The following is a 243,793-nucleotide window of genomic DNA, read 5'->3' on the forward strand; positions in this document are numbered from 1 at the left end:
AAAATGAGAAAACATTTTAACTAAATTATAATAAAAATATAACATATCAAAACGTGGGATTCAGTTCAAGCTGTGCTTGAGTAGGGACAGCAATTTGTAGCTTTAAATGCAAATATTGAAGAAAAGCTGGAAATCAGTTATCTAAGAATCTATCTCAAGAAATTGGGTGGGGAAGGAGGAACTCAACAAATTAAAGCCAAGAAAGTAGAAACACAATAAGCATAAAACAGAAAATGAATGAAATAGTAAACAGATGTACAATGAGAGAATCAACAAACCCAAAGGTTGGTTCCACAAAAAGATTGGTAATATTGATAAACCTCTACCAAGAATAATCCAGAAAGATGAGAAACAAAGTATCAATATCAGGAATGAAAAAGACCACCTCACCACAGATCATACCTTTATTTTTATTTTTTAATTCTTTTTTAGATTTTATTTATTTATTCATGAGAGACACAGAGAGAGGCAGAGACACAGGCAGAAGGAGAAGCAGGCTCCATGCAGGGAGCCCAATGCAGGACTCGATCCTGGGACAGCGGGATCACGACCTGAGCCCAAGGCACACACTCAACCACAGAACCACCCAGTTGCCTAAAGATCATACCTTTAAAGAGAATACAAGGGCCGGGGGGCGGGGGTGGTGGTGCTGGCTTAGTCAGTGGAGCATGCAACTCTTGATCTCAGGGGTTCTGAGTTTGAGCCTCATCACCTCTGCAGCAAACTTCTCAAGCATGAAAGCCTTCAATCTAATTGTGAGAAGACACCAGACAAACCTAAATTGAAGGATAGTCTAACAAAATACCTGACCAATTCTCTTCAAAAGTGTCAAAGTCAGGAAAGACAAGGAAGGACTGAGGAACTGTCAGAGGTTAGAGCAGACTAAGGAGATACCACAACTAAATGTAATATGCCATCCTGAAATGAATATTCATGAAAAAACTGGTAAAATCTGAATAAAGGACACATAGTATTATTAAAAGTAATATACCAATGTTATTTAAATATTAACAGTTTTCCTATAGTTATATAAATGAGCATTTGGGGCAGTTGGGAGAAGGGTATAAGGAAATTGTACTGTTTTTGCAACTCTTCCATAAATCTAAAATTATTTCAACCTAAAAAGCAAGATAACTCAATTAATGTAAATTCATCACATGAACAAAATAAAAAGGAAAATCTTATGATTATCTTAATAGATATAGAAAAAACAATTTTAAAAATTCAATATTGGGGCACCTGGGTGGCTCCGTCAGGTAAGTGTCTACCTTCGGCTCAGGTCATGAATCTGGGGCCCTGGGAATGAGCCCATCAGGCTTCGTGCTCAGTGAGGAGCCTGCTTCTCCTTCTCCCTCTGCCCCTCCCCCCTTCTCATGCTCTCACTTGCTCTCTCAAATGAATGAAGAATCTTTAAAAAATCCAGTGTTCATTTATGTTTAAAAAAAAATTCTTAGCCAACCAGAAGAATAAAGAATTTCCTTAATCTTATAAAGACATCTGTAAACAACCCTACAGCAAACATCATAATCCCTCCCTAATTTGGAAATGAGACAGATATCTGTTATCACATCTATTCACTGGAGATTCACAGCTAGTACAATAAAACAAGAAAAATAAGAATGAAAAAGAAAGAAAACTGCCATTATTCATCAGCATCATGGATACTAAGGAGAAATATATATGAGTATGTATGTAATACATATTTATATAGTTATAGCTATTGAGAGAAGATCCAAAAGAACCTACAAACTATGTAAATTAGCGAATGAATTTAGCAAGATAGCCTAGTACAAGATCAATATGAAAAATCAATTGCATTATATATACTAAGATCAGAAAATAAAACTTTTAAATGATAATACAGCATTCTAATAACATAACAAACAGGAAACCCCTAAGAATAAATCCAGGGAAAGATGTGCAACCCCTTTCTTTGTGCAAAAAGAATATCATGTCACTGAACTAAGTTATAGAAGACCCAAATAAATGTTCAAGGACTAGAGGATGTAGGTATTACAATAAACATGCTTTCCCACGTAATCTACAGATTCAGTGCAGTCCCAGTCAAATTCCAAGAAACTGGTAAAACTGATTCTGAAATTTATATGATAACACAGAAGGCCAGAAATGGCCAAGATAATACTGGAGAATGACCAAATTAGAGAACTTGCACCAGTGGTTATGTGGATTTACTTAAAAGCTACCATGATTAAGATAGCATGGTATGGTTCCTAAACAGATGTTGAAGATAAAAGGGGTAATGCAGACCAATGGGGAAAAGGCAGTCTTTAAAATCCTACTGGATCATATGGGTATCCGCGTCAGGAAAAAAATGAACCTTAGTAACTACCTCACAGCATTCACAAAAACTAATTCTAGATGGATTGTAGGTTTAAAAATGATAGGTAACATAACAAGCAGAGGAAACATAGAGTATCTTCGTTTTGGGAGGTGGGGTACGTAAGTAAATATTTCTTTAAAGAGACACAAAAGCACTAACCTTAAAGCAAACGACTGATAAATTAGACTACTCCAAACCTGAAGACTGTTTAAAATCAAAAGACCTCGTGAAAGGAGTGTATGACTATTGACCTAAGGTTCAAAATAGGCACCGTGAGTCTATGGTGTTACGGTCTGTGGTAGGCTGAACAGTGGTCCCCCAAACATATCTGTGTCCTAATCCCCTGAACCTTGGAGTTTATTACCGTATACGGTAAAAGAGATTTTGTAGATGTGATTAAACTAAAGGTTTCGAGATGAGGAGATTTTCCTTGATCATTCAAGTAGGCCTAATCTAATTATAAGGGTCCTAATAAGAGGAAGGCAGGAGGATCACAGTCAGAGAGAAAATGCTACGATGCTGGCATTGGAAATGTGGGAAGGGGGCCGTAAATCAAGCAATGTAGGTGGCCTCCAGAACCTGGAAAAGACAAGGAAATACTCTGCCGAGAGCCTCTAGAAGGAATGAAGCCTGCCAACAACACCTTGATTTTAGCTCAGCGAGGCTAATTTGGGATTTCTGTTCTCCAGGACTGTAAGAGAATATTGTTTGAAGCCACGAAGTTTGTGCTAATTTATTAGAGCAGTAATAGGAAGCTAATACATGGTCAGAAGACCAGTTACCTCTAGGAAGAAGGGAAGACGTGGTGTTGGGAAGTTGGCCCAGCTAGCTTACGGGGAGCTGATAAACACTATTTCTTGACGTGAGTGGTGATTACATGAGCATAGGTATATTGTGAACATTTATGATTGTGTACCTTTCTGAAAATATACTATAATTCCATGAAAATTTATATAATAAAAAATCCCCAAAATTCCATAATGGGGAATATATTCTATGTTCCCCCACTACAGCCAGCACAGACTTCCGCCAGGAAGAGGAGTCCTGTGTCTGTCTGTTGAGAGACTGGCTGAGCAGAGGAGTAACTCCTGGATGCTATTTAAGGACATCACTAGTAGGGGCATATATTTAATTTTATGGAAAGAGGAGTCCTGTGTTCATGTTTGAACGGTAGTCTTGGCTTGTCTCTCTCTAAGGCTAATCCTCCCTCTTGGAGAAATGTATTTCTTCTCATAGCCTGATTTTTAATCAACATACGAAAGATTAATAAAAGGTCTTATAGCAGGAAGGATGAACTTAGAGACTTCATCATCTCAAGTGGTGATATAAGATCAAAATATATAGGTTTTTGTACATTTTAGATAAATTCATGGGTGTTAGATCTATAATTGACACTCAAAGAGAGGCCGGGATGCTGGAGGTATGGCTCTGGCCTTGCAAGTTGACCTCCTGAGGACAACCAGGTGCTTCCACTGTCAGTGAACCTTGGGTCTGATTCAGTGTAGCCATTCTCAGGTTTGTTGTTGTTGTTTTTAACATTTTATTTATTTATTCATGAGAGACACACAGAGAGAAGCAGGGGCATAGGCAGAGGGAGAAGCAGGCTCCATGTGGGGAACCTGATGTAGGACCCGATCCTGGAACTCCAGGATCATGACCTGAGCCAAAGGCAGATGCTCAACCACTGAGCCACCCAGGGGCCCCCATCCCTGGGTTGTTAAGAGGAAGCCAGCCAGCAGCCATCTCAGAAGCAGAGGCTTTTCAGCTACTAGATGAAGGCTCTGAGGATCCAAGCATCAGCCTCACAACTATTAAATTCATGACATCGTTATAGGCCCATGTGTTTTCATGTGGGAACAGCCAAGGTCATAAAGCTGAACACGACATTGAACTTGGTGACCTGGTTGTCCTGGTTTTAATTCCAGGTCTTCCCCTCACCAGCCTGAGACACTGAGCATTGGGTATGCCACGTAACACAGCTGAACCTCATCTGTAGGTTGGGGTCCTAAGACCCCCCCCACCCCCACCCCCCAGAACAGGGTTATTTTGGGAGTTGAATAAGAAGTGATATGAAAGCACTCAAAGGTGGCACACTTCGAACGTGAGGGTTGCTATTGGTTTTATCCTCAAAGGAAATAAAAGATAGTGCTCTGGTTGCCGTACTTTACTGTCAGGAAGAGTTTTCTAGTGCAGTAAGATGCCCTGTGACTGAAGGATTCTGTGATCAAAAAAAGTTCAGGAATCTCCGGATTAAGGTGTCTTGGCATTTAGAGATTCCCAGTGTTCATTAGTCTTTCTTATCCCCTCCAGAAATACAAACAGTGATTAGGTTTTTATTTTTTATTTTTTAATTTTGTTTATTTGAGAGAAAGAGAGCTTGCACGAGGTGGAGGGCAGAGAGAGAGAGAGAGAGAAAGAGAGAGAAGCAGACTCCCTACTGAGCAGGAAGCCTGATGTGGGGCTCAACCCCAGGACCCTGGGATCACGAGCTGAGCTGAGGGCAGACGCTTAACTGACTGAGCCACCCAGGTGCCCGCCCCCATCATAGCCTTTTAAAGGCCCCTGAGAGGTCCTGCTGCAAAGAATCCAGTTTAAGTATGTTTAACCCTGTGTTTTCCAGACAAATTTGACCAACGAAGCCACATCTCTGTACACATTCGTACTTTCATAGTCTGCCTTTGTGGCCTCATTCATATCCCCAACCTCAATAACCCTCATACTCCAGTAACTTCCAGACTGACACTACTATTCCAGGCCTCTCCCCTGAGGTTCAGATCTAGTCACCCCGTTACTTCCACTTGGAGGTCTCAAGGGCACCTCCAGCTTAATCTGTCCGAAATGTCTAAAATCAGTACCTTCTTTTCAAGGGTTCCCTAACTTAATGAACAGCCCCAGCACCCACCCAATTCCCCAGGGAGAAACCTTCATGCCTCTCTCCCCCGCATCCCTTATTGCCTCCACATTCAGCTAAGCACAGGTTTTTTTTGTTTTGCTTTTTTTTTTGCCAAATTTACACCTAAATATGACTCCAACCCATCCCATTCTCTGAGGCCCTGTGGTCATCACCCCAGTCCAGGCCACCCTGTACCCCTCTAAGAGCTCCCTACCTGGTTTCCCTGCTTGCTCTCCCACCCCTTCAATCCCACCTTCCATGAGCAAGTAAGATATGCTTTTAGGATCCAAGTCTAATTCCTACCCGAAACCTTCTTATCACTTCTTGTGCTTAATTCTCTGTGGCCTGGTCAACCAGGTTTCTTTGATTTATGTCCCCATGACAGTGCCTCACTCATGCCCTTCCCAATGCCTAGAATGTTCTCACCTGGCCCCCACTCCACTCCCTTGGCCTAAATAACCTTCGCTCAACCTTTAGATCTCCACTTGAATTCCACTTCCCCAGGGAAGCTGTCCTGACACACATCCAACCACCCCTGCCACCGCGGGCCTCTCCTGCGTGCTGCTTCTCAACCCACAGTTATGCATTTGTTTTTGTTTTGTTTTAAAAATATTTTATTTATTTGACAAGAGATAGAGCCAGAGAGCACAAGCAGAGGGAATGGCAGAGGGAGAGGGAGAAGCAGACTCCCCATTGAGCAGAGAGCCCAACACTGGCTCGATCCTGGGGCCCTGGGATCATGACCTGAGCCGAAGGCAGATGCCTAACTGACTGAGCCCCCCAGGCGCCCCAACACATTTGTTTTTGTATGATTTAAATTAATGTCTTTTCTCCTCCCACTAGACGACAAGGTTGGGGCAGGGGGGACGGCAGGGCCTTGCCTATTGGACTCAATATAAACATTTCCCAAATATTTTTTGTGTAGGAAAAAAAAATATCTTCTCCATACATCTCGCCCTTGTAATTTCTGCTGTCCTGCCTCACTGGCTTCCAACTTCTTCAGAAAATAAAAATTCAACTGTTAAGCTAACTTCTTTGTCCCCAGTGATCTCCAAAGAGCCTCTTTCCCACAAGCTCTCTTTCCAATGGACAGTATGGCGGCACTACCCAGTACCGGGGAAGGGGGTCCTCCTCTTCATGGAGCTTGCAGTGTGCGTGGCCCTCCCCCTGGGCTGTGCAGTGCTGGGAGCCAAGGCCACATGACTTTGTCTTGACTCAGAAGGTTCATTATTTCTGTCTGCTTTAAGTATCTGACCCAGAGCAGGTTTGAGGCCTAAAGTTTATCACCACTCCAGGCTCCCACTCCCCTCCTGGAACCCCACGGCCCAACTGCACACACAGAAACACGCTCAAACTTTTGCTTGGATCCTTTGGGGAAAAGGGGGTGCTTTTACTCGCTTGCTTGTTCTGCTCGGTTCCATCCTCGAGTCGGCCCTTGTCTTTCCCAACTGCAGGCCTTACGTAGTACGGGCTGCTCTTTCTGCTCCAGTGGGCGACCCCACCCAACGCCCAGGCTCCTTTCTGGAAATGGCTTAACTCCCACTCACCCTTCAGGCCTCAACTTCCACGCAGCTTCTTCAGAGGGGTCCTTCCTCACAAAATCAACTTCGTTTAGTTCACCCTGCTGTTCCCTCCCATGGCATCCCACACTTGCTACAAGACACCGGTCCCCAAGGGGACCTCCATATCTGTGCGTGTGTCTACTCACTCAGCAACTGTCCCCCTGCTAAACCATAAGCTCCACAAGGGCAGGGCCAGTGTGTCCCTTTCCGGCCGCCCTACGCTCAGCCCAGCGCCTGCTTGCGGGGCAGGTCTTGCGTCAGTGTGTCCTGAAGGAAAGGCAGTGAAGTAACCGACGGGCACGGTTGCTCTCCAAACAGCTTTGACCCTTGGAAATCGGCCTGGCTGGAAAATGACTCCAATCCAACTTGAGGAAGTGTAATTGGAAGAAACAAATTGTGTCATGAACTTGTCAATGCCAATTCTTTATTTTATTTGTTTTTTCATCTCTTGGGTTCAGAGTGACCTTGCCCAGTCTGTCATGTCCTGGGTCACGTACTTCCCTTCTGGCCTGTCACGGTAGGCCCCCCGGGGGCTTCTTGGCCTGGGGTTTAAAAAGCCTGTAGGTGGCTTCTCCTCTCCACAGCTGGAGGGAACGTTCTGGAGGGCAGGGCCGTGGAAACACCTTCCCTTGCGCCCTGGCCCTCAGAGGCAAGGCCAGGCACGTGTGGTCTCCTGCTCTGTTGAAACACACTTGCTCTCCCGCCGGGTGCCCTGTCCTGGGCCTGAAGTCGTGCTTGCCATGAGGGTGAAGCAACTCCAAGAGCATTTCCGTAGGAAAGCAGAAAGTGCCGGTGCCCACCCCCACCCCCCACCGCCCTCCCCACCCCCTACCCTGATCCTTTCTGCCATTTCTTGTGCACCCAGGCCTGGGCATGCTTTGCTTCCAAGGCAGCCCCGTGGTTCTTTCTGGCAGATGGGCCTCAGGGCTCGGGGCTGCCCTGGCTGCCTGGGGGGAGAGCCAGGCACACGCACAGGCCCCAGGCTCCCCAGCCCTGACTGGTGCCAACCCTGTCTGGGCCTTGCTTCGGGGGGACCCGACGGGGGCAGCTGCTCACAGGAGTGCAGCTGGGAAGAGGAGCACGCGGAAGCCAGGAGGGAACCAAAGCACAAAAAGAAGAGGATCCCGCTAGCATCCCACAGTCTGGTTCACGGCCTCCACGATGGGACTTGACCACAGTCCGCGGAAGGCGTGGCGGAGGAGGGTCGGTGGGGTCATCCGCAGGCCTCCCCCACCCAGCTGGCCCGGAGAAGCACCTGACCGTCACGTGGCTGTCCTCCAGCCTCACCTGGGGCGGGCTGGCACCTCCGCTGACTGGTCCCTGGCGGGGTGACCCTGCCCTTCGTCCTCGAGGGCCCTGTTCCCGTGCTGTGCTCGCTCGCTGCCATCGCCAGGTCACCGCTGACACCGGCCCCGAGTTCCACAGGCTCCCGCAGGGACAGGGCCTCGTCCCCATCGGTAATTAGCCCTGCCAGGACGGCAGCTCCTTTCCTCTCTGGTCTGCCAGCCTGAGAAGCCTCCAAATGACCAAGTGGTTGCACAGATTTCGCTCTAGTGGGACTCTGTTTGTGGCATCTCCCTTCTGGGAATTAGGGCGTCCAGACCACCCACAGATCTGAGGGAGTTGTGGCAAGTGGGAAACACAACTTCTCCCAAGTAGGTCCCCGGGATGATGGGGGACAGGGCCACTCCCGTTCCATTGCTTGCCCTCTTTCCCCCCTGCCCCTCAGGTGGGGACAATCACGTGCTCCAGGTCCCCCAGCGGGGCAGCCTGAGCTGGCCTCTGTCCGACTGCTCAGACCTCACTCTTGCTCGGTCTTCTCCCTTCCCCTGTTCTGAGGCCCCTACGCCCTCACTGGTTACTTCTGGGAGCACTGCCTTGGAGACTTGTTTGTGCCTCAAATCTGCTTTCTGGGGTGTGGGGGAGCCAACCGAAGACAGGCCTGGAAGGTGTGACAAGTAGAGTGGGCACAGTGCTCCCATTTTGGACCTATGAGGTGGGTTGAAGTCAGGGTGAAAGAAAGGAAGTTTGAGCTACCGAGGAGAGCTTCACACTGGAGGGTAGGGTCATGCTACTATCGTCACCTCACTGAAAACCCCCAAAAGGGGCCTCAGCCTTACCCTGTGTCTGACAGGGATAATGTGTAACTTCGAGCGACATAGAGAAAATAGTCTCATAAGGTACTCACAGCACATTTATTTAAATGTAATGAATTTTCATCATTTAATCATTTGCAGATAATCGTAATAAGACACAGTTGACCTTTGAGCAACACGTGGTTTAAGGGCTTCGCCCCAACCTCTTGCACCCTGCATGGTCTATAATTCACGAATGAGTTTCGACTCCCCCCAGACTTAACTACTAATAGCTCACTGTTGACTACAAGCCTTATCGATAACATGAACAGTCGACTGATGCAAATACGTTTATAGTACTATACTGTATTTATCCCCCCAAATCCGCATACAACCATGGTGCTTGAGGGTCAACAGTCATAGAACCATAGCTAACGCTTCGGGGGCATTTCTCTGATCAGCGCTGGGCTGAGTATTCCACAAGATTCCCTCCTTTGATCCTTATATCCACCCCATGCACAAAGGGGGTTATTAGTTATTAGTCCCATTTCACAGATGTGGGGACGGAGGGATAGAAGGTGATTTGCCTGCGTGAGCTGCAGAGCTGGGATTTCATTTAGGCCTAAGCTCTGAACTGCCTACTACACTGTAACCAGAGGGACCTATAAATGTTCCATCTCTCTCCAGTATGTCTGTGGCCCGCAGGGTGTTTGCCATTCTGGTTTTTAAGTTTGCACACACAGAATTTATAGCTTATCTGAATCAACAAGAAAATGCTACTTGGCTGGGTTTTCCAGGGAAGGCAGAGGCAGCCCCAGAAACTCCACTGGTCCTACTCCAGTGCAGGACTTTGGTTGATATTAGTATCACTTGATATTACTAATGGCTTTATTTTCATAAGGAAAACCCTGGCTTTACCTGGTTCTTGGGTATATAGGTGTGTGCCCAGGTGAAGGGCACTGCAAGGGTATCAACAGCTTTTCCTATTGGTTCAAATGTGCCAAAAGCCCTTCCAGAAGCCAGAGTCACCAAAACATACCTACCCTTAGAGCTGTTTTCTGCAAAAAAAAAAAAAAAAAAAAAAAAGATTAAATTGTGGCTCCTGAGAAGTAGTTTGTCAGGAATCTTGACCACTCCGTGAATTTGAATTTGGTTGGGCAATTTGTGAGTCTGGGTTCCCACTTACCCTGGTTGAGTTTTACAGACAAGACACATACGGAATGAACATCTTTGTTAGATTAAAAGCCTTGGAGGTGAGGCTTGTGTTTTGTTCACTTCCTGGCGTGGAGCCTGCCACATAGTGGGCTCTCTATGAATGCTGTTCGCTTAACAAACAGGGTGATGAATGACTAAAGAGATCCAGTACAGTTCAGGGTAAAAGCGTCGACTCTGGAACCCAAGCCTGGATCCAAATCCCAGGACCTATGTGACCACAGGCCGGGGGCTTACCTCTCAGTAGATTGGTTTTCCCATCTGTACAATGGGTGCGACATCCCACAACGAGAGGATGAAATGAGTTAGTATTAAACGAGTCAGTAAAGGGTTCAGAACGGTGCCAGGCACATAGCAAGTATTATCTCCCTGCCTTTCTTACAGACTGTGACATCAGAGTGTGGCACTGGGGTTGGCACACTCTCCTCATGATTGTGGCCCTCTCCTTACGCCACACTAGAGAAAACAAGTTTTGTTGTGCCTGTGTTCGCTTGAAACCCTCATTCTCATTCTCCACTAAGTGTCTTCTCTCTGGAGCTGGGGTGGGTGGGCTGCTAGATCTCAGTGTTTGCACAAAAAAGTGCTGAGATCCTTAAAAATCTCCCCTGCGAGGAGTGAGAAGAAATACATTTTGTTTTTTCCTGAAGCAAAGCTGACAATTTATCACTGCCTGCCAAAATCTTCTGCTAAGGCATCACTTCTCAAATATTTTAAACCCTCTCCTTGACAGCCCCATCAGAACAACAAAGTCTCGAGTCCTTCGAGAGAGAGGAGTGACAGGCCTGGGCTGGTGGCTGGAAGCCAGGTACATGATGCTTCCACAAGGAGGGAGGGACGGCTGTGGCTTCTATGAAAAAGAGTCTGCAAGCCACCAAAGGTAGGAGCTGGCGGTCTTCTAACGGTCACCACTGGGCCACTTTAGCTCAGAGGGACTGCTTTGTACACGCTTGGAAAGCTAAGCATTCATTTCTCTGTTTTGTTTATTCTTTGTTCATCTCTTCGTTCATTCTTTTCTTTGTTCATTTAACAAATATTTTCTGAGCGCTGACTATGTGCCAAGTGCTGGGAGTGTAGAGATGATCAAGACAAATGTCTCTGCCTGCATGGAGCTACCATTCTACGATCATTCAGAGCATAATGATCATTCATAGCATAATGATCATAGAATGTAAAATCATAATTAATATCCTAGTAGATCATTATCTACTTAACACCTACTGAAAACACTGCTCACCCGGGAATAGTCCACGGCACCATAGCAGTTCCTCGGGGATTCTCGGAGACGAAGATGTAACCTGCCCAGGGATTTTCAGCAAGTCAGCAAGAATCACTTGGCTTCTTTGGCCACGGGGAAAAATGTTGCTGGGGACCTATTGCTGTCACAGGTGAGTCTCAATCCTGGCATTGGGAGGCCCAAGGCCGCTGCCAGTCTGAGCTGGACCCTGTGCTCAGAAGGTAAGACTCCATATTTCACATTCATCAAGATGATCACTACCCAAAACAAACAAAAATAAACACAACAACAAAAAATATCAATTATTGATGTAGAGAAATTGGAATCTTTGTGCATTATTGGTAGGAATGTAAAAGGGTGCCATGGCTACGGAAAACAGCCTGCAGGTTCTCAAAAAATTAAAAGTAGAATTACCATGTGATACGGCAATCCCCACTTTTGGATCTACAACCACAAGAACCGAAAATGGGATCTCAAAGGGATATTGGCACACCCTTGCTTATAACAGCATTATTAACAATAGCCAAGGGACAGAGGTCACCCAAATGTCCTCCAACGGACAGATGGATAAACAACAGGCGGTATAGAGAGACCATGGAATATTATTCAGCCTTTAAAAAGGAAGAGAATCCCTATCCCATACTATACAACACGAATGAGCCTTGGGAACTTTGAGCTAGATGCAATAAGCCAGTCACAGGAAGACAAATACTGCATGATTCCATTTATATGATCTAAAATAGTTAAACTTGGAGACACAGAAAGGAGAATGGTATTTCCTAGGGACTGGGGGAGAAGGAGCCTGAAAAGAAGAGCTGCTGTCCAATGGGTATGGTTTCAGATTTGCAAGTTGAAATGGTTCTAGGGTTTTGTTTCACAAGAGTGTGAATATACCTAACCCTATAGACGCTTAAAAGTATTGACACTAAATGTTATTATATATATAATATATTATATAGTATATATTTACCACAATTTAAAAAAAGAGTTAAGGCTCCAGTGGCCAAGGGCTGTGATCTCTTCCTGGACCCAAAAGGAGGAGAGAGGGGTGTGTGTGTGTGTGTGTGCAGGGTCCTCGGGGCAGGCGGGGACTAGGTTCTGCTCTGCTTCCATCCTGCTTCAGAGGTCCTAGAAGTTGAAATTAGCCTGGTCTCTAGAGAGTCTGGGGCAATATGTACTTGGACTAGGCCCCAGGCAAAGTGAATTGGGGCCCACGGCCTGGTGGTTGTCCCTGCCAGGTCTCCAAGTCCCCAACTTTCTATCACAAGAGAGGAAATAGAATATCATGCCGAGCAAGCTGTCATGAGTTCAAATCCTACCTCTACCATTTACTTGGCAATGCGGCCTTCAGCAAGGTCCCTGAGCTCTCAAGGGCCTCAGTGTCTTCATCTGTAAGATGCAGGCAGTAATACCCGCATCATAAGCATAGAGTGAGGACTAAACACTTATCCTACGAAAACCCTCAAACTCTTGCTTGATGTGCTACATTAATGCTAAGGAAGGTCAGGGATTCTTGGCAGGGTCAAAGCACGGATGGGAGAATTTGTGTTGCGTCTGCAGAACTGGGCCTCTGGGGGGACATGTGGAAAGAAGATGTGGGGATCCCTGGGTGGCTCAGTGATTTAGCGCCTGCCTTCAGCCCAGGGCGTGATGCTGGAGACCCAGGATCGAGTCCCACATCAGGCTTCCTGCATGGGGCCTGCTTCTCCCTCTGCCTGTATCTCTGCCCCTCTTTCTCTCTGTGTGTCTGTCATGAATAAATAAATAAAATCTTAAAAAAAAAAAAAAAGGAAAGCAGATGTGGCTACCCCCCAGGTCAGAGGGCAGAGTGGCACCGTGCAGGATCCAAAGCCTCTTTGCTCAGCCTTGGGAGGCCAGCCGAAGGGCAGGGTGGGATGAGAGCGGGACAGAGAGGTGGCCAGTGCTTCCCCAACTGTGCCTCCCATGGGTGGGGCGGCCCCCGTGCCTGGGAGGGGATGGGCCACACGTGCAGGAAGCTGCCAGCACCTCAGGCGGGACCGAGGGACACCTGCCATTTCTGGGCCTTGGCACCTCCCACCCAGGCTCCAGTTTCCTCTGAAGAATCACCCAGACCAGCTCCCGGGGGTGTATTTTAAAACCGGTTCTTCCAGCTATTAACCCTGCAACTCCTGACAAAAACACACAGGGAAGTGGAGCTAATTAGGGTGGGATGCGCACTCAGGACTCTAGGAATTTGGTGCCGGCCTCCCTTGCAGGTCACTCGGGGTTGGGGCCTCGGCAGGCAGCTCAGAGCCGTGCAGCAAGCAGACGCCACCTGTGTGTCTGGGAGGCATCGCCTTGCACAGAGCTCACAACCCCACTGTCCTCAGGCTACTTCGGGAGGATGCGCCCTGGTTTGGGGGAGCTTTGGGGTCCTGCAAGGTGACCACTGTGTAATCATAGCACCTAGAGATGACGGATTTGGATAAAGGACCGCTTCTTGAGCACTTTGTCTATGGAGCAAGGAAGTTTACATTTGACTCCAGTTGGCGGGTATAATTACTGTTCCCATTACACAGAGGAGAAAACTGAGGCGCAGAGGTGCTTGCTTAAGGCCTCCAGCTTTGAAATGATGGAGTTGGTACTTTAAACCCAGGGCTGTCAGGCTGCAAATTCTACTCGCTGCTTCCCCTTCCTGCCTCACACTGAAGATAAAATGATCTTCTACAACTGTGCTTGGCTAGTACGTTTTGCTCTGCCTGCTGCGCTTACAGGCAATTGCTAGTGTTAAATGTTGATGCCGAGAGCAATGTACTTCTGATGCAAAAGAGCCCCAAACCTGAAAACGCTCCCCTTAAAATAGGATCACATCACTCCTGTTTTCAAAAATCTTCAGCGATTACTTACCAGATCAAATTCAAACTCTTCCGCCTGTAAAGCAGAGCATGAGAGAGAGTATGACAAAATGCCAAACTCCTATTGCTCTTTTCTCTCTCAAGAATGATCGTCAGTCTGGAAAGGGAACAGTAACCCTACTGAGCTGGAATTGGAGCCGAAGGTTGGGGCAAAGATGCCCATGACAGGCTTGGAGGAGAGTCCAGGTGCCCGCCTAGCGCTCCTCAGCCCCGGCCATGCCCACGGGAGAACAGGAGCCCAGCTCGCTCTGTGGCGGTTGTTGATCATTCATAGACCGCAGCAAATGTGAGAGTGACCCAAAGATTGGGGTGGGCAAAAGTCCTCGTTCTCAAAAGGGAGAGGACTCGGATTCTGCAAACTGCATACCTGCAGGTGTGAGGGGGAGCACCAAAGAACCCACCACAACTGTGGTCCACGCTATTAATTAAGCAGATGGTTACGCACCCTAGAGATAGGAGCTGCAGGGAAACAAGTCACACTGGTCTCACTCATTTTCTGCTCTAATGGGGTCGTTGGGCGGGTAGGCCAGGGAGATGTTGATGATGGTATATCCAGAACTCAGAGGTACCAGCTGACGATCTCTCTCTTGACCTCCTTGTAGACAAAAGTGGAAAATTGTGAGCTCCATGTGCCTTTTATTTAGAAGAGCTCCTAGCCTGAGGGATGCTGACTCACGGTAACTCAGAGCAAGTCCGTAGTGGGGTGGGCAACAAGTCTCTGCCCAAGCCTGTTGCTTTGGATACTGTTATCAATATCAGAAAGGGCGGATGATGCAGCATTGGCAAAGAGGACGAAGAGTTTGGATGTGCAGAAATGGGATCCAGACTGACTGAAACAATGGGTGAGATCTAATAAGATGAAACCGAATTGGAATAGATGGAAAGTTCTGGGCTTTAGTTTAACAAATCAATGATGCAGGGTGAAAGGACTTTTAAAAAGCTCCATGAATTAATAGAAATCAAGCCACAGTAAAAGGCTTATGGCTCCCCTCGACCTTCAGGAGGTCAGATCCCTCCAAAGGATCTGAGATGTGGTCTGACTACCAAGCCATTCAACAGGTTCTGGAATGTGCCATGTCCTTGCACACCTCCCCGCCTCTGCGCCCATTGTTCCCACCTCCTCTAGCTCACCTGATGGATTCCCATTTACTCTTTAACGCCCATCTCCCAACCACCCCTGCCGCAGAAGGCTTGCTCGTCTGGGCCCCCTGGTGACTCACATTTTGTTCAGATGACCAATTCCCCTGTCTGTCGCTTGCACTGGACTATATACTCCTCGAGGACGAGGGCTGTCTCAGTCAGAGTGAACGCTTGTGCACGGGGTCTTGCCAAGGGCTAATCCCGCCTCTTGCTACGTTTGTACAAGAATGACGGGAAGAAATGATTTCCTAAATTCTGCTCACACAGGGAAGATCGGTCAACTTGAGTACAGATTTCAGTTCTGGGTCCCACACTTCAAAAGAGGCGATGGGACAGGATGGAGGGACCCCCAAGCTGGGTGGTAAAGGGTTTAGATGTTCTATCATGGGAAGGAAGGCAAACAGATGGGGATGTCCAGCCAGGGAAGAGAAAGCTGGGCCAAGGACACAGCAGCTATCCTTCAATGTTTGGGAGAATGTCTAGGGGGGAGGGCGAGAGACTTCTGTAAGCACTCAGTGAAGCTCTGGGCTCGTGTGCACACACACACACACACACACACACACACACACACACGCTTTCATGGAGTGGGAGGCAGTGTAGGGTGTGGTTAAGAGTCCAGCTTGAGACTCAGACCCATGGACCCGCATCCTGGTTGTGCCCTGGGCAAATTGCTCAGCCTCCCTGTCTGTCTCTTTATCTGCGAAATGGAGCTAATGCTATTATCTGCCTCACAGGAGGACTATGTGACAATACGTGGAATGTGTTTAGGACAACATGTGCCATACTCCGTGAGTGTTGGCTTAGGAATCCCGGAGGGCGTGCTGCCCTGCAGAGCCGGGAGGAGTCTGCTCAGGAGCGCCGCAGGTGCCAGGGGCACAAGGCCCGGCCTGGCACCCGGTGAGGGCGGACAGCCCGCCGCGCACCCCTGGCCTGTGGGCACGTGTGGGTCGGAGCCCTCTCCTCCCTTCTTCGCCTGAGCCCCACACCCTCACACCCTGAGCTCCCCTCCGGGCAGGCAGCCAGCCTACGGCAGGCCCAGGCCCACGCTTAGCAAGTGTGGGGACGGCGGCCAGAGGACACGCGCAGCCCCCAATACACAGAGTCCCACATGAAGCCGACAACCTCTAAGGGGAGTAAGTTCTGTCCTGGGGCTCGGGGGCCACACCTTCAGACAGCTCGGAAGGCCGGGGTCAGAGGGGGAGCGCCTGCAAATTCTAGAGCAGACATCGTGGTAGGTGGAGAGCTGGCGCAGCCCCGGGCAGGCAGCCCGTCCCCCTCCTGGCACGGCCGGGGGGCGTCCCTCACCTGGAGGGACTTCGCAGGCAGGTGTGTGGCCAGGCCAGGCGTGCGGGGTGTGGCCCATGTCACCGTAACCGTCCCTCCGCGTCCCCCATGACCGGCGGCCTCGGCTCTCAGGCTGCTGGCACCGTAGGTTTGCTCCGTCCCCAGGAGGACAGAGCAGGAGGGAAGAGCAGTCAGGCCCTGGAACTGTGCTCCCGGCTGTGGGGGGCAATCTGATGTCTTAAACACCCAGAACAAGGGAGGGGACCGGAGCTGCCAGTGTCCCTTGGCTCCAGAGAATCCTGGCCTTTGGGACAACTGCCTTGGGCCCAGGGCGTGACCCCGGGATCCCGGGATCGAGTCCCACGTTGGGCTCCCTGCATGAGGCCTGCTTCTCCCTCTGCCTGTGTCTCTGCCTCTCTCTCTGGGTCTCTCATGAATAAATAAATAAAATCTTAAAAAAAAAAAAAAAAGAATCCTGGCCTTTGAAAATGAGGCCAGAGCAGGGGCTCCCCAGCCTGAGCCCGAGGGCAGCACTGTGCCTGGGAACTGGCCAAAGCCGGTGTGCTTGCCTTGACAACACCTTGAGTTAGGGTGGGGGTGGGGGGCATATGCTTGCCTGCCGGGAGCATTGCCTAGAGGAGGACGGGGACTCTATCTATCCTGGGGTCAGTTCAGAGAAAGATAGACGGTGGTGACAGCTTGAGAGAGAGGGGCGATGCCTGGGGCCTGCAGCCAGGGGGACGCGGCCCTGAGCCCCGAGGGCTTCTGAGGGGCGAGGCCCGAGGATGTCAGGACTCTGGGTCCCTGGCGCCGGCCCCGGGGCCTGCTTGTCTTCAGGCACATTCCTGGGAGGCCAGCTCTGCCCTGTAGGCAGGGAGCAGGCCCTGCAGGCGGCACTCCCGGGGTGCCAGTCAGTGGCCAGGGGCTTCAGCAAGAGAAGGGAGGGTGGCTGGGGGTAGGAGGAGGCATGCTTCTCCTCCTCCTCCTCCTCCTCCTCCACTTCCTGCTCCTCCGCCTTGGGTGCCGTCCCTGGCAGCACATGTGCTTCTCTTATGACCCTGGCTCCCGCCGTGGCCCCACTTTTCCTTCGGGTGACCTTCGAGCTTGCCCTTGAGAGCCTGCCTACGGCCTGTGTCACTCCAGCCTCAGGGGTTGGTGGCATCCAGCTGTAGTTGATCTCTGGGCTTCATCACCAGCCCCCTGCTGCCCCCACCGTTGACCTCTTCACCTTTTCTATCACCTTGAAATCAATTCCTTGCATTAAATTCCTCCTGTTTTATATCCTCGGAAGGTGGTTTATGTTTTCCTGATTTCATATATCATCAGTTTTACTATTCAGACCCACACTAATGCAGAGAGTATTTACATATGTAGAGAGAAAACTGAGACCCGGGATCATGCCCTGAGCCAAAGGCAGACGCTCAACCACTGAGCCACCCAGGTGCCCTGAAAACTGAGTGTCTAAGAGGCTACAGATAGACGTTTCTAAGATTTCCCAGCTGATAAGTGGTGGACCAGCCAGGATGTGAATCTAAGTTTGCTTCTCCCCCAAGCCTATTCTCTTTCCAATATGCCTTAGTGTTTGCTTGGGCAACGTGTTGGGAAACATTCGAGGCAGTGTGGGAAGCCAGTGGAAGGAGAGTTTTGGGGTGGGGGTGGCTTCTGACCACCCCAATTACCCAGCAGCCACCTCCTCATTGCTAGGAAGGCGTAAATAACTTTATAGAGCTTAAAAAAAATTCTCATCTTAAGTATTTCCAGAAAATCTGCACAGAGAGAAATCTCACAGAGTCCACCCCAGACTTCCATTCAGACTGCTGAAAACAGATTTAAATTGTTAAGCTGAATGGCAAGCTGGGTGAAACACTATGGTTTTTTGAGACCTGAGAAGCTTGGCTGAAAGGAAATGCCTGCTATAAATGAGGCAATTTTAGATTTAATCCGTGTAATACCAATGCAGATAATTCTCTCTCCTCCCCTTCCTCTCTCTTTCTCTCTCTCTCTCTCTCTCTGTTTTCTTCCTTCACTTCTCTTTTAAAACCTTAAACCAATGGCTCCCAGCCGATGCTCATGCATCACAAGCTGGATTGGGGTGATTTGTTCCCAAGGCAAACGACTTGGGCCTTTTCCTGATTCATGGGAGGGGGTGAGAGAGGGAGGAGGAAGTGGGAAGTTAGATTCATGGCATAATTTCCTTCATTTTCAAGAGTTTTCTTATTTAATTCTTCTTTACAAATCGCCTGCCATGCTTATGTGGGCCAGGATCTGGACGGCAGCGTGAGGTGCCATCTGATTTATCCTGAGTTTCCTTAGGAATAATTGAAGGTGTGCCACTGAGTGGCAGGGCTCCAGTCACTCTGCCCTAAAAACAAGCTCACAAACCCTTGCCTTCAGAAGCGTGCCAAGACGCCTGCCTGTATGCGCCGTTCAGATTCCATCGTAGGAGGGAAGACGTGGTGAGGGGCGGTTATGGTGACTCCCAGAGTCCCAGACTAGCCCGGCCCCAGCTCGTTGACCCTCCGCATCTACGGTTGCACACCAGACCGGGAGTCCTCCCAGCCCGCCTCTTGGTGGAGGAACCTGCTCCAGGTAGGATGACCCACCCACATCTTGGAGGGCATTGTTCTGGAGTGACCTAGAAGCATCGGAAGGATATAGGAAATGCCTTCCTTACCCAGGTATGGGGAAAGAGACTCTGTTGCTGGTCAATGTTTTCTTTCTCTCCATCACTCCTTACACCAACCCAAAAGGTAGCCAGGCCCTCTGAGTGGATTGGTAAAGCTTATCAGTTTCAGGTTTCCAACCCGGCCATGGTGGGGAATCTGGGTGAGGTCCACGGCCTGGAAGTGGAGGGAGAATCAGCTCCGCTTTAAGGAGGAGAACCCTGAACATTTCCCCTGGAACCTGAGCTCTCCCCACCCCCAAGTGTTTGCTGATGACCTCCTGTATGGGAGAAGAAGACTCTTTTCAAATTAAGTATAAGGAATTCACATCCTATTTTGCTGTGTGCTTTGCCAAGGACAAAATCAATTCCCCAGCAATCAATAGTTGGTGGTGTTTGAAGATCCCATCCCAAACCCCATCTCAGTTAAACCAGGGCACGCGGGTCAATATTTGCACCACATCCAGGCAGGGGTTAATGGAATCTAAATCTGCCCTACAGATGATTCTTTTATCATTTCTAATAAGTCACCAGAATTGGCAGATTGCAGGCCAATTTTTCAGAACAGCCAATATTTAATAGACTACCTCAGATGATTAAGTGAAATGATTTCTTGGAGTGGTCCCAGAGATTGCTCTAAAAGTTGTCTCAGCTAATTATCTCAAAACTAAAGGAGAAAGTCATAATGCCACTTGCCAGTTAAGTTTGCTTTCTGCCAAGATTAGGGCCTCTTCATCTAGTATCTACATGCCCAAGAGGTCCACGGTGAGGCCACAGACCGTGAGTGCCTTAGGTTTACACAAAGTTCTGTGCATTTCTATCAATGATCATCAGATTCCCATGTGGATCCATGACCCTACAGAAGATAGAAACACCAACCTGGGGGTTTGGTGCCGTTCACCTTGTAGGTCCATTTCTATAAGCTCTGATTAATTTTCTATCTTCATCTCAGCTTTGTCCCCTTACTCTGGGTGGCTCTGGTATCTGGACCCAAGAAAACTGCTGGATGACTTATCAAACTGTGCTTGCAGCTTAGAAAGAAACTGCATCGTGTGTTTGGGAAGCTAACACCTCACTGCCCTCCCTCTCCTCCCCCGCCCAGTATTAAAATGTTCCCGTCTAAACCTGGAATCGTGTGGACACGTTCACTCGGTGTCTTCAAAATAAAGGCAAATACGAGTCCCCCCTCCACCCACAAATTACATTTAAAGTCACATTTCCAAACATCCGAGGGCCGTGTCTGCTTCGTGTCTCGGTGGGATTACTAAATTACACTCAGCTCCCCCTGACGAGGCCTTTTCCTCCTCGCACCCTGGCAATTACTTGCCAATTAATACAATCGAGTAACTGCCGTGTGAACAACTTTTCACTTTAAATATCAAGTTATACATTTGCTTCACTCTCCTGCACCCACAATTTCCTGAATTTTCAAGGCCCGGGCTTTCTTCTCTCTCCTCTCCTTACTCAGCTGAAAACCGGGCAGGGCTGGGGGTGGTGATGGCCTTCTGCGTACCTCCTTCCTCCGTGTCCCAGGCAGGTAGTCTAGGCAGTCAGGTCAACGAGGGCTGCATTAAAAGCTTTATCAGGGGCACCTGGGGGGCTCAGAGGTTGAGCGTAGGCCTTTGGCTCAGGGTGTCATCCCGGGGTCCTGGGATCCAGTCCCACATCAGGCTCCCTGCAGGGAACCTGCTTCTCCCTCTGCCTATGTCTCTGCCTCTCTCTCTCTCATGAATAAATAAATAAAATCTTTTATAAATAAACAAACAAAAGCTTTACAAATCTGAAAATTGCAGATCTGAGTGATGGTTTCCTTGCTACTATCTGGGATCTGCAGGAAACAAAGTCCTCTTGTTCCAGTAGCTCAAAGCTCTTGAACACCTACACCTTCATTCTCTCTTCTCCCCAAAGTCCCACCTGGAGGGATGTTGGGTGGGGGTGAGTCAGCAGCACCTGCATCTGCGTCTGTGTCCGTTTCTGCCCCAGTGGCCCACTCACCTCGGGTGGATGGATGGAGGCAACGATAACTCCTTTTCATACTGTCTGCCACTAGCTGTGTGACCCTGGACAAGTCACGTAATTTCCTTCCACTGCCATCACCTGGCGATAGTGATGCCTACCTGACCCGGATGCCAAGCCGATTCACTTAGATGAAATACATCACGTGGTTAGCGTTCTTTGTTAAATGTCTTCTCACTTGTAAAGTAGGGGTGGTAATACTTGACGACAATATAATCCTACTTATTAACAGCCTCCTAAGGGTTGAGTTGTGTGGGAAGCTGCAAGGAGTGAACGTGCATGAATTTTTCTAAAAATGTTTGATTTGGAGGTTGAAACTTCTGAAGTATAATGTTACTAAGACGTATGTAAAATTGCACGAGGCTTTCCTAAAGTTTGTGCTTTTGGAACCAAAGAGACGGTGATTGCAAAAGAGTTCTGAAATCAAATGTGATGTTTGGGGAAACTCTGCAGCCTATATATTCCTCTTGGAAGTTGGTATTGCACATTAGTGTCTTCAAGTCCTGTGATTTATTTATTTATTTTTTTAAGTCCTGTGATTTAAAAAGAATGTTTTACTACGGTTAACTCTGCGTTTGCACATTTATTTGACCATTTAAGGAAAAGGACCCTTTTTTCATGTCACACTGTTAATATCCCTGATTTGATGTAACGCTTTGCGATGTGCTAAATTACCCTCCTCCCAGCGTAGGCTATTGCAAGGATTGGATGACACTAATTGCTGTGATAATTTTAAAGATAGAGTTTGAATTGAATTGGAAATCCAAAGTGGGAGTGTTCTCTATAGTTGGTCATCGGGAATTTTTGTTAATCTATGATTTAAAAAGACGGCCTTCTTGCAAAACATGGGTTTGGCACCTTTTGGATTCAGATACTCCAGCATCTGAGCATTTTGTTTAATCGAAAACGTCACTTTTTGATGTCAATGGCTTTTTATCGAATTGGCCTGCTACTCAGGACCATCAAGGCACACAGGAAAGAAATAGCGAAGCCTTTATCCAAATATTCCTATATGTATTGTTCTCCGCCCTGAGCTGAAGGTGCTTTGGGGTGTTTGTCATTAGGGCTGTGCACCCTTGATCCTCACTCTCAAGGATCAATGCCTCAGAGTTTCACATCTAGTAGCATATGCGAGCAACAGTGTCTATTGTTAATTTATTTAGCAATTCTTTTAAAAAATTATTTATTTATTTGAGAGAGAGAGAGAGAGCGAGCACAAACATGTGAGTGGAAGGGGGAAGGGGCAGAGGGAGAGGGAGCATTTCCAGCAGACTCCCTGCTGAGCATGGACCACCACTCCCTCTACCCCCTCACTCCAGCCCCCCTGCCCCCCTGGCCAAGGTGGGGATCGATCCCCTGACCCTGAGCTGAAATCAAGAGTCACATGATTAACTGGGTGCCCCCAGTGTCTACTGTTTAAATGTGCTAGATGCTGCGTGGTGTGCTTTAATCCTTACCACAACTTTCCCACATATGGATTATTTCCTCCACCTGAGAGGACTGAGGCTCAAAGTGATTCAGTCAACTTGCTTATAGTCGCATGTAGAACTGGGTCTCAAAGGCCGGGTCTGCTGACTGAAAAGCTATGATCCTTTTAATCTTTCTATTATCTTCATACCTCTTCCCCAAGAAGTCTGGAGCTTTCCATGATGGCAGGATCTCACATGCCATACGTTTTTCTTACTTCTGTAAAATTTTAGCTGTCTTAGTACTGCAGACTGTATGTGAACCCCCCAAATTCATATGTTGAAACCTAATCCCCAATGTGGTGATATCAGGAGATGGGGCCTCTGGGAGGTGATGAGGTTGTGAAGGTAGAGCCTTCATGAATGCGATTAGTATCCCTCTAAAAGAGGCCCCAGAGAACTCCCTCGTCCTTTCTGCCATGAGGACAAAACAAAAAGACAGTCATCTATGAACCAGGAAGTGAGCCCTCAGTAGACATCGAATCTACTGTCACCTTGATCTTGAATTTCCCAGGCTCCAGAACTTCGAGAAATGAATTTCTATTGTTTATAAGCCAATCTGATATTCTGTTATAGCAGTCTGAATGGACTCAGACCCTTAGTAAAGGTGGAAAACCATTTCACCATTTCAATCAATGCAGAAAAAGCACTTAATAAGATTCGGCACCCATTTTATGACAAAAACTTTAAGCAACTAGAAACTTCTTCAAGTTGATAAAAAGCAGTTACAGAAAACCAACAGCTAATATCATACTTCATGGTGAAAGACTAAATCCTTTCTCCCTAGGATCAAAAGCAAGGTGAGGATACCCGCTTTTACTTTTATTTAATACTGTACTGGCAGCTCTAACCATTGCAATCAGGCAAGAAAAATAAATAAAAGGCATAACAACCAAGAAGAAATGTATAAAATTGTATCTTTTTACAAATGATATGATTGTTTATATGTAAAATCCCAAGGAATCTACAATATAGCTAGTGGAACTAATAAGTGAATTTAATAAGGTTGTAGGATACAAAGATAATATAGGAAAAGCAATTGTATTTTTAAACACTGGCAGCAAAAAACTTGAAAATGAAAGTTTTAAAAAGCAATTCCATTTACCATAGTACCACAAAACATAAAGTAGTTAGAAATGAATCTAATAGGGGCAGCCTGGGTGGCTCAGTGGTTTAGCGCCGCCTTCAGCCCAGGGCCTGATCCTGGAGACCAGGGATCGAGTCCCATGTCGGGCTCCCTGCAAGGAGCCTGCTTCTCCCTCTGCCTGTGTCTCTGCCTCTCTCTCTCTCTCTCTCATGAGTAAATAAATAAAATCTTCAAAAAAAAAAAAAGAAATGAATCTAATAAAAGAGTCCAAGTCTTCCAGGCTGAGAACTACAAATCGCTGCTGGGAGATATTAAAGAAGATATAATTAAATGGGAAACTGCTATGTTCATTGACTGGAAGATTCAGTATTTTTCCTGAACTGATCTACAGATTCAACATATTTTCAGTCAAAAATCCTAGGAATCTTAGGAAAAAAAAAAACCCAACTTAGGAAGATCTTTTGTGAAGATTGATAAGCTTATTTGGAAATATATGTGGACATGTACTTTAAAGCCAAAGCTAACTTTAAAAAGAACAAAGTTGGAGCCCTTACTCTACCTGTTAGATCATGGAGGAGATGACCCAGCCACCTGGAGCTTGAACGAGAAAGGTGAGATTGATATACTCACCAACATTCCATTCAAAAGCTTGATTTGACATGGAGACATAGAAGAAAAAAAACATGGAATTCCAGAACAGCAAGAAGGAGAGAGCGTAGTGGGATTCGGGGAGCCAAGAGGGCTGGATGAGTCTGGCCTTGGACAATTTGGGCTTTGGCTCTCTGAGAGAAGGGCAGCAATGAAGGGTTTAGGGACAGAGTCGGGTGTAGGGTTTTAATAGATTGCTCTGGGATCTCAAGGAGAGAGAGTGAAGGCAGAGGAGGCTGATGGCCCAGGAGAGAGAGGGCCAGGGCCTGAGTTGGATAGTGTGTTCCTCAATCCTGTCCTTGACCCTGTCACAGTAGCCTGGGACACTAAGTTATCTCTCAGGAGGGTGGAAACAGCAGGCCTCCTACCCTTTGCCCTCACACTCACCCCTCCCACTCAGGCTACCCATGTCCCTGTGTGTCCCTGTGAGCATTGCCTGTCTGAGCTTATCTCTGAGAGCCTCCACCTGCACCCTGTAAAAACGTGTATGGGTTTTGGTTTACACCTTCCCTCAGCTTTTGCCCCAATGAGTTGCAATTGCTTTCTGGCCTTCGATATTTGGGACACTGAGGCAGATAGTAGTAAAATTAGAAGATATTGGACATGTTAAAAATCAAACCACCTCTAGGGCTAGGATGTCCCTAGGCAGTGGTGGAGCTCTTCTGAACAGTTAGGAGGAGCATGATAAAGCCTCCCTAGTCACAGCCCCCATAACTGAATGGAAGAGGAAGGCAGCAGCATAGATCCCATCCTGCACGAGGTCGGCTGTTCCAACCCAACACTAGTTTTCAACTGAGGGCAACTTCGCCCTCCAAGAAATATTTGTGAATTTCTAGAGACATTCCATTGCTATGACATCGGGTGCTACCGGCACCCGGTGGATACAGGCCAGGAAGGCCACTAAACATCCTACAATGCACAGGACATCCCCCCACAACAAAGAATCACTCAGCCCCAAATGTTTGTAGTACCAAGGTTGAAAAATCCTGAGCTAGTAAGAAAGCTGGGTGCAAATTCCAGCTCAGTCATTTATAGCTGTGTGACACTGGGCAAGTCACTTAGTTCTCTGTGTTTGTTTCCACAACTGTAAAATGAGGGTGATAACAACATAAGGCTGTCGGAGCATTAAATGAGTTCATAGCATGTCCAGTGTTCAGATCAGTGACTGGGTCATGGGAAACCCTATCTGGGAGTTTGTCCTGGACAAGCCCTCATTAGAATCACTCAGATGGCCATTACCCAGAAGAGTCCTAGCTCTTTCCCCAGGAACTACCCCATGACCAGATAAGTCTTCTCTTTTCTCTTCTTTTCTCTTCTTTTCTCTTCTTTTCTCTTCTTTTCTCTCCTCTCCTCTCTTCTCCTCTCCTTTCCTCTCCTCTCCCCCTTCTCTTCAACTGACTCAGCTCCCAGATACTTTACCACACTGGTCTCTTTTCTGGAAGAATTCTAATATGTCACCATTAAAATAAACTCCCACAATTGCACCCAACAAACCAAATGTCCTGAAAACATAGAGGGACCACACTCCTACCTTACTCTGCTAGATGAACGCTTTGATGGATAGTCTAAGTGGGGTTGGATACTAAGTGTTAGGTGCTGCAATTGGCTGCTTATATACTTTGACCAACTGGGATTTCCCTGCCATGCTCTGCAGAGGAGGAGTCCCAAGGTAGAGAGTGTTCTGGGCAGAAATCACAGAGTACCTGGCTCTCCCATGACAAATGCAATATCCACCAAGAATTTTCCACTTATCCTGAAAATTCAGTAAAACAAAACTCTGTGTTCTTGAGGTTCGGTGCAGTGTTATTGAACTGAGAGGACCTCACAGAAAAGCCATGAAACCAAGAAGAAGACCCTGACACCTGCATGCATTATTCTTCACCCACCCCCTCCCCTCCGAGGTTGGGTCACTGGTCTGATGTACTGTTTTTATCATTTCCTCACACCTCAGAGAATAGCCTCTTCTAGAAACGGGAGCTCATAAAGGATTTCCCTTTGTCTCACAGCAGCCCCAGAGACTGGCCATTTGACACAAACACAGCAGACCCTACTACTGTAAATAGCGAGAGCAAGTTCACCTCCAAACTTTTGGAAGTCTTGGGGGAGCCCACGTAAGCAATCCTCCCATAGGCTTCTGAGAGGGTCTGTTAAACTGTAATGGCTTCATTTTGGTCCAATTAACCTCACACTGGGCTAACTTCTGCCCTTAGCTGTGTGTTGGCAGCTGCCGCTGATTCCAGGTACAGTGGTGGGCAGGGAACAATGGCAACTAACTTAGGGTCTTGCACGAAAGAATGTTAACCATGTCCTCCAAGTGGGAGGGAACAAACAACCCGGCTGAGGCATGCTGATCAGAAGTGCACGATCCCCCCAGAAATCTTCATCGAAGCCAAATCAAGTGGAAATGAAGTATGTGGCCAACTTTTTGAACATGAGTGAGATTTGCTAGTTTTATGTTGTCGGTTGCCTTTTACTTACAGAAAATGTTGAATGGCTATTATTCCCAGCTCCTGTAATTAGAGAAAGTCTGAACCGATTTCTTTTGTCAAATAAAGCCTCTTTTAAAAATCCAGTTTTCGGGCCACCCGGGTGGCTCAGTGGTTGAGCGTCTGCCTTCGGCTCAGGTCATGCATGATCCCAGGGTCCTGGGATCGAGTCCCACATCGGGCTCCCTGCTTCTCCCTCTGCCTGTGTCTTTGCCTCTCTCTGTGTCTCTCATGAATAAATAAAATCTTAAAAAAAATAAAAACTGGGTTTTCTTTGGGTATCCTTCACTCTAAGCTGATGCTTTCTATATAAGGCTGCCCCACCCAAGGGGCCCCACAGCTTTTTCTGTGGGATACCCAGAGCCTGCTGTTTCCTTTCTCACTCAGCATCCTTTTGTGGCATCATCCACATCCAGGATGAAGCTCTTCATCGCACTTGTCTGAATGGTAGGTTTTAACTTGAAGGCCACAGTATGTAACTAGGTGATGGGAAATGGCAATAGAACAGCCAGCGCAGGCCCCGGGGAGCTGAGGGCCTTTGACCCAGTCATTCACATTATAGTAGGAAGAACCAGGACTCAGATTCCAAACTGGGTTCTGCAGAACCCTGGGGGCCTCAGGAGGTTACGGGAGGGGAGACGGTAGGAGAGCTGAGCAGATCCCAGCCCCCCTTCCTTCTCAACCAGAGCACCTCCACTTTGATTTTTAATTTTTCAAGTTTAACATTTATTGAGAAAAACACACTGATCATAAAGCTCCAGCTCAGTGGGGTTTTACAAACTGCACGCACCTGCAGAACCAGAACAGCTCCAGAAACAGAACATCTCCAGGCCCCAGGAGCCCCCATGCTCCTTTTCAACGCTGCCCCCTAAAGGGGAGCCCCTCTTCTGACTTATCATAGTATCTCACTGATGTATTTTATATATCAAGCCCTGCATAGATTTTTTTTCACCTTTTAAAAAAGATTTTACTTATTTATTCCTGAGAGACACAGAGAAAGAGGCAGAGACACAGGCAGAGGGAGAAGCAAGCTCCCTGAGGGGAGCCCCATGTGGGAATCGATCCCAGGACCCCGAGATCATGACTGAGCCAAAGGCAGATGCTCAGGTGCCCTTCACTTCTTATTTTAAAATTATTCTAGATTCACAGGAAGTTACAAAGATAATATGGAGAGGCGTTCTTTTTAGATGCTAGAAGAAAAAATCTTTTTAAAAGAAGTTTAAAAACCAATGGTGTAGCAGAAGACAATGGATAGGTTTGGGAGTCAGGCCTGATGGGTTGGAATCCAAATTCTTTTCCTTACCAGCATGTGACCCAGTGTGTCCCTCAATAGCCCTGAGCTGCAGAGAGGGTTCATTCTACTTTCCTGCTGTCGGGGGGGTCTGGATCAAGGTGAGACAGTGTGTGAACATGTAAACGATAGGGCCCTGCATGAAGATAAGGCCTCTCCGGGGCTCTAAGTGGGGTGATGGCTAGAGCCCGGGCTTTGGTTTCCAGGCAAGTATCACTGAGCTGCAGCAGCAGCTTTGGTTTCCAGGCAAGTATCACTGAGCACTCAGTACCCCAGCTCTTCCACCATTCCTCTGCCTCCCACGCCGGCAGCAGCATCCCCCTGGAGCTGTTTGGGCAGGTGGGGTGTGGAGGAGTTCCAGCCTGGCCAGGGAGGCTGGGGAGGGCTGGCCAAGCAGGCCCAGGAGGTGGGTCCCTCTCAGGCCAGGCCTGCCCTCGGTCCCTCACCTTTGGGCTGGCCATTGTGAAATCAGCCCTGCTCACGTGCCTGGAATGGCCACCTGCCCCCCATTCTGGGGGAAGGGCGTGGCTCACTGCTCATTAAAGAGTCCCCACTGTGGGTGAGTGACAAAAGACAGCCTCAAGGAGTGCCCTTACTAAATCTGAAGGAATCTGACCTCTCATTACTGGGAGGGGACCTGAGGGCGACTGTTGGCCTCCTGGCCCTGAGTCATCCCAGGGAAGACAAGACAAGCCCACATGACCCATCTCCGAGGCCTGAACCTGGGCAGACAGGTGTCTGGAGCCACCCAAGAGATAAAATCTGGGCTGGCCGGATCCACTGGTGGTTAACAATGGACAAAGGCTGCCCGCTTTGCCCACCTCAGGCCGTACCTGCCACACCTCCAGACCAGAAAAGGGCACAGACATAGAGGAAGGACTTTGTTCCTCTGGTAGCCTGCCATCTTTCTGGCTTCGAACCGTGGCACATACCAGTCAGTGTCACCTCTGGAGACCAGGCTGCCCTTTGAGAGAGCCATGCCAAATAGCCCCTGCCTGTCCTAGCTTGGAGGTTGGGCTTTCCAGGACACCTTAGGGTGCAGTCTGAAGCCTGAGACGGGGGGGGGGGGGGGGATGGGGGGTGGGCAGAAGGGTGTTGGTGGTGATGATGATAGTAAGAGCAATAATAGGTGGGCTGGTATGGAGGGGGTGGTGAGCAACATGGGAGAGAGGCCTGGCCCTGGGTGGTAGCCTCAGGTCGCCCGGATGCCTACTAATGATGGGTATCGCTTATTGAATGCCTGCGTGAACCACGCATTGTTCTGAGAGCTTTGCGTGCACTGTGTCACTTCATCCAGTAACCCTATGGAGGTCATTATCGTGATGATGGTGTCCTTTAAGTAACTTGCCTGAGGTCACGTAGCTGGTGAGCAGCAGAGCCAGAACCTGACCCGAGTCTGTAGAGCTCCAAGCCCCCTTACCCACCGCACAGAGACTCTCAACCTTCTTTTTCTTTTGGAGCGTGTTTATTCTTCACTGCCTGCTACACCTGTTGCAAGTCCCTGACACCCGTTAAAGCATAAGGTGTCACCTCAGGGGTATCTGTGTTTTCATAAGAGCCTGGGTGACACAGTAGCGACCAACATTTCTGTAGAGCCGTGGTTCTCAAAGTGAGGATGTTGGCACCGCAGTTGGCAGACGCCATTCACGTTCATGACCTCCTTGCTTTGTAGCAGGTGCTTCTCTGACGTCAGAGGGTATTGGAATCCCCCCAGGCTGGGCTCATTCAAACACAGACTGCTTGCCCACAACCTAGAGTTTCTGATTCTGTAGGTCTGGGGCTGGGAGAGCTTGAGGATTTGCATTTTAAACAATTTCCCAGGTGCTGCTGCTGCCTCTGCTGTTCTGGGGACCACACCTGGAGAACCACTGCCTTGCAGCAATCCTGTAGGATTAGAAGAGCAGGCATTATTGTTTCAGTCTTTTACATGAACTCATTGATGTGCAGGGGGTTAGGTGACTTGTGATCAGGTGACAGAGATATCAAAAAGCATGGCAGGGACCTGAACCCAAGATGTGACCGCTTGTACCCTGGAGTGCTGTGTCTCCACAGGTCCATGCAGGACTGGGATTTCTGCCAAGATGATGCCTTCAAATGATATGCGCCTCTTCGGATCACCTGGTTGACGACCAAGACCTGAGTGCATCTGTGTCTGTGAAGGCATCGGCCCTGGTGAGGGAGACCTGGGCCTGCCCAGAGCCCATGGCAGGAAAAGCCTGCCAGACTCAAAAGCCCACAGCCATAGGCGTGCAGATATGTTGTTTTTTATCTAACAGCTTGCAGCAAGAACAGGCCAGCAGGACGTGAACTTTATCTTCAAGTGGAAAAGGCAGAGGGTTCAGAGGCCACAGTTAGAGTTGCTTTCAAGGCTTGCTCCCGGCAGAGCTTTGGTTAAGTATGAGTCTGAGGACCCAGAAGGCGCAAAAGAGCCCTGTGGTTATGAATAATGCTATTTCCCCACAATATATCCAGTGCCCGGGGACCATCTGCTGATAGTGGTAGTTAAGGCCAAATGCAGAAACAAATGCAGACCCACACATTTAACCTAGCATTGGCAATTTAGTTGCAGCAAAGCCAGACACTAACCTGACAGCCATAAAATTTAAGAAGTTTTGATTACGTATTGACTCTAGCTTATATTTAGTTTGGACACAGTTAAGAAACTTGGTGAAAATAATTTAAATCGCTACTAAGAGGCTTGAGGGTTTGCTGTTGTTTGCTTGTTTAAGCAGAGAGAGACATACTTTTTTATGTTTAAGAAGAGCTCTATTTATACTTCCCCTTTTAGGACCCTAATAACTGGGCATTGGGATCTCTAGGGATGGAGAAGGCAAATCCCAAGTGCTACAACTTTTCTTACAGAGGTGAAATTAAGCTACAAGAACAGGATGAGAAGCTTGGAGGAATGGAATCAAAGATAAATCATAATAAATTAGAGTAAAAAGGTATCAAAAGAGAAGGAGAGAAATGTTTCCACAAAGCACCCTGTGGCCTGGCAGGGTGAAGGTTACTGGCTCCCCAGGGGTCGGGTCAGGGGTTTTACAGAGTCAAGGAGAAACTTAGCCAGTCTTCCTGGCCCCATAGAAAGAGCATGGCTGGCTTGTAGGCTAGACTCTGCTTTACCATCCCCTCCTCATGTGACTTAGGACAGCTCACGTAGCTTCTGAGTCTCAGTTTTATGATCTATAAAATGGGGATTGTACTCCATAAAGTGCTTCTCCACTTTTAAATGAGACAATGTGAATGAAAGCCTGGCATAACTGTGAAGTATCAGACCAAGGTTCAACCTTATTTTCTTCCCCCAACTTTTTTTTTTAAGATTTTTATTTTTTTATTTGAGAGAGAGAGAGAGAGAGAGAGAGAGAGAATGAGCAGAGGGAGGGGCAGGGGAAGAGGGAGAAGCAGATTCCCCACTGAGCAGGGAGCCAGAGGCTGGGCTCCACCCCAGGACCCTGAGATCATGACCTGAGCCGAAGGCAGACACTTAACTGCCTGAGCCACCCAGGCACCCCATTTCCCCCAGCTTTACTGAGATATAACTGATGTAGAACACTGTGCAGGTTTAAGGTGTGCAACACGGTAGTGATTTTATACACAGTGTGTGTGTACACACATGCATATTACGAAACGAGGATCACAGTAAGGCTAGTTAAGACATCCATCATGTCACATGTGTGGTGAGAACTTTTAAAATCTACTGTCTTAGGGGATCCCTGGGTGGCCCAGCGGTTTGGCGCCTGCCTTCGGCCCAGGGTGCTTCCTGGAGTCCCAGGATTGAGTCCCACATTGGGCTCCCTGCGTGGAGCCTGCTTCTCCCTCTGCTGTGTCTCTGCCTTTCTCTCTCTCTCTCTCTCTCTCTCTCTCTCTGTGTCTCTCATGAATAAATAAATAAATAAAATCTTTTTAAAAAACCTACTGTCCTAGCAAATTTTAAGTATATAATATTGCTAACTATAGTCCTCACGTTGTACGTTACGTCCCCGGGACTTACTCATCTTATAACTGGAAGTTTGTACCTCTTGACCATCTTCATCCGTTTCCCCTCCCTGTACCCTTGGCAACCACCATTCTGTTCTCTGCTTCTACGAGTTTGGTGTTTCAGATTCCACATATAAGTGAGACCGTACGGTATTTGTCTTTCTCCCTCTGTATTGTTTTATTTGTCCCTTTTTAAAGCTTCTGTCGGTGGGCACCTGGGTGGCTCAGTGGTTGAGGGTCAGCCGTTTTTGGCTCAGAGTGTGATCCTGGGGTTCTGGGATCAAGTTTCGCATCAGGATCCCTGCAGGGAGCCTGCTTCTCTCTCTGCCTATGTCTCTCTGCCCCTCTCTCCGTGTCTCTCATGAATAATAATTTTTTAAAAAAGCTTTAGTTGGCTGTCCCACCAACTTCTGTAATTCTGCTCTTGCCTCTTACTGCCCCTCCACCACATTCACAGAGTAGGACCAGACACTCGATCCCTACAGCCATGAGTGTTCAGTTCTATGGAGGCCACTTTCCACGGCTCTCCAAGTGAGGGTAGATTCTATCTTGCTCGCCCTGGGTGGGGCCTTGGCAGTCTTCTGGTCTAATACCTCCTGTGAGAGATGAGGAAGTGAAACCAGAGACCCTGGACGTGACCTTCTAAATGCCACAAGGGAGTTAGTAGCAAGCCAGGAATGTACTCTCTGGGATTCTTTTTCAATAAATTCTTTTCCCCATTCTTCCTGTTATATGTAAGAATGGGAAAAGGTGCCATATTTTCTAGGGGCTCAAGATCCCTTCATCAGGGATTGGAGAAAAGCCAGAAAAGCCAGAGAACTCTGCCTGGCAGGATGGACAATGCCAGTCAGGACTCATGTAAGGTCCAGGAATGGAGGGCAAGATGGCAGAGGGTAGATGGAATGAACCACTGGAATTTTTCCAAGTCCTTAGAAGCTTCAGAATAAAGACTGAGGTATTTCTGTTAAGGATATTCTGGGAAGAGGCGCCTGGGTGGCTCAGTTGGTTGAGCGTCGGACTCTTGGTTTCCACTCAGGTCATGATCTCATGGGTTGTGGGACTGAGCCTCATGGTGGGCTCTGTGTTCCATGGGGAGTCTGCTTGGGGATTCTCTCCCTCTGTTCCCCCCCCCCCCCTTGGTCGCATGCATACACTCTCTCTCTCTCAAATCTTTTTTTTTTTTTTAAAGATATGCTGAAAAGACACTCCTTCTCTTGGTAGAAAAGTTCATTTTTTTCCTTCTATTTATATCCACTAAAAGGTAATTTAAGAGGATCACTTGTGCGGAGGAGAGGAAGCCCTCCAGAAGAAGGGCCTGTGAGGAATAAGAGGAGGAAGAGAGTGAGTCATTCTAGAAAACCTGAGGGGGCCCCGGGTGGGAGGAGGGGCTAAGGATCTGAAACTGGAAAGGCTGGCCCTCCTTAGTCACAGGATGTGTCAATCATTCCGGCTTGGAACATGGCAGTGAAGCTATAAGGACTTTTCTTTCCACACTGGAATCAGGAACCTAGGCCTTAAGACATAGTGAATTTAAATAAAAATTATTTGGCTGGAAATTGAAAGAAAAGTGAGTTAAAAGAATAAACACATTGAGAATATATCAAATCCAGAAAATTAGGCCAGGCATGACTTTGAGAGAAAGGTTTAAATTTTTCTTTTCTTTTCTTTTTTTTTTTTTTTTTTTTGGTAAGCCATTCTATCAGAAATCCATACGTAATGCATGCTGCTGCATAAAATGTCTTAATGGTAAATGGTTTTAGCTAGTCAAAGATGTAGATATGTATCAGAAACACAACTGTCAAAGCGCTTCTTCAGATCATATTATACAGTTTAGAAGCCTCGAGCTACTCTTTAATCAGATGTGGCCAAGTCAAGAGATTATTGGTATTTAGAAGACTATCCTCAAGAACTATGGGATGTATTAAACAAACAAACAAAAAAATCTCAATTCTAGATGTCGATTTACGTTACTAGTGGTGAGTTTTAACTTTATTCGAGCTGCTCTCTGATATACATGAGGCAGAGATTGGCTCACAGCAGACGGTTCAAGTACTGTTTGTTCTTCAATGTATCTTCAAGCTTTTGGAACTGTGCTGTCATCTAGGTGGTCAATCCAATGAAACGGAGTCATCCTCATGGTGACACTGCCACACCCCCGCGCATTAACTCCAGAGGCAGGGAGAGAAGCCTATGCATGATTCACATCACTCCATCTACGACTCTCTTCTTAAATTGTGACTTTATTTCCACCCAATAGCTCTGCAGTGGTTCGAGTCTGTCACTTTGTGGCACCCGAAGCAGTTTAGAAATGGGAGAGAAAGGCTGTTCCTGTTTGCTCTTCGAACCACCTGCCCACGTGAATCTGGAAGCCTGTGTAGTTGCACGCTCACGTTAGGAATGCTCTCCTTCCCCCGGCGGCCTCAGTGCTGCACGTTCGGGTCATTAATATCATCGTAGGCAGGTACAACCACATGGGCCACAGGAGAGGATGCTGATGCTAACAAGACTTGGATCTTGAGGGAAGCCACCTAGTAAATCTCTCCGAGTTTGCCTGCATTAAAACAGACCGGATGTGCACACCCTGCTTTCGCTTCTTCCAAGTGTCCCATAACTGGCTGCAGTGGAGGCCATGAGCGTGGAGGAGACTCACCTCCTTAATCACTTCCTTAACCTTTCCTACCAGCAAGGAGCCTGACTCCCAGGTCCTCACGTCTTCTGATGAGGCCCCAGCAGGAAGTGGGCCCAGCTGCCTTCTCCATTCATGTGAATAAACTCTTCCTTCTGCAATCAGGTGAGCTCCTTTTTCACGCTGAGACCAAATGTCTCAGGTTTCTCGTAGGCGGTAAGTAGTCCCTGACTAATTTGTATGCACTATTTTGGTAAATGTTAAGATTTGCTAATAACCTCAGGCCTGACACACCCAGGCAGGGGAGTGGAAGCAAGAAGGCGAAACGCCTATTTGTTGGAAGACCCTTAAGACTGAGAGGCAAAGAGGCCAAGCTTACCCGCAAGGTGGGCCCAGCCTTTGTAACTGGCTGATGGATGTATCTCACTCGGAGCACCCAGGGTATGGGACAGGGTGGGATGGGAATGACAAATAAGTTCGTCTCATAGCCAAACCTAAAGAGCCGCTAATGGCCGTGTTAGCACCTTGTTAAGAAGGATTCTGGGAGCATCCTCCAGGCTCCCAGGAAACAGATCTGCGATTGTTCGGTTGGGTCTGCTGTGGGCTCAGGATGAAGGAGCAGCAGTATCTGGCATCCTGGGTTGGTGTACCTTACACAATAGCCAAGAATTCTCCCAATTGATTTTTCCAGCAGAGAAGCCAGATCAAATTTAACTTGGCCTCCAATCTCCACAGGTTTGCCCAACATCCACCATCACCTGAAAGAAGCTCCTGGAAGCCACATAGCAAAGAACAAGTCAGGCTCCAATCAGGGACGTGCCTTGGAGAGCTGAGGAGATCCCTTAGCTGCTGTGGCTTCCTCCTGCTTGTCACTTTGGGCGCCCACCATCATTTCTACAGTGGGGTTAGCAAGTAAGTTCTTTAGCCTCATAGGGAATTGAGGGCTGATTTGCTTGTTTTGAGGAGTGAGGCAGAAGGGAGGAGCTGAGGAGACTGTGCCTTGCCCAGGAGCTGGTCATGGGGGAAGAAAAGTGTTCTTTGTCCGGTAAGCAGCTCTGGAATGGAAAGAAAAGCAGGTCAAGTGCCTGGGGCCTGTGTACTGGGAGCCGTGCGGCCCACCTGGAAGGACAGGTGATGGAGGGGGCAGGAAGGTGAGAGGCAGGTGACAGGGGGACGGAACAGGTAGGAGTCCTGTTGATTTTTTTTCTTTTAACTGCATTGACCACACTTTCTGACTCTGATAAGGTGATGTTTAATGGGAAATATCGATAATTTGAATATATATGTGGCAATAAAAGGAGTTGACAGTTTGGGGCAGAGAGGACATCCAGGTAGGTATGAAACTATCTGCTTCACAGATAAAGACTTTGCTTTTCCTTCTGTAGAAATAACTCCTAACACCATACCTCTATGCAACAATGGAAATGAACTATAACGTGCAAAAGAATTTTCTTCTGGTTTCTTTTTTGTTTGTGAATATCCTGGCAGCTAAACTGACTTCTAATTTCTAAATCACAAAAGTTTGTCTCCCCATCAAACTTGCTTTCTTTCATCATTCTATATTCCTTCAAAGACGACATTGCCCAATTTCGTCTTCGGTATAAATTCTTTTCATGGCCCCAATATTCTTTAAAGGGTGAGGAGAAACAAAATATGCTCGTTTTCCTTAGAAAATTAGCTGGGGCTGTTTTATGAATTGAAACTCTTAAAATCAAATCATTTCATTTGAAAGAAGCCAGAACACATATTCGTTCTCGATGCTTCCTGCCTCTTGGTGGGATGGTAGACGTTTCCAGAGAATTGGCGTGCCAAAGTTCCACAAGTCTGGTCTTTAAACCTGTTTTCCAAGCCTGCCCTCCAGTTGTTTGTGGAGAAACATGCCTTTCATGGTAAATGGAAACATATCCAGTGTCAAGTTCCATGCTCTTAGCTCTAAAATTAGAAAGTATTGCGGGGAGGGGGGCATGTGGTGACGAGTGTAGGAATGATGGTAGTTACTCAGAAAGAAACTCAAATTAGATGGGATTGTACAGATTTTGTAATATGTGTTTTGTTTTGCTTTTCTCATAAAAGGCAGGGACTTTCGTAAGAAGAGCAAAGGGGGGATGTGCTCCCAGGGAGAGTGTAAGGAGAGAGCTGTGGTCCTTCATTTACACTTTATTTTAAATAGGAAGCTCCCCCCCTGCCCCAATTCCTCCTGCCCCCCAAAATACTCTAGTTCTCGATTTTCTCTTATTTTGACTTCTAAAAAGCAAAAAGCAATGGGTGGGTGCATAGACAGACAGATAAGAGGGTGTGTATGTGTGTGTGTGTGTGTGTGTTTAACCTTGGGAAAGTTCTAAAAATTTGCCATTCTGCCTCCGAATTTTCTCTGCCAGTCAACCTCCTCCTGTGTTCTTTGTTCCAATGAATCTGTTCCCAGGACACTTGGGGTGTCCTGACCTTTCTGTGTTTCTGAGCAAAACCGTGATGGTGAGGGTCCCAGCTGCCAGAGCCACCGAGGTGGGATGGGAGAGAGGAAGGGGCTGGTGCTCATAAATGGCCTCCTGCTGGGGCTAAGACGTGCTTCTCCTTCCCCATTGGCTCCACCAGAAGGAGAGGAAGTAAGTAGAGTAGGTCCTTGCCCTCAGTCCCAGGCAACCCGAGCAGGTTAGCCCTGCCAGTCAAGGCAAAGTTTGGCCAGACCCATTCTGTGCCTCCTTGTTTGTTCGCTTCCTTCTTTGTTTAGGTCTTAGGTCATTTTATCTAAATGTTAGCTCTCTTCTTCACGTCTGCCATGATTAGATAGCCTTCTGGAGCACAGGGACTTGGCTTTATTTATCTACGTCGGTATTCAGGGCTTGATGTGGTGTCCAGTACATAATGAGAATTCAACAAGCATCTGAATGAGCAAATTCCCTTTAGCACACAGTCACTGATGGCTACTGTGTGCAAGGCCCATACCTAGGACTGCGTTGCCGGGGGAGGAGGAGTGTCCTGGTGACTCGGCACCCACACCTTGCAAAGTCATAGTCAGGTGGCGCTCGGGGCAGAAATGACACCTGCCGTCGGGTGCACACGGATGCGCACACATCCGCATGGTAATAAAACACTTGCTCGTTAAGTTTGCATGTTTTCAATCTAAGAGTTCTTTTTTTTTAAGGTTTTATTTATTTATTCATGAGAGACACACACAGAGAGAGAGATGCAGAGACACAGGCAGAGGGAGAAGCAGGCTCCATGCAGGGAGCATGATGAGGAACTCGATCCCGGGACCCAGGGGTCACGTCCTGGGCCCAAGGCAGATGCTCAACCGCTGAGCCCCCCAGGTGTCCCATCAATCAAAGATTTCTGAAGGGTGTTTCCGGTTTCTAGCCTCTGTACTTCAAAAATCAGCCAACCCACATTAGAAGCTGCACTTGGACGAGGCCCTTCTCTCTCCAGTCTTCACGGGGGCCTTGACTCGAACCCAAAACAGGCCCTCGGCCTCCCCCAGATCCTGTGGCACCTCTTTCCCATTTCCCGCAGCTCGTGGCCGGGGATTCTTGGCCCACAGCTCTAGAGGCAGAGGGCTTCCAATGAGCCAAGGCCTGCTGTTTGCAAGCATGGGTAGTGGTGGCAGTAAAATAGCCAAAATTAATCTCAGGTGGGGCATGGGCTTTGTTCTGGAGAAGTCCATCACTACTGTGGTCTGTGGAGCAGAGGGATCTGAGGACAAGATTTACAGGCTGGCCGGCTGAGAAGGAGCGTGAGAGGAGTAGGGTGAAGGGGAGGAGGCCACATTTACTCTCACAAAAAGAAAAATCCTAAAGGCCCAGTGGACTGCCGTTGGTCGCTCCGGGCGGCGGTGAGGGCGGAGGCCAGGCCGAGAGGCCAGGGTCCGGTTTGGAGCCGCTGGAGGAGCCGGAAATCATGGCTGGAGTTTGCTGCTTTGCTTTCAACAATTACGATGATGTTGCCAAAGGGGGAAAGTTTGAAATCTGAACCTGGTGGCAGGAGTTATTCGGCAATTCTCCACTCGTTTGACGTTAAGATGTGTGTGTAAATAAACACCGTTGGGGAGTTTGGAAACCTAGTAACCCAGAAGGTCCCAGAGGCCCGATGGGGCCACCTGCTTCTGGAGCCCAGGGCCGCAGCCCGGGCCTCCGTTTCAACGGCTGATCTGTGTCCAAGGAGGGAGGCCACCAAGTGACTTGTGTGCCCGGTGTCTGGGCTGAGGATGGGGAGCTGGGGAGACAGGTGGTGGCCCTGGACTGTGGCCTCAGAACAGCCAGGGGAAGCTGGCTGCATGAGCACGGGAACGTATACAGGGGCTTCCTGGCTCCCCTGAGCCCACCCGTGGGTCCTGAGCACTTCGTAATTCCTTTGCTCTCAAAGATTTGGCCTCACTTCCCCTTCAGAATCAACTCTGAGTCCCCATCACGGTGCTCCAACCTCCCGCAGCAGGGCCCCCACCTCCCTCCCTAGCTCCTTGTGCTGTGGCCACACGCAGGCTGGGGGCGGGCCTTCCTGCCACCTGCCCTCCCTGCCCCTGCCCCAGCCACCTCTCAGCTTTCCTTTGCAACGCGCTGCTTGGGCCAGGGCCTCTGCAGCCCTCTCAGCTGGAAGGATTTGCTCTCTTCTTAACAACTTCCAAGTGCTTGGACTTTCCTATATTCATCATCTGATGCCGGCTAGGACATCACCTTCTGTGTCATGTGATATCTGTCCACGCCAATGGAGGACAAGTGACTTGAGGGCAGACGGTGTCCCCAGTCTACCATGTGTCCCCACTATGAATAGTCCTTGGCTCCAGAAAAATGGCCAATTTTGAGGCTGGAGGGGCTTAGGGAAATGTGGGCAAGAATAAATGATAATGGCAGAAAAATCTTGACTACCGAGACTGGCGGGGATCTGGGCAGGGATGGGCCTGTTAACCACCGGTGCCTGGAGTCCTACAAAGATGCAAGAGGGGGGCTTGGCTGTGTGTGCTGCCAAAGCTCCCCACCGCCCCAGCCCCAACCACCAGCAGAGCCCCAGATCCCGACACCCTGTGCAGGACCAGAAAGCAAAGGAAAACCCACAGGGTGCAAGATGGCATGAGATGGATTGGAAAAAAAATTGTAATATACATTCTTTGCATTTGGCGTAGAATAAAATGTTTTCTGGCAAAAAGCTACTGTCGTTCATATTTCATGGGAAGCTCAGGGCCTTTATAGCATTTTTGACTCTTTCAGTCTCCCTCTCTTTTTTCTGAAACCAAAGGGTTCTTTTTGCTCTTTACCAAACAATTTAGGCCTTGTTCTCATTTTTCACTTGGGATGTTTAAAATGCTCTCGGGAAACAGTCCTACCATTCAGAAATTCCAAATATATCCGTGAGCCTTTATTATTCTTCAAGGTTACGGGAATTTTCCTTGGAAACTGTTTGAATTTGAGTGGAAGTTTTGCCTTTCCCGTCTCCTCTGGCTTTTTAAAATGAGCTTCAGCAAATTGAAGTCTCTGAACTCGTGTTTACGTATTTATTTTGCCACATTTAGTCTGTCTAAGTACGCTTTGCAATGAAGAAACAAAAACCCGAAAAGCAAAACAAGCAGAAAGTAATTTCAGGCCCTCCCCCTCCATTTGCTTTTAAAAAGTCACCGGGCAAGACGGTCCGGGTGTCATCGTACCTTCAGCACGAAGCTGCTATTGGCACTAAGAGATGATGCCAACTGGATGCAAAAAAGACATTTTTTGGCATCTCTTCTAACGGTCTGAACAAAACCTCGAGAGCCATTCCGTCTTCTTGATGCCAGCTTTGTAAACGAGACCCCTGAAGATGCCAAATGTCGGGAGGTCTCTTGGTGGCTCCCAAAAGAAGGGGACCCCTGGGCGGCCCAGGCGGGTAGGAATGGAGGCCCCTGCATGGATGCTGCGGGTCTCACGTCTCCCCCGACATCCTGGAGTGGAGGGTGACAGAGCTGGCACGTTAATGTCCCGCACGGGGCAAGGGCATTGGCTCCGGAGCCACTTCTGCGGCCGGTGACCCCGGCGAGCTGTCCTTCCCCAGGTGCCACGCAGACTGCGGAGGCCCCACTCAGGGGGCGCTGGGGGGACCCACCTGGGAAGCGGGGACACATCGCTCCTGGCACTGGCCTGGGCCGTGCAAGGAGCATCCTGAGGGGCCCACTCATGCCACTGCTCTTGCACAGCTGGGGAGACCGATCAGGTTTGGGGAGGAGCCCAAGTGACCTGGGGTCACCGCCCTTCCTCCTGTAGCAGCTGCGCATCCTTCAGAACGTCACCCAACCTCCCTGGACCTGTGGGGTCTGGATAACATCAGCTCTCCCGCCCTGCAGATTGCTGGGAGGAGAAGAGGGTCCATGGCCAGGAAAGCATTTGGTGACTTGTCAAATGTTCTCAGACAGAGGTGGGTGGCCTTATGACGATCTGGGGCTCTGCGTAAGGGTCTGGGCCCCGGGAAAGGGCCCTGGCCTCCAGGCGACTCGCTTTTGGCAGGTGTTCGCAGAGACATTTGGCTCCCCGGTTATTTTTCAAGGCGCTTCATGCTGTCCTAGTCTCACCTGTCCTTCTGCTACACCTGGGACCTCGGCCAAAGCACGCCACCTGTCTGTCTGTGCCTCAGTTATTCCCTTGGGAAAATGGGTGTGCTCTGTGACTGCACCTGTCTTAGGGAGACCCATCAGAGCCAATCACATCCATCCACTGAGCCCAACTCGCTGAGGGTCTATGCTGTGCCTGGCACTCAGGGTAGGGGTATGAATGAAAGGAAACTTCTGCCCTAGAAGAAGACACAAGCAAGTGATTGGTCAGCTGCAGGGCAGTGCGGTTAGGTTAAACAGAAAAGTGGGATGAAGCCACGGAGGCCACCATGAGCCCTGCACTCCAATAGCAGAGACTGAAGGGACCTTCTGGCCACCCTAATTTCCCTGCCGCCTCTGCAGAAGAGCCTGTGCTGTGCTCTTTAGGGAGACATGGTGAAAGCAAGAACCACTCGGCCTTCGCACACAGGGCTGGTCTCTGCAGCGTGCAGAGCCCCAGGGGGAGAGGTTAGTACACTTTTGTAGGGTTCAGAGCGAGTCCTGCTGTACAGAGAGAGTGCTGAGCAACCCAAAGTGCCCCCAAGGAAGGTGATGTCACACCTGGGCACCTTGCTCACTTGCCCGCTGAAAATGGTTTCTTATTGGGGCCAAAGTCACACTAAAGTAATTACAGTGTTTGATAAGGGGGTGGTGAATGATCAACCCACAGCGAACCTGGGAGAACCAAGGGTGGCAGGAGGTCAGCCTTCCGTGACTCACCGATGTCGTGGCTTTTCCCGGCCACGCCTTTCCCAGGTCTCATCCTCTCCGACGCTGGCAGCTCAGGGGAGGACGTCATCTGGGTGAATGTTGAGTGGGCCCTGGACGGTGGGCACGGAGCCAACCAAGCTTCACCGAAATGACTTCTTTTTTTCGTGCACGCATGCGTCCTTCCATTGGGTTACAACTATCGTACTCAATGGGCTGGACTTGTTGGGGTATAACGGGAAGTAGCTTCTTTTTTTTTCTTTCATCGCTGTCCTTTCAAACTGCTCTGTTCAGTCGTTCACTGGTCAGCATCTCAGGCAGATCCCATAATAGCCGCTTTCAGGTATTAGCGAACTGTTCGCATGCTGGAATATTAAAAACCCTAGTCCACTATACATTTACAACTGTTTCCCATCGAACCCAAAGCCATTTCCCTTCTCCCAGCTCAGAAAGGTGGCACCGTCTGCCTTTTATCATGGCGTTGTCTCTGGCCTTTCATTAGCTGCTTCTGACCCCACACCAGGTAGGGCGGAAAGTGGGGAGAACAGGAAAAGAAGCAAAATTGGCTTTTTCCTTAGCTGGGCCCTGTTGGAATCCAGCCATTGGTGTCCTCTAAATACCGATGCTCAGATACTGGTTTTTCTCTTGTAAGACACAGTTTGGGTCCCTCGGATGTGCCCCCTGCCCCCTCATCCAGCCAAGGGCCGGTGCCTTAAAATGTCTGCACTCCGAATGATCCCCTCCCTGGTTGACTCTTATAGCTCCCCTTCAGTTCTGGTGCCAATTGGGATCCTCCACATGGCCATCTAAAGCCAGGCGCACCTGTCCCTGGCAGTAAGGCCACTGGCTGGTCGTATCAAGAGGACTTAAGTCTGGCTACTATCTGTAGAGTCCACATGGCCCACAGAGAAGCTTTCCACCCATTGCCACAGCAAACTCTGGAAGTGTAGGCCTTGCCCGAGGACTTTTGTTCCCCAGGGTGGTGGCAGCCAGGGCAGGCCTATAAGACCATGCAGCTGAGTGAGCATCTACCAGGAAGGGAGATTTCAGTCTCTGCTCCTGGCACGCTCCCCTATTCGCTGAATGGTCCTCTTGGGGCTATCTTTACTTGGCTCGATGATGGGATGAACACTCCCTCCCCTCCTCCAACCTGAGAGGAAAAGAAAAATAAATGCCCAATACGTCTTGCTAGAACTCCCTTAACAAGTCCAACATGGATGAAAGCTGCATCTCTTTAGAATATGGGGTCACTTGTTATCCATCTCAGCTTCAGGCATCAAACAACAGAAACATTCCAATTTAACTTCCTGGTATTCACTAATCCATTCATTCATAATATGTATTCCTCAATCGCCCAGCATGTACCAATGTGCCCAGGAAGGAGCAAAACTGGGCTGGACTCAGCCCTCTTCTGGGTACGCTGGGTGGATCCACCACATGCTGGCCTCTTGAAACCTCTTGAAATATCTCTATTTTATTATTTCCCCATCCTGTCAGCTGGAACTCTGTTATTCTTCACGGGTGCGTGACTACAAAGACAGAGCTTCATGTTTGTAATAATGGTCCCAATTGCTGCAAGATCCCAGCATGCCTTTGGAGTCACTGCTAATAACTTAATCATCTGAACCTTTTTAGCGTTGAGTATACGTTGCTGGTATCCGATTGTTTAGCAAGGACAAACTTCCTTATGCTTCTATCTTGACTCTAAATAGATGCACGCTCTGAGACCGAAGTGGTTCCCTATCATCAGAATATATGCTAAATCCTAACAACGCATTATTTGAAAGACTGAGTTCAGAACATTTTTCTGTTTGTTTGCAAATTCATAAGTCAACAAAAGGTGGATACGTATGTGTGTGTGTGTGAGTTGTTCCCACTTTTTTGTATATTTTCTTTTATTAGATTGAATTTTCCTGCTATTTTCTCTTCTATCAAAAAAAAAAAATAGACGTATTCACTTTCTGGCTTAAATGGATAACTCAGTGAAATGACTAATTTAACTTGATTTTTTTAAATGCAAAGTCATATGTTTTTAAAACACCGCTCCTGTTCCTGGCACTGCCTGTCAGAAACCTTCAACTTAAAATGTCTGCCTTGTTCCTGAAGTTGGATTCTGTGTGTTTTGATTTTGTGGGAATTTTTTTCATCTCATTAAACCTCGGCGTAGATGAAAAGTTTTGATCTCATACAGGGAAAAACACCAGAGGATCTTTAGAGTTGCCAACTTTACATTTTAAAAGTCTTGCTTTCTAACCTCGGTTCCCTGATGTAATGTATAAATCTCGTTAACCTTATAAATATGATTTTTTGAGAGCAAGAAACTTCTCCCTTCTTCCTTTATTATGTCTAATTTGCATACTAGCACATAGTCCGAGTGTTGGCAGATAATAATATTTTAAAGGGCATTGAAGTATAAGAATAACTACATACTTGCAGATGTGTTATGAAATATACCCCATTAGTCACTTTTTCATTTGAAAGGCAGAAAAATAGGCACCTAGCAACAGCATGCCGTCATTCAGGATTAGAGAAAAGCCATTTTACCTCTAGGAGATACCACCCCTCTTTTGGGGGCTGTCAGCCTAGTACATTTAATTACACAAAAGCTCCTCACAAGAGACTCGGCTGTTGATTGCCCATATGCACGCTGAATGACAGTAATGACATCCCCCAAAGGATGGCTTTTGGCAGCAGCGCCAGACAGGGGGCTTATGGGAGCCTTCCAGACAGGTCCACAAGTCAGCCCTGTGCAGAGAGACTTCGAGGCTCTGCTTGAGAGCCGTGCTTTCCCATCCAGAAAGCCACCATCCTTCCTCTCTCTCTTCCCCGCCCAGTAGATTGATAGGAGGGGGTGCACCTTCCGCAGAACCCAGAAAGAAGGATCCAGCACCCAATACCCATTCAGGGCCCACCTTCCCCTATCAGCCACAGGGGTGGGTATCAAAATGCTGAGCCCTCATTAACATCCAAATAGACCAAATTCCTAGAAGGTTCTTTTCTCATACCAGCTAGGACAAGCAAGAAGTTAACAGGAGGCAAGCAAAGGTGCTGAAGAGAAGAGAGAGAGCAAACTCTAACATTCAGTTGGGAAGAAATTCCTTCAGGAGTCCCTGTGGATGCTTGCATCTGGGCCACATGATGAAGGCTTCAGGGAGCCCAAGGCCATTGTGCAGACTTTTGCTGAGCCCCTACAGTGAATTCAGGGGTTCAGACTGAGGATAAATAGCCCCCCACTCAAGCAGTTCCCTTTCAGGTGGAGGAGCTTGGGGGTCAGAAGTGTCCCAGGAGAATTATGTCCTCTCTGAGTCATGGAGACTTGGGAGCAGCAGAAATTCACCTATGATCAAGTCCGTATCTTGCCTTCGAGTCTTTTCTATGTTGGTTCAGTAGAGGGATGTAGAGTGAAGCTGCTCAGTGGGGAATCACCTGCTTGGGGAAGCCAGGGCTTGGGCGAGATGGGCTTCCTTCTCTCCTTAAGAACAAAAAGGAGGAGATCCCTGGGTGGCTCAGCAGTTTAGCGCCTGCCTTCGGCCCAGGGCGTGATCCTAGAGACTTGGGATTGAGTCCCACGTCGGGCTCCCCGCAGGGAGCCTGCTTCTCCCTCTGCCTGTGTCTCTGTGTCTTTCACGAATAAATAAAATCTTTAAAAAAAAAAAAAAAAAGAACAAAAAGGAAAGAAGGGAGAAAGGGAGAGAGAGAGAGGAGTACAAGAGCAAAAAAAAAAAAAAAAAAAGGTACCCCTGAGAAGTAGATACTGGTGATGGTTGCACAACACTGTGGATGTACTTAATGCCATGAACTGCACACTTGAAAATGGTTACAATGGAAAATTTCATGTTATGTATATTTTAACACCATTTTTAAAATATTATACCAAAATTCATCAAACTGTACGTTTTTATGTTAATTTTTAAGATTTTTTACTTTTATCCCAGTATAGTTAACATACAGTGTTCTATTCATTTCAGGTGTACAATATAGTGATTCCACAATTCCATGCAATACCCGGTGCTCATCACGGTGAGTGTACTCTTAATCCCCATCACCTATTACCCCATCCCCCCCCCACCTCCCCTCTGTAACCATCAGTTTGTTGTCTGTAGTTAAGAGTGGTTTCTTGTTTGTCTCCTTTTTTCCTCCTTAGCTCATTTGTTTTGTTTCTTAAATTCCACATATAAGTGGAATTATATGTTATTTGTCTTTCTCTGACTTATTTAGCTTAGCATAATACTCTCTAGCTCCATCTATGTTGTAAATGGCAAGATTTCATTCCTTTTCACGGCTGAATAATATTCCTGTGTGTGTGTGTATGTGTGTGTGTGTGTGTGTACATATATATCACATCTTCTTTATCCATTCATCTATCAATGGATATCTGGGCAGCTTCCACAGTTTAGCTATTGTAGATAATGTGCAATAAGCATAGGGGTGCATATATCTTTTCAAATTAGTGTTTCCGTATTCGTTGGGCAAACACCCAGTAGTGCAATTGCTGGATCATAGGGCAGATCTATTTTTAGTTTTTTGAGGAACCTCCACACTGATTTCCAACAGTGGCTGCACCACTCTCCACATTCCCACCAACAGTGCACAAGGGTTCTTTTTTTCCTCCACATCCTTGCCACACTTGTTGTGTCTTGTGTTTTTGATTTGAGCCATTCTGACCGGTGTGAGGTAATACCTTGTTGTAGTTTTGATTCGCATTTCCCTGATGATGAGTCATGTTGAGCATCTTTTCACATGTCTGTTGGCCTCCTGGATGTCTTTTTCGAGAAGTGTCTGTTCATGCCTTCTGCTCATTTTTTAATTGGATTATTTGTTTTTGGGGTATTGAGTTGTATCAGTTCTTTATGCATTTTTGGATACTAACCTTTTATTGCATATGTCATCTGCAAATATCTTCTCCCATCCAATAGGTTGTTTGTTAGTTTTGAGTGTTTCCTTCGCTGTGCAGAAGCTTTTTATTTTGAAATAGTTCCAATAGTTTATATTTGTTCTTCCAATCCATGAGCATGGAATATCTTTCTGTTTGTGTCTTCAATTTCTTCCATCAGTGTTTTATTGTTTTCAAAGTACCAGCCTTTCACTTCCTTGGTTAAGTTTATTCCTAGGTATTTTATTATTTGGGGTAAAATTGTAAATGGGATTGTTTTCTTAATTTCTCTTTCTGCTGCTTCATTATTAGTATGTATAGAAATGCGAGAGGTATCTTTACATTGATTTTGTGTCCTGCAAACTTACTGAGTTCATTTATCAGCTCTAGCAGTTTTTTGGTGGAGTCTTTTGGGTTTTCTATATATAGCATCATGTTATCTGCAAATAATGAAAGTTTTACTTCTTTCTTACCAATTAGGATGCATTTTATTTCTTTTTTGTTTGTTGCCTGATTCTGTGGCTAGGACTTCCAGTACTCTGTTAAATAACAGAGGTGAGAGTGGACATCCTTGTCTTGTTCCTGACTTTAGGGGAAAAGTTCTCAGTTTCTCACCATTAAATATGATGTTAGCTGTGAGTTTTTCACATATGGCCTTTATTAGGATGAGTACGTTCCCTCTAAACCTGCTTTGTTGAGGGTTTTTATCACGAATGGACATTCTACTTTGTCAAATGCTTTTCCTGTATACACTGAAATGATTATATGGTCCTTACCCTTTCTCTTATTGATGTAATGTATCACATTGATTGATTTGCAAATATTGAACCACTCCTGCATACCGGGAATAAATCCCATTTGTCTATATGGGTAAAGATATTTTTAATGTATTGTTGGATCCAGTTTGCTAATATTTTGTCAAGGATCTTTACATCTATGTTCATCAGATGAACTGCTTTTGGTTTTGTTATGAGGGTAATTCTGACCTCATAGAATGAATTTGGAAGTTTCCCTTCCTGTTTTGTTTTGTTTTTTCGAACAGTTTGAGTGAACTGTATATTTTAAATGGGTGAATTATATAGTATCTGAATTTAAATGTCAAAAAGCTGTTTTTTAAAAAATGGTATCCACAAGCTGTGTGTGTGGGTGTGTGGGTGTGTTTGTGTGCACACATGTGTGGCAACAGGAGAGACTGCCAATTTCTGAGAAAATGTCTGTGAGGACCAGACAAAGGTAGGGATGAGAAATGTAGCCTGTCTGCCTATTGTTCACAGGGGCCCTAGAGGAAGAAAGACATAAAACACAGTAAACACTAGAGTGACACCATAATAGTACAGGCTCCACATGTTTTTGCAAGAGGGAAGATTCCCCACCAAAAAGTTCATGCCCAGTTCTGCTTTCTGCATGTACTTTATTTTTCAAAGTCAGAGGCATGGCCAGCTCTGCCCGTACAGGCTCATGAAGGTGTGGCAACTAATGATCAAGCTGAAGCTCCCATTCCTTTCTGGAATCTCTGATGTGCTTAGGAATGCAGCACCTCACCTTTGATTATACCTCGCGGCCAGAGTCCCTGTTCCTGGAAGCACACCGCCAAATGTCAAGGTCTCAAGGTGGAGGTGATGCTGGGTCTGGGTCAAAGACGTACCTCCCTGCCCGGGAGACCTTCAACTGTCATCACCTGGGATTCTTTGGCCATAAAATGCAGATGATGATACTTCCCTTGCCTTCTCCCTAGAGCAGCATGAGAAACAAAATCCAAACAAGATAACATGTGAAAGCGTTCAGTAAACTGTGAATCACTGTCTGCCTTCGTGGAAGTTCTTCTGGATACATGTAAGAGAAACCCAATAAACACACAAAAAGGAAGGCACTGAGTTGAAGGATACTGGGCCACCTCTCAGAAACCTTGGGCAGGAAGTAAGACTGGATCCAGAAATGGAGTCTGGAGGGCTGGGACCACAGGCAGCTCACTCCCTTTGGCTCCCCTGGCTTTCATTTCTCTCTCTCTCTCTCTCTCTCTCTGCAGACTGGCTTTTGTACTTCTAGCTCACAGACCCAAATATGGTCACCCTGTGGCACTGTGATTGCACACCCTACATTCAAGCCATGAGCCCATTTATATCAGGTCCTAATTCAGATTGATTCAGCCTGGGCTGGAGGTTTACCCCTTGTCTGACGAATCACCGGTGTGGGCAGGAGTCACATGAGATGAACTCGGCCATCCTTTGGCCATCACTGTGAGGATGAGCTGGGCAGGTTCCAGGAGAGGTACCCTCTACAACCATTGTGCAAAACCTGGTGATAGGATTACAACAGTCAATGAAAGAGTAAGATTCGTTTTTAAGGGACACCTTTCGTGGTGTCCCTGTCCCTGTTGTCTTCTGTAAGTTCTAACATGTGAGCTCTGTGGAAGCTGGCCATGGCCGGGCGTTGAGGCCAAAGTTGGAGGGCCCCATCCGTGGGTGAGGCGAGGCCCATGGGGCGCCTTGGAGATCCTGCGGCTATCCTGCTCATGCTGAGGGGGTCCATGTTGCATTTCTACCAAAGTGTATTATAAATGAGAGTGGGCACAAGTCATGGAAACTCATCTCAAGCTAGCTTAAGCAAAAAAGGAGGTTATTCTGGGGCTGCCTTTTCCAGATCCCTCCATCCTTTCCGCCTGCTGCCCTGTGAGCCATTCCATTTCCAGCTCTCCACCCAGGGGCAGACCCGGCGAGTTCGGCATCCGTCTCCTCCCGTGAACCCACGGGCTGCTGATTCTTTTTTCCCTTCTTTGTCTTTCATTGCCTGTGGTCCGCCATTCCCCATTCCCCCCTTGGCCTTCCTAGCTGTGAGAGGGAGAGCAGGTGTTGAGAGCAACTTTGTTCTTTTTGAGTCAATCTCATTACGTGGAAAAGATCCAGCTCTCTCCGGGTAGCTGGCAGCTCCTCCAAGGCCGGACCACTGGGCAGGGATCCCAAGAGCAGTGTTAGTCCGTTCGGTGTCACAAGGAGCGGGGCCAGGCCGCCTCGTCCCTGCCCCCAAGAGCAGGCTGCTTTGCAAACAGATGTACAAATAATCGGATGCCTCGGACAGAAGGCCATGGTGTAAGGTGCAACTCGAGCAGGCTTGCAGAAAAGTAAAAAAGAAAATCTCCTGACCGGGCCCATGTTTTTCTGTCTCTCCCAAGCTGTAGGATCGTGGCAGTTCGGAACCATGTGCTCTTCATGAGGACATTTCTGCTCAGGACATTTCTTTTGTTCGCCGCTCAGTCCTATGCCGTCCCTGGGTCTCTTCTATTCCCGCCTGCTGCTGAGCACAGGTGACTTGCCCCTGGCTAGCAGGCCTCCTCCTCCAGCTACTACCGAAGATGCTGGGGCTGGGGCTGGGAAGGGAAGGCTCAGGAGACGTATGCAGAGGGCCAGGCCTCTTCCTGGTCCAGGACCCAGCTGGGCAAACACACTGCAGTTCCCCGCAGGAGTTCAGCTTGAAGAAGCCGCAGAGGTAAACAAGCACGTGCCTAGTTCGGGGCTAGTCATTCCATAATAATAACTGGCCTCTGGTCCCGGCACTGGTCACTTCACGTGGATCGATTCCCTTCATCCTCGCAGCGCTTTGCGGTGGGCGTTTTTATCAGGTCCCTTTTACAAATGGGAAACTCAGAGCAGAGGCTGGTCCCACAAGATGCCCAGTTCCACGCGGCGGATGAGTGGCAGAGCCAGGGTTTGCACCCGGATAGGCCCCGGCCAGCGCACTGCCCCAACTCCCTCCCGAGTCACCTGCTTCTCAGGATGCAAACCAAGCACTGAGGACTCGATGGCCTCGGTCTTCGCTCTTGTTGAGCCGGTGATCGTTTGCTCGATTAAAAGATGCCTCCAGAGAGGGGAGATATTTTAAAACTCTGACCCTTGGAGAAAGTCCTTTGAGCGACTACACGTCACGACCTATCCAAAGCTCAGCGGTCAGTGCGCAAGCCTGCTATCTTCCCACGCGGGGAAGACTGGCCATCGCCACCGCCGTGAACACAGGGGGGCTGTGACCTTGGCGTGCCAGCCCGGGGGTGGGGGTCGGGGTTGGGGTGGGGGGCTGGGGAGCAGTCGGCCCTCATTTAGGCCATGCGATCTGATGGGGGGTGCTGGAAAATGAACAAAGGTGGGAATGATTCCATAGCAGCTCACTGCCGTTTACTGAGATTTAAAAATCCGTGAACATATGGTAACTGCTGGAAGCACGGAAGGGCAGTTGGAAACGTGGAGACTCCGGGGTGAGAGAGCCACTCGCGCTTCCCCACTTGGCCGCCTCACCCGCAGCCCGCAGCGCCGTTGTCCTGCTAAGCCGTCTTTGCCCCCAGATCTAAGGAGGGAAGAGAGTCCAGGACGAAGCATCCCCTTTCCCTGACCCCATCCCCCTACACGTAGGTGTACGAGCCCCGCCCCCCACCCTGTTCAGGCCGCTGGAAACAGAAATGCCAGAGATTGGGAGGCTGGCTTACCAACAGCAGAGACCTCTTTCTCACAGTCCTGGGAGCTGGGGAGTCCAAGATCAAGGTGCCGGCCCACTCCACGTCCGTGGACCGCCTGTGGACGGCCTGTCTTGTCTCTGTGCCCTCACAGACCCAAGGGCCACGGGAGCTCTGGGGGTTGCCTTGGGTAATAAGGGTGCTCCTTCCACCTGGGGGCTCCAGTCTCAGGACCCCATCCCACCTTCCAGAGGCCCCACCCCCTAGTACCATCACCTTAGGGGGCTACATTGCGACTGATGAATTTGGGGCACAGGGCACAAATACTCACCGCCAGCAGCCTCTCTGACCGGGCCCGTGTTTTTCTGTCTCTCCCAAGCTGTAGGATCGTGGTGGTTCGGACCCATGTGCTCTGCATGTGCCGCCCGCCCCACTCCATCCACAAATGACGCCTACCTGTCTACGAGCACATCCAACTCCCTCTGTCCCCCCAGGCTGTCGCTGATCAAGGAGTGAGGCCACCACTTCACAGAGATTTCCCTGGTTTCTGAATCCTCTTGTCCTGGCTAAGGAGCCTTGGGAGGAGCCTCGGTTTCCTGGGTGAAGTCAGGCTCCCCCACATACCAGCCCTTTCACGTAACAAGCTACCTCAGAGGGCTCAGGCCAGGCAGCAAGTTTTTGTCTCAGCACGTCTCTCTAGGAAGCCCCACGCAGAGAGTGCCAGGAAACTCTGGTGCCTTCCACTCTTTCTGTGTCACAGAATCCCGGTGCCATTCTAGGTGGCACGTGTCCAGGGAAAAGACTGTTTCTCTACTCGCTTGTAGACGATGGATGCAGAAATTGTTGGTGGGACTACTGCGAAAGGTTTTTTTTTTTTTTTTTTTTTTTGCCATTCCATCCTACCTGCTTCCTGTTGTCTGGGATGTGGATTTTTTTTTAAAAATATTTATTTATTTATTTATTTATTTATTTATTTATTTATTTATTTATTTATTTATGATAGACATAGAGAGAGAGAGAGAGAGGCAGAGACACAGGAGGAGGGAGAAGCCGGCTCCATGCTGGGAGCCTGACGTGGGACTCGATCCCGGGACTCCAGGATTGCGCCCTGGGCCAAAGGCAGGTGCTAAACCGCTGAGCCACCCAGGGATCCCCTGGGATGTGGATTTGATGGCTGGAGCTGCCACAGCCATACTGAGGCCATGAAGAAAAGACTGGAAGAAAGACTCGGGCCTGATTTTCCAGATTTCTTGATTGAACTAGTGATTAGCCCATCTGCCTTTCTCATGACATATGGGGGGGTGGGGAGAGCCTTTGGACGTTTAAGCCACTATAGACGGGTTTCCGTTTCTAGCAGCCAGATGCAATCCTAACTGATACACCAAATTAGAAGGTGGTTCAGTGATACTCAAAGGCCTTAGCTACAGGGAATCGAGCTCTTCTGAAGCCACAGTTCTCAGAATTTTTCCCTTTGCTGACAAGCCCTAGTGTCAATCTTCTCTGAGTTAAGTGACATCCCTTTTGGTGTTCCCAAATTTAGCTTCTTCAGTGAAAGTGAAACACGAAAGCCAGTGGGCTCCCTCCCGAGAAGCAGTTTTAGGAAAGCAAGTCATCATTTCCCTTTGACGTGTAGTCACCTGCAGAAGCCTTGCTGACACCATGGCCACGAGCTCCACGTTGAAGTTCTCCAACATCTGGCAGCTGAGATGCTACTTGCTTTTTTAAGCACAAGTAAAACCAAGCATTCAAATGTTCCCAATTTAGCCCGTTAAGCATAATGCTGGGCGCCTCTACCTTGGCCCACAGCTGCCAGCAATTCAAAGCTCTCTTTTCTACAGACATTTTTAGTGATTTTGGTCTGTGCATTCTCTTCACTCCCAACTGTGGTGGAGTCACGTTGGAGGAGCTTTTACAGGGGCCGTCACTGTGGTGTCTTACCAGGAGTAGGTGTCCAAAAGCTTTCTCTGGGGCTGGGGCAGTGGGATGGGTCCTCAGAAGAAGCCAGAAAAGGCTGCCCACAAAGCCAGAAGCCCCATTTGGTACGAACCCCCCTTTTAAAGAGCCTATGCCTCTTTGTAGCCAGGCTCTCATCTCAAGCAGCCAGTTGAAGTGGTAGTGGTGCCGTGGAGGTGGTGGTGGCAGAAATAGCAAACCTGCCTTCTTTCCGCTTCATACCTGGGTGGGCTGAGAAGCCAGGTCGGGGGGTGTTAGAACTCTGGAGCAGATGAACCCCATCCTCAAAGGCCTGCCATCATTTGTAGACCCTTTCACACCGCCCTCCCCCCACCCCGATGATACTGCTGGGGGCCTGAGGGCTCCTAGACTACCCCTTTACCTCCCAACATTCTTTCTACCATCATGCTCCGGGTTAGTGCTGCCTTCTGCAGCAAATGTGTGGAATCAGAGAATATCAGCAGTAGAGGCAGCCTCAGAGATCGCCTCATCTCACTTTCTAATTGGACACATGGGTAAATTGAAGTCCATGGCGGAGAGGTGACCTGTGTCAGGGCACATCGCTGGCTGAGGTCCTGGCCCTAGGCCAGCATGTTTGGCATGGGAACAAATGATAGTGAATTCTTATATAATGTTTATTATGTGTAAGGTCCATTGCAAGATATGTGTGTGCGCACGCGCATATTTGTGCGTGCATATCTTTCCCATTTTATGCATGAAGATTATAAGGCACAGATTTAGCAACTTGCCCAAAGTCACAGCTAGTAAGTGGTAGAGGGAGGATCTGAACTCAGGCAACATGGTGTTGTTCTCGACCGCTACATCGTACTGACATACTGATGTCCTGTCCTTGACTAGTCGCCCCAGGTCTGGATGAAGGATCTTTAATAAGTTCCTTGGCCAGAGGATTACTGGCTTAATATCTTACCGCTGGAAGAGCATTTGCCAAAAACATGATAGCAACAGGTATTAAAACAACCGAAACAAAAACAGGAATAAATTCCATGGTCAAATAAATTTGCGATACTGTATTAAAGCATGTTAAACAGGCTTTTGTTTTTGTTTTACTACAGAACTTCCCAGAGCCTTTAATATGCTAGTGGACATTGTGAATACTCTTAAGAATGTCTAAAAGCATGTGCTAAAGTTTTTGGACCACAGAATCCTTTTTGATGTAATGGTGTCATCACGTATCATGAGGCCTCTGGAAACCTCCATCGAGGGAAAAAGACAGATTGGGTCTTAGGATTAGGACAATAGTTTTGACCTCAACAATGTCCAAAAGTGGCCTAAGGCCTCCCCCACTCTGGGTTCCCTGGAACATCCTTTGAGAACTACTGTCCTAGAAAATAATATTTAAAAAATAAGACTCGAAGCGCATTATCATGGGCCTAAGTCTTATCTTGCCCCTTGCAAAGGACAAGAGAGAAAAGCAAACAAAACAATGTGAATATGTGTTTTAAGAATCAGTTACTCATCCTACTAACTCCTTATTTCCTTTTTTCTCTCTTCTCTTCCCTCCTTTCTCCTTGTCATTTAAAAGTTTTGTTCCACGAGGGATTTAAGGTGGCTTACTCTTCCAGTAAGTCAACATTCTTGTTGACATGTTTAAGTAAAGTCTTGTTATTCTAGAGAGACTCCTGACCTTTTACCCTGTCCCCCAAATTCTCCTTTACTAGCATCCTACAGGTCAACCTAAAATGTCTATCATTAGCATCTGGTTTATGTGGGTAAGGCCATGTCTCTCTAGAAAGAGGTCCGAGCTCAGATGCAGTTTCAATATGGTGAGAGGTGTGAGCACACTGGGCTGCTACCTCCTCAGCGTGTGCGTGAGTCACTGAGATTAAGGAGCCCATCCAGGGGCGGAGTCCTGAAAGACAGGACGTCAGGTGGGAGGAGGAGGGCAGCGGGTACCTGCGTGGAATTCTGCTAAATGGGGTCCCGTGGTAAGAAGTAGCTGCTCTTTCCTTTTTAGGGAGATGTCGGAAGATCCATTTCATTTGTTTAACATTTTTATCTAGGCCCTGCCCTTGATCGGAGGTCATTATGTGTTTATCCTAGACCAGAGGTCTTTGAACATGATTTCAAAGCTCGGGTCAAAGCTCGCGTGGCACTTTGGATACCGCACTCAAATTCGACAGCCTGAACCAAGTGTCAAAAATGAAATGTGTTTGGCGGGTGGCCCAGGATCCTTGAGATATGGGCCCACCCCAATGTCACGTCACCTTTTGTTCACAGGGAAATCCCAGGAGGACGCTCCATCCTCCAGATGGAGAATCATAGACTGGAGGGGCCACTAAGTGTCCTCTCCCCCATGAGAACACCACCACGACTGCCTTCTATGCTTTCTCATCTCTCCCATCCTCTTGGGTTTTAGGGCTCTGGCTGTTTGTAATTGGCGAGTGAGAGGGCGTGCCTGTCTGGCGAAGCTAACACCGAATCACCAAGCTCTTTTACACGTGGCCGTTGTTGGGGACCGTATGTTGGATTCAAGCTCCAGCTGCCTGCCAGGTGAGTCCTTCGCTGTTTGGTCTTGGTTGGTGTGGTCCTTATCAAGGTAAGTGCATCCAACAAAATATCTTATAAACAACAAGACAAGTTTTTTAGTTTTTCTACAATACGTCAGTCTACACATTAGCAACATATACTCCTTTTAGGAAATTTAGAAATTGCTGATGAGAACATGGAAAAGTCATCCATAACCCTATTACCCAGGGATAACCACAGTCTGTTTTAGATCTAAAACCTCCCTGCACGTCCTTTCTCTCTCTAGCTCTGGCTTCATACCCGCTGCATACCCATGCCGAAAGGCCCAGATGGGATCCATATGTGGCCTGGTTTGGACCATTCCCCCCACCCCACCCCCTGCATTGATTTGCGGCAGCGGTCTACGTAGGGAGGAGGCCAGATCTTGTGTTTGGGTTCTCAGGCCCGGAGGGTAAGTGGAGTGGACAGCCAGGGGTGCTGCTTCAGGGGTGTGTTTGATCCCGGGGTTGGGGTCGGGGAGAGGAATGCCCTCCACGGTTCTGGGTGGAATTCGGTGTGAGGACCGAACTGCAGCTCTGCTCAGACAGTGCAGGGAGGGAGGATGCTCATTCTCAGTAGTTATCGAAGCTGTTCTTTTCTGTCTTGGCACACCCTGGTCGTGGAGCGGGTCCTCAGGCGGGGAGCCCACCCTCTTGGCCCGGTGCCCAGCTCTCCAACTCACAGTTCCTCCGGGGCTCACCAGTGATGCTACTTCAGTATCCCTTTGAGATTCCTGAGTTCAGAACCTATATTTAGTTTTTCTGCACTAGAACACACATAGTAGTTAAATATGAGATCTAAGACGTCACGCACCGGCAGCCTACTACTCCATAGCAAATGTGTGGAGAGACATGAGCGTTCACGGGCGGTGATGAATCACCCCAGGTTATTAGCCTCCCACCCTCACTTCTCATTCTTCCAGTGAAGCAGGGAAGGAGTCGGGGAAAGCCAGTGTCTTTGAAGGCCAACACCAGCCGCTAGTGAGCCTCCTCTCTGCTGGCTCAGCCTCTCCCCAGGCAGCCCCTGCTGCTTTGCATGTTTATTTTGCAATTAGTCCTAGAAGGAGACTCATGGGGGAACTTTTTGCTTGGGGGGTGGGCAGAATTTATAGTTTATAACTTCTCCCCCTCTTTAGAGCACCAAGATTCTGTGGGAAGGTTTGAAAACAATAGCTCTCAGTACTCTTTGCAATGAGGCTCTTGGTACCAATCCTTGGTGACTTCAGTCGGGCCCTTGACTGCCTCTCCTGCAGCGATCGTGTCCTTTATGGTACTGTGGCCACTCACACCCCTGGCCATGCCCCCGCCTCATCATTACCAACAATTGTGCTCCCTCCGTAATTTCGACTTCAAGCATCCTGCTCTCCTGTCGCGATTCGTCCTTCCAGCCCAGTCCTCTGCCCTCTCTGATGAGGCTTCAACCCCGCTGAGCTCCACAACTGATTCCTTTCCCACCTTCACTGTTCCTCACCGCCCACCACTGTCCTCACTGCCGGCCTTCACCCCTTGGATTCTGTGGTCATCATTACCCCCCAACTCGTTGATCCACGATCGACTCCTTTTGATCCCTCTAGTCCTTCCTTGTACCTTCCTGGCAAAACCACACGCTTGGCTGAGTCTACACTCTGCCCACCACGTGTGGACCTGTCCACCCAGGTACAGCTGCCTGGCCTTTAAATTCAGCACCGCAGCTGCAGGTGGGTCCTCAGCGCTCACCTGCCCTCCTGTTGGCTCCCCTCCACCACTGTCCTCCCATTCTTCAATGATTTCGCATCTTCTCTTCCCCCTTTGAACCCCCAGTCTTCCTCACCTGGTCTTCATTCTCAACTGATGGCCTTGCTTCCTAACCCACTGAGGTAAGAGAACCATGAACCGAGAAGTTCTATGCCCCCCCCGCCCCGCTGCTGCCCAACCATACCCACCCTCATCTCTGTCCATACTGCCTTCCCGCTGAGGATGGGATGAGCTCCCCAAGCTTCTATCAGTGATACTTAGTCCTGATTGGCAGCATCAACATCACTCGGGAGATCCCCCAAAATGTAAATTCATCAGCCCTGCTCCAGACCTGCTACATCAGAATCTCTGAGGTGGAATAGGGGAATCTGTGCTTCAACTGGTTCTCCAAGTGATTTTTGTGCATGATGAAGTTTAAGAAGCACCAAGCTGGATCCTCTTCTCTCGCACCTGCTCAAGGATATCCTCTCTTGTGCATCAGTGCACTCCCTCCCCCCCCCCCCCCCCCCCCGCCACGGATCATTTTCTACTAGCATATAAACATGCTGGAAATAAAAGAAAAACCTCTCTTGATCCCAAATCCCACTTAGCCACCGTCCGGTTTCTCCACTTCTCTTTTTTTCTTGAACCCCCCTCAATCAGTCTTTTGCTCCCACCAGACCCCAAAACTGATCTTGCTAAGGATGTGATGGTAGAAATTGGCCAGATGGTCTCACAAAACTGTTTCCTCTCCCTGGGCACACAAATAATGGTGTTTCCCCGACTTCTTTGCATCTAAATGAGGCCATGTGGCTAGTTCTTGCCATAGGAACATGGGTGGGGGTAATGTGCCAGCTGTAGGCTGAGGCATTTGGGCATGGGAGCCTTCCATTTGACTACCCCTTCCCTTTCCAAGATGACCCTTGAAGCCACACACTGAAGATGGAGAGAAGTTGAGTACCCAAATCACCACATGGAAGACCATCTAGCAAACACTTGATTGGACTCTAACATGAGAGATAAATAAGTTTTTATTGTGTTAATGCACTGATTTGGTGATTATCTCTTAATAGGAATAAGCCTAGCTTAATAAAATTACCAGTGAGCTCCAAATTTCTAAATCCAGTAGTGAATTCTCAGTTATTTTCATGTAAGACCAAGTAGCAGCACTTAGCAAAGTCGATCAGTGGTTCTTTCTTGAGAAATTTTCTCCACATGCTCGTTCTTTCTTCCTTCCTTCCTTCCTTCCTTCCTTCCTTCCTTCCTTCCTTCCTTCCTTCCTTCCTTCCTTCCTTCCTTCCTTCCTTCTTTCTTCCTTTCTTTCTTTCTTCCTTTCTTTCTTCTTTCTCTTTATTCTTAACTCCCTCTAATAAATCCTTGGCTCATCTTCCCTTGTGTTAGCTCACCCCAGAGCTCAGTCCTTGTACCTTTCTCTATTAGCACTCACTTTTCTGGTAATATCATTCTTGCTCTTGGCTTTAAATATCTTCTCTACAGAGATATGCCCAAGTTGACATCTCTTGCCTGGCCCCAAGCCTTGCTAATCCAGTGGCCTGCTAAACCTCTCCACTTGACATCTAACAAACACCCCAGACGTAGTGTGTCCAAAACCACTCTACTGACGCCTTTCATCCTGCTTCACCCACAATCTTCCTCTTCTCAGAAAAAAATGCTAACTCTGTTCTTCCAACTGCCTAAGCCAAAAGCCATGGACTAATCCTTGATTCTGTCTCTCATTTCCCACATTCCATTATGATCAATTCCTATAGGTATTACTTTAAAAATACCCAGTTCTTCCCCTTGCCCCATGGTGCTCCATCATGGTGCAAGCCACCACCATCATCTCATCTATGTTCTTGCACGGTCCCCTAATATATTCCCTGCTCACATTCTTGCCTGCCGACATTCTGTTCTCAGCAGAACAGCCAGGAAGAGCTTTATAAACATAAATCAAATTATCTCATTTTTCTGTTCCAGCCTCTCCCCCTCCCCTGACACTCAGTGTTTTCCCAGATCCAGTATGAAAACTGAAGTTCTTAAAATGGACCTGAGGCCCTGCATTAAGCTGTCTCCCCATTACCTCTCTGACTTCATCTCTGACTCCGTCCTTGGCTTGCTCCATTCCTGTAACGCTATCTTCTTTGCTGTTTCATGCACGCTCTTGCTCGGAACATACTTGGCCAGAGAGTTGTCGCTCACTGTGTCGCTTCCTTCAGACCTCCAGTCAAGGTCACCTTAATGGTGTTGCCTTCCCTGATTCAAACTCATGCTCACCCACACCTACACTCCCTGTGCCTCTTAGCACTTACCACTACCTGGCATACCCTATATTCAGTTATTTATTTGTTGATTATTTCCCCACTTCCACCAGAATGTAAGGAGAGCAGGAACTTTGTTTATTTGGTGTCCCCAGGACATGGAACAATGTTAGGCATACAGTAAATGTTCAGTAAATAATTGTAGAATGGGTGAAAGGATGAATAGCTAAATGGCCAGCTATAGCCTTATTGGCTCAGGTGAGGAAGCAAACCTCACCAATTAAATTTTGCATGTATGCTTCATTCCTGGTGAATCTGGAGCCCTTTCTTGCTCTCCCAGAAAATTTTGTCTTAAGAATCTTGTCTTCAAAGCCTCTTATATATTCTACATTGAGTTGTCCTGGGAGACTTGTCTATCTTCTCCTAGAGTTGGCCTCACAGTGCTTGGTGACATCCTGTGTGAATCTCCAGCACAGATTCTTGCTCATGAGGCTCCAGGGCTCCATTTTACACCAAAGGGAGGGGAGGTGGAGGGATGGGGTGGGAGGTGCTCATCCCTCAACCTGTTCTACGGGGAGTACCTTGAGATCTGACCAGGGGAACAATGGGTTCTACTTTTGAAAAAGTGCAGATAAAAAATCATGAAACCTTCAGAAGACAGGATGGAGATTTGGAGGTCAATTCAGTCACAGTCTTAAGGAGAGATGAGCAAGACTGGGCAGGTTTCTAGGAGGTGCTGCTTCCTGCCCCCCTCCCTGCCCCCTGCCACTCTCCAGCACTGTCTCTGGGAAAGATTGTTGGAACCAGAAAACGCACATGCTTGGTTGATGAAAAGCCTGTTTATTCCTAGTACACTGGACACTTTGTTCAGGAATAGTTCATCCATTTGAAAATATTGCCCTTGTAATGGTGCCAAGGTCGTTGCCTGCTGGGGTTATCAGCAGAGTACGTGCCAGCTCTGACTGGGGTATTTTAATAGGTGTATCATTTCCCTGCCAAAGTGACTACAGAACATTGCATAGCTAATTTGTATTCAGTGCTCTCCCTGCATGCATTCTTAATATTCAGTTTTTGTTGGGACTTTAAGAGAAAGAAATGAATAAATAGGTTAGGATACAATGAACTGCTTTAGAAAGGAATTTTAAGTGGTACTGAGTCATTTTGGAGGTCTCTGTACCCATTTGATAACAATAAACTTTGCAAAGCACTGGATACTTTTCCAAAAAAAATTATATTCATTATTTCCCTTTGATGCTCCATTCAACCCTGTAAAGTAGGGTGGAGTGGTCTCCTATTTTAGGTGAGAAAACTGAGATAAATAGAAATTAAATGGCTGTGTCAAACAAGGTCAGGGAATTTAAGATGGTGGAATGTGCAGTAGGGCCCAAGTCTTTTTTTTTTTTTTTTTTAATAGATTTAACCCATTTATTCATGAGAGACCCAGAGAGAGGGAGAGACAGAGACACAGGCAGAGGGAGAAGCAGGCTCCATGCAGGCAGCCCAACGCAGGACCCAATCCCAGGACCCCAGGATCACACCCTGAGGCAAAGGCAGACACCCAACCACTAAGCCACCCAGACATCCCAGGGCCCAAGTCTTTCAATGCCTAGATCACATCATGTCTGTCCCATTGCAGCAAGTTAGGCAGATACAGGGTGGTCCACGGAAGAGAAGGATCTGACTGGGTTTGGTCAGAAACAACCCTTGAAGTCTAGAAGTGAAAGTGCACGGAAAGCTACTTTGTTATTCACTATAGACCTCTGTGTCAGCCAACACAAGGTAATAGATACAGATCCTTGTCCTGAAATCTGTGTGGAGACCCCACCTGCTGAGTGGATGATGAGTATCCACTCAGGTACAGCAAGGCCTGTGGGAGGTAAGCAGCCCCATGGCACTGTGGGAAAAATCTCCACGCTGGGCTTCAGGAGACTGGAATTCCAGTGCCAGTTCACAGCCCTTAGGTCAGCTGTGTGACTTTGAGCAAACCCCACATAAGACAAATCTGATCTCATCTGCTCACCGCCCTGGTTTATTTAGCCAACTTTTATTGCAATGTATTTATGGCTGGAAGATAGAAATAAAAGGCAGGCCCACCAAGTCTGCAAATGCCATGCAGCCAGAAAGTGTAGCTAATAATGACACATGATGGCTCAGGTTTCTAGGAGATCTTGAGACTGGTTGGAACATTGGGATAAAACCTCCAAGGCAAATGGGCAGAACCATACTCAGGCTGAACAATAATTGCATCAGTGGCAGCATGTGTTCTTGATCTACAACTGTCTTCCTCTTGGAAAGGATTAGGGAAAGCTAAAGTCATACGCTTGGACTGGAGAATGTTGATGAGTTTTGGTTGACTGGAGGCTCAGTGTGACTGGAGTTGACAAAGGTAGTGCAACCATAGGCTCTATGACAGAGGTGTAGGGCCTAGGGAAGGGCTCACCTTGAGTTTGCACGTATAGCCCTGTGAGCACTGGGCTCCAAAAGAATGCTCTTTGAGAGAATCATTGACAAATTGGAGGGAAATACTCCCTGGGGGGACTCGATGGTGGTCTTGATATAATTGAATGGTCAGGAAGATGGAAAAATGCAGAGTCTACGTGGAGAGGTGCAGGATCAGAGCTAGGCCAGTGAATGGAAACTAGAGGGATGCAGAGTTTAGTTGTAAAGGTGGGGGCAGGAGGCCTGGTGAGGCAGTGAGCTCCTTCCCATCAGATGTGCAACAGCCTGACTTCCTGGCAGGGACTGGCATGCGGCTGCCCGTACCACGTGGGTTTGGAGCTAAGGGAGGTCACTTGACTGGCACCGGCAATGAGGGAAATGAGAGAATGTGTGTGACACAAAGTATAAATGTCCTTTGCAAGCTGCACCGTTGGAGAGAGGAGCCGTAGAGGCTGCTGCACCTGCCTTCTTCAACACACACTTTCCATTATTCCTCGCTAGTCTTAGAGTCCGTCGCTATGCTCTGCGCGTCCCTCTGAACATGTCTGGAGACAATAATGTTGCTTAGACAAGACTTTCGAGTCTTGTTTTATTTCCATTTCACCGCTGAGGACGTTGAAGTTCCAAAATCTTCAGGGCAGGGGAGGAATTTGGAGGCAGCTCTTACAAGAGCTCACCCTTGAGCGTGAGGCCCTTCCAAGTAAATCGAGTAAGCTGGAAGCTTTGTGAATGGGAATTTAGTGGGGCATCCTTTCTGTAAGGGAGGGGGAGAAGGAAGGGTTGAGGTTTGGCTGTTTTCTTTTTCTTTTCAGAGGTGTTTTTTGTTTTGTTTTGTTACCTAATAGATCAGCTGAACAAGTGTGGAGAAAAGAAATGCACCTTTCAAACAGAACTACTGAGGTGCATGAGTAATGAGCTGAAAGCTCTTGGCACAATGAAGCTCACCTCTTAGGCGGAGAACGCTGTGGAAGTGATGCCCAAAGCTTCGGGGTGAAACCAGATAGGCTTCTGCCCATGGCACCATCCGGAGGGTGTATTTGCATTTTGGTAGGAAAATATCTGCGGCATGCACACCCATGCTGTTTGTTCCTCATCACCCACAGTTGGGTTTCATCTGGACTCCCTCCCACCCCTAGCCCATCATCCCTCGCTCTAAGAATTGCTCCTACCCACCCCCCCCACCCTCCAGCCAAGGATGTGGTTCTGAGCCACCCAAAGGCCCTGCCCCACCGTTGACTGCAGAGAGCCCACCTACAAACTGGGCTGGACCAAGCAGAGGCTGTGTCCCGGCAAGTGGCATTAGGCCAGGCCAGGCAGGTGGCCGGTGGCTGGCTGGAGCTGGGCGTCATTTGGAGCCGGGCTTGAACCAGGCCTTTCTGACCTGTGCCTTCTACCAAACAAAAACCTCCCACTCAGGTATAAGAGCTAAGAGAGAGCCTCATGTGGATGTGGGTGCCCCCCTCCTTCCCCTCAATAACTGTGAATTCCCTGAGATGTGATTGCTAAGAGTGAGCTTGTTTAATCCCACCACAATAAGAACCGGGTGCTCTTGGGATTTATTACCCTCCTTGTCACAGGAAGTAGACGTAGGTGGTTTTGAGTTCAAACTGATAGTCACGAGCAGGTGTTAGAACCTCGAATTGTGTTTGAGACATGCTGTTTTCTTAACCTTTGAGAGGTTAGGGGTCAGGGGCTGTGTTAGTGACTAATCTCACAGGGCTCCTCAAGGGCTTCTTTTGAGGTTTTTTTTTTTCTTTTTAAGTGCTAGGCATGCTTATAGGGCTGAAGCTCAGTATTTGGAATCAGATAATAATGCCTTACTCTTGTTTTTAATTTTACGAAACACTAAGACTCATTCTGGGATTGAAGGTCTTTTATATTTTCAAGACAATGGTGTATCAGCAAGAAATCGCATTGGCTATGAGTAACAAAGACCTGAAAAACAGAGACAGAAAAAGAGGTTTTATTTCTTCTGTCAAACAGAAACCTTAGGGTGGCATCCAGGGCTTGGTATGGTAGCTTCACGGCCCAGTTTCCTTCCATCTGCCATCCTTAGCATGTGGTTTCCATCCTCATGGACATCAGATGGCTACCGGAATGCTGGCCATCAGGTCCGCATCGCAAATGGAAAGGGGAAGAGCCAAGAGCACGCTGTGCATGCCAGTTAGTTGGGTCCCACCCAATAGCTTCTACTTATATCCCATTGGCTAGATTTAGTTCCATGGTCATCTGGCAAGGGAGGTGGGAATGTGGAAGTCCTAAGCCTGGCTCATTGCTGCCTCAGACAAAATTACAGTTCCATTAGCAGAAAAGAAGTGAGGAGGGGGTGTCCAGCAGTCTGTGCTCTATGTCTAAAGAAACATTTCGATGAGAAACGTCCTATTGGGTTAATATTTTATAGTCAAAACCTGTTCGAATTTCACATGAATTTTTCACATAAAAATTGTAAAATTGTTGTAAAATCTCTGGTAGGGTTTCTAAAGCTGACTTACCATCATTTCAAATGAGAGCCATACACTGGCTTCTTTTTCTTCTTCTTTTTTTAGATTTTATTTATTTATTTATTTATTTATTTATTTATTTATTTATTTATTTATTCATGAGAGGCAGAGGCAGAGACAGAGGCAGAGGGAGAAGCAGGCTCCCCACAGGGAGCCCGATGTGGGACTCGATTCCGGGACTGGGATCACACCCTGAGCCGAAGGCAGGCGTTGAACCACTGAGCCACCCAGGCGTCCCCATATGTTGGCTTCTTAATCATCCTACCCACAAGGCTCTTATCTGCCGATCCCTCAGACCCAAAGCCATAGTTTGCTCTTTTTTTAACCCTTTGTCCTTCATGTTCGACCACCCACAAATGTTATCTGCCTACTATCCAGACCATGTCTTCAATCTGTCTGTTCCTTTCCAGCCCAACCACCAGTCCCAGTGGACATCTACTCAGTCAGATACTGTGCTCGGCTCTGCATACGCAAAGATCATTAGGACACTTGGCCTTGGGCTCCCATTCTGGGTCACACACTTGTACCAGTCAGTCTAGGAGTTAATCTTCCTGATTCCACTTCCACACCTGCCACCCCTTGTGCATGCAACTCTTACTCAGACACTTCTTCCCCCAAGATGTGATCAAAGATCTTTTTTTTTTTCCCAGATGTTCCACAGCCTGCATCCATTGTAGTTATGAGTCTTAGTTACCCCTGGCCATGTGGAGATAGGGCAGGTTCTAGGAAGATCCTGGTCGAGCCACTTCCTGGCACTGTGACCTTCGGCAAAATCTCTGGCTGCAGAGTGGTGTGTGTGAACAATGGTGACGGGCAGCAAGGAACACTTGAGTGAACTTGTCAGAAATAGGAATAGCAAGAAAATTTGAAAGAGCCTCCTGTTTTAAGAAGGTACTTGACTACCTTTGGATCAATTCAGAGAGGCTTCAATGACTCTTAAGAGGATTAGGCCAGAGGACTTCAGTGAAACTTCTGTGCTTTTGTTTTCTAGGGTGGAAACACTCGACAAGCGTTACATACAAACAACACTTAAGGTGGAATAAGAGCTTTTCAATGATCTATCCAAGGCCCATACTACAATTGAGCATCTCTTAAGAGCTTTAGAGTCTATAAACATTTTCAAAATATTTCATTTAACCTTCACAATGATCTAAATGCTTGAAAAATCCTACCTTTTATGATGTCTCTATAAGAAGCATCGCCAAGATCCTCGACAGCCATTCAAAAGGATGAAGTCTCTAGACCTGTCGCCTTCTTCCTCTTTTATATGACTCTTTTTAGAGAGATTGCCTGGAAAGGGGTAAAGTGAACATCCTCAGCCCTGTTTGCAATTGTGGACATTGAGGCTTAGTGTGGTGAAGTGAGTTTTTTGGAATTACGGCAGAGTAGTAAGTGGCAGAGTTAGAGCACGAAATCCAGTCATCTGACTCTCATTCTGTTAGATAGGGAGAAAAAGGGAGATGGTGACAATGAGGGAATAAAGCCATGTCAACCTCCTGCTGTTGCTGCTGCTCCTGTTCCAACTCTTGCTAAGACTTCAGAGTAACAGGAAGAAGGGAACACACGGGTAGGGACATGCTACTGTTGCAAGAGCTACATGTGTGTCCTGGAGAGGATGGGAGTAAAGCACATGGCAGTGTGAAGCGAGTGGGGTCACAGATCCAGAAGCAGGATCATGGGAATGGCTTTAGAGGACCAAAGCAGGAAGACAATGATCTTCCAAGTAACGTTAGGCAATATAGATTTAGAGACTGGATTTGGCCAGAGAAGTGGACACCTGTTCTTTCCATTGCCCAACATCAGTTCACTTTCTCCTGATGACCACATCCTAACTTCCTGCTTGGGAACTACCACTAACTCCATTCTCAGTCTATGGATTTTTGGAGGAACTGTATCTAGCCCTGGCCTGGGAATCGGGGAACTAACCTGGGCTTAGGTTAGTCACTCTGTCAAATGTCCCTGGGCAAAGTGATTGGTTTAGGAATGGGCAGTGACCCAATTAGAGCCAAGGAGATTTTTCCCAGATATACCAGGAAAAGACATTCCTCTTTGGTTGGATGTGGACCCGGAAGGGTATCGTTCAGGGAGTTGCTGACAGCCATCTTATGTCATTAGACTGTTTAAAAATGGCTTTACTGTTCTACATGAAGCAGAAGAGAGATGGAGGTAAAATTGGATCCTGATACACTTCATTTAATATCTTGCATACAATGATCTTCCTCCTGAAATTTTCAGTTATATGAGCAAAAAAAAAATTTTTTTTGTTTATTTGTTTAACCCAGTTTGGGTCTTATTTCAATTGCAGTCAAATGGTTCCTGCTTCGTAAAGTAAGATTTTCGCTCTACATAAACTATCCACAGAGTGTTTGTCATATAGATTTCTTATAATAAAACAACTTCTTCTTCTTCTTTCTTCCTCTTCTTTCTTCTTCTTCTTTCTTCTTCTTCTTCTTCTTCTTCTTCTTCTTCTTCTTCTTCTTCTTCTTCTTCTTCTTCTTCTTCTTCTTTCTTCTTCTTCTTCTCCTTCTCCTTCTTCTTCTTCTTCACTGAATTGTATCGGGAAGGTTTGCAAAGGGCTTCTGCTTCTGGCTATAAGGGAGTGGCTCCTAACAGACTATCTTCCTGTCAAGAACCATAAAAGCTGTCCTTGAAATTACAGCTGTTTGACAGCATGGAGAAGTGCTGAGGCAACCAGGACTGGAGGGGGATTGGACTTCTGAGAGAATGAAGTACAATTCTAGATATAATTCTAATAATTATCAGTGGTCGGTGGCACGCTTCACTGAGTTAAGGAACATGGTAGAAAGCATGCTTTGGTGGAGGGGTAAAATAATGAGTTAGGTTTGGGGCATATTGATTTTGAATTGTCATTGGGACCTCTTATTAGAGATGTAGGACTAGGGATGAAGAGAGAAATCAAAGCAGAGATATAGACTTGGGGTTGCCACGTATATGGGACATACATATTAGGTGCCTCCTCAGACAAATGACAACACACTAGATTCTGGCTCCTCCTGACACTTCCAGACTCAGATGAAATGGCTCATTATAACTCATGGGCCCTGGCCTTCCAAACAGCCACCAAAGAGGCCAATGATGTAATCTGAAAGTGTAGGGGAGCTAACTCCCCATGGAGTGAATGAGGACCAAGGGGCAATACGAGAGCAGAGGGATTGCCTATGTCTTGTGAACTGATGCAAGGTATAGTGTATCCAGATAGCCCATTTGGAAATATCCATGTGGCCAAGTAGACATATTTGCTATAACCTGTGTGTCTCTTCACAGTTCATTGTGAAGCAATGACTAGTGTGGTGATGTATCATCTTGCATTTGCTTCCCATTCTTCCCTGCCTCACTTCCCAAATAAAGCATTGGTATTTAATCCTTGCCTCAGGCTCTGTTTTTGAACAGACCTAAGCAAAGACCACAACTGGTAGATGGTAGTTGAAGCCAAGGCTATTGATGAGTAAGTAGAGTATGAAGAGAGGTGAGCCTCACAAAAACCATAAGAAATATCATTAGATGAGGCAAAAAGAGGAACCAGAGAAGAAGACCAACACAGAAAAGTCAAAGATACAGGAAGAGCCCATCTTTAGGGTGGTGAGCTCTTTCTCATTGGGTGCAATTAGCAAAGTCTAAGTCATGGCTCATGGATAATGTACATGGTAATAGGGAAATTGAGGACCAACTGCTCCATGCTTGTCTTGTGTATTTCTTTTTTTTTTTTAGTTGTTATGTATCTTCTCTTTGGTTGTTTAACGTAATTCTTTTTGAGATTAAAAAAATTACATTTGTCTCAAATAGATAAAAGATATAAGTCCTCACCAGCTTTAGGACTCTTATTAAAGTGGATCAGGTTAATAATGTGATTTGGTGTCACTGGAATCAAAGGCCCCCATCATCCAAATGGCAATGTCCCTCCCTCCCTTGCATGGCTCTAGGAACCCTTGAGCAAGAAGAGGAGTGGATCACATAAAATTTCTGCCACTGCCAGAGTCCCAACCATTCCTCTGCTATAGCTGAAACCTTCCCTTTCTTTCATCATTTTGGTTAGTCTGTTGATGCCACCTGCTTCATCTACCTCTATGCCTTTGTTAACTCTTTCCTCTCTATCAATGGGGATGTTGGTCACTAGCACTTGAAACCTCAGCAGCTGCCTGCAGATGTCGGGTACAGCCAGGCTCTGTCTACCTGTCATTTGGATATCTACTGCAGAGATTAGCACATGGTCAGTGCTTGATAATGCCCATTAAACGAAGTATAGAGTGAGACAAACAAAGTAATAATAATGGATGGGAAGTTGGTGTGGGTATAGCAAATGTAGCAGTCGTGGAATCATGGAGAGAGGAAACACTGCATCTGTAAATTTTAGCAAAAGATACATAATCCTAATGTCAAGGAAGAAAGAAGCCTGGCAGGTTTGAGGAAAAAATTAATGAAGGTGAAGCCACTGAGGCTCTGAAGCCAGTCCAACACATTGGACTGGAGGCAAGTTATACACTTTTGCAATGACTCTGGCCTTTTACCTTGTGTAACTCCACTTAAAATTTCTGTCCCTGTGTTTTGTAGATATTTTGAGAATAAGAATGATCTTGGATTTGTTATTTGTGAATAGGCAATATATTTTACTTTTTCAGTTTTGGCATTTTGGCTTACCAAGTGCCACAAAAACTACCACTACAGTTGAGTTACCGGTACTGACAGCTAGCGTTAATAAGCAGCTATATAAGTTTGTGAGAATGGATGTGATTGTGTGTGATGGTGTATGAGAGAGAGAGAGAGAGAGAGAGAGAGCCTAGTGATAGGCCATGCCAATGTGGTGAATTTAAAACATGTTTGAAAATTCTTTGATGTTTGTCCCATTGAGAGTTAGAGTGACTATCTTTCCTTGAATCTGGGCCTTTGTGACTAGTTCATCAACTTTAGTGGCTGATTGGCCAATAGGGTAAGGCCAAAATTACACTCTGTGTCTTTTGGCGCTAGGCCATAAAAGGCAATGCAGCTTCTGCTCGGTTCCCTTGGGATTCTTGCCTTTGGAGCTCTGAGCTGCATTAAGAAGTCCAAGGTCATCAAGCTGTGAGGAAATCCCAGCCACATTGAGAGCCCAGATGTAGGTGTTCTAGCTAACAGGCCCAACTGAGGGCCCACTGGACACATGAGTGAAGATGCCTCCAGATGGTTTCTACCCCAAATTGCTGAGTTGCTCCACCTCCAAGGCATTCCAGCTGAGATTATAGACATTTTGAGGTGGAAACAAGCTATTGTTGCCTGGCCTTTTCCAAATCCCTGACCCACAGAATCTTTACCACAGTAATTGTCTTTTACTGCTGAATTTTGGAATAGCTTGTTACCCAAACGTAGATATTTAAACAGAACTTTTATCAGAACGTGGTTTTCAGTAACTACTCTAATCATGAACAAACAGTTGCTTTTATGTTTCAAATACATCTGATGGTTTTTAAATAAAATGATGTCAATTTCAGTGGATTCTCAAATGGAAATCTCCTAAATACAATATTCCTTCCAGGGCCTCTACCCAAAATAGCCAAATATGTGTACACTTGTATTGTTTATATAAACATTACTCATGAGTCTGAAGTATACACATAACATATTCATACCCAATTTTTAAGTAAGTGTTCTGCATTTTTATTTAGGCTCAGAGGGTGTTTATTGTGATCTCGTATGATGCCTGCGGTGAGGGAGGCTAATAGGCTAGTTCCTGTGGAGGCAGAACAGAAATAGCTCAAGAAATGAATGTAGGGGAGCTGGTATGGAAGGCAAGAGGCAGAAAGCAGGGAGGAAAACATCCCCGTGGTTAGAAATGGCCAGACTTAACTAGATATCAAAGTAAAATATCCCAATGAGATATGGATAAATGTATATATGCGAACCACACGTGTCTTTGAAACTTGAAAACAAAGAGACAGGTAAAATCATACAAAACAAAGACAAATAACAGAAAAATGGGATCGACATCCCAAATATCAAACCAGGTTGAATTTAAGGCAACAAGCATTAAGTTCAACATTAAATTAACCATTGGAAACAGAGCATGCTGTGTTAGAATGATAAATGTGTAGATCACAATGGACATTTAACAATTATAAATATGTAGTAAATAATATACCACAGATTCATGAAGCAAAGTCTACTGAACATAAAGAGAATTGAAGGAAAAATATTAATGGTAGGAGATTTTAATTTTTTTTTTTATATCTGGGCCCAGACAGGTACATAAAAATAAAAATAGTAGAGTCCTAAATAACATAATTAGTAAGATAGAGCTCATGAATATATATTCAAACACTGTATTAGAGAAGACATCTTCTTTGAAGTACCCATGCAATAGTCACAAAAATGTGATTCTGTATTAGATGGAAAGAATATTTGATTTACTTGAAAAATATAGGAATAGTGCAGGTCGGGCAGCCTGGGTGGCCAGCGGTTTAGCACCACCTTCAACCCATGGCCCAATCCTGGAGTCCTGGGATCGAGTCCCATGTCGGGCTTCCTGCATGGAGCCTTCTTCTCCCTCTGCCTTTGTCTCTGCCCTCCCCCCGCCCCTCTGTCTCTCTGTCTCTCATGAATAAATACATAAAATCTAAAAAAAAAAAAAAAAAGAAATAGTGCAGGTCAAATTCTCTAACAATATTTCAATAAAAGTGGAAATTCATTTTTAAATAATTACAAATCTAAAAACTTTATCATTTGGAGAATTTAAACTCTCCATCAACTCTTTGATCAAGGAGAAAATTAGAGCATAGAAAATCTACAAAGTAATGATAATACATATATTATGTGTCAGGACTATGGGATATAGCTAAGCCAGTGAGCTTCAGAAAGAAATTCAAAGTCCTATAAATTTATATCGATAAACAATAAAGAATAAAAATTAATTAGAGATCCAATTCTAGAAGTTAGTAAAAGAACAATAAAACCAAGGCAGGCAGATGGAAAGAATATTAGAGATCAAAGCTTAACTTACTACATTAAAAAACAAAAATTATAAAACCAGTGAATAAAGAAAATCAAGAAGTGTTTCTTCAGTGGAAAAACATAAGATATAGCTAGATGTCAGGTAATCTAATCAGGAAATGGGGGTGAAAACACAAATATGAAACTTTTTTATACGAAATTGAATCATAAATGGCTGCTTTGCTTAACTCTATGAAAATGAAATGGGTAAATGGATGTTTTCCTAGAAAATATAAATTGCCAGAATTGGTCAGAGAAGAAAGAAAATCTAAACAAACCATTTAACATGAAGGAATTACAAAATTATTAATGAACTAACCCACACATAGCAACAGGCCTTATAGTTTCTTGGGCAAGTTCTACAAAATCTTTAAGGAACTAATAATTTCAATGCAAGCTAAAATGATTCCAAAAAAGGGAAAAGAATCCAAAGTGCATGTTCTTTTTAATGAAACCAGTGTAACATTGATATTAAAACCCAACAAAATAATACCCTCAAATCAATAAAATCAAAACACAATCTTACCCATGAATATTGCTGTAAAATTTCAGAATAAAAGGAATAATTTTATTAAAACCAAGAAATAGATAAAAATAAGTGTTGTTATCATTATTATTTCACAATGTATTGGAAACACCAGGCAACATAATTGAATAAGACAAAATAACTTAGGGGTATAAAAGCTTGAAAGTAGGAGGCAAAATTATCACTTTGAAGGTAATAGGATTTACCTGAAGAATCTAAGAGATTAAATTAAAAATCTATTAAAACTAGTAAGAGGGGTGCCTGGGGGGCTCAGTCAGTTAACTGCCTGCCTTCTGCTCAGGTCATGATCTGAGGGTCCTGGGATTGAGCCCCATGTTGTCAGCTCCTTGCTCAACAGGGAGCCTTCTCACTCTCCCTCTGCCCCTCATCCTGCTAGTGTGCTCTTTCTTAATAAATAAAATTGGGATGCCTGCATGGCTCAGCAGTTGAGCGTCTGACTTTGGCTGAGGGGATGATTGCAGGGTCCTGGGATTGAGTCCCACATCGGGCTCCCTGCATGGAGCCTGCTTCTCCCTCTACCTATATCTCTGCCTCTCTCTCTGTCTGTCATAAATAAATAAACAAATCTTTTTAAAAAATTAAAAAGAAATAAATAAAATCTTAAAAAGTAATTTTTTACCTTTGGGCACCCAAGTGCCCAAAAGAAATTTGGGGCACTTGGGTGGCTCAATTGGTTAAGTGTCTGACTTTGGCTCAGGTCATGATCTCAGAGTCCTGGGATCGAGTCCTGAGTCAGCAACTTGCTGAGCACAGAGTCTGCTTGTCCCTCTGCCCCTCCCCTTGCTCATGCTCTTTCCCTCTCAAATAAATAAATAAATAAAATATTTTTTAAAAAAAGGTAATAGATTTTATTTAGGAAGTTTGGTACAGAGTTAACATTAGAAAATTAGTAATCTAATTATGTAGAAATAATAGTCAGTTAAAAATGTGATGGAAAAAATACTTCATATACAATAGAAACAAAAATGTAAATTGGAATAAATTTTAAAGGAAATTGTTCAAGGACTATGTAGATAAAACTTTCAAATGCAAATGAAGACCTTGAAAAAATGGAAAGACATATTATGGGGTAGGAATATTCCACATCATAGAGATGTCAATTCTCCCTGAGTTAATGTCTAAGTGCCAAACAATGACAATAAAAATACTACAGAATATTCTTTTAGAATCAGATAAGCTGATTCTATAGTTTATCTGAAAAAATGATTAGTAACCAGAAAAAAAATGATCTGAAAAATAACAGATACAACAGGTGTATTTGTTTTCTATTGCTGCAAAACAAATTACCACAAATTTAGTGGCTTAAAATAACACCTCCTTATTAGTTCACAGTTCTGTAGGTCAGAAGTCCAGGCATGGCATAATAGGGTTCTCAGCCCAGAGTCTAGTGAGACTAAAATTCAGGTGTCCACCAGGTTGCTTTCCTTTCTAGAGGAAGGACTGGGAAAGAAGCCGCTTCCAGTTTAATCCCATTGTTGTCTAATTTTAGTTCCTTGTGGTTGGGAGGTTGAGGACCCCATATCCTCACTGGCTGTCAGCAAGAGCTTTCAGCTCCTAGAAGCCTCCCATATTACTGGCCACAGAGCCCCCTCCATCTTCAGAGACAGAAGTGAGGGATTTCCTGGTATTGATTTCCTTCATATTCTGCCTCTGTTTCCAGGAAGAACCCAGTTCTCCTTAAGGTTTCACCTGATTGGGTCAGGCCCACCCAGAATAATCTTACCACTTAAACTTAACTGTGCCAGATAATATAACTTAATCATGGGGGTGGCTACCCCATAATTCACAAATCCTAGGGATTATAAAGGATATATATGCCAGGCAAGAGGAATCTTGAGTGTCTATTTAGAACTCTGCCTTAGAATATCCCCCTTAGGAAAGGAGAAAAAATGAGTGGGAAATATCAGAAAGAGAGACAGAACATGAAAGACTCCTAACTCTGGGAATCGAACTAGGGGTGGTGGAAGGGGAGGTGGGCGGGGGGTGGGGGTGAATGGGTGACAGGCACTGAGGTGGGCACTTGACGGGATGAGCACTGGGTGTTATTCTATATGTTGGCAAATTGAACACCAATAAAAAATAAATTTATAAAAAAAAGAATATCCCCCTTAGAATCACAGGGAACAAGAAATCTGTAATAGTTAAAACAGTAGGATACTAGGGAGTAAATAGGTCAATACTGATTGATCGATGAATAAACCTGAGTTGAATGTCCACGAATAAACCCTAAACTGTGAATACATAGAAAATGAGAAAGATAAAAAAAAATGAGAAAGACAATCTTCAAGTAGTTGATGGAAGTAATCAATCATTCTATAAGTAGCACTGGAACAAAATGGTAGCCAGCTGGAAAAAAGTAGATTAGGATCCTATATTATAGATAGTTATAGAAAGCCATGCTAACTGCTGTAACAAACCTCAAGTTCTCAATGATTTAACACAATTAAGGTTTGTTCTTGTGTATGTAATACAACTAGCGGTTACTGTTGTACAGTTTTCCATGTGGTTATTCAGGGACCCAAGCTCTGTTCACGTAGATAGTCTCTAGAGCTTTGCAGCCCAATACGTTGACCACTAGCCTGATTAGACTGTTAGGCACTTGGAATGTGGCCAGTGTAAAGTGAGATGAGCTGTAAGTATAAAATACACATGAAATTTTGAATACATGGTATGAAAAAAATGTAAATGTAATGAAAATGTAAATGTAAATGAAATGTAATGAAAATGTAATGTAATGAAAATGTAAATGAAAAAATGTAGTGATTACTTGTTCAACTGATAGCATTTTAGATATATACTGGGTTAAATGAAATGTATTATTACAATTTATTTTACCTCTTTTTGTTTACTTAATATGGCACAAAGAAAATGGAAAATGACAAATATGTCTCACTTTTATGGACAGAACTGCTCTAGATCCCCCAGAGTCTTCTCCATGGCAAATCAACATGACAGATAAGAAAAGAGAGATGATGAGGAGGTCACTTTACCTCCTCTCACATTCTGTTAGCCAGGATTCAGTCACATGTCCATACCTAACTTCAAGGGAAGAGGAAAAATGTAGTCTAGCTTTGTAGCCAAGAGGGGGAAATGGATTTGGCTAATAACTAGTTAGTCTTTTGCATAAATTCCCAACTCACACCTTATATCAATGTTAACTATGATGAAAAAAAAAGGTTAATTATGATGAAAGAGTAAATGTTTAAAAGGAAAGAAGGGAGGAAAGGAGGGGGAGAGGAAGGGAAGAACAAGGAAACAGACGAACTTTCCCCATTTTAAAAAAATATGTAAAAAATAAGTTGCAGAAATATTTTCTGGAATTATTTTTAAAATCTCAGAGTGAAGACAGCCTTTCTCAGTATGACTCAAAATGTCAAAGTCTTAAGAGGAAAAGAATGATAAATTTAACTAATTTGAGAATTTAAAAAATTCTTCTCAGCCAAACAAAACAAAACACCATCAACAAAGTAAAGACCAGTCAAGTTCTAACAGGGAAAAATCTAGCACATTGAAATCTCAACCAAAGTGTAAATTTCCTAAAGTATAAAAAGCACTGACAAATCAATCTTAGGAGAGCAAAAACACTCAATAGAGTAATTAGCAAGGGATGGGAAAACACAGTACATGGAAAAGGAATAAAATGGTTCATAAAGGTATGAAGAGATTCTTGACTTTCTTTCTTTCTTTCTTCTTTATGGGGGAGGGCGGAGGGCGGGATGAGGGAGGAGGGCGGAGTGGGAGTGAGGGAGGGAGGAGGGGTGAGTGGTGGCGGGAGGGCAGGTGCGGTGAGGGAGTGGAGGGCGACTGGGTGAGGGAGGGCGGGGGGGAGGCGTCGTGGTGGAGGGAGGAGTTTGGAGGTGTCTTTGAGTCGCGTTTCTTCATTCGTATTGGCCTCATTCCTTCATAAGGCCTTCCTGCCTTCTTCTTCGTTCTTTCTTCTTTCTTTCTTTCTTTCTTTCTTCTTTTCTTCTTTTCTTCTTTCCTTCAGAATTTATATATTTATTCATGAGAGACACAGAGAGAAAGGCAGAGACACAGGCAGAGGGAGAAGCAGGCCAGCAGGCCCCCTGTGGGGACCCCGATGTGGGACTCCATCCCAAGACCCCAGGGATCACGACCTGAGCCGAAGGCAGATGCTCAATCACGGAACAACCCAGGTGCCCCTTGACTTTGCTTTCAATAAGATAAATGCAAAACTACGTTTAAACCTGTCAGACTGCTGAAGAGGAAAAGACTGATGACATATTGTGTTGGCAAAGGTGTGAATCCATGCTGGTGAAGGTATAGATAGGTCTAGCCTCCGTGGAGAGCAATTCAGAAAATTTAGCATATCCTCCTCTTTTGATTCAGTAAGTCCACTTCTGCACATTTTCTAGAGGAATTCAGGTACAGGTACACTTGTCCCTAAATTAAAAGACAAACTACAACAGTACAATAATCATGGTGAAAGATTGGAGATACTTAAACGTTCATCAATATGGAAACAGGCAAATACAGCCTGTACATTAGACAGCACGTAATTGCAAACTCTAGTAAGTGCTGTACAGAAGGGTTGTAAGGCAAATACAAAGGAATGCGATAAAGCCATAAAAAGAATGAGGTATAATATATATAGTCGTGGATCACTGGTCAAGATCCACCCTCAAGTGACTAAGGCAATGTTCGAGTGGTGTATCTATAGTCCGGTAGAATAGAACAGAGATTGACTTCTAGGAGTGGAATGGGAAATTTCAAAGATAATTAGGTGGCTGGAAGAAAAGGATGTTGGAACAACTTTCCTTTGATAATACACCCTCCTTGTAAATTTTATGCTGTTTGAGTTTTGTAGAATGTGTCTGGATTGCCCATTCAAATAAGTAAATAGCATAGATTTTTAAATTTTGGAAGCAAACGCATTATTTGGGTCCTCTGAGAAGCAAACCCCAGATGAGATAAGATGCTCAAGTGATTTCCTGGGGATGATGGGGAGGCAGTCAGAGGCAGCAGGGAGAGCCTTCAGATGGTGATGAGGGTCTGACCCCTGAGAAGGAGAGAGGGAAGGAAGGAAGGAAGTTCTGGTGAGGCCAATGGGAGTCCTTGAGCTAAACTGCCAGTCAGAAGAGTCCCACCTCATTCAGGAATGGGTGTGCCTTAGTCTCTCCACTACACTTAGTCATTGGCTGGGAGCCCCTGGGAAAGCATCCTCAGGACTGTTGGTGGGTTCAGAGCACAGCAGCTAAGGCTCTCGACCACTGTGCTCTCCGAAGCACATGGGGTGGCCGCAGCTCCAAAATCTGTTCTGACTGTTCCTGCCTGGTCCAAGGTTGCAAATACTTCTCTTATATGATGAATCATTTTGATGTTACCGTTGTGGTGACTTGAGCTTTTCTGGCTTTGAATGCTTTTTTGTTTAATCATTCACTCACTCATTTGTTCATTCATTCATCCAACCAGTATTTTATTAAGTACCTACTCTATACTATGTGTTTTGCTAAGTGCCAGGGACACAAAGGTGAGCAAAACAGACATGGGTTCCAGACTCATGGACCTTATGGTCGGCCGAGCAGGCTGCCATGAATCAGACAGCATGTAATTTCAGACTCTAGTAAGTACCATACAGAAGGGTTGTAAGTCATGCACGCATCTAATGCCGCTCCGGGAGGTTGGAGAAAGCTCCCCCAAAGAAGTGAAACACTAGAGATAGATGCTTGTTCAGAAAACAGAGAAAGGACAGACTGAGTTTATTTATTTTTTTATTTATTATTATTTTTTAAAGATTTTATTTATTTATCCATGACAGACAGAGAGAGAGAGAGGCAGAGACACAGGCGGAGGGAGAAGCAGGCTCCATGCAGGGACCCCGACGTGTGACTCAATCCCGGGTCTCCAGGATCATGCCCTGGGCTGAAGGTGACACTAAACCGCTGAGCCACCAGGGCTGCCCCTGAATTTAAAGAATAAAACTAAAATCACCTGTAATTCCAGAACCCAGGGATAACCTCAACTAGTACATTTCTTTGTTTTAAGACATGCAATCATCTAATACAGTACGGTCCAAAAGAAATAGAATGTGTACTATATGTCTAACTTTAAATTTTCTAGTGGCATGTTAAAAAAAAAGTGAAAAGAAACAGGTGAGATTAACAATAGAGTTAATTGAGCCTAATATGTCTAAAATATTGTCATTCATTAAGTCACCAATAAAAAATTATTAATGAGGTAGTTTACATTATTTTTTTCATACTAAGTCTTTGAAATCCAATCCAATCCAGCATCTCTTGCTTTGCACTAGCCAAATTTCCAGTGCTCACTAACCACATGTGGCTAGTGGTGATCATAGTAGATAACACAGGTTATATAGACATATATAGGTATATAGGTGTACATAGGTATATAGGTATTAGATATACATATTGATTAGGTATATAAATATGTATATACCTATATATGTGACATCACATTTGAGATCTTAATATATATTCAGTTTTATGTCTCATTTTTCAGTTTACACTGTATCACGTGCATTTTCCCGCGATGATATTTTAAAAAATCATCTTAATGCCCAGCAGCATACTATTATACAGATCCACCATTATTTGTTAAACCATTTCCATAGTGTCAGATGTTTAGGTTATTTCCAACTTTTCAGTGTCAGAAATCATGCCGGTTGCGATGAACGTAAGAATAAACACAACTCTTCATTTTGCGTCACAGCTTGTTACCTTACAAAACATTCTTGTTGCAGTTACTGGATCAAAGTGAATAAAGATTGTTAAGGCTCTGGAGACATTTTAAAAATTACTTTGAGAAAGGCTGTCCTCACTGCCCTGCCAGCAGCCCTGAGAATGTATGTCTCACTGTAATTCTTCTAAATTACAATGAGCACTGTAATTTCTTCTAAATTTGTTAATTCGATTTGCCAAATTTGGCATTTCCTTATTTTCACAGACGAGCCTTTGAATTTCAGAGGGGCTGAGCATTCTTTGTCTTTCTCTTCATTAGCTAATTCATTTTTAGTTTTAAATTACTAATTTTCTTCTGTTAAAAGTAGATTAGTGGTGCCTCTCACATTGAATAGGGAAGGATCAGGCCTGACATTTGTGTTTATTTTTGTAAGCTAATAGGGTTTGACTGCAAATTCCACCAACAATTGTTGAGCTCTTCTAACCGGTAACGTTGGGCTGGGTATTAGAGGAGATACACCGCGACATGGATGACCCTCCCAGGAGCTTAAGATGGTGAAGGAGAAAGCAGGCCAGATGCACAGCCTGCCCCACCAGGCTGTGTGCATGGAAGATGCCCTGGAGGTTCCAGGAGCCCAAGAGAGCACTGGATGGGGTTGGGTAACTTACTCCAGAGGAATCAGGCTTCAGGAAGGAAGTGAAATTTGAGACAGGCCTTGAGGGATAAGGAGGATCTCTGGGCAGGTGGAGTAGGGTGAGAGGGCCCAGCAGACACAGGGAGGTGTGGAAATGCTCCTGGTATTTCAAGACACCTGGGATGAGTCTGATAAAAGGTCAGTGGTAGGAGATGAAGTGGGAAGGCCGCATGGCTCATGTTCCCAGCAGAATTTAAATACCCTGCTAAGGCTTCATTTTACAGAGTTCGAGGATTGGAGCTGCTTTCAGGCCGTTCTTTTTCCTCCTGAGAGAGAAAAGCCGAATTTACAGAGCTTGTCAAGGGAAAGGGTCTAAAGAGAGGAGGGACCGTAAGCTCTCAGATATTTTGCATTCATTTCCCATGTTGATATCACCCCCAAGGTCAAAGGAAGATGCAGGATGGTGAACCATCACGGAAGTATGATGGACTAAGGTCTGATCCAGATAAGAATTTAACCTGAAATCCTGTTGTTGTTGTTGATGATGATGATGATATTGTTTTGCAATATTTCCATCCACAGTATCTTTGCAATGTTGGTTTCAACAAATGATTTCCTGTGTCATAAATGAATATAGCCGCTGAGACAATGGACCTTCCTGAGAGAGTCTATCTCCTAAATAACCGGATCTTCCCATCTCAGAAATGTTCAACTAGGGTTGAAAACCACGTGACCTCAGCTCCCTTGTGGGCATGTGCCCAGAGGGCAGCACTCTTGACTGGCTGCCCCCTCGCAGGCTTCCAGCCACCAGGGACATCCTGACACCCCCAGCTAGACTGCAGGGACGTCTCCCCTGAAGTCAGCCTAGCAAGGAGACATCAGCTCTGGTTCCTGAGAACCAGCCCCGGGGAGTCCAGGCGCGTGCCACAGACTGGCCAAACATCTAAGACAGTGTCAGAGGACTCCGGTGGTGGCAGAGGCTTCCCATTGCCATGGCTCTGTCAGGTTGCAGCTTGAACCAGGCTTCTGGCAGGCCTCTCCTAGCCCCTCTTCCACCCCTTGCACTCTTTCCATCTTGACCCTCCACCTCAACCGTCTCCCCCCCACTCTCCCTCTATGTCTCCCCTCTCTGCCTTCACCTCCTCCTTCAGCCCCTCTACCACCATGGACACACCACCTCCCCCAGGCTCCGGTCTGGAGGAACACGACCTTGCCCTCCCTTAGAGCAGGCTGGCCACTGACTCCCTCTGACTCAGGAATGCTTTCTGTAACACTTGGGACTTCCTGTATCTTCATTCCTCCAAACCAAACCAACAATCGCTGAGCCCTACCCACCTCTGGGGAAGGAGGGGAAGATGAGGCATCTAATTAGGTTTCTAGTCCCCTAGATTTCTAGAAAGCCGAGAGAGGCCCCTTCCAGCATAGACAAGCAAGTCCTTTCCTGCGCCAGGTGTTAATAAGAACACATTCTGTTTGCTAATTCAAGTGGAATACACCAAACCCACCCCAGCACTCGGGTGTACATTTTTGTTGAGGGGGGTTTTACAAATGCTAATGAACCACTCCATTTGGCCTCAGGCGATTTGACACTTGCTAATGCCTTTTTTAAAAAAGATTTTATTTATTTATTTATGAGAGAGAGAGAGAGAGAGAGAGAAGCAGGCCCCACGCAGGGAGCTCATGGGACTCGATCCCAGGACTCCAGGATCACGCCCTGAGCCAAAGGCAGACACTCAACCCCGGAGGCACCCAGGCGTCCCAACACTTGCTAATGCTTGAAACTCCCTTTGGCCCCATAAACAGTGGATGGCAGGCCTGTGGGGCTGGCTGATTGTGGGCAGGCTCTCCTAAAAGGGCCTATGGCTGGGCTGGTGTTTCCCTAACCTGCCTTCTGGTCTCTGGTGTGGAACGAGGTAGAAGGAAGGTGAGAGAGAATGTGCTACCCTTTGCTTGGTGTCTTGGTTTCTCTCAGAAACACACACACACACAAACACACAAACACACACTCCTCCTCTCTGCCTGGGCCTACTCTCTGTCTTGTCACAGAGGCTCCGAGAGGGGCTAGGTGAGGCCACTGGCCTACTTGGGGGAGAATGATCACAAGCCATTCCCGAAGGTGAATCCCAGATCTGTGGGCAGGTGTTGGCAGGGAGGGGAGCGGCAAGACAAAGCAGGGCGGATAAAGACCTGCAGTAGCATGACTGCTTTGTAAAAAATTATGACAATTTGAGAAGGCTTTATCTTCTGTTTGGAGTCAAAGGCCCTCCTTCAGGCCATTTTCAGAGCAGTGGTGCAGGAGGGCCTCCCTGCAATTCCGAAACAGTTGCAAAGAAGGTGGCACAACTGGGCCCTCTGACTTTGGCCGGTTCCAGGTGAGGTTGCTCCCTGTTGCCCTCCCCTGCTCTGGGCTCCACCCGCTGCGGAGCAGAGGGGCAGCTGGCGGGCTGGGGTGTTGGGGGGGAGGGCACCTGAACTATTAGGAAACCGGAAGGAAAGAGCAAAGGAACCTAGATTGCAGTCTGCCCTTCTGAGGTTTGTGGTCCAGGAACGATGATGGGAGACTGCCACCTATGGGCCAGGTTCCAGGGGAGCCCGCACGCACGTGGGGCTCGGCCAGCCACGATCTCCCCTGCAGAAGGAGGGGGTCCTCGTGGCACAGGCTGCACACCCACCGCCTGTGGACAAATACACTCATTCGTGACAAATGCGCAGCCTCCCAATTTAAAGAGCACTGCTTTCCTGCAAGGGCCTGAGTTGTGGGTTTAAAGAAAATCATGTACCAGATACCTCTGGACCCACCATCAGGTTAAACAGGCGTTCACATCATTTGGCTGCTGGGTGCACAGCAGAGGCCACGCCCGCACGACCCCTGACATGTGATGGCTGCTTAATAAAAATGAATCAGGGTAATGAATCAGATCAACCTCATCTCTCTGGGCCATCCGAGCAGACAAGCAATAGGATACCTAACAATTGGGCAAACATGGAGCACATTCCAGAGGAGGATGCCTATGAGGGCCCTGGAAGGCAGGGAGAGTGGAATCAGGCCCTGGGGGTTGGGGAGGGGGAGAAGTAAAGTCAACTAGAACTAGGCAGGAGCCTCCCGGGAGGGTCATGGTAATGGGCTAAGCACTGGAGGGCATTGTTGAATCAACTCTGCTCCCAAAATGACAAAGAAAATTCACAGGATTTGAGCTCATTGAGAGGAGGGGGTGTATCATGCGTTAGTGGCTTCAATGGTCCTTTGGTGTTTGAGATCTGTGTGTCCATAAAGAGTAAATTCTCTTATTCTCATTGTGTTCCGTTATAAAATCAGACCTGCCACACAATATTTTACCCAATATTGGATTCTGAGGGATTAAGCAAGCCCCGTGCCTGTTGCAGAGAGGGGACTGGTGTAGGCGCGTATGTGTGTGTGCTTCTCTGTGGGTGCAAGTTTGTGCACATGTGTACATAAATGTGTTCGTGTGAATATGAAAGCATGCATGTGTCCACATCTTGACTGGAGGAACTGGAGGAAGGATCACCGTCCTGTAACTCCAGGCCACGGGGAATTTAAGGGCCCTCTGTCCTGGAGTTGCAGCTCCTAGAGGAAAGTTAAGCCCAGCCAGGGAAGCAGCACCCCCTGCCCCCACCCAGCAGAGCACAAGGGCAGGCCCCTGGGCATGGGTCAGGGGCAAAGCTGAGCTATAGAATCTTCTATAGAAGCCAGCAGGTAAAGCTTGGGGTGTCAGGCTGTACTTTTGGTGGACGCTAAGGAAACCCACAGGGAGCTTTCCCAGTGCAAAGCAGAGTGGGTGCTGCAGAGCAAACAACACAATCTGCAAGGGAAGACAGGAGCTAGGCCCGAGCAATCCTCTTAGCCCCGCTGGTGGAGGGTTTTTATCCTTGATTCATTCCTTAGTGAAGAGGAACTAGCCATTGATCCTGGAATCCACCGAATGTCTTCAGGGTTCTTTATATATCAGCACACAAATAGTGCTCATTAGTGGCTCAGTTCTCCAAAAATCCTGTCTTTTATGTGTAAATTCAAGGACCTCTCTAGGTGTTGTAGTAGCAGGACACCAGGATTAGGAGGCTCCTTTCTCTCCTCCTCAGAGGTGTGAATAATACTTGGTAAGATTTTGGTATCTTTAACGTATCTGTAAATGATAGGTAGGTACTATTGTTTCACTTATTTTAAATTTTCTATGAATTGATATCACAAGTAAATATTCACTTTGCATCTTTTTTAGCTTATCATTGTATACTTTGGATTTATCCATGCAGGTGACATCGATGTAGTTCACTCATGTTAGCTACTGTACAGTGTGGCATTGTATAAATAATACACATTGTAATTAATTTATTTATTTTTAAGATTTTATTTATTTATTCATGAGAGACACACACACAGAGAGACAGAGACACAGGCAGAGGGAGAAGCAGGCTCCCTGCAGGGAGCCTAATGCGGGACTCATCCCAGGACTCCAGGACCACGCCCTGAGCCCAAGGCAGACTCTCAACCACTGAGCCACCCAGGTGCCCCAAAAATGCACATTTTAATCCCCCATTTTACCCCCAAAGGTCAGGTAACATGTCTTCACTTTTCAGCTATGGCATGAAGAGCTGAAAAGAATGTTTCTTTCTTTCTTTCTTTCTTTCTTTCTTTCTTTCTTTCTTTCTTTCTTTCTTTCTTTCTTTCTTTCTTTCTTCTTTATTTCTTTCTTTCTTTTCTTTCTTTCTTTCTTTTTTTTTTTTTTTTTTATCTCCTTGGGCCCTTGCATCTCTCAGGAACTTCTAGGTACATAAAAGTGGAGTTGTTCATAGATTATACGTTAACTTTACCAGATAGCACCAGATTGCTCTCTGCAGCGGTTATATAATTTTACACTCCCACTAGCAGCAGATGAAAGTTTTTATTTCTCTCTTCTCACCAACTGATATTGTTGGTAATGTCAGCGTTAAACATTTTTTTCCCCACTCTAATAGTTGTGAAATAATATCTATTTGTTTTAATTCGCTTTTCCTCCACTGCTAGGGAAGTCGAGCGCATTTTCTTGTGTCTATTGACCATCAAAGGTTATCCTCTGCTAATTGCTTCTTCGTATCGTTTACCTTTTTAGTGTTTTGTTATTTCTCTTCATCTTGCTTATTTTTAGGAACTTACTATACATTTTGGATACTTTGGTTGGAAATGTAGGTCACAGATATTTTCTCTAAGCGCTTGTCTTTTTACTTTGTTATTGGTGTCCTTTGTCATGGAGAAGTTTTAAAAAATTATGTAGTTCAATTTATCACCTTTCCATGATTTTTGCTTTTTTGCCTGACTAGGATGTCATATATATTTTCCTGTATTTTGTCTAAATGTTTACAACTTTCCCTTAACACATCTGAAATTTATTTTTGTGCATGCTGTGAGGTGTGAATATAATTTTTCCCTTAAAAATATTGTTAGCAGGTAGTCCCAGGGCCATTTATGAAATAGTCATCCTTTCCCTACTGATTCACAATGTCCCCTCTGTCATATTCCAAGTTCCTATGTATATGGTAATGTCTCTAGGTTTTACAGAAAATCTGTCCCATTGATCTGTTTATTCAGATACTGATACTAGAGAATTTTAAGTACTATTAATTTACAATGAGTCTTGATATTTGTAGGGTGAATTCTTTTTCTCTTTCAAAATTGTTTTGGCTGTTCTTGAGCCTTTATTCTTCTGCATGAATTTTATGATCTGTTTATCCAGGTCAGTAAAAAAGAAAACTCTCCAGAGATTTTTAATAGAATTTATTAAATAGATAGTGTCAATCTAGGAGAATGCTTATTGGTAAGCTCTTGTCTTCCCATACAGAACAGTCCTATCGCCCCATTTATTTAGGTTATCCTTTATGTCTCTCAATAAGCTTTCAGAGCCTTCTCCATAAAAGTTTTCACATGTATCGTCAGACTTACATCTAGGCACCATATAGCTCTTTTATAGCATTGAAATCTTTTGACTTCAGCTTCCCTCTTGAATGATAGTTTAACCGTGTATAGAATTCTAAGTTGACAGTTATTTTCTCTCAGCATTCTGAATATAATTTCTCTTAGGGAACTAAGACGGAAAACTCCTTAACCTGAAAGAGAGTACCAAAATCATAAACAGATACTATTCTTTTTTATTTTAATCTCAAGTTTTCATTTAAATTCTAGTTAGTTAGCATATATGGTAAAATTGGTTTCAGGTGTAGAATTTAGTGATTCATCACTTACATATAACACCCAGTGCCCAATACAACAAGTGCCTCCTTAATATCTATCACCCATTTAACCCATCCCTCAACAAATGTTATTCTTAATGGTGAAATGCTAAGAGCATCCCATTTAAAGTCAGGAACATGACAAGGAAAAATATTCAAATGCAATTTCATCCTAATTACCAGGATATGTAATTTTAAAAAAAACCACTAGGTACAGCTGGGTTTATGTAAACCTGAGTCTCAGTCTTTTAACTTCTATACTTTGTCCTTTTACATTCTTATGATTAAATATTGTGATGGATTTATTATTCTATTGTGTGTTCCCTGTTCCCCATGCTGTTCTTTTTTTCTCCTTTTCCGCTATAGAACTAACCAATTTTTTCCTTCAAGTGATTCTATTGCTATTTTTTCCTATTTACTTTTAAATTTATCAAGCATACTGTTCTATAATCTTACCAGTTGATCAGTAGCCCTTGCTTTCCTTTCAAACAAAATAAGGACCTTGGATGCTTTAATCATTCTTCCTCTGTTTCCAATTATTGTTGCAGTAGTTTAATTCCATCTTTTTTTTAATAACATCTGTGGATGCTTTTGTTACTATTTAATACATTCAATGCTTGTTTAGATTTGACCATATACTTTCCAAATTCTTTACCCTCTATTGCTTTTTTAAAAACATCTTTACTGAAATATACAGTCAACTCTTGAACAGCACCGGGGTTAGGGACACGGACCCCACACATAGTCATAAATCCACGTGTAATTTTTGACTGTCCAAAATTAATAACCTACTGTTGACTGGAAGCCTTAGCAATAATATAAACAGATTAACACCTATTTTGTATGTTATATGTATTATATACTATATTCTTACAATAAAGTAAGCTAGAAAAAAGAAAATGTTAATAAGAAAATCCTAAGGAAGAGAAAATACATTTATAATACTACCCTGTATTTGTTAAAAACAAAAACAAAAAATTCATGTATAGGTGGACCCACCCAGTTCAAATCCATGTTGTTCAAGGGTCAACTGTAATTCACCTTCTGTACAATTCATCCATTTAAACTTTACAACTTAGTGTTTTTTTTACTATTTTCACAGAGTTGTGACTACCAGCAGAATCAACTTTAGAATATTTTTCATGACCCCAAAAAGAGACCTCATATCCATCAGCAGTTTCTCTCCATTTTCCTTCAACCTTCCCAGCCCTAGGAAACCACTAATCTTGCTTTCTATATCCATAGATTTGTCTGTCTATTCTAAGCATTCATAAAAACAAAACTATAAAATATATGGTTTTTTGTGTCTGGCTTCTTTTGTTTAACATAATGTCTATAAGGTTCATTCCGTTTTATGGCTGAATGTTATAGTATGGCTATACCACTTTTTATATATCTAGTTATCAATTGATGGGCATTTGGGTTGTTTCCACTTTTCAGCTACTACGAATAATGCAGATATGAACATGTGTACATGTTTTTGCCTGGACACAGACTTTAATTTCCCTTGGGTACATATCTAAAAATGGAATTACTGGGTCAAATGGTAACCCTCAGTTCAGTCTCTTGACAAACTACCAGACTGTTTTCCAAAGAGGTTGTGTTATTTTACATTCTCACCAGCAATGTATGAGAATTCTAAATTCTCTATATCCTTACCAACACTTATAATTGTCTGTCTTTTTTATTATAGCCTTCCTAGTTTGTGTAAAGTAGTATCATTGTTGTCATTGTTGTTTGGTTTATATTTCCCTTATGACTAATGATGGTAAGCATCTTTTCATACATTGTTGGCCATTTGTGTATCTTCTTTGGAATTCAGATCCTTTACTCATTTTTAAATTGGGTTGTTTATCTTTCTATTATTGAGTTGTAAGAGTTCTTTGTGTGCTATAGATGCAAATCACTTACTTGATATATGATTTACAAATATATTTTCCCAATCTGTTAGGGTTTTTTTCATTATCTTAATGGTGTTCTTTAAAGTACAATAATCTTTAATTTTGATGAAATCCAATGTATATGTTTTTTGTTGTTGTTGCTTGTGCTTTTAATATCATATCTAAGAAGGTTTTGTCTAATCCAAAGTCATGAAAATATATCCCTATGTTTCTTCTAGGAATTTTATACTTTTAACCTTTACCTTTGCATCTATGATTAATTTTGAGTGAATTTTTGTGTATAGACTGAGGAAGAAGTACAACTTCATTCTTTTACACATACTTATCCAGTTATTTAGTAACATTTGTTGAAAAAGATGATTCTTTCTCCATCGAATATTTTGTACCCTTGTTGAAAATCAATGGACCATAACTGTAGGGTTTATTTTTGGACTCTCTTGCATTGATCTATATGTCTTTCTTAATCCAGTATCACATTGTCTTTATTACTGTAACTTTGTAATAAGTTTCAAAATCCAGAAGTGTGTTTTCCAACTTTGTTCTTCTTTGTTCAGAGTACTATTCTGAGTCCCTTGTACTTAAATGTGAATTTTAATATCTTGATTTCTGCACAAAAAGTGAGATGAGATTCTGTTAGCACTGTATTGAATCTGTAGATGAATGAAGGAATATTGTCATCTTGACAATAGTATCTTTCAATCCATGAACATGGGATGTCTTTCCATTCATCTAGGAGTTATTTAATTTCATTTAAAAATGTCATAGTTTTCAAAGTACAAGTTTTGTACTTTTGTACTTTTGTTAAATTTGTTCCTAAGTATTTTATTGTTTTTGATGCTAGTAAAATGGAATTTTTTTTCTTTATTTTTAGATTGTGCACTGCTAATTTATTACTTATTGAATCCTTTCTCATGGGTTCATTTTTCCTATTCCCTGAAGTACTTCTTTATGTAGTTCTTTCATTTAGCCTGTAAGTGGAAAATTCTCTGTTTGTTTAAAACTGTCTTTATTTCATCCCCATTCTTGAATTGTAATTTAAATGGGTATAAAATACTATGTCAGCAGGTCTTAAGATATTTTCCTATTTTATTTTGGTCTCAATTTTTGCTGCTGCTGAGATGTAAATTCTCAGCCTAATTGTTGTTCCTTTGCAGACAATATACCTCTTTTACTCGCTGTTTTTACATTCCTCTAAGGTTTATTTTTAAGGTTTAGGGTTTTACAATATATATCTAAGTGAGCCCTATTTTATTTATTCTAGTCAACATTTGTTGTGCTTTTTCAATCAGAGGATTTATTTTTCTTACTAATTCTAGAATATTCTCAGCTATTACCATTTAAATATGGTAGCCTTAGTCTCTTTCTAGAACTCCTGTGAATATACTTTCTCATTTTACTCTCTCATTATCTTTCTTTTTGTCTTATAAAAATCTCATTCTGAATTACACTTTGAATACTTTTCAGATCTATATTCTATTTCCTTCCTGTGGTTTTTGATTTAATACAAAATAAGAAGATTAACCCTCCTCAAAAAGGAATATTAAATCTGAAAAGGAGGACTAAGATTTCATTCAGGGGAACAAAATCCCACAAAGACACTATACCTTCTCCAATTATACCTTTTAGAATGGTCCTACAGTGGCTATACTTTTTTTTTTTTACATAAATATTTGTTAATTGATTGGACCTATGCTAGGGGAATATCTCTGAAAATAGTTGGGGGAAAGACCACATATTTTATACCGTTAGCTGTTGAATCTGACAGATCAGTAGGATGCAAAAAACCATATACTTTGGGGTCAGCTGAACTTGGGTTTCAATGCCAGCTTTGCCATTAATCAGTTGTGGGACATGGGCAATTTCTTTTAACCTCACTGAGTTTCTCTGAATCTTAATCTCAGAATCTGTAAAATAAACCCATCAGCATCAACATGAGAAACCAAAGATAAGGTGTATATATATATATATATATGTGTGTGTGTGTGTGTGTGTGTGTGTGTAGCTTGTGCAAAGTCTGGCTACTGGCAAGCGCTTCATAAAGGAGTATTATTTCTTGTGTCAGAATCTTAATCAGAATGGGTGCCATTCTGTGGGCTATCCCCATTTAGTATTTGAGATCATCTCATTAGTCATGTCCCATCATAACCCTTTGCTGTAACTCTGATCTCCCTAAAATACACAAATTAATAATTAATCTAGGTAAGGGATAGAATAATTGCTTATGGAAATGTCTGTGGTAAGTGATATTTCACGCACTTTCTCCTGCAGCAGTCCCCTTGGACAGCTATAGAAGGCCCAGGATAAAACATTGTTGGGTCCTTTCTTGCAGCAGATGGTGTCATGCAAAGCCTATCTGGGATGCGCACCTTATAAGCAAGACTTCTAAGACTCTTAAAAGATAAACGCTTAAAAATGGATTTAATCAAAATGGAACTGTTATAAACACACTTTCTTTGTGATTTTTCAAACTAAGATTTTTAATTCTGTCTGACAGTGTCCTCTAAATTGAATTCATATTAGATAGAGGAGTCCATTGGAAGACTATACTGTATTGCTGCAGGGATTACTCTGCCTTTGATGGGGCACTCAGTATCTCCAAAAGATGAGACTGCCTCGTGCCCAGGGTATGAGGGCAGATTTTGCCTTTACTAGGCTGCTCTCATGAATTCTTTCCTTAGTGATAATTATGACAGGAAAAGGGATTTTTTTCCTGTTAGCACATGTTAGTGACTAACATCCCTATATGTGTAATGTATTCGGGTCTTTTCATGGATGGGTACATCCACCAGAATGTGGAATAAATCTCCTCTTTATTAAACAAGATTGATTCACCTATGAGCTGCAACACACTATTGTACGTCATCATGATCTAATGCTTGAGCCATAGGCCCAATAATGATCCCATTGTTAATATTACTAAGCCATTTAAGCTATTAACTTAAAATAATTTAGTGATATTAATAAACATAATAGTTAATATTTATCATATGGTCTCTGTGTATCTGATATTTTGCTAAGCATACATATATTAATACATCTCTCTATATGTCATATATATATATATATTTCACCATTTCAGCTTTTGTTAATAAAACAGAAAACTAAATTCAAGGCAACTACTTTGTTCTTGCATCTGATCTGACCATTTACTGGAGATGTGATTCTTTAAGAGGACTTAAGTTTCAATATACAGACAGGTTTCATCAAAAGTGGGATATTGCAATATCTCATAAGGTTAGGTAAATGAAATAAAAAAGAGAACATGTTAAATATTAAAAATCACAGAAATCTCCCTCAAATATCAGGGGTTTCCTATGACAGTCTTCAATGTGCTCATCAAGGTCAATCATGTTGCACAACCCCCAAAGGAAAAAACTGAGGAAACCCATGGGTAATTTTCACAGCTTCATTGTAAAGGCCAAGATGGGCTCCATCAGCTCAATGGTTCCATTTTTTCCTTCTCCATCTGAAAGAATAAACATTTTTCCAGTGAGATAAATCTTTTCCAGCCTCCCCACGAAGCAGACCGGCCTGTCAATGAACTGAGCTAGTGTGCTGTCATTGACGCGCAACTTCGGCAACTCCATGATGTCCACCATGGTTGTGGCACAAGCCCCCTATATATCATATATATTAAATTTAGTTTTCATAGTAAGTCTGTGAGAGAGGTACTATTATTAGACCCATTTTGTAGATGAGGAAAACGAAGCATAGGGGTTAAATGCTCAAGGCTGTACAACTAGGCAGTGGTGAAGCTGGATCCATCAGGAAAGTTGTCTTGCCTTTACCGTGTGGATGTGGGGAGACTCAAAGTTGCAGAGGACTGACTCCTCTTTGTTCAGTGATTCCTAGAATCAGTGTCCATGCTTCCACCTATCAATCTAGTATGTAAAACCTCTAGATATATTGTCCAAAAGGTTGAAATTCAGAATCTTAGCTCTACTTAATTTCAATTTTGAACTTACCTTATACTTATCTTAACAATTCCACTGGCACTTAGGCAATAGTTCTGCTCATACTACCCTTCCTTCCTTCCCTCCTCCCTTCCTTCTCTCCCACCTCTTTCTTTCTTCATGTTTGCTGAGTGCTTAGGGATAAAAAGAGAGGGAAATGGAAGAGGAGACAGAGGAAAAAAGATTCTCTTCATTTGGGAAGCTTGCATTGTAGGTCAGAAGAGGCTGCATAAATGTGAAACAACTAAAGAATGACATGACAGTGTTTGGTCACAAACTGATGACCCTTTAGGTAGCTCAAGCAGGACCATATCAATGTCTCCAGCCTCTCCCTCAAACAGGTTTGGCCTTTAGCCTCACCTCTGATGGTGTTAATGTACCATGTCCCTGCTCTGTGGCCTTCCCAGCCCACCGCTTAACTCTGCCACACTCCTCCCTCCTCTGTTGCTTGGACCTCATAGGGCCTTCTTGATAGAGCAGGGGCCAAAGTACCCTAACCAAGTTGGTGTCACAAATTTCAAACCACTGGAGATGAAATGGAATTCCACTACCTAAGGTGACAGAAGGTACAATAAGAACATTACAAAAAAAAAAAAAAAAAAAGAACATTACATCGGTTTTAGCATACAGACTAATTCACAAATATCCTCAGAAGGATCTGGAAGCATTGAGCCATAATTGAACATTTCAAAAAGAACTCTTTGAATTTTGATACAGTGATTATAAAATAGAGTTCTGGTCTCATCCTCTGAACTGCATTGTATTAGTCAATTTGGGATGCCATAACAAAATACCATAGACTGGGTATCTTAACAGAAATTCATTATTCACGATTCTGGAGGCTGGAAAGTCTGAGATTGGGATGCCAGCAAGGTTGGGTTCTGGTAAGGGTCCCCTCCTGGTCTGTAGACAATCATTTTCTTGCTGTGTCCTCACACAGGATAGAGAGGAAGCTTTGATGTCTCTCACTCTTCTTCTAAGGGTACTAATCCTGTCATGGGGCTGCATTCTCATGACTTCATCTAAAACTAATCCCTTCCCCAAAGCCCCACTCCCCAAACTGTCACATCGGGGGTTAGGGCTTCAACATATATGTTTTGGGGACACAACCATTCATACCATAAATAGGAGCAAATACTTTTAGCTCATAGAAGTGAGAACAGCCCTCTGGCTTCTCCTTGTCACCTCCCTAAACCCACCCCCCACTATCTCACTGTTGGGGCCTCCATGACTTCCCAGGTGATTCACTACCATACAGGACATTTACCTATAAGATCAGAATAACTTATCTTCCCAAAGTGGCCATCTTTTACTACTAGTTCACAGACCAAAGAAGGTATCTTATATACATATTTTATTCCATAGCACTTCTGAAGAATCTAGCTCAGATATTTTTCCTTAAAATTATTTTTTGTAACACATGGACAAAATCAAAGAGTACAAAAGAACATAACATTCCTTTGTCAAAACTCATCCAATATATCTCAAAGAAGCTGACTTAAACTGGAAAAAAAAAACAACCTGGCTATGATATTAAAGCAAGTTCCTCTCACATTCCTGTCCCCTACACCTCCCTGGAGGCCACAGCTGTTATCTTTTTGGGAGGTAGAACTGCCGAGTAGCCTTCCAGAGATATTCCCTGCATGTACTTAAAGTCTTTTGTTAAAAAAAATACATGTGGTAGTATTTTATACACTCTTCTCCTCACTTTTGTCGTCTTCTTCTTCTTCTTCTTCTTCTTCTTCTTCTTCTTTTAAAAGATTTATCCATTTATTTGAAAGAGAGAGAGAGAACATATATACAAGTAGGGGGAGGGACAGAGGGAGAAAATCCTCAAGCAGACTCCTGGCCCAGCACGGAGCCTGAGGCAGGGCTCAATTTTATGACCTATGAGACAATGACCCATGAGACCATGACCTGAGCCAAAACCAAGAATCTGATACCCAACTGACTGAGTCACCCACGTGCCCCACTTTCGTCTTCTTAATAATGAATTGTGGAGATGATCCCAAGTTATACAATCAGTGTTACCCCATTCTTTTGACGAGCAACATGATTTCCCCCTATCGGATCCATGCCCTTTTTAAAGAACTTTTAGGTTGTTTGCAATCTTTCCTTATTTCAAGCAATGCCTATATATAAGCATATCTATAGAGTAACATTACTATCAGTAGAATTATTGGATCAAATGGTATATACACTTTCAGAACTGCAAAATAGTTTAAATATGCAAAAAGTATAAAGGTTAATGTGACAAACACTCTATCCAGCATTATTTCATCTCAGCAAGGAAAATGACATTTCATTTAGGAAACCGCAAAGTGTAAAGCCACTAACTCATGGGTTATACATTAATGATTTGGGATAAGGAAGTGATCAAATTTTGCTTTAAGACATGGAAGCCTGCATTCAGATGCTGCTAGGATGGTAAATGTGTTCCATCTAGTGGCCTCAGGGATGTCCAAAGAGGATTATTTTTTCTAAATCATCACCTGTGTGTTCCTGAATGTAGTTCTTTGGGGCTTGACCCCTAAGCAGTAGGAGTGCCCAGGCCTGGCCTGAGAATGCGTGAGGCTGGAAAGAGACCTGAATTAGCTAAAAAGTAACTACTTGGACCACATAGAGTCTACCCCAAGAATCCAGCCATAGGAGTAAGTGACTCTATGGGGATTAGTTCTGTGCCTTATAAAACAGAATGAGCCTTCAATTATATTCTTACCTTTTAAATTGATTGTGGCTTAATCTCTCAGTATAGGTGTGTGTGTAATTTCCATTATACTTTATTGCAGACCTCACTTCTTCTACAAAGATTTAAATCATGTTTTTCTGAGTAGGAAGCTAGGGGTTCTGTTTCTGCTCATCCCTTGCTCCATGTGTTCACTTTACTTGCAGGTTGCATGGATAGGGTTAAGGTTTTCCAGTGTTCCTTTGAACGATGATTGCTGTATTAAACGCAGCCTGCTAACTTTCAGCCTATTATTTGTGTAGATGGCTCTCTGGTGTTTTTAAATTTACTTAATTAAAATTCTAGAATGATATGATTCCAGTGGGTTACATTACTCTCACTCTCACCCTCCTCAATCAGTTTTCTCTTCCAGTCTTTTTCTTCGCAAGAATTCTTATTGAAGACGACTATAGCCTAGCAGACTGCTTAACTCGTAATTCATTGCTTTAAAAAAAGAACTATGAAAATAATTAAAAACGTTCGTTATTGAGCACAGTGAAGTTAAAGTCAGCTTGATATTTATGCAATGTCTTACTGCCCCAAGGATATAGCTAACTTATCCATAAAATGAAAAGAGAAAGGCTGCAGTTTCCAGAGATTTCCTATCCATCTTTTATTTCTTTTTTTTTCCTTTGAGCTGAAATTATTCTATCAGTTAACCACCTTGTTTGATTTTATTGTCTGCTTACAGTTCAACAGGAGGGAATAAAGGACATGCGCGATCTTTTCCTTTAATACCCTGGACATAGGAAGATTAGCACGCCATAGTACATCATCCAGGCGTGCAAGTATTGCCATGCTCAGGACAGGCCTGTCGTGCTTTTATTTTTTCCCTCCCTTAGAGACAGAAAACCCACTGAACCTTAGCAGCAGCTGACCTCTGGCAGCCCCTGGCCCCCACGGTCTACCTCTTGCATTTGAGTAGCGAGAGGCCAGCCAAGGGGGGAGGGCACTGCCTCCATCTGTATCCAGGAAAGCATGGCACAGTTGGTCATTTAAACCCATCGAGGATGATGTAGGCAAACTGAGCCACAAGGGTTAGAGGAAAAGGTAAGGGAAAGGAGAAATCTCACCAGGCTGCATTATTTATGGGGAGCTGTGCCGAGGCTGAGCAGGGACGAAGGCACCCGGCCACCTGCGCCCTGAGCCAGACTGCTAGCCCTACACGCTGCCTCCTCCCAACCTCCAGAAGGGAAGAAGGGCTGCACAAAATAACCTGATGCTAGATTATATACTTACATGATTTTTTTTTTTTCAACTGGAAGAGCAAGTCTCCACTTAGATAAGAACACACAAACCCGCTCTGGTCTGCAATGCTTGGGTTTCACCGGAAAACTAGGCTGTCTCTCGCCCTGATAAGAGAAAAGGGTTTGCTCCTGCCTCTGAAAGTCTGTGGTCCCAATAACCCTGCGTGAAACTTGCAAACAGAGCTCTCAGCTTGGACGTCGTTTTGCAGCATGAGCAAATGTCCAGGCTCAGGAAATGATGCTAAAGGCATTTTGAAAAATGTAACATGGGCTTGACACAGCATTGGCACAGGATATGTGACGGGAAGCAGCGTGCTGAGTGGAGATAACAGCCCCCGGGGCGGGCAGGGAGCTGGTTTCACACCCCAGCCTGAGCCCCTGCAGCCGGAGCCTGGTGGGACTGCAGCCGGAGCGGAAATCTGGCCATGCCCCTGAGAGACTGAGGCAGGGGACAGGCCACGAGGAAGGAGGGGGAGGCCCCTGAGAGGATCTTCTTACCGGCAAGGACTTGCCGGTTCACCTGCATACACAGCACACTTTCCAAAATTGTGGCATGTTTGGTTGTGTTGGGGGCTCTGCTCACACCTACTTTTCCAAAACAGCTGCTGTAGCCGAAGCTTGCTTGGGGACAAGAGGGGATGCAATGTTTGTCCTTAGGGTCTCTCGGGGGAGAGGCCACACAGTGCTACTTCTGCAGGTGCTCAGAAAGAACGAGGTGGAGAGGTCACCCTGGTTCCTGTTGGTGACAGGGTGCGTTAATAACTGCAAGACCTGTCTCTGGGCAAACCCGCCCCAGAGCGATGGAACCTCCACCCACTTGCTTAGGACGGTGCCCCCCTCCCCGCCCTTTTTAAAAAGATTTTATTTATTTATTACTGAGAGACCCAGAGAGAGAGAGGCAGAGACATAGACAGAGGGAGAAGCAGGGTCCATACAGGGAGCCCGACATGGGCCTCGATCCCAGGACTCCCGGATCACGCCCTGGGCCAAAGGCAGGTGCTAAACCACTGAGCCACCCAGGGATCCCCCAGGATAGTGGCTCTTCTTCCAGATGGCCATGGCCTCTTGTCGGAGAAGGGCTTTCCTTTGAAGTCTGGCACCCCTGGTTGTGATGCAGATTAGGAATCCATTCTTGCTTGCCACTCTTAAAAAAAAAACAACAAACCACATTCTGGGCACAAGAACAGGAGCTTGTCAACCCTGAGAGGGTTGTGCTTGTTCGAGTACATACGGCAAGACCCTGTGTCTCAGATGACTTGCAAGTGTTCCGTGCTTCCTTCCTCCCCCAGCACCGTTCCCATAGCTCTATTTTTTTGTTCCCCCCATAGCTCTATTCTTAAAGATGAGCCACAGTTCACTTAGTAACTTTTGCTGTGGAGAGGAGAGGGCACAGCGTGGCAATGATACGAGGAGTTCAGAGCAATTGTTATATTTGGATTGTGTTTCTCCTGCACCGCTCTCCCTTTGAGAGTGAGAAGGGAGGTATTGATAACATTAATATCTATTTACCATTTTGGTTCTCTCATGTGGTTATTGCTGCTGAAATTTTTAACGAGTATGGAAAGCAGAACTATTCAAGGACCCCTTAGTAGCAAATTCCGCATGAATTAATTCTGCAGGGGCCCCTGATGTTAAATAATACAAAAGAAGCAGTTTAGGTAATAAAGTGATGGAGATAGCAAAGAGCCTAATTCCACAATATTGCAAAATCAACAGGACAGGACAGGATCTCATCTCGGTCGAGCATGCCCAGACACAGGAGGATAAAAATCTTTATCTCCAGATAGACAAAATTTCTGTTTTAAGGCCTCAAAATCTAGCAAAGGAAACAGACACGTATACAAATAATTGTAAGACAAGACACATACGTGACAAAAGTGAAGTATAAACCAAATGAACAGGAGTGCTCTGGAGGCAATGATTCCTTCCCAGACGAGGTCTCGGAGTTGGATTAGAGATAAAGAGGATTTCAATAGGCAGAGTGGAAGATTTCCCATATGAAACTCTGCTGCCTTTAAAAAGGAGTGCTCTAAGTCTCCATCAACACATAGAGCACGCGGTCTGATACAGACTGTGTATAAACACGGTCAAGCGGCAATGTGCATTGAATTCTGACTTTTAGAGTTAAAAAATACATATATATATGCATACCAGTCGAGCTTTTAAGCTCTAAAGGCAGGCTGGATTAAAACGTAAGCCCAGTACTTTCAGTGGATTGTGTTATTATTGGAAATATTTACAGTCTCTCCCCAGGGGAAGGTTTTGCTTCCCCATTCATTGATAGCAGGCTGGTCATGTGACCTGCTCAGGCTAACGAAATCAGAGCCCAAGTGACGCATGCCCCTTGTGAGTAGACATTTCACGAGCCATCGTTTGCTTCTATGATATTCTCTTTTCTCTGTATTCTGATGATTAGCTAAGTCCCAGATAGGAGATGCTCTCTGGCCGACAGCCTGTGTCCTGGGATGAAGACAGCATGGGGCAGAGCCACACATGATTGGCAAGGCTCATTAGCATCAGCAAGAAACAACCCCCTGTTATAATGTCAGCCACTGAGATATTGAAGACGCTGTTGCCGTGGTGTAACTCAGCCTACGTTGACTGATAGGTACCTTACAACCTATGGGATCTTGTTTGACCTTTCAAAATCTCAGTTTCCTGGTCTATAAAATGGGGATAATAATAGTACCTACCTCAGAGGATCCTTGTGAGGTTAAAATGAGTTCATTCTAAAGCACATTGCATGGTGTCTAGTCCATAATAAGAATTCAGTAAGTGTTTGTTATTTTTAAATCTGCACAGAGACCTGTCTGAGGAATATACACCAACTTGTTAGCAAGTTCGAGTTAACAAGACTTAACAAATTCTGACTTAAATGTGAGATTATAGATGACTTAGAGTTTCCATTTCACTTATTTCTTTAATCAAATCGTTTATAATGCACATGTACTATTTTTTTTGAACATATACCATTTTAATAATCATAAAAAGAGAGGTATTTCCACTTTGGAAAAATGAGCAATAGCATCCTGTACACAATAGGATCTCTATCACAATGATTATTTATCAAACTTGGCTCCTTGAAGGAAGGGGCTATGTGCATTGCCTGTGGTACTAGGTCTGACCTACCGGGTGGCGCGGGATGGGTACTCACATGTTTATACGAGTGTAATCGGTCGGCTTCTCACCTGGATAACAGGACGAATGGCAAGTATTGGTGCACGGTTTCTGAGATCAGAAACTCGAAGACATACTCCATGGAGCGCAAACTCAGAATATGGGCATTTGGAGTTTTTCACTGATGTGTTAAATGAGAACTGAAAATATGAATTTGGAGATCAGAGGTAGAGATGTGGGGGCCTCATCCAAACAGAGGTGATTAGTCGAGTGAATGTAGAGAGGGAGCATGGGCTTTGGGTTTCTCTCTAGTCCCCCTCTGCCACCCATTGTCGCTGTAAGCCCAAGTGCAGACATTGGCCAACAACAACATTTATTCTACAAGTATTTACTGAACACCTACCATGTGCCAGGTATTCATGGTACAGAATTAAACAAGAAAATAAAATGTCTCTGCTCTCAAGCAGTTTATGTTTTATGGCAGGAGGCAGACAACCAAAAGCAAAATAAATAAGGAGAATATAGAGAGTATCCTATAGTGATAAAGACAAAAGTAAAACATGGAAGGGGAAAGGGGACACTGGGTGGGAGGTGTTGCAGTTTTCAACAGGGTAGGCCTTGCTGAAGACATGATATGTGAGCATAAGACCTTATAGATGATAAAGTATCTATAACTGTTGGAGGGAACAGTCCAGATAGAGGGAACAGAAAAGGCAGAGGCCTTGAGGGGATAACATGCCTGTGTGTAGAGGAATAGCAAGTGGCTGGAGCAGAATGAGTAGGGACGTCAATGGTAGGAAAATTCAGAGAGATGATGAGCGGTAGAAGAGGGGCGGTGGACAGGTCACATATGACCTCATTGGCAGACTGTAGAAGGCATTTCAACTTTTATTTCAAGTGATGTGGGAAGCTCCTGAAATTTCGTTAGAGGAATAACATAACCTGACTTGTGTTGGAAACTGAGCAGCGTAGTTAGTACATTGAGAACAGCGGGGTAAAGAGCAAGGGTAGAAGCTGGGTGAACGTGAAGGAAGTTGTTGCAGTACGAGGTGATGCGTGGCTCGGACTGGCATGGTGGAAGAGGAGGAGGTGACGAGAGGTTGGATCCTGGGCGTAGTTTGCAAGTGCAGCCAGCATGATCTACTCACGGATTCGATGCGGCCTATGAGAGAAGAGAGGAATCAGGGATGACTCCACGGTGTTTGGCCTTAGCAACGTGAATGATGGAGTTACTGAATGCAGGAAGAGCAGTTTGGGGTTGGAAGTTAGAGGTTGTGTTGTAGATGGGATGACTCTGAGATGGCCTTAGACATCCAAGTGGAGATGTGGAGTAGGCCATTGGAAACGTGAGCCTGGAGCTCAGGGGAGTCGGCCAGGCTGGGGACAATCATTTGAGAGTTTTCTGCAGGGGAGAAGTATTTAAGTTGCGAGCATGGAGAAGATCAGCTGGGAAATAACTACCGCGGGAAAGGGAATCTGGGCACTGAGCTCTGGAGCCCCCAGCACTGACAGCAGGGAAGAAAAAGATCAACCAACAAGGGAGGGGAAGATAGTCAGCAATGGGGGAGGAGAGCCAGAGGCCCCCAGGATAAGAGAAGAAAGTGTTTCAAAGAGGAGGATTTGCTGCCACAGTGTCAAGTGAGAGGAAGCTGAGAAGTGTGGGCTGACTTAGCCAGGGGGAGGTCATTGGTGATCAGAGGGGAGCAATGGAGCGGATTGGGGGAGGGGGTGGAGAAGCCTGACCAAAGGAGGTTCAAAAGAGAATGAGAAGAGAGGAGTGAGAGACAGGGCATTTAAACAGCTTCTGGGAGGAATTTTGCTGCAGAGATGAGTAGGAAGCATGGAATGGCAGCTAGAGAGAGATGTGAGACCAAGACAGTATTTTCTTCCTTTTTTGCTTTTTCTTAAGGTGAGAGAAATGATAGGGATTTGTGTACTGATGGAAAGAACCCATTGGAGAGGGACAAACTGGTGATGCAAGAGAGCTAATGGGGATGTCGGTGCTAGGGACGTGGGGAGATGCAAGTGCGTGGGATCTGTTGTACAGAGAGGGGCTGCTCTTAGAGGAGGTCTCCATCCCTAGTTGGGAGAAGCAAAAGGGGAGCAATGCATGTGGTCCCAGGTGAAGGTAAGTTGGCAGAAGCAGTGGCAGGAATGGTTAAATGTGGGTATTCTCTACCCATTGTTTCTTTTCTTTTTGTAAAGATTTTATTTATTTATTCATGAGAGACAGAGAGAGGCAGAGACACAGGGAGAGGGAGAAGCAGGTTCCCTGCAGGGAGCCCGACGTGGGACTCGATCCCAGGACCCCAGCATCATGCTCTGGGCCAAAGGCAGATGCTCAACCACTGAGCCACCCAAGTGCCCCTCTACCGATTGCTTCTTTTTCCCCCTGGGAAATCAGAAACAAGATAATCAGCTGAAAGGTAGAATGGAGGAAGGGGTATTGGGGGTTTGGGAAGGGAGGAACACACGTGGACTGGGGAAACAGTGGATGTGTCAGGCCAGCCCTTACGTACCCTGAGTCCAGTGGCCTTAATTTCAGTGATCAGCAGGGTTGTGAGCTAATCTCCACTGTGGGTGTGAGGGGACAGCATGGGTGGAGATGTGAATTTAAATAACTCAGAAGGTGGACAAATAACCTTAGAGAGAGAGAGAGAGAGAGAGGAGTAGGATCAAGGGCAGATGGGGATGGGTTGCAGGACTGGGGAAGGAACTGGGATGGCCAGGAAGGAACTGGGGACGCATTCATGATTTTGAGAAAGGAGGGAAGGAGTGTATTAGTTATCTTCTGCTGCGTAACAAATTACCACAAACATGGCAACTTAGAACAACACACATTTATTATCCCATGGTTTCCTTGGGTCAGGAATCTGGGCATGTCCTCTATTTCAGGGTCTCTCCCGAAACTTCCCAGCTTCCACGGCTGTTGACGACATTCGGTTCCCTGTGGACCGAGACTGAGGGCCTCCCTTTCATGCTGGCTGTCACTGGAGGCTGCCCTCGGTTCCTGGCCACGCGGGCCTCTCCATACAGTGGAGAACTCCCTGCAAAGGAGAGTCTGCAGGCAAGAAGGAAGTCACGGCGTGAAGTAATGTGACCACAGAAGTGACATCCCCTTTGCCATATTCCACCAGTTGGAAACAAGTCACAGGTCCCACCCACGCTTAGGGGAAGGTAATTTCACGAGGGTCTGAGTATCAGGTGGAAAGGATTATTGGGAGCCGTTCTAGAGTCCGTCTGTGACAAGGAGAAGCGGGTGAAATGTATTTTTGAATACAAAGAAGGAAAACTGAGGAAGCGAAAACAAAATAGAGGGCCCCTCTTCTAGTGAAAAAAGAGATGATGTCACCCCTGGAGAGAGAAAAGGCCAAAATGGGGGGGCGGGGGAATGTATGTGACAGGCAAAGGGAGTTTGTAGGTCGGTGGCTCCTGAAGAGCGCCACGGGGCCAGCTGGATTAGAAAGTGTGGATTTGCTCTGGAGCCAATTGGCAATGACGAGACGTGCTTGAGCAATAGATGGTGCCCTATTTTCAGTCTGAAAACTAATGGAGGGAGGGGTTGACCCAGGTTTGGGTATTCCGACAATTCAGGGTCAGGTGTGTATTAAAAAGGTGTGTTTAAAGGTCAGGATCAAGAGTCTTTATGGTGCTGGTAAGAAAAAACTCAAGTGACTCAGAGTCCTTTTTCTATTTCCTACTTCCACGTTTCTGCTTCGCCAGCTATTCCAAGGTAAGTGTGGAGGTTCCCAGGTTGGCCTGGCTCTGTGAGGGCCAAGAGTCCGCCATGATGCAGGGTCAGGTGGCTGCAGGCCTTCCAGGCTGCCTCACTGGGGATGTTGCAACACAGAAACTTCTCTGGAAGCAACTTGGAGGCCCTCAAGTCCCCTCCCTACCTCCAAAAACCTCCTGCTGCTTCCAGGGGCTCTCATCAAGCCTTCTCAAGGGCCAAGACCTCTCTCACCTGTGCCCTCCTCTACCTCAGCCAGTGTTTTTCAAGCTCCTTTGGGCGGTCAGCCCTGTTCCAGTGGGTGTAAAGGGAGTTATTGAAAGTCAATACCTTGACCTTGAAGTCACAACTGCTCAAGAGGTGAAAATGCTGAAGTAAGTAGAAGATGCTCTGGTTAGTTTGGTAAGAAATTTCATTCTCGGTTCCCTGAATTAGCTTTAAGCAAGGACGGTAGCAGAAATAATAATCCTGTGTGGGTAGACTTCAGGAGGAGAACATAAGCTCTTGGCTACATGTAACTCTGGTGATTGAGAAGTGTTTTATTTAAAGCTTAAGAGTCAATGTAAAAGTTTTCTTGTTTCAGCAAAGTCTTAGAGAAAGGATAATTACTTCCCACATGAAGAGAGCTATGTTGGGTCTCATTCATCTTGGTACCCGCATCACCCGGCCCATTGCAAGCCCTACATTCTCCTTCAAGAAGCATCTGTTGAGGGGCAGCTGGGTGGCTCAGTTGGTGAAGCGTCTGCCTTCAGCTCAGGTCATGATCTAGGGGTCCTGGGATCGAGCCCCGCATCAGGCTCCCTGCTCCGTAGGGAGTCTGCTTCTCCCTCTTCGCCTGCCCCTCTCTCTGCTCATGCTCTCTTTCTCTGTCTCAAATAAATAAATACAATCCTAAAAAAAAAAAAAAAAAAAAAAGCATCTGTTGAGCTGAAATGAGCAGCTCTAAGGGTGAGATAGTAGCAAATCTGAATGATAGTAGCAAATTACCCCTGAATGACATCAAATAAGTGGAAATGAAAAGAAATCCTGTGCTTTTTAATAGCGATGCTTAGTGAGTTGCTGCTGTGTGGATTCCTTTACTGTCTTCCTGCTTTAAAGAGACACTGGTTTTAAAATTTTATTTATTTATTTATGTATTCATTCATTCATCCATCCATCCATCCATTTATTTTGAAGTAATCTTCACAACCAGCATGGAGCCCAATGCAGGGCTTGAACTCATGACCCTAAGATCAAGACCCGAGCTGAAATCGAGAGTCAAATATTTACCCAACTGAGCCACCCAGGTGCTCTGAAAAGACACTGCTTTTTAAAGACACAGACTCAGGCTCTATTTTTAAAAGAAAACTCTGGGTTGAAAGATAGAGAAGAAAATGGACATGACCCATATTCTCACCATGCAGAATTAAGGACTATTAAATTTGGACATATTTGCTTTTTCGCTCAGTACTCTGTTTTTAAAGCCTACATTAGTGCAACGACGTCCTGAAAAATACGAGGTGTGTCCGTGTGTGTGCACAGTGTGAACCCACAAGTTCATGCTCACACATCTGTGGCATTTGCCTGGTCTTCCCCAGAGTTTCTGAGTTGGAAAAAGCTATGTTACAAACCACTGTGGCAATAACAGAATAACGAAGCCGTGACTTTACATGTCAAGGTAGAGCGCACTGTCCAAATAATACATTTTTAAAGCATGGAAACTGTAAGTAATCCATACCCACAGGAAAAAAATTTAACGGGACCCTTTTGGCCTTTAGTCTGTCAGTTTTTCTTTCCAGAGGCAACCAGGACTGCCAGTTCCTTGCGAATGTTTCCGGAGACATTATTTGCATATACAAACATATATTTCCTATTTCCTTACCCAGCTGGTGGCATGCTATGTATAGTGTGTTGTACATAAGCATAGAGTTTTGAAATTTGAGGAAGTGTTTCTTAACAGTAAGCCTTTTTATTTATTTTGTTTTTATTTTTTAAAAAAGATTTGTTTATTTGAGAGAGAGAGCGCACGCACGAGAGCGGAGGTGAGGGTGCAGAGGGAGGAGAGGGAGAGAATTTCAAGCCGATTCCCTGCAGCATGGGGAGCCCCACACGGCCTTGGGTCCCATGACCCCGAGATCATGACTTGAGCCAAAACCAAGAATGGGATGCTCAACTGAGTGAGCCACTCAGGCGCTCTAGCAGTAGGCCTTTAAAAAAACTTTTTTCAGGGTATTAAGAATAATTGACATGCAAAATGTAGGTTTTCTGGTTGTGTGAATTTGTAGTCATGGCCTTCCTTCTTCCTCGGTCTTAACTCAGGTGATCAGAGAAGGTCCTCCAACCGGCTGCACAGGCCCCCAAAACCACAAATTCCCATGTCAGCACTAGGTAGTTCGCTCTTCCTCTCTCTGGGTGAGCTTACTTAAAAGCCCACAAGGAAACCCTTTATGGTTTTGGTAGCTAAACCCAAATCCTGTAGAACACAACAAAGCCAAAGAGAGGGAAATTGGGGGCTCAGTTTAAAATACAGCTGTTGGCAAGCCCACACTCAGTTGCTGGAATGACAACCAGCTGGGCGGGCTAAATTTAGCTTGGAGCCTTCAATATGGTCAGCTCTCGAATGTCCGCGGGCTCTGCACAGAGAACTCTTGTCTCCTCTCTAGGGCTGGTAGTCAGAAAGGAGCAATGTTTGTCCAAAACGCTGACTTTGTGAAACCAACCTAGTCGATCTGGTGTGATTTAATAGGCTATAAAAGGTTTGATTTACAGCTGATCAATAGGCAAACGGTATGATTTGTTGTCAGGGGAATACAGAGCACAGGGACGAGGAAGATGCCAAACAGTGGGAAAGGTTAATTAACATTGTAAAGTTCATTTTAAATTTTGATTAAAGGAAAAAAAAAAAAAAAAAAAGAATAAACGAACTGTAAGCAGGTTCCCTGGCCTGCAGGGAACTAAAAAAAGGTGAGCAGAATCGGTCTCTTCCATGTGGTCCTCCCCACTCATGCTCTGTCCCAAAGCACAGGGAGCAACTAAACTTGGGTTCAAGTCTTGACTTATCACTTGGTTAGCCTCAGTTGCCTGCATCTTTTTCAAGTGAGAGCGTTGGAAATGAGCTCTAAGCCTCTGAACCTCCAAGTTTGGGATTCTTGGTGCTTTTGAACCTGGAGTTGCTCTATACCCTCCGCCCTCTGGAACCCCAAGTGGCAGGTAAGCACAGAGGCCTCCATGCCTCGAGATGAGACCATGTTCTGAAAATATAATTTGGTAAGGGGGGAACACAAGGACCCTGAGAGAGCCGGGCATCCCCCCAAGTCCTGTGGACAGCACCAAAGAAGGCCTGACAACCCACACCATGGCCCAGATGTCCGCTGGGCCTCCTGTAGAAGGGGCATGTGACATAGTTTATGGAAAACAAACAGGACGAGGTTGCCAAGTATGGCCTAGGTGGTACCCAGGGAGCAATTGCAATGACTTCTGATTTACTTACCGCACTCACATGTGCAAAGAAAATGTCTATCCCGGTCCTCCCGAGGCCCCTACACACTGGTTGGTGATAAAGAGAAGCCAGATTGAGTCTGACTAGTTTAAGACTTAGATGCAATGATTTAAACACTGTCTTTAGGGCTCCTTCACCTTCATGATTCAGTTGCTCAGTTTTCTGGACTTTTCCCCTCTGTCTTCTGCTCCTGTCTTAGAAGGTATTTAGTGGAGGGGGTGACAGAAAAGGCTTTATGGCTGTCATGGCCATTGGAGGTGGGGAGGGTCCCCTGGTCTCACGCTGGTCTGTACGTATGAACACTCTCCATGACCTCCAAGCTATGGTTGGGCTGCTTTGGTGTCCTCTTGGTCTCAGCTGCCTACAAACTCCTGGTCCATTCTTTCTCAACCTATTTGGGGGCCCACTGCCCCTCCCCATGGATCTGGGTCCTCTTCCTCTCTTTGAGTCCCTGTCACCCTCTCCCTCTGGGCCCTGGTCAGGCTGCCCACCACAGCCCTGGCTGCAGAATGACTTTGCCCCCAGCCGTATTCGGGCCCTGGCAAGTCTCCTGGCTCAGGGGAGCAGATGGATATTCAAGATGATACAAGCTAGACTCTTCTCTACCTGTGAGCTAAACATCTTAGGGGTGGGGTACAGGACAGAGACGTCCTCCCAGAGGTGGCCATGCCGCCTCCACAGGCCCTGGGGGAACAGCAGAGGTCCTGGGGGTGGCCAGGAGAGTGGGTTCCACAGTCTCACGGGCCTGGCCTCCTCCCCATCCTTGTCCTTAGCACTGGCGTGGCTTCAGGCAGGGGCCTTGGGCACGGCCTCACCGGAACAATACACACTCCACAGGGGTGCGGTGATGGCCAAGGGGACTTCTGGTGAAGCAAGCAGCTCCTCTCCTTTGTGAGGCAGCAAGGCTGGGGGGAGAGAAGTACCCTTTGCTAGGGTGGCAGGGGGTGGCCCCGTTGCTCCCCAAGAGTTCTCGCCCCAGCCCCACCCGCTCCGCAGACTGCACCCTGCACCCACCCTGTGCCCACCTTCTGCTTCCTTCTGTATCTGTTTATTAATGTGTCAATGACTGAAATACCACTCTCTGATTGGCCAATGAGCCGTTTTTTTAAAATAGCAAATTTCATGCCATCAATTACCAAACGTCCTTGGGGATGAAGTCAACTTAAACAGTGATTGGCCGACAGTACAATAACAGGGGGTCCCTCCCTCCTGGGGCTCCCAGGCAGCTGGCAGAGACACAGCTGAACGCACCGGGGGTGGGTACCTGAGTTGTCAACAGGCCCAGGACCGGTTAGGGCACCTCTCTCAGGAAAATGATTAAGAAAATTGAGATCCACCTGCACACCAAGTACACTTGCTGCTTCTCTGGCAAAATCAAGACGAAGAGATGAGTTTCCTGTGTGAAAACAGCAGCCAGCAGTGCCTGGACCTACACCCCCAATTGTGCCGACCCAGTGAAGCCTGCCATCAGATGACTGGCGAATGACTGGGAACCCGTAGATGCTCCCCCGTATGACACAAGGCTAGCTAGGATGAGTGGGTGGATCTGTGTAACCAAGTAAAGAGGGGGTCGTGTGCCCCGGCGCTGCCTTCCTTGGGCCAACCCCAGGCACGGCGTGCTCTGTCTTGGGTCCAGGGAAGGTAACCAGGTGATTCCCCAGAGTTGTGATGCCTTCCAGGTCCCTCTTCAGAGGCTGACTCTTCATTCTCCAAATGCTCCCTCCTCTCTGTAGGTGGCCCACCCCCAGGTGAGTCTCCAGTCCCCTGCTGCCACCTTGGCTAGAGGGAAGGATAAGGTATCCTGCTTGATGGTAAGAAGTGTTAACCCTGGGGCACCTGGGTGCCTCAGTTGCTTAAGCATCTGCCTTTGGCTCCGTCATGATCCCAGGGTCCTGCGATCAGGCCTTGAGTTGGGCTCCTGGCTCAGCGGAGAGTCTGCTTCTCCTTCTCCCTCTGTGCTCTCTGTTTTTCTCTCTCTCTCAAGTAAATAAATAAAATCTAGAGAGGAAGAAGAGGAAGAAAGAAGAAGAAGAAGAAGAAGAAGAAGAAGAAGAAGAAGAAGAAGAAGAAGAAGAAGAAGAAGAAGAAGAAGAAGAAGAAGAAAGAAGAAGGGGGAGGAGGAGAAGAAGGAGGAGAAGAAGAAGAAGGAGAAGAAGGAGAAGAAGAGGAAGAAGAGGAAGAAGAAGAAGAGTCAACTGCAGGATTTGCATTTTTAAGCCTTCTATGATTAAATGAAATGAAAGGCTTTTTCTCTCCTTAATGGGGTTTTAGGTCTCAGTAGGTAGGAGGGGAGATGTTCCATGTTAGGGGCAATGGCCCTAGGTCAATAAGTGCTCCTGGAATTGTCCTAGGCCTGTGCAGTGACTGGTTGGCCCTTAGGGAACCCTGGCATAAGGAGCCAGAGCCTAAGGGTGGCCCAGGTAGGATGGAGTTTGATCCCAAAAAAGCCAATGAGAGGAGAATGCTCACCTTCACTTCTTGACCTAAAGGCAGATCCACCTCCTTCCTGTCCCTGCCTTGCGGGTCTTTGATGCCCAGACTCCTAGATTCATACCTCATCATACAAGTGACGGCACTTTAGATCACATTTAATGATTTCTTTGTACGAAACTCCCAGCTTTATTTCCTACCCCTTACCTCCCCTCTACCTCTTTGTTAACTTCCCCTCCTAATAAAATCTCTGCGACGGGAATGTCACTGAAATCATCCTTTTTGGTAGTAGAGGTCTTATTTTATAGGACAGCCGCGGAGGCATTCTGGGAACATAAAATGCCACATCAATAATATAACTAGAGCAGAAAGTCTGACTGGAGAATGAGAACCCCAAAGAGAAATTAGAAACATATTGTTTGCTTAACTTTAGGGGCCAGAGAAGTGAAGGAACCAATTTAATTTAAGGGCTAGTCCTGACAGGGAATCCAGTCGCGTCAGGAAAGCTGCAAGTCAGAGAAAGAATTCTTTAAAATCAAAGGAGGCTTGTTGTGTAACAATCCTGTTGGAAGGCCAGCCCTCTTCTTGGAGGTGGACCCCAGCAGTCCAAATGAAGGCAGGCAGGTTAAAATGTCAGGTTGCTTAGCTAAGGGGAGCTGCCCCCACCCCCCCCCCCCAACGTGCTATTTGACTTCTGGTTACTTCTGTCCATGATTCAAGTTATTTATATACCGTGTAGAATCAAAACAAGGCCATGAGGGCTCAAGAATAAACTGGTTCAGTATCAGTTTGCAGAAGTGTAAGTTAGGAGTTAGGCTTTTCATTCCATTTCTTTCTTTCCTTTTTTTTTTTTTTTTTTTTTTAAAGTAGTTTTATGGTTTTGTCATAAGCCACCACAAAACCTAATCTGGAAGTCTGTGGTGTAAATAAAATGAAATGAAAATTTCTTTGCTGTCAAACACACAATTCTCTGGTTGCAAATTCTTTCCCACCACTTCTGGCAAAATGGAGAGTAAATGCCTCTAATCCTAAATTCAAGGGCAGGCCTCAGTGGGCCTCGTTGATCCTTCCTCTCTGCTCCCCAACTGGAAATAATGAAACTTCTTCTTCCATGAAGCCGGTGCTCATTCCAGTTCCCAAACCAAACCCTCTCTTCTACATTCACAAATGCTGTCCGTCTTCCTATCATCTCTCTGCTTCTATCTTGCAATATATGTATTTACTTATTTTTATGTCTACCTCTCCACCTGTACTGCCTCGCAACTCCTACACTATAGGTTCTTGGAGGGCAAGAACTGACGTTACTTATCTTTGTGACTCCTGGGATGCCGAGAATAATATCTTGAACGTAGCTAACTCTTGATAAATACATGTTGATTGGTGGTGGGTCAAATTTTTTATAAGGACATTATCAAGAAAGTGGCACCTCAACAATTCATGGAAACCGTCTGTGCTAATTGTGTAAGGCATAGGGGGTCGGAGTTCCACAACCTGCCAGAGAAGCCCACCTTTTAATCGCTTTTCAAAGCAAGCTTTTATGACTTTGGCATGCTGGAGTACAATGTTTCTGCAATTTTTCTTATTTTCTCTAATTTTAACTTTCAAAGAGTTAGGGAGATGCTGGTCTACACTTTATAAACTTGGAGCACGATGTTAAATCAGAATTTTCAAAAGCTACTAGAGCAATTTGATCTGAATAGGAAGGAACCAAAAAACCCAAAGGAGACTGGGCTTTGAGTTGGGCAAGAGACTACGGGGCACGTTTAAAAATGTTTTCCTATTTAAAAGCCAGGCTTACTCTGTAACTCCTTTGACAAAGTGTACCAAAAAGCTCTAGTTCTTTGTGCCAAATAACAATGCATACTCAGGCTATTAAAAGACAATCTGAAGAGGACTTATTTCCCCCACCTTACTCCCAAAAGGATCTAAGTTGGCTTTATACAAATATACACAATATAGCAAACTAAAAACTAACAGAGATAGGGGAAAAGGAGAAAAAAGATGGAATAGTAAGATAAAGACAAGGATAAAGTTAGTACACAGACGTGTATGTTCAAAGTTCTTGCACTTGTCCGAGTGCCAGGGTGGCTCAGTCCATTGACTATCCAAATCTTGATCTCAGCTCAGGTCTTGATCTCAGGGTCATCTCAGCCTCTCCTTGGGCTTCACACTGGGCATGCAGGCTACTTAAAAAAATTGGCGGGGGGGCACCTGGGTAGCTCAGTTGATTAAGTGTCGACTCTTGGTTTCAGCTCAGGTCATGATTTCAGGGTCATGGAATCAAGCCCTGAGTCGGGCTCAGTGCAGAGTTGTCCCACTGTCCCTCCCCTCTCTCTCTCTTTCTCTCTCAATCTCTCAAATAAATAAATAAAATCTTAAAAAAAATTCTTGAACCTCTCAGTTTGAATCTGAGTTTCCTGGGGACCAAAGCAAAGAAGGGAACGCAACTGGTGACGAATTTCACAGTGTGTTTCAAAATCAAACCTAGTTCTTGGGGCACCTGGTGGCTCAGTGGTTGAGCATCTGCCTTCGGCTCAACTCAGGATCCTGGGGTCCTGGGATGGAGTCCCGCATGGGGCTCCCCACTGGGAGCCTGCTTCTCCCTCTGCCTGTGTCTCTGCCTCTCTCTCTCTCTCTGTGTCTCTCAGGAATAAATAAATAAAATCTTAAAAAATAAAATAAAATCAAACCTAATTCTTTAGTGTTTGGATGCAGAATACTGCACCCCACTTCTCAGTGGTTTTCTCCATTTCGATTAGTTGCTCTGGTGCCTGCCATGGTGAACCACTGTGTTTGAAACTGTAGGATAGAGAGGCGGCCAATAGCCTGCTGTGCAGCTCTCTCTAAGCACCGTGCCCAATCTTTTCATGAGTCAACCCAACAAAACTGGTGAGAAAGGTCAAAAGAAGTCATTCTCTGTGGCAGTGTCGCTGTCACATGCAGGATTGTCAGCAGGGGTCCTAGTAGTGAGAATTACACCAGAAAGACACCTTTCGAGAAGTTGAAAAGGGCCAAAGAGTCTTGAACATATTCTTAACAGTTGCCATCTCTCCTCTTTCTGCCCTCCAGACACTAGGAGATTCTCTGGTGCTGAAAGCCCCGGTGTGGGTGTGCTTCTCTCAGGGTCCTCTGCCGGGGGCCCCTGACTCCCCAACTGCCTCTCTTCCTTTCCCAAAGAGGAGAAAAGATGACACAGTCTCTCTCAGAGAGCCATTAGGAGGAAAGCCATGGAAGTAAAATAATTAATACAATGACGTGCACGACTGACATATAAGCCTCCCAGAAATAGAACATTTTTTAAGAGTGGCTTTTCAGCCCACTTAAAACTCTAATTACCTGACGAGAAGATTGATTGATTAATAGATGGTGAGTATAGACAGCAGAATCAGAGATGTTAAAACAATGACACCATCTCTGTGTCTCTTGCACAGTGTAGGGACCACTTTGTCATCCATCAGAGGCAAAGGATTTAGCAACTTGACCTCCAACTTCTAAAAATTTACAACTCTTGCCCTAGTGGTACATGACACATACTGGAGTCACTTAAACCAGTTACCTCACTAAGCTTTGATCTTAATTTATAAAGGGAATGGTGAAAGAAGTCATTTTAGGAAACTTGGACATGAAAGTAATAGGAATACTTTCTCTTCCCTCTTTTCCTATCACTCATCCTCCCTCCCTCAGCCCTTTGGCGAATGTAAACCCAATTAACATGCTTGAAATTGGATGTCCTTAAAGTTGAAGCACTTTTCTTTACACCATTCCCAAAGTTGCTCTGCTTCTGGACAGCCTACAGTGTCTGCTCGTGTATCACTCCACTGTCCCACTTCCACATAAATCATTCCAACTGGTGTTGGCTATAACCCTGAGGGCAGGTTACTTGTGCCAAGGGGCTAGATGTGAGGTACCCACTGCTTGTCACTCAAGGTGGCCTGTGCCACCTTCCCCAGATTGCTTTGTCCTATGTGACCTATAATGGGATTATCAGCAGCAATTATCAAGAGACAGCAGCTTGTGGAGATACATATATCCTTGTATTTTTTCATATCAAAATCCAAATTTTGCTTTAGGTTGTCCTCTATATAACCAGGTTCCAGATATGAGCATCTGGGTAATTTTGAACTTCTCAATAAACATTCTCAATATTTTGAACATACTTTATGTATTCATTATTTTTTAAATTCCAGTATAATCAACATACAATGTTATATTTGTTTTAGGTGTACAATATGGTGATTTGACAATTCTATACATTACTTGGTGCTTTTCACAGTGAGTATACTCTTGATCCCCTTCACCTATTTCACCCATCATCCCCCTCCCCGCCCTCTGGTAACCACCAGTTTGTTTCTATATTTAAGAGTCTGATTTTTTGTTTGTCTCTGTTTTGTTCATTTGTTTTGTTTCTAAAATTCCACATATAAATGAAATCATACGGTATTTGTCTTCCTCTGGCTCATTTCACTTAGTATTATACCCTCTACATTCAAGCATGTTGTTGCAAATGACAAGATTTCATTCCTTTTTTATGGCAGAGTAATATTCCATTGTATCTACTTATAGTATATGTACATATCACCTCTTCTTTTTCCATTTATCTGCTGATGGACACTTGGGCTGCTTCCATAATTTGGCTATTGTAAATAATGCTGCTATAAACATAGGGGTGCATATGTCTTTTCGAATTAATGCTTTCATGGTCTTTGGGTAAATATTCAATAATGGAATTACTAGATAGTATGATAATTCTGTTTTTAATTTTTTGAGGAACCTCCATAATGTCTTCGACAGTGGCTGTACCAGTTTACATTCCCACCAACAGTACACAAGTGCTCCTTTTTCTCCACATCCTTGCCAGTATCGGTTGTTTCTTGTGTTTTCATTTTAGCCATTCTGATAGATATGAGGTGATATATCATGTGGTTTTGATTTATATTTCCCTGATGGTTGGTGATGTGGAGTATCTTTTCATGTTTATATTGGCCATCTGGATATCTTCTTTGGAGAATCATCTATTCATGTCTTCTGCTCATTTTAAATTGGATTATTTGGGTTTGGGGTGTGTTGAGTTATGTAAGTTCTTCATGTATTTTGGATACTAACCCCTTATTGGATATGTAATTTGCACATATCTTCTCCCATTCAGTAGATTTTCTTTTAGTTTTGTTGATTGTTTCCTTTGCTATGCAGAGGCTTTTTATTTCGATGTAGTCTCAATAGTTTAATTTTGTTTTTGTTTCCCTTACCTTAGGAGATGTATCTAGAAAAATGCTGCTAGGGCTGATGTCAGAGAAATTACTTCCTGTGCTCTCTTCTAGGATTTTTATGCTTTCAGTTCTCACATATTTGGTCTTTAATCCATTTTTTAGTTTATTTCTGTGTATGGTATAAGAAAGTGGTCCAGTTTAATTTTTTGTATGTAGCTGTCTAGTTTTCCCAATGCAGTTTGTTGAAGACACTGTCTTTTTTTCGTTGCATGGTCTTGCCTTCTTTGTTGAAGATTAATTGATTATATAAGTGTGGGTTTATTTCTGGGCTTTCTATTCTGTTTCATTGATCTTTGTGTCTATTTTTGTGCCAGTACCATACTGTTTTAATTACTATAGCTTTGTAGTTATCTTGAATCTTGAATTTTGATACTTCTGTTTTGTTCTTTTTATTCCAAACGTATTTTTTAAAAGAATTTATTTATTTATTCGAGAGAGAGAGAGAGCAGAGGGAGTGGGAGAGGGAGAAGCACACTTCCTGCTGAGCAGAGAGCCCAGCGTGGGGCTCAATCCCAGGATCCTGAGATCATGACCTGAGCCAAAGGCAGACACTTAACTAACAAAGCCACCCAGGCGCCCCTTATTTTGAACGTATTTAAAAATCATATCTAACAGTGACGGAGTACATTGGTTAGATAAGCCTTCCCAAATACTAGTGTTATCTGGGAGAAAAAAAAAATTATAGACATGACTATTAGAAAGCACTGAAGAAGGGTGCCTGGGTGGCTCAGTGGTTGAGTGTCTGCCTTTGGCTCCGGTCATGATCCTGTGGTCCTGGGATTGAATCCCATGTCGGGTTCCCCATGGGGAGCCTGCTTCCCCCTCTGCCTATGTCTCTGCCTCTCCAGTCTCTCATGAATAAATAAATAAAATCTTAAAAAAAAAAAGCACTGAAGAATTACCAAAGCGGAAAGAAACTAGAAAAGAATCTACCCTGGTGATATATATATATATATATTTTTTTTTTTTTGGTAGCAGCTTTTTTTTCCCCACAGATTTATTTATTTGAGAGAATTAGAGAGAGCATGAGTGGGGAGAGGGGCTGAGGGGGAGGAGGAAGCAAGCTCCCTCCTGAGCAGGGAGCCCATCATAGGGCTCGACCCCAGGACCCCTGGGATTATGACCTTAGCCAAAGAAAGATATTGAACTGACTGAGCCACCCAGGCACCCCATGCAGGAGTTTTTTGCTTTAGATAACTTTCAATCTGTGTGCAGCCTTCTTCCAGGTGCAGCAGAAATCCAATCACACTGAGTTGAAGAGTCAGATGGCAGAGTTTGGGGAAGAGAAAAGATTTAGGAAGAGAAGGAGGCCCAGAGTCAGTAAATAAGAAAAAATCTGCAAAAAAAGAAAATCTTAGACTGACCATTGGATGATGCACTTGTGAAGAGATCCAGAGCCCTGATGGAAAAACAGCAGCTAGAAACAAAATTAACAACCTATATTTCAGCTGCTTCCCATCACAGGGAAAATAAAGCTTAAAGTTTGAGTTCAATAATATTAAATATTTGCTAAGACAAAAATTACTCTTTAGAGTAACATAAAAGAATCCAGAGTCCTCACACTGAATCATTTACAATATCCACATGCATTTTTTAAAGTCACTAGATATGACAGAAATAGGAATTTGTGACCCATACTTAAGAAAAAAAAGTTAATAAATTCTAATGCTGAGAAGTTGCAATAGTAGACAAGGACTTTAAAGCAGCTATTATAACTATGTTCAAGGAGTGAATGGAAATAATACATGGTAAGTGAACAGATGGGGGAAACTCAGCAGATAAATAAGCTGTACAAATTAAACACGTGGAAATTATTAAAAAGCAGAAACACATAAATTAAAATAATAAATTCACTCAATGGCTTTAACACTAGATTGGAGTTGGCAGAAAAACGAGTCAATAACTTAAAGATAATTCAATAGTGATCTACTCTGAAGAGCAGAGAGAAAAAAAATTGAAGGAAAACAAAGTCTTAGACTTGTAGGATACTATCAAATCATCTAGTATACCATTGGAGTCCCAGAAGGAAAGGAGAGAGAATGAAGAAGAAAAAAATACCTGAAGAAGTTAAAGTCAAAAACTTCCCAACTTAGTTAAAAATCTAAAATTACAGATCTAGGAAGCTGAATAAACTCTAAGTGGAATAAATATATGCCTAGTGGGATAGAAAACCATATCTAGGCACATTATACAAAAACTCATGGAATCCAAAGATTTAAAAAAAGTTTTAGAAGTTTCCAGAATAGAACAAAACATTTCACGCAGGGGAACAATAATACAAATTACATTTTCCTATACTAAGAAAGAAGAAAAGCTAGAAGACAATGGAATATAATCTTTAAAGAATTGAAAGAAGATATAAACTGGTAAATTCTATCAAACATTTAGTGAAAATAATAATACAACTTCATACAATATCCTTTAAAAAATAAGTGGAAAAATACAATTTTATGAGGCCAGCATAACCCTGATACCAAAATCTGACAAAGGCATTAACAGAAAAGAAAATTAAAGATCAATATACCTCATGAATATTAGACACAAGAATTCTTTTTTTTTTTTGTAATAGAGGGAGGAGGGGGCCAGAGGGAGTGAGAGAGAATCATAAGAAGGCTTCATGCCCAGCACAGAGCTCAGTGCAGGGCTTAATCTTACAACTTACAACCCTGAGATCATGCCCTGAGTTGAAAACAAGATTTGGACTCTTTTTTTTTTTTTTTTTGAGATTTTATTTATTCATAGGAGACACAGAGAGAGAGAGGCAAAGACATGGACAAAGGAAAAGCAGGCTCACCATGGGGAGACTGTCTCAGGACTTGATTCCAGGACCCTGGGATCATGACCTGAGCCAAAGGCAGATGCTCAACCACTGAGCCACCCAGGTGCCCCAAGAGTTGAACTCTTAACCGAATGCATCCTGACAAAGTTTTATCCAAAGAATGCAAGATTGGTTACCATTTAAGATTTCAATAAATGTATTCCTCTGTAGTAACAGAATAACAAAAAGATGATCAATAGAAAAGACATTTGACAGAACTCAACTCTCATTCATGATTTAAAAAACAACTCTGAAAACTTGAAATGCAAGAGAACATCCTCAATCTGATAAATGCTCTCTCTGAAAATCCTACAACTGATACCATATCTATTGTTGTAAAGATGAATACTTTTTTCTAAGATTGGGGAATATCTGCTTTTGCCATTTCTAGTCAACATTTTGCTGGAGGTGTTAGCCATCATTATAAGGCAAGATATGAAATTCAAGTTATAAACATAAGGAAAAGAAGAAGCAAAACTATCTCTATTTGTAGATGTTTATAAAAATCTATAAACAAAGATAATTTCTATATACTAGCAGAAAATAATTGGACAATACAATGAAAACCCAAAATCATTTCATTTATAATGGTAACAAATTATAAATTATTTTAGAACTAAATTTAGTAAAAGACCTTCTATATGGGTACAGAACCTCTGCACTGAAAACTCTGAAACATTACTGAGGGAAATTAAGTGACACTTAAATGAACAGAAAGTTATTCTATGTTCCTATACTGGGTGATGTAATATTTTTAAGATGTCTATTTCCTCAAAATTAATGAATAGATCCAATGACTCTCAACTATAATCCCAGCAGGATTCTGCTTTTGTTATATAAATTGACAAATGATTCTAAAACATTTATAAAAATGCAAAAAGACCTAAAATAGCCAAAATGTTCTTGCATAAGAACGAAGGACTGGACTACTGTGGTAGGTTGAACTGGTTCATGTCCTAATCTCCGGAACCTGTGAATATACTACCTTATTTGGCCAAAGAGTCTTTGCAGATGAATTAAGAATGTTGAGATGGGAAAATATTGTGGATTACTCTGGCAGGATGAATACGAGAGTTTGTATAAGAGGGGCAATAGGATTAGAGTCAGAGAAGGTGATATCATAACAAAAACAGAGATGAGAATGACATAGCCATGAGCCAAAGAATGCTGACAACCTTTGGAAGCCAAAAGAGGTGAATCCAAAAGATTCACCCCTGGAGCCTCCAGAAGGAACCAGCCCAGACAACATCTTGACTTTACCCCCTTGACACTCACCTCAGACTTCTAACCTCCAGAACTTTGAGACTAAATTTGTGTTTTAAGCCACTAAGTTTATAGTAATCTGTTACAGCAGCATTAGAAGCTAATAGAGTTACTATAAAAGACATACCTTATAAAAGTACTGTAATAAAGACAGTGTGGTATTAGCATAGAGATAGTCATAGCAATGAATGAAACAAAATAGAATCTGGAAATAGAGTCCCACATATTCAGTCTACTGATTTTTCAGAAAGGTGCCAAAGTAACTCAATGAGAAAAGGATAGTATTTTCAAAATGGTGCTGGAACAATTGGATATGCACATTTGAGGAATGAACCTTCACCTCACATAATACACAATTATTGGTTTGAGATGGACTATATATATATATATACGCTAAAATAAAAAATCATGTACAAGAAAACACAAGATAATATCTTTACACCCTCGGATTTGGCAAAAAAATGCTCAGATAGGACACAGAAAATAATAACCATGAGAGAAAATAATTAACAAATTAGTCTTCATCAAAATTAAAATATTCTGCTTGTCAAAAGACATCATTAATGAAGTAAATAGACAAAGCACAGACTAGAAAATATTCATAAACATGTTCTGACAAAGGTCTTGCATCCGAATATATAAAAGAATCCCTACAACTCCATAATTTAAAAAATGAACAACTCGGTTTATTAAAAAGAAAAGTACTTGGACAGACACTTCACAAATGAAGACACACAACTAACCAATAACATATGAAAAAGTGCTTAACCTCATTAGTCATCAGGGAAATGGAAATTAAAACCACAATGAAATACCATCCATATCCATCAGAATGACTAACATTTAAAAGATTGATAAAGCTAAATGTTAGCAAGGATATGGCGTAACTGGAATTCTCATGTGTTAATGTATAATGTTGGATGTATGTGTTGGACTATAAAATGGTACAACCACTTGGAAAATGGCTTGGCGGTGTCATACAATTAACATAGAACTGCACCTTTACTCAAAAATTCCATTCCTAGGTATTTATTTATCCAAAAGAAATGAAAACTTTACATACACGTACACACAACACACACACAAACATTTGTACGAGAATGTTCATAGCAGCCTTCTCCACAACAGCCAAAAGCTGGAAGCAAGTCAGTGTCCACAATCAGATAGTAAGAACCTTCTTACAGTGATTCTTCCACCATAAAAACCATATTCCCACAGGAGAATACTGCTCAACAATAATAAAGAGTTACTCAAAAATATGCAAGAGCCTCACAAAATTGTGCTGAACAAAAGAAGGCAAACTCAAAAGAATATGATTGCATTTATGTAGAATCCTAGAACAGACAAAAATAACCAGAAGTGAAAAAAATCAAACAGGTGGCTATCTCCGAATGACTAGGAGGAGACATGAGGGAACGTTCTGGGGGATGAAAATGTTCTACATTGGGAAAGGGGTGCAGGTTGTGTGAGAGTATTCATTTGTCAAAATTGTACATTTGACCTTTGTGTATTTTAATATGTAGAGATGACCTAAAGGAACCAACAGCAACAATTATACTAACTGGGTGTAGGGGAGGGTGTTGAAGATGCAGCTGAAACCATAATGGCAGAACACTGACAATTATTTTTTAAAAGATTTTATTCATTTATTCATGAGAGACAGAGAGAGAAAGAGAGGCAGAGACACAGGCAGAGGGAGAAGCAGGCTCCATGCAGGAGCCCGACGTAGGACTGGATCCCAGGACTCCAGGATCACGTCCTAAACCAAAGGCAGATGCTCAACTGCTGAGCCCCCCTAGGCGTCCCAACACTGACAATTATTGAAGCTGGGGGTTGGGTACACGGGGGCTCATGTATTGTTCTGTTTGCTTTGTCTACATTGGAAATTTTCCATAATAAAGTTTTAAAAATATAATAATCGATAGGTAATCCCTTTCGATTATAGCAAGATCCACTGAACATTATCTAGTATTTTTAATTAGTTGGAGGTTAAAAATGAGAAATTAAGTGGCTTTCACCAGGAATGTGCTTCTCTTTATTTCTTGGATCATCTTCATTTGTTTCAACGTTCAGAAATAGAAGCGAGAAAGCTGAAACCCCACAAGGAAGTGTATTGAGCGTTATAACTAACATTTCCTCAGAGAACAGCTTCAAAAATTTGATTTCATTAGAAAATTCACAAGTCTTCATGCCAGCAAACTGCATGAGAATATGTCTGATAAACCCAAAACATTAAATTGTCTAATTTCTAAAATTCTGCTAGACACTTAAAAATGGTTAGTATGTTAAATTTTATATGTATTTTACCACAATTGGAAAATGTTTATGTAAGTAAAAAGTTCCAAATGAAGGAATGAAATGTTTTTCTTTTTCCTCCACATGCTCAATATTTATTTCTCTTACCCTTTGATGTCACATGGTACTCATTATAACAGTTCCTGGAAATAAGACACTTCAAAAAAAAATACTTCAAATAATTGTCAAGTCCCCAACAAGCAAAGATCTGGGATACCAATATTTTCTGAAATTTATAAACATAAGTGTTTCATGAATAGTTGATTCATCGGTAAAAACTTCTTGATGAATCTATGTTTTGCAGCCTGTTTTATGCCAGCCTTTTTATTTCATAATTTAAAAACCCCAATTTGGGGGTGAGGGCAAGAAGAAGAAATAAATGGGTTCCATGTATAAAGAAAATCTCCATAAAAATTCACTGAAGCAATCCTTAGAGAAAGAAGTAGAACTGTAGAACTGACTTTTCACAAGGTTCTAATTTAGATTTTCTTCAAGTGTGTAAGCTTTCACCCTGGAATGTCTCTGGCCAGGCTACCAAGAGTTTTGAAATCTCTTATTTCCTGGGAACATGGTGGCTTTAGAAACAGAACAGATCTTCCTCCAGGGCAGCTTTGGGCAACCAGACAGTCAGAACAACTCAGCTGACCTGGCCAGGTAGTAGGGCTGGAGTGGGGGTTTTCTGGAATGAATGAGCACCCATTGCTATCTTCTATCCTTGAGTCACTTGGTCGGAGATGTAAAGTCTTGAGGGAAAGAGTCATGCCTATGCTCCTGTTTATCTCAGACATAACATAACTCAGGGTCCTTTGGCTGCAAAGATAACCTGAATTCCATTGATTTAAATAATATGGAAAAGTATTTTTCACCTAACAAATAATGTGGAGATGAGATGAGTTGGTTGAGTCAGTAGCAAAGTAATGCTATCGAGAATTTAGATGAATTCCATCTTTCTGCTCTGCCATTTTAATTGTGTCAGTCACTAGATGGCTAGAGCAGCTCTAGGCTTCAAAGCCCCACACACCATCATCCAGAGGCAGAACAAGGGGACTATTGTGTCCTTGTGTCTCTTTTTAAGAGCTAAGAAACTTTTCTCAGAAGTCCCTCAGCAGATGTCTCTTTGTACCTTACTGGTTAGAATTGGGTCACATGCCTTTTTTTGCATCAAGGAAAATGGAATTTCTGTAACTGGCTTAACAACAACAACAACAACAACAACAACAACAAAATATATATATAGTCCGCCTGGACAAAGTTGGGTAAATTTTTGTAGACATTTGTCATATTTGTGGCTCCCTATACTGAGAAATTTCCCACATTATGAGGCCTGGATACACCCAGGATGGAAGTAAAACTCACCAGCAGGCAGGTATGTTCGGCTGCAGGTATGTTGCCTGGACTCCACTAATCAGACATATCTACGTAAGACTGAAATTTAGAATAGAGCAAAGTTAAGGAATTAAGTGCCAGGCAAAATCCTTTTTCCAGTGAAGAAGGTGGAGGAGCATTGCAGAAAAATCGTGTAGTTTTCAGAGATAACTGTGCAGTACCATTCTGCACATAGCACCCACCTTATAGGTGGCAGTGGCCGCAGGTCTCCATGGGTGCAGTTTGGTGGCATAATTTGGGTACTGTTCCAGGTTATATAGCTTTTAAACCTGATTTTCTAGCGCTCTGTGGGATTCTGTGAGTTCCTTATGTGCCTAAATAAATTCTTTTCTGGCTTAAACGAGCTTGAATTGGTTCTGTTGTTTGGAACCAGTAACTCAGCAAGGAAGAAGTGGAGAGTGCCACGGGTAGGCAAAACCATGTCTACCACAGTAGGGCATCAGTAGGTACTTGGCGTTATAAAGCACCATTGGGTTGTATTCTGTTAAGTGCACCCCCAGTACAGAGAAGAAAATGTGAACGGAGCCCCAGAATCGGTGCCCTGTTGCCAAACCTGGCTTCCTTTGGGATGGCTCAAGGACTTTCTTACCTTTCTCTGAAAATCTGTTCTTCCTCTTGCTCTCCTTCATCATTCCAATAAATTGCCTTCAAACCCTGAGAATTTTCCCCCTTGGCCTAGTGGGTGGGTGTAACTCAATACTGCGTAGAAGAAAATCACTGACCAGTCTGGCCAAGTCCAGCCAAGCATAAATAAAAAGGTTTAAAAAACGAGATACTGTAAATGCTTAATTTTGTATCCTCCTACAAATAACTAAAAGGAAATGAACCTTGCCTGCAATTTATTTCACATTTTTATTTAGGAAAGAAAGAAAGAAAAAGAAAAAAGAAACCCATCATGGAAACATTAATGCAACTTCCAATAACAGAAGGAACTGCATTTACAATTCTGACTCTCCCCCTGCCTCGACAGAGCTGCTTGTGCCTCTTAACATTGCATTATTTGCATATCTCGACTGGGCCTTTATACTCATTAAGTGGGTACAACATATTTTACCTAACCACCAACCACCCCTACTAGATATTTAGGAGGCTGCCAGCATATAAATATTCTTATATTAATTTTGTATTAAACAAGTGTAAAACATTGTCCTTCTTTTGTATAATGCAAATCACTGAATCATATGAATATTTTGAATGGATTGGCCTGGAATTGCTGTTTTGCATTGCTATCAGCAATGTCTGGTGTGGACCAGTTTTACTACACCCCCTCCAGCAATGAATATGTTTTAAATATTTAATTAATTTAATAGAAGCAAAATGAAATCTTATTACCACTTTATTTTGTATACTTTATTATTGAGGTTCTCCTATGATTCTGAGTGTAAAGATTCCCTCATTCAGTATTGTCTAGAGTGTTCCAAGACGGAGTCAGCACCAGGCTCGTGGATTGCAAATGTAATAAGGATGTGCACATTATCAAGAATGTTTCAGACAGTGCCATGTGTTTTTTTTTTTTTTTCAGGAGCTGGTTTTAGGCAGAATTAATCCTTTTAGAGGGTTATTATATTGGATTGTCCTAGTTATGTCAAGGGATGGCCTGGGGGAGGGGATTTTTTCATTTGTCTGAACATTGCTGTACATTTAATTTCAAATTTTCTGCTTAGTGCATAATGAAAAACGTTCACCAAATTTGTAGCAGTAAATGTAAACTCTATTTTTGACATTTGAAAAATTTAAAATAGATTAATATTACAGAACTACATAGGGTTCTCTCTGAAATCCCTTTCCAAAATTAAAACTGCTATTTTTCAGATAAATTACTCCTCCTTTTTTGTTATTTTCTCTGCTATAGACATAAGCAGTCACTTAAAAAAAAAATTAGCCATTGAAAGAAACTTACATTCTGGCAAACGTGGCTTAATTTTGAATGCTAGTATAGAATTTCTCACAGAGAGCCGGGGTCCTGGAAACAGAATGTTCTTTTTTGAACCACATTTTGAAAAGGGAAATTAATTGTAACTCTTGCTTCTCCAAGCTGTGCCATCCTGGGGGAGGACAGGCAAAAAGTAACAAAAATAGTTTTTGGCTCCAAGGGCCCACCAATGGAAATGCTGGAACTCATGTCCTCAAAATCCTTTCTTCTGCTCGCAGAGGCCCCTCTGGAGGAAACCTGCACAGCGGAGGCCTGTCCCTGGGCTCGCACCTGGTAGCCTCCTCTGCTCCACCCTCTGGTGGCCTGAGGCTACCACTGCTGCTGCTTCCTGGGGTTTGACCTTGCTGCTGCCCCAAAGCCACCTGTTCTCTGTCACTACCCCACCCCAGCCTCAGGCCAGCCAGCCGCAGGTGTCTGCTGATGCTGTTCTGGCTCAGGGGGCGCAGGCTTTGCTTCCTCTGTGCATTAAGCTCACACCCTCAGGATCTTACAGCCCCCCTTTTCTTGAAACTCTCCACTCAGGCTCCCCTGGTCCCGGGTCAAAGGACATTTCAGTGACACAATGTATGGTTGCCGCCAAGTCGTTCCCCCTCCTCAACAGCTGGGACAACTGGAAAACTACACCCAAATGAAGTGTGACCATTACAGCACTATGTATGAGAATTAACTCAAATGGGTTGAAGACATTGAGCCAAAGAGCTGAAACTGTGAAACTCCTAAAAGGAAACAGGAAAAAAATCTTCATGACCTTGGGTTTGGCAATGGATTCTTAGATATGACACCAAAAGCTCAAGCAATAAAAGAAACAAAAAATCTGGAGTATGGCCAGCTGTCCTATAGGACTGCACAAAAGAGCCATAGCTGCTCTACCAGCTGCCGAAGGTCCTGGAACCTGAGTGGTGAAGCTACCCTGAGAGGTGTCTTTGACCTCTGCACTTGCTACGTGAGCTCCTGGGTGGACGGTTTCCTCCCATGCCCACTCCCTTCCATGCCTTTCCTAGTAAGCGTTGATTTCCGGCCACTAGGTCTCCTTCCTGTGTTTCTTGTCTTCACTTCTCCCTCATAAATCTCATGGTACCAGAGACCGCTAAAGCCCATTTTACTTTGCAGACCCAGAAACTGAAGCCCACGAGTTCTCTCACATTATGAAATGGTTGAAAGAAAGACGTGAGGCTTGACCTTGGACCCCAGGCCCTGAGCCCGGGGCTCTTTCCTGGATAGGACTCTGCTGAGATCTGGGCCACCAGCCAGTGGCCTCTGCAGGTACCTGTGTGCAGGAGTTGATTTGCAGGATGACCTTTGGCTCTGGCTGATGGGAAAGGAAGGAGTTTGTTGACTTGGAGAGGGGAAAAAAGTGGTGTGACCGGAAAGTGAGATAGGTGGAGGAGAGTCTGACTCTTAACCAGGCCTGTGAACTGGTTTTGAGCCTCAGGGCACTGAGACGGGTGTCATAGAATCAGGGGAGCCTGTCCCACCCCAGAGTGGCACCAGTAGGGAAGATGACAGGACCATACAATCCTGCAGTTGGGGCAGCGAGGGGCCCTGAGATGGTGAGAACGGGGGAGCAGGGGAGCATGAGCGGGCTCGTCCCTAAGCACAGGGAGGTGGCTGAGCCATGGGCAGCCCAGAAATAACAGGCAGGAGACCGGGGGTGACTGTCAGTGGAAAGACATCCTGGATCATAAGGGTTACATATTATAATATTCTGACCCTGAATATCACCTTCGCAAGCCCACATTCAATCGTTCACTTATTCAACAAATAGCTGGTGAACATCGGCCCGTTCCAGCTCCCATGCTTGTACTGAAGATACCCAAAGGTGAGCAAGAGGGACAACACCTGCTCTCGGGGGCTTACCATTCCATTTAGCTTGGCATTCCCATTCTCCTTTCCTCAGGGGTCTCCTCCCTGTGACCCAAAGAAACAAAAAGTATAACATACAGAAAAAAAACAAAAAAACACAATAACCAAAAAAGAGAGGATTGAGAGCATCTTCCAGAGTTTCCTACAGAGGCAATAATCTTCCCTCTTGGAAAGGTCCTTGAAAGCAAGGGTGGTGTGGGGCATAGGACTCCTGGACTGAGCATTTGGGGCCATGAAATGATGCTCTTCCCTCCAGGAGGAGCTTTCCTCCCAGCGCATCAGGACGCCAGGGTGGGTCCTGGCTGGAGAAGGGCAGTGCACTCTGTCGGGTGCTGTTCTGGGGGACCAGCTGGTACAAGGTGCGGTCACATGGCTTCTTAAGAACTTAAGCCACTTAGTGCAAAGCCTGGCAGAGCTTTAATGTGGGTGCTAGGCCGAAATGGGAGGTGGTGGGTGATGCGGTGAGCCCTGGTTGGCTGGGGGCTCCGTCCCCTGCAGCTTAATTAAAGGGCATGGGAGGTGGGAACCCTGTGCGGCCAGGGTGAGCTGCGGCCAGTGGAGCCACGGGGTCTCCACTCCTGATAGAAAACGAGCTGCTTTGAACACTGCTGTCTATGCCAAAAATTCCTTCTCTTAATTTGAGTTTGAGCTCTCAACATCAAATATGGTTGAAAAAGGGAAAAGTTTCCGTTTCTTTCTATACCCTCATCGAAACTGTGACACTGAAACGTCAAAAAAAAATTATAAGTCAATTATACCTCACTGAAGCTGAAATTTTAAAAAATGAAATGTTAAGAAAACTGTGATTGACACACTGTTCATTTGAACAATCTCTGGGTGTGAACTTAGGAAACGCCAAGAAAGGGTGATTTTGCTGAGACTTTTTTTTTTTAAGATTTATTTATTTATTTATGATAGAGAGAGAGAGAGAGGCAGAGACACAGGAGGAGGGAGAAGCAGGCTCCATGCCGGGAGCCCAACATGGGACTCGATCCTGGGACTCCAGGATCACACCCTGGGCCAAAGGCAGGCGCCAAACCGCCGAGCCACCCAGGGTTCCCCTGCTAAGACTTTCAATGCTAAAATCCACTTTCTGTGGTCAGGGAAGGCCAGCCCACTGGTTCCCAAGTTCCAGACAGAAATTGGTTTTTTTCCGTACTGCATCGTGAAATGATCCTGTTTATTTCCCAATTCATATTTCTTCTATGTTTGCTGCGAGGAGTCTTGCAGAAATGAAATAGGAAGTGAGAGAGCGAAGTGGCTTATTTTAGACCTTTTATTTTGAGATCACTGTAGATTCACATGCAGTTGTAAGAAATAATAGAGAGAGGTTCTGAGAGTGCCACGCACCCTTTGCCCGCTTCCCCAAAGGTGACACCTTGCAGACCTACAGCACAATATCACAGCCAGGATGTTGCCCTTGATACAGTCCCAGGCCATATTCGGATTTCCCCTGCTTCACCTGCGGGTGTAGGTGTATTTAGTTCTATGAAATGTGTTTTGAGCTCTGATGAAGAAAAGTGCTTTGCGAGTGCACAAGTGATTATCATGAGGTTTTTTTTGTGTGTGTGTGGCTATTTCTTCTGCATTCTTGGTAGGTAATATTGTATATACCCTATTTATTATGTAATATCTTTTGTCTGAATAGCATGAAGAACTGCACGACTAATCTCATCTCAATGAAGATACGTGCATTACATCTTTAACCCTTAAAGAGGTTGCTATTAGAAGCCCAAATACTTTCAATTAGATTTGGGGCCTGCTAGGATTCCTTCTGGCTGAAAATGTAAGCCTGAAGCTGGGCTCTATAGCTCCTTGATCACCTGAATTCCCACAGTTAAGTTCCGCTTTTCTTTTCTCCATTTACATTTCCTTCATGTTATATCGTCAAGATGATATATTCTTGGGCTGGTAACTCAATAGTACCTAAGTATATCGTTAAAAAAAATCAGCTGAATTTGAGAGCCCCCAAAAGCAGCAAAGTCAGTATCGTGGGTGACCCTTGCCAAGCCCACAGGGTCTCCAGACTAGTTGGGGGGCTGCTTCTCAGGGCAAGTCCCTGCTCTCACCACGCAAGAGAAGCAGGAGACCTATCTGTCCTGCAGCCTCGAGCCTCTGGGAGTTAGAGCCTTTTCTGGCGCTGCAGGTTCTGTGGGGGTGACACCAGCAAACAAGTGTTGTTAGCATAGCTCAGGAGTCTTGAGGAACAAAATACTAACAGGTTGGTTCTTCTCTCCCTCTCTCCCTGCTCTGTCAGTAACCCCCATCACCCTCACTTGCCCCAGCAGCAGCCCGCCAGGCCACACCGTGGACCTCATTATCTGGCTGTCACAACTGAGTCACCTTCAAAATCTCTAAACTTCAGCCCCCTGTCTCTGACCACAGCCTCTCCCATTCTGGAAAGTTCTAGAGCTTGGCTGTCTCTCGAGGGTCATTCCGTTCAACCTCCACATCTCACAGGTGGGAACATGGCAGCTATCAGGTGATGTGCTCACAGGCACCCAGGGAACAGTGGCAGAAGCAGCATTTGAGTTAAGGTGTCCTAACTCCCAGCTCAGGACTCTGTCTACCATAGCACATTTCTCACTTCCTGCCTCAAACTACCCTCACCTGCTCTGGGCCGTTGAGTACCTCCACCCTGGCCTCACCCCCCAGCCCACTCTCCCTCTACTTCACCCAGGCCTGCAGCCTGTCCCTTCCGACTTTGGCCTCTGGGCCTCCTCAGTCTGAGGCACTGCTCTTCTTTCCAGGCTGTGGGGCACTGTCCAAAAAGCCGCAGAAGCATCCAGACTCGATCCACCATGAGCCTGACCAATGGGAGACAGGAGGCAGGAGGGGGTGGGCAGGTATAGTTCATCTTCTCTGTCTCTCCTGTGGATTACTCCAAGGTAGATGCCTCCTTGCGATTGTTCTAGGGTTCCATAAGCATCATTGCTGAGCGCCCAGACTTTCTAAGGGCGAGGCCCCACCCAGAGCGGAAAGTGTAGAGCGGGGGAGATGCAGGGAGAGTCCAAGTGACCGCAGTAGTCGGCTTGGCTGAGCATGTGGTGTGTGCTTAGGGATGCGGCCCCTGGGCTCAGACCAGCTGGGCCTGACTCCTGGAGCCACCATTTTCACCACCTGTGTGACCTGACCTAGTGAGGGCACTAAACCTCAATTTCCATGCATGTAAAGTGAGGATAATAGCTGTGCTTTTAGTGTTGGAAGATTTACTGATTTAATGTCATCCAGGTGCTTAGCACAGGGTCTGTTAGATCTCTCAGATAGATCCTAGTTATTGTAATAAAGTGGAAGTACAGGCTGTAGTACAGACCGCAGAGGAAGGATCTGGATTTCCTTTGGTGGTCTGCAGGCAGACGCTGAGCAGAGGCAGGCACGTCCCGGAAGGTGGTCTGCGACAGTTCCTTTGGTTGCTGAATGTAGGGTGGCCTCAGAGCAGGGGGAGAATAGAGTGGGGTCTGAGGAGCCAGTTGGAGACTAGATACAAAAAGTGCCCAAGACGGCATGGGAACAAACGTCAAGGATAGTGCGAGAGTCAGTGAGATCCTTTTTTTCCATCTCTGGGTCATGCAGAGTCCTATTCTATGAAACCCAAGGACTCTTTTTACACCTCTGCTTCCTGCTGGGTGCTGGCTGAGGCCCTCAGGCTGGAGAGCTCTGGCCTTGGGCAGGGCTGGGGCTCTCCACGATGGCTCCTGCACCTTCCAGCATCTTCCACAGCTCTAAAAACCACAAAACCCATTCTTCTGAGGCCTTCTCTCTTGCAACAGAATCAGAACATCTGGGGTGCTGGGCAGAGCTGGCTTTTGAAGCTCCCCGGGTGATTCAAATGGCAGCTAGGATGAACAGAGGTGAGACCATGGACCATGGACCATGGTCTTGAGAGTTAGCACCAGACTAGAGCCCTTGGCCTCGGCATTACTTTCAGCTCTCTTGTTCCAATGAGAATGAGCTGACTTCAAAATCTCTTATTACGAGACACTCTTCATTAGGTTACATTCACCCAGACCATCGTGGTGGATGTTGTCAGCATCTACCCAACAGATGCTGCAAAGAACTTCAGTTCGGTTCAGGTTGCAGCAGCAAAGTGTGCGGAGAAGATGAAATCCTCCCCCAAATCCCAAGGGGTGAACCGTGATTGATGTAAGTCAATCATAGAGTAATCCATTCATCCCTGGCAGGGGCTGCTGTGTGGGCATGTGACACAGTTCTGAACAGTGAGATGTGAGGACAACACACCCAAAGGGCTTCTGGGAAATTTTCCCCTTTCCTGGGTAAAGAGATGTAAGTGGGGAGGGCCCTGCCTCTCTCTTCCCTGCTTTGAGATCCTATCATGTGAGACTGCACAGCTCAGCGCTGCCCCAGCCATCCGTGACCAAGTGGGGAGGCATTACTGACACTTCTTCTTTTCTATTTTTTTTTTAAGATTTTATTTATTCGTGAGAAACATACAGAGAGAGGCAGAGACACAGGGAGAGGGAGAAGCAGGTTCCATGCAGGGAGTTCGATACGGGACTCGATCCCAGGACCCCAGGATCACACCCTGAGCCAAAGGCAGATGCTCAACCCCTGAGCCACCCAGGCGTCCCCATGACTGACACTTCTTCTTCTTCTTTTTTTTTAAAATTTACAACAATCTTTATTCAACAATCCTGCCCCCAAACTGCTGCAGGTGCATTAACAGATCCCTCCCCAAGCACAGTACTGAGAATGACATGAGGAAAAAGAAAAAAAATCAGTGGATTGAAGGCCAAGGGATAAAGCTGATTTTGAATGAATTTGCTTAATTACCTAATCCTTGATTATTATTAATCTTGCATAAACCCAAATTGTTTGTCTAATATGAAACACTTCCTGCAGAAAGATGAAGATATAGCTGAGTTTTTGTCTCTCTATAGTGATTAGACCTCCTACCTTCCCAAGAACGCTGGCCTCAATCTTAAAGAGGGAGTGTTTGAGATCCATTTGATGTCAATATACTTCAACCTAGAGATTTCTTTTTCTAAGATTTTATTTATTTATTGATGAGACACACACAAACACACACGGAGACAGAGACACAGGCAGAGGGAGAGGCAGAGACACAGGCAGAGGGAGAAGCAGGCTCCAGGCAGGGAACCCGACGTGGGACTCAATCCCAGGTCTCTAGGATCATGCCCTGGGCTGAAGGTGCCGCTAAACCACTGAGCCACTGGGGCTACCCAGACCTAGAGATTTTTTAATGCCTTATGTTGGTTATTCATTTGAGAAAAGGTTCAACAAAATATACATTAGCTTTAATTTTTGGAAATCATTACATTTGATTTTATACATGTCTACAACGCACTGATCTCTGTCAATAAGCAAAATAAATACATCACAAATTCTCCAAATCAACTCCTCTTGGCCAATCATGTTGGAAAGTGAGCTGTGACTGACACTTCTTAATGCCATCCCTGAGTTGCAGGATCAACCCTGAAGCAGCCCACTTCGAGGCTTATGGTTAAAATAATAAATGTCCTTGGTGTTTAAGCTACTTTTGATGGGGTATTCTGTTATTTGCAGCCCCAAGCTCCCAGACATGCTCACTCATTAATGTCTCACAGATGAGGTTGACAAAAAAAAAAAAAAAAAAAGCTGGTTTCTGATTGTCTTAGGAGGTCTCTTCCAACATATAAGAGGGACTTTGGCAGTTGTTTAAGACGAAGCAATTCGAAGACTCCTACTGACTCAGTCCCTGAAAACTAGAACCCTCTCCCCTCCAATGAAATACCAAGTAGTCAGAGATTCTTTGTAATAAATTGCTGATTAAATTAACCTTCATTCGGGACACCTGGGTGGCTCAGCGGTTGCATGTCCGCCTTTGGCCCAAGGCGTGATCCTGGGATCCGGGATCGAGTTCCACATCGGGCTTCTTGCAGGGAGCCTGCTTCTGTCTCTTCCTCTCTCTCTCTCTCTCTCTCTGTGTCTCATGAATAAACAAATAAAATCTTTAAAAAAAATTAACCTTCTTTCATTACATCCCTAGCAACAATTTGACTTGATGCTTCCTGAAAACGCAGCCTGGGATGATACAGCTGCTGTGGTGGGGATGATGTGCTTAAAGGCAAAGTAATACTTCAGATGTGCAGGTAAGGGCTGAGCCCCATTAAAGAGAGAATTTTCATGTAATCTTTTTCAGCTGATAAGTTTTAGGACCATTCTACAGTCCCGTATCTATGCAGTTCCATGAAGTTGGCTAATTTTCCTCGCATTGTAAATTTCCACCAAGTTGCATTTTTAATGTGTTTGTTACCTTGAAATTTGTATGCAGAGATTGCCTAGGCTATCAATTTGATGAACTCCTCACAGACATTATGTGATAAATATAATTAAAGCACCGAAATTCTATATTGACAAAAGCAGAAAGTGTCTTGAAGTGAATGTTGGAATTCTAAATTGGTGATTTTTTATTCTATGCCAGAAGCAATTTTTCTTCTTCTTTTTTTTTTTTTTTAGAAGCAATTTTTCTTTTCCCTCTGTGAGTCCATCTCTGTTATGGTCATAAAAATCATCGGGGGAATTGTGAGTGTTATGTATTTAACATGCATCTTTTAAAAAATATATCTAATATAGAAACCAAGATAAGCTTTTAGATATTAAACATGAGGTGTGAGTGATGTACACTGCAATGTGAACTACAAAATCTACTGATAGTCTGTGGATAAAAGTATAAGTTCAACATTTCGTTGCATTTTTGCATCTTAGAGTGTGTAGGACCGTAGTATTACCCATGCTACCACTTACGTAATTCTCATCTTGATTCAAAATCCAAAAGTCCGCAGAAATTTTCAAGTCAACGTAAAGATTAAGTTCCTCTTAGAACTTAAGAGAGCCCCACACAGAATGTACTCTGAGATATGTGAAAGGAGAAAATAAAGGACACATCTTAGCAGTTACAGCAGCCTAGGAAGTACCTCTCAATGCACAAGAGGCCTCAGCCTGAAAAACTGTGTTTCCCGTGTACAATGGCAGGTGGCACGTGGGATCTAAGAATCAAAAACACCAGGTCTCAGATCACTTTACTAGCTCTGTGACAGTGGGCAGATCACTTACTCTTTCTGAACCTCAATGTTTTTCCACTTTCAAATTGGGATAATAATCCCTGAACGAATCACCTCGCGGGTTAGTTGTAAACTCCGAATAAGACAATGAAAATGAAATGCTCCAAATGGAAGCAATTCGGAAATTATAAAGTGCTTTATAAATGTCAGATGCTTACAATCAATATTTTATTTTCCTCTTCAATTTTTCTAAAGCAAAGAAAATAGCAATTTTGTTTCAAAAACAACTCCACTTAAAATTTTCATTATGTCAAATTCTGTTAAATAGCCATCAGGTGAGCAGGAAGGAATAGCCGGGTCAGTATAATAGGCCATTGCTACCATAGCCTCAATGTTTTCTCATGTCGTGTCCTTCAGTGAGGTAAGCTGGGCAGCTTTAGTGCTTTAAATGATTGCTTCCTATAATTCAGCCCTTGTCACTCTTTTCAATTGTTCTAATTTGCTTGGCAGACATTTCCTGGCCAACTGAGTTGGCCAGCTTCCGGCTCCAGGAGCGAGCTTACTTGTGTATTTTAGACCAAGACCCTGGGTGCAAGACCATAGTTAGTAATTGGCTGCACAACAGCTTTTTAAACTGCAGTTTCAGCTGAGATAGTAAGTGAATAATCATCAGTTCCAAAGTGAAGGTGAGGCAAAGTCTCCTTAGGGTGAGTTACAAAGCAATATCTAGACTGCCTGGACCCTTTGGTCCCTTTGGCTAAAAATGCGGAGTCAGAGAATGCAGGGGCAGGACGGGTGAGGAAATTTCTTTGGAGAGGAGTGTGGGGGGTGCCACCCCCTTCATCTCAAACCCAGTGAGAGGGCTTCCCAGAGGAGCCTTCCAGAGGCTGCAGTTAGGGAGTCCAGAGGCCTGGAGTTCGACTCACTCTGGGAAAGCTAAAGTTCCATCCTGTGACAGGATGGGGGCTCATGGGAGAGGTGGGGGCTGCATTCTCAGAGTCACTGGGGCAAGAGATGTCTGTGGTTTTTCTTGGACAAAGTATGGTGCCATCTTGGGATCCATCTAAAGGGGTTGGAGTAAGCCCTAGATTTCTAGGGTCAGAGAAGGAGCTGTAAACAAGCAGTGTGATAGCTTGGAATCCACCTGAAGAATCCCCTGGAAAGAGGTCTTCATTAATAGGAAATGCTGAAGAAACCAGGAGAGAGCCACATGGGCTTGCTGTCCACAGCAAGCTCAAAGCTATTCAAATCTGGGAAGAAGTGCTCCATCTCCTGCTTCTTTTCTCCCCACTTCTGGCCCACCTCCACCCAGGCTGGGTCTTGAGGTGGCCTCTACTGTGGTGAGCCTCAGCCAGCTGCATCCCTGCTGGGAAGGTCATCTGGAGACCTGAGGCAGGAAAGGGGGATGAAGTCTTATTTTCAAGTAAAGTTTGATGCATTTGTTTATATCTTGTATTCAACATTGTAATTTTGGAATGAAGCTGTGGTTGAGATTTAGTTACCATAGGAGTATCAGTTACCTAAAAATGAGCAGAAAATACAAGGGCTCTACCCAACTTTCATCTAGGGGCAGGGGAAGGTAACCAACACTGAATATATCTTAAAACAGCTTTGAGAGACAAAAATAACGTTGCATTTTAATCACAAGTTGTGAATTCAAAATACTAGTTATGGACTTCTATTAAATGGGCAAAAATCCCTTTGCATAATGGAGTTCAGCGGCCACTAAAAGAGTCTTGATGATGTGATGACATGTTGACTCATTGGAAAAAATTTCAACCTGGAAGAAAACAAATACTTTGTTTTGGGCCTTAGAATTACCCCAATCAACTGATAAAGTACATCCTCTTGGATACTCTGAAGAATACTTTCCTTTAGTTCAGGTTCGTATCATTTCCCACGAGCAGGATGCCCTACGCATATGTGCTCAAAAAAATTTTCAATCTAATTATTCTTTACAAGATACTTAGCACCAAGGCATGTGGCATTTTTTTATGTTGACAACACTTCAGCTGAAAAATCCCCATATTTATAAAACGTGGTGCAAACCCGAATGGAGAGCGATTATGGTCTCACTTGTACTTCACACTGTAAAGTGTTGCTGAATGGTCTAATAGGAGAACGGAATTTAAACCAGAAACATATAAATGGGATTCTTTTTGCCAAGCAACTGTGATGGCACAGTAAGTACAAAAAATGTTTGCCCAATGCCTAGACTTGAATCTACCACTGGCATTCACTATACCTTGTCCCCAGTTCTGTCCCCTGTGAATGGGGATGCCAGGCTTGCTACTTCGGAGTGGTGGGGACGCTTGAAAAGAAAATATAAGGGGGTCCCTGGGTGACTCAGTGGTTGAGCATCTGCCTTTGGCTCAGGTCGTGACCCCAGGGATCGAGTCCTGCATCCGGCTCCCTGCATGGAGCCTGCTTCTCCCTCTGCTTGTGTCTCTGCCTCTCTTTCTCTGTCTCTCATGAGTAAATAAAATCTTTATATTAAAAATAAAGAAAATATACAATAAAATACCCCTTGTAAACTCTGAAGTGCTGCACCCAGGCAAAGGGTTAAAAATAACTAACAGATTAACATTCATTGGTTGCCATGTACATAGCGCGTTATACCTGTTTTTCCGTTCAGTCTTCGCGGTGACCCCAAGACCCAGCTAGGCAGCACTAGTTCTCTCCACTTTACAGTGAGCGAACGGAGAGGCTTGGCAAGGAGTTCCAGGCTGTACAGAGGGGCAACTTGAATCAGCAAATCCTGGTTCTTAACCCTAAGCACTAAGCTGCTGTCCTAACAGAGGTGCTGAGGTCTCCTAGGGTCTCAACAAATGTGTTTCGGTCAGCTGCAGTTTGGTTGACTGATTGATTTATTTTTTTTATTTATTTATTTTAGGATTATATGTATTTATCCATGAGAGACAGAGAGAGAGAGAGAGAGAGAGAGGCAGAGACCCAGGCAGAGGGAGAAGCAGGCTCCATGCAGGGAGCCCGAGGTGGGACCGGATCCCAGGATCCAGGGATCAGGACCTGAGCCAAAGGCAGATGCTCAACCGCTGAGCCGCCCAGGTAAGCTGCCGATTTAAAAGGGAACCGCTCCCCATCCCAGTCTCCAGGCGGAGATCGCGTCCAGGATCCTCCCGCCGCAGCCAGGCCTGCGGGCTCGGCACCTGCCAGCCCGCGGCCTCCGCGTTCCTACGCATGCGCTGCGGGGGGGGGGGGGGGGGGGAGGCGGGCGCCGCGCAGGCCCAGTGGGCGCGCAGCGCCGGGAGGCCTCCCGTCCGTCCTCTCCCGGCCCCGCCCCTCCCGGCCCGGCCCCGCCCCCGGCCCCGCCCCTCCCGGCCCGGCCCCGCCCCTCCCGGCCCCGGCCCCGCCCCGCCGCTCCTCCCGGGCTGCCGCCGCCTCCCTCCGGGAAGCTGAGGGATGCGCTGAGCCTCCGCCGCGGTGCAGTCACCAGCGCGAATCACGGGGGCTTCGGGGCCGGCCGGAAGCCCCCTTCCCTGCGCCCGCTCCCAGCTCATTTCCTGTCCCGCTCCGCCCGCCCAGCGGCGACCTGGCTCTGCAGGCGGGCGGCCCCGGCGCCCCGGGTAGGTGGTTTGTGTACGGTTACCATGGAGACGCCGGCGGGCCGGGCGCGGCGGGCGGGCTGGGGGGCCGGCGGGCGGGGGCGTTGCTCCTGCTCCTGCTCCTGCTCCTGCTCCTGCTCCTGCTCCTGCTCCTGCTCCTGCTGCTGCTGCGCCGGGTCCCGGCCTCAGCCTGTGGAGCAGGGGGCGCCGCGGGCCGGGGAGGCCGGGTCGGCCCGGGAGGCGAGGCTCCCCCGCGGGGCCCGGGGCCTCCCTGCTGCGCGCCGCCTTCGTGCGGCGGGAAGGAGACCGGGGTCCTGTGCACGCTGCCGGGGAGGGGGGCTCGCTCCACCCTGGACGGTTGTCAAGTGCGCGGCGTCTAACAGAAGCTTGGAAATCTTTACTGAACGCGAGTGATGACCCGGGGGGTCTTGCCACGGTCGCACGGCTCGTACCTGGACTCTGGGCAGCCCATAGGCAGGGCCCCAACAAACACATAAAGAAGCCCACCTCTGTGCAACAGCATACAGAACAGTACATCATTCGTCCCTACGAAGCCTTTTTATTGTCCGTTCCCACGCCTGCCACGGCAGGTCTCCCATCTCTGATTTAGAATTATTATAACTTGGTAGAGAAGCAAGAAGCACTCTCTTTGTGGCCTATTTTGAGGATCTATAAAACTCTGATTAGTCGTTGACTTGGCATACCTGATATCCCATGAAATACCTAATAAAAATTCTTTTTCATTTAAAAAAGATTTCAATTTTAACTTCCAGAATTTATGGAAACACTAAATAGACATCATTCCCTTTCATTTGCAATTTCTTTTTTTTTTAATGCAGTTTTTTATTCATGGGAGAATTTTTATTGGATCTTTTCATGACACAGGGCCCCGGTACTAGTTCAGTTTTTCTTAAGGGCCGGGTGCCATGCGAAAGCACTTTACACGAATTGTGTTATGTAATTATCAGAACAATCGGATAAGCCAATTATGACCATCCCTATTTTACAGATGAGGAAACTGAAGCCCGGAGGCACATAGCTGTGAATTGCCAAGAGAGTATTTGAACCTCTTCTCTGCACTGCCCTTAACCACTGCCTCTTTGGGTGCTCATATTAACAGAAAAGTATTTCAGAATCACGCAAAGGGTCTTGAGTGTAAGTGGCCCTGACTCACAATGGTTCAACCTAAAGTTTTTCAAATTTACTGATGGTGTGAAAGCATATTCAGTAGAAACCGTACTTTGAGTTTTTATCTTTTCCAGGGCTAGCGATCGGCTGGCTCTATGATACCCTCTGGTGATGCTGGGTAGTGGCAGTCACTCACTGTGATACACTCACAACCATTCTGTATCCATATAGTCATTCTGGTTAAAAAAAAATTTTTTTTAATTTAAAGACTTTATTCATTTATTTGAGAGAGGGAGAGAAAATGTGCTGGCATCCCCTAGGGGAGAGGAGGAGGCCCAGAGGGAGAAGCAGGCTCCCTGCTCAGCAGGGGGTGGTGAGAGGCTTGATCCCAAGATCATGACCTGAGTGGAAGGCTGCTGCTTAACCGACTGAGCCACCCAGGCCATTCTGGTTTTTACTTTTGGCACATTTACATTCCATGAATTACATGAGGTGTTCAACTCTCATTGTAGAACAGACCTTGTGTTAGCCGATGTTGCCCAGCTGTGGGCTAATGTTAAGTATCTTGAGCATGTTTGAGTTAGGCTATGTTATACTGTGATGTTCAGTAGATTAGGTGGATTGAATGCATTTTCTACCAAATGCTATTTTCAACATATGATGGGTTTTTCAACTTTTCATAAGTTGAGGAAGATCTGTATTTGATTTGCAGGGAATAGAAGGTAGAGTCGGTCAGCCTTTCTCTTTATTGCAGACCTCTTACCTTGATAGGGTAGTGCTGCATTTAGCAAGGAGGCTCTGGTTCAAGAGACTAGGAGTGGCAAAGGTAAAGACAGGTCTTTATAAAAATTTAGGTACAAATTTTTATAAATGATGACTCTGAAACTTTCCCCCAACAAATAAGAAATGTTTTGTTAGAAATGAAGATCTCCAGTTTCAAGCTTCCCACTGCTGGTGGTGGTCATCCTCTAGAGGTCCTGTGGACATCATCAGCTCAGGACAGTGGTACAAGACAGCTCGCAGCTTTTTTCTTCTTTCCCTTCAAAGTGTACTTCTGCTGTTTTCTTTTCAAAGGTCCCCTAGTCCTCTGACCTCACCCTTCTGGGTTTGTATTAAGTGTCCCCTCTGGCTTTTTCCTACCTTCTCAGCTGCAAAATCCTGGTGGTTCTTCTGTTCTTGTTGCCCCTCACTTGTTCTCATCTTTCTTCTCCCCTCTGTTTCACCTTTACTCCTCCGTCTCAGGCTTTCAAGACCTCATTCATGGACTGTTTATCCAGCCTTACTCCCTGCCAGGCAACTTGCAGTGAAGGCAAGAAAGGAAAAGGAGACTGAATTTAATCTCATCTTACCACTTGGCATCAAGAATCAGATGCCATTTGACAGGGTGCTCAGCTGACTCAGTCAGTAGAGCATGCAACTCTTGATCTCAGGATCATGTGTTCAAACCCCACACTACTCTAAACATGGGGCCTACTTTAAAAAAAGAGAGAGAGAGAAAAAAAAAAAAAAGAATCAGATTCCATTCGAAATAAAGTCCCATATGCCTTCCTAATCTACACTGTGACAAATGTCTCCAATCAAAGAAACCATATTGCCTTCAGCTTGATATTTCATAGCTCAGATCTATATTGGAAAATGGAGTTTAGGGGTGCCTGGGTAGCTCGGTTGGTTGAGCTCCTGACTCTTGATTTCAGCTAAGGTCATGATCTCAGGGTTGTAAGTTGGAGCCCGAAGTCAGGCTCTGCGCTCAGTGAGGAGTCTGCTTGAGATTCTCTCTCTCCCTTTCCCTCTGCCCTTCCCTCTCACTTACAGGTGCTCTCTCTTTCTCCCTTAAATTAAGTAGGTGTAAAGAAAGAAAAGAAAATGGAGTTCAGCGATTCTACAAGTGTTGACCCTCAGCCATGCCTCACATAAAAAACTGTGCCTCAGAGTCTGGCGAGGCAGCACCAGGTGCATATGGAAGGGGTGAGCTGACAGGAGCCAACCAGTGGCCTTGTAGAGAGTGGAGAAGGAGCACCTAACTGAGGCTGGAGGACGGGGGGAGGCATGTCTAGGAACGCCTCCAGGAGGGCCTCTAAGAATTAGTTGGCTGATTACATAAGAACTACCTGATTTTGTCCCTTTCTAGTCTTTTCCCTCCTTTCCATCTTACACATTCCTGCCAGATCACATCATGCCTCCAAATCTGTTAATTAATTTGCTCACCAGCTTTTTTTATTTCTTGACCTGCCAGTCAGTTCTCTCTCTGGTCCAACTCCAATCTGTATTTCTAGAGCCTGTTCTTGTCCAGTACACACCCCATATGTTCTTGGCACCCTGCCTTGGCTCACTCATTGACTTTGCTGGCAGTTCCTTTTCTCCTCTAGCCCTAATGTCAGCCATTGCCACATGCTTCAAATTCAGCCCATTTTTCAGAACCCAGCTTGAGCATCACCTCCTCCAGGAAGTTTCCCTGACACTTTCTCCCAATCAGAAATCCTTCTTTTTTTTGTAATCACATAGGAGTTATTTCTGTTTTTTTTTCATTGCCCCCATCAGTTTCTTACCTTGTGTTAAAATCATTTGAATACAAGACATTCAGCCTTTACACACCAAGAAAGCTACTCCAGTTGTGAAAATATTGGCATGTCTCTATATTGGTGCATAAATATCTGCAGCCCCACCACCCTATCTTTTTTTTTAAATTTATTCATGAGAGACACACACACACACACACAGAGAGAGAGACAGAGAGAGAGTGAGAGAGAGAGGCAGAGAGAGAGAGAGAGGCAGAGACACAGGCAGACAGGCAGAGGGAGAAGCAGGCTTCCTGCAAGGAGCCTGATATGGGACTCAATTCTGGATCCCGGGATCATGCCCTAAGCCGAAGGCACACACTCAACCGCTGAGCCACTCAGGTGTCTCCCCCCCCCGCCCACCCGCCCTAATTTATGAGTAGTAGTCTGAATATCATTGGGCATAGGTGATAGCTTTTGTGCAATTGTCTAAGACTCCATCCCTCCCAAAACTGTTGTAGGAATTCATTGAGATGATGTACTCGAGACTGCTTAGCATAGTGTTTGATATCAAAGCAAATGTGTAACTAGCCTTAGTGGTCCTTCTTGCCTGAGAGTGAAGACAGTATTTATTCCTGTATTCCCAGAGATCCAAGCATAGGGCCGTGCACATAGGAAACAATCCATACTAGCTGGATGGATTTGTTGTCAGGAGAATTTTCGTAAAGTTAAAATTTCTGTGATACTGTTGTGTTATGGTTCAGGTGTACTTTCCTATAAACAGACAAGCTTTCAAACTCTGAATGAGTAAGCTGGCAAAAATCCTCTATAATAAGAAGTTGTAATTCAACAAATAGAAAGGAAAAAATTCTTCCCTTTCCCCAGAAAACACACTTCTAATTCAGTTCACTTGTATCATTGAACACTTCCATATTTGAATTAGTGACATGTTGACATTAATGTGATCATAGATTAACTATGAAAGAGCTTACATTACTGAAACTGCTTCTCACAATGTAACTGTTCAAGTTTGGGAGAAAGAGAAAGGAAGAGGGAGAGAGAAATTTGTGTTAGGATTTGTGGTAGAGGGGCAGCCCAGGTGGCTCAGCAGTTTGGTGCCTGCCTTCGGCCCAGGGCGTGATCCTGGGGACCAGGGATCGAGTCCCACGTCAGGTTCCCTGCATGGAGCCTGCTTCTCCCTCTGCCTGTGTCTCTGCCTCTGTCTCTGTGTATCTATGAATAAATAAATAAAATCTTAAAAAAAAAAATTTGTGGTAGAAATTTACAAACAAAAAGATTTTTAGGCCCATTATTCTACATTATTTCCACCAGTATTTGATCAATCTAAACTCCTGTATGCCCAAATAAAGTACAGAATTGTTTGCATTCAACCTGCATATTTACTCAGTACTTACTCAACCTGCTTAATTACTCCGTAAAAGAGTATAGTTTTCCATGCAAACTAAAATGCCAAATCTCAGTCAGGAATGATGGTCCATTATTGTTTATCCAAAGCACTTTCTCTAATCTTTATTACATTTACCAGATCACCTTTGACATTGCTAGACATAATTAGTGCTATATGGGGCCAAAGGAATCACAAACCTCATTTGGGCTCCGGGAAAACCCTGTTCGTTCATTGTATAGGAACTTCTCACTAAGTGGCACGCTTTCTTATTGCGGTGGGCCTTTTATTTTTATTTTTATTTATTTATTTATTTATTTTTTTTTTGCGGTGGGGCTTTTAAAAACAAACAGGCAAACAAAACTGATACGGCCCCTTGAGTAAGATGTGATGGGACTGAATTCATATTATTATGCATCCAAAATTACCACAGGTATCCCCTGCTTTCTGAAGGTTCCTGTTATATCACTTTGCTTTTATGCAAGACCTGTGTTAGGGCTTTCTTAGAAAAACAAAAATCCTCTTCGGATTTCTTTTGGTGAATGAAAACAGGTATTAATGTAGGTCTTTTGTGAAAGCAAAGTGGCAGAAAGTGGGGGATACCAGATACCTCACACAGTTTCGCCTTACTAGAGCTTTCACAGGAATGCTCTGCTTTTAGATAGCAGGAGAAACCTTACATATGGATATACGAAAAACACTTATACACATTTTTAATAACTAGCCTTGAATATTTTAAAAATAAACAGCCGGTCATATCAGAAGCATTAGAAATAAAATGTACTTGACCTGTCATGGTTTTTATTATTTGTATTAATGTGCATGCTTTTGGAGACTTTGCTTAAATTCAAAATCCTACATCAAAAATTCCTAGAATAGGACTGCTTATCTAGTAATTTTTTTTCTGTTTTACCTTGCTAGATCTTTTCATATGAAAGGTATAGCATTAAAAACTGCAACTCAGGCAGCCCCAGTGGCTCAGCAGTTTAGCACCGCCTTTGGCCCAGGGTGTGATCCTGGAGACCTGGGATCGAGTCCCATGTCAGGCTCCCTGCATGGAGCCTGCTTCTCCCTCTGCCCGTGTCTCTGCCTCTCTCTCTCTCTCTCTCTCTCTCTCAATCTCTCATTAAAAAATAGATAAAATCTTTAAAAAAAAAAAAAAAACTGAAACTCATGTTGGTTTTAACGTTTTAAGAATTTTAAATTAGGGATGCCTGGATGGTTCAGGGCATGATCCCAGGGACCTGGGACCGAGTTCCACATCCCCTGTGGGGAGGCTGCTTCTCCCTCTGGCTGTCTCTGCCTCTCTCTGTGTGTCTCTCATGAATAAATAAATAAATCTTGTTTAAAAATTTTAATTCAAAAATGTCTTCCAAAGGCTAGTTTTTTAAAGTATTAGTGTTTCTCTGTAAATATTTATCTGTGCTGGCCAATCAGGTATTATGACTGACCAAAAATCATCATGTACAGGTGATCGATTTTCAAAAGTAATAAAGTACATTTAACACTAAAAAGAAAAAGGGCAAATGAACAGCGTATCATTTGTAGTTTTCATCATACACTTTTACCTTAAAAACTTTTAGGGTAGGGCCTGGGTAGAACTAAACAAATGTTCTTGTTGTCTGTTGTTACATAACAACTTAATGTATAGAATCATAATATAGTAAATCCTCTTGTCTAAGGAATCATCTGTTGATTCTACTTATGGAGATGAAGTCTTTTTAGTTTCCTTGGGCATATGTCACAAAAAAAAATGTTTCATTTTTGCAATTTTTTTCTAAAATTGGGCATTGAAATGTAGGAAAAATTTCCAGGCCTCTTTCTCCTTAGAGATATATTTCAGGGATCTGAGTTGTTGTTGTTGTTTAAATGAACTCCTAATACCATATACTAATTAGAATTAAGTTTTTAAAATCTCAGCTGTTTTAAAGTTTTAGAGCTATCAAGGTGTCTTGCCAAGTTAACCAGGCCTCCATGGGGACACACCAGTATTTAAGAAGAATCTGCATTCCCATGGCCCTTGTGAATGACTTTAAGTCTTTATCTGAGAAAATGAGCCTGGGAATGATATTTGATATTTATTCATTGAGGACACTATCTCATATTGAAGGTGATTTGTATCAATTTATTTAAATACATCACAGGCAAATGTGGGGCTGAACCTTTCCCTGAGTTTACAAACTACAGCTTATAAAAGCAAATATAGCTTGGAAATAGGCCCCATCTGTCTAACTCCAACCTTATACCAGCAGTTTATGTGGAGGGCAGTAGGGGAAAAAAGGGAAGATTTAGTTAAAATTTTAAAAGAACCCTCTCCCCCTCAGTGTTATTCTTTTTTTCTCTTTCTTTCTTTCTTTCTTTCTTTCTTTCTTTCTTTCTTTCTTTCTTTCTTTCTTTCTTTCTTTCTTTCTAGATTGGGCAATACAAGATGATTTTCTCTTCCTAGCCTGTCCTATTTCATGATTTATCCTCTTTCTCTCCAGGTTTAGCTTTCATCCTGGCTATCTTCCCTGCACATCATTTCCCTCGAGTGCATATATTCCCATAGGCATAACTGTACACATCAACCTATATTTTTGAAAGCTTTTCTTCCACCCTGATCTTCTAATTATAACTGCCTGGTATATTGTTAATTAAAAATTGTCTGTGACAGGGTACCTGGGTGGCTCTGTTAGTTAAGTGTCAGACTCCTGATTTCAGCTCAGATCATGATCTCAGGTCATGAGATGGAACCCGACATCAGGCTCCACACTCAGTGCAGTTTGCTTGGGATTCTCTCCCTTTCCCTCTCCCTCTGCCAACCCCCCCACCTCCCTGCTCACGGGTGCTCTGTCTCTCTCAAATAAATAAAAAAATCTTTTAAAAAATTGTGACTTTTTCTAGTTTAACATAGAGGAATGCCTTAAGCATATGTGGATGTGTTTAAGCACTGCTTTCTAAACCCATTGATGAAAACAGTTAATATTTTATACCATAGATTTGCAGAGTGTGGTGTCTACCTGAAGAACATTTGACTTTAAAAGGAAAGATGCTATCTCCAAATGACAAAAAGTTAGAAAAACTGGATCCATTTTATCGACCTTCTATGTCCAAGCAGAAGACCAGCGCAGAAATCATAAGTGAAGCACGAAATGCTTTAAGAACAGTTGGGACCCAAAGACCATTTACACCACGGGAAGACCAAAGAAAACTATTTGGGCCTACATCTTCAAGAACACCAGAAAATAGACCTCCTTCCTCCTTCAGGTAATGACATTTCTCTGCCTGTACACTTGGATATGTAAGCCACCAGATGACACTTTCCCTTAAATTCTAGTTATGGATAGTTGCTTTTTTTCATTTTGATGTCTGCTAATTACACCTCTTGTTTCTATTCCAGATTCCTAAAGGTAAGTCCAGACCTTGGGTCCAAGAAGTTGCTTTGGTTTGAAATGGTGTGTAGTGGTTGCCATACCAACTATATAAAGCAATATGAACAAAGTTTTTTTTTAAAGTCTCTAATATACATTTCTTCTTTTCATTATTCAATATTTCTAATACCCCTAAAAGCAATGAAAAAAAACTTATTAATAAAATGTTCTAAGTACTACGATTTTTTAAAATACTGCTTCTCCCTTAAGGTGATGCATTAAATGCTTTTGTTTTGAGGCTAGAATTAACTAACATATAGTAGAAATAAATTATTCTTCACAAACTAATATTTCTGTTCCATCCCCTGTGCTAGCCTCCATGCATCCAGTTTTGAGTCATCTGATTCCAGGCCCATCTCTGGTGCTCGTCTCAGTCCACTAGAGCTTGTGAGTACTTTATATTACCATGAGTGCTGTGAAATGGAATTGGCCCCAAATACTTGGAATCAGTACTTGTATATGCTAAGGATCATATAGACTTAAGTTTACTGATAATTTATTACGAAAGCAATTTCTTTTATATTTCTTCAAATATAATATTTTATGTCTAATGAAATACTTCTACTATTTTCCTATAGTTTGATAATAAAGAAGAATTTCAGAAATAGACAATAACCTGGCAAACAGAATGTTTTACAATATTTTTTGTTTTTCATAATTTTTAAAAAATTTATGCATATAGATTATTTTTAACAGTCACATATACAAATAAATTACATATTGTGTGTACATAAGGTGCCAAAGATTTGTTACCCAAAACACTTCAGGGGTCTCTTGTCCCCTTATTCTTCATTCTACTTTTCCCAGTGGCTTTCACTTTAAACTCTTTTGGCACATTCTTTTGGTATTTATATCCAAAAATTTTAATAACACTGTCTTGTTCCTCTCTGCCTTATGAGCTTGAGGAATTATCTAATGACTTCTCACTAAAGAAGATGAGGGTTTAACTCTTGTCTTTCCTCCCACACATCCTCACAGTGTATTCATCCTTTTTATCTCCACTGCTATTCCCAATATAGACATATCATACTTTTGGTTAGATCCCTTTTCTCTATGATTATATAAACCCTGTTTACAACTGAGCCTTGAACTAATAATGATGACTACTTCTCCCTCCGTATGCCACTTTTTGTTTTCCCTGGTGTTAATAATTGCCTTGCTTTTTTAGTTTTCTATGATTACCATTTCAATCCCAAACTCTTCCCCAGGGATCTAAATCTCCTCCACCTATTCAGGTACATGAGGTATTCTTTTGATTCATCTTTTTGGAGAACTTTCCCCACTTTCTTCCAGACCATTTACCCTTGGCACCTGGCACACAGCTTGCTTTTCCCTCTTATCATGGCTATCCTGTCTCCTGTATCCCATGTTTTTCTCTTTCTTAATGTACTTTTGGAGGACTTCCTCTAGTAGCTTCTACAGAAAAGATGTATGGCAAGTACACTATTTGAGACCTTGATTGCTGTTTTTTCTCTCTAGAAGTTTGTAGGATTTTTCTTTCTGTTTTCAGTGCTCTGAAATTTCATGATAATGGACCTTTGTGTTAGTCCATTTTCATCCACAGTGCTGGGCACTTTCAATGGAATCTCATGCCCTTTAACTCTTGGAAATGTCCTTGAATTATTTTGCTATGTCTTTCCCTCTTTTTTGTTCTGTTTGCTCTTTCTGGAATATATTATTCCAATATAGAGGAGTCCTTGGACCAGTACAGTTTTCTTTTCTTTTTAAAATTTTTATTTCCCATCTTTTTTTGGAAGAGACTTTATCTTCTAATCTTTTGTTGAGTTCTTTTCATTTCTGCTTTCATATTTTTAAATTATTTAATTATTTTTTAATTTCCTAAAAGCTTTTTCCCTGCTCTAAGTTATCTTTTCTTACCTATACTATTCTTATATTTCATGGTTGTAGCATCTTATCTGAGTATATTAATGATAATTTTGATTTTTAAATTGTTTCCTTCTTCCTTTAAAATCTCTGTTATGTTTTGTGTTTGTGGTATGTGTGTCTTTGTGTGTGTGTGTGTGTGTGTGTGGCTTAAATGACAGATATTTATTTTCTCACAGTTCTAAAGATTGAAAGTCAAAGATCAAGGGGGCAGTCGGGTTGATATCTATTGAGGCCTTTCTCCTTTGCTTGTAGATGACCATCTTCTCCCTTTGTCTTTATATGGTCTTCCCTCTGTGTCTCTGTTGCACTTTTATGTTTATTTTGGTCCCTGTTTTTCATATTGAGGCTCCCCTCTAATAGCTTATGCTGTTTGTTTGGCTGTTCTTATTTGAAAGTAGAAGCATGTGGAATAGATATGTTAACCCATAGTGATACCTACCCACAACAGGGGGGTCTGGCTGGGCTGTGTTGTTTGTGAAACCCCCAGGAGCAAGTATCTTTAGGGATGTTTTTGTGGCTAGTTAATTCTCTATAGAAGTATCTTCCAAGCTCCTGTTGTAGAGTGGCTCTCTATTTTATGTTTCTGTCTTTTGACACCTATGTATTATTCTTAATATTCTGTAGTTTTGGGAGATTCACTCAGTTTGGGCCTATTCTTTCCTAAAAAATCTCTTGTTCTAGAGTTAACCTAGTCAAAGCCAGTTCTTGTCAAACTGGTACAGTCTCTGGACTGCAGGATTAGATATGAGGCAAAAATAACATTGACATTTGCCTCTGTTTATGGTCACTATAATTATATTTCTTTACTGCAGAATGGTTAGATGCTATGTGCAAAGTAAAAATAGACTCAGAAATCCCCATGTTGAGTGAAATAACTCCAGTAGTTTGAACTCTTTTTGTTATAATTGATTATGTAACAGTCCTAAGTATATTTCACTACAAACTATAACTAAAGTATGGAGCCCCCAGTCAAAAAATTCTGAAAGTGAATTTATACTACCTGCCCCTCCACCTTATTTCCTTTTTTCCATTTCACCTTTGAGGGAATCCTCTGACTCCCAGAACTACTGTCGTGGCAAATGAGGGAGATAAGAAGAAGTAGAAGTAAAGGACAAGGGAGTGGGGAAGAAGGAGACAGCTGAAGGCTGGGTCTGGAGTATATCATAGTTAAGGGGCTTACTTGCTGAAAAAATTTGTGAAGACCTGACCGACTGAACTTCAGCACTTTCTGGCTCTAGGTCGCTTTCTCAGGCTAGGTTGCCTTTTAAGAATTCCTCAACTAGCAGTCAGTTAAGGAAGAGGGACCAAGGAAGCAGCCCATTCCAACTCCTACATTTAACAGGTCAGCTTACCTCCTTGAGCTTTTATGTTTCCCCCTCTCCCTGTTTCTGTCCTTCCCCACACCCTGCACAGTCTGGCCTGTGCTCCTCCCACCTCCCACCCTCCAGCAGGCAGTAGGCTCCTTGCACTCAGGGGTGCCCTGTGCCCTGACCACTCAGGCCTCGGTTGCCTGGCCTGACTGCCTCAGCAAGGTTCCCGTTAGCACCTGTAATCATATAAGACAGGAGGGAAACATGTATACCTGGTTGCTATATTGGTATGCCCTGGTACATTTGTTTTCTTTTTTTGCAGCTCCCTATCTTCCCACGACAGCTCTGAGATGTGGAGCTGTCGGTGGTAGTAGTTATTTCTGTTTTCATTCCACTACCCTGGTTAACTGGTGTTCAGATTTATATACACAGGAACAGCTGCTCTCTTACTTTGGATTGTATGAAGTAGGAAAAGAGATGTGACCCTGTGAATAAATAGAAGGTTTTGTCTTCATCATTATTATTGTCAAAACAGAATTCTCCCGTGTTTCCTAAACCTACAAATTCTGGTTGTTTAAGTCGCAAATATTTTTATTAAACTTTTTATTGACATGCAGGAAAGACTCAGATCATAAGTATGCAGCTTGATAAATTTACACAAACTCACCACACTGTAATCAGCATTCAAAAAGAAAAAATAGATCATCACCAGCACATCAGAAACTGCCTCCCCGGGGGTGACTACTGTCTTGATTTCTCACAGCAAAGACTAGGTTTTTAAATTTTATTTATTTATTTATTTTAGAGATAGAGCACAAGCAGGGGGAGGAGCAGAAGGAGAGGGACAAGCAGACACCATGCTGAGCACAGAGCCCACCAGAGGGCTTGATCCCTGGACCCTGAGTCCTGAGCTGAAATCAAGAGTCAAATGCTCAAATGACTGAGCCACCCAGCCGCCCCCAGCATAGATTAGTTTGAGCCATTTTTTACATTTTACAGGTCCCAGCTCCAAGTATTTGACAAGTAAAAAAATATATTTTTAAAAGGAAGGGCCTTGGAATCCCACATATACCTGGGGGTAGGGGAAATCCAGGGTAAAAGAAAGCAGAATGCGAATGTCAAAGCAATGGTTTTCTCCTGTCACTGTTTCTGAATGGGAACGTTACAGCAGCGAGTCACATGCTGAGAATGATAGAGGAGCCCAGCGTACCTGTGGAGAAAATCATAGTCATAGAGATGCACATACAATTGCCACATCTAAAGGTTATGTGCTTGTAGGAGTTTTTTTTTTTTTATCAGCTTTACTAAGGTATAATTGATACACAGTTGTACGACTCAGGGTTTTCCAGAAAAAAAAAAGGAACCAGTAGTCAGATACATACATACATACAGATATATAGGAAGAGATTTATTTTGAGGGATTGCTTCCCATGATGAGGGGGGACTGAGAAGTCTGCAAGCTGCAGGCCCAGGAAAGCCAGTGGGATAATTCCAGTCCAAGCCTAAAGGCCTGAAAAACTGTGGGGGAGAAGTAACCGGTGGTGTGTGACTCCCCATCTGGGTGGGAAGGCTCGAGAAGCAGAAGCACCGGTGTCCAAGGGGAAAAGATGGAGGATGTTTCAGCTGAAGCAGAGAAGGTGAAAACAGCCTTCCTCACTTGCAGGCATTTTTAATATTTGCTTTCTAATTTCCAAGAGACCTTTTAGTGTGTGTGTGTGTGTGTGTGTGTGTGTGTGTGTGTGTGTTCTGTTGTTCTACAAATGAAATCATGGCAACTTCCTGAGGTGAAATGTAGCAGACCTGCCTTCCGGTAGAACGAGGGTGACCCCACCTTTCCATGTGGTGATCCAGAGGAGCCGTGTCAAAAATTGGTCAAGGCCTGCTGTGCTGGGGTCAGAGTCAAGGCTGGGCAGATTCTTTCAATGTTCCAGGAATTTCATCTTTTTTGATTGGGCGGTTCTATGAGAACAGTCTTTCATTCTTCAGCAGCTGGAACAAATCTTAAAACTTGACTTTCCCAGCATCCTTGATCACCTTCAAGTCCCCAGTTAGTGTCAGGGCACACAAAATGAGGGAGGTAAGGTCCTCGAGTGAAAATTTCAACTTACTTGCAATGTTCTCTGAATTCTAAAACGAAGTGAATCTTGTAAGAAAAAAGTTTGTACCGTTTTGCTCCACGAAAGCCAATTTGCTCTGCAAAGTGGAAGAACATTTTGTAGAACCTGGCAGGATGGAAATTGATGGCTTGGTTAATAGTTTTCCCTTGAAGAACCAAAAATGCTTACATGTATTACTTTATGCTTTAAGGAGTCCAGTGAGATATAGGAATAAATAATTTTAGTTAAGGACCGTAGTCAAATGGGACTTATTTTTCATTATACAAACAGTGACTGATTTTGCACTAGGAGAATGATGTCCTTTATCAAGGAGGTTTGATCTTGCCATCCTGAGATACTTGAGTTATTTTCTTTTGGGTAAAAATTAGCTTTGTTCATGTTCCCTTTTTATAAGATCTTTTACTTAGTACCCAAAACATTTAGGGCATCTATAAAAGAAGACATTTACTTTATTTACGTTAGTACTGTCTGGCAGACTTTCTAATCTTTGTTTCAAGATTCGAGATACCCACAGAGTACACGCATTCTGAGATAAGAAAACCTCGTATCTACATTTAATACTGAGATTATCCTTATGTATTTAATATTTCAGAACTATAACTAAGGCACTTATTTTCCTGCATTATAAGCTTAACTTTTTTTTTGTTGTTGTTACTATTAGCTTCATGGCCTGAGTCATATTCTTGTGAATATGTTGCAACAAGTTAGGGAGCCGAAAAAGTAAAGCGATTATGAGGGAAATACAGCATGATTTATACAGGCCAGTGAGTGTTGTCTCCTTCAGAAGAGACCTCTCTGAATTCGAAATCTTTTTTCCAGCAAGGTTGTGTCAGAGGCTAGGGTCTTGGCTCTTGAGACGTCTTGGCTCTTGAGACTTAAAAGTCACTTGGAACCAAATCTGGCAAATAAAGACTGAAGGGAGCTAGTGTTTCTCAAGCCTCCATAACAGGAATTGTACGTATGTCAATGTCCCTGCAAGAAGGAGACTCTCTCCATTTGATAGCTGGGCAAGTGCAGAGAAGTAAACAGCCTGCCCAAGTTCGCAGAACTAGCAAATGGATTACATTCCAGTTTGGTTTGATCCCAGAGGCATTTACTCTTCCCCTATAGTAGGCTGATTCTTTTATTTGCCCTTTTTCTGTGTGTGTGTGTGTGTGTGTGTGTGTGTTTATAAGACTTTATTTATTCATGAGAGACACAGAGAGAAAAGCAGAGACATAGGCAGAGGGAGAAGCAGGTTCCCTATGGGGAGCCAGATGCGGGACTCGATCCCATGACCTGAGCCAAAGGCAAATGCTCAACCGCTGAGCTACTCAAGCATCCCTACCCTTTTTCTGTGTTTAGAAAAATGTATCTCTAAAGTCATAAAGCTAATTTTTCTTCTGTCCAGTTTATGGGTTTATTCTGGACATAAAAAATTTCAAAAAAAAACTTTTGAAAAATATCATTATTGAAATAAACAACTTCTTGGAAGAAGAACTCTAATATGTTCTAGTACGTTCTATGTTCTATTAATGTATATGAGAAAGTGAATGTTCAAAATTATGTGTCATATATGATAGGTAGCGTCACCTATTTTACCAAATCATCTGACTTGAATTTCACACTGGATTTCTAAAAAATTTGTTGGTTTACCCATTGGATTTAGAGTCACTCATTTCATATATTACATAAGTGACTTTAGGAACTTTTAATTCGATTGTTTTTGGTTAGAGAGCTAAAAGCACCTGTGGCCATAAAAATTCCTCTTTCAAAAAAATTCCTCTTTCATAAACAGATAATCATGTTAAAGTTGGAGGGAGGAAGGGTGGATCACCAAGCAACACCAAAAGTGGGAGGCCCCTGTAAGAAATTGGAGGCCACCACCATCTGGAGGTGAGACCACAGGGTGGTCTGAGTGGCATGGTGCTAAGTGCTTCAGTGCTAGTATTTTTTAGTCTTTAAGGAATTGGAATTTTGCCAGTAATGTTCCTTTTCTAAGGGTGTCAGCAATTCTTGAGATGTAGAATTTATTTGAGAGACAGATCACAAGCTATGGGGAGGGGCAGAGAGAAAGGGAGAAGCAGACTCCCTACAGAGAAGGGAACCTAACTGGGGGCTCAACCCCAGGACCTGAGATCATGACCTGAGCCAAAGCAGCCACCTAACTGACTGAGCCATCCAGGCTCCCCAAAACATTTAAAAATATATTTATTCATCTGAGAGAGAGAGAGAGAGAAAGCATGAATCGAAAGGAGGGTCAGAGGGAGAGAAAGACAGACTCCTTACCGAGTTTGGAGCACAACCCAGGGGCTCACTTAGGGCTCCATGCAGGGCTCAATTCCAGGACCCCAAGATCAAGACCTGAGCCAAAGGCAGATGCTTAACCAAGCGAGCCACCCAGGCCCCGCCCCCCCAAAGTAAAACATTTTTATATAAGTCCTAGACAACTTCTTATTCTTATGTTTTAGACTTTATAATCTAAATCATTCAAGAATTTTTATATTCTTAAAAAAATACTTTCGTGGAGTCCAAAATATGTAAAGAGAGTGTTTATGTTCCACAATATTTCTTGGCATATATTGGTGCTCAGTAATGGCTCTCTGAGCTGGCCAGAACACAAAAGTTCAGAAAAACGTTTTGAATACATTGTATGGAATTTTATAGTGTCATAGAGAGATCTGTTTGCTAGCAAGGATAATTTGTTTGCTCAAACATGCTAAGCATGGTAACAGAGTATTTAATATAATATATTTGACAAAAACAATGAAAAACTGTTATACATATAACACATTCAATAAAATGGGCCAATGAGATGTAGAATCAAGTGGCCGGGATGAAGCCAAGCAGAAAGCCCTGTGTTCTTCTGGAAGTGTCAGTGCCAGCTCCAGAGCTGTAAGTCCTGTTTGAGACACAGAAACTCACGCCAATTAATTGAAAAATCTCTTTCCAGAAACCAAAAGCTCCAGCATCTCCAACCACGGAGGAGGATCCTTGCCTTGCCTTTCCTAAACCCCCAGTGGACCCTGCGAAGATTAGAAGAATAAGCAGTGCCCGGGCGCGCTTATTCCGGGCGGCCTCCCAGGGGACTCTTCTGCCGGACAGGACCCTTCCTCCCACTGAGTGTAAGGCTGGGGTTTCATCCTTTGAAATCTGAGGGTGGGCATGTTTTTTGAATTCGCACACAAAAGCTATTTTTACATCTTTTTTTTTTTCCAAACCCCACAGGATTTTTACATTAACTAACAATTAATATTGTGCAAACCTGGTTAAGAAGCATTGTTCATATATGCTTCTGGGCATGTATGAAATATACCTAAGTGGCAGATTTTTTTTAAAAAAGTTACTTGGTAGGAAAAAAAATATTAGGATGTTTTCTAATGAAAGAGTTCACTTATATTGGAAATAAATGACTTTTACGTTAGAGTTCAAACAGTGGTTAATTTCATGAGGCACATTTGAGATTCATGTCATGTGCCCTAAGCTTAGGTCTTTGAAAATAAATACCTTTCCAACCCCACGTGACAAGTAAGCAGAAGTTGGATGCAGTTTTTCCAGTTCTTTTCCACAGAATTGCTGGTGGGCGTCTAAACCTGGAAACAGAGAAGCTGCAAACCGCATGTTCTAAGGTGTGTCCCAACCATTGGAATCACCCCTGTCCAGAGTATACCAAGAGAATTTTTTCAAATTCTGCGGGAAATAACCCATTAGTGAGATGGCAACCAATTTAGTGAATCACCAGGAGTAAATAAAATGAAATAGAATAGAATAGAACAGAACATCAGGGCGTAACATAGATAGTAAGGGTAAGCTTCAAAGAGACCTTACTGTAGTCATGTATCTGTGTGTCCAAGGTCGTATTATCAATTTATTATATATTTATATTAAACTATATTGTGAATTTATTATTGCTATGTGTAGCCAAAAAGTTGGAAAACCACTTTCCTAGGGGCTGAATGAACTGGCTCTCCTTCAGTCAATAAGGATGGATGAAGAGGGGTAGGTTTACAGTCACAGAGAGGCGATTACCCGAGGATGGATCCCCAGAGTTACAAGCCGCCACCTGAGGATCCTACTTGTTTGACATACAAGCATTTTCTTTTAGTCACCAGTATTTACATGTAGCATATCTCATGGAAGAATCCAGATGTACGACCTCTTGAGAAAAATTGGAAGGTCTGGCAACACTGGGCCCCCATTCCAGGTAGCCCCCACCCCCATTAGCCCAGGGTGTGAGCTGCAGCTCCCTATGTCTCCCCAGCCTGCTTCACTCATATTCTGGCCCCTCTGCTCCCTCGTGATCCCTGACATAGCCAAGGAGGTAGAATCAAGAAGAAAGGAAGAGACAAAGAGGCAATACAGGGCGTGCATGTCACACCATAATGGATGGGATGTGTAATTAGGCAACTTGGTTTACCTTGATGTCCCAATTTGTTTCTTTTCTAACAGTCAATCAGCTATTTATTGAGCCCCTTCTAAGAGCCAGGCACCTCCCTAGGTCCACGGGGCCCTGCCCTCAAGGAGCTTGTGAGGGGAGATAGCAAACAGGAAAACAAAGAAATAAAATAATTTGGGTTCCCTCGAGGGTTATGAAGAAGATAAGCAAGATAATGGGATGGAGAATGTCTGTGGCAGGGGTACTTTGTGTGAGCTCAGGTGACACTGGAATGCGTCCTTGAGGAGTGGACAATGTGTCCGCACTGAGGGGCCACAAGGCCCGAGAGGGGAGGAAGGTCACTCAGGCGGTGCAGGACCCGAAGGCCAGTGTGGCTGCAAGATGGTTCCCCATGGGGACATGGAGGGAGCTCAGGCCACAGCCCAGGAGGGCCAGGCTGGGCAAAATGGCCCAGACTCTATGCGGCTTGCCCTGAAGAGCCAGAGCAGGGCTTCAGCAAGGGACAGACGTCACCTGACTTAAATTTCTCAACAATAGCTGCACATTAGAATCACCTGAGGAGCTTTTCAAACGTTCCAGCCACGGGGACCCAGGCACACCAATTAAATCAGAGAGGATTGGTAATTGCGGGAACAAAGCTCTTGCCAACATGGGAAGGGATGGGATCTGGGATCCCAGGGTGGGGGAGTGAGGTCAGACTAGGTAGGTTCCTAGGTAGGAACGGTGGCATTCCTTATAATCGGGAGGCAGGGCTGCTGGAAGGGTGCTGTTTGCTAAGTGTTTCGCTTCTGGGCCTGAAGGCTGCATATGCATTCGTGGTTTAACTCTTGGTAGCTCCCAGGTGAGAGCCCTGCCGCCTCCCGAGCTGCTCACATCCCTGTGCAGGTGCCTGGGCAGCTTCACCCGCCACCCTCCTCTTCCCTGCCTCCCCCTGGCTCGGCGCCTTCCCTCCGGGGCCACCTCAGGGACCACCGCGCTCTGGGAGGTGCCATCTGCGGCTGTCCTTTCCCGGCACTGAGGCCACCCTGGCTGGTGCCGTTCCTGTATCCACGCTGTTGGCAGGTGCCCGCTGCGCATCCTCCCCGGGTCCGGGTCGGCGCTCAGGAAGCGATGGCAGCGAAAAGTCATCGTCATTTTAAAAGCGCACATTGCCCAATTGCAACACCTTCTGATGCGGCGGCCTTGCTTGGACTCGTTGACCTTTGCGCAGGAGCTCCCCGGGCTTTGTCTCAGAGCCTCTGTTGTGTAGGAAAGGCATCCTTCGCGGGGTGACTCCAAGGCAGCTGTGCTTGGAGACCGAGGGGGCGCCCCTGCCTTTGATCATGAGGTCACTTGTAGCTGACTCTGCCACGGGCAGGCAAGGGGTGTGCTGGCAGGGTTGGGATTCCTGATTTAAGAAAATGAAAGGGGTGGGGGGGATCCCTGGGTGGCTCAGCAGTTTAGCGCCTGCCTTCGGCCCAGGGTGTGATCCTGGAGACCTGGGATCAAGTCCCCCTTGGGCCTCCCTGCATGGAGCCTGCTTCTCCCTCTGCCTGTGTCTCTCTCTCTCTCTCTCTCTCTCGTTCTCTGTGTGTGTGTGTGTCTCTCTCTTTTTCTCATGAATAAATAAAGTCTTAAAAAAATAAAGGAATAAAAAAATTTTAAAAAATGAAAGGGGAAGAGACGTGCATGGTCAGCTTCATAGGACTCACGGTGTAATTGCTCTGTTCAAATGGGCTTTTTGGCTGGCGGTTGGCAGTGTTGCTAACACCGCCCCGTTACCCAAGCCCAAACGAGACCACAGGGCAGTCTCCACCTTCTCACCCTCCCTGCCCTCTTTACCTTCACGCAGCCCTCGCCGGGCTCTCTGCGTGGGCTTCCACGCGTCTCCTGGCTCTGCACTTCCCTGTCCCACCGCTGCCCCACTGCTGTTATCAACTGTCGCCTTGTGCCTGGTCTTCTGTCCCCCCACCCCCTGCCTTGCTCCATCCTCAGCTCACTGAGGACCCTCAGAGCAGCTGGAAGAGCCTGGAGAAGCCAAGCTGCCAACCACACATGGCTGTGAGCAGCAGCCTCATCCCTTTATCCCAGTGGACCATGAAAAATGATTATCTTCTGGGTGTGCCATATGGGACAAGGGGGCAGGAAGGAAATAAAAATCGGATTGCATCATCTTCTCACTGAAAACCCTTTGGAGGGCTCCCTGGGCCTGAAGGAGTGTTTGCCAAAGTGAGTTCCAGCTTTCCCTTGGAAGAGGGGTTCAGCACTCGAATCAGTTTGCCTTCCTCCTCTCCCTGTTGGAGAGCCCCAGTGCACGTGGGCACAGTTGAATGTTGTAAAGATGCCTATTTAATTTTAATTCAACCCAGCATTTTATAAATGTACTTGACTGTGGAATCCGTCTTTTGAAGAATGCAGTTTGGGAAATATTGACCTAGCACAGAAGTTGGCAAACTTTCTCTGTAGAGGGCCAGAGAGTAATTATTTTAGGCCAAATCGGCCGTATAGTCTCTGTTCAACGTACTCAACTGTGCCATTGTAGTGGGAAAGCAACATTGACTGATTTATGGCCACCAAAACTTGAATTTCCTGAAACTTTCACATCTTATGAAATAGCGCTCTCCTTTTGAATCCTTCCCAGCCATTGAAAAATGTAAAAACCGTTCTTAGCTTGCAGGCGCGACAAAAACAAGAGGCAGGCTAGACCTGGTGGCTAGGTTGCCAACTCCTGGTCCAGGGGATGAAGTCTCTACACCTCAGCATGCACAGCTCTGTAGCGATCTAGCCCCAGCCTGACATTCCAGGCCCTTCTCTTGACTTTCATTTGCCTTCCGTCCACGGCCTGTGCACCAGCAGTTTGGAACTCCTTGCAGTTCCCCACACCTGTCCTGCTCTTCCAAGCTTCTTGCAGGATCTGCTATATAATTTGCTGGACCCACTATAAACTGAGAATGTGGAGCTCTTTGTTCAAACATTGTTGAGAATTTCAAGATGGTGACAGCAAAGCCTTCAACCAAGTGTAGGGCCCTTCTAAGTGTGGGACCCTGCTTGGGGTACACACGCACAAAACTAGCTCTGACTGCAGACTTTTGTTCCTTTTTCCCAGAACTCCTTTTTGCCTCCTGTTAGTCCTTCAGAATACTTCTCAGTCTCCGCTTGCTTTATAAATCTTTCCCTGACCTGTTCCCAACCCCTCGGGACACTCTTATTTTCTGTACTGCCCTTACCTGGCTCGGACCAGGCTGTACTACATTTCTCTCCTTACACGTCTGTCTCTTTGTCTCCCCCTATTAAGACTGAGCGACTTCAGGAGGAAAAGAAGTTTCCTTTATCTGTAGCCTGAGAACCTAAAACAGGTGCCAAAGCAGTATCTGTGAAATGGAACTGTTCCCGCATGGTAATCCCACTCATTGTAGACTTTGGAATTTTACCCATGATCCATTACAAAATTAACAGAGTGCTATGGACATTTACCAGGGACACACAGGGTGTTGTTACTCATGCTCAGTTTAATGGTGGACATCCATCAGGATAAGAGTGAGCCCCAGGGCAGCTTCTCCCTGTAGTAATAACTGACAAGCTCATTCCAGTAGATTGTGAAGTTAGATGGGCTGCAGCAACTCCACCTATGAGTATGGATGTGTTTCCCCTCTAGAATAGAAGCTCCCTGGTGGCTGGGACTTCTTGTTCATCACTAGACCGCCAGCGCCTGGCACAGCACCTGACACATAGCAGCGAGTGCCTAATAAATATTCATGGAGTAAATGAATGAAAGAAATGCTAAAATGTAGGCATAGACTAAAAATGCTTTACTTGAAACAAAATATGTGCTTTGTAATTCAGTAGGGAAGATATTTAAGGCAGCGTGGTGCTACAGAGCGAGCCCTGGACCAGAAGTCGGGGTTCTTGGGTTCCCTTAATCATGATGACAATAACCTCTAGGTTTTGAGTAAATCACTTTACTAGGTCATATCATTTCATTCTCACCACACCCCTAAGAGGTGGGGACCACCGAGGAAGGTGAGAGAAAAGTTGAGTGACCTGCCTGAGTCACTCAGCCAGTACTTGACCCTGAGCCTGATGGAATGCAAAGCCTACACTCTGCACTGTACAGCCCTGGCTCTCCCTGCGCTTGCTCTGTGAGCCTAGACTGGTCACTCAACGTTTGGATTTTCAGTTTTCTTATCTGAAAAATGAAGTTTAGACTAGCCAATCTTTAAGTTTCCTTTCAGCTTTAAAATTCATTGAGAGCAGGGAGCTTGGTCGGAGTGGACTAGGTGGTTTTGTTGGTTTTTAATGGTTTGTTGAAGTACAGAAAAGAAAACCTTGAGTTGTTTTGGAGAAGCTTGCAAAAACAATATTTTTCTACATGAACCTCATCCCCACATTCCCATTCAAAAAAATATATTTTATCTGAGACACAAGTGTGGTATCAGCTGCACGGATGAGCTATTCCTAACGTCCACTTGCTGATAAAGAAAGTGTTGTGTTGTAAGCCTAAGAATCTGTACTCATAAACACAATAGATGTTTTCGGTTTAGAGATTGGACTTCTTTTTGCAACTCTCATTATCTTATTCCTCTTTAGAAAGCCTTGTAAGCCAATGCCCTCAGCTTCCTACTAGCCAGCAGTGGTATATAAGGCCTCCACGATCTGGGTGCTGCCCCTCTGATCAGCTCTCTTCCTCTCCTCCCTCACATACTCCACTCCTCTTGTACCTGAAGCATGCCAGGCACACTCCTGCCTTAAGACCTCAGTAGCTGTTATTCCCTCTGCAGGAAATTCTGTCTCTGGTCAACCCGTGGCTAGATGTCTCACCCCTATTAAAGGCTTGCCCTACTATGTCTACCCTGTTCAAAACTGCTGCCGGTCCCCATCCCCAATCCTCTTTGATTTTCTCCATTTTTCTATTTTTGCTTTTTTTTCTGTAGCACTCATTATCTTATGTCATGTACCTCGTTTATTACAGAACATTATTTATTACCTATTTATACCTATTAGGACATAAGTCCTATAAAGTCAGGGTTCTTTGTTTCATTACTAATATAGCCCAAGTGTCTAGACCAGTGCCTGACATCAGGGAGGCACTCAGTATTTTTTTTTTTTAGATATTTTATTTATTTATTTTAGAGAGAGAGGGAGAGAGAGAATCCCAAGCAGGCTCCATGCCTAGTGCAGAGCCCAATGTGGGGCTCAAACCCACAACCCTGAGATCATGACTTGAGCTGAAATCAAGAGTCAGACACTTAATCAACTGAGCCACCCAGGTGTCCCAGCACTCAGTATTTTTTGAAAAAGAAATTATTAAGATAATCAAATTCAGGAAAAGGAGTCCTCATTCTGGGATGCAGAAGTGTTTATATGGACCAAGTTATTCATAAAACCTACATTTGAGTATTTGTCCTCTGGTAGACTCTGAGAGAGTAGATTCATTTTTGATGAATTGATGCTGCCAAGCCTGAAATAGTGGTGAGGTCTTACAGATTTTGTCCACACAATTCTTGAAAGACTTGATTGTAAGTAATATAAAATTTTTAAATTGTATAAATTCTTAGATAGAAAAAAAAAAAACACCTGGAAATAGGGATTCCTAAAATCAGAACTGCCTTGACAAAACATTTCCTTGATTGTTACAGCAAAGAAGACAGTGGAATCCAAAGAAACAGTTGTGATGGGGGACCCCATGGTGAAAATAAATGGGATTCATTTAACAGAATCCGATGCCGTTGGCCACTTAAAGAGTCACCCACTTCAGCTAACTTATGATGGAAGCTTCAGTGAAATCAAGGAGCAAGAAACGTTCAAAGGGACAACATCCTTGCCATCTCATCTCAGAAGTGGAGGGTCAGTATTCTGATTTAGTTTTCTGGTTAGGATAACTGTGTCGTATACTAGTTTGTTTCCTAATCTTACATAGATGGTTGATTTGCATGTTCCCTTTCCATGAATAGAAAAGGTTTTTTTTTTTCTTATGGCAAAATAGAGTTGGTTTTACATCATTCCCTGTTTAATCCTCAGGAAAACATTTATTCATACCTGCCAAATGCTGCGCTGACAAGGCTGTCAGAATAGCAAAGCCTAACTTTGCTTTAGTTGGGCTGTTTCAGCCAGCCCTCCAGTGATGAGTGATCGTGCTGTTGTGTGCTATTTAGGATTCTTGCCTGGCTGGAAATCTCTCGTTCCCTCCCTTTGGATTGGTTTACTGTTGTTAATTCCACCAAAGAGTGGACACTTATTTTATTCCCCAGTGGAAACTTGTATTTAAATATTTATTTTGCAAACAGGTAAATAGACAAAAGTAGTAGAATCCTGTAGATTTCTGTTGTCTGTGATATTTCTCTGCTAATCCCTCATAAAATGAATTATTGAGAATTACTTTATTTCATACCATGTTCCTATAGGACTGTCTAGGGCTTCCCCTAGAAAATTGAGGAGCAATTTTCTTACCATCTTAAGATTTATGGAGAAATGTGAATTCTCACCCTGGTGTTTTCCTAGCGAAAGCTGGAATAACTGGGGCCTGGGGTGGGGGAGATGGAGCGGGGAGAGCAGCCTCTGTTCTCCACCCCCTGCCAGTAACGATGCTGAGATAGGCAGAAGGTCTTGGACTGGACTGGGTCATTCAGTTAAAAATATTTTTCTATGACTTTCCATTGGGCCAATGTGGACAACCGCCCGGTTCAAATTTGCTTAACAAGATTAAATTCCATGGGCCTTTTTAAGACCGAGTACTTGTTGCCCTCACTTTAGATTTTGGGTCTGACTTTGGCTCGTACACATGCAGCATGTTTAAAGCTTTTCCCGGAACCGGCTGCTTGGCAGCTGGTTAGTTTAGCTGAACTGACCTTGTCTGCTGACACAGCCTGAAGAGTGTCGCACACACGGAGTTTATACGAGGCAACCTAGTAATCCTTGTAACGTTGCTTTGCGTTCAGTACATTTTTTAAATTAAAGGGGAAAAAAAAATCGAATGTCTCCTTAAGTGGAAGAGAATGACTTCAAATTGGGACTTTGGGAGCTGAGCACAAAACATCAAACTGGCCATTGCAACCAATCTTTTCCAGTCGGTGAATAAGAATAGGCTGCAGACCTCAGAGTTTAAACATAAAAGACTGCAGGAGAGCTTGTGTTTCTTTAGCACTGAAGTGAAAAGGAAACATTTATCTTGCTGCACCCATCCTTACAGTAATTAAAGTTGACTAGGAAAAACCAGACAAGAGCTGTTTTATTTTTATTTTTTTTTTATTTTTTTGCGAACCTTCAGATGTTGCAGAATAATCTGGCAAGCCAGAGTTCATTATGTCTTCCTCAGTCTAGGACAGCAAAGGCATTTTCAGTTGCATATTTTATCCCACAAACAGCAAAGGAGAAATCAATTAGGGACTAGAAGCGCTTCTTCCTGACTGTCCCAAATTATGAGGCATTGGCAGTGCTAATTGTTTTCCTTTTGTTTGGTGAGGACGGCCTTTGCGTCCTGTAATGACTGTGCCTGAGTCGGGTTTGCAGTGCACCCTGGCGAGTTTAACTTCCCATAACATTTCTGCTTTATGAATCTTTACCTCCCTTAATCATAGGATGGGGTTTTGTTGAAATGGTGCCAAAAAAACAGTTTATACAGTAGGATTAAAACAAACCAGAAAATGGAAACTATTAGCAATTCTTTCATTAATTACGTTTGTGAATCAATCTGGGACACTTGATAATTGTTTCTCGTAAACATTTAAGTGAAGAATTCCAAGAAATGATCTTTGCTATGCAGTGCAGTATTCCCAGTTTTGATGCTAAAGCCTTACTCAATTAACATTTTTCCATCTTTAAGCCCTAATGTGGTAAATGAAGACTCTTGTCAGTGAACCCGGCTGGCAGAAGAAGGGAGGGGAGGGAATGCAAAACTAGAAAAGGAGGAGGCCTGGGAGGACACTGGCTCCAGAAGGAGCCCAAGCAGGTCTCCTAAAGGGGACAGAGGAAATGAGGACGTGCCTCCCACGCAGGGTCCTCACCCACTCGCTTAATGCGGGGGAGTCTGGCACCTTTAGGCTGCATGCCTCCAGGCTGGGGGGAGAAGGGACCAGTTTGTTCCAGTGAAATCGTACACCCTTCGTTTAGAGTATGGATAACTCAGACCTGGGATGGAATGGAGTGTCACTTTATGCTGGTCGTGATGGAAATAGGATTTGCTCAGCAAGGCATCATCATAAACAAGATCTTGGGGGACTATTTAACTTTACAAAAGAGAGCATCCTCTTGAGCACTTATCCAGCTATCATCTTCAAACAGTGTTGCAATTCTGACAGTCTCTGCGTGTCCAGCCAAGGAAGGGCCCATTTACGGTTTGGCAGGCCTGCCCCATAGCGGCACTCCATTTTCTCTTACTTTCTGTTGCCACGTGGATTGAAAATAAGAAAGCTTCCGTTAAAATACATATGTATGTATACCTCTATCCATCTATCCATTCGTCTATCCACTGGTTCAATCAGATGGACCCTTTCATACATCTGCTTAAAAACCTTTAAAGGCTCTCTATGTAAATCCTTGGATTTAGGTTCGGTTCTCTCTCAGCCATTTGACTTATCTGTATGGTCTTTGACAAGTCTCTTACCACGCTCAGGGGTGACCGTTTTCTAATCTGTAAAATGGAAATAACTGTGTTCCTTCACTCCCATCTCCTCCCAGCCTTTACTGTGGGCTGTGGAATGATTAATAAGGTTTGAAAGCCTTGTTTGTAAACTGTCAAGTGCCAATAGTACTATTTTTGGAATCAAAAAGAAGAAAAGAGGGCTCTTGGTTAAAGAGGGTAAGGAAAAGCATTCTACAGAAACTAAACAAAAGCAGCAAAGAATGAAAAACACCAAAATAAATGCCATCAATGAAGCAGAAAACTGGTTCCGACCTGAAACTACAAAACATGGAGCAAACTTTGCACGCTGCAGTGTGGGCTTGATTTTTTTTTTTTTTTTTTTGATCAACCTAGCATACTTGCCTTGCCTTTGGAGAGCAAGGTGTCTTGTATCATGCTCGGTCTATATTTAGAAAAGGGCTGACCCTCTTCTCCCTGCCTTACCTTCCCAAGGGTCCAGGGGGGATGATGTGGCCCCGGCCTGGCTTTCAAAGTTCATCTGTCCATCAGCCACAGCAGTTGGTTCAGACATGGGCACATGATCCAAAACAGACCAGCTGAGTTCCTCCATGGGCCTTTTGCCAAAGCCTTTGGGGAAAGTGCTCTTTCAAGTTCATAAGCTATAAAGATGATGTGGTCTTAGAGCCAACAGCAGCCATTTCATAGCCTTCTGGAGGGTGACTCTGAGTGGGGACGTGACATATAAACAGAGCTAAGGAAATGGAGACAGTGACAGTGTATCAAGGATGATACATACATACCCCTAGATCCAGGGTACCTGATACCACCAGATCCACATTGTAGACCGCTCTGTCTTATGAACCAATATGTTCCTTTTTCTTTCTTTCTTTCTTTCTTTCTTTCTTTCTTTCTTTCTTTCTTTCTTTCTTTCTTCTTTCTTTCTTTCTTTCTTTCTTTCTTTCTTTCTTTCTTTCTTTCTTTCTTTTTTTTCTTCTCCCTCTTCTTTCCTTTCTTTTCTTTCCTCTCTTTATTTGTTTTGACAGGGACAGCTTGTAGTACTTCAGGTTAGGTTTTTGTCTCTTGGAATAGTGCAGCCAGGAGTCCAGTTAACCTGCCAGATTCTACAAAGTATTGATGAAAACAAGGGGTAATTTGAGAGCAGATACTGACCTCCTCAGACCTAGACCAAGAAACAGATTTCACTAAGAGTGAGTGTCTCAGTTCAGAAGGTAATACATCCAATAGTCTTTAATTAAAGAAATGAGACTTAAAGAGTGGGCCAGCCCCAGAAAAAGTAGAGATGCCCCTGCAAGGACCTTGGTGAAAGGACAGGGGGATGGGACTGAGGGCGATGCGATCCTCATTTCCTGTGGGCCAGCTGGTATGCATGCACACGTATGTGGTAGTGGTAGGGGAGGTTTGCTAGGTTAGAACTCAAGGAGCCTATCTCAGCCTATTTCTGTGAGTGACAGCAACTTGCCACACACAGACCAAGCAGATACATGCTTTAGGTCAAAAAATAACAGACCTGGTGAATGGATGTTCAAGAATGCTGACTCAAGTTGGAGCTACAGAACACCCTGATTCTCTCCTTCTGTGGATTCTATGAATTCTTCAGCAAATAAATGGCTCTGTTTAAAGATAAATAAATACAAGGATAAGAGTTAACATAGAACTCAAGTGCAGATATGTGAAAAACAGAACAAAAGACAGATGAAGAAAATGGATCACAAAAGGCATTGCCCTCTAAACACAAGAGCTAAAACCATTTTCCATAGTGTCAAAATTAAAAAAAAAAAAAAAGGAAAGAAAGATGAGCTCTTTGGGTTCTAAGAATTCAAATTAGAAATTCTAAGCCCACTTTAAGAGATGAAAAATATATTTGCAATTCTCAAGAAGTGAAAGAAAAATGTATAAACCCAGAAAGGAAAGTCGTATTAGAAGTAAAATGAGGGACGCCTGGGGGCTCTGTGGTTGAGCATCTGCCTTGGGCTCAGGTCATGACCCTGAAGTCCTGGGATCAAGTCCCACACTGGGCTTCCAACAGGGAGCCTGCTTCTCCCTCTGCCTGTGTCTCTGCCTCTCTCTCTGTGTCTCTCATGGATGGATGGATAAATTAAATAAATAAATAAACAAATAAATAAACAAACAGTTGAAAATGCAATGGTGTACAGGCTAGAAGCAATCATACAAAAAGAAAGAAGTAGAAGATATGAAAATGATTAGAGCAATTAAGATAGATACAAGAGGCATGGCACTTGTATTCCTGAAGGAGTCTTCCTCCTCCTTCCCCCATCCCTCCCTAGTACTAGCGTACCTTCTTTTAAATCTTTTTAAAATTAAAATTCAATTAATCAACATGTATATTATTGGTTTCAGAAGTAGAGGGCAATGATTCATTCGTCAGTCTTTTATAACACCCAGTGCTCATTACATCACATGCCCTCCTGAGTGCCTGTCACTCAATCACTCCATCCGTCCACCCCCACCTCCCCTCCAGCAACCCTCAGTTTGTTTCCTATGATTAAGAGTCTCTTATGGTTGGTTGCCCTCTCTGATTTCATCTTGTTTTATTTTTTCCTCTCTTCCCCTATGATCCTCTGTTTTGTTTCTTCAATATGAGTGAGATCATATGGTAATTGCCTTTCTCTGATTGACTTATTTTGCTTAGCGTAATATCCTCTAGTTCCATCCACGTTGTAGCAAATGGCAAGATTTCGGGTTTTTTGATGGCTGAGTAGTAGTCCATTGTGTGTGTGTGTGTGTGTGTGTGTGTGTATAAATATACCATATCTTCTTTATCCATTCATTTGTAGATGGGACATCTGGGCTCTTTCCACAGTTTGACTATCGTGGACATCACTGCTAGAAACATTGGGGTGCAGGTGCCTCTTCAGATCACTACATTTGTATCTTTGAAGTAAATACCCAGCAGTGCAATTGCTGGGTTGTAGTAGCTCTATTTTCCATTTTTTGAGAAATTTCCATACTGTTTTCCAGAGCGACTGCACCAGCTTGCATTCCTACCAACAGTTTAAGAGGGTTCCCCTTTTTCCACATCCTTGCCAACATCAATCGTTTCCTGACTTGCTAATTTTAGCCGTTCTGACTGGCATGAGGTGATATCTCATTGTGGTTTTGATTTGCATTTCCCTGATGCCCAGTGATATTGAGCATTTTTTTCATGTGTCTATTAGCCATTTGTATATCTTCTTTGGAGAAATGTCTGTTCATGTCTTCTGCCCATTTCTTGATTAGATTACTTGTACTTTGTGTGTTGAGTTTGATAAGTTCATTATAGATTTTGGATACTAGCCCTTTATCTGATAAGACATTTGCAAATATCTTCTCCCATTCCGTAGGTTGTCTTTTGGTTTTGTCGGCTGTTTCCTTTGCTGTGCAAAAGCTTTTTATCTTGATGAAGTCCCAGTAGTTCACTTTTGCCTTTGTTTCCTTTGCCTTTGGAGACGTGTCTAGTAAGAAGTTGCTGTGGCCCGGGTCACAAAGGTTGCTGCCTGGGTTCGCCTCTAAGATTTTGATGGATTGCTGTCTCATATTTAGGTCTTTCATCCATTTTGAGTCAATTTTGTATATGGTGTGAGGAAATGGTCCATCTTCTGCATGTGGCTGTCAAATGTTCCCAACACCATTTGTTGAAGAGACTGTCTTTTTCCATTAGATATTCTTTCCTGCTTTGTTGAAGATTAGTTGCCCATAAAGTTGAGGGTCCATTTCTGGGTTCTCTATTCTGTTCCATTGATCTGTGTGTCTGTTTTTGTGCCAAGTACTAGCTTACTTTCAACAACCAAGTGCCATATACTCTTCCAAGTGATTTACATATATTAACTCATTTGATATTCACAAGAACCAACAGAATGGAAGAGGCAACTTTCTGAAATAAAAATTTGAATCTGAAGCTCAATGGACACAGCATGTCCCAACAATTTTTTTAAAGATTTTATTTATTTGTTTGTTTGTTTATTTATTTATTTATTCATTCATTCATTCATTCATTCATTCATTCATGAGAGACACAGAAACAGAGGCAGAGACACAGGCAGAGGGAGAAGCAGGCTCCCTGAGGGGAGCCCAATGCAAGACTCAATCCCAGGACCCTGGGATCACGACCTGAGCCAAAGGCAGATATTCAACCACTGAAGAACCCAGGTGCCCCCCACCAACGAAATTTTATATGGAATACTACACACTAAGATACTTCCAATAGTGTTCAGCACTAGAACACTACCCAGAGCATAGTACTAATTGACAATTAGTAATTGTCAATTGAGTGAATAAATGGAAGAAGGTATCCTATGGCCATCCAGGCTAAATAAGGAAGTCCCATAAAAGGAGAAAAAGGCCGACTGCCTCTGGCTTTAGTAGAGCACCTCACAGTGTCAGAAGACAGTAGAGTAGTATCTATGCAGTCCTAAGTATGAGAAGGATAACACAAGATTATCCTTGTGTTATCCTTGTGTAACACAGCCAACTTGTTCTTTAATAAAAAGGCAACAGATGGATATTCCAAATGTGAATGAACTTGGGGACTATAGCACACATGCACTTTCTAGAAAACTCTTTTTTTATTACATATGTATGTATTTGTTTATTTGTGAGAGAGAGACAGACAGAACAGGGGGAAGAGCAGAGGGGAAGGGAGAGGTTGGGGGAAAGAATCCCAAGCAGACATTGTGCTGAACGCAGAGCCTGAGGCATGACTCAATCCCAGGATCCTGAGATCATGACCGGAGCCGAAACCAAGAGTCAGATGCTTAAGCGACTGAGCCACCCAGGCGCCCCTAGAAAACTCTTTTGACATCAAAATGATGAGTCAGAATTCAGAAATGAGGAGGCTATGATAAAGCCATTCATGGTGAGTATCGGCTTTGTTTTCATAGTGAATTAAAACCCTGAAAATGATGGTTATGGAACAGAAGACTTAATGATGTAATAGTAACATAAATAACTAAAACTGGTACTTGGGAGGAAGTGTGAGTGCCAATTATTTCACTTCATAAGAGGGAATAGATTTGTCAGTAGCTACAGACTGAAATTGAAATATGAATTTAAAAAAGAATATTTCAGCATCCTAATGTTTTTCATTATTTTTTTTCTTAACTTCAGAGAGATCTTTTAGAAACTAATATCTCTTGGGAAGACCCATTCATCTGAAGTTCTACAATTCCTTCAGTTTCATCTCAATTTCTGTTTCTCTGTTAAATTCAAGTAAAATTTATACCTAATACTTTAAAATTATAATGACATGTATGGTATGATCCTATTTATATGTATCCTTTACCTGCCCTCCCTCCAAATCACTCTTCTGTTCTTTCCTTTCTCTTTTCATCTGAATATGTGCAAAATATGTCTGGAATTATGTTTACCATATATCAATATTTATTTCTGGGTGGTGGGGTCCTGGATGATTTTTTAAGATCTTCTTTGTACCTTCTTATATTGCCTGGCCTTAAAGATTAATAAATATGTCATTTTTTCAAAAATAATGAAGTCATCATTATTTTAAGAAATTAAGGGTAATGTGGCTGCGTAACCGTTTCCATTCGGAAAAGACAAGCACCGGCCAGAATGGTTTTGCAGAGTCCTACCTTATTCAACCATTTCCATTTAATAAGCATTTCTTGGTAAGCAAAGCCCTATGCTGAGGGGTCGGGAGGTGGGAGACAGACAAATGGATCCTGCCCATGAGGTGCTTACACCACAGCAGTCTTGCCACTCAGGTTTGGTCTCTGGAAGAGCTGTGTCAACATCACCTGGGAGCTTGCTGCAAATGCAGGATCTCAGGCCCATACTGGATTTGAATCTGCATTTTACATATTTTTATAAGATAGCCTGTGATTTGAATGCACACTTAAGTTTGGGAAGCACTATTCAGTGATTAGTTCTGACGCTGGGGAATGAAAGCAGAGCTGAAAGTGCTAAAAGCACATGCCCTGGGAGTTCAGATATGAGAGCACCTCATTCTGACCTCAAGATCAGGAAAGGTTTCTTGGGGTACCCGTGGGCTTGGGATGCCTCTTGAGGCTGGTTTTCAGTCGGGGTGGAACATTGTGTTCTTTGCTAAAGGAGTAGCAGAGGCGGAGGGGTATTTGACCTGGTGGCAGCCGGATGGAAAAAAGGCAGATGGCCTAGTGCAGCAGGAGCGTAGGTCCTGAGGCTGTGGACTGCAGGGAACCACCGAGAAGTTTTCAGCTGAAGACAGGCAGCAGAGTGAGGGGCAGGGAGAGGGGAGAGCCTGAAAAGGAGGAGACCATGGGGAAGCCGTGGTGGTAGCGGCTCTGGTGGAAGATGGCCATATGTTAGCACCCCATTAGGAGGGTAGGCGGAAAGCAGAGAAAGGAGCTGCGTAGAGCCAGCCCCCCACCCCATGCTAGGCCAGAGGGCATTCACAGCTACTCTCCCCAATGAGGAAGGAAGTCCTCGTAGCTGCAGCAGTGGGAAGTGACAGGGCCTTTCACCTGATGTGCCTGGACGTTGTGGAGCTCTAAAGGTTACGGAAAGCATGGACCTGTGGGCTTGTACACAAGCTAAAGGGACTTTGAGCTTAACTAAGTTACTAAGTTGAGCTAACGTGGATAGCTACAAAGCCATGTCTCATCAAGTTTATACAAGAGCTTGAATAATAACCACTTAGTGATAGCTGAAAAAGATGCTGAGATTATATGTATAATTTTTAAATATGCATTTTTTTTAATCATGAGCCACAACCCAATGCCATAGATACCTCGGAGGACTTAAAATTTTGATCTTATGACCATTTCTTTAAAATCATGTTCTTTCATTTCATTGTGCTTTTATGTAACCGTTTAAGTACAGAGTTCTATTTTTAACATTCGTTATTAAGACCGAATGCTAATATTATTAATGCTATTATGTCTGAAAACTATATAACTGGTGCTTAGGGCAATGAAGATGTGATTAGGGGACCTCACCCCTGCCACTCCTTGGTGTTGGCCTTCTCAATTGCAGTCAGAGAATCTAAGAGACTACGAGGCAGGGGTAAGCAAACTAAGACCCATGGGCCAAACCCAGCCTATGACCTGTTTTTATAAATAAAGTTTTATTGGAACACAGCCACACTCGTTCATTCACCTCTTGCCTGTGGTTGTTACATACTACAGCAGCGGAGTTGAGTAGCTGTAGAGACTGTATGGCTGCAAAGCCTACAATATTTACTTCCTGACATGAATCTATACAGCTTGAATCTAATTCTAAAACTGAAGTGTCTTTTTTTTTCTTGGGGCATGGGAAAGTTTAGCTCAAAATTTGCTAAATTTTCTTTTTATCATATGCTTATGATAATCAGCACATTTAAAATTTAAATATGCCTTAAAATTTTAAATATACCTTTAAGATTTCCTTTCCCATTTTCTCACATGTAATTTTTTTTTCCACTTGGAAATAAATGTATTGCTTTCTTTCACCTTCATTCGAAATCCTTCTTAATGTCTTTATAGTTACTGCTTTAAAGCGGGAGTCAACAAACTATAGCCCAGGAGCCAAATCTGGCCAGCCACCTGTTTTGTTTCATTTTGTTTTACATCCTTTGTGCCAAGAATGGCTCATACATTTTTTAGTCATTACATTTAAATGGTTACAGAAATACCTACATCTATTTTGCCACTTGGCATGCAAAGTGTAAAATAGATATTATCTGGCTCTTTAAGAAAAAGTTTGCTGACCTCTGACCTAATCATAATAATTAGAAAAACTGTTTAAATAATAGCAAAATCTGAGGTTTAGACCATTTTTAAAGAAATACACTTTATTTCTTCAGTGTATATATGGTCCAGAAGTAGATGCTGCCAATGTGACTGATGGGTGGACGGACACTCGTAACTCAGTCTGTATATAGCATTGCCTTGGCTAGAGAGCTTGGTTCTGGTTATTCAGTGAAAGAAATGTAGGGCTCCTGTCAGTGGCTGGGAAAAGAAGACCTTGCTTTTGCTCTGAAACGTGTTGGCAATAGATCAGGAGCCTGGGAATGTCATAGCCATCTTGCCGTCTTCAGTATTCCAACCTGATTACAAATGGAACCGAAGAAACAGCAGACCTGAGAGAGCTGCAGAAAGGAGACAACGCCCTGATCACACCACACCTAAAACCCACCCAAGTGTTCGACTTCCAGGTTATATGAGCCAACACATTGCATTTACTGATTATGTCTGCTAGAATTAGGGTTTTTTGTTGTCATTGTTATTTGTAGATGAAGATACCCTAATTAAGTGGTGTTTTTCTGCCTCTAAAAAGAAGTTCACAAAAGAGTTTGAAAGAATACCTTCTGGAATTATTTTATTGCTGGACATCAAAGATTGTTGCACAAAAATTAATTGTGGTCTTTGACAACACGGAAAAGGAAGCTGGTAAGAAGAGCAATTCTACTGGATGACTGAATCAAGATTTAGACACATCTCATAGATGTTGCCAAAAACAACACTGAAATTTGGCGAGTCCACCGTGGATGGGGGCAATCTGCCTTAGCTGCATATGTAAGAAAAAACAAGAATTGACCAACACTATGATGTAAGCACCAAAACCACTAATGCAGTTTTAGGCTGCAGTATTTAGAATCCCTTTCCATTGTTCCTCAGGCTGTACGTTTAGCTCAGGGCTGGGTTCCAGACTTTAAAAGGGATCCAGACAAAGTGACACTCTCACAGAGTGACTGAATAGGCTGGCAAGGAGACTTGAAACCATGTCCTACGAGGTGGAGTTAAGGGGACTGGAGGGAGAAGTCTGTCGGTGACATCAGTGACGGCAGCCGCAGTGAGAGGAAACACTTAGCAAGTACTCACCAGGCACCTGGAATTCTGCTAGCAATCCTGCATTTTATCATTTGACCCTCCCGACAGCTTTATATAGAGGGTTGCTACTATTTACCACCCCTCTTCTGTCGATAAGGAAACCAAAACTTAGATGAACAACAGACCCGAAGCCACACGGCTAGTAAGTGTGATGACAATTATCTGATAACCTAGCTAATAAAACCATGGAATCTAAACCATTAGGAGAGGATGTTCAGTGGTGAACACCACGTTTTTAAATATGTGAAGAACTGTTGGGAGGAAGAAGGATAAAGATTTGTTTTATATGGCCTCGATTAGTGAGTTGAACCAAGAAGGTTCTTGGGGTAGAAGTGACAGGAGAACAGATTTCCATTAACCATAAGGCTGTCTGTTCTCTTCTTTGGCAGATTTTCTGTTCTTTTTTCTTTCTAAAGTTTTTATTTATTGATTTGAGAGAGAGAGAGAGCATGAACAGGGGGTGTGGAGCAGAGGGAGAAGGAGAAGCCGGCTCCCCGTTGAGCAGGGACCCAGGGCTCTGGCTCCACTGGGATCATGAGCTGAGCAGAAGGCAGCCGCTTAACCGACTGAGCTACCAGGTGTCCCAGGATTTTCTTTTCTTGATGCGTCTCTCTCCACCCCACTCTGATTGTGGGACTTCAACTGTCTCGTTCCCCAGAAACCCTGTTAGGCTTGCCCTGGTCAGACAGGATGGTTCTTCTTCCTCAGTGTTCATCTTTGACCTGTGTCTCATGCTTGCCTTCTCAGCATGCTTGGGCTGCATGAGAACCTATTTTATTTTTCTTCTTCCTTTGGACTCCTTTTCCCCTTTCTGTCCTTTACATGAGTATCTGAAAAGGCTTTGTCCTGAGAGTCTCGTCTTTCGAGCCACAAGCCTGATGACTCTAGTCCCTGTAGTACCACTTGGATCTTTAACAGCGCTCTGTCCCTGACTTCCACATCTCCTTTGCTGACACCTCATTTTTCATCCAAAACTCAATATGGCAAATGTCACACATGCTTTATTCCTCAAACTGTTCTCTCTAACCTGCCCATTTCTATTGATGGCAACCCCGCTATCCTGTTCCCCCAGGCCTACCTTCTGTTCTTTCTTCTGCCTGAAATCAACCACCAATCCTATCAACTTTTCATTTACAGGTTCTCTCCAGTCCCACTGGCACCCCCAAAGACTTAGATCTTGTTGCCTCCTAAATGCTCTTGTACCAGCTCCAGATCCCATTGCTTTCTCATGTTAGAACCTATGATAACTCCTTATGGCCCATCAGACTGGGCCATCACCCCTCTCCAGGGTTGCAGGCAGCTGCTTCCGGTGCATCCCAGCAAAAAGCTCCTATTCCTGCCTTGCTGGTCCCTTGCAATTATCCCCCACCCTGAGCACCAGGCTGCTCATGCTCCTCTTTGCCTCCACTCATGCTCCTCCCCTCTGAAGAGCAGTGCTATCCCTTGCTGGTTCAACTTTTATTTTTTTAAGACCCACTTTGTGGCCCACTTCTCCCTCTCACTAATCACTTCCTTCTCAGCATCCCTCTAGTTCTTGTAACACGCTGACTTTCACAATCTAGTACTTGATTAGAGACTCCATTGGAACTTTCCATTTAAAAAAAGTTGCTTAGTTCCTCAAAGTAGATTTTAGACTTCTTCAGGGCAATGCTATATATGTTCTTTACCACAGTAACATCAAGCACTGGACCATTCAGACAGCTGCTTGTTGATTCAGAGCAAAAGAAAATACAAATATTGACTATTAAGTTCTTCACATGTGCCAGTCACTGTACTAAGGAGAGGCTTTGCCCTCGTGTTAAGATAAGACCAAAAGTTTAAGTAAGTTGCCCAAATCCACATAACTGATAAATGTTGGACCCGGGACCTGGGACCTGGTAGTTTAGGTTCAGAGCCCGTAAGCTCAGCCACTGTACAATGATGATCATAGGGAGCGTTCGTAAATCCTCATCGGGTGCTCTTCTTGAGAACCAGTAGGAGCACTGTTGAGCTCTGGTATATCATAAGAAGAAAGACCCTTCTTTTTCTTCCCCCCAACCAGAAGTAGGGATGGATACACAAATGTGGTTTAGGGAGGCAACCTCATCACTGGCCATGACTCTGAAAGTGGACCAATGACTTTGAAAGGCCATTATTTGAAAACTGTCTTGCTTGATTTCAATAATTGTTTAGGACAATAATGAAAAGAAGGCTTGCCTCTATGGTTCTTAGACTTTCTTGTTATTTCTAGGAGTGATATGTATGAGGACTTCCTTGGCTTCACGCCTTGTCAAACTTTGGTATTTTACTTTCTCCAAGGGTAGATTAGATCTGTTCCATCTGAATCTCAACTCCCAAGAGTGTTGACAAAGAAGATCCCATCCTCATATTCTTTCTTTGATTGGCCAGGGACACCTTGCTACCAGATTCATGTTTTTACCCTGCATAAAAATAAGGCAATTGTTTCAGAGTATGAAATAATTAGATATTTTGGGAAGGATTAGCTTGATCTTTTCTCTACTAAATGACAAAGAGAAGTGTTAAATCAAGTGTTCAAAAAAGGAACATGTTTATGGGAAAAATGATATTTGGAGAAGCTAATCCTTGGGGCAGCAGTAAAAACCAAGGGCCAAGACACAGCACTGAACAGTTACTGGGGATCTTATTCACAGACATGTGTCTGGGTATTTGTGAGTGACCCTGACCACGCGCATATGCATTATTTGTGATTTTTTATAGCAAATATTTTATTTGATGACAAAAAAATTTGTTGTAAAATTTGCACTTGGAATTGTGTACAGATATTTGAAGTAAGCACTTTTAAGTGTCAGCTGTAGCTAAGGAAAAGTTGTATCCTTCCTGGATGGTCTTTACATTAAATATAACCTTAAAAAAAAAAAACAAAAAAAAAACAAACCTAAAACAACCTGGCAATATAATCCTACTATTGGCCAACCACTACTCTTTTATCTGGAATACAAAATATTTGTCATCTGGGGGCTGCCTGAATTTACCTTCAATTTTCTTTCACATTTAAATTATTTTAAAAAGGGACTCCTGGGTGGCTCAGAGATTAAGTGTCTGCCTTGGGGCCCCAGGCATGATTCTGGAGTCCCGGGAAAGAGTCCCACATCAAGATCCCTGCATGGAGCCTGCTTCTCCCTCTGCCTGTGTCTCTGCTTCTCTCTCTGTGTGTCTCTCATGAATAAATAAATAAAATCTTAAAAAAAATTATTTAAAAAATAAAGCATTTTCAAGGAATATTAATGAGTTTTTTAAGTGGAAACAGAACAGTCTGTGCTGAAGTAGGAAGAGCTGTGAATTGGAAATTATGAGCCCAGGGCTCTGGATCTGACCCTGCTTTGTGACCTTGGGCACATCTGACCAATTTGGGAACAGTTTCCTTGTATGAAGGGAGACCTAGAGAAAGGGTCCCTTCCAGCTCCTAAAGGCTAGTCTTTTGTGCTTCCCTGCATACCAGAGTTCTTTCTTATTCTAACAGTGACCTCTTGTGGTATATATCCTTCAGCAGGATTTTTTTTTTTTTTTTTTTTTTTTTTTTTATTTGCAAAGTAAACTTGGGATTTTTTGTTGTTGTTTCTGGTGATTGTATTTAATACTATGAGGCAGCTCTGACTTGTCTTTTGATAGATAAACCTTAGCTGGAAATCAGATGTTGGCTAAAGGACTGTAGAGCACCAAACCCCGTCTTAGAAACAGTCCTCTGTGGTTTCTTCACAACCTGCCTAGAGCCGACTCCACACTTTACGGAAAGAAGAAATGCTTTGGTTTGTGGGCTGAGTGTTGTGTGTATTCCTCTTTCTCCTAGGGACCAGGGGAAGAGGCGTTCAAGAACCTCATCATTTTTCAACAGCTCGGACCTGAGCAGACTGGAAACCAGAGCAGGTGAGGTGCCTGCCCTGTGCGTAGTAGAGGTCCCCAGCATGTCTTCCCCTTCAGCATCTCCACCCGCAGGAGAAACATTTGCACTGAAGATGTCTCAGTTGGTTCACTGTTTGAAAACTCCAGTGACTTCGGCCAACTTGGCCACACATCAACATTTATTTTTAGAAATTTTTATTACTTTCACCAGTCTTCAAATTCTTACCATTACAGCTCTAGGGCCTCAAACCTCCATAGATTACTGTCTCAGTGAGCATACAAGCAATTATTTTGTAAAAGCATTTGGAAAATTGCAAAATTTGACAGCGGCATCCTTCTTGAGTTCAAAATCATGGCTCACTTAAGTGAAGCTCTATTAGCTGTATGAAGACAGCCTTTGGGGGCTTTAATCTGTTTGAGGAAAAAAAATGTAACAATATAAATCACAGGCTAGAAATGATGCAAAATGTATTCATTCAATGAAGTGTAGCAGTTACACATGTAATATTGACTGAAATGAGTACAAACATATTACATGAAAACATCAAGTTGCAAAAACAATGACATATGTTGTTTATGGATACAGATCTATGTGGTGACGTGTAAAATCAAACATGATAAAAAAATAACCACCTGATTTAGAACGGTGGTAACCCTTGGAGGCAGAGGAAGGAAGGGGAATAGACAGGGGATGGCAACTATATCTATAATGTTTATTTCTTTGAAATAAAGGAGAGGATAAAAATACAGTTAATATTTGATCAAACTATTTGTGGGTACACAGGTGTTTGTTATATTTTTCACTTTTTACGCACATGCAATTTTATAAAACCAAACTAATATTAGGCCCCCAAAATATTTTCTTACTTTCAAAACTAATTTCTCATCAATAAAATGACTTTTGTGGCCAATCAGAATTTCTGTAACAGGAAAATCCTAGCCTGATTTCTGCATCAGCTTTGTTGCTAAGGATTTTACATTTACTTGCTAAAAACATCAGCCAATAAACATTGTGTCAAGTTTTGTGTCCAGAACTCAAAGCTGTGGTTAAAAACTATAACCACTGAGACAGCAAAATCGTCAAAAACATGCTGAAATTTCTGCTTGACTTACCCAATTTCCTGTTGAATCATAATTTTTATATTTAGCAAACTGTGAACCTAGATGAAAGTGCTTTCTAAAATATTAGGTTGTTGCCCAAGACTGAGGCAAACTTTTATTTAGTTTTTGTAGATCTTAAAGAGTAATCACAGGATCCCATGCTTCAGTTGCTAGAGTGGAGAGGGGTTTGGTTATATAAAATGGCATTTTTGCAGAAAGCAGAGTTGGAGGGGGTCCGGGAGTGGGCGGAGATGTGGAAAGGTCATGGTTGGACACAACTGCTTGCACTGTGATTCTTGGGAAAGGGTTGAAAGTGATCCCTTAAGCCCCAGTGTCTGGCTGACTTTTGCTCTGAGAAGGAACAAGTCTTTAGAACATTCAGAAGGGCTTGCAAGGGCCTTTCCTTTCCCAAGGTTAAACCCTTCTGCAATTTCTGGCTCACCCCTGTAATTCAACTCTGCCTAGGGTGAGCACGTTATTGATTCTGTGTATCCTAAGAAGCAGATTGATAATCATGGTTTCTCACAGAGCTATTCTATTAAAGGGCATATTGCATAGGAGGTAAAAATGCTGATTTGAACTTATTGGACTTGGTAAATTTCAGGGTGCCATAAATATTTGGTGATTAAGTTATTTATCTGACTTATTATCATCTGGCTTTTCACTTGCCTTGATATATGTTGACTTTATTCACATGTCTTTGGACTCTGTCGGATACCTGGGAATATGAACAACCATGTGTTTTATACTGCTTGAGTATTCAGGTTTACTTTTAGAATCCATACCTATAATTTATCAAAGTTAGGGTAGACTCATAAAAGTAATAACCCAAAAGATTGAGACGGAAAGTTGAAGCTTGGGAAAGCTCTGAATTTTTGAAGTATTTTTCAAACTCATTTAGTGACAATGCCTGACCTGGACTGATGGGAGGCCAGGAATTGTCTTTGTTTTGTTCCTGTGAATATGCCTGTACCCAGCTGCAGGGTGCCACCCCAGAAGACCTTACTGGGGGTGGTCTTGCAGTGTGTGTAGCATATTACCTTACTAAAATTCAAAATTTTTTGAATCCCAAAACACATCTGGCCCAAAGGCTTTGGATAAGGGATTGTGAACCTGCACGATATGGACTGATTTTGTCCTAAAGGCAATGCACGTATGCATTTTTTAAAAGATTTTATTTATTTATTTATTTATTTATTTATTTATTTATTTATTTATGATAGAGAGAGCACAAGCAGGGGGAGGGGCAGAGGGAGAGGGAGAAGCAGACTCCCCTCTGAGCAGGGAGCCCACGTGGGGCTGGATCCCAGGATCTCAAAATCAGGACCTGAGGCGAAGGCAGACAGACGCTCAACTGACTGAGCCACCCAGGTGCCCCACACCTATGCATTTTATGGTGAATTCTTCCTTATGGGTTAGATGATTACGTGACGCTTTGCTAGTAAAACTATAGAGAGCACACCTACAACCTTTAATTACACCCTTGTTGACAATCCCTTTCTATCTACTTTTTCTGCCCAAGCTCTTTTCACACGCCCAGTGTACATTGTCCCCTTTTGGTATCAAGAAGGTCTGATAAAAGGTGAGCCTGGACTCGCTGCAACTGAGGTGTCTGTTTCCAGCAAGAAGTGTGTTAGAGGAAGGCCTCCGTGCTGGAAGGGAGGGGTACATTGCTTAGCTTTCCTGCTTCTCCTGGGTGACATCGTCACTGCATGCTTAGGAAGTTTCATGTGGATTGTATGTATTTTCTTCTTCTAAAGAGTAACACAAATACATGAGAGGTTTTGGAAAATACAGTAGCACATAAGAGAAATTAATAACCCATAATCCCAATACTTGGCGATGACCATTGTTACCCCATTTTCTAGAGGAAAAGCGATGCATCTTGCCCACAGTCAACTAGCTCGTAGGTTGGTAGAGCTAGGATTCAAAACCAGACAGTGACCCTAGAACCTGTGCTCTTAATAGGCCTCCTTGGTCCATTGGTCCTCTCCCCTGCCCTCATTGAAACAATCTAAAAATATATAGGGCATATGCCTTTTTGCTGCTCTCCCTTCTTCTCTTTCTATGAAACCCTGATTGTCCCTATCTTTTCTAACTCTTTGTGCGACATTTTTGGGGTGTAGGCACTACTGTGGGCACTTGATTGATTGTACTGGGTCCACTCTGAGCAGGTACAGACTGAATATTGATTAGGTAGATAGACTGGGTGCCATGTGAGAACCTTATGGGAACGGAGGGAGAGAAACAGAGAAGGGAAGCTGAGGACTATGTCCTTCGCATTGCTCTTGAGAGTCCGCACTCTCATTTCTGGAGGGAGCAGTGCCCCCTCCAGCTACACTGTCTGTGCTTTAGATAGTGAGATATTTCCTGTGTGAAATATATAATGATTTGCAGTTTCTAATATGATTCACATGGCCCTCCAAAGTTATCTTTCAGTTTACTGTTTTTGCTGTGGGGTGGACTAGCCTAGAGGTCAAGTGCTTACAAGTGCTGTGGAGCTGTATGACCTTGGGCAGGTAGCGTAATACCCCTGAGCCGCACTTTCTTCATCTGGAAAATGGAGACCATTTGGGGACCTCTTCATAATGTTATAAAAATTGAAGAGTTGTGCTGCCTCTTAAAGTCCCCCAGGCAATGGCAGCTATTCTTCTATAGCCTACATTCACAGGCAGCATCTAATTGTGATGATTCAGTGGGATCACATAGCCGGATAAACTTCAGACAGTGGTGGCCTATTGTTTTATCAGGAAAATAAAATTCACATTTATTGTGTATTCCTAGATATTAGGCATTGGGCTCTAAGCTTTACCTATATCATGTCTTTTAATTCTCATAGCCCTGAATGAAAAGATTTTCATCTCTGTTTCACTGATGAGGCTTAGAAAGGATGAGAACCAGACCCCAGCCAACAAGGGCATCAGTAATGAAGCTGTGATATGCACTGAAATCTGTCAGTGCCTAAAGTACAGGCTTTTCCTACTACCCCACACAGATTCACTTGGCGTTAATGGCATTGGCCCCACAATGATACGGCCGTTTCGTTTTCTATTGGAAAGAAAGTCTTGCCATAGGCCTTCCTTTTAGAAAATTTTTTATTAAACATGTTTCAAAATCCTTATTCTTTACCTATCTGAAGTTTTCTATTTATTCCACGTTACAGAGTGGTAAGTTTAAATAAAAAATAACTCAAACTATTTGCCTTGCAGGGTGCCTGGCTGGCTCAGTGGTGGAACATGCAACCCTTGATTCTGGGGTCGTGGGTTCATGCCTCACGTTGGGCATAGAGCTTACTTAAAAATAACAGCAACAACAACAACTATTTGCCTTACTGACAATAATTCCAACATTTACAAAGTTTGAGACATCATGCGGTGTCCTAACCAGAGTTTAAAGTTCTGATCTCTTTACATGATCTTTTCGGAGTTCAGTTTGGGGTGATTTGCTTAGAAGACAGGTAGTTCTAATTAGAATTAGTTGGGCTTAAATGTACTTTCATTCCACAGTTGATTAATATAGTGATGAATAGTAAAGACTTGTGATGGTGCTCTAGGTATAACTTTTTTTCACAGCTTTCTCCTGATCTGGATTTCTTTTGCAGTCTCTAAAGCCAACTTGCAAGAAAAGGAAACAGAAATAGAAGTAGATGAAGTCTTTTGGAATACGAGGATTGTACCGATTTTGCATGAATTAGAAAAGGGTAAAAAAACCACAGTTTTTGTTTTAAATTGAGAATATCTGTAGTTATTTATATGTTTCCCCACTGCCCTGAAATTTTTAGCATGTTTTGACTACCATTTCTGTGAACATGTTCAGAAACAAATGAAGTTATATCTTTACTCACCCAGTAATGTATGTATGAACGACATGTAAACCTAATATTTAGTGAGTAAAAACTATGCTTTAATTTCAGGAAGAGAGCCTACTTCTAAAACTCCCCAGGGAATATATATTAATTATCACCTCTCTGCCCAAGGAAACGCTGGTTGGAAATCTCTGGGGAGGCAGTTAATACACGAAAGTGGAAGATTAAAACAGATTTCAGGCTCCTGAATCTTTGACTAAGTCTCATAGACTGCCATCCTTGGGAGGTGTGCCCATGGTTTTCTAGATCCAAACGTATATGTCTTCCTCTCCTAAGGTTTACCACACTTATTGGGAATGCCACTCAGAGCTGGAAGTGGCCTGGCCTGGTGTATACCCAGCCCTTGCCCCGTGAAGTTCCCCAGCAGTGAAGGCCCGTGATCAATGGGTCTCTGCAAAGGCGCCCCATGGGAAGCTTGTCAAGGGAATGGTCCCTGCTTTATCTCCTTTGCTGCTCCTCGGGGATTTCATTTCTGAAGTTGAAATGGGCTCCTCTGGAGCCACAGTCTTGGACCTCCACCAAGCTCAAAGCACACAGCACACGTTAGGCCCTTACTAAGCATTGTGGAATGAGGACTCCGGGATGCGCAAAACAGCGTAATAGATTCAGAAAGAGACCCTAGGAGAAGCAGGGTAAACAAGTCCTCCCCAGCAAGCGAGGAAGTCCTGTAAAAGACCCTACTTCCTAAAGGGTTCAAATAATCTCACTGTTCCTCGGCTCCCTTTTAGTGCTTTGCTGTGCTCGTGGCTCATGTGGGAGCCCTGGTCAGGGCTTGTGCTCCTGGTATTGCTACTAAGCACATGGCTTCAGGGAGCCACTTAATCTCTGCATGTAGCAGTGTTCACATGCCAGGTGACGTGGATTAGACTGGACCATCATCACTGTCCTCTGTAGCTCGAAACCCCAAGTGATGACTTTTCTCCTCTTAGAGTTACTGATTTTCACCCTCAGATTAGCAAGCCAGCTTAACTTTGGGCCCTTTATTTTAGGAGATATATGCAAAAACAGTGAGGAGAGCAGTCAGTCTGGGCAAAGGTATAAAAGGAGAACACGCTAGGAAGAGCGCAGTGGGGAGGATGGCCTGCAGCACAGAGGCCTATCTTGGAAGAAGTCTTCAGCTGGAAAGATTTTAAGAGAGTTCTGGGGACACCAACAGAGAAAATTGAACTGGAGTTTGGGGTTTGAAATGCCAACGAATCTCCCTTCTCCGAGGATCGATGACTCTGAAATATGGCCTCGCTCCCATCAACTTTAAGAATAGCAAATGGTGACAGGACTGGGCTACTTGAGTTTTTGAGGGTCTTTCTTATTTTTCTTTTTATTTTGACATAATTTCAGACTTACAGGAAAGCTTCAAGAATAGTATAAAGAAATCCTGTATGCCCTTCCCTCAGATTCCTCAAATATTAGTATTTTACCACATTTACTTTATTATTCCCTCTCTCTTCCTCCCTCTTGCTCTTGTTTTTCTGTAACCCCCCAACACACACACACACACACACACACACACACACACACACACAGTTTTTTTCCTTTTTTGATCCATTTGAGAACAAGTTGCCAGTGTGATGGCCCACATACCTAATACCCTAACATATATTTTAAGAAACAAGGACATTCTGTTACACATCTGGAAACTACCATACAATACTTTTTAGGTACAAAATACTCAGATTTTGGCAGTTATCCTAATAATTTCCTTTGTAGAGAAAGAAAATCCTGGATTATAAATTCGAGGTATTTGTCATGCCTCTTTCATGATCTTGACATAGTTGAGGAGTACAGGCCAATTATTTTATAAACTGCCCCCACAAATGAGTTGCGTCTGGTATTTTCTCACACTTAGACCCAGATGAGGTATTTGGGGCATGTATATGGCAGGAGGGGTGCTGTGTCCTCAGTGCATCACAGCAATAGGCACATGATGCTGATCTGGTCTCTTACTGGGAATGGGAATTCTGATCACTTGGGGAAGGTGGTATCCAGGTTTTTCCAATATAAAGATAATATTTTCCCCTTTGTAATTACTAAGTATCTTATAGGGAGAAGTTACTTCGAGACAACATTGCTTTCTATTACTTATCAAACTCTCACCCACAAGCATTAGATTAGCCCCTTGAGAATCTTGGAAGCTCTTGAGCTCAAGTTGTCTTTTGAATCTCTGTGGCATTTTTGACAAGCCAATTGATATAAAGAGTTAATTTGATCAACAGTTTAAATTTTGACCCATGAAACTTCCTTTTTTTAGTTTCTTTTAAGCTAAAACAGCCACTCCTCGTTGAACCCACCAGGCTGAAGAGTTTGCAGAGGGAAACGTTAGAAAAATGCCTTGAGGTCTCCCCACTGCCAGAGAGTGGCCCATAGCCTGGACTTGGGGTTTGTGAAGAAACTGCCAGTAACAGAAGAATAAAACAACAGAACAAAAGTGTTCTTACAATGGAGCTCAGGTTTTTCCTTTTATTTAAAGTTAGTCTAAGTCATTTCCCAAAAATTCATTTATTTAAGTGCATAACCGAAAGGCATTGAAGGTTACTGAGCTATTGAGGTTTAAAATTTTTTCTTAGATGTTATTGTTGAAAAGAGCTAAAAATGGCCTGAGTCATTTCCTTCTTCAGGCGCACACTTCCTCTATGTGGGCTTTTAAGAGCACATTATGGTATTTATTTAAGATTGGTTTCCTAATTTTAAATTTTGTGATGGAATCTATCAGATAATAGTTTTCAACTGAATATCTTAGACTTGGATTCTTAGATTTCCCCTCACATTCCATTTTATGTGCTAGTTTTTCTTCCTTGTATGCCTGTGGGTATGGCTATCACTGCCAAAGATTGCTGTCCTCAGAATTCTCACTATAAAAGAAAATGTTCTAGGTTTCTCCTATTTCCCAACTAAAGTCTTCATTTTATCCTCCTGTCTTGTAATAACCACCTGCAAATAATAGTGGATAAGGTGGCATTTTGAGATTTTTATTCCCTTTGGACCTTCTTTCCTCAGGTAATGAGCATTGTTCTCTCAAAAAAAAATATTGATCACCGTTTTCATCTGCAGATATATTAGAAAATGAGTATATATTAGACCATGTTATAGATCGTCAGTCCAGGCTTCTCACTGTACCATGCTCTGTTGATCCAAAGATGCAAAGACATGACTCCTCTGCACTTAGTGTGACATCTATCTGAGGGCACTGCTCATATAACAGAACATACATATATATGTATGTGAAAAATGACAGAGTGCCAAGTAATGTTTGTGGAATGTGGAACGGTACGTCTTTTCTGGAGGAGCCAGAATGTAAACAGAGCTTTGATGGACCAAAATCAGTAGGGATGAAGGTGAGGAGAACATTCTAGGCCAGTGGAACTATGCCCCCAAAGGGTTGGAGGTGGAGACACAGTGTTGTGCTTCCCTGAGACTGAGCCGAGCACCATGAGGTGGAGGCATTTGGAATACAGCGAACCAACTGGAATAGGTGCCATTCCATTCTTCAATAGGCTCTTTGAAAGACTGTGTGTTCTAGATAAGCTGACTGATTAGTAAATAAGTCAACATGGTAGGAGGTGGGTCAACGAGGTGAAAAAAAAATCAGGGGATCCCTGGGTGGCGCAGCGGTTTGGCGCCTGCCTTTGGCCCAGGGCGCGATCCTGGAGACCTCGGATCGAATCCCACGTCAGGCTCCCGGTGCATGGAGCCTGCTTCTCCCTCTGCCTATGTCTCTGCCTCTCTCTCTCTCTCTCTATGTGACTATCATAAATAAATAAAAATTAAAAAAAAAAAAAAAAAAAAAAAATCAGGTAGATGGAAATTACAAGAGAAGGGAAAAAGCATCATTCAGGAATTTGAAGATGTTCGGGGAAATAATTATGGGGTTTTACTTACACTGTGTTTGACACCCTTGAAAGCTTGACCTTAATTAGTAAGTGCTGCTTTACTCTCTTTGCTCTGACAGAAGAAAACATTGAAACGATTTGTGCTGCTTGCACACAACTTCATCACGCTTTAGAGGAAGGAAACATGCTTGGAAATAAATTTAAGAGAAGAAGTATTCTCCTGAAGACCCTATATAAACTAGTTGATATTGGTTCAGACGTGCTCAGCCTTAAACTTGCAAAAATTATTCTAGCAGTAAGTTTTTCTTTCCTCTGGTCTAGTAGACTGTAGCACATGAAAGTTTTATTTAACACTTTATTTGTAAATATTACAAAGAACATTAGAAATGTGGTGTGTGCGTTTAGAGTCTTGAAAAAAAATTCAGGTTAATAAATTGGCATCTCAGAATTTGACTAGGAAGTACTATATCCAAGGCACTAAGGCTGAGTACGTGGAAAATATTCAAATAAACTCCTGTATTTGGACCGCAGCTAGGTTTTTACAAAAGGTGACAATAGGCAAATCCATTCAAAACAGTTCTTCAAGTAACCTGACTGGTGATGAGTATCAGAGAATGCAAGCTGTGGTTTCTGCCCTACGGTTTCTGCTGAGTGCTGGATTCTGCTACATGATTTAATAAATAACTTAGGGTAACGTGGGCCACAGACACACTGGCCAGGTGCTTTATGAACCAGTGTGAACCAGAGAAACAGCTGCATGCGGTCATGGGAAGGTGGTAACAGAAGGCTCCCGGGAGGTGTTAGAAGAAAAGGCCAGACACCAAATAAAAGTCTGAATAAACTCTGTCTCGAACAAAATGATATCATTGTTTGAGGGGAGCACTTTGTTGTCCCAGCCATAAGCAGTTGGAAACAAGATAAGACACAGTTATTATAGGACCTTCTAAAAGAGCCGCTAAAACAAATGAATGAAGCTTTGTTTACCTGGTCTCATAAAAGTAAAAGCTATTATGTTAACACCCATAATTCATACAATTTAAAGTCTGAAAGTACACAGTGAAGGTGAGCATTGGCATACTTACTGAGAGTTTCGTGAGAATGCCCACGGTTCCTGATTTTGATGTGTTTCCCGAATATTCTGACTACAATAGTCTTTGCGATGCTTTTGGAGAAGCTACATTCTTATATAGCTGTCCTCACAAACGATTCACCCTCTTTTAAGAAGCTTTGATATGATATTTGACTCTGAAAGTAACATTTCTTTGAAATGGTGATTTCGGTAGCCTTTTACTCCCCTCATTGAGGGCAAGTGATTAATTAATCAGCTTTAATGAAACAAAAAAGAGCATGAGCCACAGAAACAATGGAATTTAAAGTTGTAGGTAGACTGTATGTTAACTAACGAGAATTTAAATAAAAGCTTGAAAAAAAAAGTGGTAGGTAGAGATGAAAAGATACCAGCGTGCTCACCCCATTTCCTCTCTGGCCTTGGATTTGGGGTGCCCCCTGGGCCCAGGAGAGCCCCTGTGTAAGGCTGGAAGTTTCCACCAGGGTAGCTGCCCTGGGTAGACCCACGCTGCCGGTTACTGAGGGATCAACGCGACCTTTGGTTGTTCATCTGGATCCTAGACATTTTGCTCCATACCAAGCCAAAAAAAATAGATAAATGAGAGAGAGAGAGAGAAAGGAAGAAAATGCCATGAATTCATCAATGCTTTGCAGAGAAAATATTATTTTGGTTATTAAGGGTGCCATTCAAATTAATTCTATGAATGACACAGTTGAACTATTTTAGGGTAAAAGGCTAAGTGATGTGCCAGGCGGTGATGGCATTCTGAACGAAATTTGATTAGATAAAGCTCTCTGTGGGACCTTGACTGCCTTGCTGAATGAATCAGGGGTGATTGTGCTAGGCTGCCCTCCCAGTGCAGAGATGGGCAGGCTGTTCCTTCTGATGAACTACAGAACCAGGTCGGGAGGGACCTTCAAGGCCATCAAGCCCGACTTCCCATCTGCTACCTGAATCTGCCCTAATGTTCCAAGCAAGACCTTGTTTTGCACAGGGCTTGGTGATGGAATTCTATGTAAGTTTTAAAAAGACCACATCATAAAAACTGTCAAAGGAAAAAAAAATCAGCAAAAAAAAAAAAAAAGATATATGGAACTAAGATGTTTTTAATATCTTCTCTAATTTCTGCCAATATTTTACCTACCAATTTAGCCTTACATTTACAATTATTTATAGTTAAACATATTCAGTGAACATCATGTCAATTGTTCTGACTTCTTCCTTTTTTTTTTTTTTTTTTGGTTAAGTAAGTTAGAGGTTTTGCCAGACAGCCATTTAATTTTAACCTTTGTATCAAAAGATCTTACAAACATGTACCAGTCTATATTAAGAATTTTTTGAGTACAAACATATATACTATGAATGCAACTATATTCAGGAGGCCAAAAAAAAAAATCTAATTCCCTATACAGAGGGTGAAAAAATAAAAACAACCCAACAGTCTGTCAACAGTGATTATATATAGTAATAGTATTATAAGTGTTTTAAAACTTCTCTTTAATTTTCCAAGTTTGCTTCAAATAGAAAAGACTGCTATTTTTAAGGTAAGAAATAAACCATCCCACTGCAAGAGCTTACTTTGTGCCAGGGACTCCTGACATTGGAATACAGGGAATAAAATTGTCCCTGCCTCCCCAGCTGGCATGTAGCAGGAGAGACTCTGATCAACAGAACACCCGAGGGGAGGCTGAGTACTGAGGGCACAGTGGAACGCACAGGAAAGGGAACGGACAGCGTGGGGCGGAAAGAGCCGTTTTATGTTAGGTAGTCTATGTTCCTTGCATATGATTTAATATTTTATTATCTTTTCACATCTCAGTCATAGTTTTACAGTCACCAAAAGAGAAGGTATAGGAATGTGCTTTGGATGTAAACTGACCTTGCAGCAGGCTTGGAAATGATCGTTTTTTTGTTTGTCTGATTTTTAATGGAAACCCTGATATATGTTGTTATTTTCCCTTTGTCACTTTTCACTAAAAACGGAAGACTTGGGGGGGGCGGTGAGGTTAGTTGTATTCATTTATTTCTTCAACTCATTTTATTAAGTATATATGTAACTCATGCTACATATCATGTAGCGCCCCCCCCCCCAAAGGCTCATGATGTAGTGGAAGATAGTTAACTAATTAAAATATATTCCCAAGTATTAAGGACAATATGAATTTCCATTGATGTAGAATTTATTTCTATTGTCTTTAGTCAGCTTATTTACTGGGTTTTTAAATAATTTTTTTGAATACCTGAACATTACATTTTTTTCTCATATCCTTTTCCCTTCTGAAAACAGAAGGAATCACCATCCTGCCTCATAGAACAGTTTCTGATGCTTCCACAACAGAGCTTCTCAGACTTGCACGTGCACTGGATCTCTGGGGAGCTTGTTCAAATGCAGATTCTGGGGGCACCTGGGTGGCTCAGTGGTTGAGCCGCTGTCTTTGGCTCAGGGTGTGATCCCTGGGGTCCTAGGATGGAGTTCCATATCGGGCTCCCTGCAGGGAGCCTGCATCTCCCTCTACCTATGTCTCTGCCTCTCTCTGTGTCTCTCATGAATAAATAAATACAATCTTAAAAAAAAAAAAAAAAAAAGCAGATTCTGATGCAACAGAGCCAGCCTGGCAGCCCAGGATCTGCATTTTTAATACTCACAGAGACTCCCCAGGTGCAAAATGGAAATGACAGTTCCTAAGTTATAAGGTCCCTCTGAGATAACCTGGAGAGGGCCCTGAGCAGGGAGGCAGAGGGATGCTGCGCTGCTCTGTGAATAATGCTTCCCTCCCTCTGCCCCTCAGACATGAGGCTGTTCATGCTGATCCTCATGTCTCCTACAGTGAACAGCACTGTGCCTGGTACACAGTAGGAGTTCATTAATATTGGTGGATCGAACACAGAATGAATCTTTAAAAACATGTCTGATAGATTCCATTATCTTTTTTTTCAACTAACTGGAAAGTCATTAATAAACAATATTGAAGGTAATTTTAAAGATACTTTTTAATGATAAAATAATGACCCATACGCCATCCTTTATCACACAGATGTATGTGTTTGCTCAAATGACCTCATTCCTACAAATATATTTTACATTCTTGCAATGGGGGCATATAATATTCCCATCTAACAGTAAGTTATAAATGTCTTCTTTTTAAACATGATATTCACAGTTACCCTTTCTGTGACTCCTTAATATGAATGGTATTGTTCCATAATTTATTAAATTATTCCCTAATATAGGACACTTAGGATATTTTTATTTTTAATTTTTACTACTTTAGACAAATATACAGCTAATTGAGACTACTTGATGTAGTTAGTCGTCCTCTACTGTGCTTTCTTTTTTTTTAAGTATAGTTTCTTATTGCCCCTGTGTTTAATTTACTTGAATATTTTTGTATGATTTAGAAGGTAATTTTAAGTTTTGAACACTACTTGCTATTATCTAAAAGCATTCCAAATAGAGCATCTAAAATAAATATATATGTGTTATCTAACCCAAGAATATTACTTTTTTGTTTTCTTTTATACAAACAATAGAGAATCATACCTTCCTCCTTTCTTATCTTTCCTTCACCCCTACTAGGTATTCTTTTCTAAATTAATCTAATCTGAATTTTTTTGTTATCCATCTTCCTTTACTCTTGTATATTAAAGCAATTACTCCATTTAATTAAATTGATCAACATCCTTCCCCCTTTTATCCTCATATACTCTTTAAAAAGTAACTAATAATCTCATTGTATAAGGATGAGACTTTATAAAGAAGTAAATACTTATCAGTAGAGCATGCTTACCCTAAGGATCATTTATATCATATTTACCATAAGTGAGGTAATTAAATACTATAGTTGGTAAATATGTAGCCTAAATTTAGAATTGTTCTTTATGTTTTAAAAATATACCCTTGCAGCACTTTAAAAATAGATGTTTGTGTTAAAAAATGATGGTGCATCTCTAATTCCCTCTGCAATAAAAACGTAAGTGTTTTCTTTCTCTGCAGCTTAAAGTGAGTAGAAAGAATCTTCTTAATGTCTGCAAACTTATATTTAAAATTAGCAGGAGTGAGAAGAATGACTCTCTGATTGAAAATGACAGCATTCTGGGTAAGTATCATTCGGTGCTACCCCTGAGCCAGTGTTGCCCTTGAGTACAAGTGAGAAATTGGGGAGCAAAGTTATCATTGATGGTAGCCAGAATATTTTATTTTCTAGTAATATCCAGAAAAGTTATGTGATGCCTAGTTTTGCTCTGTCCTTCTCTGTGTTTTCCGCATTCTGCTTAATGTAGTCTTTGGAGCCAAGAAGGAAAGTTGCCTATTTGTTTTAAATGCCTGTAGTAACATTTTGTGACTTTCTCAAGTGTTCCCTACTTAAAAAACCATTTCCTTGTCTTGGATTGACCATAAGACAAAATACATTTAATGGTATTTGACATAATCAAAAGTTTTGGGCTTTTGATGTAGTAGGAGTGGCTCAAATCTGGAACAAACTGGAAGACAGCTGTTGTAGACATTTGACATCAAAGTGCCTCAAACGTGTTTCAGATATGTAGGTAGAGAAATTTTATTACACTCTTACTTCCTAGCTAAAACCATTTAATATACCCTTAAATAATTAAGATGCTTAGTTACCTCAATAAAAATCTTCTGTGAATTTGCATTGCTGATCTAAGGCAAGGCAGCAACAAGGAAAATGCCCTGAATTGTCTTTTTGTGACAAAGGGTAAATGATCTCTTTTTTTTTTTTTTTTTGACCCCAGCAGACAGGAACAAAGAAAGGTGCTGACAAATGATCACACTGACATTAATAAAACTAAATGTGAAAGAGGGGTGATTAACCTTATCAGAGTTGCCTGGGATGCCCCTAAAATCTAGTAGTTGTATGCTATTCAGATGAATGTTCTTAAATTGTCTTGGGAAACAGTAGATGTTATAGTCCAAGGATCCCTTTCTGTGGTGATTGAGATTCTTAAAAGATCCTGTCTTGATTAATTTCCCATTCACACAGCAACCAGTATATTCTCGAAAGTTTGTTGAAATTTTACTCTTAAATTGTCTTAACTATCAACTGTTCTGTAATAACTCAACATTTTTGTAACTAAAAATAAAGGATGGTAAATATTAGTAAGAGGCAAGAAATGGCATTTTAATGAAAAGAACCTGTTCGTATTTATGTATTAATAATCCCATCCTTTTGCTCTCATTACTATTTACAGAGATTTGTCTGAGCTACAAATAAGCTTCTCTTTTTATACCACACGAGTAACACGTAACAAGCATTTGGATGTAGGTTCTGACTAACATTTTACAAATTGTATTTGATGTTCACATACCAATGCCTTAAAATGTCTCTCTCCAGCTATTACACATTTGTAGTAATTCGTCTTTTTTTACAGAATCATTATTGGAAGTCCTGAGAAGTGAAGATCTACAAACTAACACTGAAGCTTTTTTATACTGTATGGGGGCTATCAAATTCATTTCTGGAAATCCAGGATTTCTCGATGAAATGATCAGCAAAGATGCTGTGGAAATATTGATGAATTTGATAAAGCAAATAAATGAGAACACCAAGAAATGTGGTACATGTTTACCTAACTCAGGCCACTTATTAGTCCAAGTGAGTATTTTACTTGAAAAGATTATATGTGTAAAATCAGTAATATCAGTTACTGCGGGGGCGGGGGTGTGTAACAGGTGGTTGCTTACAGCCAGGTGGGAGTGCCCGGCATTGGGGATCAAGAGAAGCAGCCGCTGCCCCCCACCCACCCCGTGTGTGTGTGTGTGTGTGTGTGTGTGTGTGTGTGTGTGTACCTGTTTCCTTGGAAAGGCTAGTCCATAGCTTTTTTTTTTTCTTTAAGATTTATATATTTATTTATTTGAGAGAGAGAGAGAAAGAGCGAGAGGGAGAGGCAGAGGGAGATTGAGATATCAAGCAGACTCCTCACTGAGCGTGAAGTCTGACTCAGGGCTCCATCTCACGATCCTGGCTGAGATCATGATCTGAGCCAAAATCAAGAGCCAGATGCTTTACCGACTGAGCCACCCAGGTGCCCCTATTCAGTGACTTTTCACGGAGCATCTCACTACACAGCTTCAACATCCATTTCTGCTACCCTGCAGAGAAAGCAGGCCTAGGAGAATAAAAAAAGTAGCATCATGCCATAAAACAATTGTATGCTATAATCAGAATTTTAGCAGGCAGAGTTTTTAATCTTTAGAATTTCCAAGACTGGATATTGTTCATGAGGATGGGTAGCTAATGTCTTGAATCTTGTATCTGCAATAAAAAGCAAAAGTTAATGATATTGAGTGGACAGTAGTTGGGGGGTGTGTAGATGACCTGCAGGCCTGAGACTACAGGAATGAAGGTAGCAAAACTAGATACATTTAATATGACCAGGGGCAAGATGAAAAACATTTGTTATGTGTTAGTTTTATTACTTATTTTGTGGCAGATTTAATTTCATAGTTAAATTGTTTTCACTGGAGCTGCTTCAGCTCTCATATTCATTTTTAGATGAGATTTTACTTTTTAATAGCATTTGTATATCAGATAATAGCATCTTTGATGTAATAATTCATGAGATTTGAAATGTGCTTGTCAATTAACAAGGATTGATTGAGCACTCAGAGTGCTTGGAGCCTTTGGGAAAGTGTGTTAAAAATTAGATTTAAGCCCTGCCTTAAAGATGCTTAAAGTGTTTATGATGATCATTAATTTTGGCCTTCGTGGTCTGTCTCCATTTTGAAAAAAGATTATGAAAACCCCTTTTAGTTGTGAATGATTCAAAATTCTTCTGGATGTGCCATCTTTTGTCTAGGAAGACTTAGAAACATTATTTTCATACAGCCAGTATTATTAGTGAGTTAATCAAAATTTTTCCTCAATGAAAATAATTATTTTGGTTATATGATTATTATATTTCCTGATGTAAATGCAAAAAAAGTAGAAGTAAAAGTGTAAAATCATATTTTTACCCTGGAATAACACATCTTAGTAACCATTCTTCCATTGCATTTTTATGCATATATATATATATACTTACATATGTATAATTTTATATAATTCTTGCTTTTTATCACAGACCATCTTATTTTTAATAGTTGTTTTTGCTTATTTTCCATTACTCTCTTCCTTCCTCATTTCTCCTCTTCCAACCAGTTAGCCAACACTGTTCACACTGATGTGATCACCTTTTAACATAATCATAGGTTTTCAAAAATGAGACAGTCTATGCACACCTGTGTTCTCATGTAACAATACATAGTATGAACCTGTTGTAGGTTTATTTTACATTTTTTTAATGACTACATAATATTCTGTGATAAAGATATACATCAAATTCTGAACTGTTCTCCTATTGAGGTGTTTACTCTTTTTAATTTTTGTGCAATGCCTTCTAGAATTCTTGTCTTATTAAAAAAGCTCTTTCCAGGGTGCCTGGGTGGCTTGAGTTGAGCAGCTGCCTTAGGCTCGGCTCATGGTCCCAGGGTCCTGTGATTGAGACCCACATCGGGCTCCCTGCTCAGTGGAGCGTCTGCTTCTCCCTCTGCTCCTCCCCGCTGCTCATGCTCATGCACATGCGCTCTCTCCTTCTGAAATAAATAAATAAAATCTTAAAAAAACAAAATAAAATAAAAAATAAAAAAGCTCTTTCTAACCCATTTATATACATATGTAAAAATAAATATATCATAGAATATAGAATAAAATACATACATAAATAAAATATATACATTGTATAATTGTATATTTACATTTGTAAATGTAAATATACAATTATATTGTATTGTATATATTATATTGTAAATGTAATATATTATATTGTAAATATATATACAATGTATATATTATATTGTAAATATATACATTGAATAATTATACAATGTATATATTTTATTTATTTTTATATTATATTTATATATTTGTGACAAAATATATAGTATGTAGAAGTAAGATCAGTTGGTAAAAAGAAACATTGAGTATCACTGTGACCTAAAATATATCCAGCTCAGAAGTAGGACCTCTGGTATAGCAGTGAGGGCAGTACTAGTGCCCGTGGTCCTCTTGTCTTTCTTTTTCCCTCCATTCAGCATTCTTCGATGCAAACTGACTCACTAGGTTAGATGCCTTTTTCCTTTCCTGACATCCATGCCCCCTTCCTGGTGGTGTAAGGAGGGACACTGCAGTAACTTCTTTCTCACTCCCTGCCACCACTCACCAGGCACTGCCTTTGTCTCCAGAGCCCTCCTCTGAGCCTGCCTAGGATCTGGCTTGGGCGAGGCTTAACATGCCTGAGGTTTCTCCCTGGAGTACAGTCCAGCAGGAGAAAGTGCCACCACCTAAGCATGTGCTCCCCCTGTGGTCACCAAGCCCCATTTGCATCAGCTATACAATGTCACTCTGTGTGTGTGTGTGTTTACAGCCCTGGAGAGGAAGGGGATATTGTTTTGGGCTATTTCATCTGCAGGACCCCCTGAACTAGACATTCCCTCATATTTAATTAAAATGAAGAAAAGCCATTTTATATATGATTGATAAAATGTAAGCAACATGACCTCAGCAGAAGAGCAGCTGAAAATCTACTCCTGTGAATATGTAACACTGACTGGCTCTTCACTAGCCAGCTCAGGTACAAATTCAACCACACAGATCTGGACATATTCAGGATTATTTATTCACACTAGTTTTCAGAACTTGGTAACTCTAGCTCATGAGACATTTTTAAAAAGCAACTTTATTCAACAGAACAAAAATAAGTTAATCACCATGGCTGCACCAATAAAATGTCTGTCAGCCACAGAGAACATGGCAAGGCGAAAAAGACAAAGGCAGGCGGCATTGGACAGGTGCGATGTCCTCTTTTGATGACTTTCAACCCGGAGAACCTCAATAGCTTTAGCACACTTTCTGGGGACCTCCTATTTATAAAACTGTACACATTCCAGTCTCTGGCACAAATGCTAGAGTCCTCGTGTTTCCCTAAAGCTGCCTTCTTGGATGCCTGGAAGCTGGAGCCTGAAGGTTGTATAGGATTTGGGAACCTGGCACAAAGGGAAAGGGATGAAGGTGTGTTTGACACAGGCTGCAGAGCCAGAGGGGTTCTGTGAGCGTCGGTGAGAGTCATAGGCCACAGCCCTAAGTCTCAAACACCAGGCTGTAGAGGGTGGACTTGGAGGAGCCGTTGGAGGTGAGTGCGTGGGGAGAAAGTGATGAGATCCAAGAGGCAGAAGGATGAAGGTACACGAGATACTAAATTGATAAGGACCAAAAAGCCAAAAAGTGAGGGGAAGGGAACATATCAGTGGTAGGAACAGACTGGAGGGTTAAGGTCTCACACACGGTAGCCCGGGTTAAGGGACGTCACTGTAGTTATTAGATTTGAGGCCGATAGTAATGGAGCTAAAAGGAAGGAGGTCATTGAATGGATATGGAAGAAAAGCTCCTCCACAGCCTCTGGGCTAATGCTGCTTACAGGAAAAACAGGGAAGTTTTGAGATTTTGAAGGGTTTCTTTATGTTGTTTCTTGTATATCTATCTTATATTCATATGTGGTGATACTTATCACTGTGTGGCCAAAATCAAGAGACATTGATTTCACAGGTGTTAGTGGAGGGGCTGCTCGGTGCCAGGTGTGTTCCAGATGGTGAGGAAGACAGAAGAGGACAGGACAGCTGCCAGTAGGGACCTACTTTTTGGAGACCCCCGTGTCCAGATAATAGTATTCTGATGCCTTATTCTTCTACAAGATCATGGTTTTTCTACACATTCGATGCTGCCTTCAGTTCTGCTGATCAGATACTTAATAGCATTTTAAGAGGGTGAGTGTGGCCGCTCAGAGGATCTGAGGGCCACCACCTGTGCACCAAGTGGAAGTAGTAATACTCCCAGTCTCACAAAACTGGAGCTATGACTTTGTCTGTAAAATTACAAGAGTAAAGAAGGTTCCACTGTGCGTGTTTACTGAATTCCAGAATATAGAATTTCAGGAGAGTTCCCCAAAACTTGGAAAAAGGGAAATATAGGCCAGGTAAAAGGCAAGGCCCCCTAACCACCAGTAGTGAATTGCATCACCCAAAGAGGTAACCAACACAGAAATAGGGACTTGCCAATGTTGATCTAGAATGGATTATCAGATGTTTGTCTCTGACTTCTAAAGGCTAACATTTGGGAAGGCATGACACAGGGGAACTGCTGGAGTCCCCTCCATCAGCAAGTCTGTTGTGGTCTCCATCATGCCCCCACTTCCTGGGGAATGGAGAACAGTCTTCTGTGTGTGTCAAAATCACAACCAAGCCCGGATTCTCCTGGTGTCTCATCTGTCCTCTCTCATTTTGAGAACATTGTGCACAAAGCTGCTTGACTGTAATTGAGGAAAATCTCAAGGTATCACATTTATAGTTAGGTGATTTATAGGTACATAATGAAACTGTTAAAACCCAGCCTGTCTTGAACTCGCATTCCTATTTTTTCATTCCTTTGTATTTCCAACCTTTCTTCTTTACAGCCTGACTCATTTGATTTTGAGTTCAATCCACAGAGAAGTGTATTCTTTCATTCCCTGCTTCAGATACAACATTTTTAAAGTTAGACTATTTTTCAGCACCCAGATAACATGGTTTACTTCTCTCCCTTCCTCTAGTGCCCAATTCACTTCTTTGGCCTCAAAGCCTGCAAGTGTCACCCCAGGAGGTCCTTCAAATCCTAATCTTTCTCCCTCTTTTGCTCAGTGCATCTCTCATGTCATCTTCTTCCTTTTTTTAAGAGAACATTTCTCGGTTATATTAGTCCTCCTGGCCCTTGTCAATCCCTGCTCCATTCTTCACCTTGGCTTGAGTTTGGGGAAAAGGAAAGTGAATTAAACGAAGAGATGACTCAGACATTTTGAGCCTGGATGGTTCAGAAAATGGAGAGTTGTGCAAGGAACTGATTTGGTGAGAGGAGGAAATTATGTAATTAGTCCTCATTGAAAACTTTAAGGTGCCCAAAGAATAGCCAAGTGGGGCTGTCTGGTAAACAATCAGAGTTATGAACTTAGCAGAGAAAGTAAAGCTGAGAAAGCAGATTTCAGGTCATCTGCATGGAGGTGATAGTTGAAGTCAAGAAAGACAATGAAGTTACTTACTCAAGGGGAGAGTAGAGAAAGATTATAGAGGAGGGCTGAGAACAGCTTTTATAGAATGACCAAATTTGTGGAATGGGAAAGAAAAATAGAAAAAAGAAGTGGCCAGAAAACTAAGAAAGGACAATGTCCAGGAGAGTAGAGATCTTAAAGCATGAATTGGGTTGGTCTTGGTCAGCTTTGGCAAATGCTACAGAGAACACTCACCAGAAGAGGGCTTCTGCTCCTTTGTATGCAGAAGTTTGAGTAGGCAGATGGGATGGAGTCCTATCGCTAGCGGTCCATGCTCTTTGAAGCTTGGATGAGTTTTTTAAATATCTGTATTTTTTAATTAAAAGGTGTTTTGATATGGTTGATTTTTTTTTTTTTTAAGAAACATTTCTAAGCCCTAGAGTAAACTCCCTGCTTCGACTGATCTGAGTTCATTGCTGTATTCTGTGTTCAGCTCCTCTATCATGTCTTCAAGATCCTGATGGTCCATTTGGCTTTGTACCTGGTGCTGGGACAGCGCTTTCTAGTGAAGAAGGCAGAGGCCTAAGCTGGCCTTTGAGCTCTCACCCTATCAGTGCTTCTCAGTCGCTGAGCCTTCCCTTTCTCATCTTTAAAGGACCAGTTTAAGGGCCCTTGGGTGGCTCAGTTGGTTGGGCATCTGACTCTTGGTTTGGCTCAGGTCATGATCTCAGGGTCATGAGATTGAGCCCTGAGTCGGGCTCTGTGCTCAGCTCGGAGTCTGCTTGAGATTCTCTCCTTCTCCCTTTCCCTGTGCCCTCCCCAAGCTCATGCATATGTGCTCTTTCTCTATCTCAAATAAGTAAATAAAATATTTTTAAAAAAATAAAGGACCAGCTTAATGGATAATTGGAAAAATTAAATGAGAGAATAGGACATGGCACATATTTGCCACATGATAGGCACTCAGCAGACATTTTTTTTTTCAGAAATTTATTAAACAAAATAAAATCAGAATTACCAACACCTGAAGCTTCAAAGAGCAGTTTATTCTGATGAGGAAAAGGGAATCATAAGAAATTAAGATGGCAGTGTTAGGGGTGGATTTCAAATCTTGGATCTTTTTCATTTTTCTTTCTTTGAGAAGCTATGTGGAGAACCATGCTGAATAGAAACTAAAATTGGAAGGGGGTGTTCTCTCAACAGCAAGGGATTCTGGGTACTTAATGGACCCCCAGTCTCAGAGTCAACTATTCTCTGTTTCAAGGATTTGGGGAATTTAAGAGATGCCTTTGACTGAAGTCTGGAGATTCAATGAGGCTGTGATTTACATAATATTAGTAATTAACGACTGTACCAAGGTGGTTGGGGTCACTTAAATCTTGCTTTAGTTATATTTAATAGCTTTAAAATGTAGATATGAATACATATTTCAGCAGTTAATTATTATGAGTATGCATACTTAAGTAGGAAAGTATGTTAGCTCTTTCTCTGGCCTACCCTTGCCAATGGGAAGCCTACCTTTCAGACCATAAAATCAGAACCAAGGCAATGATTTCCACCTGATAGAACCTTGCTGTGATAATTGGAGGAAATAAGCTGCATACCTATGAGAGCAGATATCCCCATGATTCTATTTCTTGCATTCTTTTTAAAAAATATTTCTTAAATTCTTATGATATTAATGGAGATTTGATGATCAAACAAAAAAAACATTTTTATAGCATCTTTTTTGAAGGTTTTGTTTGAAGAGGAAGCAGCAAAAGAGGTCATTTATTTTTTTATTGTTTTAATTGAGGCATATAATTTCTAATACAGGAAAATGTTCAGATCTAACCCGTTTGATGAGTTTTGACAAAAACATACAACCGTGTAATACACACCCCTATCAAGATGCAGATTTCCAACACCTCAGAAATTTTCTCCCACCTCTTTCCAGTTAACCCCCACTCTCCTACCCCACAAAGGGAACCATTTTTCTGATCCCTTTCACCATAGATAAGCCCTGCCTGTTCTAGAGTTTAATATAAATGGAACATACAGTGTGTGCTGTTTTGTGTCTGGCTTTTTTACTTTTTAACTTTTATTTTGAACTAAGTATAGGTTCACCACAAGATGTTGCAAAAAATAGTACAGAAAGGTCCTGTGTCCCCATCATCTAGCTTCTCCCAATGGTGACATCTTACGTAACTACAGTACATTATTGAAACCAGCAAATTGTACAACGCTGTTAACTAGAGTACGATTTCTGGCTCATTTTGCTGAGAGTTTACTGTGTTTGAGATGAGATGAAACTTTTTTCATCACAACCTTTGGTCTTGGTTAGGCTTGCTAATTTTGTGACGATGTATTTGTTTGTGGGAAGGGGACTGCTATTTGCTACTTAGGAGGCTTCTTTTCTATAAGGAATAGCAGCAGTATGACTAATAACTCACTCATGCGATTGGCGTGAGAGGATAGGCAGTCAGAGCCCCGGCCCTTCCTCTTCACTCCCCCTCCCTTTCTTGGGAAGGACCTGTGAATCTGTAACTCGTGTTCACCTTGGACTTCCCAGGGATGGCATATTCTAAAGATCTGGGGACACTCAGAGTCCCCAGACATGTCACGTAGTGCCTTGGGTTTTGAACCTGGAAGTAAGAAAGAAACTAAGGCAGATAGGGACGGGGAGAAGATTGTCACTGTAGTTGGAAGCTATAATTTACAGCTGAGGCAGGCAGGCATTCTAGTCCCGAACCCCTGCATTAGCCCTGGCCACCTCATCACTAGCTGCATCTGGCCCGGGAGGAGCAGAGGAGATACCTTGTGCCCCCCCATCAGGAAGTGGCCAGGAGTATCATGCAGAGGAACATCTCTTCAACAGGAACATCAAGAGTGGGAAATAAGTATTCCCACTTATGCCTATTGTTTTGGGAGAGAGACATTTGCTTCTTAATTGCTGTCCTTTCTGCTCAGCCTCACCTCTTCACTGTAGACAGATCGGTTGTGGCAAAAAAGAAACGTCACTGACTTTCACAGGTAATCGGGGAAGTTGATGTTATTACTTGGTAGTTCTTGGTGTTACATTATCTCTCTCGGACTCGGTGTCCTCATTTTACCGCCCTGACATGCTATACAGTCTATGCGACGTTCACAATTTCCAGTATGCTGTACATGTAATAACCACCACCAGCCGAATCAGCTACCTACTTATTTGACCAGGGTGACCGACATAGAGGCAGTAACCAAAGAATGAACAAAGGCTGGTGTTCAACAGGGTCTCAGGAGAGGGCACTGGGGGGTTGAGGCGCATAGAAACATTTCCTGCTGGAGTCGGACACCCATGGTAGGAATGTGCCAGAGGGGCCCCATAGCCAGGCACCAAGCATCATCATCGAGCTTTAAGGATTATTACTTTCATATGCGTCTGTCTTAGCTCCAATAAAATGCTCAGGAATTCGGGGTGCTAGCGGTTTCATGTGCATGGTGGCATCTTGTCATTGATTTCTCGTGTCTCAGCCAGGACCGTATGAATCATAGGAGACAATATGAAACTTCTCAGGTTACCACAGAGGCCCTGGTTTGGGCATCTATGTGGTTGCGAGTGGGCACAGATCCAGAAAACGAATGTGCTTTTATTAATAGAGGGAGATGGTTTTGCTGAGGCTGGAAAACGGTGTGGCTTTGGATCTTAAATCATTTGACACTGTTTGCGGTCTCTGGCGGCTGTGTTTATTCTTTCGCATCATCAGCGGGAAGCGAACCATTTTGCAGTTGGCAGTTAAGTTGAGATAAAGCTCGAGGGATTTTGGTTATGGATATTCCAGATGATTGAGAAATATAACGAATGCTTTTAGAGACAGCCAAATGGAGTGGGGGGAGACAGCAGACAAGGAGTTGGAGCTTATGATGCCCACCTACCTGGTAGCTGGTGGGCTTTCGGAGACTCAGTTTCCTCATCTGAAAAAGTAGGGCTCGTAATACCCTTCTGTCTGCCTCATGGGGCTGGTTTAGGGAGCAAATGAGATCAAGTTTACAGCACAGCTTTATGAACCATAAAGTGAGCTGCTCAAATTCTTTCCATAATCGCATTCAATGCATAAAAATAAATGAAACTGAATCCCGATGCTGATTTTGGTAGAGGAAACAGAATAACTTTCCAACTATTAATGGTGCGGTTTTTTAATTGCATTATGTTCCAGAGGTTTCTTTGAAAGCTGGTTTTTTGAAATTGGGAAAATGTTTCTCCAAGGAGCAATATCATGATTGATGGCAAAGTTCCCAGGCTAGCCAAAAAGACTGCTTAACTTCTGAGGCACTGAAACAGAAGTTCAGTGGTGGGCTGTGGGCTACCAGCCCCTGTGCTCTGGGGCAGCCCTGATGGTGGCTGGATGCCTTCTAGGGCAGGAGCCGGTGAGTTCCCTGGGTACTGAGGATTCGGATGGAGGAAGAGTGCAAAGGGAAGAGAGAGGGCCATCCACCCCGGAGATGAGCAGTGTGTGGGGGCTCAAGTCAGTCAACCGGCATCCCCCACCTTGTGCCCACCACGCCTTGTGCACACCTCACTGCAGTAGAGGCTGCATGAATGAGGCCCCAGCTCTGGGCCTGTCTTGTCGCTCCTAAATTCCATGATATACATCAGGGGGGCCTCACCGTTTAAGACAACCATTTCTTGTGTTTGCTAAGGTTTTTCAATTAAGAGTTGAAAACATATTGGAAATTGATAACTGAGCGCCCGTAATCAATTTGGAAAGAAACAAAAAAAACCAAACAGATGCTTTTGAATTCGCGTTTTGCTCCACTAAAATGCTGTTTATAAATAAGAAAAGCCTTTGTGAGTTATCCAGTCACTTCTCACTATAATCTTTCCCTGTACAGTGCGTCTCCCGGTGTCGACGACACAGTGAGAGCTTTCGGTGCTAGGCAGGACAGCTTTGCCCACTGCATCAGGCATTTTGCCTGGAGATTCTGATCGACGGTGGGGCCCAGTACCTCCTATGATCAGGGAATTTGGGGAAACCGAGAGAAGCAGCAGCCTCAGAAAAAAACAAGCACCCTAAAGTCGTAGAGTAGAACTCGGTCCGTTGTCAGGAGCAGATGAGTACCAGGAATCACAGCAGAGTGCTGCTTTCTTGGCATATACCAAAGCTGTAGGGTGGTGCCTCAGACATCACCTAGCAACTGCTAAAAAGCCAGGACGCCAAATTCTTATTCATCCTCCTTGTAGATGATCAATTCTGTGTTCTTGTCCTTTCTCTTCTCCCACTTGCCTGGCTGCCCCCTGCAGTTGCACATTAGGAGATGGGAAGAGAAGGAAAGGAATTGAAACATGTTTTTCTGTTTGCTCTTTCTTGGTGAGGTGACACTCAAGAGCTGGTCCAGTAAGCCTGTTACGAGCTCACCGGGCATCTCCGTAACCACCTACCTTGCACTTCTTTTTCTGCCCTAAAGGATTTAAGGCATTATATACAGTAAAGCAGAAAAGTACATAACTAGGTAGTCAGGAACAACATATATTGGAACAGAAAGTTAAGGACCGGATACGCTTCCGCAAGCTTAAAGCCTGCACTTGGGTGAACTCCTGCTTTGGGGGCAGGCCCCGTGGGTGGGCTTTCCTGGTGGGGGGAGGGAGAAAACTCGTTTGTGATTTCTCTGTTAAAAGTGGGAGCGAGGCTGGAAGTTAAGTGGGTTGACCAGAAATTGGCCTTTCCTGTTCCCGCAGTATTTAACTAGACTCCCCTCCCACCCATCTTCATACATTTTTCCCAGAAACAGCCCCTGGCCTGTGCTTGGCAGTCAGCGCCACCCCCACCCCCGCATGAGATTCGAGGCTCAGAGCCAGCTCTCGAGATGGGGGAAGATGGGAGAAGATGGGGGGCCTGCGTTGCTGCCTCTGCCCAGTGCCCCCCCATCCACAGCCCTCAGGGCTTTAGGCTCGGGTTCACCACCAGGCCCCTGCTAATCCTCTGCGCTTTCTTGCCAGAGCCTTCTTAAAGGGGAAAGTCCTCCTCCTTTTTGCTCCCTTGTCCCTTCATCTCCTTTTCCTCCTTTTCTTCTTTCTCCTCCTCATCTCTTTTTTTCCCTCCCCTCCTTCTGTGCTTCAGCCAGCCAGCTTTTTGTGGGCTTTTTATTTGTAATCCTGGGAGTACAAAGAGGGATAAGAAATCATTTGTACACGAAGGCGCTAACGGTGGGAGAGGAGGTGCGTGGAACAGTGATGAGGCTTCTGTGTCGGGCCTGGTACAGACGTGGACCGGATGGTCGGTTAACCTGGAAGAGGAAGGGACAGGCACCGGCCAGTCTGCACCGGGAAGGGAGCCAGGGCTGGTGCGGAGAAGGGAGCGGGAGAGGGGCAGGCCGGAGAAGAGGCAGGAGTGGGAGCCAGGAGGCCATTCTGGGGCTGTCCGAGGATGTGAGTGTGGTGCAGAGTTGGAAGGGAGGGAAGGAGGGAAGGAGGTGAGCCTGGAGGCGCGAACTGCACTGTGGAGAGTGAGCAGCATCTTTAAGAGCCGCATTTTGCTTGATAGGCCACCAGAAGTCAGAGGAGGCCTCTGGACAGGGAAGGTTGGATTTTGAGGTGGGATGATCAGGTGACCCATCTGTGTGAGCAGGGGAAGGGGGCCAGAGTTCAGAGCCTAGGAAGGAGCTGCTGTAATAAATGAGATAGTATAGCAAACACGCAGGAACCGGTCCCCCTCCAGAAAGTCCATGTTTCTTTTATCCATTATTTTTTTATTCCTCTGCTCCTTTAAAATCATCTTAAAATCCATCTCCTCAGAGATATTGTCTGATTAATTCATGGCTTTCTGGTATCCTTCCCTTTCTATTTACTCTGCTCTTTCCTTCGTGGGTATCCATGCATTCATTCATTCCATCCACAAATGTTTATTGGGGACCTACTATGTGCCAGGCACTGGATTTGGGTATAAGGGCACAGTGATGGAAAGACAGTGTATGGGCCCTCACTGAGCCTTCAAGTATAGAGGAATGGACCTAATAAAACATAATATGAAATAACCTAACCTTCAGCAGTTTGTGATGGGTATATGGTATGAGATGAAGTCTGAGGGGTTGGTAAGAGTCAGATCACACAGGGCCTTGTAGGTCATAGTCAGGACATGGAATTTATCCCAGGAGAAATGGACAAAAAGCCAGCAGAGCTTATGGTGACCGGGAGCAGAAAGACAGGATTCTGGGGGAGGGAGCGTCACTGAGCTTGGAGCTTGAACAGCTGGGTTGATGGGGGTGTCACGTATTGAGGTGTTACCAGGGATTTAGCAAATGTGTGGCATGTGTTTTGCATAAGTTATTCTACCAACCTCACGGCTGACACACCTGCCAGTATGTGATGTATCCGATCTCAGTCAACGCTGCTCGTTCCCCACAATGTGGCACATGCAGCAAATGGGGAAGGATTTAAAGTCAGGTGGCGTATCACCCGTAAATGTGTGCTTCCACCCTGGATTTGGGCCCTTTATCAAAATTGCATTTTGGGAATAAAAGAGCCATGAGCTGTCTTTTAACTTTTTCTGATGAGATGAGAAAAATGGTGGAGAGAAAGAGAGGGAAAAACTGAGGCTGAAACAAGAAAACAAAAGTTCCTAAGAACACTACCATCCCTTTTGCTGACAGTGTCCCTCGCCAGAAGTTGAATGTGGGGAGCAAGAGGATGGCTGTAGATGGAGGTGCCCAACCTGTGAAGCCTTGGGGAGCAGGGAGGAGGACGTGTTTATGTGCACGATTGTTAGAATGGGTAGTCCACAGCCTCTGACTGCCTGGCTTCAGGTCAGGATTTACTTGGGCATCTGGGCTCTCTGGACTCCGAGAGGGAAAGCTTGTGAGTCATTCCTTGGACTGATGTAAACCAGCAGCGCTTGAGCGCCTGGGCTGTCTCTAGAGAAGGAGAACAGGTAAAGCCAGGGTCAGATGATGAGAATTTTCCATTTTACAGTGGTGATGGCCTGGAAAGCCTAGAATGATTTATTAGCCTTCACAGAAGACCATTCCTTAGCTTAGGAGACTGGGTTGTAGATTCAAGGTGAAGGGGACATTCTAGGAGTTTGTCTTTCCCTCCAATGTTTGGGATGCTGAAGATTTCAGGGAATAACTTACTGAACTGCTGTATCATTGAATTGACTTCGGAAGACTTAAACACATTTACTTGAAGCATCCTTTTTATTTTCTCTGCTTTCAAGGTAGTCGGTTACATTTTATCAAAAATCTTTTTGTTGCTGTTGAGACAAAGGAAAACTAATCAAAATACCTTATCTTAATAATTGTCTTTAAAGTCTATTAACTATGGCTGTAATGAAGTTTTATATTTACATAATGCTTTACAGTGCACACAAACAATGCTACATGTTTCTGTTTGACACACACAGCCACCCCAGGAGGTGGGGTGCGATTGAGACTGCGTTTCACAGATGAGAAAGTGGGGAAGTTGAGCAATGAGTAGGTGTCTCGGTCACATAACTAGAAAGAGATTTGGGACTCGAATCTCCGTCATTGGACTCAAAGGCCGGTGATGTCTCTCCTGCATTTTGGGTGTGAAGTCCACCACACAGGTGGAGATGGGGTGGATGATGTTTGAGCTCCTGCTAAGGGATAGGCGTCGGCCGTGTCCTTCACACAGCAAGTCTCGTTGAGTCCTCCCAACCCCAGGGCAGCGATCACTGTCCCCACTTTACTGATGAGAACAGTGTTCCCTGGGAGGGTCACTTGCTAACCAAAGCTAGTGAGTGATGGGGCTGAGGTTTGACCAGTGTCCAACCCCCAGGCTGACTCTTCTTAACCAAGAGCCTGCCTTGTCCTATCTATTCCATGAGGAAAGATCACACTGTGTATTGAAAGTACTAGAGAACCGCGGCATTAGGTTTATTAAACTTTATGTTTAGTAAATTGGATTTTTGAAATTATTCTCTTCTCCACTTTTTTTAAAATAGATTGGTTTATTTATTTTAGAGAGAAGGTGGGGAGGAGCAGAAAGAGAGGGGCAAGCCAACTCCCTGTGTAGAGCCCGACGTGGGGCTCCATCTCATGACCCTGAGGTCATGAGCTGAACTGAAACCAAGAGGCAGACGTTTCGCCAACTGAGCCTCCCAGAAGCCCCATTCTCTAATCCACTTTTAGACAAAGATAGTTTTCCTGAATATTTTTTTTACAAAATAAGACAAATATGAATGAAATTAACGGTCTTAAATATCCTTTGGCCACAGCAGTATTTGATGCCACTCTTAAAATAATGGAATGAGAGGTTTCTAATCTGTGAACTGATGTGACGTGCCGCAGAGTGAAGTGAAAAGTCTTATGAGGGACAATTAACCAACCCAGATGATGATTTATTTAACCCTAGGGTTTTGGTATACTAATTGCTTTTTAACATGAATTTCTCATTCTTTACCTTTGAACCAAAGTAGGCTTTCTTTGTATTCATTTCTTTCTTTCTTTCTTTCTTTTTTTCTTTCTTTCTTTCTTTCGTTCTTCTTTCTTTCTTTCTTTCTTTCTTTCTTTCTTTCTTTCTTTCTTTCTTCTTTCTTTCTTTTTCTTTCTTTTTTTTTTTTTTTTTTTTCTTTTCATGCTATTTGTCCTTAGGCCCATGTTGTCTGGTAGGAGAAGCCTCATAGGGGCTTGGTTTTGCTACTGATTTAACGTAGTTTGCAGTAGGATGAATTGTGTGATACGGATTGGTGTGACTGTATTTTCCAATTAAAAAAAAATGGTGTAAACACTCTTTTATCCTAGATGACTGCTACATTGAGAAACTTGGTTGATTCACCACTCGCAAGAAGTAAGTTGCTGAGCATCAGTGCCCTTCCTCAGCTCTGCATGGTGATGGGACAGTACGTGGCTGACAAGGATGTCTGCACCAATATTGCCAGAATATTCAGGTAGGTGGACTAGGGAATCAAAGTAACCTTACACAAAGGCTAAGGCTTAAATTTGAGGTTATCTTGAATATTTGTGTGTGTGGCTGGCAAGGAATCCTATTTTTGCTCTTTACCTCACCTAGTAGAAGAAAGTAAACCTAGCAGCTCAAGTTCAAAAGAAATGATGTTAACTAATGACCTCATTTCCTATGTATTCTAGTCCAAAGGTGATATTAAAGTCATCCACGGTAAGTCACCTTAGTTCTCTGGTGAGTTGTGAGTTATCCTAGGGTTTTTACAGAATAACCAACAATTCCTCTTAGCCTACTGGAGATCAAGCACTATTTCACAAAACCTGATCAACTTTCTGGTACGCTTGGAACCAGCACTTAACGGGTTTTAACTCCAAAAGGGGAGCACTGCTTAGAGAGTCTGATCCGACCTGATTTGAGGTAGCAGGTTATTTTATTTCAGTTGTGTGACCGAATGGCAGCTCAAATGTTCTCTAGTCACGTTTATACTTCACTCCAGAAGCGATGACCATCTGAGTCCAGGTCACTTCAAAGCAAGATGTTAAATTTCAGAACTGTCTTTAAATTATTCATTTATATCTCCTCTCTCACTGCTCTTTGCCAATGTTTTTACTTAATTATCCTCCTCAAGGGAACTGGGCCTTTCTTGAAATTCATTGCAGTTGCTTAATGCTTAATGCAGTTGCTTTTCTAAAGACCGAATTGGTGATCGGCCCCAGTCTGAGGCTGTGAGTCCAGATCTGATTTTTCAGCACTGCACTTTCCTGTCTGGGTACTTAATTCTGGGTACTTACCACCCCCATTTCAAAGCACTATAAAGTCATAAATTTTGTTTTGTTTCTGGTGGCCTGCAGGAATTTAATTTTTTTTTTCTCCCTGTGGATAATCAGTTGTCCCACGACCTTGTATGGAATATGCCATTCCCCCCATCCTGCTCCCCTGATTCTAAATGCCTAGTTAGTCAAACACACGATTCCATATACTTGTATATCTCTTTCGGGCATTCTGGTCCATCCTCAGATCAGTACCATACTGTTTTTACTGTTACAGATTTAAGTCTTGCTATAAGATAAAACAAATCTCTCACCTCTTTTCTCCTTTAAGATCCAACTTCTTCCCTCTTTCTCAAGAATTAAAGAATCAACTAAGGGTTACAGTAGGAACTTCAGGGTTTTTCATGCACTAACACTGAGTATATAGAGCAATTGAGATGCAAGTGGGAAGAGCTGACACCTTTATGATACGGAGTCTTCCATCGATAAACATTTATGACATTTTCTTTTACGTCTTTTCATAAAATTTTATAGTTTTCCCCAAAAAGATTTTGCACATCTTTTGTTAGATTTTATTCCTTCATGGCTTTTGCTGCAAGTATGAATGTAATCTTTAAGCATATTTTTAAGGGGATTAAGAGGTAGAAATGTCTACTTATCAAATAAATGAATCACAGGGAAGAAAAGTACAGCATAGGGAATATAGTCAACAATATTGTAATAACTTTGTATGGTAGACAGATGGTGACTACACTTATCAAGGTGAACATGTTATAATGTATAGAATTGTCGAATCACTGTGGCAGACACCTGAAACTAATGTAATCGCACATGCTCACTATAAAATATGTGTATAAAATATGTCCTAACAGGTTGTTGCTGGCTTGGATAAATAGTATTGGTATTTGCCTATTAATCTTTATCCAGGAATCTTGATGGAATTTAGGTCTAAGAGTTAGTCTATAGATTCTCTTGGATTTTCCATGCAACTGCAAATAATAATGTTGGATCTTTTTCCCCCAATCGTTACAGTTCCTCCCTACTGTCCCCGTCTCTTCCTTATCACATTACTCAGGAGGTCCTATACAAAGTTGTAAGAGTGTTGGACCTACTGCCTTTTTCCTGACTTTTAAAAAATATATATTTTTACAGTTTTACCAGTTAAAAAAAATATTTATTGTAGGTTTTTGTATATACCCTTCAGAAGGTTGAGGAAGAATTTTCTCACACCAAAGGATATTTAATTTTCTCAAATGCTTACCCTGAATCTATTTTGATTATGTGGATTTTTCTTTTTTAAATTAAGCATTAATTTAATTAATACAATAGATGACAGATTAATAAATTTTCTCATGTTAAGCTGCTGTATATCGCTAGGTTTCATTAATATTTTGTTTAGGATTTTTCGTCTGTGAGTTAGTTTAACATGTATTTTTTCCTTCCTCATATTGTCCTTGTCTGGTTCTAGTGTCAAGTTTACACCAACCTCATAAAATGAGTTGGGAAATATTCCTGCTTTTTCTCTTTTCCAGAAGAATTTGTGAAAATTAAACTTATCTCTTTCTTGAAAAATTTGTGGAACTTGCTTGAAAAGCTATTTTGTTCTGGTGTGTGTGTGCACATTCCTCTGTGAATATCATAGACTGTTGATTCATTTTCTTTAGTGGTAATATATCCAGTCATATTTCCTATTTGTAATTGGGTTAGTCTCAAAAAGTTATATTTTTATAGGAATCTGCCCATTTTATCTAAGCTTTCAAACAATATAAAGTCATTCCAAATATTCTCTTATTATCCTTTTAATCTCTGTTGCATTTCTAATTGTGTCCCCTCTTATTATTTTACTAATAATATTACTGAACAAATACTTACATAATGACTACTATGTGCCGGCAATGTTCTGAGCACTTTCCAAATATGAATTCATTTGTTCCTTATAGCAACTTTAAAAGGTGGGTACCATCATTATTGTCTTCATTTTATATATAAGGAAACTGGGTCATGGAGAGGCTCAGTACTTTTCTCAGTGGCATACAGTTGGAATTCAAACCAGGCCATCTGGAATCCATACATTTAACGACAATGTCACACCGCCTCTGCATTGTTGATAATGATTTTCACTCTGATTGCTTATGATGTTTCTCCTTTTCTCTCGATCAGTCTTGCCAAAGGTTTGCCAATTTTATTAGTTTTTTGCAGAGAACCAGCAGATTTATTGATCCGCTTCATTGTATGTTTGTTTTCTATTATATTCCTTCTGTTCTTATCTTTATCAACCCTTTTCTCCTACTACCTTTGGATATGTTATATTTTTCTTCTCTTTTGTTAGAAATTCAGTTCCTCTTTTAAAATCCTTCCGAAGACTATAAACTTTCCTTTAAATAGTACTTTAGCTGTATCCCACAAATTTTGATTTGTGGTATTTTTAGTTATTCAGGTATGTTTTCTAAAAAAATTTTTATGTTTCTTTGACCCATAAGTTATGTTTTTAAGTCTTCAAAAATGTTTTCTAAGATATGTATTTTTACATTGATTTCCTAACTTAACTGTTCTTTAACCAGAGAATTTGATCTAGAAGACGCCAGTGCTCTGAAAATTTACTGAGACTTGTTAATAGCCTGGTAAATGGTCAAGTTTTTACAATATTGATGATGTTTTACCTATTAATCTGTCACTTAATGAGAGATTTATGAACACCTCCCAATCTGATAAGGGTTTGTCAGTACTTCCTTAAAGGTTTTGGTTGGTTGGTTGTTTGCATGCCTTCAAAATTTGGAAGCTCTTTTCGAGGCTTTTAACTTTAAGGCCTGTTTTTGCCTGATTTTAGTCCATCACAACCAGCCTAGTATATTTGAGCAGTTTAACAATTGTTTCTGACGGGGTCCCGGGAGATTCAGTGGTTGCTATCCAAATAGAATTTGTGTACATTTCTTAGCTTGTATTTTTCTGACCCACATGGATAGTGTAAATTCACACCATACACATGTATTAGAATTTTCTCTTTTTCAAAGGACCCCCTTCCCTCATGCCCCCCGAGTCTAAAGCAAACAGCAAGCCTTGTGGCTTCTCTAGACTGGTGTACAGAGTATTTCTAGACTCCTTTTCATACACTGGGCAACGCTTTGAACATCTGCATTTAAAGTAACCCTACATGTATTTGAACTTTCTGGAAACAAAAAAGTTTTTTTTTTAATTTTTCCATTTGGCATTTCTGCAGCAAACTTACTTCTTACCATGACTGCTGTGTTGCCTTGGCCAACTATTCCAGATGTTACGCCTTGTTTTTGAAACTGATAAACAAATACCAGAAGAAACAGGTCAGTTCTTTATGAATTTAATTCTTCAGTATGTTTTTGCATTGGTGTATTTGTGTAAGCTCATGTTGAGTGGCTTTATGCTTTGAATGTACCAGTTTCTATCAGAAGCTTCCATATGATGTATAATGCACGGCCCCTGGAGACAGTTACCTGTAGGAGTTGAGGAGGGAGTAGCTTGAGGCAGAAATGGCTACAGTAGGATGGTTGATGTGGTAGGATTTCTGGTTTAGGGAGAAGGGTGGGTGCGCAGTGTTGCTCCTCCCAGTGATCTCCAGACCCCTACATGAGAATCCTCTTGGGGTGGAATGGGGGCCTGATGAGTCAGATGGGTGGGAAGGGGCCTGGCCATCTGCACTTCAATGAGAACCACCCGGCCCTCTGATGCAAAGTAAAGTTTGGGATCCCTTACACTGGGTATATTCTTTTAGAAGATGAAATTCTTCTAAAATAAGGTAAGTATTAGAAAAAATTATTTGGTTTTAATGGATCGGGTAAAAGTATATATGGTTGTTTAAAAAAAGGAAGAAGTCACAAATGACTCCACCGTAATAAAATCATAATAGTACAGACATTAAGTTTTATGATATTTTTGAATATTCATTAAATACATTCTATTTTCATTCAGCTTTATAAATGATTAAAGTGACATCAACTCTTTAGTGAGACAGTTTATCTATGAACACAATATATATGCATTTCAAATATGGTAAAATTTCAGTATCACATACTAGCTTAAAGCCAAGTTTATGTGTATTCTAAGAACATTTTAACATAAAGCTGTGTGTTTGTTTATATTGGCCATCTCAAAACTACCTCAAAATATAATCCCTGTGTTTGCCACAAATAGCATTGAACTTATTTTTACCCAGCCAGATACTTCTGCTGAGAATGACTAAGTTTGTGAGATTTGATGCTATTATTAGCTAATGTATTAAAAGGTTACTAGTTTATTTTTGGTTATATAGATGACAGAGAAGTTTCTATGCTCATATTATATCGTTACTACATTTTAAGGATGATAGAACCTTGCTTAAAGTGTTAATAAGTTCTTATTTAGCTTTTAAACAGTGACTTACAAGTATGCACTCGAGTTTATGATTCTGAGTATTTGGGTTATAAATGCTTTCCCTTATATATTTTATATTTTCTACTTTGAAAGATTTCAAGGTACAAGAATTTGCTATGTCAGGGGAAGAATGGTTTTGATTAATCTACCTGAGAATATCCTCAATCTTCTGTGAATTGAAGTGTCCATTAAGCATTTATTAACCTAGATCTTGGTACAATATGTTATCTGAACTGTAATCTTTGGCAAGTGAATTAATCCAATGAAAAGCTGAGGCACTCCTATTCTTGGTCTTCTTTTTTTAAGGAAAAAGATAAAAGATAGAAAAGAGAGTTTACTATAGCATTAAAAGAATTCTTTTAGATCTTATACTTAAAAAGTTTAGTTATGGATTTTATTTTGAAAGGTTATTTTATGGACTTCCATTGTGATTTTATTTTGCCGTCATTATTCTTTTTGCTTTGATGTTTTGATCATGGGTGACTTAGATAACTATAACTGGAAAAGACATCTTCACACTAGAATTTTCAAATGGGGGTGAAAGAAAACATTTCTGTTTCATTTCAAGTTATGTTGTCACCTGTAAAAGGAAGAAAACCCATCAGTTTAGTACTGACAGAGAGTCCTATTGTTTTGTAGCATTATTAGTAAATAGCTGTTGTTTTTCTGATTATAGCATGGATCATGTCCATGTTTACCAAACAGACAAAAATCCCGGTATCTTGCCAATATGAGACACTTGAGATGTCAACATAGTGAAGGGTATGCTTTTTCTGGTTCAAGGGACTAACTGTCGTAAGTTTAATTGGCATAAAATTTTACCACGTCTCTTAGTGAACTACTTTTCACTTACCTGTAAAGCAAAATTGGTATTTCAAAGTCATATTTTTTTCTGTTGATCTATATGATAATTTTGTGTTCCTATTAAAAGTATTTTGGTTCAAAGAAGAATGAAGAGCATCTTGCAAACTATGTACAGTAGACGTTGTTTCCAGAACCATCAAAGAAATGCATAATTTATTATTTTTATCATTGTAGTAAAAATCAATTCAGATATATTACGTATTTCCTTGCCTTCTTAAAGATATTAAAAATAATTTAACCTCTTCTTGATGCCAAAAGTCAATATTCCAAGCATTAATTACTGCTCTAGAGGCTATTTGTCCCATAATGGGAGCATGTCAATTTATGAGATTCTTTAAATGCCTGTGTCTCCTTGTAGATTTCTCTCTCTTCCCTTTCTATTGATTGTTAATTCTGCCTTTGGTCATCTTCACTTACCTTTTGGGATTCTTTGCTTGCAATTAGCTGGGGACACTCATAATAAAACTTGTTGAAAGTATCACCTGAAAAAGTCTTAAATAGAATTGAATATGAATAGGCTCTTAGTGAGAGGACCTGAGGGGACTCTTTGACGAAAAATTCTTTGCCACTTCTCATCTTCAAGGGCCAATTAATATTACAAGATGGAGCTCTCATGTCCCCTCCTCTGTGAAGCCTTTCAAGACCCTCAATTTCTCCCGTAGCATCATTTTAAAGGTTTAAACGCAGCCAGTACACCCAGCTAGTACACCCAGAACTAAGGACCCAAGCAGAATGTCTCTAATCTTAACCACTTCACTATAATTAAGAAAAATTATCCCAAATTTAGAAATAGGATGTTAGGCTGGGAGGCTATGCGTCCTGACAAAGTCATGCTGCAGAACTGTTTAATAGGCAGGGCTTAATTCTCCAGGAGAATGCATCTGTGTTTAAACTTGCTATTTACTATTTGATTAGAACCCAAGCACTATAAAGTTACACATTAATTTGTAGATTTTTCTCTGGCAGACAAGATTGCCTCAAAAGTTATGGTTTTATGACCCTGTAGGCTATTAGCCAGGTGTGAATCTAACCTACTAATCTAACATTCTTTTTCATGCTTGTAAACACCAGATTCTTTGACTGTTCTTGGAGCCAACCTAGCCATTGTATTGGCTCCCTCATTAATGAGATAAGTAATTTTTAATATGTTAATTTTATGTCTGTATGGGAGGCATGTTGTTAACTTTTCAAAAATTATACTTCGACTCTATACTGTGTTTTACTTATCCTAAAGAATTCAATGTTACAGTTTTGAACCATCTCTGATTTTTTTCTAGTAAGAAAAGTAAATACATAATTTATATTTTCCTCAAGACCAAAATATTTTAAAAGAGCAGGGAAATTGCTCAGGCTACAAGGAAGTAGTTATGTGTCCCAACTACTTCCTAAAATCATTAACCAAAAGCTCCATACTCCATAGGTCTTTGTAAATATCTCTTTTGTGATTTTTCTGAATGGTTATTTTTTGTATAGGTGCCTCATCCACTAGTGGGAATTTCTGAAGGACACAGGCCTTGTTTTGATAAAACAGATGATGCTTGGCGTAGTAGACTTGTGATAAAGTGCTGAAAGAATGAATTTTGAGTATTTGAAATGCTTTGGAATCTGTAAGGCATTATAAAATATTTTTCCTACTATTCTAGTACTTATTCCTTAAATATTTACTTTCTTTTTCCTAGTTTGGAGGAGGAAATAATAATAATTTTTCCCCATATTTTTCACCTTGGTGAACTGCCATACACAAAAGTAAAACAGAAGTAATGTACTTTAACTTTCTTCAGACCAGCATAGTCTTAGGTTTATGTTCCCAAATGGCCAGGCAAATATGATTTGCATTTCCTCTCTTTTAGAAATAAACGTAAATCCAGAAATCCCACACCATGCATGTTCGATGTGAGTGTTTTAATCTGCAGTGGCTAAAAACTGCCACACTGGAGATTTATTTGGATGTTGAGGCTTTGAACTAATCTTTGGAAAATCCACCAGCCCTCCAGCAAGTTATAGAATTATTACTTCCTATAATTATTTTTGTTTATAAAAATCTAAGACTATGTTGGAAGATTGGCAGTCTCCTAATATACATAGCTATCACCAAGCAATTAAACAAGCAGAAATATATAATTTTGTTCTGAGAAGTCAGTGTTAACTTTGTCTTAAAAGTCTGAGGGCTACACTGGGCATCAACAGAGATTTCATTTTTCTGAGATTTGTTTTTAAATCAAATCATGTTCACAGCTAAGTATATTTTCAAAGAACACAGAAACAAAAATCTCAAAAAAAAAAAAAGGAAAAGGAAAGAAAAAGAAAACCCCCTGCACATACCTTTTTAAGTGATTTTATCAAGCTGGTGAGGAGTTTTGCAGGTAACTGTCCTGCCACTTCCATGGTCCATCAAGGGGGAAATTCTGTTTCAACCCAGGTAGCACCAGGGCTGACGGCTGCTGGGAGAATTAGAATATTTCCTCCCCTATCTGCTATTTTTCCCACTGAAGGAAGAAAAAGAAATTGTATGAGAAAATGCCAAAGGTTAAAAAAAAATCCCATTTTTTTTACATTATTCATATTCATCTCTTGTCAAGGTAAAGTCTGACTTCTGCATATAAGAATGAGTCTTTTTAAAATATACTTAATCTATGTCTATCAGGTGAATGATAATGAAGGGTTGGGGGGGCATTTTCACTTTTATTTTCTACACATTTGTGTTGTGAGGATTTTTTTTACAAGGAACATGGATTTGTATTTCTTAAAGTGCTATTACAAAAACTGACAGTAGGTATTAAGATGGAGAGATTTCTAAATCTTTCTTGATTTAAGTCAGTAACTCCTAAAGTTAGCTGATCATCAGAATCACCTGGAGAGCTTTAAAAATACAGGTTCTCAGGCCCCACCTTTGGAGATTCTGATTCTGGTCTAGAATGGGGCCCAAGGACCTAATTTTTAGAGGCTCCTCAAGGGATGGAAACGCCTAGGAGCTTTGGGAACCTGTGGTATACATTCTTAAGGTGGTTCCTTAAAACGGTCTTCTCCAGTACTGACAGCAGAGGGTTTCTACAAAATCTCAAGAGATTTTTAAAGTGATTAATCAAACCAGCCACACAGGGTCAGTCTTTCTCTGCATGCCTGTGGCTGACAGTGAGTGTCCCTTACAAGGTAGAGGCCAACTTAGCAAGAGGAACCACTTGTCGGTGTGCTTTCCACAGTGAAGGGTGATAAACTGTGCCTTTTGCTTTTTGCACCAATAGCCGAAGGCTTTCTTAGCTCGAGGAAATGAGATGGTTTATTGGACTCTTCCACGATTTTTTTCCCTGCCAGACTTGTGTCAAAACAGCTGGCCCTGGAAAAGAGAAAACAAACAAACAAAAAGGAGTCCATGGGACCACACCCAGTGCTAATAGTGATAACGCTTTGATAACACAGTCATCACAGTGGTGAGGCTTCAGGTGCTGGTTGGAATGAACCACTTAGGAGAGGCGAGTTCAGGCTTTCTTTGTCCTGCAGGACCTTCACAATGGCCTCAGTGTCCGGTAACTGGACAAACCACGAGTTGTTGATTTGCAGTTCATGAAATCACCCCCAAATTTTATTGTCAAATAATCACCAAATATTCCTGCCCACGTCCTGCTTTGAGAAAGTTCAGTGTAGACCCGTATTGTAAGTTTGCAGCAGATCCACCTGAGGGAGATCAGTGCATGTTCAGTCAAACGAAGGCCCAGTTGGCTGCGCCCCTCTTTGCACACAGCGGGCCGGTCTGTGGCTGATGGTTGTGGTAACCAGCCAGGGTTTCTGGTTTATCAACAGTCTCAGAGAAAAGGAATCCACTCCTCCCAGCTCTCACAAAGGACTTCCTCAGGGAGAACAAGGGAAACTTCTTTGGCTCATGTCTAAGGAGGTTAATTGGTCCAAGATCCATGGTACAACTAATCACTCCAGTTCCCACACACACACACACACACACACAATCAGAGACCAGAACACAACATTTCAGTCAGCTTGATGCGGCTTGAAAGCTAAACGTTGGCATTAGGCAGAGCGTCTATTAAAAATGCTAACCAAAATTCGATTAAATGACAAATCTCATTTAAGAAATGTGCACATATTGTACGCTTTGTGGTGTAAACTACATTTGCTACAAACCAAATGTACAAACAGATGGACCTAGTAACGCAGGAACGAGCAGGGTCGATATCATCCTTGCAAATCAGGGCCTGCCTTAGGAGGCCTCTGACGTCAGCAGTGCTGCATTTAGCATCTCCGCAAAATATGTTTGGGTTCGTTTTCTGGAAGAACACGAAGGGATTTTCCCCATTTCTTCTGTAAATATCTCTCGGGCAGGGGATCCAGTAAAATGCCTCTGAAATAAGATTTGTGAGATGGGGCTGCGTTTTACGGAGGTCACGGCCCAAAAAAGGAATAACCTTTATCTACGTTCCCATCACTTGCACCCATTGAGCAACTGCCTGTCTAACCCTCTCCATTCCTAGACACGGTCAGTTCCTTATTTTTTTCAAAACAGAGCTTCCAGAGGCAGGCCCATCATCAGCACATTCACACACTCACAAACCCCGTCTGGGAATGGCCTGACGTGTCCTTGCTTGCGCTGCTTTTAAAGCCAGGCCTGCCTCATTCCACCTGGACTTCTTTTAGGGTAAGGGATCATGTTCGGCCTTGTACACACAGTGAGCACTGTCTGCTTTGGAATGCTTCGAAATCGCCGTGTTGACAGGGAGACCTGGGGTGTCTGCAGGGCTGCAAGCACAAACACCTGCCATCGTTCTAGCTGCTCATCTGTAATGCCACCACAGGGGTGGAACAGTCCAGAAGGAAGTGACCTCTCTGTCCCCTCCATCTTGTTTGGGGCCGGTGAGGATTGGTTAGGAAGGCACCTCCACCCCTTCCCCTGGAGCCTTTATATGGCCACTTGGCTCCCAGCTCGGCCTCTGCCTCCTGCCTGGCAGGAGCGTGCCCTGTGGCTTTCTTCCCAGACCCTCTGCAGGCACATTCCCGGTGGGTGCTGCTAGCATTTGGCTGAGCTCGCTCCTTTTTTCAGCCTTGGCCTCGCTCTGCACCCCTGACCGGGCGGACAGCACAATAAGCCCGTCCCTTGTTCATTCTTTCCAGCTCCTGCTGCTTTGCCCTTGTGGAACTGGCTCTTCCCCCACTCAGCACGGAACCCGAGCGCCTGATTTATGTCTGTGGACTTAAAAAAAGAACAGAGCGCAGCGAAATGCCAGCCTTGCCCCGTGCTTTTGAGTGACAGCCACATCCGGAAGCATACAGTTGGTGCTCAATAAATGGCTGCTGATGGGATGGATAGATAGAGGAGGCATCAGTATAGTCTCTCCTGGTTTTTATTTTTTACTTTTTAAAGATTTTATTTATTTATTTATTTATTTATTCATGAGAGACACAGAGAGAGAGGCAGAGACACAGGCAGAGGGAGAAGCAGGCTCCCCCCGGGGAGCTGGATGTGGGACTCGATCCCGGGATCCCAGGATCACGCCCTGAGCCAAAGGCAGAGGCTCAACCACTGAGCCACCCAGGCGTCCCTCTTCTGGTTTCTAAATGATCTTCTACTCAGAGTCTGGGTTTTGAGTTGCCAGCATCTCAGCTTCTCCCATCTTGTGTGGTTCAGCACTTACACAAAGCGTTGACCCACTTTTAGGACCCTAGGGCTGATTAGCATTTTTTGCAGTAGTGCCGTCTGTCTTCCCCACGGGCATCTGTTCTTCAAGCCACCTATACGTTCAATTAATGTTGAAGTTTGGCTGGAGGGTGGGAAGTTGGGTAGATGTTGCAAATTGCAAATCCTTGATTCAGCTCTCGGATCCACACTGCCTTGAGAAGTTCCTAACCAAATTTTAAATGGGGCATCTTGAAAGTCTTTCTAAAATATTTTCCTTTACCTACTAGAAGTAGTTCTCTCCTAAGTAAGTGAAGTCGGCTGAACATAGTTTATTATTTCTGTGATAGGTTGATATGGTTCCTTCCCTACGGTCAATATCATGCACACCAGTGATTTTAAGGCCTGGTGGGAAGTTGTGGGGTGGGCATCCAGGAGGACTGTGTTCCCTTTGTCTGACTGTGGGCAGGGGTAATAATGAGAGGACTGGTCACACGGGGCTAGAGGGTGCCTCGGACGCTGGCTTTGACATCGAATAGGCCGTGGATGTTTCTGGGCAAGGGGATGACATAAGAGCTGTGTGGCAGGAAGTGGTCCCAGAGGGGGGATGCCGTCAAGGGCCCGAGGCAGGAGTCTTCAGACAGGCCACCCAGTAAAATGCCTCAAATAAGACTTTTTCCCATTTTTCCCAGGCATGGGAAGGAGGGGCCGGGGGAGATTCTGAGACGGCAGAGCAGAGGGAACTCGGTGGCTGGTTGATGAGGGGAGTGAGGAATCAAAGATGCCTGTGGGGCCAAGTCTGGGGGATCGGACAGGTGAGGGTTATGGGGAACAAGGAGATGGGCTGAAGGAGTTTGGGGGGTCCATCTGTGAGCACAGGTGGTAGGTGGTCCACATCCTGCCTCTTCTCACCAGGGTTGGACTTGGGGATCACCCAGCCCCGTGAAGCTTGGGTCCCCACATCCCTGAGTGGGAGGAAAGCCTCCTTCACCAACTTTAGGCCAATGTCTCGCACGCGGAGAGTAACAGCAACCCAACTGCTGCTGCTGCTGGAGCTTGCCAGTTGCTCAGCTGTGTCCTGCTCCGTGCTTTGTTCCAGTTAAAGCAATTTCATTTACAGCAGCGCGGGGCCCACTGAGACTGAGTACCATGCTTGCTCCTAAGGACACAACACATTCGAACCAACGAGAATATCGCACAGGCCCTAACTGGAAAGCACGGGAGGTCAGGCCTCTTACAATAGGTGTACCTGTTTGTCTGGGCTCTGGTTGGCCGCAGCTATTGCTAGGCCGATTCCATTGTTATGCAAAATTAGAAAGTTGATATGAACTGGTTATACGAGACTGCTTGCTTGCTTGCTTTTTTAAGATTTATTTACTTGACAGAGAGAGAGCACAGGTAGGCCGAGCAGCAGGCAGAGGGGGGAGAAAGAAGCAGGCTTCCCACTGAGCAGGGAGCCCGACACGAGGCTCGATCCCAGGACCCTGGGATCATGACCTAAGCTGAAAGCAGATGCTCAACAGACTGAGCCACCCAGGCGCCCCTAGACTGCTTTCTCTAAACAAAAATTCTCTCTCCTGATTCATCTTTATTTTGCTGTTTCAAAATTCACAGCTATGGTATGAATATGCAACACTGTGTGAAGGTTAGTAAAAATGCTCCAAAAGTTCAAGGTTGATTTATAGGTGGTTCTCAGATGTTGTCCGGGGACAAAAGAGAGAATCTGTACCTGAAAGGAGATTTATTTTATTTTCTGCTATGGATTCAATCACTGGTCTCTACAAACTGATAATTCTGGCCTTTGTGTAATTTTTCAAATCTTCATAGAATAATTAAGTGGCACTTTGCAGACTTGAGAAGGATTGGGTGGTGGGACAATGAATAACCTCCCTATGATCGCGTCCGAGGCAGCCCTCTGCACAATGCAGACCACCCACGGTCAGCCGAGGGGCCTTGCAAAGCCGTCTGGCTTAGCCAGTGCTCTCAGGATTCCAGATGAGTCAAGACAAGCACTGGTATGGGAATAAGGAAGCACCACCTCTGCCAACCTCCTGGGAGACTGCTTCTATTTTGGCCTATTCCATGTTCCCTAGATTTGCAGAGAATATATTTGAGAAAGGTGGGGGGGTGGGGGGTGGAATGAAAAGATGCCTTAGCCAACCCTGAGAAAGAGGACAGAAACAGTGAGCATAGCAGTTGCTGGAAGCTTGGTGCTGCAAGCGGCACAATCTGCCATCCCCATTTGTTGATCTCGCATGCCATCCTTCAGTTGGCACCACTGCTGCCAGGAACCACCCCCTCCTTTTTCCATCTGAAGGCAGGGAAAGAGGTATTGTGGCAGTGTTAACTCTTCCTGCCCTGAAGTCTGGAGTTTCTTCTTCCCACGTGGGGCTTAATAATCTCTGCCATGTTAGGATCCACGCGGATACTAGAATCAAGGAATTTTAGAAGTTGAAGGGGCTGGAGAAAGCAGCACTTAGTCTCCCCAGATGAGACCACATGGGACAGTGGATGGAGGCCCCTTGAATCTGCAAGGATGGGGAAGGAAAGCTGCCTTTATCTGCAGCCTGGGATCTCGTCTGAACGCTCCTGGCAAATCAGCAACGATGATTTGGGTAGAGATGGTACAGGGCCAGGGACACCTGCTGAGTTCTACGAAGGAGTAAAACAAATACAGGGAGGCACAGGTGAAGCAGCGAGGCCTGGGAGGAGGGGGAAAGGAGGAGGACCGGTCCAGCATCCTTCTGAAGACGGCCGGTTGACATTTTACGGGGTAAATTGATGAGCCTGATATGATTCAACAAAAAGAATACAACGACGTTTTACATTTTTTAATAAAGAAGCCATTCAAGATCACATATGATGTCTTTCCTGTTTTGCTTACCGAGCCTCCGGGGAGATGGGAGAGGAGAACAATCTAGGGAACAGTGCGAAGTCCAGAAATGTCAACACGGCTACAGTTGAGGGCACGGGGGAGGTGACCTCCTGGATGGGAAGGATGGGGAACAGCTCTGTTCAGATTAAAGGACTGCAGATGATCACTTCTAATGAATTAATTTGTGTGTCTAAATGCTTGGCACAGAGCCTGGCACATCGTCAACACTGTGTGTTCATTGCTGCCGTGACAGTTGGCCTGTATAGTCTTCCAGAGGTAGACCTCGTGTGGGGAGTCTTTCATCAGAAATCGTATACCCAAGTTCATGCAAAAAGCTCATATTCCTTAGCTTAGAAAATAGAAGATGGAACATCCTTTGAGGAGCCTAATTCTCAGAAATCCCCTCTGTCCTGTTTGGAAAACATCCTGCTTCTCTGTTGGGTGTGGCCGGGCAGGAGGAGCCTCTGCCATCAGGAACCTTGTGAGGTAACCACGGGTTCTATGTGAAGTGACAAGTATCATCGTGAAATTGTGTGTGCTTGCTTTGGGTGGAGGACCCACAGACTAAAGTTTTTTTAGGGAACCATCTGGTGATCAGAGACAGACAAAGTGACCCCCGTCCCCAGGAAGGGGACTGTCCCAGGACTCTTTCTCAAGACCCACTCACTCCCTTCTCCATCCTCCCCTCCAGATAGCCACTCTTCAAACGTTTTTCAAGGTTGAACTGAAATTCCCTGGAGGTCATTTTGCTGACACCCCCCCCCCGCCCCGTCCCCACTGTCCCCTAGGCGTCCTCCTGTCTAAACTCCTCCGAGACCATCGGGTCTGTCCCACACAGTTTAATGCTACGAACATGTTACTGATGGTATGAGAAAAAGGTTCAGAACGGTGCCCAAGTCATCCCTCACGACTTGTGCCTGGCCTGTTTGGTCTTGTTTACCCTCACGACACAGAATTTTCTCAGTCTGCACATGGAGCGGATGGAGACACAGAGAGGCTAAGCCAAGTCACAGGTATGAAGCAGACTGGCTGGCTCTCAAGCTGGGGATCCTAACCCCTGTCCTTCAGTGTCTAGCTGCCTGCGTGGCCCTCTCACCCCACATAGGTTAGCCTTGTCTTCTCAAGTAGATTGGAGGCTCTTCAGGGCACCTTGTCTCCTGTCCATCCTCCAAGTGTGTCCTCCCCAGCCCCTGGCACTCACAGTCACTGAAGCCTGGCATTCGGGCTCCCGCAGCCCAGGAGCGGCTACTCCCAACTGGGATGACCGGCTACCATCGGTTGCTCACTGAGCTGAGGGTTTTTTTTTTTTTTTTTTTCCCAATGTGAACTCTCTCCTGGACCAGCTCCAGTTCTTGCTGGCGTGTTAGCCTCCGACTTTCTTAATGTTGACAAATGGTTCCCAGCTGCACAAGCCGCGGCCTCGCTTCTGCTCGGCCAGTGCCAGGGAAAAGTCTTTCAAGAACAAGCAGGAACAAGTTGGTGTTGGCCGAGCAGCCACGGGCAAATCCAGAAGCTTGTCCTCCATCTGTGACCTTCGGCTCTCTGCCATGCGTGGTCCCTGTGCTGCCCGCGCCCCACCTAGACCTGGCTCCCCGATTAAAACAGGCCCAGGCCTCTGCCCTCGTTGGGTAAGGCTGCTGACTATTGCAGGTCTGATACACAAAGCCAGGTTTCTTGGGAATCCCTCCTGGTGACCTGTTTGCATTTTATTTTATTTTTTACTTTACTATATCTTAAAAGATTTTATTTATTTGAGAGGGAGAGTTTGTGCATGAGTCGGGGAGGAGCAGAGGGAGAGGGACCAGCTTGAGTGCAGAGCCCGACTGGAGGCTCGAACTCACGACCCTGAGATCATGACCTGAGCTGAAATCAAGATCAGAGGCTGAACCCACTGAGCCACCCAGGAGCCCCACATATTTGCATTTTAAAAGGAGATAATTCCTTAGCTGCTCTGCAAAAGACAAGGCAAAGGAGATCCTTGCAGGACAGGCCATGTGGGAGGCTTGGCTCTAGAAAGCACTCCAGGTCAGGGATCCTGGATTCAAATCCTGACTCACTCCTTGCTCGTTGTGTGACCAGGCAGGTTCTAAAAACCCATTTCTTGTCTGTCAAATTGCACAGCCAGCACAGTGAGAGTTAGCACCCGGATCACTCACAGCCTCTGAGTGAGTAAGTCTCTTCCTCCCCAAGGAATCTCCTCACTGTCCCTGGGTATGGGGAAGGCCAGTGTTCTCATTTGTCTGTCTGTTATAGAATTAAGAATGTAATTGTTTTTGTGTCCTGTTTACTTGTAAATTGTTCTCAGTTTGGGATTTTTCGAAACATTTATTTAACGTGAAATAGAGCGTATATGCAGAAAAGTGGGTAAGCACACACGTGCACCTCAGCCAGTAGGGGTAAGGGCATCGCCCACGTAACCACTACCCTAGTCAAGAAGGAAAAGCACTGCTTTAAAGTGATATATTTGTCAAACACAGTGATTCTGTCCCCAGGGGACATTCAAACCTTTTTGGTTGTGGGCTGCCTGGCTGGCTCAGTTGCACGCGATCCTTGATCTCAGGGTCATGGGTTCAAGCCCCATATTGGGCGTGAAGCCTACTTAAAAAAGACGGTTAGACCTTCTTGGTTGTGACGTCTGGGGAGGTGCTACTGGCATCTATAGTAAGAGCCAGGAATACTGCTGCTAAATCTAGCCCCCCCACAGCAAGGATTATCCTGCCCCCAAAGTCTGTGGGGCCCAGGTTGGGAAAGCGCGCTCTAACACAGTCTGATCAGCCGTCGTGCGGAACAGTCGATTTTCAGAAACACAGCGCCTTCAGCAGGAGGTGAACTTCTAGGGAAAGATTTGGGTGTTGTGGCAACCTGTTGGTGTCACTACTTAGATTTACATGACACGGTATCAGTAATCCTATCCCACTTGACTAATTGTTGTCTGAGGGGTTAAAAAGAAAAGAAAAGAGGCCAACCAGGATTTCAGACACAGGATCTGAAGTTAATGCCCTCGCTAATAGCATCACTCAGTTCGTAGCCTTTCACTGCTCCAAGTGCTTGTTAATCTCCTCCATCAATTTGCACCGATCTTGAGACTCAAACTCTAGACAAGTTCGTGGGCGCCAGATGTGCCCCCCTCTTCTAGTAATCACACCGTGAATAAATGAACACGCTGTACTCCTTCCAGCAACTGGCCCCAGCTCCTCGGCCCTCTAACCGGCTCCCCCTTCCCTGCAGGATCTGGTGGTGCGGATCGTCTTCATCCTTGGCAACCTGACGGCGAAGAACAACCAGGCTCGGGAGCAGTTCTGCAAAGAGAAAGGGAGCATCCCAGCCTTGCTGTCGCTGTTCGGCACGTTCCACCGACTGGACCTGGGCGCCGAGAAGCCGGCGGCGGGAGCCGGGCGGGCCCAGGCCCAGGACGTGCTCATCAAGCTGACCCGCGTGCTCGCCAACCTGGCCATCCACCCGGCCGTGGGCCCCGCGCTGGCCGCCGACCCGCTCGCCGTGGGCCTGTTGCTCGCCACGCTCGGTACGGCACCCCCGGCATGTGACAAGGCCCTGTGGCCACCCCACTGCCCCCCGTCCTGGCAGCACAGCCGCCTTGGAGGAGCCTTCCGTTTCAGGAAGAAAAATTCTTCCTCTGCTCAAAACTGCCTCAAAAGCAGTCCAGATTAAAAAATATATGTATATAATATATATATATAGCCTTTTGCAGAGCAGCTAAGGAATTATCTCCTTATAAAATGCAAATATATGGGGCTTCTGGGTGGCTCAGTGGGTTCAGCCTCTGATCTTGATTTCAGCTCAGGTCATGATCTCAGGGTCGTGAGTTCAAGCACCTTTCATATATATATATGAAAAGAAAAGAAAAGAGAAAAAAAAATTACTAAAACCCACTGAAGTGTATGCCTTGAAAAGGGTGAATTTTGTCACAATTAAAATAAACCCTTTTTTTTTTTACTTTTTTTTTTTTAAAGATTTTATTTATTTATTTGACAGAGAGAGAGAGAGAGAGAGAACATGAGCAGGGGAGGGACAGAGGGAGAGGGAAAAGCAGGCTCCTGACTGAGCAAGGAGCAAGGAGCAGCTGACGTGGGACTGGATCCCAGGACTCCGGGATCCTGATGTGAGTCTAAGGCAGATGCTTAAGCCTGAGCCACCCAGGCGACCCACAATTTTTTTTTTTAAGTGTACCAATCAGATTACTGAAAATTGGCCAAGCTAAGGATAAAGCATTTGAAATCCTTCATTTTTCCTGTACTTGTCCACACGACTAGAGTGTTATCTTTTTCTTTTTCAGGTTTTTACATTATCTGTATTATGGCCCGCAGTTATCCAGGTCCCCTTTCCCCCCATTATTAGCCACTTAGCCATGGCACTCTTCCATAACAAACCACCACAGACTGGGTGGCTTACCACAGAAATGTGTTTCTTCTCGTGGTTCTTGGGGTGCCGGCCAGGGAGGGGTCTGGGATGAAGCTCTCCCCTTGCCTTGCAGACAGTGGCCTTCTCACCGGGTCTTCACATGGTGGTTCCTCCAAGTGAACCCTCAGGGAGACAGAATGATCTCTCTTCCTCTTCTTCTAAGGCCATCAGTCCTATGGGATAAGGACTCCACCCTTATGATCTCATCTGACCTTACCTCTTAAATCCCCGTCTCCAAATACAATTGCATTGAAGGTTAGGGCTTCCATGTATGAATTCAGGGCAGGAGACACAGTTCAGTCCATTGTACTGTATCCTGCCCCGCACCCGCCCCCCCAGTTCATGTCCTTCTCACATGGAAAACTCATTGCTTCCATCTCAGGAGCTCCAAAGGTTTTAACCCTGAAGTCTAAGGACCAACATCCCATGTAAATACCTAAATCAGATATTGTGAGACTCAAGAATTCCTCTCCTGTGAACCTGTGGAACCGGACTTGTTATGCTTCCGAAATACAGCTGTGGGGCAGGCGTAGGATTGACATTCCCATTCCAAAGGGAGGAATAGGGGAAAAGGAAAAGGTGGCAGTTCCCAGGCAAGGCGAATTCCATCATATTTTAAGACTTGAAAATAATCCTCTTTGGTTCAGTGCTTTGCCTTCCAGACCCATTGGGGTGGAGGTCCTGCCTCCAGGTCCTGCTCTGCAGGCCGGGCCTGTCCTCGGGGCTTTGGGGTAGAAGGCATCTGGCCTGTTGAAACCGAGGCAGTGGCCCTGGATCTCTCACTCACCTTTGGGGTCATTTCCACTCCTCTTGAAGGATATTGCACACTCACAGCCAAAGAGCTCTCTCCTCCTGTCCTGTCACATCTGAGGATGGCCTCCCTTCATTTTGCCCCATCTCAGAGCCTTTCGGTTCAAACTGGCAGTGTTTCTGCTCACATAAGCCCAGAAGCCCTATATCAAATGATATTCCAAATGCACGCTTGGTTCTCTCTAGCACATGCTTTCTCACTTTTTGCCTTAGGGATAGGCCGAGAATTTTCCAGATCTTCAAGTTCTAGTTCCTTTTGCTCAACAATTCTTTCTTCACATTCATCTCTCTCTCCTCACATTTTACTATAATGTCAGGAGAAGCCAAGTCGCTCCGTAAACACTTTTGCTTAGAAATCTCAGCTAAATATCCAACATCGCTGCTTGCTAGCTCTACCTTTCGCAAAAACACCAGAATGCAAACATAGTTCAGCCCAGTTCTTTGCCACGTTAACAACTTTCCTGCAGTCTCCAGGAACCTCTTCCTTGTTTCCCTCTGAGGTCTCACCAGAATGGCCTTTATGGGACATGCTCTTTTCCCTAAGAAGGTGGAAGCTCAAGCGCGCTCTCTCTCTCTCTCTCTCTCTCTCTCTCTCTCGCTCTCTCCTCTTTTCTTTCAGAGCCCTCACCACAACTGCCTTTAAGATTTCTTATTTCTAGCATTCACCTCAGGACTCCTCCAGCCTCCGCCACCTGCACCCCCCAGTTCCAAAGCCACTGTCACACTTTTAGGGTTTGTTAGAGCAGCAGCCCGCTCCGTGGTGCCAACACCTGTCTCAGTCGGCTGGGGTTGCCACAGCGAAACAGCGTAGCCTGGGTGACTTCAGCAACAGATTTATTTCATCACAATCCGGAGACTGGAAGTCTGAGATCCGGATGACGTCATGGCTGGGTTCTGGAGAAGTCTGTCTTCCTGGCTTGAGGATCTTGAGGATGGCTTCCTTCTCACCATGGCCTCACGCAGTCTCTGCTGGCGTGTGCACTCGGACAGCACATGCTCTCTCTCTCTCTCTCTCTCTCTCTCTCTCTCTCTTTCTCTCTCTTCCTCTTCTCTAAGGCCACCAGCCCTATTGGATAAGACTCCACCCTTATGACCTCATTTCATCCTCTTTATTCCTTAAAAGCTGTAGTTCCAAATACAGTTACATTAGGGCTTCACTATATGAAGGGGGGGTACATAATTCAGTCCCTGACACCCCCTTCCACTTTTTAGGCCTCATCACTTCCCGCAGGCACCTCCACCCACCAGGGAGCAGGGAAATTAACTCCCACACAGAGTGATCAACTTAGCTACTGGTTACCAGGATCCGAAAGATCTTCTCGTGGTAGAAGAAACATTAATACCTGATGAAAATGAGGTTTGGGGGTGACCTTTGAACTTCGCCCCCTGCTCTTCATTAAGATCCATTACTGAGTCCTCAGTGCACAACGAGTCCTAGGCTTCAGGGGGTTTATCTGAGGCTGCTCAGGCTCCCGTATAACAAACTACAGCAGACAGGGTGGCTTCAACCCCCGAAATCTGTCTTCTCACTGTTCTGGAGGCTGGAATCCCAAGGTCAGGGTGCCAGCAGGGTTGGCGTCTGGCCAGGATGCTCTTTCTGGCTTGTAGATGCTACCTTCCTCCTCTTAGAAGGGCAGCAGCCTATTGGGTGAGGGCCCGTCCTGATGACTCATTTAACCCTTCATTAGTTCCAGATTCACTCACACTGGGGGTGACTTCACCCTGGGGCTTCTACATATGAATTTGGAGAAGAACACATAGTATCTGCTTTCAAGGAGCTCAGAGTATGTGGCGGAGGCAGGGCAGGCGCGCAGACAAGAGGGTGGTGACAAGTGCCCGCAGCAAGGTGTACACAGGACGTGAGGCCCGAGGAGTTGGAACCCCAGGACTTGTCTCTGGAGGCCAGTCTCACTGCAGAGGGTCTTTTAAAATTTAATTAAAAAAAAAAAAAAAAAAAAACTCTTTCTAAGAAGGACTAGCCCTTTCTGCAAGCTCCCAGATTTAGAGACTGGCTGCCTGAGTGGCAAGCTCCAAATTCTAGACTTTCTTACAACCATGAGCCAGCTACAGAGGGCTAAGTGATTCTCTCATGCCCACTGGCAGCAAAGCATTGCTCCAGGCAGCTCTGATGGGCACAAAGGAAGATGCAAGGGCAAGAACAGATGGTTGAGTCAGATACTCCCAGATTCAGATGTGTGTTCTTTGAAGTCAGGCAAGGGATTTAACTCCTCTCAGCCTCAATGGTCTCATATAAGATGGCATTTTAGGAGGTTGATATGGACTGAATCGCATCCGCCACTCCCCAGCTTCCTATGTTGAAGCCCTAAGCCTCAGTGTGATGGTATTTGGAGACGGAGCCTTTGGGAGATAATGAGGTATAGACCAGGTCATGAAGGGAGGGGCTCGTGGTGGGATTAGTGTCCTTATAAGAAGAGACGCCAGAGAGCTTGCTCTTGCTTTCTCTCCACCATGTGAGGATACAGCAAGGAGGCCATCCGCAAGCCAGGAGGGATCCTCACCATCCTGATGCCAGACTTCCAACCTCCAGAACTGTGAGAAAATACATTCCTGTAATTTAAGCCCCACATCTGTGGTATTTTGTTATGGTGGCCTGAGTTGAGACAGCTGCACCCTTAGAGTATTAATGATTTGTGGGTTCAAATGCTGGTAAGTGCATTTAAAGCATTATTAATCATTTACTTTTGTGGGGCTAAGTGCACACAAAGTGCTTGGTGCTGTTGTGATAGAGGCCTGGTAGCTGTGGGTACCTACCCTCTTGCCCTAGGCGCTGCACACTATTCCTTCTGGCCAAACGTAGGTCCCACAGAAAGTGGTGATACATAAGAGGTACCCTCTCCCCACCCCTGGACAAATCCTCCTACCAAAGCAAGATTAAAAAACAGATTTCCAAACACTGTCCAAGGTCCAGTGTCATCAGTCTGGAGGCAGAAGGAACTAGGGCTCTTAACTGGCATTTCTGCATCTGCCAGGAGATGAGTCTGGAGGCTGAAGGCGGGAAACAGAATTCCTAAGGGTCTCATGTGCTAAGAGTCCTTCCCTACTTGTTGCATCCAGCAACTATTTACCGAGCACCCCTATGTGCCAGACTCTGTTCTAGCTGCTGGGAATGCAACAATAAATCAAATAGACAAATCCCCAGTCTTGTAGAGCGTACATTTTAGGACTAGAAGACAAACATTAAACACACCACAGGCCAGGTGATTACATGGGCCCTGGAGCAGATAAAAAGTAGGGTAGGGGAAAGGGAGTAATGGATGCTAGTCTATATTGGGAGGTTAAGGAAACTATGTTCAATAAAGTGACATCTCAGCAACAATCTGAAAGACGTGAAGAACGAACCAATTGGACACCTCGAAACAGAGGGTATTCTAGACAGAGGGAAGAGCAGTGCAAAGGGTTCAGGCAGGATCATGCTGATATGTCAAAAAAAAAAAAAAAAAAAAAAAAAAACAAGAAGACCAATGTAGTTGGCACTGGTGACCTGGGGGATAGAACCCCAGGTGGCCTGAGACGTCAGAACTGGGGCTGCCCAGGGGCCCCTGGGGGGCTCAGTCGGTTAAGCATCTGATTCTTGATTTTGGCTCAGGTCATGGTCTCAGTCAGGGTCGTGAGATCGCACCCCATGTCGGGCTCCACACTGGGCATGGAGCCTGCTCAAGATTCTCTTTCTCTCTCTTCCTCTCCCTCTGTACCCTCCCACCCATCCCCCTTCCCTGTACTCCCCCAAAAAAGAACTGGGGCTGCCCAGGTAGGGCCTGAGGCCCAAGGGAGACAAGTGATGTTAGCTGACTTACTACTGAAGGGTCACCGTGTTAGGGGTAGACTCAGAGAGGAAGGTGGGAGACAAGAAGCCAGTTCAGGTGAGGGCGGAGCGAGGTGGTGTAGAGGGGGCGAGAAGGGATCAGATTCTGTGTGTTTGGAGGGCAGCACTGATAGGAGTTATAGACAGATTATGCCCTAAGGGGCATTCTGTTCAGAGGTGGAGACGTGGGGAACAGACTCACAGCGTAGAGGCCCCAGGACAGCTCAGAAAACACTCGAACCCGTGGGGATGAGAGACCGCTCAGCTCGCTGGCGTGGGGCACCTTCACTTGACTGTAATCACAGGGCCTGGATCAGCCTAATTTTTCCAGACCCCCTGACTGGAGGGACTGAGCTTTAGAGTGTTCTAGAACTTGGTCAGGAGTGGTCCCCTGTGTCTGGTGCATTTCCCTGCAGGAGGAGTCCTGGGAAACAAAGCCAACAAAGCCCTTGCACAGACCTGGTCTGGGACATGGGCTTGACCCTGGCACTGCTTTGGGGGGCGGTCAGGAGGTCATGTTTCTGCCACTGCAGTGAGGCTCCGATACCCTTTTCCTTACTGTCTTTCAGAATACAAGTCAATTGAGGATTGTGAGGAGCTGGTGATCAATACTACGGCCACAATCAACAACTTATCTTACTACCAAGTGAAGAATTCCATAATTCAAGACAAAAAGCTATATATTGCTGAATGTAAGGTTCAGCATTGGGTTCGGGTAGATGAATACGTAAGATTCTGACTTTATTAACTACTGGTGCCATTCATCTCTCTGGTTTCTTGTACAAATATCAAAGAGCCTGATTTGATTCTAAGAAATCAGAATATGGGAAAAGTTAGGGTCTTAGTTCTTGCTAAAGTCCCTTATAGTTTGTATTTTAATATCCTTCAAAAATGTTGAGTTATTGGTATTTAGTATGATGCTGGTGTCTAATGGCCTTTTAAAAGTTAAACTCACTGATTTTTCCCCCCCTCCGGTCCCCAAACCCAGTGCTCATAAAACTTCTTGTGAGTAATAACATGGATGGAATCCTAGAGGCCGTGCGTGTTTTTGGAAATCTCTCCCAGGACCGTGACATCTGCAATTTCATTGTGCAGAAAAATGGTGAGTTAATGATACTTAATGTTCATAAACATGTTCTTCTTGCCAATAAACAGCTAAGCAGCTTTAGAGCTTGGGTCATGACAATGTGATACTTGTTTCTGCTCCGGGGACGGGTAGTGCTTTACATTCTGTTCCATCCATGCTTCAGGCTCTCAGCTCAGTATGCCAGGAGAGCTCTGGGCGGTGTTCTCAGCGTCCTTTCCCTCGTGCCTGGTCTTCAGAGTTCTGAGATGGGGTGTGTGTGTGTGTGTGTGTGTGTGTGTGTGTGTGTGTCTTTAAGGGAAACAAGTAACTATAGTCATCGTTACTGTCCCTGAGAATGGACTCAAGAGACATCTTTCCTCATGCACTCGAATGTCCATAACAGTACTGTTCATGATAACGAAAAATAGAAAAAGCCTAAGTGTAAATACGTAATGACATATTCATGCAACCAAAAGTTCTATCTTGGGGCTCCCGGGTGACTCAGTCGGTTAAGCGTCAAACTCCATCTCAGCTCAGGTCTTGATCTCAGGGTCGAGAGTTCAAGCCCCACACTGGGCTCCACACTGGGCGTGGAGTCTACTTAAAAAAAAAGTTTTACATCAATTAAAAGAAATGAACTAGAGGTTCATGGATCAACATGAATCAGCCTCAAAAATGTAATACAGGAGCGAAAAAGCTATTGATAGGAAGGGACATAAGGAATAATGCCGTTAAATAGGTTTTAGAAAATACACAACAATCGTGAGTATTGTTTATGTAATGTACTTACCTAGTAATGGTAGAAGGCACAAATGGCATCTGGAAATAATAAGGCGGAAGTCACCTTTGGAGGGGAAACGGTGTTCAAAGGTATCAAATGGGATCTGTAACGTTTTATTTTAAACTGGGTGGCAGGTACCCAAGATAACCATCCTCTATATGTCTCAAATATTTCATGTAAGAATAACTAAAAATTCCTAATTATTCATGATGGCAAATTTAGATAATACAGATATTAGGGGGAAAAAAAAGCAGCCACAGTAAACTGCCACTCATCATCTCACTCCCCAGTGTACTCTTTCCCTTCCTCCTTTTTTTTTAAAAAAAGAATATTTATTTATTTGAGAAAGGGTAAGAGAGAGAGAGCATGAGTTAGGGGAGGGCAGAGAGAGAGAGAGAGAGAGACACTGAGAGAGAGAGAGAAGCAGACTCCCCACTGAGCAGGGAGCCTGATGCAGGACTTGATCCCTGGACCACTGCTTGCTTGCCCCCCATCCCCCACCCCAGGATCATGACTTGAGCTTTGCAAAGCCCAGGACCCCCGGGATCTGAGCCGAAGACAGACATTTAACCGACTGAGCCACCCAGGCACCCCCCTTTTTAGACTCTTAAACACAACGTATATGTGTCTGACCCATCAATTGGGCCAAAGCCAGAGCAGGATGGCCACCTGTCAGGTGTGGGGAGAACAGGAGGAGATAGAGCACACACTTTACCCAAACCTCCTCCAACCCCTGGCCCGGCCCTTGTTGGGGGCATTAAGAAAACAGGACAGAGGGGATCCCTGGGTGGCTCAGCGGTTTAGCACCTGCCTTCGGCCCAGGGTGTGACCCTGGAGACCTGGGATCCAGTCCCACATCAGGCTCCCTGCATGGAGCCTGCTTCTCCCTCTGCCTGTGTCTCTGTTTCTCTCTCTCTCTATCTCTCATGAATGAATAAATAAATAAAATCTTAAAAAAAAAAAGAAAAAGAAAAAGAAAATAGGACAGAGTTCTATTTCCCAGGAATAACGCAAAGTGGTTCCCAAAGGTGGGCCTGTCGTGACCTGAGCAGCCCTCTACCCTGGAAGTCCTGCCTTGCTGCAGGCCGGCTGCCAGCCACCTTAGCAAGTCTTCCCTCACAAACCCTGGAAGGCTTTAGAGAAGATCTCAATCGGACTTTACTCTCCTCCCTTGGGGTTGTGTATTTAAAGAAAATAGCTGGAGAAGGGGCCATTGGGAAGAATCAGATGTTAGAGATGAATGTCACCTGTGTGGTTGAACCCAAGATTTTTTTTTTTCCCTTTTCTACCAGAAGGGACTGTATCACGGCCCTGGAGAGGGAGCCGCTACCTGGGTCAGATACAGCACTATTTGGGGACAAGGACCTGGGGCATGGGAGCAGGTTCTAGACGCAGTGGATGTTGGCCAACCCACAGCTGGGCATGGCTAAAGCCTAAGGAAGAATGGATTAAGTCCCTTAGCAGAGTTTTCAGTTTTGAGAGCCACTCCCCATCATCGCCCCCTTTGCCATTTGTAAAAAAAAGGGTACAGCTGGGAACCCTGAGCTTAATTGGTCGGCATTTGTTTTCTACCCTCCCAGTACACAAGTTCATGATTGCGCTGCTGGATGCTAAGCATCAGGATATTTGCTTTTCTGCCTGTGGCGTTCTCCTAAATCTCACTGTGGATAAAGACAAGCGTGTCATCCTAAAAGAAGGAGGTGGCATTAAAAAGTAAGTGTCAAGGCGTGGAGCCCTGACTCTCTCATAGTTTCCCGGGGGCCTTGGGCCCCTGTGGATGTTCTTCCAGGGTGGAAGTATTTCAACGTTTGGAACCACCAAACTATAGCTAAAGAGGGAATTTAGTTTCCACGGGACTCTTAAAATAACTCAGGAGTGGGTGATTGCTACTTTGTAGATGTGAAATTTTTAAAGCTAATCACTGAATTCCACATAATACATACCACACGATACAGAAGGATAATCCTCATTATGCTAAAAATATAAATATCAAGGAGATTCTGGTCTAATAACGTCTCAATTTGACATTTTTTAAAACTCAGGTTGGTGGATTGTTTACGACATTTTGGTCCTACCGATTGGCAGCTGGCCTGCTTGGTCTGCAAGACTTTATGGAACTTCAGTGAAAATATCACCAATGCTTCATCATGTTTTGGAGATGAAGACACCAACACCCTATTAGTCCTGCTGCCATCATTTTTAGGTAAGACTCCTGTAAGTCTGAGAGTTTTATCAGAGCAAGAGAAATTACTTTGTTCCTATGACCTGCATGAATAAAGATTGGCATGTGTTTGAATAGCTGTGTAAATTTGGAAATATCTGGAAGAGGCTGCATGTTATTTACAGTGGGGACACAAGGAATTTTAACTCCCTGGATACTGTCATGATTTCTGTGGCTTTTTTTTTCTTTTGCATTTTTTTTATAGACTGCCTAAATACAAGATTTCAGCATAAATTATTGCTGTTTAAAAATATAGATGTTGTAATTGAGAAAATATGGCTAAAAGCTACTCTGAATTAAGTGATGCTTTTAATGGATCTATACATTTTATTTATTTTTAAAGACTTACTTATTTTTAGAGAGAGAGAGAGAGTGCATACTGGAGATAAGGAGGGGGAGAGGAAGAGAAAATCTTAAGCAGACTACCCTCTGAGCATGGAGGCCCACACGAGGCTTGATTTCATGACCCTAAGACCATGGCCTGAGCTGAAATCAAGAGTCCGAAGCTTAACCGACTGAGTCATCCAGGCACCTCTGGATCTATACATTTTAATTAGCAGCTATATTCATTATAATGTGGAGCATCTGTGAAAGTATTTTGACATTACAGTGGGGTTCAGGCCCTTGAAAGGTAGGAAACCACTGACACAAACCAAAGGAAAGATCGTTTCTTAAAGTTTTTTTTAGGAGAATGTTTTTAATCCTGGGTTAGGTCTAAAAACAATGATTTCAGTAAGTAAATGAATCTTTTCAATAATCCGTTCCCAAATGGAGGCAATGTCCCTGCCATTGCCCAGCCACTGTGTGGGATCAGCAAGGCCATGTGGAAACGCTCAGTATGACTCAGAAGCCATGGATTCAAATCCTGGTGTTCTCGTACGGGATGATTCGACAAGAGAATTTCAGGATCTGTCTTTTCATCTGTACAATGGGCACATAGTAATCCTTGCCTTGCTTTAGGGAGTAGTGAGGATCAAATAGGCCTCTGAGCCCATCATGAAAAGACCAGAGGGCCATAGCCAGACAGTTCTGGGTTTAAGACCTTGTGTTTTATCATTTCTAAGTTCTTAATGTTTGGCTTAACTTCCCTAAATTTATATTTTCTCATCTCTAAGCTAGGGACAATTGATGGCCACTTTGCAAAGTTAGTAGAATGAGAAAGGAGGAGACATGTACAGAGACTCTGCTAGAATGTGGGACACACAGCAAGTCCCCAAAACATGGCTGTGAAAGTGCTTTGTAAATTCTAAGTGTTGTAACAACGTTATTAAACAGGAACTCAGAGCCAGAAGTTATCTAAGACTCAGGATTGCTAAGTTGATGTGAAATTTGCTTTTCCCAGGTAAAAGTAATATTGTGTGTGTAGGAGTAAGAAAAGAAAAGACGAACATGATTTTAAAGCCTCAGGTTCACAGCCTGCTCTGGGAACGCCAGGCTCTCTCAGGTCGCCAGGAGCAGGAGTCCGAGCTCAACTTACCTAATTCAGCTCTCAGGTGTGGTGGACCATTGGCATCAGGTGTAGAACTTAATTACAAACACACACGCCTTTGTCCTGACCCCATCCCCAGAAACTCTGATTTAGGAACTCGGGGGGGGCGGAGTGCAATTATCTGCCTTGTTTTCAAAGCTCCGCAGGTGAGTTTGCTATGCAGAAGGCTCCAGAATGCCTCCCCTGGTCCGTGAAGGGCTTTGAGGTTAAGGGTGCACAGATGAGAAGGAAGCCGGGAAGTAAGCCCATTGCCTGCTGGAGAGGCACTCAGGGCCTGGGAGGTCGTTCCGGATGAAACCAGTCCCCTGAGAGACCCCTCCAGTAGCCGGCCATCATCTGCTGCGCCTGCAGCTCTGCTCTCGGCTCTTCTGCAAAAGGTCCCTGTAGGCTCCTGCTTGCTGGGCCCGGGCTTCAGCTACCTCAAGGCTGCTGCCCGCTGCCCTCAGCCTGTGTCTCCTCTGCTTTCTGTTTGTCCCCCCATCTGGAGAAGAGGTGTGATTGGTCCGTACATTACCCCCCAGGGCTGTAGGGTGTTCAGAGCAGCCTCCCCACAGGCTATCCGAGGCTTCCATTGGCACTTAGGTCTAGGACAGTCAACCATAAATAACATAATGGTGGGGCCATGTGTCCCAGGGGTCCCTTCGAAGCGGGTGTGGGCACAGGCCAGCTCCACAGCAGGTGCGGGACCTGCAGGCACCTCACTCTAGTAGCCCTAGTGCTTGCCCCCCCCCCCCTTCCTTAGAACCAGGGCAGCCTTCTTGTGCTTCCCTAACCTCTGGGCCTTGGCACTTGCCATACCCCTTACCTGTCTGTCCGACAGCCCTGTCTTGCTTACCTGTCCAAGCCCGTGTTCTAGTCTTTGGAATCCCATACTTCTCAAATAGTCCCCACGAACTGGGGAATTTCTCCTGTGTTACTGTTTTGTAACTCTCATCTCGTTTCCCCACTCCAGTTGAGCCACTTTAGGGAAGGGATGTTGCCTCACGTGAAGCAGGTCCTTGGTAGATGCCTGTGACGGGCTCACTGTCTAAATCCCAGCCCAACCGGTGGAAGGGGACGGTGGTGTGGAGACCAAAACTGAACCCCGCCAATCAGAGAGCCAAGTAGCCCACACGGTGTGTCAAGGCTTTCTCCCGTGATCACTAGGCCCTCCTTACAAAGCCTAAGGACTGAGCTCTCTCCTGGTTTCTCCCTCCAGGCCCTAAGCCTCAGTCGGACCCTTAAATCTGACAGGGTTGTGGCTGTGTCTGACCAGTTGGGCAGCAGCAAGTCATATGGACATGTGCCGGAGAATGTGCTCGAATTTCGCTTCTTTCACGAAGATAGCTAAAAAGCAGGCCATTTTGAAAACAGGATGAGCTGTTAAGTCCCAAGGCCCCCTACTGCAGGGTGAGCACTGTTTTTAGAAATAAGGTCAAGGCAGTCAATATAGAAATATAAGTTATTTGACTTTTTCCTTGATGGGTGGCTGAGGTGGGGGGAGAAAAAGGAGAAACGAATGGTCCTCAACACGTTTGGGCGTTGGGATGTTGACATTCTTTTTGGAAAGTGGCTTAAAAAGTGTGTTGCCTAAAACGTTCTGATGGATTGCAGTGACTTCTTATAAACTCATTAGCAGTGTGTTTATCTTGAAGTTCTGGAGTGGTGTACTCTGGCACACGAGCCTACCCCGCGCCACTCTCAGGGAGCTGGCGACTGGTGATCTGGGCATGCAGCGTATTACTGTGACTGTCAAGTACACAGGTTATTTTTTTGTTCATTTTAAGGTATGTGCAATTTAGCTCCTAGATTATGAGACAACGGGTAGAGTGGGGCCCCGATGTTTACGTTAGAGGATCACATGAAAGGGGCTCCTGGCTGGCTCAGTCGGCAGAGCATCCAACTCTTGATCTCGAGGTTGTGAGTTCGAGCCCCCCATTGCGCGTAGAAAAAGAATTTTTTTTTTTCTAAAAAAAAAAATCGCATTAACAAGCCCACACCAAACAATATGGACCGTAAGGACTGTTCCTTTCAATAGGACAATAATTAAACCCTCAATAGCTGCCTGGTACTGAGCAGCAAGCTGCAAGATAGTGCAGTGAGTGGGAGAAGCTTTGATTGATGCCGTGGGATACTTAAACTATAATAGAGATTGTGATATAATGATCATTGAGAAGTTTATTGTTTTGAGTCCTTTACCCCTTCTAATACCTTGCCTTAAGTTCTAGTATCAGAAGTGTGCTGTGCACGAAGAAAGCCTAAAAGAGTGACTGGTTACCTAAATCCGTGCTCTTCACACTGTGTCCAGCATCTTTAAAAAATGAGGTAGCAAAGAAGGAAAATATCAGAATATATCACACGTAGTGGAGCTAACTATTGGAAAACCATTATTTTTTGTACCTAAGTTTGTAAATCACAGTGTACAGTCATGACATATGTACTTTTGTAGAGTACACGGTCCTGAGTTTGAAAATCACAGATCTGAATTGTTCTTGAATTCACCTCTTCCACTCTTTGCAGTACAAGTTCCAAAATGCAATCCTGAGTGTGCCAGGGCACTTTCTTAGGTATTTGCTGTGTTTACTTTCAAACTTCAGGCTGCTTTTCTTTTGTTATCTTTCCTAACCTGATTTACAGATTAATAGGGTCCAAGCGTGGATTAACTAATCCGAGGCCAAACCCCCAGAAAAATAACATGGTCTTGACCTTCGATTGAAAATAAAGCCCCAAGACACCCAAGAAGGGATCTGCTAAACCTACTAAATCCAACCAAAGCCCTGGGCAGAGAAAGGAACTGCTGAGTGCCTGGGCAGCTGTCAGCCTTAAGCCTCTTGGGAAAGAAGGGCATAAAATAAGAGAATTCATTATCTCACAGAAGTTTGTACTCAGAAAACCTGACAAGACTGGGCAGGAAGGTGATGGAGAAATCTGAAAGTGCTGGGTCCCTCAGGCTCCTCTTGTCAGGAAGTAGCCCGATGGGAAGGGCTTTGAAGACCCCAAATGCCATCTGCATTCTCCTCTCCAGGCCCCGCTTAGCTCCTGGGTGGGGAGAGCCGGCTTTGGTTGCGGGCCTGCGTGGAGCGCCTGGCTGAAGTGTTTGTGTCTGTCCAGAACTTATCTCAGAGCTGCATAGCTGCCCTCTCGGTTGGAGGAGAGGCGGGGAAGGCACAACCTGGGATTCCAGGCTCCCTTATCTTACTCCGAGTGCTGACACTAACACCAGGAGTGCCAAAGTACACAGGGTCTGTGAAAGTATTCAGGGTAGAAAATTTGATGTAAACAGTAATGAAGCATTTGGTAACAGGATTTTAATTGGCCCCGTGAAAAAAGCCTGCCAGTTTTGTAAGCAGCAATATTTTGTGGTCATTTTGGGGCTTAGTGGTTACCACTTACACAGTTGGCCTCAGCCACAGACCCGGGAAGGGACAGAGCCGGTCTTCTGACTGGCCGGCCAGTGCATTTTCCTAAAGTCCTTCACATGGAGTGTGAGGCCCAATATAAACAAGGAAAAACGCTGTGGCAGGTTGGCACGGAAACCTTCGTGGCCATTTAGCTACCTGCTTGGGTTGGATACTCTTAAGGTGTTTACAGAACTCAGGGTGCCCTTGGAGTGAGAAGCAAGTTAAGGTTGTAATTTTGCTCTTTAAACATTTTTTTACCAGTGCTTTTTGCATTATACCTAGAGTCACTCGGGATCCTAATACTCCCTGGGACTCTCAAAGTCTCCTACTAATCACTGTTATTGGCAAGACATGCGGGATTGCCTTTTCCAAGCGGCTCATTGGGGCTACTTTGAAGCCAGCAAAATTGATTTTCAGGTCAAGTTTACAGTGTCCAATTCAACTGTGTTACTTTCCCAAAAGATTTCCTGCCTCCTTTTATATCTGTCAGTCACTAAAGTTCATTAATTTTTCTAATGCACAGATAAGGAAGTAACTCTTAATATTTTGCTTTTTCTGAGAAATTGTGATCTGACTTACGGTTGTGGACTTAACACATAAACACTTAGGGATGAGTTGAAATAAGAGCTCAGTTCAGTCTAGGATTTTATCTCTTCTTTCAAGAAGATTATTGTCCTTTTTATTAAGAGACTAAACTATACTTATTTTAAAATATAAAGCACCAAAGAGAGTAAAGAACTACTATAAAAAAAACAAAGCAAAACATTTTAACCCCCAAATCATATCTGTGTCTGGAATTAGAGATGGGCCAGGATGAGTTTAACTTGTGCCAACAAAAATTAAACTTTATCCAGGAGGATCACATTTCCAAATAATTGCTGTAATTTTAATTTTTCCAATGCAGATGAAGAACTAGCACTGGATGGCAGTTTTGACCAAGACCTAAAAAACTATCACAAACTCCACTGGGAAACAGAATTCAAACCTGTGGCACAGCAGCTTCTAAACCGAATTCAGAGTCATCACACCTTCCTGGAACCCCTATCTCTTCCTTCTTTCTAATACGATGCAGATTAACAACAGAAACAGGAAGTTGGGTCTCCTTCATTCTTAAAAAAGTGGTAAAAAACACCAACGCACGTTTTTCAGCATTGACAAGTATTGCAAGTTTTTCAGATCCTGATTTTAGTGTGTAGTCTAAGTATTTTAAAAGAAATAAGCATTTTTTTCTCATTAGGTATTATGGAAAAATGAATATAAATGTTCTTTCTGCTACAAGAAATGTAAGATGATAATATATCCCTGGTTTTTCTAAGTAAATGACTTTTTCTTCTATTCTCCATTAAATGTTTCAGTTCTAATCTTAAAACCCTGATTTGACAATTCTGGAGTTTTTAAGTATTTGTCAGTTCAGTAGTTATATGAAGTGTGCAATGAAGAACTTAGGTCTCTGTATATAGGAAGAACGGTGGTCAACACTGAGGGACGCATTGCTGCATGATCGTCTATACTAATTCTTACATCCTCTAATAATAATTTCCTGGTTAGGCGCTAGTATTTTTCTGGCTCTCCTATTGAGAGCAAGAGTAAGCAGAGACATTTAGAAGAGAAGACTACTTTGGGTGATCTACTCTTTATTAAATAAGTAAAATAGATGGAAGAGGGAGTATTTTACCTCTTTCTTCTCATTTGTAATAAAATGACTAGACCAGACAGTCCTTCTAATTGTAACTTTCAGTCACTAGGGAGGTGATATATTGTCCAAGAAAGGGATGATCTCAGTTTGAATCCTCGCTATCTTCTGCTTCGGCCCTGGGCAAGCAACTGAATTTCTTCAGCTTCAACTGTAAAATGGGAATATCTTACTATAGATCAGTTAGAAAAAAACAACAACATTAAATGGGCACATTGCCTAGCACAGTGTCTGATGTGGTTAGTAGGTGCTTAGTAAATTATAACTTTATGACAGTAATTAGTTTCTGAGTTTGCCATTCTTTGCAGGGTAAAATTGACCTTTGGATGATAAAAACCAAAGAAATTGAGATTTGCATTATTTTATATTAGCCAAATGAAGATTTGGAAATAAAAGTAGGTGTACTACTTTGCTTGAAGAAAAGCTGTTATTAATGGCACATCAGCCTAGAAAATGCCAAGACTACTGGGAAGAGGGCAGGTACCCCAGACTGGATGGGCTGTCCAAGACCATTAGAAAATACCCAAATTTCCAGGAACAAATAGACTTTCCTAGGGCTCTTCTAGTCTGAAGCTTGTCTCTGGTGAGGGCTCAGCAAAATCCCTTAGGGACACACCTTATTGGGTAGTCTGATAGGCTAATCTCTCAAAACCATTTAAGGATGTAAGTCTTTTTAAACATTTAAAAAATGTTCTTATCCGTAGCAGGCTATATATTCTACTTTCAGTGAAATAGATTATTTCCCCCTCCTGAAACAGCCCCCTTAGTGTTTATAACTAATATAATAACTCATGATAGACTACCACTATAGCTGTCCTCCTTCATGTAGACTGCTCACCGTTGGACTCATGCAAGCTATTGGAGCCATCTGTTCCCCCTCCTTTTTTAAGATTTATTTTTTTAAGATTTTATTTATTTATTCATGAGAGACGCAGAGACACAAGCAGAGGGAGAAGCAGGCTCCTCATGGGGAGCCTGATGCAAGACTCTATCCCAGGACCCTGGGATCATGCCTTGGGCCGCAAGCAGATGCTCCACCACTGAGCCACCCAGGTGCCCTAAGATTTTATTTTAAAAAAGATTTTATTTATTCATTCATGACAGAGAGAGAGTGAGACAGAGAGAGGCAGAGACCCAGGCAGAGGGAGAAGCAGGCTCCTCACAGGGAGCCCGATGTGGGATTTGATCCCAGGTCTCCAGGATCATGCCCTGGGCTGAAGTTGATGCTAAACTGCTGAGCCACCCGGGCTGCCCTAAGATTTTATTTTTTAAGTGATCTCTACATTGAACATGAGGCTCAAATTCCCAACCCCGAGATCAAGAGTCACATGTTCTATTGACTGATCCTGCTGTTGATTCTCTTGGGTATATACCCAGAAGTGGAATTATCGGATCATATAGTAGTTCTATTTTTAATTTGGGGGGAGGAATATTTATAGTTTTTTCCATTGAGGCTGCACTGTCTTACGTTACCACCAACAGTGCACAAAGGTTCCAATTTCTTCCCATCTTTGCCAACACCTGTTATTTATGTTTTTTATAGTAGCCACCATAAGGGTATAAAGGGACATCTCATTGTGGTTTTGATTTGCATTTCTCTAATAATTAGTGATGTTGAATAATATTTTCATATTTTTGACGACCATTTGTATATCATCCCTGGATTAATGTCCTTTCAAGTCCTTTTGCCCCATTTTTAGTTGGTCTATTTGGGTTTTTTGTTGTTGTTGAGTTGAAGTTCTTTATGTATTCTGGATACTAACCCTTTATCAGGTATATGATTTGCAAATATCTTCTCCCATTCCATAAGTTGCCTTTTCATTCTGTTGATTGTGCCCTTTGTTGCACAGGTTTTTGTTTTTTTTTGTTTTTTTTTTTAAAGCAATCTCTACATCCAACATGGGGCTCAAATTCATGATGCCGAGATCAAGTGTCACATGTTCTACCGACTGAGCCAGCCAGGGACCCCACTGATGCATAGAAATTTTTAAGTTTGATGTAGTTCCATTTGTCTATTTTTTTCTTTTTTGCCTCTGCTTTTGGTGTTCAATTAATCATTGACAAATCCAATGTCCTGAGGCTTTTCCCCTGTTTCTCCTAGAAATTTTATAGTTTTAGTTCTTACATGTAGGTCTTTAATCCATTTTCGTTACTTTTTGTGTATGGTGTAAGATAAAAATAGAACTACTATATGATCCGATAATTCCACTTCTGGGTATATACCTACTTCATTCTTTTTGGCTGTATCTAGTTTTCCCAGCATCCTTTGTTGAAGTGCAGTCACTTCCTCACTGAACATTCCTGGCACCCTTGTCTATTGTTTGGCTATATGCATGAGGGTTTATTTCTGGACTTTCTGTTCTATATGTCTGTCCCTATGTCAGCACCATGCTATTTGAATTAGTGTAGCTTTGTAGTATGTTTTGAAATCAGGCCATGTGAGACCTCTAACTTTTTTTTTGAATGGAAGGATAGTTGACCTACAATATTATATTAGTTTCAGGTGTACAACATAATGATTCAACAATTTACATTCTGAAATGCTCACCAAAGTAAGTGTGGTTGCCATCTGTCACCATACAAAGTTATTATAACATTATTGACTATATTCCCGATGCTGTCCTTTTCATCCCCGTGACTTCTTTATAACTGGAAATTTGCACCTCTACATCTCCTTTTTAAAACGATTTATTTATTTGAGAGAGTGTGTGTGTGTGGGAGGGTGAGGGGCAGAAGGAGAGGGAGGGAAAGAGAATCTCAAGCAGACTGCTGAGCAAGGAGCCTGACATGGGGCTTGATCCCATGACTCTGAGATCATGACCTGAGCCAAAAACAGGAGTCAGACGCTTAACCAACCAGGCTACCCTGGCGCCCCACCCCCCTTCCTCCCTTTCACCTATCTTGCCTATTGCCCATCCTCACCTTTAGTAATTAATTACCGGATTATTCTCTGTATTTATTAGTCTGCTTCTGTTTTTTGCCGGCTTAATCATTTGTTTTTCGGGTTCCATTTGTAAGTGAAATCATACAGTACTCGTCTTTCTGTGTCTAATTTATTTCACTTAGCATAATATCCTATAGGTCTACCCATGTTGTTGCAAATAGCAATATTTCATTTTTTATTGCCACATAATATTCCATTGTGTATATATACCACATCTTTTTTATCCATTTGTCTATCAATGGAAGCTTAGGATGCTTCCAAAACTTGGCTACTGTGAAAAATGCTGCAATAAACAGAGGTGCGTGCATCTTTTCAAATTAGTGTTTTCCTTTTCTTTGAGTAAATACCCAGTAGTAGAATTACTTGATTGTATGGTATTTCTATTTTTAATTTTTTAAGGAACCTGCATACTGCTTTCCATAGTGGCTGCACCAATTTACGTTCCCATCAACAGTGCATGAGGGTTTCCTTTTCTCCCCATCTTTGCCAATACTTGTTAGCTCTTGTCCTTTTGATAATAGCCATTCTGACAGGTGTGAGGTGTTCCTACACAGTGGTTTTGATTTGCATTTCCATGATTAGGGATGTTGAGCTTCTTTTCTTGTGTTTGTTGGCCATTTGTAT

The 243,793-nt window shown here is 43.8% G+C and overlaps 1 protein-coding gene, 5 long non-coding RNA genes and 1 pseudogene across 15 annotated transcripts; 2 read left to right on the plus strand and 5 right to left on the minus strand.

Moving 5' to 3' along the window:
* Window positions 1-55,496: 55,496 nt before the first annotated feature.
* LOC119874312 lies at window positions 55,497-58,749 on the plus strand. Of its 2 annotated transcripts, XR_005367487.1 has the most exons (4): window positions 55,497-55,901; window positions 56,164-56,328; window positions 57,716-57,771; window positions 57,924-58,142. It is a non-coding gene; the product is annotated as an uncharacterized LOC119874312 (long non-coding RNA). The 2 variants fall into 2 exon arrangements; XR_005367488.1 differs by lacking the exons at window positions 57,716-57,771; window positions 57,924-58,142 and adding an exon at window positions 58,545-58,749.
* Window positions 58,750-90,968: 32,219 nt separating this feature from the next.
* Window positions 90,969-91,367, minus strand: LOC111098187 (annotated as a pseudogene).
* A 10,285-nt stretch (window positions 91,368-101,652) lies between these two features.
* Window positions 101,653-122,157, minus strand: LOC111098390. The gene is made up of 3 exons (XR_005367489.1): window positions 122,067-122,157; window positions 121,448-121,516; window positions 101,653-101,871 (listed from the first exon to the last, which is right to left on the minus strand). It is a non-coding gene; the product is annotated as an uncharacterized LOC111098390 (long non-coding RNA).
* Window positions 122,158-132,514: 10,357 nt separating this feature from the next.
* Window positions 132,515-135,830, minus strand: LOC111098387. Its single transcript, XR_005368114.1, has 3 exons — window positions 135,747-135,830; window positions 134,915-135,021; window positions 132,515-134,075 (listed from the first exon to the last, which is right to left on the minus strand). It is a non-coding gene; the product is annotated as an uncharacterized LOC111098387 (long non-coding RNA).
* On the plus strand, window positions 135,679-239,872 carry ARMC2 (armadillo repeat containing 2). 5 transcript variants are annotated; one of them, XR_005368109.1, is made up of 19 exons: window positions 138,827-138,951; window positions 143,864-144,132; window positions 144,611-144,683; window positions 152,543-152,714; window positions 159,601-159,808; window positions 175,173-175,249; window positions 179,928-180,026; window positions 184,138-184,313; window positions 189,082-189,184; window positions 190,476-190,699; window positions 205,872-206,017; window positions 210,019-210,118; window positions 223,772-224,066; window positions 230,165-230,287; window positions 230,584-230,697; window positions 233,023-233,155; window positions 233,485-233,645; window positions 236,351-236,541; window positions 239,437-239,569. XR_005368109.1 is itself a non-coding variant. In XM_038554882.1 (18 exons), the coding sequence occupies exons 2-18, from the start codon at window positions 143,915-143,917 to the stop codon at window positions 239,592-239,594; spliced, it is 2,580 nt and encodes an 859-aa protein (XP_038410810.1). In that variant the 5' UTR covers window positions 135,679-135,879; window positions 143,864-143,914; the 3' UTR covers window positions 239,595-239,872. The 5 variants fall into 5 exon arrangements, 4 of the variants coding, with proteins under 4 accessions (XP_038410810.1, XP_038410811.1, XP_038410809.1 ...); XM_038554882.1 differs by lacking the exons at window positions 138,827-138,951; window positions 236,351-236,541 and adding an exon at window positions 135,679-135,879 and having other exon boundaries at window positions 239,437-239,872; XM_038554883.1 differs by lacking the exons at window positions 138,827-138,951; window positions 236,351-236,541 and adding an exon at window positions 136,884-137,013 and having other exon boundaries at window positions 239,437-239,872.
* LOC111098388 lies at window positions 211,578-222,294 on the minus strand. Of its 3 annotated transcripts, XR_005368115.1 has the most exons (6): window positions 221,745-222,294; window positions 220,553-220,653; window positions 215,196-215,382; window positions 214,371-214,534; window positions 212,466-212,540; window positions 211,578-211,764 (listed from the first exon to the last, which is right to left on the minus strand). It is a non-coding gene; the product is annotated as an uncharacterized LOC111098388 (long non-coding RNA). The 3 variants fall into 3 exon arrangements; XR_005368116.1 differs by lacking the exon at window positions 215,196-215,382; XR_005368117.1 differs by lacking the exon at window positions 212,466-212,540.
* LOC111098386 lies at window positions 222,391-226,577 on the minus strand. Of its 3 annotated transcripts, XR_005368112.1 has the most exons (4): window positions 226,439-226,577; window positions 225,750-225,915; window positions 224,954-225,135; window positions 222,391-223,842 (listed from the first exon to the last, which is right to left on the minus strand). It is a non-coding gene; the product is annotated as an uncharacterized LOC111098386 (long non-coding RNA). The 3 variants fall into 3 exon arrangements; XR_005368113.1 differs by lacking the exon at window positions 226,439-226,577 and having other exon boundaries at window positions 225,399-226,420; XR_005368111.1 differs by lacking the exon at window positions 226,439-226,577 and having other exon boundaries at window positions 225,750-226,415.
* Window positions 239,873-243,793: the final 3,921 nt, after the last annotated feature.

Source organism: Canis lupus, chromosome 12 (assembly GCF_011100685.1).
Source record: "Canis lupus familiaris isolate Mischka breed German Shepherd chromosome 12, alternate assembly UU_Cfam_GSD_1.0, whole genome shotgun sequence".
Classification (NCBI taxonomy): Eukaryota; Metazoa; Chordata; class Mammalia; order Carnivora; family Canidae; genus Canis; species Canis lupus.

Excerpts from the sequence above, each read along its gene's own strand:
- ARMC2 (XM_038554881.1), top strand. Across the intron at positions 144,684-152,542 it reads GTCTCAGTCCACTAGAGCTT|AAACCAAAAGCTCCAGCATC; the intron begins GTGAGTACTTTA and ends ATCTCTTTCCAG. Across the intron at positions 189,185-190,475 it reads TGAAAATGACAGCATTCTGG|AATCATTATTGGAAGTCCTG; the intron begins GTAAGTATCATT and ends CTTTTTTTACAG.